The 236747-nt window shown below is 53.0% G+C and overlaps 3 protein-coding genes and 1 long non-coding RNA gene across 16 annotated transcripts; 3 read left to right on the top strand and 1 right to left on the bottom strand.

The window, feature by feature from the left end:
* The first annotated feature begins 8242 nt into the window (after positions 1–8242).
* Positions 8243–202770, top strand: TCF20 (transcription factor 20). Of its 7 annotated transcripts, XM_042247819.1 has the most exons (6): positions 8243–8446; positions 151181–156892; positions 187924–188017; positions 195240–195289; positions 196283–196410; positions 201485–202770. In XM_042247819.1, the coding sequence occupies exons 1-5, from the start codon at positions 8399–8401 to the stop codon at positions 196364–196366; spliced, it is 5988 nt and encodes a 1995-aa protein (XP_042103753.1). In that variant the 5' UTR covers positions 8243–8398; the 3' UTR covers positions 196367–196410; positions 201485–202770. The 7 variants fall into 7 exon arrangements, 6 of the variants coding, with proteins under 6 accessions (XP_042103753.1, XP_004007075.4, XP_060269588.1 ...); XR_006059494.2 differs by lacking the exons at positions 196283–196410; positions 201485–202770 and adding an exon at positions 187093–187258 and having other exon boundaries at positions 195240–195254; XM_004007026.4 differs by lacking the exon at positions 196283–196410.
* On the bottom strand, positions 96661–106819 carry LOC132659505 (uncharacterized). The gene is made up of 2 exons (XR_009600043.1): positions 99202–106819; positions 96661–97573 (listed from the first exon to the last, which is right to left on the bottom strand). It is a non-coding gene; the product is annotated as an uncharacterized LOC132659505 (long non-coding RNA).
* Positions 202771–205533: 2763 nt separating the features above from the next.
* Positions 205534–214107, top strand: LOC114114086 (cytochrome P450 2D14-like). Of its 6 annotated transcripts, none has more exons than XM_042247827.1 (11): positions 205534–205589; positions 205774–205934; positions 209697–210054; positions 210757–210928; positions 211472–211624; positions 211725–211885; positions 212305–212481; positions 212642–212783; positions 213001–213188; positions 213613–213754; positions 213855–214107. In XM_042247827.1, the coding sequence occupies exons 3-11, from the start codon at positions 209887–209889 to the stop codon at positions 214031–214033; spliced, it is 1482 nt and encodes a 493-aa protein (XP_042103761.1). In that variant the 5' UTR covers positions 205534–205589; positions 205774–205934; positions 209697–209886; the 3' UTR covers positions 214034–214107. The 6 variants fall into 6 exon arrangements, with proteins under 6 accessions (XP_042103761.1, XP_042103765.1, XP_042103764.1 ...); XM_042247831.1 differs by having other exon boundaries at positions 205755–205934; positions 209763–210054; positions 213916–214107; XM_042247830.1 differs by lacking the exon at positions 205774–205934 and having other exon boundaries at positions 213916–214107.
* An 8423-nt stretch (positions 214108–222530) lies between these two features.
* Positions 222531–226878, top strand: LOC101112384 (cytochrome P450 2D14-like). Of its 2 annotated transcripts, XM_042247822.2 has the most exons (9): positions 222531–222800; positions 223528–223699; positions 224243–224395; positions 224496–224656; positions 225058–225234; positions 225394–225535; positions 225753–225940; positions 226381–226522; positions 226621–226878. In XM_042247822.2, exons 1-9 carry the CDS (start codon positions 222612–222614, stop codon positions 226797–226799), a joined length of 1503 nt encoding a protein of 500 aa, XP_042103756.1. In that variant the 5' UTR covers positions 222531–222611; the 3' UTR covers positions 226800–226878. The 2 variants fall into 2 exon arrangements, with proteins under 2 accessions (XP_042103756.1, XP_042103757.1); XM_042247823.2 differs by lacking the exon at positions 226621–226878 and having other exon boundaries at positions 226367–226520.
* The last annotated feature ends 9869 nt before the right edge of the window (positions 226879–236747 follow it).

Below are 236747 nucleotides of genomic sequence, written 5' to 3'. Positions count from 1 at the left end.
ACCTCATAGTGCCCTCCGCTGTCCACAGGCGGGGGGCTTGACCCCTCAGCTCTTACGACTCCTTCATTCTTCCAACATTTGTCCAGCTCTGACTATGTGCCAGGCCCCGTCCTGGGGCTGGAATAAGAGACAGACAGTTCTGTCCTCATAGAGTCCATCAGCCTCCTTTCTGACCAGCTCCCACTGGCCCAAAGTCACCCCAAGTCCTTTCCATGCTTCAATCACAGCTGCTGCTACCCCTAGTGCCAAACTCCCCACCTCTGATCGTGAGCTGGAGTTCCTGCTCAAATGCCACCTCTTCCAAGAAGCCTTCAGGAACACTCCCTCCCCTGCCAAGCAGTTTCTTCATCTCTCTGACTGCTCTGACCTCCTTGTATTGAATCGGTTCACACACATCCCCAGGAGGCTTGAGCTTCCTGAATATGGCAAATCCCTTGCTGGGCTCAATCCGTGGGTTGGGAAGATCCCCTGGAGAAGGGAAAGGCTACCCACTCCAGTATTCTGGCCTGGAGAATGCCACGGACAGTCCATGGGGTTGCAAAGAGTCGGACCCAACTAAGCGACTTTCACTTTACTTGTCTCTCTTTCTGTCTGACTCAAGAGCCTAAGAGCAATTTGTTTAAAGAATAAATGCAAATTTTTCCCTGCTGGTGATTTAGAGCTGGCTCTTCTTTAAAAAAAAATTGTTTATTTTTGTTGGCCGTGCTGGGTCTTCACTGCAGGCTTTTCTCTAGTTGCAAGGAGCAGGGGCAGCTCTCCAGCTGTGGCCCACGGGCTTCTCATTCTCCTGTTGGGGAGCGTGGCCTCTGGAACAGGTAGGCTGCTGTAGTCTGTGGCTTCTGACCTGTGGAGCACAGGCTTAGTTGCCTCGCAGCATGTAGGAACTTCCCAGACCAGGGACAGAAACTGCCTCCCACGTGGGCAGGTGGATTCTTATGCACTGAGCCACCAGGGAAGCCCTAGGGCTGGTTCTTGCTGGAAAAGGGAGAATGATTTTCTTCCCTCCAATTTCCAGCACCTGCAATTAGTACGTGACCCATGTTACATACGTGAAAACTGGAAAAGACAGGTAGCTGCCTCCACACCCAGGAAGGGCAGGGCAATGGAAGTGCAGCTGTTGGAAAAGCACCCCACTTTTGTCTGATGGAAAGAGGCAATCTCCGAGCTGGGCTGCTGGAGGCGAAGCCTGGACACATCAGATGGGCCAGCAGCGGCCTCTCACCCCACCTCCCGACCGTGGAGGCTGTCAGAAGCTCTAATCAATCGATGATGCTGATGTGGGCCTGTGGAGCGCGCAGCAGGGGCCATGAGCCCTGGTAGGGTGGTTCTGATAATTCATCCCAGAAGGCTCTATCACCACCAGGGGATGCCTCGGCCGGCTCAGCGATGCCCTTCCTCCGTTGCCTCGAGTCTAGGCCAGACAGCTCTGACCACGCGGGGCCCGGGACCTTCTAAGCAGTGGGCAGGGACTGAGCCCGGTGGGGAGAGAAGGGTGGGAACACGTGTCTGGGTTTGCTCACAGCCACCCTCTTAGTGTCTGGGTGGGTAAGAAAGGCTCTGGGGGTTCAGGCCTTTCAAGACCCCCTACTCTGGCTTCCTGGGAACGAGTCAGGATCCAGCCTCAAATGCCCCTCACTTGCTCCAGCAGCCCCACAGTCTCCCACTTCCTATGGGCGGGGGTTGCTTTGTGTATGTGGGGTGGGGCAAGATTGCTTCTGGCTCCCTGGGTCTGTTAGGACAAGTCTGTGCAGTTGAGTCCCCAGGGGAAGGAGACTGTGGAGACAGGTGACCAGGTCCAGAAATAAAACTGGTAACCGCGGTGATACAAAGCAAGCCCCGAGCTCCCCCGCCTTAGCCTGTACCGTGGGTCGTTCCAGCCTCCCTGGATCAGGTGAGGACGCTTGCAGGGGCTGAGGAGTTGACCCCAGGTTGGTCTGGCCCCTCGGCCAGTGCTCATACCCGACGTCTCAGTGCTTCAGGATGCTGGTGCCTTCTCCCTGGGTTCGAGCCCAGAGTGGGAGATGAGAGAGCTTTACGATGCTCCAACCTAAAACTGCCCTGCAGGCACACACGTTCACACACTCCTCCCTGGGACCTGGTCCGGCTCCACCCTCACCCCTCTGCCCCAGCCTGCCCTGCCTTGTCCACTTTCCTGCTCATCTTCCCATCTTTCCGTAGTAGGGTCCTTCTGGGGTCTTTCTCTCTCTCTTCCTTAAAGTATTTATTTATTTATTTGGCTACATCAGGTCTTAGTTGCGGCATGCAGGGTCTTTGATCTTCGTTGCAGTATGCAGGATCTTTAGCTGCAGCATGTGGGATCTTGTTCCCTGATCAGGGATTGAACCTGGGCCCCCCTGCACTGGGGGCATGGAGTTTTAGCCACTGGACCCCCAGGGAAGTCCTCTGGGGTCTCTCTTAACCTCCAGGCCCTGGCACATGCAGTTCCCTCAACCCAACAGATGTTCCTGAAACACCTACTGAATTCTTGCCTGGAGCTAGGCACTGGGCTTCCCTGATCGCTCAGAAGGTAAAGAATCTGCCCGCAATGTGGGAGACCCAGGTTCAATCCCTGGGCTCGGAGGATCCCCTGGAGAAGGGAATGGCAACCTACTCCAGTATTCTTGCCTGGAGAATCCCATGGACAGAGAAGCCTGGCAGGCTGCAGTCCATGGAGTCACAAAGAGTTGGACACAACTGAGTGGCAAACACTTTCACTTTTCTTTCAGGCACTGTTCCCATTTTATAGATGAGGAAACTGAGCATCAGAGAGCTGTAGCAACTTGCCCAAAGCCAAACAGCTGGCACACGGTGGCGCTGAGTTCAAGCCCCCAGAAGTAGCTTCAGAGCCTGTGATCGCAACCTCTTTGCTGAGTTGCCTTGGATAGTAGGCTGAATAATGGCTCCCCCTAAAACGTCCACTTCCGAATCCCTGGAATCTATGAATATTAACATGGAAAAGACTTTGTGCTTGTGATTAAGGATTTTCAAATGGTGAGATTATCCTGGATTATTACACTCACAAGTGTCTTTATAAGAGAGATGCAGAAGGAGCTTACAGATAGAAGGCAGGAGGCAATGCGATGATGGAAGGAGAGACAGAGATTTAGCGATGTTACCTTCCTGGCTTCAAAGATGGATGTAGGTGCCATGAGCCAAGGAATGCAGCCCTAGAAGCTGGAAAGGGCAATAAAATAGATTCTCTTCAAAGCCTCTGAAAGGGGCATGGCCCTGCGGACGCCTTAGTTTCAGCCTACTGAAGCCGATTTTGGATTTCTGGATTCCAGAAGTATAAGAGGAGAAGTATGTACTGCTTTGAGCCACCAAGTCTGGGGCAATTGGTTATGGCAACCGTAGGAGTCGGATGCCCTTTTCCTCCTGGAAGAGCCGATTCAGCCTCCCAGGCCCCCAGTCGGGTGCTCACGCCAGCTCTGTGTTCCCTGTGATGACTCCGCATGGCTTTGATCCTGGAGGTTGCTGCAGCCACTGCCTCTCTGCTCACCCCAGCCTGAGCCTCTCCTCTCACTCCCAGCACTGACCTTGCCAGGGTGGCATCATCCTCCAGTTGCCCAAGGACAGGCCCCAGCTCTAGGGCATGGCAGAGGAGGAAACTCAGGCTCATAGAAGGTCAGTGCATGCCCGAGGTCACACAGCTGGCAAGGGGCAAAGCCAGATTTGAATTTGGGCCTGTCTGATAACAGAACTGGTGCTCCCAACAACTCCTCACCCGGTGGACACTCAGTAAATGTCCCTGAATGAGTGACAAGGCAGGCAGACAGCGGAACTCCAGGGAAAACACATTACGGGAAGAGCTATGAGATTCTGAGCAAAATAAGGAAGGCTTCCTGGAAGAGGTGCCCTTGAAGGATGAGGGTGCTCCAGGCAGAGAATATCACGAGCAAAGTCTGAAGACGGAAGGAGTGATGTAGCAGGAAGGGTGAAGCGCTGAGAGGAACCTGGAGAAACGACGCCAGGCCCAGGTCGTGAAGGGCCTTGGGTATCAGGCTGAAGCCTGAGGAGGCCACAGAGGTTGGGGAACAGGAGGGCAAAATCCCCCACATTGCTCTTTAGGTGACTTTGTTCGACTGAGTGACTTTGGGGAGGGTGGCCCGTTCCATTTGGAGGCTGCTGAGATGGGTAAAAGCTTTGGGGTTGGGATTGAGACCAAGGAGATACAGATTGGGACAGGGAACCAGACTCGAGAGCCCCTTTGTGGCGTGGGGGAGGGGGCCTACTGGTTGATTGATTGCATACCCTCATTCAGTGGACAGAGGCTCGTGTCAGTAAGCAGGGACAGCGCAACTGTGAGTCGCTCAGTTGTGTCTGACTCTGGGCGACCCCATGGACTGTAGCCCGCCAGGCTCCTCTGTCCATGGGATTCTCCAAGCAAGAATCCTGGAGTGGGTTGCTGTTTCCTTCTCCAGGGATCTTCCCGACCCAGGGGTTGAACCCAGGTCTCCTGCATCACAGGCAGAACAAGACTAGAGCAGAAATGCGGGGAGAAATCCGGGTGGCCACCAGGAGTAGGTGTTCCAAAGGCAGCCGACACAAGGGCTCAGGAGACAGGTTGAGGCTGAAGACAGATGAAGGGGAGAAACTGGGAAGGCGGGGGTGGCCCCAGGAGCAGGAGGAATGGAGCAATCCGAAAAGGTGTGCTCAGAGGGTGACCAGGACACCCACGATGAAGGACTCACGAGACACTGACTCCTCTCCTCCTCACCTGCTGCCCCTGGATGCCAACCCAGCACTCTTCTGGGTCCCTGTGGAATGGGACCTTTCCTGGTGGGCTCCACTTTGGGGAAACCTGATAGCAAATTCCAAGCCAATAAGAGCAAATAAATGAGGGGTGATTACTGGCAATAGGAGAGGGTACGCCACGGGGTGCCTCCAAACAGCAGCTCCTCCAGTACGTTTTAAGTGCTCTATAGGTCATTAACTACTTGACAGAGACAGCCTGACACTTAAAGCAAAGGACTCTGCACCTCTGTCAGGGAAAAATCAATCAGAAATGAAGACAGAGCCTCCCTGGCGTTAAGATGCACAGGGTGGGCAGACGGAGTTCGATTTACACATAATTTTAAGGTCCTCTCCATTGTGTGAAGTGAGGTCATGGGTATTTGAGGCCATTTATAAATCCCAAACTGGAGTTTGGAAATATTTAACCTCCCCTTGCCTTTTTGGGGGGTTGTTGTTAATGAAATATTTCAAAGATGGAAAAGTACTGAGACAGGCTTAATCTAAAGGCCACCACTTGATTCTGTCAAGTAAAACTATACAGCTATGACTGAAGCTTTTAAATGTTACTTGTTTTTTAAAATGTTTTGTTTGTGTGTTTGTTTCTCCTTGCTGCCTTTTCACATTCTATCTTCCAGCCCCCCTCAGGGAGACCTGAAGGCTGACCACCCACCCCTGTCTAAGATATCACTCCTTCCTCTGAAATCCAAGAGTAATTACTGCCTCTTTAATTAACTTGGTGATTAATCACCACCTGCTTGGGAAACAGCTTTTATTGTCCTTGTCCGTCTTGTATGTGGGATGCGGGTGGTTTGGGGTAGGGGGGGTGGGTGGGAACCAAGCAGGCAGGCAGGCTGGCTCTCCTCAGGGTCCCAGGCTGGGCAGGGTCTGCTGGAAGGAAAGGCTTACTATTCAGGGGATCAGTTCCCTCCTGGCTCTGTTTAGGCAGCTGCCAGGCATCAGGAACTGAGATGAGCCAGAGATAAGCCCCTAAAGAGCAGTGGGTAGCTAGGAAGGTAATCTACCCTGGGCCGCCTCAGGGTCCCTACTCTTGCTGTTCCCGTCTGACCAGAATGGTCCTTCCTCATTGGGCCTCGCAGGTTGAATTGTGTCCCCTCAAAAGATAGGTTTGAAACCCTAACCTCCAGTACCTGTGACTGTAACCTGATTTGGAAATAGGGTCTTTGCGGATGTGATCACGTTAAGTTGAGGTCATACTGGATTAGAGTGGGCCCTGAAGCCAATGACTGGTATCCTTACAAGAAAGCCATATGAAGACAGAGACTCAGAGAGAACTTGCTGTGCCACCAAGCTGGCTCCTCTGCAAACCTGAACCTGGCTGCTGAGGGTCTCAGCCTTTATCTGATCGATTAACCCTCCCTCACCCTGGTGGCCCAGCGGTAAAGAATCTGCCTGTCAATGCAGGAGACACAGGAGATGCGGGTTCAATCCCTGTGTTGGGAAGATCCTCTGGAGGAGGAAATGGCAACCCACTCCAGTATTCTTGCCTGAGAAATCCCATGGACAGGGGAGCCTGGAGGGCTACAGTCAGTGGAGTCACAAAGAGTCGGACACGACTGAGCACACACACATGGTAATTCTGACCCTAGCACACCCAGCTCCTACATCCTCCATTGTCAGGGGAAGCCCTCTCCCCACCCCATATCAGAGACCACCTCGCAATCAAAATGGCTCTCTTGGGAAACAGGGTGCTCCCAAGAATTGCCCTTCCCCCGGAACAGCATGCCTGCTCAAGTCAGTTTGCTTAATGAGAACCCCTGTGCCCCCCCCAGAAAATCCTCCTACATGGCCCCAAACCCTCAGAAGTGGGCAAAGTACCCACAAGGTACCCCTGGATTGAGCAGAGTGCTTTTTACTTCCCCTGTGATTAGATTCTCCTGTGGTCAGGGAGGGAGAGGGGACAGCAGGGAACCAGGATTTTAACATGAAGGCACAACTGCCTCATTCATACTGCCAAGCGCAGCAGCACAGTATAATCGGTTCACACAATCAGTTCATCTTCTAACCCATCTTCGGCTCTAACCTAACATTCTCTTTTGACAGATGGGAAACTGAGGCCTGGACACTGCACAGGGATTCCCTGCGTAGGGATCTGAAGTCCACTGATGTAAGCACATCCCAAGTGACAGCGTTTCTCAGCGCCTCAGTCTCTCCATTCTTGTTGTTTTAGTCCCTAAAGTGAAAGTGAAAGTGAAGTCGCTCAGTCGTGTCCGACTCTTTGCGACCCCATGGACTGTAGCCTACCAGGCTCCTCCTTCCATGGGATTTTCCAGGCAAGAGTACTGGAGTGGGTTGCCATTTCCTTCTCCAGGGGATCTTCCCAACCCAGGGACCAAACCTGGTTCTCCCTCATTCCAAGCAGACGCTTTAACCTCTGAGCCACCAGGGAAGTGGGGAGATGTCCCTAAGCTGTGTCCAACTCTTGCAACCCCATGGACTGTAGTCTGCCAGGTTCCTCTGTCCATAGGATTCTCCAAGCAAGAATACTGGAATGGGTTGCCATTTCCTTCTTCAGGGGGTCATCTTGAACCAGGGATCGAACCCTGATCTCCTGCCTTGCAGGCAGATTCTTTACCAACTGAGCTACAAGGGAAGCCCAAGCTGGGGGCTTAGCAGAGGATGGTTTCGATCCATCGACCTCTGGGTTATGGGCCCAGCATGCTTCCACTGCGCCACGCTGCTCTACCTCCCACTCTAGAAGAATATTAATACCCTCTTCTAAGGGATGTTCCTAGCCTTAAAAATAGCTCTAGAAACCTATACGTACATTTTCCATGAATCCAATCAACAAACACGTTTTGAGCACCTCCCAGTACCAGGTCCTGGGGATACAGTGGGAGCATCACAAACCCGGTGTCCTGACTTCAAGGTGCTACGGATTTGGTCAGTTCAGTCTCTCGGTCGAGTCCGACTCTTTGCGACCCCATGGACTGCAGCAAGCCAGGCCTCCCTGTCCATCGCCAACTCCCGGAGCTTGCTCAAACTCATGTCCATCGAGTCGGTGATGCCATCCAACCGCCTCATCCTCTGTCGTCCCCTTCTCCGGCCTTCAATCTTTCCCAGCATCAAGATCTTTTCCAGTGAATCAGTTCTTCGCATCAAGTGGCCTATTTGGTAGAAAAGGACAAAGAAGAGCATTACCTTCGAGGTAGTAAAGTGTTAACGACAGAGTGTGCAGAAGCAGTGAGGAAAAGGCTACAGATCTCAGGAGGGCCCAAAAGAGTAGTGGCGGCTACATTAAAAAAAAAAAAAGTCAAAGAATGGATCCTGTAACCCTCTACTCTTCTTTGCCTTAACCAATCAGGCGTCAGCATCGCCGAGCCGGCAGACCAATCAGAAGCCGGAACAGGAGCTCTAGTCGCCGACAGCGGCTTCCCCGGGGAGTGTGGCCAGAGCCCGGGTGCCCCGCCCCACCCCGCCCGCCCCCGCCCCCAGGGCGGCGGGCCCCGCCCAGACCCCGCCCAAGGCCCGCCCCGCCGCGGCCAGCGGCGCCAGCCCCGGAGTCCCTGGCCAGCGGCCGGCTGCTGGGGCCGAGTATTGTCTTAAACGCCGAAAAAAGAAGAAAGGCGGGAGGGTGGGGAACTGCCAAGTGACCGGGAGAGGATTTATAACATGTTCTTTCACCGTCGACAATATTGCACAATGTATGAAAGAGACGGTATCGCCTGGACAGGAGCGTGAGGGCGCGGGCAAGGTAAGCCGCCCCCGGCCGGCTGGTCTGGGCGTGGAGGGCACCAGGAGGAGATCCGGGCGCACCTCCTACGCTGAGCCGCTGTCTTTCGCGGGGGTCTGCGTGCCGGTCCGCGCTCTGGAGGGTCTAGTGCGCCTTGAGCAGTGTGGACGCGGCCCCAAGAGCTGCGGTGTCTCCGAGGCGGAGTGGATGCGGCCCCCTGAGCTGAGACGTATCCAGTGACGTGGGGGGACTCCTGAGGCGGTGTAGACGAGCGCAGGGGAGCCGGCTGAGGCGCCCCCGCCCCGAAATCCCGAGGTCGTCGAGACTGATCCCTAAGACTGGGGTTGACGGTCCTCCTAACTCGTGGCGAGTGAGACTGGAGACTCGGACTATGACTGAGCCAGCGACCCGGGGGCAGGTGAGGCCGTGTAGACACGCGCCGCAGAACCACGAGCAGGTGTAGACGCAGAAAGTTTGCCGGAGCGTGCGGCGCTGGTGGCGCGGAGGGAGGGTCCGCGCGGGCGGGGACCTCCCCCCACCTTCATCACCGCCGTGGGTTTCAGCTGCTTCCCCTGGCCGGAGGCGCCCGAACCCCGGACCCCAGCGTCAGGAGTGACTGAACCGAGCCGTAGAGGAAAACCAGAAATTGATTTCGAGCCTCTCAGGCACACTTGCTCTATCTCCGCTGGGGCTTGGGGCATCTGCATGTCACCTGGGAGGAATCTGAAGGGCAGAGGTCGGCCTGGTGTCCAGACACGCGCTGGTCATCAGCCAGGGGGACACAAACCTGTCTGGTCCAAGCCCCGAGCCCTGCTCCTTCTCTCCTTCCACTTCTGCCTCAGGGAGGAGAAAGAGTGCCGGGCTGCTGGTGCTGGGGTGCAGAGGAAACCTGGGGGTGGGGTGTAGGGAGGCCCTGGATCTGCCTCCCACTGCCTCTTGGGGGCTCCGGGTGGCCCCATAGGTTCAGGCAAGGGAATGAATGGAGGAAGGAAGGCAGTGGTGAGAGGAAGAGCATTGGGCAGGTGATGAGTGCTCACCTGCCTTGACCCCAGGGGAGTGCTGTCTGGTGCAGATCAAGTGGGGCAGGGTATCCATATGACACTCCTCTGGAGGAGAAGGAAGACACCCAACCTCAGTCTCTGCCACCAGGGAAGAGCAGAAGGAGGCCCAGAGGCTGGAGGAGATGCCGGTCAGTCCAGGGTTGTTCTTGGGTGTAGTTCTGTCTCATGTCCCGTTACTCTCTGTGCCTTCCCCACCCCCCTATTCTGACTCCTACACCCTCCTAGTCTGTGATTCCGCCTACCATAGGTCCTTTGCACATGTTGTTTACATTTTTTTTTTTGATCAACAAGTAGTCATCAAACATCTACTATGTCCCAAGCACAGGCAACTCAGTGGCAAACAGGACAGACCTCTGACCTCTTGGGGACTTCCAGACTAGTGCAGGGAAACAGATGGTGAACAAGAATCAGGAAAGGAATAGGGACAGGAGGCAATCTTGAGTGGCCATCAGGAAAGGCTCCTCTGCAGAGGTGACAGTGAGTCAGAAGGGTTAATGCCTCATCATCAGTCACCTCCTCCATGAAGCCTTCCTTGATCTCCCCTGACTCGACACTTCCCCTATGATGCTCTCTCATAGCCTGGGAACCCCTCCCTCCAGGGACATTTTTATGGTATTACTGGCTTAATTTTTGACTCCTCCCATCGGTTGTAAGTGCCAGGAGGGCAGGACCTGAGTCAGGGTGTTTGTAGGCAAATCGAATAAAGGATGAGTAGAATTTTCCCAGAAAAACGGGAACTGCTCAGCCAGATTAGGCACCCAGATGGCAGAAATTTTTCTTTCCCCTTCCCTGACCTGGGTCCTGGGCTTCACACCCCATTTGCTGTCCACAGAAACAAATGAAACCAGCAGGCTCAGTGAAGAAGAGGGCAGGGAGAGGCCTGGCACGGATGACCCACTGAAGTGCCAAGGCTGGCCCTCGGGAAGCGAAGGGACTCTGGGGTGGGGCGGTGGGGAGGCCTGGGGACAGGTGAGTGTCTTTTTTCTCTGAGCTCAGACCAGCCTATGCCTCATTTTTGTGTCCCAGCTCTGGGAGGCTTGGTTTCCTTCAAATCCCACTCTGGGAGAAGGTGGGGGTCAGCAGGGTCCCCCGGAAGGCCGGGGTACAGGGACATATTGCCTGCCCTCCTCCCCCACATCTTGGACAGACAGGACCCAGAGTCAGGCCTCCGGGCCACAGACAGCAATCCAGGTAATCTGCGGTTCATTTAAACTCCGGGCTGGAAAGGAGGAATCAGGCTTAGAGGGCCAACTCTTACTTTCATTTTTTAGTTTCTGTCCTCAGTGAATTTCTCCCTCCGGGGCTCCGTCAGACCTGCGCGCCTGGCAGCTTTCCGGTGGAGATTACCGCTCTCACAGGCGCCTGACAAAGCTTTTAGCACCCCCACCTCCACCCTCCCCACTTCAGGGGACTGAGCGGCCTCTGCGCACAGCTAGACAGTGTCTGCGTGCTTTACTGAGGCTCCGGCAGGGATGCAATGAAAACAGGCTCGCCACCCCCACCCCCAACCCTCCTGACTGGAGTCACTTTAAAAAATTAATTTGCAGTGATTTAATCCCTTCTGTTCTGTGGGGATCACCAGCATCTTAAAGATGTATTTAAATCAGATCACTGTTCCCCGTTAAACCTTCACTGCCTCCCCCGCCCAGCAGAAAGAGCACTGGATTTGGAGTCAGTGGTTCACTGCCAAGTTCTGCTAATGAGTGGGCTGTGTGACCTTGGGCAAATTACTTAACCTCTCTGCACCTCCATTGGCTCTGGAAACTGAGGTTAATGATAATCCTTCCCTCACAGGGTGTTGCGAGGATTAAATTAGATAATGTTCAGGGAAGAGCCACGCAGTGCCAGGCCTGTGTTTTCTATTCTCCCAATACTAGCTGGGCCTCTAATGAGCCTGGTGACCTTGAGCGGGCCACTCAGCCGCTCCTAGCCTTTGATTTCTGCATCTGAAAAGCTCAGGGGTTGCCCTAGGAGAGGATGCCACTGAGCCCCCCACCTCCAGCCCTGAGCCCCCACCCAACTCCTCCTGCCCTCTGCCAGACCCCCCACCCCCACCCCCAGCCCTCACCACCCCCTTCCTCGTTATCCAGGCTCTCAGTTCTAATTGGAGAGGGTCCCCCGCCCCAGCTGCCTCTCCTCCTGGCTCCCTGTGAAGTCGCAGAGCTGGGACCCCAGGGGCCTGCAGTTCTTGGCTCTTTTTCAGGAGCAATTAGCCACAAGCCTTGGAGGTGGCCTCAGTGGGCGTGTGGCCAGGCCATTGGAAGCTGGGACTCTGCTCCGTCTGTGGCCTGCAGGGCTCCCCCAGGCGCTGGGGTCCCCATTGCCAGTGGCGGGGAGGCAGAGTCCTCAGCAAAGCCATTTCCATTTCTGTACTTTATGACTCCTTGAAGCCCCGAGTCTGAGTGTAAATTAGTTCTACCCTGTGCTTTTGTTGGCAACTGTCTGTTCCTTGGAAGCGAGGGGCTTTGTCAGGAAGAACAAAGCTGTTTGGTGTTTTTCTGATTTGGGGGAAGCGAGCTCCTGGGGGAGGGCTCATCGCTTCTCAGTGTCAGGCGAGAGTCCTTGGATCTCAGACTCCTCGGTTTTGTTTGGGGTTTTTAACTCCTATGGCTTCAGAGTCACATATGTTTGTGTGTGTGTTGGCTGAGGGATTTTTTCCCCTCCTTTTTGGCTTGCAGAGTGTATTCCATGGAAGCTAATTCCAGGGACTGAACTTTTCAAATCACTGCTTCAACAGCTTTTAGAAATCTGGACCTAGTTACGCCTGTCATCCATGTGTAAAGATTTAGAAAAAAAATTCCAAACCCGAGGGTGGGCACTTGCTGGAGACCTGAGGTCAGAGCTGAAATGTTGAACGCCTCTTGGGACGGGAGGGGTCTGGAGGGGAACGCGGTCTGCTCGGTGCCAGACATCTGGATATTTTGAAAACATCTGGGTGGCTGGATTTTTCAGGTTTCTGCCTGACATTTAATATCACAAACACTGAAGCTGCCTCCAGTCCCCATGTCCCCCGCGCACCCACTACCGCATCCCAAACACACACCCAGCCCCTTCCCTCCCCTTCCTGACGGTAAGAAACATCCATTCTTTCCAATTCCCCAGCGTTTCCCCCCTACCGGAAATCTGATGGGCTTATGACATCATGGCTGGCTGCTGAGCGATGAAGTGGATGCCACAAAGAAATCCGACATATCAGATGGATTCTGTAATCAGTTTCCCTTCGGCTGTAGTAACAGGCGCGAAGTCAGGAGGATCTGAGCTTTGTTTAAAAAACAAAAAATACAACTAAGACTTACCCTGTATTCAATACATTTTTTTTTTTTCAAAAGTGAACAGACCTTTTGGACATCATCCTATTTGAATAGAAATGCTGGTTTTTATGAAATGAAAGTGGCTAATAAACCAGACCTGAAACTGCCTGGGAACACATGTTCCATCTCTGTTGAGTTTTTGTGTGTCCTTATTCACTAATAAAGGAGGAACTGGAGACGTTTTCTCTCTCTTCGTTATTCAAATGGGATAGCGTTTTTATTTTTTTGGAAGCCAAAAAATTCACTGGGTAAATTGCTGGTTTATGTTTTCCAGGAATCCATTTTTATGGAGTGACCTTGGACCTGACCCGGTCTGCAAACATTGTCTTTCCCTCTGCTGGTTTTTCTGGCTGTGAAACTGTTAAGTGGATGCAGTTAGCCTGCTTTTCAGACTCCTCTGTGCAGGGAAGGGCTGGGACCTGGTGGGCCAGGTCAGTTCGAGGGATGAAAAAGCCACTGTGAAAGGATAGAGCAGGGGAAGAGACAGTAAAGGGGGCTGTGACGTGAGCCCCAGAGCAGCCTGGCAGGGGGAGCCCACCGTCCTCCCCGTCCTCCTGAAGGGGAGTGAGGGACCTCAGAAAGAGCTCCTGACTGAGGCAGCTCGCCCAAATGCAGGCTCGGGCTAGAGGAAGCTCAGGCTTCCAGGTGCTGTGCCTGCCAGGCCCCCAGTGTGGGCACGTGGGTCTCATGGACCCGGGTGGGAGTCTCAGCTCCTCCGTGGACAAGCTGTGGGGCCCTTGACCTTGCTGCCCTGTGAGTGGGCATAAGGACCCCACCTTGCCTGCTGGAAGGAGCGTGGTGCTGGACGCTGCCCACGATGCCCGTCCGCTTCTCAGAGCTGGGAGAGGCTGGGGGAGATTCTGGAGTCGAGTCCACTCTGCTGGCCACGACCCGTGTGATGACCTTGACCTGTGTAATGTTCTCTGTGCCTTGGTTTCCTCATCTGTCAAACCAGCATAATAGCAAGACAGACCTCATGCCTGGGGCAGCTGAAAGAACCAATGTAGCACGTGCTCACCAAGCCTTCGCTCTCACAGGAGATGTGCCCTGAGCCCAGCAGGCAGGGTGCTGGCTCGGACTGTGGGGCCTGGGATGGGGAGGGGTGCGTCAGGCTGAGCAGAGGTAGAGGACAGTCAAGGACTGAATACAGCCCCGCTCCCCTCTCAGCACAGAACTCTCCATGGCTCCCCGCTGCCCAAAGGGAACAAAGCTCCTCCCTCATCCGGGTCCGGGCCCCTCACACTTGGGCCTCCTGCGCTGTTCCCTTCCCTCTCAGCTGAAGCATGCTGTCTTCTCTGGACTCAGTACTAAAGGGTAGGTCACGTTTTCCAGCCCCTTCCATCACTTTATTCTGCGTTCTTTGTCTGGATGAATTAATTTGATCCTCACACCAATCCATGCAAGGTTATCATTCCAGTTTTAGAGGCAAAGACGGAAGCTTCAGGGGTTAAGTTAAGCCCCAGGGATTGGGCTCCCGCACCATCCACTGAACCCCCACCCCGCTGGCTCCACTGAGCCTTCCTCCTCCTGTTTCCCACCTCATCCCGAAAGCCAGAGCACCTGCCTTCTCAGGATGCCTGTCCCACCTCCACCTGCCAAGACTCTCAAGGTGTACCACCTTGGCCAAGAGATCCCAGCTCACCCTCCAGCCTTGTCGTCAGATGAACGCTGGGGGGCCCCGTGTGCCCTGGGGTCCTTGTCCTCCTCTCCTGCAGGCCAGGAGCTGGGCTGTGGCCAGCCTCAGGTCCCTCTTGAGGCCCTCACTGTGTGCAAGACGTGGGGACTTCTACAGCAGCTCCCCACACCCAGCCTGACTTCTCTCCCCAACTCTAGGCCTGTCCTGCAGACGCCTTTTCCCGCCACATCTCCATGTGGATGGCCAGGGTTCAGCTTCACTCAGCAGGTCACAACCCGAGCTCCTGAAATTCATGCCCACCGCCTTCCTGTCTCAGGCAACGGCACCCTCATTTTCTACCCACTTCCCCAGGCCACAGACCTTGGGATTGTCTTTCACGCTGCTCTTTTTCATAATCTTGAGCTCTGTCCGCCCCACCCCCACTCTCATTCACCATCAGCAAATATCACTGGTTGTATTTTCGAAATATCCCAGCAGTTCGACCCCTTCTCCACCTGCACTGCCCACCCACATGAGGGCAGCAGCCTCCTCGCGGCTCCCCTGCCTCCCCATCCGTCCCTGGAATCCATTCCCCACGAAGCAGCCACTGATGCTATTAGAACTTAGACCCTGCCCTCCTCTGCCCAGAACCCAGCCATGGCTCCCAGCTCACTGAGGGTCAAAGCAGAGTCCTGCCTGGGGCCCCTGCTTGGTCCCTTGCTGACCTCAGCTCCTGCCACCCCCATCTCGCTCACTGTTGTCGTTAGTCGCTCAGTCATGTCTGACTCTTTGCAACAGTCCTAGAGCATCAGTTCTTCGGGACTCAGCCTTCTCATCGGTCCAGCTTTCACATCTGTGCGTGACTACTGATCTTGTTGTTCTTCCACGTGTGTTCCCACCTAAGGACCTCCGCACTTGCTGTTCCTTCTCCCCGGTATCTACTTTTGGTTCTTAACACCACGCCCTCGCTTCCTTCAGAGATCAGATCCAATGTCCCCTGCTCAGAGGGAATCTCCCTGACCACCCTCCCCCATCCTCCGCCCACTCTCTTGTCCCTTCTCCGCTCTGCTGCTCCTCTGTTTCCCTTGCCCTGATGTCACACGTGTGTGTATCTGTCACTAGGACGTGACCTGTACAGGGCAGAGCCCCCTTCCTCGTCTTCTCACTGCCCTTTCCCTGGCGTTTGTTAAACATCTGATGAATGAAAAGCCAGATGGATGGATTCCGTGCCGGGACAGCGAATATGGAACACCTGGCCTGTTCCGAGTGCCATGCTTGGTGTTGGTGTGATGCACGTGAACAAGGCCTCCTGGCCCACTCACAGGGCCCTAGTCTGCAGGCGGAGCACCAGGCAAGAAATCACAAGGCAGGTGGAAGGGGACGGCGTCCGGGAACAAGCTCAGAGGGGAACTTGGTCCAGCTGGTCGGAGGGAGCTTCCCGAAGGAGGGTTAATCTGGAACATGAAGAGGATCTGGGCAGGGAGGAGGGCCAGGTGGATACGTGGGCAGTGTGCTCCAAAGGCTAAAGATGGGCCTGCTGGGCAGGTGACCGCTGATTAAAAGTCAGTAGGCCCAGGTGGGTAAGAGAGAAGGGCAGGTTTTCCAGGTTGGGGTTACCAGGTGGGGAAAGGCTCCAAGGTGGCCGTGTGTGTGGGCAGTGTGGCTGGTGGGGGTGAACTGGGGAAGGTCTTAAGTGCTGCCTTGAGAGGTGTTAGGAGGAGTAGCGGGGCCTGGGCTGGAACCTTGGCTCTCTCCCTCCAACGGTATGATCCTGGAAGCATCACTTCCCCTTCCTTCAGCTCAGCTTTCCCATCAGTGGACTCCTGACTCTGTGCCTTTTCTGCCGCATGTCCAGCCTCACAGACGGTGACTTAAGCCTGGAAGGAGGGATCCGGAGTAGAGAGAATGCCTGGAAGAGCATGATGAGCAGGGGGAACAGAATGTGCAAAGACATGGAGTCCTGCTCCCAGGTGCATTTGTCCAGTTGCTCCCAGGCAGGGAAGACAATGAGGGGGCAGGCTGGCTCTCCCCAAGGAGGACAGCAGTGCCCAGTTCTGCAACTGAGGGACCACCCAGCTTTGGCCTCACCCTTGGCTCACAGTCCTGAGACAGGTCTAGGAAGCTGGAGAAGCCAAGGTTCGGAGCAGGGAGGTGACTGGCAGTCACATGACCACAGGGCTAGTGAATGGCAGACAGAGGACTTGAGTCCAGACCCACCTGGCCCTTCACCCTGCCATCCCTTTCCAAGACTGAGTCACATCCTGTGGGCGGGCCAGGTCTGGGGGATCCAGGCCACACAGGTGAGAGCCTACTCATGCCAGGCTCCAAGCCTGAGTCCCACACCCCCCATGGTGGGGCTGCCCTGCTCAAGGCCACTTCCTCTTTTGGGGAAGGTGCCTCAGGCCTTTGGAAACCCTCTGAGCCTCTCCCCTTGGCTGACACTTTTCTGAAGACTCTGGAAGCTCCCAGAATGTTCCAGGATTTTTGACTCCCTGGAGCCTCCCAACCACCCCTCTCACAGAGGTTGGTGTTGTTTAGTCACTAAGTCATGTCTAACTCTTGTGATCCTATGGACTGTAGCCCACCAGTCTCCTCTGTCCATGGGATTTCCCAGGAAAGAATCCTGAAATGGGTTGCTGTTTCCTTCCCCAGGGGATCTTCCCATTCCAGGGATCGAACCCATATCTCTTGCATCTTCTGCATTGGCAGGCGGATTCTTTACCACTGAGCCACCTGGGAAGTCCATCCCCATCTTACAGCTCAGGAAACTGAGGCTTGGAGAGGCAAGTTACCCAAGGGAGGCACACTGGTTAATTGGGGATGTCCAGCTGCGTTCACTCTCTGAATGCGGCTTTGGGGACAGGAGGGCCTGGCTCCCTATACAGCTGAGAGCTGGTGCTGGGGGAATTTCAGGGAGCTAATTACAGCCTACATGAAGAACTTTCTTCCAAATGTGCCCAAGATGGAATCTTTGCAAGAGTTTCAACAACCTCTGCAAGTGGAGGGAGAGGAGATTAAAGTCAAAAAGGGCTGTTAGATTGAGCAGTCCAAGTATGTTTGACCTTTCCAAGCCTCAGTTTCCTTATCTGTGAAATGGGAATATTAATACCTAGCTGTCAGAGGCATTCTTTGTCAAAGAGCCAACAGAAGGTGCCCACTAAGTGCCACTATCCCCCTCCGGGGGCTCCCAAGCTTCCCCTATAACAGCCAAGCTTGGAGGGTAAAGTGGGAAAGGGGCTCCTCCTACAGTCCTGACTCTGAGGAGCAGCCCTCTAGACCCTACCGCCTCCCAGACATGGGGAGCTGGTGGGTGGCTCAGGCTGGGGTCCCCAGACATCTGTCTGCTGGTTGCATCTGTCAGTAGGGCCATGGGTTACCTTGAGTAACGGGGAGGCCCCACGATGCCTTGTTTTGGCTCCAAAATGCCTTGTTTCGGCTCCACAATGCCTTGTTTCGGCTCCACAGCACAGCTTGTGGGAATCTTAGTTGCCCAACCAGGGATTGAACCTGGGTCCCCTGCAGTGAAAGCTCAGAGTCTTAGCCAATGGACCTCCAGGGATTCCCCCCAACAATGACTTTTTGAAAAGCACAGCTTTGTGGGCAGGTGCCGACCTCTTGCCACCACTGACTCGGGCCTCCAGGAGACAGAGCTCACGTTTCACCTGTGTAATAACCTCTGCATCCCACCCAGGCCAAGCCCCAAGCCTCCCTGCCCTCCAGAGCTTTCTGGCTCCCTGGTTAGGAAATGGCTCAATGCCAGGACCCAGACAGCGGGGTGACTCTCATGCCAATGGGCTCCATCTCAGTGCTCCAGCCAGTTGGCATGTATAGAGCACCTCCTCTGTGCTACAAACTGTCCTGACCTTGGCTCAAATAATTCTTGAGGTGGGCCGGCCTGAGATCTCATGTTGCTTGAGAGAAAACCAAGGTTTGGGGAGATGCAGGAGCTTGGCTCAGAAGCCTCAGAACCGGGTTCTGCCCCTGGGTGTGAGTGCTCTTTGCATCCTGTGTCCCCTAGGGGAAGGGGATGGCCGTGGAGGAAGCACTGGTCTCTCGGCCCCCGGGGAGGGATGGGCTCGGGCTGCGCAGGAGGACGGATCTGGGTCCTGACTCTGCCCCCATGTCTTTGCACATTGTGATCCCCCTGCTCACTATGTCCTTCCTGGCAGGCACCTCCCTCCCCTGGGTCTCTCTAGGCTTAATCTCAACCTACTTCTGTGTAGCAGGGCAGTGCACCCTCAGATCCAGTGGCTGCTTTTCAAATCCTGCCCTGCCCCCCACTGAACTTGGAAGGGAGACGCGTGGTGCAGGGAATGGCATGGGCAGAGGCCAGAGGTTGTGAGCCCTGCCTTTGCAAGCCACATCAGCCAGGAGGGCGGAGCCGGCAGAGGGGGCAGGCCTGGGCTGGGCTGCCTTCTCTCCACTCTGGGGCTGGGCCCAGGCTGGCCTCTGTGCCCGGCCTGCCCTTTTCCTCCTCCTCATGTTGAAGTCTTTGTGCCTTTAAGCCCCTGCTCACTGGCGTTCCTGTCCATCTCTTCCTGAGCCACACCCCCTCAACACCCTCCTTCCCCACCTCTACCCCCAACCCCCTCCCCGCAGCGTTTTCCCACAGCTCCAAGTGCCACCTTGATGTGAGCATCCAGGGAGTGACCCAGGGGGTCGTGCAGGTTTGTGTCCTACCCAAGCGTAGCGGTAAGGTCGTCAACTCATGTCCTGGCTCTGCCCCTCGCCCCTAGGTGCTTCTTGCTCCGTAGGATTACAGTAGCTGCCCCCAACTCACAGGGTTCTCTAGGGGATTTAATGAGGTTGTGCTAATAAAGCAGCAAACCACACCACCTCCGAAAGTTGGCCGGCTGGGACATTCACGTTCATGCACGTCATTATTAGTATTTGCGAGTCTCTTGAGGGAAGGGCGTTGTGTCTGGTGTCCTGCCCGTGGCAAGGCAGAAGGTGGGGGCTCTTGGAGACTCCTTCTAGAACAAATGGGCAGCCTGTGCTCCTGCGCAAATGTGAGCTCTAATAAAACTACCAGTAACCTAAATCGTTACCGTGTGTTGAATGCTTGCATCACCGTTTTAATCCCGACTCCCCGTCAACGTGGGAATTGTTAGACCCATTTGGCAGATAATATAATTGAGGCTTAGAGAGCGTAGGTCTGAAACCCAGAGGGTGGGCAGTTGAGTTGTCACTCACATCTGAATCTGCGTATGGGTTGGGTAAGACTGTCCTGATGTGTGTGTTTGTGCTCAGTTGCCTCTGGCTCTTTGAGACCCCGTGGACTGTGGCCTGCAGACCCCTCTGTCCTTGGAACTTTCTAGGCAAGAATACTGCAGTGGGTTGCCATTTTCTCCTCCGTCGCCCTGCTATGCCCTTTGCTGAATAATCCATATGCCCCCTTCTCTCCCTCCTGGATGCCCTTCCCCATCATAAGGTCACCTCTTCCTGGTCACTGGGGTGAGGGAATGAGGATTTGGGGACCCGAGATGATCCGTCTGCTCATGAGTCCTGTGCCCTATGACACACCCACGTGCGTGTGCACACACGCTTGGCCTCTGTCTCAACCCAGCGCCAGGGAAGCCTGGGACCTTGCTGGGGGCTCTGGGCAGCTCACATGACCTCTCTGAGCTCCAGCTTCCCCGTCTGTTCAGTGACCCCACAACTGCATCCACTCTGTCTACTCAGCCAGGCTGGATTCGTGGCTCAAGAAGGACAATGAACGTGCAGGATTAAAGAGGACAAGTGTGTGTGCGTGCCCACTTGCTCAGCTGTGTCCGATTCTTTGCGACCCCATAGACTGTAGCCCACCAGGCTCCTCTGTCCCTGGGATTCTCCAGGCAAGAACACTGGAGTGGGTTGGATTCCCTTCCCCAGGGGACCTTCCCGACCCAGAAATCAAATCCACGTCTCCTGTGTCTTCTGCATTGGCAAGTGGATTCTTTACCTGGGAAACCCCAAAGGGGAAGAGCAGGGACGTGTAAAGTGGTGGCCGGGGGTGGTGTTCAGAGGAGTCCCTGCTGCTGGGCTCCATCTGGGCTCACTAGGGAAGGTGCTTTATAAACCATAAATCACTCAGAATCAAGTGAGGGCTGGGCCAGCCCTGAATCATCTTCCCTGGAACTCAGATCTGGGAGCCACCCATAGAGGCACCCACCTTGCAGGAGCCTTGGAGAGAGTGTGGGCAGCCCTCAGGCAGGGGAGGGGCTTTGTGTGCTAAGTCGCTTCAGTTCTGTCCAACTCTGCAAAGCCATGGACCCCAGGTGCCTCTGTCCTTGGAGATTCTCCAGGCAAGAATACTGGAGTGGGTTGTTATACCCTCCCCCCGAGGATCTTCCCAACCCAGGGATCGAACCAGAGTGTCTTAAGTCTCCTGCTTTGGCAGATGACTTTTTTACCACCAGCGCTCCAAGGGGCTTTGGGACTCCTCAAAGTAGCTGCACGTGGGCTAGAGCTGCCAGTGGCCAGGGGACAAAGGCAGGGCTGAGGCTGGAAGGACCTGCATGGGTGTTGAGCCTCGGGCAGACCAGTGTGGGCAGGAGCAAGCCCGGACCCTGCAGAGGCTCACTCACTTGTTCTTTCATTCTACACATTAAAAAAATATGTTTTCGTTTGTTTGTTTTAATTGGCTGCAGTGGGTCTTAGTTGCAGCGCGCAGGATCCCCCATCTTTGGTGCGGCATGAGGGACCCCCTAGTTGCGGCATGTGAGATCCAGTTTCCAGACCAGGAACCGAACCCACGCCCCTCTGCACTGGCAGTGTGGGGTCCTTAGCCACTCAACCACCAGGGAAGTCCCCTGCTCACTGCTGAGTCCCTCATTTGTGCCCTGCAGACTCCCTGCTCAGTGCTGGGCATGAGGCAGTGGGCAAGACCCCTGCCCTCATGGAGATCACTTTCAAATGGAGCAATATAGACCAAAAACATAATAAAGAAGTAAAACAGGACTTCCCTGGTAGTCCAGGGGTTAAGACTCCACCTGTCAATACCAGGGACACTGGTTCAATTCCTAGTCCCGGAAGATCCCAGATGCCATGGGGCAGCTAAGCCCATGTGCCCTAACTAAGGAGCCCACGCTCTAGAGCCCAAGAGCCACAACTGCTGAAGCCTGCGTGTCCTGCGGCCTGTGCTCTGTGACAAAAGAAGCCACCGCAGCCAGAAGCCTGTGCACCGCAACTGCAGCGCAGCCCCCGCTTGCCTCAACTAGAGAAAGCCCACTTGCAGCAACAGTCGATAAATAAATAGACTAAAACATTTCTCAGGAACAGAAAAAAAAAAAGGAGTAAAATATATTATGGCCCAGAGTGATAAGCACTAAAATGAAAAATAAAACAGAAAAGGGAAACAAGGGGTGGATGTCTTTTTCATGTATAAATGAGGCGTCCAAGAAAGGTCTAATTGAGAAAGTGACATTTGAGCAAAGCTGGCAAGGAGGTGAGGAGGTGAGTCAGATGGCTCTCTAGGGGAGAGTGTTCCAGCCAGAGGGATCAGCCAGGGCAAAGAGCCGGAGCCGGGAGCGTGCCTGGCACGGCCGAGGAATAGCAAGGAGGCCCGCGTGGCTGGAGGGAGTGGGGCGGGCGGGGTGGGGGGAGCTGGTAGCAGATGAGCTCAGAGAGGAAATGGGGGCCAGATGGTGAGGCCTCCTGGACTCACCATTTAAAAGGATCCCTCTGGCTGCTGAGTGGAGATCAGACTGGGGGAGGGGCGAGGGCAGCACCAGGGAGACGGATAGGAGGCTGTTGAAAATAGTCTAACAGGATTCGCTGATGGATTGGATGTGGGAGAGCGAGAGAAGGAGAGAGCGCGCATGAGCGAGCAGAGGTGTCAAGGATGGCTTCGGAGAGTTCTGGTCAAATCTGGTCAAATGGCTGGGCCTAGAGGCTCGGAAGGGAGGCCAGAGATTCCGTGAAGGGTGGGCTGGCTGAGCCCCGAAGGATCAAATGCCCGTGGCCAAGAGGGGTCTCTAGCTTGGCAGCCCCTGGTGGATTAGAAAGCTGCGATTTTCTGTGCCCATGAGGGCTACAGGGATCCCAGCCCAGCCCTAGGAAGGGGCACCTTCTCTGTGCTCTGGACTGCGGGCTGGGCTTGAGCTCGTCAATGGCCAGTACGAACCCTCTCCACGTATCCTTCCTGGCCATCCACTTATCCATCCAGTTGTCCTCCCTGGCCACCCTCCCTCCTTTCTCTCACCCATCCAGCCCCACCTCAAGCACCCCAGCTACCCAGGCACGGTCCCACACACCGGGGCTGCGTCCCTGAACCCAGCCAACCGCTCTCTGCTCTGGTGGATTGAGCAGAGAGCGGTCCAGGCCTGAAGCAACTGCTCCACGGGGCAGAATAAGACCAGAGAACACTCTTACTTCCGTCCAACTTCAGGCCACTCAATATGTCTGTGACCACATGTCATCTAACCGGTGAACATTTCTAAGTCATTTCGTACTAAGTCGCCGTCACTAAAAAGCTTTGGTCAGGTCATGCCTCCTGGTTTGGGTTCCAGGAAAGATGAGCAGAATTGAGGCTTCCATGCTACCAAGACTCAGGGCTGGGGTCTTGGGGTGGGGTTGGGGGGCGTCCCAAGGAGATGGTCTTTATACCCAGGCACAGAGCGGGAGAGGGCACTTGGGGTGGAGGCATGGGGATGCAGACTGGGATGGGTGTGTGGAGGTTAGTGGAGACGACACAGCCAGGTGGGCCCACCACGGAGGGTCTCATAGGCCCTGGGGCAGCATCTGGCCTTTGTTCAGAGGGCAGTTGCGGGGGCATGGGGAGTTTCTGAGCTGGGGAATGACCCACTCTATGCTGGAGGCCCCATGGAGGACAAATGAGAAAAGGTGAATGGTTTGAGTCAGGGAGACCAGTGAGGAGGCTGTGACTTTGATCAGTAGGGACGCTGAGCTCTGACGCAGGAGAATGAGGGGTCAGGGGGATGGGGTAACTTTATAGATCTGATAAATGGCAGGGGGTGCTGCTTGCTGGGGTCCCACCATTTCTGACCACGTCACACCAGACAGCTTCCCACAGCACTGCCCTCTCCCTGGAAAAGTCCCTATCCTCACCTGACCCTCTGGACCTCTAGTACCTGGGGCCACCCAGGACCCCCACCCCCCCACACTGGCACCATCGCCAAGTCACTTTGAGGTTGGCTCCCAAATTCTTCCCCGGGGTATCCCTCCTCTACACCTACTGCCCCAGGCTGAGCCCTGCCTCTTCAGGCCTGGACTAAGGCCATGGCCTCCTCGTGACCTTATGCCTCCAGCCTTGTACTGCTGGGCTATTCACCTAGAGAAGAGTCAAAGGGATCTATCTTTCTAGAACCTGAGTCTAGGAAGGCCACCCTCCTCCTCCTCATGGTTCCGCTTTGGCCCGAGAAAACCCCACCCAGCACAGGCCCTCCTCAGCTGCCTGCTCCCCGCACTGTAGCCAATGCTTCCCAACCCCAGACTGAACTTCTTGTTCCTGCTTCACTCATTTGGCTAAGGTTTATTGTGTGCCTACTCCAGGCAGGCACCAGGCATGCATCGAAGGTTGGGAACTGTATGAGAGGAGATGGACTCAGTCATAGGGTCTGGGAACAGGTCAGGCCTCTAATATCTCAGTTGGTAAAGAATCCACCTGCAATGCAGGAGTCTTCGATTCCTGGGTTGGGAAGATCCGCTAGAGAAGAGATAGGCTTCCCACTCCGGTGGTCTTGGGCTTTTCTTGTGGCTCAGCTGGCAAAGAATCCACACACCATGGGGGAGACCTGGGTTCAATCCCTGAGTTGGGAAGATCCCCTGGAGAAGGGAAAGGCTACCCACTCCAGTATTCTGGCCTGGAGAATTCCATGGACTCCATGGGGTCACAGAGTCAGACACAATTGAGTGACTTTCACTTTCACTTTCAAGGCCTCTCTAGGGCTTCCCGGTGGCACTGGTGGTCAAGAACCTGTCTGCTAGTGCAGGGGAGCTAAGAGGTGGGGGTTCAATCCCTGGGTTGGGGAAGATTCCTTGGAGGAGAGCACGGAAACCCACTCAAATATTCTTGCCTGGAGAATCCCACTGACAGAGGAGCCTGGCAGGCTACGGTCCATAGTGTTGCAAAGAGTCGGACACGACTGAATTGACTTAGCAGGCACGCGTGCACAAGGCCTCTCTGAGGACCAGACATCTGAGCTGAGAGGATGAACAGGAAGAGGTAAGGGCAAGAGTGCTTCGGGAAGAAGGAATAGCTAGAGCAAAGGGCCTGAGCCGGACGCCAGTGGGCTTGGATGAAGCGGGGTCCTGTGCCCACATCAAGGCATTCACTACCTGGTACCCTACCCTTGTCCCAGGTTGGAAGCTTGGGAGGGGCTGGGGCCGAGCCTGGGCAGGTGATGGAGCCAGGTCCTGGGGGGGAGGCGTGTGGGGTAGACTGAGGTGTGGGACATTTTATAATTTAAAAAAATAGCTTTATTGTGATAATTATCATTAAAAAGCTTTATTGAGATATAACTCACAGACCATAAAATTGACCCTTTTGAAGCATACAGTTCAGTAGTTTTTAGCATATTTATAGAACTGGGCAACCACGACCACTATCTGATTCCAGAACAACTCCATCAACCCCCAAAGAAACTGTACCCATTAGCAGTCACTCTCCACCTCCCCTACTCCCAGCGCCCGGCAACCACTAGTCCACTTTCTGTCTCTGTGGATTTGCCAGTTTTGGACATTTCACACAAATGGAGGCAGACAGCATGTGACCTTTTGTGTCTGGTTCTTTTCACTTAACATAATTTTTTTTTAAAAGATCCATTCATATTGTAGCATGAATTAGTGTCATTCCTTTTTATGGCCAAATAATATTCCCTTGAATAGCTAGACTCCATTTCCACCTTCATTGGTTCATCAGTTGTTGAGCCTTTGAATTGTTTCCACTTAGAGACTATTATGAATAATGCTTCCCAGGCGGCTCAGTGGTAAAGAATCCTCCTGCCAGTGCAGGAGACATGGGTTCAATCCCTGGGACAGTAAAATCCCCTGGAGAAAGAAATGGCAACCCGCTCCAGTATTCTTGCCTGGGAAATCCCATGGACAGAGGAGCCTGGCGGGCTACGGTTCGTGGGGTCGCAGAGTCGGACGGGACTGAGCAACTGAACAGCGATAGCAACATGAATAGTGCCGCTACAGACATTCTGCGTAAATTGTCCTGTGGGTGTGTGTTCATTTCTTAGAGGTAGAACTGTTGGGTTACATAGTAATTTTTTTTCCTTTTTCTTTTTCCCTTCTTGGCTGCACATGGCACAGCGTGTGGAAGCTTATTTCCTGGACCGGGGCTGAAACCTGCACCCCCTGCAGTAGAAACAGAGTCTTAACCACTGGGCCACCAGGGAGGTTCCTATGTAGTAACTCTTTGTTTAGCTTTTCAACACGTGCGTGGCTAGGCTGTTTTCCACAGTGGCTACACCATCTTACATTCCTACCGGCAGCGTATGAGGGCCCCAATTTCTCTACATCCTCAGCAACACTCCTTATTGCCTGTCTTTTGATTACAGCCATCTCAGTGGGTGAGAAATGGTATCTCATTGTGGTTTTGACTAATGACCGATCGCCATTTACACATCTTCTTTAGAGAATGTCTGTTTATAGCCTTCGCTGGTTTTAAAATTGGGTTATTTGTCCTTTTACTGTTTGCTTGTCTGGCTGCACCACGTGGTTGCAGGATCTTAGTTCCCTGACCAGGGACTGAACTTGGGCCCCGGCAGTGAAAAATCCTGAGTCCTAACCATTGGACCACCCTGGAACCCCTCTCCTTTTGTTGTCGAGTTGTTAAGAGTTCTTTATACTTCTTGATACAAATCCCGCACTGGGAAAAGGAGTTGAGAGAGCAGGCCAGGCAGACAATCCCTGGGCTCCCCTGAGCTCCACACTCCCAGTCCCGGGGGCTGTCTCCCAGGTCTCGGGGGCGGGGCAGGCCCTGGCGTCACCTTCCACCTCCAGCTCCCTCACATCCACTGCCTTGACCCACTTGAGACACCATAGGGTGAACACTGCACAGGTGCTGTGATACCTCCGCCCAGCGGGGGCCCAGGCCCAGCAGGTGGCTTTCACATCGAGGAAAAGAAAAAAAATGCTGGTCCTTTCAGAGGCGACTGCAGAGAAGCCACCACCTGCCCCGAGCGACAGTCTCAGCCACGACAGCTCAGCTGTCTCTGCAGCCCTGAGGCCAAGCCCGTGGCTGGCCTGGGCACCCGCCCGCTGGGCAGGCGGTGGTGGAGGGAAGACACAGGCCTGTCTGCGGGAGGGACGCCTGCCAGGACAGCCGCAGCCCCCTCGGGCCAGGCCCTCCCTCGCCCTGCTTATTTAAACTTTCCTGAACTTTCCACAGTTTGTAAGCTGAGCTCCTCCAAGTTGGAGAATCAAGGAAAATGGTAAAAACACACACACAAACCCAGCCACGGCGGCTGGCTGCTTCTGCTCAGACACCAGGGAGCTCTCTTCTCGTGGCTGCCCGGGGCCGGGTGGGTGCTGCGCTCAAAGCACAGGAGCAGTGCTGGCTGGGCCTGTCATGTGGGGGTCTCACCTCCCTCCCACAACCCTCCAGGCTTGGGTGTTTGCCCGCCAGCAGCCCCCAACCTCATGCTACTGTTTGACGGGATACAGAGAGGGACAGGGGCCTACCAATTCAAGGAGAGGGTCCCTGGCACAGCTGAGGCACCTGAATGCAGGCTCTGGAAGCTGGGGAGGGGCCACAGGTGGGGAGTTCTGAGCCGTCCTTCAGGAGGGTTCAGTTCAGTTCAGTTCAGTTCAGTTGCTCAGTTGTGTCCGACTCTTTGAAACCCCATTGACTGCAGCACCCCAGGCCTTCCTGTCCATCACCAACTCCCGGAGTTTACTCAAACTCATGTCCATCGAGTCGGTGATGCCATCCAACCATCTCATCCTCTGTCATCCACTTGTCCTCCTGCCTTCAATCTTTTCCAGCATCAGGAGGGTTACGATTGCAAAAAAGCAGTGAAGGCATTCAGGCAGCGCACAGTGGAACTGACTGGTCAGGGCTCTTGTTTGAGGGGGTCGAGGGAAGCAGGTGGAAAGCCAAGAGCCAGCGGAGGTGGACCATCCCTGGGCCCCTTGTGCCTGGCCAGGAGCCTGCCTCCTCCCGAGGCCGTTCTAAATGCTAAGGAACCCTTCCTGCCCCTTGCTAACCTTTGCCCCGCCCCTCAGTCTGGTTCCCAGACCTCTCCCCTCCAGCCCTTCTGGCTGCTCTCCCAGACAAGCCGTTTTTTTTTTTTTTTTCCTCCCTTCTTTGCAGGGTTGGTCCTCGGGCTTCCTCCCCGCCCGGTCCTGCAGCGCCCCAGCTGGGTCCGCCACCCACCACCTGCCACCCGCCCACGTGGAACCCCCTCTGCCCCTGCTGGCGTCCGCCTTGGCAGGCTCTGTGCCCTGAGGCCCCTTTGCTACGCGGCAGCCGGTGGGCTCAGCTCGGGAGCCAGAGCGAGAGATTTATTGTGGTTTTTAGGGGGCGTTTAGGAGCCGATGTGATAATGTCTGTGAACGCACTTTGTAAACTGTAACGGGGGAGTGCGGTGCACACGTGAGGGGACTGTGGCTGGGGAGGGGGCGGCAGCCCAGCCCCCAGAGGACATTCTGGGACTCAGCGGGGGAAACCCCTCCAGTCCCCCGGGGGCGGGGGTGGAGAAGCCCCGCGGGGCTCTAGGGCGGGAGTCCCAGGCTACATCTGCTGGAACCGGGCCTTCATGAGCCTGCAGGCCTTTCTGTGTCAGCAGGCAGCTCTGAAATGAGCCGTGAGCCAGAAAATTGCCTGGGTCCTTCCCTCACCTCAGAGGCTCAGTTGCACTGCAGTGACAGGGACAGGCTTCCTGGGGAGAACTCTGGCTTCCTGACCCCCCCAGGGTGTGTGTGTGTGTAGGGAACTGAGCTAACAAGGGACAGCAGCCAAGCTGGGCTGTCTTCTGGGAAGTGAGCTCCTCCATCCCACCCTTCTGGCTAAGTGTTGTCATCTGATCATTCTATTCCAGTGGCCGATGTTTGCTGAGCACCTACTATGTGCTCGCCTCTGACCCAGAGCACATACAACAAGGATCAAGACAGACCAAAATTCCCACCCTCACACAGTTTATGTGCAGGCAGGGCAAAGACAGACCATCCACAGCTGAATCAAGACGATTTAAAATACTGAGCATTACTACAGAGACAGTGAGATGCGCGAACCAGGAAGTACTGAAGTCAGGGGGTGAGAGAAGGCCCCTGCAAGCCTCCCTCACCCCTCTCTCCAGGTGGGCCTCTCTCTGGGACCCCCAGGACAATCCTGGACCTTTAGGGGCTCAGTCCACCCTCCACCAGTCACTGGTCCCTGTGACCAAGGCTTCCCTGGTGGCTCAAGACAGTAAAGGATCTGCCTGCAAAGCAGGAGACCCCTGGTTTGATGCCTGGGTCAGGAAGATTCCCCGGAGAAGGGAATGGCTACCCACTCCAGTATTTTCCCCTGGAGAATTCCACAGACAGAGGAGCCTGGTGGGCTACAGTCCACAGGGTCACAAAAAGGCAGACACGAAGGAGCAACTGACACTTTCACTTTCACCAAAGCCTGTAGGCTAGGCAGTCTTGAGGCTCCCTGGATCCCTGAGCTTGGGACTGGCTGTCTTCATTAATCTTGAGAGTAGTGAGCTGAGTGTTCCCGGTGCCAGGCACTGGTCTAAACATCAAACCAAGTTATCTAATTTAATCGCCAGCACAACCAGATAGTGTGGGAACTGTCATTCATGTCCCTATTTTATAGACAAGGAAACTGAGGCCCGGGAAGCCTGTGTAACTTGCCTAAGGTCACACAGCTGGCACAGCGCAGCTAGGATGTGAACCCTCCGGCCTCATGCTTTTAACCATTCTGTCTTCCCAGTCCAGGTCACAAGTCTCAAACCTTATGATTGCCAAGCTGTGCTGAGTGGCTCTACATGCATTGTCCCATGTCAGTCGCATTACAGTCTCTTAAGTCAGTTGGCTGTCTTATGATCTGCTCCTACACTTTGTGCAGAGAAAGAGACTGAGGCCCTGAGTGGGTGAAGCACAGTGGGGAGGTTGGCAAGTCAGGATGCAAACTCAGACCAGCTCGCCCAAGGCCTTAAACCTCCTGGTTCTCCCTCTTCCTTACCTGCCGTCTTGTTTCTGCGCCCCAAAGCCCACAGAAGCTGGGCTGTCCCCCCATGTTGCAGATAGGCATACTGAGACCCAGGAAGGTGTTTCTGACTTGTTCACAGCTGCTGGCTGTTGAGCCAGGCCTGCTTCCTGGCCTCTGCACTGAAAGGCCATCATGGGCAGGGGGTGGTTGAGGAGCTGGGAACAGAGACCAGGAACATTTGCCCAGCTGTGCAAGGCTCTGGAAGGGAGGACTGTCCAGAACCAGCTCTGGGATCCCGGTGCCTGATTCTTCTCCATTACAGACCAGTCCCACCTCCTAGATTGTGCTTTAGATGCAGCCTTGGTGGGGGGCGGGGGGCTCACTTCACCATAGACAGGGGGACTCTGGAGGCCACAAAGGCTCCTGGCTCAGTGCCCTACAGCCAGTGACCTTAGCAAGGTCACCTTCTCTGAACGTGTTTCTTCTCTATAAAATGGGATCTTAGTATCTGGCTGGATCTGTGACAGCTTTTTAGAAAAATCTGTGGTGTATCCGGTGGCTGGAACAGGGTAACTCTTGCCTGGTACCCCCTGTCTTCTGCTCAAGAAGCAGTAGGATGAAGGGGTACCTGAGACACTTACCCAGGGGAGTCATCACAGCGGTTCCAGCCCAGGAAGGCTCTCTGGGCTCCTCTGTTCCACCTCCACCCCCACCCCAGGCACTGGCCAGCAGTTGCCCTCAGATCTGTGGCCCTGAAGCCTGCCATGACCTCACAAGGGCCTGGGAGACACACTTGGGTCCTCCCTGAGCTCCTGGGCACTCCCAAAGTGGACTGAACCTTCAGGGAGGATCTGATGCCAGCCTGAGGGCAGCGGCAGCAGCAGAGGCCCCAAAGCCTTGGCAGTGGGATTAAGGTGGAGAAAAATGAAGCGTGGAAATCATTCGTTTCCTTGGTTGGCAAGAGCGGCTCGGAGTGAACATTTGGGGCTTTTAAAATGAACATCAGCTGCAGGGACCCGTGCCCTGTGCCCGCCATGGCCCATGCGGCCTCGGAATCCCGAGCCCGGCTGTTTGTCTTTGCCTGCCGCTCAGCCAACACTTACTGAGTGCCTACTGTGGGCCAGGCCCATAGCCAGGACGGGAGGGAGGATCCAGCCAGAGCGCAGCAGCCCTGTGGTGAGAGCGCAGCCGCAGAGGCCCCAGTGCCAGCCAGCAAGGAATCAGGCCGGGCAGGGCAGGCGCCACCACCTCCCAGGGGCTGCGGGGGCAGGGGCCCCTGGGTGGCCACTGGGCGGGTGTGTGTGTGTGTGTGTGTGTGTGTGTGCGCGCGCGCGCGCGCGCACAGGTCCAGGTGGCTTCCCAAAAGAGGAGTCTGCAGGGATGGGGGTGGGTTTCCTTTTGGAGAGGGACTGCAGAGGCATGGGGGTGAGGGTGTGTGAAAGGCGAGGGGCCACAGTGAGAAGGCACAGGCCTCCAGGGCCAGGCAGGTGGGCCTGGGAGAGATGGCGGGGGGCGGGGGGGGGGGGCGCGTGGGAGCTGCGGGCAGGTACTCCGGCCAGCTTGCCGCCAAGCGGCCATCCTAGGGGAGAGGCTTCCGACTGAGCCTCTTCTTTCTCCAAACTAAGCAGGACATGTAGATTTTTCTGTGAAAATGACCGATTTTTTAAAAAATGATGGGAATTTATTTGAATTAAAAATAAAAAAAATATACGATGAGGTCAAAGTAAGCATGGCTTTAGCTGGCTTGGGCCCACGGGCCAAGAGTTTCTGATCTCCAGCGGTGATGGTGATGGTGATGCGGCGGTGGGGGCGTGGAGGTGGAGCAGGCCGCTTAGAAGTTGGGGGGGCTGCGGAGGGGGGGTGGAGGCTGGGCGGGGTGGGCCGCTTGGAGGGTGGGGGATCAGTGAAAGGGGAGGTCGGGTGAAGTGGACCGGTGGAGTGTAACCCCCACTCGCGGCGCCGGCGCTTGGGGGGAACCGGGCGCGGGTGGGCGGGGGCTGGAGGCAGCCCCCCCGCACCCCACCCCACCCCAGCCCGGCGCGCCGCGGCCGCCCGCCGCCTCCATCCGGGCCTCTCCCCACCTCCCGCCTGCCCGCCCCCGCCTGCGCCCCTCCCCCGCCGGCGCGCACGGCTCCCGCCGCCCCTCCTCCGCCCGCCCGCCCGCCCTCCGCCCGCTCTCCCCGGCTCCCTCCCGGTCTCTCTTAAGTGCCATCGAGGGGCGCCGGGAATTGCAGCCAGTAAATCGCGTCCCACCACTCAGCAGCGGGGCCACCGCAGCGGCGCCGCCCGCGCCCGCCGGGAACCCGCGCCGCCCGGGCGCCTCTCCAGGGCCCGCGAGGCCCGCCCCCACCCGGCGCGGCGCTGCGCAGGGCCTGCCCCCGGGCCGGCCGGGGCGCGCGGGGCCCGCGCTGGAGGCGAGGACGCGGCGGCCGCGGGGCGCACGGCCCGGAGCGCGCGGCCCGCGCCCCCGCGCGCCCTGCCCGCGCTCGCGCCCCGCGCTCCGGAGCCCGGCCCCGCTGCCCGGGCTCTCCTGCGGGACCGATGCCGGCCCTCCGGCCGCCAGGGTAAGGGGGCAGCGCGGGCGCGGCGGGGTGAGGCAGGAGGGTGGGTGGGCGCCCGCCCCGGGGCGGGGGACCCCGATGCGGGCCCAGCGCCAGCGTCTGGCACGTGGGGGCGTCTCAAGTTCCCTCTGGAGGCCGGGCAGGTGGCGAGAACGCGGGGGTGTGGTGCTCCAAGGCTGGCACTTACTGCGTGCCTACTGTGCGCCGGGCGTGACCGGCTCATCTGAAGTGGGATTTTTTTTGTCCCCATTGTACAGATGAGAAAGCAGAGGCTGGGAGAGGGCAAATAGCTGGCTCAGGGTCCCCAGCCAGCCAGGATTTGACCCCTAGGCTGCTTGACGCCAAAGCTGGAGCTCTCCCCACTAGGGCACGCACAACCACGGAGACGGTATGAATATTTCATTGTAGAAAAGAAGGGGAAAAAAAAAAATCAGCTATTGTCCCGCCACCATAATGCAGCTACTGTAGGCCCTCAGGTTCTTTCTTTCAGCCATGCTCTTTTTTCCACCCTTTTCTCGAAGAATGTATGCTCTGGGGCCATGTAGACCCTGGTTCCATCTTTACTCCAGCACCTAAAAGTGGAGGAGCTTTGAGTAAGTCCCTTAGCTCTCTGGGCCTGGGTCTCCAGCCTGAAAAAATGGGGACACTTCCAAGATTACTGAGGGGTTTGGATGAGACCTAGACGGTAGCCCTGACGGGGTGGGGATAGGCCAGGGCCTGAGAGAAGGGGGAATCCTTCTGCAGGGACTCATGGAGACCTATTGAGTGCAGAGCCAGCCCTGGCTCCTGCTCCGGCTCCGGGGAAGGTGAGGGCAGCCTGGCCTGTCTGTGCTTCTTGCAGGAGGGCTCTGTCCAGCGTTGTGGGACTGACTGCCTGGCTTCGCATTCTGCCTTTGCCAGGCCCCTGCTTCCTCCTAGAATGTTTGGAAAGGCAGAGGGTACCCTGGCTTCACCTTTGCCACGGAAATGAATTGCATCTGGGAGGAGGGGCCCAGCCCTGCTCTGAATTTGGCCCCCTGGGGAGAACATTTGGGTCCTGGCTTCTGCCAAGCCCAGGCTTGGGTTTGGGAGCCTTCTGGGACCTCCCAAATTCAAGTTTAGCATCAGGCCCAGTTCCTTATGACACTCCAAACCAAAAACATCACCTCCATCAGCACCCAAACTGGAGACCTCCAGGCCTGTGTGCCCTCCCGGACACCTACCTGTCCGTCCATTTCATCCACCACAGGGTTCCTTTGGTTCTGCCCCACAAGCATCTCTCCCTGCTTTTATCCTCCGTCCCGGACATTCCCGCCTGTCTTCCCCAGCCTCAACCATTGTTCTGGGACACCGTAGCCAAAACTGTCTTTCTAAAAGCAGCTCTGAGCTTCTGAACTCTTCAGCCATCCACAGACCTAAACTAGGCCAAACTCCTGAGCCATCTCTCGAGGCTGGGCTCCTCTGTGGTCAGCCCTGCCTCCCTCTGCAGCCTCCCGTCTGTGAACCGGATGTGCCTTGGTCTCAGAGCCCTTGAGAGCTGGGTCTGCCCTGAGACTGTTTGGTCTCATTCCTCCAAAGCCCCTTCCCTGTTTCTTCTGGCCTGCTGAACTTTCCACTCATCCTCAGGGCCCACCTGTGTCCTCTCCTCCCCCTGGTCCTTCCAGGACCCCCACCTCTCTCTAGTGGATGCCATCCGTACTTCTTCCCCTGGGCAACCCTCCCTCCATATGGCCCTCAGCAGGTGCCAAGGCGCTTCCCACCAGACTGGGAGCTCTGGCCAGCTCGGTGATCTTTGAGGAATGAACAGCGGGGAGTGCATCAGAAGGAGATAAACCAGAGCCTCCTTGGAGGGGTCTCGTAACCCCGCGGCGGTCCATCGGGAGTGGGGAATCACACTCCTCCTGCCTCCTTGGGGTCTCCTTGTGGGAGCCGGGTGCCCCAGATGGAGACACTGAGGACCACATTTGCACCCAGATACCTGCAGGCCTTGACCTTCAGCCTTCACATTCAGGAGCATCCAGAGTCCCACCTGGATCGGTTGGGGCAAGGGTTGTGGGCACTCAGGTGCAGGAGCCTCCCTATCCTGTCCCGGCCCGCTTCCACCCCATCAGGCCCACCCCCACCCTCCTCCCAGGGAACCGGGAGAGTTATGTCAGGCCGTCTGGCCGAGTGCCAGGGCTCCCCATGGAACTATAAATTGACCTGTCGCGAGAGGGAAGAGATTAATGTCGACCATCTTCATTAGCGCGTCCCCCGGGGTGACGGCGTCTGCCCTGAGCTGGCTGATTGGAGAGGGTGTGAGTGAGTGAGGGGCCTGGTGATGGTGGTGGGGGGCCTGCACTCCACACCCCCTGCCCCCCAAGAAAGGCAAGGTGCAGGGGCCAGCGCCTGCCAGAGAGCCTTGGCCTCCTCCTACTGTTCGAAGGGCCGTCCTTCTGGCCTCTGCTCCCGGCAGTAGGAGCGTGCTTTGATGGAGGACCTGTGTGCTAATTGGGAGCAGAGATGCGCGCCCTGCAGCTCTGCGGGGCTCCTAGGCTGACACCGCCAGCTCAGCGGCATCTGTGGGGCCTTCATTAGAGCCCTTTCCTCTGACCAGAAAGCAGCCTGCTGGGGGCGGGGCGGAGAGGGGGGGCTTCCCGCCTAACCCTCTCCCTCTCCCCGCCCCCCCCTTCTCCTTCTTCATGACGATGATGATGATGATGATGATGATGGGGAAGGAGGCAGCTTTGGGGTGTGGATTGGAGGGTGAGGATGGGAGGATCAGAGGGATCCTTTGCATCTTTGTGACCACGTGGCCTAGGGTTAGGCCCTCCACTGCTCTGCACCCGAGTGTTCTCAATGCTGGGATGGGCAAGGTCATGCCCCCCTGGGGTGGGTGGGGCCAGCCAAGTGTGCGTGAGTGGATTTGTCTTTAGAGATGAGGACCGGTCAGAGCCCGGGGCTGAGGTGTAGACTGAAGTGCAGGCTTCTGGGTCTGAATCCTTGTGCTCCCACCTCCGGTGAGGCCCTGGGCTCTCTGAGCCTCAGTTTCCTTGCCAGGCAATGGTGAGGGCCGGGGGTTGGTCTCGTGAGGGCGGCATCCCTTTATAGAAACAGCCTCTGCGCTGGGTGGAGGCTGCTAAGGGAAGGGACTGCAGCAGCAGGTCAATGGGCGTGACCTTATTCCATCGTTCATTCATTCATTCAGGACATGCCTCCTGCACGGTGGTCTTGTACTCACAGAGGGCTTCAGAAGTGGCTTCATTCTCTGGAGGGCCTCCCTGGGAAAATAAACCCAGGAGAGGATGAGCTGCTAGAACCCCTAGAAGGGAGTCTCCCCAAACCTGGGGATATCTGGATGGCCCCAGGTTGACACCTGTAAGGTGGAGATGGTGCAGTCTCTCCTTGCAGACCTCATCTGCACGAGGACTCTGATGTGGGCATCTAGCTAGTCGCCAAGTTCTTGGCCTCCTGGGTCCCCTAGCTGGACCGGAGCAGAAGCAGGGACCGAGACCGTCTCCTCACACCCACTCCTGTCGCCCAGGCTTTCCTGTGCATCCAGGGGAGGGGGGTGGAGGGTGGGCCCAACTCACTGCCTGGTATCACTGGTCTCCAGTCTGTGCCTGGGGGTGGGTTCCATGGGCACCTGCCTGTCTGAATGCCTGCTTGAGGCTGGGGGTAGGCAGTAGATGGGGCAGTAGATAGGGCTGCTCCTGTGGGGTCGTTGCATGGTGCTAGCTGTACCTCTTGCTAGCTGAGGGTCACTCTGTGAGGCATGGGGCTCCACCTCTCCAAGCCTCAGTTTCCTCATTGGTGCCACGGGAATGAGTCTGTGCTGCGTGCCGGGCACACACCTGACGCAGAGTGGAGCACAGCGGGTAGGGCTGCGTGGTCACTTCTGCCTCAGGCGGCTGCCCCAGCTCCTCAGAGAGGCCTGGCTAAGCGGAGTGTGGGCTTCTCTGCCTCTCACTGTCAGCCCCCCACTGGGTATGACGGGACGTTTGAACAAAAAGCACATGGTTCTGGAGTCAAAAAGCCCAGCCTTGAGTCTTTGCTCTGTGGCTACGCAGCTGTGTGTCCTCGGGCTCATCACTGAACCTCTCTGTGCCTTTGTTTTCTCGTCTGGAGCGGAAATGAGATGTTGTAAACTGAAAACCACAGCTTGCTTTGCTCAGTGAGCACCCACCTAGGGTGGAGGATGGAGCGCTGGCCCAGGAGTCCCAGCCCAGGGTGCTGCTCCGGCCCCCTTGATCTCGCACGGTGACTTGGGGTGAGACTCTTTGGACTCATCTGTAAAGGGGGTCATGGCACCTGCCTGCCTTCCAGAGCTCTTCTGAGGTTGAAAAGATGTGTGTGGCTGGGGAAAGGGGCTGCTCCGGGAAGGGCTCAAGGGGCAGGGTACTTTTCTTGGAGTAATCCTGCTGTCCCCAGGGGTGGATGGCCTCCTGGGGCCCTCGTTTCCTGTCTGGAAAAATGGGAGTAGACACCCTGCTCATCCTGGCCGTTAGAGGTCTGCGATGCTGTCTGATCAGAATCTTAGCCATTCTGTTTTGTAATGCATCCGCATGCACTCTAGCCCCGTGTAACCTGAGATGTGTTGGAACAGACCGTCCTCCGACTTGAGCGTGTTGAGATCGCCCCGTGAGAGTCACGTGTGGAAGGCTGGTGATGAAGGGTGCCTATTGTTGCCGCCTCGCCATGCCCAGCCCGTCCCGCCTGGCAGACTCAGTCGCGGGAGCTGGCAACATGGCTGTCTGCCTCCGCCTTCCCAGGCAGGCAGGAATCACTAACGCGTTAGCAGTTTCATTAAGCCTCTCGCCAGCCTCCCCGCCTCCCTCCCGGGCCTCCTCGGTAATTATTTTCCCAGCCCTTCCACTCGCAGCCCTTTCGCGAGCTCTTCGGGATTGGCCAAGTGGCCCCCACAGGATGGGCTGCTGGGATTGGGCTCTGAGGGGCTTCCCCCACACGCACACTGTGGGTACCCCCTTTTCTGCCTTGCCATTGAAGCTTTGTGTCCCCCTGAGGCCTCCGTGAAAATGCAGATCTGCTCAGCCTGCCGGGGTGATGGTTAACCCGTTCTTACACGCCCGGCACACGTAGACTCCTCCATGCAGCTGACCTCCATTCAGTCCGGCACAGAGTTTCTCAGGCCGCCTTCAGGGGCTGCCATCGAGTAGACTCCAGGGAGCCGGCTCTGAGGGAGATGGGATTCCTGGTCCTGAGAGGCTGTGGACGTCCAGGGCCCTGGCTGGTAGAAGCCACAGCGTGACACGGGGATGCATGGAGGCTGAGGGGAGGTGTGTCCAGAGCGGGACTGGGGCCCCAGAGGTCCTGGGACCCACAGCCTTCCTCTGCCTAAGCCCAAATACCCCAGCCCACCCCTGGTCACAACGACTGGTTGAGAAATGGACCTGTGGCCCATCAGAGCCTATCAGAGGCTTTCCTGGAACTTTGACTTCCAGCCTGTGGGGAAGGCTGGCATGGCTGTGGTTGCCGAGCCCAGAGGGTGTACATATGAGACTGCTGGCTGTCCTCTTCCGGGACCATGTCTAGGCTGGGGAATCGCCAGTGAGGTCATCACGTGGAGGGAGAGAGAGTGGAGGTGGATGTATTCCTGCATTTGGGTCTCTGGATCCTGCTATGCCTGAAGCTATACCTGCAGTTTTCAGGTATATAAAGAGACAGGTCCCCTTTTTCACTCAAGCTCTCGAGCTGATTTTTTTCCTCTTACAACCAAAAGAGTCCTAATGGATGGGAAAAACCAGGCAGGATTTTACAAAAGAGGTGACATTTTGAGTTGGGTCTTGAAGGATGAATAGGAGTTTGTGCAACAGAGACGAGCACTCAAACAGAGGGAACAGCAGGGGTCAAAGACATGGAGATGTGAAAATGCAGGATGTGGGAGACACCAAGTACTGTCTGTAGCACCAGGATTTGTAAGCACAAATGACAGGAAGGGAGCTGAGGGATGGAAATGATGCCAGGCTGTGAATGCCAGGTTGAGGAGGGTTATAGACTGAAGGTGCTGAGGATTGTGGGAGGGGTGGGCAGGAACAGGAGACACGGGTTCAGGCAGGTCAGAGAAGGTGCTGTGGAGAGAATAAGTGAGACTGCCGGCAGAGAAGGGGCAGCGAGGGTCTCCTGGCACAGTGTGAGTCTAGGAACCAGGGTGAGAGGAGGCGCCCCAGAGCCACGGCTGGGCAAGTAGGCAGAGGCCAGATCAGAGGGGCCTGGCACACGAGGCTGCAGCACCCACAGGGTCCCAGGAGCCCCTGAGGTGGTTAGGTCCAGCTGTACCGTGGAGACTGGCAGTTCGTGGACTCATTCATTGAGCAGATCCGTATGCAGTGCCTACTATATGCCAGGCTCAGAGGATACGGGAGGTGACCATTCAGTCACAGCCACAGAGCCAGGCAGCTCCCAGGCTGATGGGAGACAGGCAGTGAGCCAGGAGACAAGTACGTGAGAGTGTGGAAGAGTCAAGTGATGGTGAGTGGAGTGTGGGTACCACTGGCCAGGGTGCTCTGGGGGAGGGAGGCCTCTCTCAGAAGAGGTGTTTGAGCTGAGACCTGAAGAGGAGGAGGGCCAGCCGTGGGGAGATCAGGTGGAAGAGCGTCCCGGACGGAGGCAGGTGCAAAGGCCCTGTGGCAGATCTGATTGTGGCCTTTCAAGGGGCAGAAAGGAAGGGGTTTGGGCTTTATTGTCCCTGGGATGGGATATCTTTAGAGGGTCTCAGGAGCGGGGCTGGAGGCAGAGACGGAGGAAGAAGGGGGATGGCAGTGGGGCTGGAGCTGAGAGAGTCCCTGTGGTTTGGGGAGGTGGGAGAGAGGAGGCCAGGCGAGGGCAGCAGGCTCTGGGCTGAATGCCTGGGGCGAGGGCTGGAGGTTTGCGGAGACGGATGCCTGGAGCCGGCCCAGGCTGGAGACCATCTAGGTGAAGGGGTCTGGGGCAGCTAAAGCTGCAGTTGTCCAAGGGGAGAGGAGGTGGGAGCCAGGGCCTGGCCTGGGCCTGGAGAGGGGGAGGACATGGCCGGTAGTTTTTCCCACCTGACCATCCCAGCTGTGGCAGGGTGTGCCAGCTGGTGCTGGAATGAGATGCGAGAGCTCTGTGCTTCCCTGAACACAGCCAGTCCTCACTGCTGCCACCAGCTGCCCACCCGCCCCGTAGGTCCTGGCCAGAGCATGTAAGTGACATAGACTGCTGTCCATGGCCACGCCACCCTCTGCAGGGAGAAGCTCACCCAAGCTGCTCTGTCCTTTGGAGCCAACCCGTTTGCTCTGCTGGCGGAGACTGAGGTCCTGGGGCCGAGGTCACAGGCTGCAGCCTGCATGGGTGGTGGGCTGGCTCCCTGACCTATAGGCGGGCACCCGGGGCTGTGCTGCTGCCAGTGGGCTGGGGTGCCAGCCTGGTCCAGGCAGGGCTGGGAGGTGATCCGGGTGCTGGGAGACTCTTGCCCCAGAGCTGGAGCCCTGCCGAGAGCCCCCGCTCACCCTCCGGCATCCTGCTGGCCGCCCCGTCTCGCACTCTGTCCTCTTACGCTCACAGCTGCGCTTAGAGATCCTCAGAGCCCAGGGCTTTCTTGCCATCCGGCTCTTGACTCTGCCGGGCCTTCTGCCTGGAACACTTCCCTGTCCCCCTGCCCCCACTCACGTGCCCCTGCTGTGTTCTCACAGCCCCTGGGCTTTTCCCTCCACAACATTTGTTCAGTGAATTTATTCACGTAATAAGGATATTGAGGCCCTGCTGTGCACAAGATACTGTGCTGGGGGTGGAGGGTGAGGTGTGGGGAATGATGCACTTGTGAATAGAACTGACCAGGTCCCACCCCTCCCAGTATGGCAGGAAACACTGTCACCTACTGAAAGTCGCTCAGTCATGTCTGACTCTTTGCGACCCCATGGACATGGGATTCTCCAGGCCAGAACACTGGAGTGGGAGCCTTTCGCTTCTCCAGGCGATCTTCCCAACCCAGGGATTGAACCCAGGTCTCCCGCATTGCAGGTGGATTCTTTACCAGCTGAGCCACAAGGGAAGCCCAAGAATACTGGAGTGGGTAGCCTATCCCTTCTCCAGTGGATCTTCCCAACCCAGGAATCGAACCGGGGTCTCCTGCACTGCAGGCGGATTCTTTACCAGCTGAGCTATGAAGGAAGCCTGTCGCCTAGTGAACAAGCTAAAATTTGGTGCTGGATGGTGTGCAGAGCTGTGTAGGAGAGCTGAGGGATGCGGGCGAGAGGGTGTTGGGGTTGGGGGGATGGAGGTGAGGGGGCGCTAATGGAGACAGAGTGCTCAGGGAGGCTTTCATCCAAGACCTGAGGGCAGAGAGGCGGCCAGCCTTGGGAGGTGCAGGTGGAGAGCGCTCCAGGTGGGACTGCCCGTGTGTCTGCTTTCCTGTGTGTCTCCCTTACTGCACAGGGGAGCCAGCCCATCGCTGGGGGGTCTTCACTGGGGCTAAGCTGGGGGTCCCTGGGGCAGGGATGGTCCACAGTGGCCCCCTGGAGCCCAGATTCCAGGAACGCAGGCAGAGGCCGAAGCCACGTTTGGATACAGGCCTGGGCCTGTGAATGGGATAGGCACAGAGTCCTGTGAGATAATGCCCGTGAAGGACTGACACCCACTCGACAAACAGACAGGAATGAGGCACCTGCAAGGCTGTGGCTGGACCCTGCTCTCCTTAGAGGCTGCAAGACCAGCCTCAGGCAGTCACTGAATGTGAGCCTCTGTGTGTTCATCTGTAAAATGGGCGTGACAGTGCCTCCCTCCTGAGGCTGCTTAAATCAGGTAATAGTGCAGCGCCTGTCACAGGACAGGTACCCGGTGCGTTGCCCTTACTACTGTGGATACTCTTGGCACTTGCTGAGTAACAGACAGAGCTCTTGGGTAACAGAACAGTAGGTGCTCTGTTGGTGTTTGTTGACTGACTGACTGACCGAGCAGAAGTCAGGCATGACCGGGCCATGAGTGAGCAGCGCCCCCAGGTAGTGGGGAAGACTGGGCACAAACCACACTGGTTTCCCCCTCTGGGAGTTCAGGCGGTGCCTGGTGGGCTGAGCCCTGGGAGCCTTGTCATCTGGGATGGTCCTGGAATACCACACCTCTTTCAAGCTTCAGTTTCCATCTCTGAGAAATGGAGCTGAAGGTGATCCTGAGCCGCACGACCAATCCCCAGTTGTTGACAGACTTATGAGAAAATGAGACCTAAAGGGCCCTGAGGATCGCTGAGCCCTCAGGAAAGTTGGCAGTGGTGCCGTCTGATTTCCCAAGGCTGCCTAAGGTCCTTGGAGGGTCAAGGGGCTTTTCAGGCTCCATACAGGGAAGCAGGCCTCTCCCTACCTCTGGACACCCCTCCAGTGTCAAGGGTGACTTACGTTGAATCGGTTCTGTTTAGGGTCTCTCAGAGCCTGTTCCCGCAGGAGTGTGTCCTAAGCTCCAGCTCTCCACCCCCCAGCCAGGGCTCCCACAGCCCCTGTGCCCATTGCCCTGACCTCAGTGGGCCCTGGAGGAGCCACCATGCTGGGCTGGCCCTCCTGCTGGAGGGGAGGCCCCGGGCTGGGCCTGGCTCATAGTAGGTGCTCAGAAAGGGCCTAGTGTGTGCCTGTGAGGGTGGGGCCCTGGAGGCCTGGGCTTGGCCTCGGTCCTGCTGCTGACCCCTGTGTGTGGCCTTGGGCACTAAGTCGCTGGCTGAGCACCTTCTGTGGGCAGAGCTGGGAGAGATGCCTGAGGACCATGCAGGCCACCTCCTCAGTTGTCCTCAGGCTTGCGGCCAGAAGCAGAGGGGCTCACAGGAGCCTGGGTAGGAGGACTTTTACCCCCTTTTTCTCTGTAGCCCTGAGCCAGAGGGAGACACTGGGCCCTTGGGGAAACTGAGGCCCTCAGAGGGCAGAGGTGTGGGGAAAGCCAGACGTGTTTCTGCCTGGGCGTGCGCTGCATTCTCGGTGTGCCGGCTGCCAGCCAGGCTTGTGAACGGTGGGGATATGCACTGTCCCCCGAAACCCTGTGTGCAGCCAGGCAGGTCCTGTCACTACCCCTGTTTCGTCCATGCAGAAACAGACTAAGAGAGACAGAGCGGCAGAGCCAGGATTTGTTCTTTACTTTGTTTTTGGAGATGTGGGTTCATACAGGAGAGCGTATAGATCCTAGGTGTACAGAGGGATAGACTTGCACGCACACACGTGTAGCCTTGAACCCCCACCCAGGTTCAGACCTGGGACCTTCCAAGCACCCCCTGGGAAGCTCTCTCACACCCCCGTCAGTCATCGCCCACCGGCTACTGACGCCGCCCACCTGGCGTAAATGGTGGAGGCTGGCTTTGTCCCTCTCTGCTCATCACGTACACAGATCACAGCATGTCCTTGCTGTGTCTGCCTCTCAAGCTCAGTGTGGCATCTGGGCGAGTCATCCGGCCGTTGATCTAGCAGAAGGTTAGCAGAACTGGGATTTGAACCCTCCCACTGACTCTGCCCACGGCACCCAGAGATTCACCCCTGCTCACCGCCCTCCAGTGGCTCCCATCACCCTTGAAAGAAAGACCCAAATCCTCCCCCACATCTTCCTCGTGGCGGCTCCCGATCCCATCCCTGCCCTCCTAGCCTCATAGATGGATGGGCCTTTCATCCTCAAAAGCCCCTCTGCTGCTTCCTATCTCAGGGACTTTGCACGTGCTGTTCCTTCCTCCTGTCCGCCCTCAGCTTCCTTCCAGCGTCCCACCAGGAGCATCACCTCCTCCAGCTTGCCTGCCTGGGTTCCCCCCGACCAGGCTGGCTCCTCCTGCTGGACGTCATGAGGCCAGTTCTTGCTCTTTCTTCGCTGTCCGTGTCACTTGTAATTAACTGTCAGTTAAGCATCTGCTTCCCCCAGCTAGACTGTCAGCTCCAGGAGGCAGGGATGGTGTTTGTGGTTCACGGCTGCGTCCCTGGTGCTGTTCATTGACTCACTCTCCCAGCCTTCTCGTCATCTGTTCGTTCAGCAAATACGGAGTGCCTGCCGTACTGCAGCCTCTTGGCGAGGGTTTGTTGAATGGGTGAATAGATGAATGAAGGTCCATCTGCCTCTGAAGCCCGTCCTCTTTGCACTGCACTCCATCGTGTCTGTTCCTGCCTCTCTGGGCCTCAGTTTCCTCAGTTGTCAGAGGAAGGCCCCAGGCCTGCACCTTCCAGCCAAGCTCTGATTCTGAGACTGGGGGACAGGGGGCTGGTTTTGGTTGGCAATGCTGAGGGCAGCGCAGCTGAGCAGGGCGGTGACTGCAGGCTACGGGGCAGGTCCTGTCCCAGACAGCTGCCTGCTCCAGTGCTGGCCCCAGTGCCTGGCAGGATGCTTTCCACACCTGCGTCACCAGAGCCCCTGATGTCCCTGCTGGGGTGTAAGGCTCAAGGCCCACGTCCACTGAGGGCCTTGCCAAGGCCACGTGGCCCCCTCTCCCCCCAAACTCTGAACTCCAGCTTGGCCTGCTGGGCCTGGCGGGGAAGGAAAGCGTGAGGGTGCCCAGGTGGAAGGCAGTAGGTGATGTGGGCCGGCGTGTGAGCCTGGTTGCACAGCTGCGTGGCCTTCCCTTCATGAGCGCAGTTTCCCTGGCTGTAAAAACCTGGGCGTGACGGTGACCGTCGTCCCACCCTGCTGGGGCCTCTGAGGGTCTCGAGATCTTGGGAAGCACGGGGCAGGTTTCTGTGAGGCCAGCCTGCCCCAGGGCCCGGCTGGACCAGCCTCCGCTGGGAGCCAGGCGGGAAACGCGCAGCGTGCGAGGTGGCTCAGCGGCTTAGTGGCTTGTCAGCCAGGCGGGCGGGTGTCCTGGGGCCGGGTTTGATTAGTTCAGGTTGACAGTCGCGCTCCGCGGCGCTGCCAGGAGGGGAGCCCGTGATTACCCTAATGAAGCTTGAACGCAGTTTGTCATCCAAACAGCTGGTTCGGAGCCGCGCTGCTGCCAGCTGCCCAACTCAGCCGTGCAGACGCGCCCCGCGCCACCCGAGCCACGAGTGGCCCTGCCATCGGGATGACCTGGAGAAGAGGCAGTGGCCCCGGATGGGCTGTGGAGCAGTCCCTGGGGAGTGGGATGGGCCACCCAGGGGTGGGGGACTGTCGGAGCCTCAGTCAGTCAGTGGCATCCCCCTGATTCTTGTCCTCAGTTGCCCCATCTGTAAAGTGGGTGCTCCTGGCAGCTTGAAGTTTCAAGAGTTCCAGCTGATGAGTCACCTCCAGGAATTTTTCTCAGACCCCTCAATACTGAGTCAGAGACCTCGTCAGGCACCCACAGCCCTCAAGACAGGCCCCATCACCCCGATGGCCCTGTGTTGTCACTGAAGGTCTGGGTGATTGTCACTGGATTTCACTCATTCATCCAGCGAACACTGACGGGAACACACAGAGGTGGGCAAGCCAGCCACCATGCCATCTTCATGGCGTTTGATCGCAGTGGGAAGGACTCACGGGACCTGGACCCCATCTGGGGAGCCAGGGAGGGCTTCCCAGGAGAGGTCGCAACTGGGCCCAGAAAACCCAGAGGAGAGAGCAACACAGGGAAGAGTGTTCCCGGTAGGATGAACAGCCTGTGCAAAGCCCCTGAGGTAGAAGGGAGAGAGTGTGGAGGAATGCGAGCACCCTCTGAAACTGGCTAAAGGTGTCAGTGCTTCCTGGGGAAAGGCCTCAGTCCGTGCCCTCTGCTGGGCAAGTTCACCCCTCATTGAACTGTTCTGACCACCTTGGAAGAAAGGATCACAGTCCTGTGTTACAGGTGGGAACACTGAGGCCCACAGCATGGGGGTGTGGTACCCTGCAGGCCTCTGCAGCCTCAGGTCTACTTGGGGATCCCCCAAGAGGGCCTGGACTGGGATCTGTCAGCTCAGCGTGGGTTAGAGTCCACATGAGCACTGGATGAGGAGGGGGCTGCACTGGGGCCTGGGACCCTGTCCAGGGCTTGAAGCCTTGCACAGCAGAGCAGGGCAGGCAGCCTGGGGCCTCCACTGAATGGTGAGTGGGTCTCCTGACGCTCTGGGCCAGGACCTGTAATTGAGCCTTGTGGCTCCTGAGCCTACCCTTTCTCCTACATCTAGCAACCTATCTCTTCACTATGGCTTTTGATTGAATCTGTTTAAAATGTTGAATTGTAAACTCAAAAAATTTTTTTCTTTAAGAATTTGGGCATAACAATTTTTCCTAACTATAAAGGAAAATTGCTAAGTCCCATATTAAACATTTATAGTGTGTATGGAAGCCCACTCATAGAGAAACAGCACCCCTGGAACTATTTTCCAAGTAGCTTGAGGCTACCCTTGCTTGGATTGTGGAATGGGGGAGCAGGCAGGTGAGTGTAGGCAGGGGGGATGCTGGCCTCCCGCATGGCCCGCGCCTGGCTGCTTCCCAGCTCTCTCTGCCCTCAGCAGCAGCCAGGCCCCTTCTCTGCCCTCCTGCATCCCTGTGGTGTACTCCTGGGTGGCTTTCCGGCTTGTGTCTGCGACGACCATCCTGGACCCACTTTCCGTCCTGACCCTGTCTCCCCGCAACCCCCAACGTCCCTGGCTCCCTGCTTCCGCCGCATCCAGCCCACATCCTGGCCCAGCGCCTTCCCCCACCCTTCTTACTCTGCCTTCAGTGGCCACAGCCTTTTCCTCCTGGAGAGGGGCGCCTGGGGCCCTGGGATCTGCATGGCCCTGGTCCGAGCAGGTGTGACCCAGACTCCACAGGCGCCCAGCCCCACCGCCGGGCAGACGTGAGCAGCCTGAGAGCTGGGATGAAGGGCTGGTTTCTGGCCTCACTGCAGGGAAGGAGGAATTCCCACCGCTTTGCTCCCTCCTTATCGCTGCTGCGCGGCGGCGTGACGGCTGCTGTCGCTGCCGCCTGCCTGGGGCGGCAGTGGCTCTGGAGGAGAATGGATTTATCAGATTCATCGCCTCTTGCCCCCCGGGAGACTCTGCCGGGCCTCTGCCCTGGCTCAGAGAGAGATGGAGGGAGGTGAGGGTACCCAAGGCGGGATGTGGCATGAGCCCAGGGTTGGCAGAGGTTGGTGGGATGCAGGTGTGGATAGACTGGGCCCCAGCCTGGCCCGGGCTCCCGGGCATCTCAGGTCTCACGAACGGTAGGCAGGGAGGTGAGCGCTGGCGAAGACCACGGGGAAACTCGTGGATCCTCATCCCCGAGCCTGCACTCGTGTTCCTTTCCCACACGGTGTGCCCTTCAGGCACTTCCTCCAGGCTCGGGAACAGGCCGCAGCGAATGAGTTTGGCAAGAATGAATGGTGATGCCCCCGAAGGCGTGTGTGTCGGACCCTTGCCTTGAGCTGGGCCCACGTTAAACATTTCACATATGTCGTCCTCTTGACCCCGACCCACAGCCCGGTAAGCTAGTATGGTCCCTCTTCTCATTTCACACATGTGGACAGGCCCAGAGCTTAAATGATTTGCCCAGGGACACAAAGCCAGGGACTGCCCAGGTTTGATCCTGGGCGGTCTGAAGCTAAGGATTGGGCTTGTGACCAGAAGCCTGCGGGTAAGAAAGGGGGCTGGACAGGCGACCAAGGTGGGTTGTGGGAGGATGCTGTGCTTGAGAAAGGGCCTGTACCCTGGGGGTTGAGTGCTTCTGGGGTCTCGGGGCCGAGTTGCCTCCCCCTCAACACCCTTGCTGAGCAATGGGCCTCGGGGCCATCAGGTGCATGGATCCTGAAGGTTCCCACCCTGTCCTGCCTTGGGGAAGCCTCCGAGACACCCCTCAGGGAGGCCAAGGCTCCAGGACACCTGCCTTCCCAGGATTCCTTGGTCATTTGCTAAGAATCAGGTCCTGGAGAACTGAGCTCTGCACTGGGCTGGAGGGAACAGGTGGGCAGAGCAGGCGGAGGTGTGGTCTTCCTGCCAAGGGAACAGCTGGTAGCCTCTCCAGGCTGATCCCAGGAGGGTGGGGGAGAGGAGCGTTAGTTCAGCTAAGAGAGGGTAGAGTCTGACCCAGCAACAGTAATGGCAAACTGGATGCTCACAGACATAAACATAACACAACTGTAGAAACAAGAGTTTCAAAGACAGGGAGATCAGGGAGGCTTCCTGAAGGAGGGGGCCCAGAGTTATCATGGAAGAGATAGCAATTTAATGAGTAGGAGCAGGGACCAGTGTATCATGCTGAGGGAAATCCTGTGCAAAGGCCCCGTGGTAGGGAGTGCCATACAGCGGAGGAAGTGAAAGGCTGCGTGTGTAGCTGGAGCAAGAAAATCTGGGAGAAGAGGGGATTTCCCAGGTGGTCCAGTGCCTAAGACTCTGCATCCCTGATGCAGGGGGCCAAGTTCCATCCCTGGTCAGGGAACAAGATCCCACATGCCACCACCAGAAGTTTGCAAGCTACAACTAAAGATCCCACATGCCTCAATGAAGATGGAAGATCTCTTATGCTGCAACTAAGATCTGGTGCAACTAAATCAATAATTAACAGCAACAACAACAAGTTGGGAACCTTAAAATACAAGATCTGGGGGCAGGGATGTGGCACCTTACGAGGCAGGACCCCCAGGGGGTTAGTTTAGGCTGGGAAGTGATCAAGTCAGATGTCACACCTGTGCTTTTATTAGAGTCTGAATCCAGAGAGTCCTTATAGCCTTGTCTAGAAGCTCAGGGTTCTCAGCCCAGCTTCACGACTTCTCTACATGTTCTCTTGGGTTAGGAAGATACCTCTGTTTCCCCATCTATAAAATGGGCTCACTGCCCCCATCAAAGCCTGGGTGTGAGGACTCAGTGTGGGAATGTGTGTGAGGTACCACCCCTCCGTGCCCCGGTCCTGAGGGTCCCACCCAGGAAATGAATGAGCCCTCCTCACTCCCTCATTTCCCAGGACTCCCACTCACCCTATGAAGGTTGCTGTGCCCCTACCTTTGGCTTTCATCTTCCTGACACATAGGGGAAGAGTGAGTTCATGGCCAAGGTCAGAGGCTCCCTCCCTCGAGCAGAGTCTTCTAAGGGCCGTGGCAGGTGCCCACCACTCCCCACTTCTGGTCCTTCAGCACAGGATGTCTCTGTGCCTGAAGACAGCGTCAGGAGAGGCTGCATCCGGCAGTGTTCTCACTCGCCGTGCCCCCGGGCCCACTGCTGCAGTGCCGGCCTTGGAGGCAGATGCAGGGTGAACCCCAGGTTGGCTCTGCTACCGTTCTGTGCCCCCACCCCTTGCCTCTAAGTTGAGACAGTGCCTCTTGCCTCATGCAGCTGGCAAAGAGCAGTCAATTAATACGTTCATTTCTGTCCTCTTCCTGATCTGAGGCCATGGGGATTCGTTCCAGCCTGTGGAGAAAGACATGGCCTTTCCTCCCCAGAAAAGACACTTGGTAAGTGTTCGTTGAAGGACAGACTGAATGGCTGGGTGACCACTGGTGGACAGAGCAGGGCCAGCTGTGCCCAGAGCTACAGTTCTGGGGGCACCTGGCCGTGTGATGTTGGGTGGGTCACGTGCCTTCTCTGGGCTCCTGTGTAGAAGGTGAGCGAGGCCAGTGAGGTCTGGGAAGGCCACCTGAGAGAGTGAATGTGGCTGCTCTCTGCCAACTTACAGGCTTAGTCCGTGGTGCTTTTACAGATGGGGAAACTGAGGCCCAGAGGGGTGAAGGGTGGACCTGGGGCAGCCCAGCTGGGGTTGCTGCCAGCTGCCTGACGCCCTGAATCCAGTGCTCCTTCACCAGACTGTGCTGGGGTGCAGTGACATCCCTTCTCCTGGCACTGGCCAGCAGGGCACCAGTGCCCACCCGACTGAGAGCAGTGTGTCCGATGCACGTGTTAAGATGTGTCCGAGGCAAGGCTACAGAATCCGCAGTGGCAGAGCTGTCATGATTCACATCTGCCGGATGTGCTGCCTTGGGCCCCGGGGAGGGGGAGGGACATGCCACAGTTTGGCATCACCAGAAAGACTTAGGGGCATCTGTGTGGGAGGCTTGCCAGGCGCACTCTCAGGACAGCGCTTGCTGGGGGCACGGGGTGCAGCTGGGCTGCGAGGCAGTCACAGCAGAGGCCTCTGGACCCCGTGCGTGCTCCAGAGCTGGGGTGGTCCTGCAGAGCTGCGGTGACAGATCCCTGGTTGCAGTGCCCCCGGGGAGAGGGCATGCCTTGGGGGTGGGGGGACACAGCTGTGAAGCCCCAGCAATGAAGTAGCCTTGGCAACTGGGGACCCTCCCGTTGGCCCTGGAGGGAGGCTGGGTGATGCACCATGACTGCTATCCTGTGGCATCACCGGCCGGGCACCAAGTGGGTTAATCTCACGGCTGGCGGTTGCAGCAGCCCCTGGCCCTTCGGTGCATCTGACTGCCACCACCCGCCCCCCCAGCACCGCTGCGAGGGAGATTGCCACTTTCAACCTGAGAGACTGAGGCTCGCAAGCCCCACCCGCCACCTCCCAGGCAGTAAGGGGCAACCTTGGGACTCTGGGGACTTCCCTGGTGGTCCAGTGGCTAAGACTCCACGGTCCCAAAGCAAGGGGACCTGGGTTCGATCCCCTGGTCAGGGAACTAGATCCCACATGCCACAACGAAGATCGAAGACCCTGTGTGCCGAAACTGAGACCCCACACAGCCAAATAAATTAGTTTTAGAAAAGAGGACTGGGACTCTGAATGTGGCACCCTGCACCCAGTGGCCTCTACTTCCCACCACAAGCTGTCAGGCCTCGGCCTGGGTCCTGCTGTTCCTCCTGCCGGGATCGCCCTCTTCTCTGTTCAGGGTCATCTCGGTTCTGCCGCAGCTTCTCCTCAAAGCCCTGGCAGGTGAGCGTTCTCTCTCCTAGTTTCGAGGCCCTCTTCTCCAGTGCAAGCCCCTTGCTGAGGTCACCTGTGCCCAGCTTTGCCTCCCATCTGGAGTGTGAGCTCCTTGAGGGCAGGATCGTGGTGTCCTGCCCCCCACCAAGACTCCTGGCAGGGTTTCCCAGCCTGTGGCACTGCTCGGACAGCAGCAGAATTGAATGAAACCTTCAGCCCTCCCCCCCCTACTTTGGCACCCCCTGCACACCCATCCCAGCCAGCGCGACTTGCTGCCACGAGTGTTTAGGATTGGTGCCAGGCCCTGTCTCCTGGTGATGCCCAGGGTCAGCAGGAAATAGTGGTGTTGCTGGGGCCATCAGATGGGCTGGTCCCAGGGCCTCTGCTTGGTGAAGTGAGAGAATAGAGTCTGACAAGGGGCCAGGAGGCAGGAGGGGACACGTTGGGGGCCTTTTTCCTGGAGGTTTTCCCTCGTGAGGCCAGCCCGGGAGTGACTGCTGCCCTCCTGGGCCCCTGGGGTGGGGAACACCCCTTTGCCCGGTCCTGTACCTACAGCAGCCGACAGAGCCCAGAGATGGGGGCAGTGACACCTGTTGGCTTCATGTCCGTGCCCAGCGGGGAGGAGGAGGACAACGCTCGTCAGGGAGGCTCGGCCGCGGGGCCTGGCGGCAGGGGGCCGTGCCTGGAGCAGGGGCTGCCAGTGTAGGTCTGACTCGTGCTCACTGCCCATTTGTTCATTTCTTCGCTCAGCAGTTGTTTCTGAGTCCAGCCCTTGCAGAGCCTGGGACACAGAGGACCAGGCTGGGATTCTGTTCTCACCTCATCCACGAACATGCTGGGGACCTTGAACCTGCCTTTGGGCCTCTCTAGGCCTTGGTGTCCTCACCTGGAAAATGGGGATAATAGTACTCTCCCAGTGGCCGGGAGATCACCCAGCCAATGGCCGTGAAAGGACATTAGCAAACCACGCGATTCAGAACAAATGGTGGTGATTTTCTCAGTTGTAGACTATTTTCTGTTACCACTACACTTTGTCTCGCGACTTCCATTTCTCTCAGCTCCTTATCAGGCCTGGTGAAATTAATTAGTGTTTACTTGTTACCGTTGCTAATTTGTCCTCCTCCCTCCCACGTCCTCCTCATTTTCCTTGGTCCCTGCCCCTTCCCGTAATAATAATAACAATAATACTGAGAGCACCTCCTGCCGCGTCTGCTCAGAAGCACCTCGATGCATTTCATCCTCACATCAGCCTCCTGACGTTGCTAGAGTTGCCATCCCCATTTTACAGATGAGGAAACTGAAGCTCAGGGCTGGATTTGAACCCAGGCCCTGGCTCCAGGTTTCTGTGCTCTGAACCACGGAGCCCGCTGTGTTTGTGCCTCTGTGAAGAAAACGGCTGCACCGGCTGGCTGGAGCAGGAGGCCTGGTCTGCTCTCACCCACCAGCGCACCTTGCTCCGTGCTCACCTCGCCTGCCTCTCCTCTCCCTCCATCATGTCAGGCTTATTCCTGCCTCCAGGCTCCCCTGCAGGAAGGCTCTGACTCCAGATTTGTGCAGGTTTCAGCTCAGCCGTCACCTCCTCCAAGAGGTCACCCCTGACTGACTGAGCTCCTCAGAACCCAGCTGCTCTAGTCCGAGGGGCCCCCACGTGCTGGCCCCTCCTCTCCTGCCAACCCAGCTGCTCTAGTCCGAGGGGCCCCCACGTGCTGGCCCCTCCTTTCCTGCCCCCAGCCTCCCATGAAGCTCCTGGACTGGGGTCCTGGAGCTCAGATGTCCTTGGTTGGCTCATTCAGTGGAGAGTTCAGCCTCTGAACTAGAGGCCAGAGAAAATTGAGCTGGATGAGCGATCCGAATCGAGACTCAGAACGCATTCACTCCGCCTCCCATTCATTCATTCACTCCCCCATTCATTTATTCACTCAACAGTGGCGTATTAGGAACCTTTCTGCTGCTCACGTGCTCTGTGCTGAACCAACACTTCTCCAGGGAAGGAATGAATGTCTGTCCTTACCTCTGCCCAGCATTTCCAGGCCCAGAACAGGCCCTGTCTTGCGGGGGAAGTCCCTCCCTGCCTCCTACCCAGGGAGACCCTGGACGCTCCCTGGACGTTTGATGTCATGATCAAGCAAAGGGCTTGCTGTCGCTCTGACACCTCCTCTCCCTCCCTCTGTGGGTGATGGCTGCTGCGCACCACCACCACCCCCACTGCCCCGGCCAGCCAGGTCTGCAGCCAGTCTCGAGAGGACACGTGTTGTGTACTGGGACTCACTTCCCCCAGGGTCGTCTTGTGTATCTGAGTGTTCACAGCTGCCCCTCAGTGCCCAGAATGCAGCCCGACAGACACGAAGCCCTCAATCACTATTTTTTTTAACTGGAGTATAGTTGATGAGGTGGCCCAGTGGTAAAGAATCCGCCTGCAGTGCAAGAGGTGCGGGTCCAATCCCTTGTTGGGAAGGTCCCCTGGTGTAGGAATGGGCAACCCGCTCCAGGAGTCTTGCCTGGAGAATCCAGTGGACAGAGGAGACTGGCGGGCTACAGTCCAGGGGGCCGCAGAGTCAGGCACGACAGCACGCACACCAGACAGTTGATTGACAGGGTTGTGCCCATCTGTGCTAACAGCAAAGTGACTCAGTTACACACATACATGCTTTCTTTTTCTTAATATCCTTTTCCATTTTGGTTTATCGCAGGATATTGAATATAGTTCCCCATGCTATGTAGTAGGGTGTTGTTGATCCATCCCACAGAAAACAGTTTGCATCTGCTAATCACAGGCTCCCAGGCCTTCCCTTCCACAGTGTCTCCCGCTTGGCAACTGCAGCTCTGTTCTCTGTCTCTCTGCCTCTATTTCTGTTTTCTAGAGAGGTTCATTTATGCATATTTCAGATTCCATATAAATGATATCACATGGTGTGTGCCTTTCTCTTTCTTTCTTAGTATGATCTTTACTTCCGTCCATGCTGCTGCGTGCGGATAGCATTATTTCTCCCTTCTTATGGCTGAGTAATGTTCCATGGTGCATGCTTCTCCTCTGCCCATTCATCCATCACTGGACACCGAGGTTGTCTCCATGTCTTGGCTGTTGTGAACAGTGCTGCTGGGAAAGACTGAGGGCAGGGGGAGGAGGGGGCGACAGAGGATGAGATGGCTGGATGGCATCACCGACTCCATGGACGTGAGTTTGGGCGAGCTCTGGAGATGGTGAGGGACAGGGAGGCCTGGCGTGCTGCAGTCCATGGGGTCGCAGAGCGTTGGACACGAGTGAGCCGCCGAGCAGCAGCAACGGTAGTGCTGTCGTGAACGGGGGTGCAGGTATCTTTCTGGACTACAGCTTGCCCGGGCCCCTGCCCAGGAGCGGGACTGCCGGGTCGTGAGGTAGTTCTGTTTCGTTTTCTGAGGAACGTCCGCAGTTTTCCGTAGTGGCCGCCCTCAGTAGCCTTTACTGAGTGGATGACTGAGTTCTTTACTCCATTTCCCTCACTTTAGGTGCCATTCTCTGGGTTTTGTAATTCCTCGGATTCTTTTTTTAAATTAAAAAAAATTTTTTGGCTGCGCCGAGTCTTTGTTGCGATGTGCGGGCTCTCTAGTTGCAGCGCACCCTCAGATCCTGTTTGAATTGGAAGGCGAAACGATAATGATAGCAATAATAATTGCTTGTATTTATCGAGCACTTGCTACGTGCTGGGCATTGTGAATGTCTTACGTGTGTGAATTCATCCACATGTCCTATGAGGCAAGTGTGAGTGCCCTCGTTTGCACGAGGAAGCACGCACTCTGAGCCGGCCCTGGGCCCGAGGTCACCAGGCCCTGAAGTGGGGGTGGGGAGGTGGGGGTGTAAACGCAGCAGGACCCCAAAGCCTGTTGCTTTGAACCAGTCGTTATAGACAGGGATCTGTTTTGCTGAAGAGGGGACGAGAGGCCAGGGGAGCTGCCCTGCGGGGCCTGCCTCTGCAAACGGAGGGCACGAGGGTGTCAGGGTGTCAGACTGCACGTGGGACCTGAGTCCTTAGGGTGCTCTGGCCTTCGAAGCTGGGGTGCATCAGAGCTGGGGGAGACGGGGAGCCCAGCTCAGAGGGCCATGTGGTCTTCCTCTCAGCCCCTGTTGATACCTCCTGGGTATCCCCCAGGGGGCTGTGTCCAATGAGCCACGTGGCCTGAGCTGCATGTCCCTGGCACCCGGTGCCCTCTTGTGCCCTGAAGGATCATCTGTCCGAAGCCTCCGTCCGTCACCTTCAGGTCAGGGCGCGGCAGTCCCCGGTCTGCCTCTGAACCAGAAGGCCTTAAATCCATTCTGGGCCCTCGCTCCTGAATTGCTTGTGCGGTTTTTACAGTTGCTTGGGGAACTGTAAGTCTGCGTTGCCTGACTCCTGTGTATTTAAATTCTCAGCCATCATGTTATATTAACTCATTTTTTGCAGTTTCCTGGGAGGCTGTGTGTACATTCCTGGGGTGGTGGGGGAGTGGGAACGGCCGTGTACGTGAACAAACACAGCTGTGAGCATGGCTGGTCCTCGGGCCTGACCGGTGGTGCCTCGTGAGCCCCCATGAGAGGGTGCTCTGCCAGCCAGGTGCTCACAGTCTGGAGTCTGCCCCGCCAAAAGAGGCAGATCGCGCCGTGAGTTTGGGGAACTCAGGATCCCCGTTAGAAGGGGCTCTGGAGCCCGGGTGAGGCCTGTGGGTCACGTGTCCCTCCTGCTTTACGCCCAAGCGTGTCCCTCCTCTCCTTCATCCCCCGACACATGCCGAGCACCTGTTGCACACCCAGCCTGGAGACACAGCAGACACACAGCCGGCAGTCCTGTCTTCCCGAGGCGGTCTGCCGGGTGATGGATATTGGCCTGACAGGTGGTGCTGGGGATGAGACGCCCTTGAGGGCGAAGGAAAGCCCGATGGGCGGTGGGAGTGGGGCCTGAGGGCGGGGGCGGTCACTTGGGGGCTGGGGAGAGAGGAAGAGACGCGAAGGGGGTTGGGAACCAGCACAGTGGCTCTGAGGTGGCCACGTAGAAGTAGCTGACCGTGCCAACCAAGGCCTGCTCTGCACGCGGCAACTCATCCAGCCGCCCAACAAGGCCAGGAGGGCCATTGTGCCCATTTTGCAGACGGTGCCCAAGGTCAACAGCTCCTGAGTGGCAAGGCTGGCATCAACTGAAGGCTTTCTGGCTCCATCATCTGTGTTCTCACTGCTCTATGCCGCAGCATTCTGGGGTGCATCAGAGCTGAGGGAGATGAAAAGGACATTTCAAAGGGGTGGGACAGTACATGCAAAGGCCCGGGGGCCAGCACATGGTTAGTGAGAGAGAGGGGCGGCCAGAGGGCCAGCGTGGCTGGAGCCGAGTGACTGAGGGTGAGGATGGAAGAGGGGAGGGTGAAGTTGAGGGGCTTGATCTGGACGAACTGGGAACTCTCTGTGCTCCCTTGTCTTATTCTTGAATCAAGGCAGCAGTGAGGAAGGGCAGAGGGGGCGTAGGGCAGGATCTCAGGCTCCCTGTGGGGCAAGAGGAGCAGGAGGGAAATTCCTGGGACGGCTGGGGTCGGGAGGAGAGGCAGGCTTCCCCGGAAAGGCTCGGCGTGGGGAGCCCCGTTGCTCAGCCGCACTGCAGCCCTGTTCTGGGCATCAGAAAACCGGGACTTCTCGGCCAACTCCCTTGTCTGCCTCTGCCAGGTGTGAGGAAGGGCTCAGAGCCCAGCCCTGATGCTCTATTCAGGTGTCTATCCCTGCCTCGGTTTCTTCATCCAGAAAATGGGAATCCTGATACTCAGGAGAACTAGATGCAACGGTTTTAATGTTCGGACGCTGGCGGAAAACTAGAACTCTGCTTATTGACCCCCTGCTGTCTCATTTCATTCTCTGGGCTCAAATTATGTCCCCGTTTTGTGTGTATGTGAGCCTGTCTCTTTTATGTTACATTCACTAATTTATCTTTTGGATTCCACGTATAAGTGATGCCGTACAGCATCTGTCTTTCTCTAACTTACTTCACGAAGCACAGTACCCTCCAAGTCCATCCGTGTTGTTGCAGATGGCGAATTTTCATTCTTTCTTATGGCTGAGTAATATTCCATTGTATATTATAACATGTATATACACAGACACACGTACGTACAGCACATCTTTTTTATCCACTCATCTGTAGACAGTCACGTAGGTTGCATCCTTATCTTGGCTGTTGGGAATAATGCTGCTGTAAACATTGGGGTGCATGGGAGTTTCCTCGTTTTATAGGGAAGGGATTGAAGGTCAGAAAGGGAAGTGACTTGCTCAGAGCTCCTCTGGGCCCTAACACGGCCAGACCCAGAGTGCAAAGGAGAGAGAGAGAGACCTGGCACTGGGCCCCCTGTCCTCCTCTACACACACACAGCGAGGCCCCCGTTATCCTTCCATGACTGCCCAGGCAGGAGTGGGCTGGAGTAACTTGAGCTTGGAGCACTGGTAGGTAGACCCAGCTCTCAGGTCTTCCTGTCTGTGGGGCACAAGGTCAGGGCTCGAGGACCATCCATGATGGTCTTCGTGTCTGCTGTGCTTGCTGCCTGGAATGCCCTCCCCCCTAGACAAGGCCTCACCCTTTAAGTCTCAGCTTAGGGCAGCACCTCCTCCAGGAAGCCTTCCCTGACTTAGTCCCCAAAGATCACACGCCAACTGGCTGTCCCCATAGCCGTGTGCTTGTGTCACTCAATATGGACCTTGTTGGTGCTGTGATCCATCCTCCACCCAGTCTGGGGGCTCCCTGCTTGTGGGACTGTGTCCCAGCTTTCCCGTGCCCCCAGTGTTCCTCACAGGGCATGGCATGGAGCTGATGTCAGTGAATGCCTGCAGAACAGAGCTGGCTGGACCTCAGGCCAGGGGAATGGCAGGGGCCTGTACCTTGCTGGTCAAGTGCCACCCCTGGCTGATTTCATGGCCCCAGCTAGCCACACAATAGCTCCAGGTTATCCTGTACATTCAGGCCTGGAGGTGGCCGATGCCCCTTTCTCGGGAAGCTCCTGAACAGCAGGCCCTGGCAACACCGAGACAGCAGTGCCCCCCAAAGCCTTGGGTTCTCATAGTGAGGCTGGTCGCCTGCAGGCCTGTGGCTCAGCCGGGAGTCATGCCTCAGCCGAGGCCTGTGATGAAGGCTGGGCCTGACAGTGCCGGGGGCCACTGGGCAGAGGCTCCATCTGCCAGGCCAAGCCCACTCTGCGGAATCATCCCCAAATGCCAGCCTCTGCTTTTCCTCTTAATGAGGCAAGCTCTTCTCTCTTCCCTGCCATCCCCCTTCTTCCCGAATGGATTTACCATTCCATGGTGCCACATTGCCCCTCCTCCTTCCCTTTTCTCCCCTCACAGGCCAAGGGAGGTGGAGGGTGTTATTGTATATTTTAGCCGATCATTCCCCGTACGCCCCAGTCTCTTTGGGGTGGGGCCGGGGGGTGGGGGAGTAAGTAAATTATATATTGAACTCCTAACTGGAGCTGAGGCCTTGTGGTTTCCATGGCAACCAGGCTGGAAATAGCTCAGCGTGACATCAGCACGGTACAGGTATAGCCGGATCCAGCCGTTCCCCAAACAAGCTGGCAAGGGGAGCAAGGGATGTGCAGCTAATTAGCATATGCAAATCAGGCCTGGTAAGCAGGGTGGGGCCTGGGATGCCCCAGCAGGGCCTGTAGCCATGGCCCCGGCCTCTGGCAGGTAAGCGGGCTGGGGCTGGTGGGGGCGGTGTGGGGAAGGTCAGGGCCCAAACCTCCCCTGGCACATGCCCTGTGCTGGGACTGGTAGGGGCTTCCAGTGTGGGGCCCAGGCTGCCTGGGCCTGCCTGCCCCGTGGGGCTCTGGGAATGAGGCCAACTGGGCTTCCAGGGGATGGGCGGGCACTGCTATGCCCGGGCCCTAGTGGGATCTGACTCCTCTTGGCTTCTGGGTGTCTTTGGAGCCAGACACTTAATTGGGCCCCGCTGGCTTGCTGCCGTTTTTCTCTTCAGGTCTGGGAGGAGGGGTCACCCTGTGCCCACTCAGTTCCTCCTGCACCTCCAGGTGGGAAAGGCCCATAGAAACCCCCTCACTGGGTGCTCCACGGGTGCGTCCAGCACCCCGTTTCCAGCCTGGGCCCGACAGGGAGGAGAAAGCAGAGCCTTTCATTCCAACAGCGTGGCTTCGCACATTCCCCATGGGTCTCTTGGCCTCTCCAACCCTCAGTTTCCACCTCCATGAAATGGGGACATTGTTTCCCTGCCCACCCACCTCGCAGAGTGATGAAGGGCCAATGAGGTGGCCAGGAGTCAGGGAGGGGAAGGGTCTGGGTGAGCTTGATGCGCTGGACACATTTGGAAGAAGAGGAAAATTTCTGTCCTCTCAGTTTCTATCAAGGCTCTGTCACCCAGCACTGCCCCCTAACACACACAGACACAGACACACACGTGCATGCGCGCACACACACACACACATTCTGGTGAGACTTGAGAAGTTGCAGTAGATTTCTGGGCGAGGTGAAATACTGCCACCTTCATTGTGGCGATTTCCACACAAGGGCTCTGGGCTGAACTGCTGGCATTAGAGCTGGGCGTGCTCTGTGGCTAAATGAGAAAATGTGCTCACTCAGCAAATGCCGAAGGTGTGCAGAGGGAGGGCGGGGGCGGTTAGGCAGAGGTGGGTGAGTCAGGCCGGGCCAGGCGTGAGAGCACTCAGCTCAGTGGGCTGAGGGGGCGGGCAGACAGTGTCACCAGGGCTCCCTGGGACTGGGGGGTCTGGGAAGACTGTCAAGGGCGTGGGGGTCTTTGATACCTTGAGGCTGGGTCAGAGTCCCCTTGGCAGTGGAGGCGGTGGGCGAGGGGGGTGGGCAACACTGCAGGGAGGGAAGCAGGTGGGCACAGAGGCTCAGAGGTGGGGGAGCGCACCCAGCATTTGAGGGAAGGAAGACGCTCGGCTGCAACGAGTAAAGCGATGGAGAAGACACCGGAAAGTTCATGTTGCCAGCCCCAGAGGGGTTGGAAGACCAGGAGTTTGGGTGTGGTCCCAGAGGCAGTTAGAGCCACGAGGTCACTTGAGCAGGGGCCTGATATGATCAGATCCTGGTTTTGGAAAGAAAAGATGAGCCCAAGAGGGCTGGGTGTGAGGTGGAAATAGTCATGGTTGGTCCCAGTCCCTTTGGGAGCCCCTGTACCAAGAGTTGCTTTTTCCATGGGCAAAGGACCAAGACAGGTGTTTGGGCCTCAGTTTCCTCATCTGACCAATGGGAGCAGTTAGTACCAGGCTGTGGAGCCTGTGTTAGCACAGTAGATGTGAGCGTTTGTTCTCTGGGGCCCCAGGAGCAGTGGGAGGGAAAAGCCACTGTCCCGGGTATTTTGGGAGGAGGGGACAGCAGAGATGGGCTGGGGTGCTGATGTCTCGCCAGGACCCAGGTTTTCATGGGTTGTGTTCTGGCCTTGGTGCCGCGGCTTTGTGTATTTGGAGGGAGGCAGTTCTGCCTGGCCCCTCTGGGGGCTCCCGGCTGCCAGTGAGGATTCCCAGCCAAGGGGGTCCCTGCACTCATCACCTCTCCCTCTCCTCAAACCTCATTTCCTCTCTACTCATAGTTTCGGAACCCCCTACTTGTCATGGGCACCTTTGGTGGCCAGATGTGGCCTTGCCCTTCAGGGGCTTGGTCCTGGACCCCAAGGTGTACAGATGCAAAGTGACCCCACCCAGGGGATCAGTCCTGGGGTGCGGTCAGCACCCAGGGCCAGAAGAGGCCAGCACCTAGCCCTGGGGTCAAGAGAGGCTTCCTGGAGAAGGGAACATCTATCTGGGTGACTTGAGGAAAGAGCTGACCGGACAGGAGGAGACAGCTTTCCAGGCAGGGGGCAACAGCCGTGGCAGAGGCACCGAGGTGGGAGCAGGGGTGGTTTGGCTGGACCGGGGCGCAGATGGGGAGCCCCTGACGCCCTCACTCTGACAGGCTCCTCTGATTGCGCTGGCAGTGACAGGTTCATCACTGGGTCCGTCTGTGTTTATGGAGGGGCCACAGTGTCCCCCGGCTGGGGCGGGTGAAATGAAGCCCCCACGAGTCCAGAGGTCTCAGGTGAGGTGAGACCACCACACACTCATGTACTTCTGGACGTCACAGGGTCAACATTTGGGAGCCTCCGCCGGGTGTCCGCTCATCACCACTCTGACCGCAGAAGCCTGCGTGTCACTTGGCAGCCTGTGTCCTGTTTCTGCTCAGGGACCTTTGTGGCACGCAGAGGGGACTTGGTCACTCCCATCCCAGACCCTGCCCGGCAGGGCCCCCTGCTACTCGGATAAAGGATGAAGTCTGAGCCCTTTCCTTTACGTGATCTCTCGTCTTCGTATTTTTGCTGGCGTGGGTTCCCTCTGCCTGGACACCCTTCCCTTCTCTGTCTGCCTGCTTCTGCTATGTGTTGGGGGGCTGAGGAGGGTGGGCCCGGGGCCCAGGTGGGACCCTGATAGGGGGTCTCCTCGTGCCGTTTCCCGCCGAGCAGTCTCTCCTTCCATCCCTGGGTGGGTGCATGGCTGGGCAGACTCTGGGTAGCCAGACTCGCACGCCCTCTGCAATCCTTGTCCATTTGGCACATCTCTTCTCTAGACGCTGCGGTGGTGTGGTGTGAGCTGTCTAGAATTGTCATTTATTTGCTCGTTAATTTCGCATACATTCACTGGGTATTTGCGCTGTGCCTGGATGTACAGAAATGAATAAGGGGTATGAACAGGAGCTCCCACTCTTAGCTGGGGGCAGGCAGGGCTTGGTGGGTGCGGGCCTCCTGGATGTGGACCCTGCTGACTCCTCTTCCCTCCGGAGAGTTGCAGGCTAGCCGGGCCTGGGGAACAGCTGGGCCAGGTGCAGGCGCCTGGCGGCCCGCCCACCCGCCCGGAGAGGCATCGCTGCCTGGGATTTGAGCTCCTCCGAGGGCTTGCGTCGCGCCGTGGGGAAATCACTTTCTGACAGCGGTCATCAATTTTACTGAGAGCCCCTTGGCGCTCCAGCAGCCTGTCCCCGGCAGCAGCAGCTGGTCCGTGTCAAGCCCCTCCGTGTCCTGATGACAGAAACGATTCGCATTAGGCGTCTGCCCCAGAGCACACATTCAGGAGAGAGTGTTCTGGCCAGTTTCGCATGCGCACCGCGTCGCCGCCAAGTCTCTCTTTAGGTCCTTGGGTTCGTGGAGGTGTCTCCCCCTCACCCCGTATTGGGGTGACCCTGTGGGGCCCTGGGGCTTCCCAGGTGGCTCAGGGGTAAAGAATCCACCTGCAGTGCAGGAGAGGCGGGTTCAATTCCTGGATCAGGAAGACGCCCCTGCCTCCCCCACCCAGAGGAGGAAACGGCAATCCACTCCAATATCCTAGCCTGGGAAATCTCATGGACAGAGGAGCCTGGCGGGCTACAATCCATGGGGTTGCAAAGAGTCAGACATGACTTAGCAATTAAACAACCACCACCACCAGGTGCTGCGGGACCCTTGTCAGGGTCGGATCCAGCAGGAGCCCAGGACCCTGCGGCCCTGTATCCACCTTGAGGCAGACTCTGTTCTAGTTGCAAAGGGTTCAGCTTTGAACACAACAGACGGACCCTGCCCTGGCCTGGGAGGGTGATGTTTTAGCTAAAAGGTAAAAAAAAAAGAAAAATCACAAAGGAGACTTCCATGCTTCAGTCTCGAGGAAGAGCATTTTGGGAAGAGGGAACAGAACATGGGAAGGCCCTGAAGCTTCCTGTGTTCACAGGACAGCATCCTGTCTACACCGCTGTGAACCTCAGGAGTTGTCCAGAGTTAGAGCCAGGGTCCTCTCAGAGCCCTGGGGGGTGCCTGGAGGAAGCAGGAAGAATTCTGGCTGATGATCAAGGAAACCCCTGGAGGAGGTGGTAGTGGTGGGCATAAGTCATGAAGAGCAGCAGGATTTTGCCTGGTGGAGTTAGATATGAGGAGGGGCCTTCCAGGAGGCAGGAGCAGTCTGAATGTGGCCTAGATGGCGGGCAGGAGAGAGCCTGCTGGGCGGGGTTCTGTGTGTGCAGCTGTGGGCTCCTCTCCGACTTGGGGAGAGGGTGCCCTATTGGATTGGGGGTTGCAGGCCACCTCCAGCAAGTCTTTGGTAAGCTTCCCTGGTTGACTGCATACAATCGGGCACAGGGGGTCTGCAGCATGGGGGCTGAAGTCCAGCCATGCACCCGGGCATCCACCCACATCCCAGATGCCACCTCCACTCATCACAGGCCTACCAAGTGCCAGGCACCACAAATGCGCTGGACACCACCCGCAGGTGGGCGTTATCACCCGCACTGCCAGGTGGGCAAGCCTAGGCCCAGAGAAGAGGTGGGGAGGCCTGTGTACTGGTGGTGGTGTGAGCCAGGCAGGGGAGCCTGAGCTGGGAAGCTTGCAAGAACTTGGTTTTCCTGAACATTTCTGGACAGGGAATGATGGCCTATCCCTGACACCCACCCCTGAGCTGTGGACGTGTGCTCGGAGGCTTGGGCATGGGCTTGTGGGGCACAGGCATGGGGAGGGTGGCAGCCAGGAGCTGGGCACCCCCTGCCTTCACCTGTGGCTCATATGTGGGGAGGGGGAGGAGACCCTCCACGGGCTTCCGGGGGTCCGCAGCTTCCTGGCTTTTCATGGCCGGGGTGACCACTCGTGTTTCAGATGAGGAGCCCAAGGCTCAGAACAGGAACAGGAGGAACGGGGCATCACAGCCATCGTGGTTGAACCAGGGCAGCCACAGGCTGTCTCTCCCCATAGAGTGACCAGTTCAGTTCAGTTCAGTTCAGTCGCTCAGTCGTGTCCGACTCTTTGCGACCCCATGAATCGAAGCACGCCAGGCCTCCCTGTCCATCACCAACTCCTGGAGTTCATTCAGACTCATGTCCATCGAGTCCGTGATGCCATCCAGCCATCTCATCCTCTGTCGTCCCCTTCTCCTCCTGCCCCCAATCCCTCCCAGCATCAGGGTCTTTTCCAGTGAGTCAGCTCTTTGCATGAGGCGGCCAAAGGCAGCGGACGATAATGAGGATGGTGGTGGCCCTGAAGGTGGACTGACCTCTTGGGATTTGACCTTGACACTTGTTTTGCCAGGGCAGGGACCTTCCAGAATTGAAGGCTTCCTTGGTGGCTCAGATGGTAAAGAATCTACCTACAGTGTGGGAGACCCAGGTTCAATCTCTGTGTCAGGAAGATCCCCTGGAGAAGGGAATGGCAACCCACTCCACTATTCTTGCCTGGAGAATCCCATTGACAGAAGAGCCTGGCGGGCTACAGTCCATGGGGTGGCAAAGAGTCAGACACAACTGAGTGGCTGACATCACACACCCTTGTCCCCTGTGCCCACCTTCACAGCTCCCTTCAAGGATGTCCCTACGGCCTGGGGCCCCCACTTGGCCTGATTTTGTCAGACCCCCTTAATAAGGTCAGATCCAACCAAGGGATCCAGCGCTTCTGCTGTGTCCATTTGAATCCCATCCCCAGCAGAGTTTGGCCAGACCAGGCAGGGCCATGGCTGCGTGTGCTATCCCGGGGCCAGGCAGGCAGCCTACTGATCAGCTAGAAACAGCTGGTGGTAGAGTCCCTGATGCTTTAATCCCCAGTCATTTGCTCATTCATTCATTCATGATGGGCACCTCCTAGGCATCTGAGATTCTCCATTTTCTCTATGATCACTGTGCCGGGTGTACTGCCAGCCATATAGTACATACCCGGTGAATACTGCCCATCTCTACAAGATGATTTCACAGTCCTGGGAAGATCTATTCCCAGCCTTCAGTGTCTTCCTCCCTTGTCTGTGCCAACTGGCAGAAATTTTGCCGTTAATGATTCATTCCTTTGGCATAACTGTTGCCCTGACCCTGGTGGGCTACAGCTCATAGGGTCGCACAGGGTCGGACGTGACTGAAGCGTCTGAGCATGCGCAGCACGCGCATGCTCAGCAGCACGTTGCCCTATCCAAGTTCCTCTTCTAAAATGCAAACCTTCAGAGTCTCAGTACTCTCTTCAAGGAGGAGACCCTTCTGAGTCCCAGTTTCTGGATGACCCATGTTCCCAGGAAGCTGATAGTTGAACCTACTGGACTGTGGCCGAGGGACTTAAAAGAGAAACAGGGGAAACAGAGTCAGGAGGACAGGTGGTGGGTTCTGTGCACCTGCAAGGGGCCTGAGATTATATTTGTTGTTGTTTAGTCTCCAAGTCACGTCCGACTCCTTCTGACCCCCACGGACTGCAGCACTCTAGGCTCCCCTGTCCTTCACTATCTCCCAGAGTTTGCTGAAATTCATATTCATTGAGTCGGTGATGCCATCCAACCATCTCATCCTCTGTCACCCCCTTCTCCTCCTGCCCTCAGTCTTTCCCAGCATCAGGGTCTTTTCCAGTGAGTCAGCTCTTCACATCAGGTGGCCAAAGTATTGGAGCTTCAGCTTCAGCATCAGTCCCTCCAATGAACATCCAGGGTTGATTTCCTTTAGGATTGACTGGTTTGATCTCCTTGCTGTCCAAGGGACTCTCAAGAGTCTTCAACACCATGGTTCAAAAACATCAGTTCTTTGGTGCTCAGCCTTCTTTATGCTCCAACTCTCACATCTGTACATCACTACTGGAAAGACCATAGCTTTGACTATACGGGCCTTTGTCAGCAAAATGATGTCTCTGCTTTTTAATACACTGTCTAGTATTACACATTCTTACTCTTACCTGACCCCGCAGCCCTGGACTGAAGGTGTTTTTGTTTCAGGGAGCAAGTGAAGCTTGAGAAGCCCAGTCCAGCTGAGAAAGTCCCCCGAAGTTTCCTCAGCTGGATTTGGGTCTGGGTGGCCCCCACCCACGCCCTTTCCTGCACCTGCCCTGCCCAGGACTTGGTCGTGTGACCCTGGGGGCCACCAAGCTCAGCTTCTCTGGGCTCCCGGCTGCAGCAGGAGGGCCTGATCCTGTTAGCCTTTTGAAAGGCAGTCTCTCCGGAATCTGGTTTGAGCCTTGCAACTACCCTCTGAAGCAGAAGTGTTCCTATGTCTCTGATGAGGGAACAGGCAGAGAGAGCCCAGGGGCCTCCCGTGTAGCCCTCCAGCGAGGGGCTGTGAGAGCCAGAGCACGCATTCTCACAGAACAGCACCCAGAGCCTCCCCCCAACCCTGCACTGGGGGGGTTTGAGGGTCTCAGGGATGGTCTTGGTGCCAGGAGATGAGGCATTCAGACGGCCCCCTTCTGCTTCCCTGAGCACAGGTCCAGTTACTGGCCTGTGGGCCTCCAGCTTGATGCCGGCTATGGGTTCTGGGGACCCCCCACCCCACCCCTCCCGCCACTTCCCTTGCTCACGTGTCTGCCTTCACAAGGGGAATGGTCTGAGGACACTGCTCTGGCCAGCCGTGGGTCAGCCAGGCAGCTCCTAATTGTCCACCCTCCAGGCTGTATTTTCCCCAGTATTGATGAGCCTCTGTCACCCAGGACGCAGCCAGAAGCTGAGCTAAACTCAAGACGGATCGGGTCCCCACCTCATCAATCTGCCGGCGGCCACTCTGCTGGGGAGGAGAGGGCGGGCATGTGGGCTGGGCCGTGGGGGGGTTCCGGGCTCGCCGTGTGGTCTTCTTCAACCACAAATCTACCTTTGGCGGGGCTGATTCATTGCTCCCTGTGAGGGAATTTGCAGGGTGACCAGGACTTGGCAGTCTTCCATATTCTCAGGCTCCCAGCCTGGCTGCTCATGGCCTGAGGGATAAAATCCAAATTGGTCACCTCAGCCCCCAGGCCCTGCCCCTGCGGACCCCATCGCCACCTGGTGCCCCCGTGTCACTTTCCAGCCACGCAGGTCACGCCCCTTCCCGCCCCAGGGCCTTTTCCACGCTACTCACTGCCTGGAGCGCTTCTCTTCACGCCCTGTCCCCTCCTGTCTCTGCTTTCGCCCCGCTGTTAACGTCTGGCTGAAACCCCACCTCCTCGGAGCTCCCACCCACGCCAGGCTGGATTCTTCTTGTCAGTGGTCTCTCAGCACCACTCAGCTCTCCAGCTGAACTCTCCCGACAGCTGGAATCAATGAATTATTTATGAGAATCTCTGTTACTGTCTTGTCTTCCCCCACTGGAATGTCAGCTCTGTGGCCCCAGGACCGCATTCGTCTTGTTTTCCCAATGTATCCCTAGTGCCTGGTACATAGTAGGCCCTCAGCAAATGTTTGATGAATGAACGTCAGACGACTGCCATTACTCCCATTAAGAAATTAATTTCCCATCGCCACACTCCTCATTGTGGCCTTTGAGGCCTTATGGGATCCAACTGAAACAGTTCTCCTTGCCTGGAGTTCTTCCTTGTCTGTGCTCTTCTTGGCGAACTCCTATGCATCCTTCAAAACGCCCATAGGTACTACTATTTCTATAAAGCCTTCCCGGCTCCTCCAGGCAGAGTTGGTTGCAGCAGCCCTTTGATGCAGCAGCAGCAGCTGGGCATCAGATCCTGTGCTGGGCACTGGGGAGACAGGACTGGGAGGGATGGAGTTAGGATCAGTGAGGAGTCAGCCCTGTGGACCGCAGCCTCAGAGCATCTTGATGGGGATGATGGTGACACAAGTCAGGCACTATTCCAAGGAATTTCCATGTTTTTCTCATTTCATCTTTACCGACCACACTGTGAGGTTCCAGTGTTACATTTTACAGACGAGGATAACAAGGCTCAAAGTAAAAGTGAAAGTGAAGTCGGTTAGTCGTGTCCGACTCTTTGCAACCCCATGGACTGTAGCCTACCAGGCTCCTCCATCCATGGGATTCTCCAGGCAAGAGTACTGGAGTGGGTTGCCATTGCCTTCTCCAACAAGGCTCAGAGAGGTGACAAAACTTGCCACCAATTCATGAAAAGTTAAACTAGAACCCAAACCGGCATTCTTTGTCTCTTGCTGCTCTGCTTGCACTAAGGGGAGCGTGAAGGGCTCTGAGAATGTAGAGGAGCCCCCTCCAGTGTCTGTGGGCCAAGGGTGGGGTCACACAGGCATTCTACAGAGGGAAAAAACGTCTAAGGTGAGTGTGGAAGGAAGAACACACTTTTTTCCAGTCAAATAAGGCCCTGCTTCTGCTGGGAGTGGGGAGGGGTGGGTTAGGGGTGTGCAGGAAGTGGGGGGGGGGGAAATTCCTGAACAGGGGTGGCTCGGGAGCCTGGGGGCTGCTGGGGGCAGGGAGAAAGCGGATGATAAGGAAGGAGGCTGGGGAAGGGGGGGCTGGGGAAGGGGGCTGCGGGTGGGGAGGCCCAGGATGTGGATGCTTGCAGGGGGCTGGGCGATGGGTCGCAGCTCCTGGCGTGTGGTCTGCTGCTGTGGTCCTGCGTGTGGCCACTGTGGCCTCTGGGTTCTGGCAGCTTCCAGGCTCCACAGGCCTTTGTTGCAGCTCATCCAGTCTCCACCCTGTTCCGTCTAGGCGGACAGGGCAGGTAGCAGCCTAGGGGTTGTTTGCCATCTATGCTTCCTGGGGGAGGACAGGAGGAGCCCTATGAGTGTCACACGGCATTTGCTGGGTCCCTCTTTATCTGGCTTCTGGTTTACATCATGGGTGTGAGCCGCCTGCTCCCCCAAACCCAGCCCTGAGCCATCTTTCTGAGGCCTGTGGTCCAAGCTTCTGACATGGGCTCCCAAGCCAGTGGTGTGGGCCAGCTGGCCCCTCCAGTCTGCCCTGTCAGTCCCCTACACCAGGCAGCAGGCACCAGTGTCCACACTGGGTTCACAGTGGGCAGTCTCAGCCCATTTCATCCTCATCTCTGCCCAGCAAGGCAGCTGTTCCTGTCCCGTCTTCACTGAGATGGAAACTGAAGCTCCGAGAGATTAAGGAACAGTGTGATCACCCAGCCAGTGAGCTGAAGCCAGGGTTTGGACCTAAGCCTGCTTGGCTCTACTGTCCTGCTTCTTCCCCAGTGGCCCTACCCAGGGGAGTCCCCCTGGGGCCCTGCGTCATCTCTGCTCACCCAAATCCGACCATCCTTCGAGGCCTTGCTGGGAGGAACCAAACCCAGTTCTGGCCTGTGGCTCTGTGTCCCTCCCTCCATTTATTCCCAGGTACTGTGTGCCCGCCCTCTGCCTCAGGCACCCTTCTGGGCACTGAGGATCCTACAGAGAGGTCGAACCCCAGGCTCTGTGGTTAGATTTCATAGCTTTGCCCTTACCAGCTTTGATACCTCTGGATAAATCACCTCCCTGAGCCTCAGTTTCTTCATCTGTGAAATGGGGGTGACATTAGTGTCTACCCTGTGGGTTGTTGGTAGGATTGAGTTTTTGTGTGTGAAGTGCTGAGGACAAGAGCTAGCACATAGTAGACCCTCTGTCCATGTTACTGTCTCCAGTCCAGTTTCAGGGGCCCCCTCCTCCAGGAAGTGTTCCCCAGGCCCCAGCTATGGCTCGCTGGCTTCATGTCCCAGTGATGAGATCTGAGGGTCAGGTGGGTTCCCTGCCTGACTGTAGGCACCTCGGGGGCTGGGGCTGTCCGCTCCATAGCCCCCTCACCCCACCCCAGCTACCAGACCAGGGCTTTGCACATAATAGACACTTAATACATGTTTATGGAATTGAATTAACGATAAAACGAGATAATGGCCTGGAAGGAGCCTGAGTTGTTAGGAGGGAATACACAGCGTAAAAACCAGGCATATTTTTTTAAGCAGATTAATCTGGTCTTAACTCATTCTAATAGCCTGCGCCCCTATTGGCCAAGGCCATTATAATAATATACGGCCAGGGCCGTGCAGCTGGGAGATAGCGGTGCTTCAAAGTTTGCCTTCGGAAGGATATCACGGCAGGCTGCCTCTAGGCTTTCAGAGCTGGAGCCCAGGGAGGCTGAGGGACTTGCCTGGGGAGGGGAGCGTGAGAGGAGATTGAGGCTCAGAGAGGTTATGGGCCTGACTCTGAGATGCACAGCCAAAGAGGATGAGCTGGCACCGGAGGCCTGGTATTCCTCTGGGGTGGTTATATTCTGTTGTGTTCGATGCTAGGTGCTGGGACTGGAGCTTCCAGATTCTCATCCCAGGGGAGCCCTTCACTCCTGTGAACCACCTTCTTTGCAGGAAGCCGAGTTTAGTCCTTCTGAATGCATAAACCCTAGAGGAGGAGAGATGAAGCTGGTATCAGTCATTCACACCTTAGTCTGAATTGATATCCTGAATAAGGCTGATATCTAAGGGAGGTCTGTGGGCTAGGTGGGGCAGTGAGACTCAGAGCAGCAGCTCTGAAGTCACCCTTCTGCGCTGTCTACTGCCCTAGCCCTGAATGCTTCCAGGTGGCTCAGTGGGTAAAGAATCCACCTGCAGTCCAGGAGATGCAGAAAACTCAGGTTCGCCCCCTGGTTGGGAAGATCCCCTGGAGGAGGGTGTGGCAACTCACTCCAGTATTCTTGCCTGAAAAAATTCCATGGACAGAGCAACCAGGTGGGCTATAGTCCATAGGGTCGCAGAGAGTCAGACATGGCTGAGCACTCGCCCGCTGGCCCTTAATGCAGAAAGCAGGCCAGGATCGGGGAGCTAGGCTTGAGTATGAAAGGAGAAGCTCAGAGTGGCGACCGAGCAGGGAGAGACGACAACTGTGGTTTCACAGTTCCGTGCCCCTGGCCAGGTGCAAGTCGTGGCTGCCGCAGTGGGTGCCCTGTCCAGCTGTCCTCCCGTGGCTCCTCCCAGGAGCTGCCCTCTGCTGTCAGCAGCGACCCACTGTTGTCACCAAGTGGCTTGGGTTGGCACCCAGCCCTGACTCTCTCTTATCCTCGGCCTCGGTCAGGTGTTGCTCCCTGAGCCTCCATTTCCCCATCTGTGAAATGGCTACAGTGGCTGCATCCCAGGGTATTGTGGACTCACTGGGTGGAGACACCCAGCTCAGCTCCACAGCACAGCACAGGTGAAGCCCGAGACCACCCACTGGTCTACAAGAACCCAGCAAGGTGGGGGTTGGGGTGGTGATGTGTTAAAAAGTGTTAGTTGCTCAGTCCTGTCCAACTCTTTGCAACCCATGGACTGTAGCCCGCCAGGCTCCTCTGTCCATGGGATTTTATTTTATTTTATTGTTATTTTTCGTCACTACCTCCCCGGGTCGGGAGTGGGTAATTTGTGCGGGTCTCCACGTCCACCTCCCTGCTTCACTGGCGGTGGAAACAGCAAGCACAGGGAGAACCAAGCCATTTTCCAGACCGAGTGGGGCTTGGCAAGCCGATCTGAACACAGAAAAAACCTCTGGCAAGAATACAGGAGTGGGTTGCCATTTCCTCCTGCAGGATCTTCCCGACCCAAGGACTGAACCTGCGTCTCCCCTGTCTCCTGATTTGCAGGCGGATTCTTTAGTTGCTGAGCCATCAGGGAAGGCACCGGGTGATGATGGGGTCCTCTTAATTCATGGGTCACATGGAGGCCCACAGACTGCCTGTTGATAAAAGGGGCTAGGAAGTTTGTATCAACTGGAGCTTCCCTAGTCCAAAGCTTCCCGGGGTGGGGGGGTGTATAATCCCCGGAGGTCCCCTAGCAGTCCTCCAGCCCTGCCACATTGCTCCCCACCTGCCTCCTTGCAGGCAGAGCAGGTCCTCAGCTGCTGGCCCAGCCTGGCAGGGCGGCTGCTGCTTCAATCAGCCATCCCGCCACTTTCCTTGGAAGGAGAAATTGCAGGTGGCAACTCGTAATTTCCCAGGCTTCTCCCTTTCATTAATTTCTCCCTGCAAAATGGAGGCTTTCTGCTGAGCCGGGGAACCGGCGGCCGTGTGTGCGCCATGTCTCCTGGCCCACCGCAAGCTCTGCTCGAGGTGGGGGGTGGCTGTGAGGGTCGCAGCAGCCACTCTTGCTCACGGAGTCTGCCGTGCCCCCTTGCAGAGGCCAGAGGTTTGCTCTGTGTTTGGATCGACTTGCCGAGCCCCGCTCGGTCTGGAAAATGGCTTGGTTCGCCCTGTGCTTGCTGTTTCCACCGCCAGTGAAGCAGGGAGTTGGACATGGAGACCCACCAGGGCCGGCTTCCTGGTGGACCATGAGGGGCCAGGGGTCCCCCGGGGGCACCCCTGTCTCTGTGGTTGATTGCTGATGGGGTGAACGTGGGGTGGCCCGTGCCTTGCACATCCCTCTCGAGAGGCTCTTTTGAGCTCCTCTGAGGTGCAGGGAGGGACATGGGCAGGTAAAGGAAGGGCGGACACCACACGGTCCTCAGAGACACCCCCACCCCCAGCCATGGGGACGTGATGACACGCCATTGATGACACCTGGCCAAGGGTCATTGTCAGACCAAAGGGATGGAGGGCAGAGAATGGGGAGGCCAGGATCTGGAAGGATGGATGGGGTCGGGGGGACAGATCCCCCAGTTCTGGAACAGCCTGTGCCAAGGGAACAGGACTTCATCCACCCATTCATCCCATAGAGGACGGTTAAACAGCTGCTGGGGAAATGATGGCAGGGACTGAAGGGCAGATCGGGTGTCCCTCCCAGGCAAGGAGTCGGGTCTCCCTTGGGAGCTGAGAGGGGCCTGGTTTGATGTGCAGTATGAGAGGTTGATGGGGTGGCCAGTGTGGAGTGTGTCTGGGAGGGGGACATAGGAAGAGCAGGAAGAGTGCTGTGGGATGAGGGGGTGGGATGCCCCCAAACTAGACGAGAGGAGGGAGATACAGGAGCAGGGGTGCAGTCCTCATCAAGAGGAAGGAGTCAGCCACTCCCTAGTATGAGTTAGGGAACTGGCCCAACTCATTAACTAAATCTCACCCACAGCCTTCGGGCCCAGGAGGCAGCACTGGAACAGACAGGCTGACATTGACTGCAGTTGTGTTTCATGACCCAGAAGGTGTGCCCTAACAGTCCCACCCTCCCACGGGGTGACCGGGGAGAGAGTTTATTGTGTGCCCAGAGCGCCCCGGGAGCTGCGCATCTTCCATAGGTCTGTGAACCTCTCTGAACTTACTTCCTTGGTTTGGAAAAGGAACCAGCCACGGAGACAAAGCCTAGGGCATGGGGCCGCTGGTAGAAGCTAGGATCGGGTGAGCTGGTGACTCCAGGGACTCAGCCTGGAAGAGGGTGCGGTGCCCGCCCCCACCGTAAAGGACGTGGCTGTCAGCTCCCCTGTCGTGGGAACCCGATGCTCGGTTTGTATCCCTCCAAGATCACCAAGTGAGGGTGTGGTGGCCAAGGGAAATCGTGTGCCTAGATAAGGAGGAGAGGACGCTGGGCAGTCCGGAGCTGCAGCTTGCCCTCCTGGTCACCTGATGAGCCTAGGCCAGTCACCCAAGTCCCGTGCCTCAGTTTCCCCAGCTATGAAAGGAGGTGCTGCCTCACAGCGTGGCTCTGAGATCAAAGTGTTCGTCCGAGTGCCCACCTGGCACAGGCCTGGCCTGAGGCCGGCCCGGGCCGTGCTGTGCTGGTTACAGTAGATACAGATTGACCCGTAGCTGTCACTTGTCCCCAGGGCTTTGCAGTGGGACCGGGAAAGATCTCAGAGGGCATCATGGCCATAAAGGTAACAGGCTTTGTCAGCCAAGGATGGTGCGATGGAGGGGCTGGGTGGAGCAGTGTGGGGTGGTGCTGGCCAAGGAGACCCCCGGGACCCAGGGTGAGATGTGACGCTCTCCCCTCCCCAAGTCCAGGGCGATCTCTCCCTGCCGAGCTCCTGAGCCAGCCACCCCAGCGCCCACCTGGAAGCCAGGTTCCACCTGCGTCTGCCCGGCCTCCCCACTTCCTGAGTCACCCCTGCTTTGGGCTCTACCTGTCTCTCCCCAACAGTCTTGTGTTCCGGGTTACGGAATTTCTGGGCAGGAATCTAGCGCAGCTTTGATCTTTTCTGAGGGAAGGAGGAGTGGGGCAGCTGAGGCCGGCAGGAGCTGACTGTATATTTTCTCCCATAATGGGGTATTAAGTAGACAACCCAGATGGGGATCTTGGGCAGGAGGGGGTGGGTGCAGCCTGCTTTGTATCAGCCTGAAATATGGCCCCATCTCTGCCAAACCTCAAAGGACGCTACGTTGGCGCTGGCTGGGAACCCAGCTTTGATGTTCCAGTGGCAGGGGGACGGGGCAGACTTTCCCTGGCACAGAAAGGGCTGGGGCCTTGGTCCCAGCAGGCTGGAATGTGGCTCCTAAGAGTGCCCCCCTTCACCTTCTCCCTTCCTTCCCGCCCCCTCCTTTGTCTTCTTCCTCTCCTCCCTCACCCCCTTTGCTTCTCTTTTCTCCCCCGCCCCTCTCCTTTCCCCAATGTGCTCCCCTTCCGTTCCTCTTCCTCCTCCTCCCTTTGGCCTGAGCCAGTTCAGAGCTGTGCCATCCAGACTCCCATCCACTGGTCACCCCCCTACCCCACCATCCCTGAGGGTCCCCTCTGTGAACATCTGGAAAGGGCACAGACTAGCCAGGGTTTGAAACCCCCCACTTCCTTCCTCGCCAGGAGGCTGGGAGTGGGGAGAAGGCAGTTCGTGGTGTGGACCGGGGCCAGGCAGCCTGGGATCGAAACCCAGTGTCCCTCCCGCCTATCAGGCAAGTTACCTAAATTCTCTGCACATCCAGGTCCTCGCCCGGAAAACGGGGCCACTGTCACAGCTGCCTGAGGGGTTGTGGTAAAAGTGACGTGAGTACAAATGCGGAGTGCTTGGGTCTCTGCCCAGTAAGTCACCATTTCTCCATGACCGAGGGGAGGGGCTGGACCTCTCTGGCCTCTGTTTCCTCCTCTGTACAATGGGATGAATTGTACACTGCCCACCCACCACCTCCTAGGATGGGGTGTTAGCCATAGCTGCTCCTCTGATGCTGCCTCCGGGGTTAGGGGTCAGGGGTCAGTGCCCTGCGAGGTCAAGTTCCCCAGTAGCTTCTCCCCAAGGGGCTCAGGTTGAGGGACTAGCTGGAGCTCATCTAGCTGTCTGGGGGACAGAGAGAGAACGTGTGATGGGACCTGGCACATGGTGGTTTCCATGGACAATGCACTGCAGTGTTTCAGAACCTCCTACAGCGCGCAGGGCTGGAGGCTGGGGCTCAGCCGCATGGGGCCCCAACTCGGGCCAGTGGTGGGGGGCAACCAGTGAAGAAGTCACTCCAGAGTTGCCCGGCAGGAGGGGGTTCTGTGCCCTGCACGATGACGATGCTGGGGACGTGTCCCCAGAGAGCCTGTCTGGGGCAGGGCCACCAACAGTGCCAGCTTCTTTTCTCCCTTTTTCCTCTCCTTCTTCCTGCCCCCACCTCCAACACGAGACATCCAAGAATCCCATTAACGAAGGACTAGGGAACAGAGGGCCGGTGCTGGGCTCTGCCTCTCACTGGCTGGTGACCTTGGTAAAGTATCTTCTCCTTGCCTTGGTTTCTTCATCTGTAAAAGGCGGGGGGCAGTCGTTGGTGGCTGGCAGGTTGGGGTGGGAGCTCCTTGAGGATAGAGATCGGTCTCCTGGGTACGTGGTGGATGAATGGAAGTATGAGTAAGGAAGGCAAGCCGCCTGGGTGGTTTCCCCTCCACCTTCTCTGCCCCCACTTCCGCTGACCGTGGACAGTCCAGGATTGAGGAGAAAGCCGCCCCATTTCTGGACACTCTCCCCAGAGATCCTAGGCTTTGTCCCAGAGCAGCCCCTCTGCTGGGACCCATCTGCCCAGTCCATGTCCCTTTCGGAGACTCTGACTGTTTTCTCTGCCAGCCTCAGTCCAGTCCTAACTCTGCAGTTTTCTCGTTTGGAGAGCAAGGCTCATAAGACCTCATGGTGTTATTGATGGCATCAGGCTCCTGCTCATTGAGGAAAAAATGTTAGTCACTCAGTCGTGTCTGACTCTTCATGACCCCATGGACTATAGCTCGCCAGGCTCCTCTGTCCATGGGATTCTCCAGGCAAGAATACTGGAGTGGGTTGCCGTGCCCTCCTCCAGGGAATCTTCCTGACTGAGGGATCGAACCCTGGTCTCCTGCGTTGCAAGTGGATTCAGGGAAGCCTGCTCAGTGAGGGATGCCCTCCACCTCCCCCAAGCCTGGCCCCTTCCCCACTGTCCCCTTGGCTGCTCCTCTGATGCTGGCTCTGGGGTCAGGGGTCAGGGGTCAGTGCCCTGCGGGGTCGAGTTCCCCAGTAGCTCCTCTCCAGGGCGCTCAGGTTGAGGGCCTTGCCGGAGCTCATCTAGCTGTCTGGGGAGCGTGGGGGGAGAAGGGGGCTGTCTGTCTGAGTCTTGCTCACACCGGCCTGTGTGGCTGTCCAGCCAAAGGGCTCCCTGCCCTGGAGGTTCCTTCTTGGCTGGAAATGAAGTCTTCCGCAGGAGCAGCTGCCCATCCGCCCGGGTTCCGCAGATAGAATAGGAGTCCTCCCTCCCACCTGGGGATGGCCTTCCCAGAGCCAAGGCACGGGCACGCAGCCCCATCAGCATCAGTCGTCTTGTTCCCACCCTTGCTTCCCCCATCGCCCTTGGGACAAAGTCGGGAAGCTCCGTGCCCTTCGGCCAGGCTCCTGCCCACACCTGGGTCTGCTGAGCCACTTTTCTTACTTAGGAAAGCCTCACTTTGCCTCCTCTCTGTGCCCGGGCCCCTGCTGTTTCCTTGGCCTTCCCCCAGCAGGGGGGACTCCCAAGGGATCTGGCCCGCCCAGTCCCGGCCCCTCTCACCCCGTGGTGTTCACATCAGCCTCCCCCATCACCCGAGGGCTGGCACCTGTCTGCCTGCCCCGGGGCCTTGGCCCAGCGTCAGTGCGCAGTGAATCCTTGTGCAGGGAACACAGGGAGGGACAGACGGCTGCAGAGTGGCGTCCTGAGACCCCAGAGCGAAGGTCTCAGCTGCCCCTCTGTTGCTCAGACACCTCAGCGGCTCCCAGTGTCCCCAGGAGACACACACACACACACCTGGTTACACACACACACACACACCAACCTACCCACAACGCACACCTTCTGCCTGGAATTCTCTGTCCCCTGCCCTGGGCCTGCCTTTGGGGATCACCCCCACCCCCACCCGCTGACCCTGCTCACCTCTCTGCTGGGTTAGCTGCTGCCTCCTCCTTGGAGGCTCAGCCTTTCTGTCCCAACCGGAGTCCCCGGTCGGGCCCTATTTGTGGGGGGAGTAGACCGCACAGCGAACAGCTGAGTGAATTCATAAGAATGCAGCTGAGCCTGGGACCTTCAGGAAGTTGAAGGACTTCTCCGGATGGGTCAGGACAGAATGTGAGAGGTGGGCATGGGGAGCAGGCCCCACGGCGGTGGGGAGGCCTCGGTGAGACAAGGTGGGCGCCCTGGCCCCGAGCTGAATGCGGCGGGGTTATGACCCGATCCCCTGCCCGTCGGCCACAGTCGTGCCGGCCCCTTGGGGAGCCCTCTGGGACCCTCAGGCGGGCCTGGCTGCCTGCCCTTGAGCAGGCATCTGCCCTCTCGTGTCCTTACTGTGATAAATGGGGTTTGGAGGCCAGCATCCCAGAGTCCTGGACCAGGTGAGCAGAGGCCCTCTTTGGCCCGTGTGCTCTTCTCTCTCCCTCCCCGCCACCTCCAGTATTAAAAAGAGGAAGCATTCCCGTAAAAAGCCCAGGTTTCCTGCGCCTCTGGCTCACTGGGCTGGCCTGGCCACAAGCCTCCCACCAGCCAGGGCCCCCGGCATCACTGGGTGGTCCTGACTCTTGGCCACCTGCCCGGCGGCTGACCACAGGCCCCCATCCGCCCTGCCACTCTCCTCGGAGAGACAGGTTTCAAAACCTGCCTCCAGACAAAGCTCTCTGCCTGCCCCCCCCCCCCCGCGCCCCCCCAATATTCCAGGCAGCCTGCCTCGTTTTAAAATTCCTTCAGCAGCCCCGGGCCCAGCGGCTTCTCCCAGCGAAGGAACGAGGCCGCGCACGTGACTGAGCTCTGCGGCGGGGAAGGCTTTGATGTTGCGGGATTTCAGACGCCCCTCCCCCTCCCCTCCCCGCCCCTCCCCCTCCTTCCCCTGCATTCTCCCCTCCCCCTCCCCTCCCCTCCCCCTACTTCCCCTCCATTCTCTCCTCCCCTCCCGCTTCCCCCTCCCTTCCCCCTTCCCCCTCCCCCTTTCTCTCTTCTCCCCTCCTCCCCCCTCCCTTACTTCCTCCTCCCCTCTCTCTCCTCCCCTTCCTCCCTTCTCCTCCCTCCTCCCCCTTGCCCTCCACTTCCTCTCCTCTGCTGTTCTCTCTTTCCCACCCCGCCTCCTCCAGGTGCCTGCTAATTGCTTTCATTCCTGGCATTACATGCCTGGCCAGGTCACCCCCACGGGAGGTTAGTTTTGGGGAGGGGGCTGCCTGTGGGGAGAGGTGTTAGAGGGGTTAGCACCTTGCTGGCTGAGGACAGGGAGAAGCAGCCCTGACAAGCCGGGGTTGTGGCCACTGTGGAGGAGTGACCCCCCAACCACCGCCCGCCTCTGCCCTCTGCCTTCTGCCCCAGTCCTACCTGCACCTGAGTGAGTGACCTGCCACTGCCAGCATCCTTTATTCATGAGGTCTCGAGGCCAAAGCTGCCCAGTTGGGGGGGTGGGGGGCTGCAACCTTTTTTGTCCTGGGGGGAAACTGGGGCCTGGGACTTTGGAAGCCCACTGGCAGGATGGGGGGAGGGGAGGGAATGGACTGGGAGAGGGGTTTGGTGGTGGGGGAGTAAGACAAGGACGGTAGGGGTGGGCAGTGCAGAGAGCAGAGGGGGTGCAGGTGGGAGGCTGTGACCACCCAGAGGGGGCTGAAGGGAGGGAAGGGGAGAGTTTAGGAAGGACTCTGCATCACCTCCTGCCTAGTAGATGTCCCTGGGACCCCCCACCACCCCTTCCTGTCTCTCCCAAGCCTTCTAAAGGCTGAGTCCCCAGGGCCCATATTCAGATTTGCCTGGTGGCCTTGTAGAACCTCCATTTTCCTCCCCTTCCAGAGGGGGCAGGGAGTGGGGTAGAAACCTCGGTGTCTGCGATTCCACCCCCTGCGCCCGGGTTCTTCGCCACCCCATGCCCTGGTCCACAGCCACTGAGGCTGAGAACACTCCAGCCAAGGCCTCCTCTGGGCTGGCTGACACAGGAACGGGGTCCAGGTGCTGGGCTGGCCGGTCCCAGGCTGGTCTGAGAAGGGCAATGTGTGCTGGTGGCCAGGGACGCCCCCCGCTGGCCCCCAGGCTTTGGCCTGGCCCTGCTCTACTTTCTGTGGTTAAATCTGTCCCCCTGGCAGGCGTGTCCATGACGGGCAACTGTCGAGCTGAAGGAATTAGGGCAAAGACTGTAATTGTGCCAGCGGGCCAGTAGGCCTACTGCGTGCCTGGTGCGTCCTAGGGCGGCAAGGGGGTCAGCCGTCCTGCCCCACCAGTGCATGGGGGAGGAGCCCAGGCTCTGAGAGGTGCCCAGACTCACACAGTCGCACAGCTGAGCTGGAGCCCAGACCTCCTCTGCCTCCCCGACCCCCTCCCGGATCAGGGTGCCTTCCGCTGCCTGGGTGTCTGGCAGGAGGGCACAGGTTGGGCTCCTGTGATGCCATGGGGACTCCCACCGATTCTCAGCAGCTCTCCAACTGCAGAGCCACCGGGAGTGCTCCTGGCACTGCGTGGCTTCCCTTGAGGCCTCAGTCAGTGGCGCTGGGGCTGACTCCTGCCTTGGGGTGCCCACTGGACGTCCCCAGCCGCTGTCAGCTGGGTCCTTACCTACCCTGTCTCCAGAAGACCCCTTTCCATCCAGAGGGTCCTCCCTCACAGTGCTCCCTGCCCATCCAGAGGGTCCTCCCTCACAGTGCTCCCTGCCCATCCGGAGGGTCGTCCCTCACAGTGCTCCCTGCCCATCCGGAGGGTCGTCCCTCATAATGCTCCTTGCCCATCTGGAGGGTCCTCCCTCACAGTGCTCCCTGCCCATCCAGAGGGCCCTCAGTCCTTCCTCTGCTCCCCTCAGCCTCTCAAAGGAGTTGCTCTGGGAGCAAAGCCGTGGCTGTCCACCGCAGGGCTTGGCCCTCCCTGGGTTAGGGCATCTAGTAATAGGTGTGCCAGGTTTGCAGCCTGGTCAGCTATGTGGCCTTGGGTAGGGCAGTGTCCCTCTCTGGGCAAGTGGGAAATGGGGACGATGGCAATATGGTCTCTCCATTGGGATTGTTTTGAATTGATCGAGAAGAGAAATGTTAATTAAAAAAAAAAAAAAAAAAAAACAAGCCCCAGCACTTTGTACAGATGTGAGCAGCTGGGCTGAGTAGTAGCCTGTGCGCCTCAGTGGGCAGCGCTGAGCCTGGCACACGCTCACCACTGACTGCTCGGCGCCCTTCCTGTGAGACCCTGACCAGGAATGGAGGGCCCTGCCTGATAGTCCCTAGCTGCTGGGAGGGCGGAGAATCTGGGCAGAGGGGAGTGTCTGCGCACATCTGTTTCAGCCCGGTGGCTCTTTGCTCTCTGGCCAGGTTTTCCCGAGCCTACCTTCTGGAGTGCGGAGAGGCAGGTTCAGAGAGGAGCTTCTGGGGCCAGTCCTCAAAGTTGTGGCTTGCTGGGCTTTCATGGTTGGCCCCGGGAACTGCCCCTTCCCAGCATCGACTCCTTCTAGCTCAGCCGTGCCCGTGGGGGGTGCCCAGGAGGCTGTTGGGGGCGGGGATGGAGGCAGGCTGGCAGAGACTCTGATGAGACGGGCTCCTTATCCCGGGGCTCACTCCTTGTTCAGCTGCTCCATGAATGTGACAGCCCCCCAGCCATATTTAGGGAACATGTCCTCGGCCAAGCCCAATTCTCTCTTCAGCCCCCAGTCAGCTCTACAGTGCGGTCTTTCCTGAGGATACCCATTTTGCAGATGGGTGGCCTCCTTGCCAAAGGCCACCCAGCTGGACTGTCCAGTGTGGACACCTAGCTCTGCCTGAGCCAGTGCGGTGGAGAGGTTGAGGCATAGGTTCTAAAGGCTGCATTCAGATTCTGAGTACTCCCAAGCTTGCTGTGCGGTTCCGGGTGAGTTGCTACACCTCTCTGAGCTCAGCTGCCACGTCTGTAGAGAGGGGATAATAATAGCATCTCCCTTTGGGAGGAATCAGTGCAGTCACACATAAAACACCTGGCACGGAGTAAGTGCTTGCTAAATGTCAGCTGTGGTGGTTGCTGTTTTTATTATTATTTGACTTGAAAATTCCCTCCGTTCCACGTGCTCCTTACACGGTAGTGGAAAGCTAAGCTGAGTACATGGGAATGAGTCCTCCTGGGTCCCCACCGGCAACATTACGTCCCTGAGCCCAGCATGGAGCGGGTGCCCTCAGGCCCCCCTTGTAGCTGTGGTGATGAGAAGCTTGGCCCTGTCCTGTAGCCTGGCCGGGGGCCCCGTTCAGAGGCAGGGGGTCTCAGCCCTGCCGAGCCTGCCTCCTGGCTGACAGCTCAGGCACCGTGAGCTGGCTGCCTGCCAAGCTGCCTCCTCTCCCGGCTGGCTGGCATCCCGGGCCCGATGCCAGGGGGCCGGCTGGTGGGCAGCAGCTCGAATGCTACAGGGCTGTGATCCCAGCCAGGAGGCTTGAGGCAGGGCTGGGCGTTGGGGCCTCCAGCCGCCCGCTCGCAGCCCTCGGGAGCCAGGCACAGCTGCGCTGGCTCTCGGCACCGCCCCCCAAGTTGGTGCCTCTGAAGAGCTGGGGAGAGCAAATTCTCAGAAGCAGCAGCGAAAAGAGCAGAGGCGGGCAGTGGGTCCACGGCATAGCGGCAAGCCTCCCGCAGCCTCCACGTCCTCATCTGGGAAAAGGAGCCAGTTGGACCTCCGTGGCCTGTCTCCCAGGGGCAGACATCGAAGTGGTGCCCCTGATACGCACGTGTCCAGGGCCTGTGCCGAGGCCAAAGGGTGCAGCGTCCAGTTAGGAGAGACCTGGCTGCGGGAGGATGGGCTGAAGGTGACATTAATTCTAAGCAACACCACACACTCACTGGGCACTAAGTCGTCTACAAATAAGGGGCTCATTTTATAGAGGAGGAAACTGAGGTTCAGAGAAGTTCATATGCCTCATAAGCTGCTAAGGCAGAATTCGAACCCAGCATGACGGCTTCAGCGTCTCCACCTCACTGATGCCCAAGCACCCTGTACCGAGTGGGGAGCTGGTCACCACCTTGGGACCTGGGAAGACTGCCCAGGGGAGGGGTTGGGTGTGGGGTGGGGACCTTTGGAGGCTGCACGGCATTTCTGCCAGCAGCTTCTGGGGGGGCCTGTGAGCAAGAAGGCTGAGGTACGGAGTCCCGAGGAAGGCTTACCCAAGGAGGGATCCTTTGGGCTGTGACCTTTGGGGTAAAGATATCAGGGTAGACTGTGCCAGGGGAGGGAACTGTGAGGTGGAAACAGGCTCAGGCAAGAGGGAAGGAAAGCCCCTGGCTCCGGAGAGAGGAGTGGGTGGTTGGGTGCCTTCAGGGCGGGGCAGGGAGGGGCTTGGGGGTGTTCTGGAGCAGAGGCAGCCATGCAGGTCCCGTCAGGTGTTACTGTCTTTCAGAGAGGAAGTGCTCAGGCCAGGGATGGGGGGGCGTGGCTCACATACCACCCCTTCTCCTGGGGTGCCTTCCCCTCCCTTCATCATCTCCCTGGGTGGCCGTGGGGGTTCATCATGGGAGTGTCTGAGCCCCGCCCCCTTTGCCCCATGACATCATGTTCTGCCCCAACCTTTAGGTTCTGCTTGGGTGCCCTCGGGCAGAGCCTGTAGCCAGCCAGCTCCTGGCTCTGCTATCTGGGTCCCCAGCCCAGCCCATCTTATTGCATAGACGCCACGGCATATCATTCGACCTTCCCTGAGGGTTATTCCTGTGCCCTCCAACCGCATCCCTGGGTTGAGTTTCCTTCTGCCGGCAGCGAGGCACTCTGCCTGTTGCCAAGTATAGCTGGACAATCCTGGCTTGGCTGTGTGACCACAGCACACCGCTGCCTGCCCCCCTCTCCATCCCCCCCCCCCAGCCTCCTTGTCCTCATCTGTACAGTGGGGACATGAGCAGCTACCTTGCGGTCAGCTGTGAGGCTTAGAGCAGTATCTCTGTCAAGTCCCTGCTAGGTAACTAGCCTTGTCTCCATCAGTGGCCGCTGTTGCGAATATGACTCCTAAAAATCCTTGTGACCGCCCAGCCCAGCACCCTGGACAGCAGCTGGCCTGGCCCTGCCCGCTTCCCCGAGCTGGAAGGGGAGTTGCTTCCTGCCTCCGCCCCTCCGACCTCCATCAACCTCCTCCCCCTGGCCTCCCTCCCGCTCCCGGAGTCTTTAGTCTTCGGCACAGTCTGGTAATTAAAAACCTTCAAGGGGGACTTTATTGAGTTAGCATTAGTTATTTTGTCAGGCTGGGAGAGCGAGAGAATTATCTGTCCTCCGGGAGAGGGGGGCCGGGGCGGGGGCCGTGGGCTGAGATTGGCAGGTGCCTGCCTGCGCCTTGAGCTCCCTTAATGTACCGCACTGCAGGCTCGGAGGGCAGGGTGCTGGCAGGGGGTGGTTCCCCACCGGGAGGCTCATCCTGCGGGGTTGTTCCCCACTTCCCAGCCCCTTCCTGGCTTCCATCCTAGGGCTGAAAAGCTCCTGGCTTTCAAAGCAAGCCCCCACCCACCCACCACGCCAGAGTCCAGGAGGGCTGCAGGCTTGGGGAGGCTGGCAGTGGGGGTCTTCTTCCTGAGCTAGGGTTCAGGGTTTGGGGCCAACTAAGCCTCTTAGCTGGAGTTTAGTGGGCTGGTTTTTGGTGCCCCTGGCCTCTCTGCCACCTCTTTGCCTGAAAGCGTCCACTTAAAAGGGTCAGGCATGGAACACCTGGGAACTTGGCGCTCCTTGACCTTGGGTGAGCCCCTCACCTGCCTGCCCCGAGTTTCCCACCCGTACAATTAGAAGAGTAGTTTCTCCGTTTCTGGGCTGTTATGAGCCATGAAGGAGGCCAGTGTGAATTCCCCTGTCCAGGAGAGGCCCTGCTTTTATTTGCCTGGGTCTCTTTAAATGCCCAGCCCTGGGGGAGGAGCCAGCATTTTACCTCTGCTGTTTGTTACTTTGAGATAATGATCACTCGATCACTCATCAGAGTCTTCACAATAACCTTGCGAGATAGGTGTGGCCAATCCATGTTCCAGATGGACAGACTAAGGCTTGGAGCCGAGAGGTGGTTTGCTCAGTCTCAGGAGTGGGGAGGCTGAGCCCAGACCCCGGTCTTCCCCTGGTTGGAAGAGCCAGGGCCAGCGCTTGATACTGTTGGCTCTCTGGGTTGGGGCTCAGGAATGGTACTTGTCAGCCTCCTCCAGGAGCCTGGGCCTGACCAAGAGGGCTCCTGTGGGGGACTGACTGGGCTCCCGGCTCATCCAGGCTTCGTGCCCTGTCCTCTGCCTTGCTCCAGGGCTGGGTCTAGGGACAGACAGCCCAGAGCCTGACTCAGCGAATGCCTGACACCCAGGCCCTGCCCCTCGTGGTGGGCAGTGCCAAAGGGGAGATGGTGTGTGGGACCGGAGCCCGAGGGCACACCAAGTGCGTGTCTGTGCCTCCTGGTCACATTAGCCATTCAGCTGGACTTTCCTTTCACAGGGACTAGCCGCAGTCATAAGGTACCTGGAGGCGGAAGATAGGAGTACAGGCAATGGGAAGGGCTGGCCTGGAATGGGGTTGGGAGGGAGGTCAGGTCGGATAACTGAAACTGGACCCAGTCTCCCTTGAAGTTATGAGGCCCCGTGTCTTATGTGTGTGGAGCTTTGCAGCTCACACAGGTTTCCTTGCCCTCTAGGTTGCTGTGAAATGCCCCCTTCTCCAGGAAGCCTTCAGGGATTTTCCCAGGGTAACTTGCTATCTACTTTCCTGGGGTCCTGTGGCACACCTCGGTTATAGTTAACAGGCTGGGATGTTACTTGGGGGCAGGGCTGGGCCTTGGCTTCCCCCCACCAAGTCTCTCAGAGTATCTGTTGGGTCTCAGCTAAGTCTCTGTCCTGCCTTGCGTTTCTCAAGAGTGAGTCCGAGGCACAGGACTGGTGCTTGGCGACGGTGAGGGCAGGAACAGAGTGAGAAGCTGTCCTTTTGCTCCATCCTGGCCTCTGTGAGCCTGTTCTGATTGGGAACAGTGGGCCTGAGGGATGGGACACTGAACACCCAGGCCCAAGCGTAAGAGCCGTGCAATGCTCCCTCCTGCTGCCAGCGGGACCTGGGTGAGCTCCCTCCTCGGATGCCACCCTGTGATCAATGGCATAGAGCCCGGCACGTGTGAGGCCCGTGCGTGTTTATGTCCACCTGCGCTTTGTCTCCCAGCGGCGTGTCCGCATTGAGAAACCAGTGAGAGGCCCCTTGGTTCTCTTTCGTGCATGAGGCCGATACGAGAGGCAGCGTGAGAGGCACTGGGCACCCGACGGGGGATGGGGGGCAACTGGTGTCCCTTGGGCTGGACAGGAGCTGGCGGCTGTGGGAGAGGCCAGGGGCTTGGACTCCATCCCTCACCTCTGTGGGTTTTGTTTTGGCTGCCCTTCACCATCTGTCGGATCCTAGCTCCCCGACCAGGGACTGAACCCAGGCCCTTAGCAGTGAAGGCGCAGAGTCCCAACCTCTGGAATTCACCAGGGAACTCCCACCTCTGTGGTTTAAACCTTGATTCTCTTGTTAATCTCTTAGTGCCAGAAAGGAATTGGGTTGAGCCCCAACCCTCATACCACCCACTTTTGCTCACTCTGTTAGGCTGGACCCATCTTTGGGGGTGTTCTTAGAGGCCCGCCTCCCAGTCAGATCCCTGGACCAGGAGTCAGGAGACCTGGGGTCAAGAGGCCCCTTCCTCAGCCCTCTGTAGCTCAGGGCCCTGCCCTTACGTGGCCAGGGGCTGGCTCAGCTCACCTGGACCCACACTGGGGCCCAGGACCCTGCCCTGCCCAGCACACCGTCCGACCGGCAGCCACGTCCTTCCTGCTCTCATCTGATCCGGTGCGCTGAGGCTGCCTTCACTGAACCACTCACAGAAATCACTCTCAGCCTTATCGGTCTGCTCTGGTCCAGAAACACCAGTGTAGGGATCCCTCCCCCACCCCCACTTTCTCCTCTAGGATTGCCTCCTCCTCCTCCTCTCCCGGGAAGGCCTCCCTAACCCCCAAGCCCATAGGGGAAGGCCCCATTCCCGCTCAGGCTGGAACATGGTCACTGGTTTACTTTTCTCTCCTCCCACCCGATGGTGAGCTCCTTGAACAATACAACCTTATGCATTTCTGGATCCTTGGGCCTGGTACACAGTAGGTGCTCAGTAAATGCTTTTGCTTGTTGGTCAGGTTGTGGGAGCAGGAAGAACCTTAAAAGTCATTTCTGAGAAGAGAAGCCCTGGGGTGTGGGGTGAGGCTGTGCTCTGGAGAGGAGAGGGCACTGGCTTTGGATTCTGTCGGCCTGGGGACCGCTCTGGCTGGGCCATTCACTTCACCTGGCCACGCATCAGGCTCCTCATCGGTGAACTGCGTGCGAAACTGCTTCCCCTGGTGGTACTGAGTTTGAACCAGGATAAGATCAGAGGCATGACATGACCGACTCAACAGGCATGAGTTTGAGCAATCTCCGGGAGATGGTGAAGGACAGGGAAGCCTGGCGTGTTGCAGTCCATGGGGTGGCAAAGAGTCGGACACAGCTTAGCGACTGAACAGCAAAGGTCAGAAGGGTGTTTTGCAAAGCCCCTGAGTATGTGGCTTTTCCCAGCGCTGTTCTGGGGGTCCCAGGGTCGGGGTGGGCAGGAGGTGCTCCCAGGGCCTGTGCTCAGGAGGACTGTTTTTCTTGGATTGCTGGGCACTCCCTGAGGACAGGCCAGTGTCTTGTCCATATGCCCATATGCTTCAATCAGAGCCAGTGGGCTTGCTTTCCTTAGAGACCCTCCAGAAGCTAGACGCTGTCCCCACCAGCCTTTCCCGGGCTCCTCTGCTAATGATCACACTGTGGAGAGCGGGTCCCCTGCATGTGCTAGGCAAGGGTCCATGTTGCCTGCAGCAGAGGCCTGTCCCCTCCAGGCCGGACAGGCGTACAGTGGAGCCTAACTTCTTTCACCCAAGTCCCCTCCGCCGCCCACGTTTTTATATTTTGAGCAGATGAAAGATTTTACTCCTTTTTGTGTGTGTGCTTTTTTTTTTGGCTGGGATTAGCTAGTCCCTGGCTGCCCATTTCCTCAAAGCTCTGCTGTGTTGAGAGGACATCAGAGGACTTGTACTGTGTGACTTCTCAGGAGCCCTGAGACTCCTGCAGATCCAGGGACAGGGGCCTCTGGGACAAAACTGGAAGGAGAGAGAGGGTAAGCGGGGCGTGAGCCACCTCCAGCCCTGCACTGGCTCCGGTTAAACTGTCAGCCAGGCCTTGGGGCCACTGCTTCCCACCCAGGGTCCCCAGACCCCAGGAAGGGCTTCCCACCTGGGCTCTGCCTCCTGCTGGTCTCTGGTCCCCCTGCCCGGCCCCCTGATCCCTGAACACCAGCTGGCGGTGCAGGGGGCGCATGCGTGTGGCGGGAGTGAGCCAGCGGTGGAGAATTAATATTCCTGGAACATCGCCCCGGCCGCCTGCACACGCCGAGGAGAATATTACGGCGATTAGCGGTGGGAATTCGGCCTGCACGCAATATCTGGATGGAGAATTCGGTGTGATTAATCTGGCGCTAAGTAGCAGCCTCCGGGGTCCGTGGGGCTCTGGCATGTTTGGAATGGGAAAAAAAGCTTGAGAGCGCAGAGATTCTTCGGGGGGCTCTTTGGGGGTCTGCCAGGGTGGCAGCTGTGCCCGGGGCAGGCTGCAGGCCCCTGATGGCCCCCGGGCGGGCCAATCACCCCTCATTTGTGACCATCAGCAGACTGCCAGCAGATGAAAGTGTGCTCAGTTCGCAATCTCAGCCCACCCCAGATCTTTTCTCTTTCTTTTGCCTCCTACATTAAGCGTCAGGGACCCGTGTTCGAGTTGTGGCTTCAGTGCACTCAATGCTACTTCTCTGAGCCTCACTTTCTTCATCTGCAAAATGGGATGTGTGATTCCTGTCCTGCCATCTCAGGGAAGGATAATGATGAGTATTCCTGCTTTATGGAAGAGGAAACTGAGTCTGTGAGATTGGCACAGCCAAGAGATGGAAATTATGCGGATATTGGGGATTACTAGTAATGCATGCATGCATGTGTTTCCCAGGTTGCATTAGTGGTAAAGAACCCGCCTGTCAATGCAGGAGACATAAGAGACATGGGTTTGATCCTTTGGTTGGGAAGATCCCCTGCGGAAGGAAATGGCAACCCACTCCAGTATTCTTACCTGGAGAATCCCATGGATAGATGAGCTTGATGGGCTACAGTCCATAGGGTCACAAAGAGTCAGACATGGCAGCAGCTCAGTTAAGTCAGCAACTTAATTCTATTAATAACCTGAGTTCAATAGCCACTCAGTTCCTCTCACTTGGTCAAATGGCACAGGAGTTTCAGAACCTCTCAGCATGCTGAGGGAAGGCAGTGGCAGGGAGAGAGTACTTCTCTTATAGATTTGAATCTGTAGTCTCATCTGTAGAATGGGCATAAAACACCTCACTTCCCTGAATTGGATCTCTGTTTTAAGATCTCTTGTTCTGGGACTGTTTACAAGCTGACTCAGGGTCCTAGTGGAAGTGGGATGAAGATGTTGGAGGTGATGTGGGTTGGGGAAAAATCTGCCTGGCCCTTCTTCCTGTCCTTGGCCCCAGTCTTGCAGCCTCATCAGATGAAAGCACCAAACGCCAGGGCTGGCAGGGAGCTTTCTGCTCTTGTGTCTCAGTGTCTTCACTTTAAGGAAAAAGAAACTGGAGGATCAGAGAAGCCACAAGGCCTGCCCAAGGCTGCACTCAAGTGGCAATGTTGAGGGGGGAACCACAGTCTTTGGAGAGCCAGGTCTGTGTTGACTTTGGGAAAGTCTTCCTTTTTCTGAGTCTGTTGCCTCCTCTGGGTAGTGGGAGAGTCATGCCAGCCTTTTGGGGCAGAACAGTGTTGTGGGCCTGGAACCACGCAGGCGTTCTGGTATAAGTAGGAGAAGGTCTGGGTCTTCTGGGAGCCCCAAAAGAGTACTCAGCTATGGACAGACTGTCCAGGGCCTGTGACTGACCTGCTTCGTCCCTGCCAAGGGTTCTGGACTTGTTGAAAGCTCTTGTGGTGGCAAAACATGACCGTTGCACTTTTTGGCTCTGTTGCCTTAAGCCGTGCGTACTATTTCTAAATCTGATTTGAGGAAGTTTTTTTCTTTCGCCAGTGAGGCCTTGGTCCTCCATGCAACTCATCATTCTATCCAGAAATGTATACTGGATCAATCATCTTCACTTGCCCTTTCCTAAGCAAGTGACAGAATGGCTTTTGAAGGGGGGTTGGTTTGTGGTTTCCCAGCAGTACAGCAGTCTGTGGTCTTGAGCGGCTACGTTTGAGACCAGGCTTTACAGGTAGACGGTTTTTAGCGAGCTGAAATGGCTGGGCGCAGTAGAAGGCGGCAGGGGTCACAGAGGGGCGGGCAGGGCTCTGTGGGGTTGGCTTTCATTCACTGCTGATTCCTGAGTGCCTGGAACAGTAGGCGCTGAAATAAATGCTGCTTGAATGAATGCATGTATGCTTGACTGGATGGAAGGGTGCACGCATGCGTGATGGGATGGACGCATGCTGAGAAGAGTTGAGTGTACTGGTTAAGCACCCAGACTCTGGGGCTTTGTAGCCTGGGGTTGAATCCTGGCTCTGCTCTTTATTAGCAGTGTGACTTCAGGCAACTCAGTTGAGTTCCCTGGGCCTCAGTTCGCTCATCTGAAAAATGGGAGTAATGGTAGTCCCTCACTCAAGGGTAGTTGTGAGGCTCAAATGACTTCATCTTCCCAAGAAGCTAAGACACAGGTGCATACAGTAACCACTATATAAGTACCGTGAACTTTTCATTGCTGTAGTCAGTAAAAGAATTCTGACCTAGCCACTAGGAGACTAAGCGTAGGTCTCAGCTCTGCTGCTGACCTGCTGTGTGACCTTGATCAAGTCCTCTCCTCTCTCTGGGCCTCAGTTTCTACATCTGAAGAATGATTGGGGCAGATGATTCCAGCACGTCCCCCTGTCCCCAGCTCAGTTATTCTGCTGTTTGTGGTGTTGGCCTGTATCCATGACAACATTCCCAGCACAGAGGCTCCGTGCACATGGAGCCCTCCAGCTCAGCCACTGTGCTACCAAACCCCAAGTTCCCTAACAGAGGCACTGGAAACATCTCCCCTACCCTCTGAGATGCTGCTTTGAAATCCTTTGCTTTTGCGGGGGTGGGTGCCCCAACTCTTCTGTCCATACATTCACTCCCACCTCTCTGCTTTCCCTGCACCTTCCTGACCTAGATCACACACCTCCTCCAGGAAGCCTTTCCTGGTTCCTCCACCAGTTGCCCTCCCTGCTAAGCCTCTTCTCTGCAGCTGTTGCTCCTGACTTGTGATCCCACCTCACTCATATTTGTGAAAAGTTACTGAGTAACTGTCCATGTGTTTCTCTAGTTTGAGGAAACGGAAGGGAACCTGTATTTATTCTGCATTTACTAAGCGCCCACTCTGTGCTCAGCTCATTCATCCTCCTTGTCTGCAGTTACCCACTCAGAAACTTGGCCAAGGAGTGTTAGTTACATTCCTTCAAGAGTGGGAAGGTGAGGCTCACTGAGGTTGTGTTGTTGTTGTTGTTTAGTCGCTAAGTCGTGTCTGACTCTTTGCAACCCCATGGACTGCAGCACGCTAGGCTCCTCTGTCCTTCACTATCTCCCAGAGTTTGCTTAAATTCATGTCCATTGAGTCAGTGATGCTATCTAACCTTCTCATCCTGTCGCCCCCTTTTCCTTCTGCCCTCAATCTTTCCCAGCAACAGGGTCTTTTCCAATGAGGTGGTTCTTCGTTCTCAGGTGGCCAAAGTATTAGAACTTTAGAATCAGTCCTTCCAATGAATATTCAGGGTTGATTTCCTTTAGGATTGACTGGTTTGATCTCCTTTCAGTCCAAGGGATTCTCAAGAGTCTTCTCCAGCACCGCAACTCAAAAGCATCAATTCTTTGGTGCTCAGCCTTGTTTATGGTCCAACTCTCACATCTGTCCATGACTACTGGAAAAACCATAGCTTTGACTAGATGGACTATTGTCAGCAAAGTTATGTCTTTGCTTTTTAATACACTCTCTAGGTTTGTCATAGCTTTCCTTCCAAGGAGCAAACATCCTTTTAGTTTCATGGCTGCAGTCACCGTCTGCAGTGATTTTGGAGCCCAGGATAATGGTCTCTGTCACTACTTCTGCTTTTTCCCATTATTATTACTGGGAGGTTGTGTTGGAGCCTGGTAATAACGATGGTAGCCGACATGGATCTGGCTTCTGCTATGAGTTTGCACTGGGCTAATAAGCATTTTGCATCCCTTCTCTCATGTCATCTCAACAACCTTATAGGGTAGGATCTAGTCTTATACCCATTTTAAGGTGGAACATATGAGACTCCGAGAAGTTAAGTAACTTGCCCATGATCACACAGGAAGGAAGTGGTAGAACCAAGATTTAAAACCAGGCACTGCCGAACTGAATTCAAATGAAAAGCCATTGTGTCAACCAACCTTGCCTGGTATCCTCAGTGCATATTTCTTGAGTGCCCACTGTGTGCAGGCACCACACCAGGGGTCAGAGAACCAACCAGTGCCATCTCCTTGGCTGGTGTAGCAGCCTGGCTGGCGAGGCAGGCAGCTGAACTGGGAGGAATGGTTTTGCTGGGTCTGTTGAGGGTCTGCACTGCACTGAGACCCTCCCATCAGCACTGCTGTCCTTGGCCCCCCTTCACAAAGGAGGAAACAGACTGAGAGGAGTCAAGTGCTTGTCTAGGGTCACGCAGTGAGGGAGCTGGGGAGCCGGGATTTGAACCCTGGCCCTCTGCCTTGGAGCCCCACCCCTTTCCATCACTTCCTGCTGCTTCCCAGGACAGAGTAAGAGCTACAACGGGGGATAAACATGGAAAGTCGCATCTCACTTGGACTTGGGATTCAGGAAATGCTTCTAGCAGAAGTGATGTCTCAGTGGAGACCCTCCTGTGGCCAGGGAATGGGGGAGGGTGGGGTGAGGTGTTCCAAGCAGCGGAACCACAGGTGCCAAGGCCTGGAGGTGAGAGGGAACGTGGTTTGTTTAGGGGACTGAATGGAGTTGTTTCTCCTGGGTCTGCTCACTGAGGTTTGCACTTGTGTGCACATTTTCTATGAATAGGGCCAATTCACTGCGTGCCTGGTGTAGATTCTGCACCGTGTCAGGCCCTGGTGGGGGAAAGAGTGAAAGTCGCTCAGTCGCGTCCGACTCTTTGCCATCTCATGGACTGTACAGTCCATGGAATTCTCCAGGCCAGAATACTGGAGTGGGTAGCCTTGCCCTTCTCCAGGGGATCTTCCCAACCCAGGGACCAAACCCAGGTCTCCCGCATTGCAGGTGGATTCTTTACCAGCCGAGCCACCAGGTGGAGAAAGGACCAGTGCAAAGCATGGCTGGAGTCCCGAGAACAGAGGTGGAGCCATTCGCTCTGGGCTTCAGGGAAAGCCTGGGAGAAAGGGAATGACTTTCCAGACAGTGAGAGCAGCCCGGCCTCCTGGCCTCTACCCCTGACATCTGGGACACGGGAGGGATGAAGTGAGATAACCGGAGCCTGGCGCTTCGTAGGTCCTCAGCCAATGCCAGGCTCCGGAGCTTGGACAAAGCTGTGAGCTGAGTCAGGGCAGCCAGTGGTCAGCTGCCCAGACGCCCCATGGTGCCAGGAGGATGATGCTGCCTTTGGGGGGCCGCGGGGCTGGGATCTTGAGCTGAAGGGAGCACAGCAGAGCAGATTGTGCGGCCACTCATCTGAGGGCAGACGCTCGAGCACACAGTTTTCTTTAAGGAAGTGGGCATCTGGAAGGTCTGCACAGCCGTGGAGGCAGCGGCTCGGGCAGAGGGCATTGCAGGGCCAAGAATCTGGCCATGGTCTGGCGCCTAGGCACTAAATGCTTGGGTCTTTGTTTTGTCCCGCTGTGCCTTGGGCCTCAGTTTCCCCGTCTTGACATGGGGCTTTCGTGTCTCTTAGGCACGGCCACGGAGTAAGAGGGGGTGTGAACACCTGCTGCAGGGACCGCACGTGGTAGTGGGTGCTCAGCCCACTGAACTGGTGCTGCACACCGAGGGCAGGCCGCCTGCTGCTGCTGCTGCCCCTGGAGATGCGATCTGGGGCACTCTGCCTGCCCCTGGGAAGCCCATTGTTCCTGGGTGGGGTGGAGGGGACAGGCAGCGTAGGCTGAGTGATCAAACCCAATGCCTCGCTCCAGCAGCTGGGGAAAGGCTTCCAGAGGCCCCAGGGCTGCCTGGCTGGCCCCCCTCAAGCTCTGGGCCCCTGTACTGAACCGGCCCTTTCTCACCCTCTGTGCCCCCGACCTCAAATCCCAGCTCATTTTCCTGCTGCGCTGCCTTGGGGAGGCCCTCCCCTCCTGTAGCCACACCAGGCCTTTGCCATCACCGCCTAAGAGGCTGAGTGCGAGTTCCTGTGCATGCGCATAGTAGGTGCTCATGACCTTTACCTGCTCATGACACGCTGGCCTTTACCTGCTGGGCACCAAGAACAGTGGGGTGAGCTGTGCTTCTCGCCTTGGAGGGCGTTCGCCCCTTTTAAGCCATTCCCTCAAGGGCCAATTATAAATAGACACATAATCTCCCCTATCTATAGAGATAAAACATAATTCTTCAGAGATGAGCTGCCCGCCCCTCCCCAGCGCACCCCCCCCCCCAACGCTGGCACGCGCTCTCCGCATTTGAGGGCGATGGAGAGGGATCGGTGCTCCCCTCCCTCCTCCATCCATCCCTCCTCCCCGCTGCTCCTCCATCTCCACCCTGCAGAGGTGAGATCGGGCAGGGGCCCGTGATGTCAGAGGCTCAGCTGATGTCACCGCCCCGGCCCTGTGACTTCACTTGCCGGCTCGGGCAGGAGGCGCCGCGAGGAGGCTGAGAGACGAGAGAAACTGCCCCCTTTCCTTCTCCTGCTCCTTGTTTCCCTTCCCTCCACCACCCCCCCTCCCCGCCCCCTTCCTCCCCAGCCTCGCGCCGGAGTTGTTTTCCTCCCAGCCTGTCGCCGGCCGGGGGCTGTTGGAGGGGTCTGGAGCAAGTGGCCGGAAGGATGCTGCTGCAAAGGTAAAGGCGGCGTGTGTGCTGTGCCTCTCCCTCCGGTCACGAAAGTTTGCTCTGGCGTGTGAGGCGTGCCCGCTGGGCGCTCCGCCGCGCCCGCGCTGCCTGGCCCAGGCTCCCGGGGGGGGCAGGCGGGGGCGGGGCGGGCCAGGGCAGGGCGGGCAGGGGCCTCCCGGGCGGCCTTCACTGCCTTGTCCCCCATCAAAGGCCGCAGCTGCTCGAGTGGCGGCTGCAGCTTTGAAACTGCCATAAAGAGCGATAGCGGGAGGGGAGCGCGGGGGATGTTCAGAGCAGGGCCCGGAGGGTGGCCGGGAGAGGAGGGGCGAGAGAGGCGGGCGGGGGGCGCTGCTCTGGGAGCCCGGGGCGGCAGAGGCAGGGCAGGGGCGTGAAGGCCAGAGCTCCGGGGCAGAGTCCCAGGGGCCGAGTCACTCTCACTGCCCACCCCCTCCGGTCCCCTCCAGTCGGGCCAGCATCCTAGGGCCGGGACCCCAGCCTTGAGGGGGCAGAGGTGGCAGGGGGTGGGGGCTGGCTGCTCCCCCCCAATCCCCCCCCCCCACCGTTATTTCCAAGGCTTATTCTTCCCCTCCAGCAGGCCATTTGTCAGCGGTGATTCGGGACAAAGGAGGGGGCAGTGGGTGGTCCGCTCCAAGTTGGGCGAGGGGCACTGAGTGCCGGGCCGGAGAGAAACGCCGACAATTAAGAGGCCGATCGAGGGCTCTGCTCATTCAGGCTGTCGAGGGAGCCGTCATTTTGTGTTAGCGTGTGCGTGTGTGTGTCTGAGGTGGGAGGAGGAAGAGAGGGGGAATGACAGGAGAAGGATTATGACATTGTGTTGTCTCTGTTTGTGGTAAATGCAAATTTGGCTCCAACAGCTTCCCTGGGAGAAGCGGCAGTGAGTAACCCAGGCCAAGGCCTTGGCCCAAACCCGCCGAGGGAGCCCTGTGTGGGGCGGTTTGGGGCTTTTTTTTTTTTTTTTCCTCCTTTTTTTTTCCTGTCTGGCGTGTGCTTCTTCCATTTATTTTTACAGTGAAGTGCTGGAGACAGACAGGCCAGCATGGCGGGGAGGAGCTGATTCCCCCTCCTCCCTGGCCCACCAGCCCCCTCCTCACTCCGCGGGAGGCCCCCGGCGGGGGTTTTCCTGACCCCCAGCCATCGCCCTTCTTGGCTGTCTCCCCAGCCCAGGGTCACCATCCTGTCATGCGCTTGACTGGGGCGGCCTGAGGTCTCAGAAGGCTATGTCCACCCAAGCTGCTTCCCCCCAGGGTAACCAGAGACAGACAGCCCGGGGCTGGGGCTCAGGTGGGGTTTCTAGAGGCCAGAGATGGGCCTGCCCCTGCTGCAGGAGGCAGGCCATGGGTTCTGTGGCTAGGCAGGTAATGGCAGAGCGTCCCGGAACCCCCAGTCTCCTCTGGCAGAGCCATGAGGCCAGAGTGCGTGAGCCTGACCCCGGCTGAGGGCAGCCATAGCCCTTTAGCTGTGGTTGCCAACAGGGCTCAGGCAGAGGCAGAAGCAAGCACACAGCAGGTCAGAGGACACAGAGAGGGCTGGGCCATAGAGCGAAGGCCCCAGTAGGGATGGGAGGACCCCAGCTGAGCAGTCGAGGTGGGAGCCCGCATCACATGGAGGGTCGAGGGCAAGGCTGTGACCCTCTGGGTCTGGCCCGTCGCACACTAGGCCTCAGGCTGTGGCCCTCATTCTGGGTCTTCCATCCTCAGGAGCTGCTTCCTCACCGCCTCTCTCACCTGGTCAAATCCTTCTGGACTCAGTTAGCCTCCTCCAGGAAGTCTTCCCGGCCTTCAGTGTGAATGACCGGGGGCCTGCTCATCCTCGCCTACACACACACACACACACACACACACACACACACACACACACACACATACACATACACACACACAGTGCTGTGAGAAGCACTGTCACTCTCAGGTCCTGGGCGACAGGAATTTTAAGACATCCTCAATGTTCCCAGCACCTGCCCACAGCTGAGCACAGAGGTTTGTGCCCGGAAACCAGGGGCAGGGGGTGGTGTGGGTAAAGATCCAGACTCGCCTATACCCCAGGAAGGCGGGCCACCAAGGTGGAACACTTGCCCTGCCTCGCACCCCGGAAGTGGTCATGGGCTCACTTCCTTTGGACACACCCGCCAGAAGGGGATTTTTTCCCCATGGAGCCTGACCTGTGGAGACAAGCCACACCTACGCCTGTGTGCCCCAAGCTGGAGAGACTGCTGTGGCTAATGTCCCCTTTGAAAATTGGTGGTGGGCTTGCTTATCTCCCCCAGAGTTGTCTTCAGGTCCTAGGCCCACAGGCAACCTGCGTGGGGGAGCCAGGAGCTGTGTGTGAGGGGCAGCTGCCCACCTGGGCTACCCTTGTGGGGCTCTGGTGCCCCATGGAGCCTCCTTTGCCAGATGGAAAAGGAAGGAATGGTTGATAGACTCTGCTCAAGGCTGAGGTGCTGGGTCCATTCCAGGCCTGGGCTCCAGAGCCTTCTGCCAGAGGTGCTGGGAGCACCAGGTGAGGTTCCAACTGGCCAGTCAGCTCATTTCACCCAGTCCAGGCTCACAGAGCCTTCCCCCTTGGAGCTGTGTGCCCACCCCACCAGCTTACATAGAGGGGAGACGCACAGCAAGCCCCTCTCCTTCGTATGCCCGCAATTTGATGGACCCCAGGAGCTTTGCAGGCAGACCTGTTACGGTTCTCCCTGGCCATTCTCTAGCTATATGATCTTAGGCGAGTTATTTAATCTCTCAGAGATGCAGAGACTTACTAGTAGTAAGCTCTTCCTGCAGGCTTGTTATGGGGTTAAGGAGACTACGGGTGCCATGTCTGTACACAGCAGGTGCTCAGTGAATGGCAGCCATCGCTGTGAGGGAGCTGGCTGGGCCAGCAACCTAGAGGCACAACAAAAAGTTCCCCTTGTGAATTCTGACAAGTCACTCAAGAGGGGCTTCAGAGAGGAGGTGTCATTTGAAGGTCTTGGAGAATGAATAGGAGTTTGCCAGGCTAAGGCAGAGGAAGGTGTATCACCGGAAGGAAGAACAACAGCAGAGCTGTAGGTGTGAAAGGCCAGTCACCTCGAGTGGCTGAAGCCCAGGAAGGGGAAGGGGGAGGGACATCGGGAGCCATTTCTGGAGGAGGGAGAGACTGACTTGATGAGAGTGGGCAGGCTGCCCACAAAGCTGGCTCATTCTAGCTCCTCCCAAATCAGCCTCGAAGGGTGGCCTTGTATTGTTGGGATTCGCGGACTGCCTGGGAGTTTAAGGACCAGCCTGGGTCTCCTTCTAATTTGTAGTCTCAGGACATCTCTGGTGCCCAGAGCCAGCCCAGTCCCCTCTCTGAGCCAGGGCCAACATTGTTGGGGAATCAGGGTAGCCGCCTGGTCCCCAGCTTGAGCGAGGGCTCCTGAAGCAGCTTCTCTAGCCTGGGCCCCTGACGTGACTGGAAGTTCCTGCAAGAGGCTAGGGCCACCACTCTCTCCAGTTCACAAAAGAAGCCAGGCTGCCTGCTTCAACCCTGTCTCTGCCATTTACCAGCTGGGCTGCCTCAGGCAAATCACCTGCCCTCTCTGAGCCTCGATTTCCTGGCCACAGGCTAGGGTGAAGATTAGGGGAGATAACTCTCACAGAGGAGGCAGCCCAGAGCCTGGCTCCCCAAGAGCCACCCAAGAACTGTTAGCTCAAAGAAAAGTCAGCCCAAGAGAGTGTAGCATCTCGTGTCTGTGGGCCAATCACTCAATCCTTCTGAACCTTGGTTTTCCTAGCTGTAAAGTGGGGAAGATAATCACGCCTGGTAATAATAGCTAATATTTATGAGCATTTGGGCTTCCCAGGTGGTGCTAGTGGTAAGGAACCCACCTGCCAATGCAGGAGATGTAAGAGATGCGGGTTCGATCCCTGGGTGGGGAAGATCGCCTGGAGGAGGGCATGGCAACCCACTCCAGTATTCTTGCCTGGAGAATTCCATGGACAGAAGAGCCTGGTGGGCTACAGTCCATGGGATTGCAGAGAGTCGGACACAACTGAAGCGACTTAGCGCGCGTGCACACACACACACACACACACACACACACACGAGCTCTTACTGTGAGTCAGGCAGGCTCTGTTCTTCTTGCATAACTATGTAGTATCTTATTGAATACAGTAACTGACTAACATGTGAGGGTGGGGGTGGGGCGGGCAGGGGATCCCAGAAGCCAGAAGCACACAGGGAAGAGCCCCAGAGACTTGCTGTTTTCCGGGCAAGGCTAAGCTGGCACCCTTGGTACTGTGAGCCAGACCAGAGGGTTTGGAAGGCTGGGGTGTGAGGCACGAGCAACACAAGGGCCCACCCACCACTGTGAATGGGCCATCTGGGACTGGACACCCCTTTATACAGGGCAGAGCCTCGGACACACCTGGGACCCCAAGTCAGTTGTGGCCCCACCCTAGGTCTTGGTCTTCCTGTCTGTCTGATGGGGGCTTGGGCTCGCTCACCTCTCAGCTGCTGTAAGGGCCGCCCATTTCTCTGGTCTCCGGTTTTCTTGGCTGGCTTCCATGAAGGTTGTGACTTGAGGGGGTGTCCTCTGTCCATTGATTTTTCGAGAAAGGATGCTTTCCTCCCTTCCGCTCTGCAGTCAGCCCACAGTTGAACAACGTGGGCATCCAGCCTTCCCACTGCTCCTCCTGCCCCACCAGCATCCCTCACCTGGCCTGGAGGAGGGGGCTGATTAGGTCCAGGGAGATAGGGGTGCCCAGGAGGGCACGGGGCTGCCCCCACACCACTTGATGTACACCACTCGTTTGGGGACGGTCCTGCGAGTGGGTGGGTACAGGACTTGGAAGCCACATCCAGCCACACCCAGCAGGGTGATGCTGAGCTGCTTGGAAGACCCAAATGGTTCATCTGCCCTCCCTCCTCTCGAACTTCGGGGTCGGACAGACTGCTCACTCCTCGTCCCACTGTGCTGTGCGGGTGACCAATGCTGCCTGAACGTGAGCCTGCCTGCTCAAAGGACGAGTTATTCCACCTCAAAGGGCACCTGAAATCAGAATAAGAGAACCAGCACTTAGGTGCGAGGTCACAGAGTAAGCACTTGCGTGGATGCAGCCCTCTGTGGTGGGCGATGTTAATGTCCCCATTCCTCAGATGGAAAAGCTGAAGCTCCAGAGCTTAGGGAGCTTCTCAAGGCAGCATCGCTCTCTGCCCTCCCTTTCTTTGGCATACCCCATGCGTGCGTGCTGAGTCTCTACAGTCATGTCTGACTCTGTGACCCTATGGACTGTAGCCTGCCAGGCTCCTCTGTCCATAAGATTCTCCAGGCAAGAACACTGGAGTGGGTTGCCATGCCCTCCTCCAGGGGATCTTCCTGACCCAGGGATCAAGCCCAACTCTCACGTCTCCTGCATTGGCAGGCAGGTTCTTTACCACTTGAATGACCTGGGAAGCCTGTTGTACACCCCAGCTAACTACCATAAAGGAGATGGGACAGATTCTAATGCTGGGAGCTCACAGGTAGCAGGACAGGTAAAGGGAGCCCAGAGACCATGGGGCAGAGGTGGGAGGAGGAGGCTGGGGAGACGCAAAGCCTGCAATGAGGTAGTTACTATGCCAGCATGCCACTGGAACAGGAATGTTGTGGTTTAGTCGCTCAGTCATGTCCAACTCTTCTGCGACCCCATGGACTCTAACCCAACAGGCTCCTATGTCCTTGGGATTTCCCAGGCAAAAATACTGGAGTGGGTTGCTATTTCCTTCTCCAGGGGGTCTTTCAGACCCAGGGATCCAACCTGTATCTCCTTCATTGGAAGGCAGATTCTTTACCACTGAGCCACCAGAAAGAAAGTGAAGTAGGTCAGTCGTGTCTGACTCTTTGCAACCCCATGGACTGTAGCCTACCAGGCTCCTCTGTCCATGGGATTCTCCAGGTGAGGGTACTAGAGTGGGTTGCCATTTCCTTCTCCAGAGGATCTTCCCGACCCAGGGATCGAACCCGGGTCTCCTGAGTTGCAGGCAGACGCTTTACCCTCTGAGCCACCAGCGAAGTCCTCAAGTCACCAGAGGAACCCCAAATAATGATCATCAAATACAAAAGAAAAAGTGAGAAACAGAAAAGAAAGGGAAAAAAAAGTAATGGCCATCAGGTGTGTGAGGGAGGGGTGCCCCACGTGGTCCCAGTCCTGGAGGACGCATAGTTGTCATTTCCTCTGCCAGGGACGTCTCTGCCCATTTTACTTAGCCAGAGCATGGGGTTTCTTAAAGGGCTCAAATCCCAGCTCTGCCAGTCGCTGGCTGTGGGACTGCAGGCTAATTAGTTATTGCTCTGAGCCTCACTTTCCGCATCTGTAAGTGGGGATAATTGGGCTTCCCTGGTGGGCTCAGTGGTAAAGAATCCTTCTGCTAATGCTGGAGACATGAGTTCGATCCCTGAGTCAGGAAGATCCTCTGGAGAAGGAAATGGCAACCCACGCCGGTATTCTTGCCTGGAGAATCCCACAGACAGAAGAGCCTGGTGGGCTATGGTTCATGGTTTGTTCACAAAGAGTTGGACACAACTGAGCGACTAAATAGCAACAGAAGTGAAAGAAAGTGTTAGTCACTCAGTCTTGTCGACTCTGAGCCATCAGGGGAGCCCTCAGCAACAAAAGTGGAGGTAACTGTGGTACTCACCTCTTCGGGCTTGTTGTAAGGAAGACCTGGCGCACAGGAGAGCTGTAGGAATGTTCTCTATTGTTAGCCCTCCAATCCACCTGGCTTGCCCTGGGGAACTCTCAGAGTCTCCCAAGCACCTGCTTTGTGCCAGCACCCAGCCCAGGGAGCTGAGGCTCCATCACTCAGGCCCCTCCCACGCCCTGGGCTAAGCCTCCAGGGCCTGGGGCTGGAGCGTGCAACAGATCTGACGTGCAGGGGGAACAGCCTGCGAGAACTGGTGTGTTGGCTCCCACTGCTGGCGTGACAGACATCCTGATGAGATATGTCACTTTAAAACATTTTTCAAAAGAAGTTTCCAGAACGCTGTCTTAACCTCACGGGGAACATACGTAGCCTGAATGGTTGTCAGGTTTCAGTCTTGGCTTTGAGATGACTTTTCGGAGACCCTCCCCTGCCTGGGCCTCAGTTTTCCCATCTGTAATACAGGCCAGGAACCGAATGCACCCACGAGGGTTGACCCTATGTGAGGCTGCGTGTGTGAAATGTGCTCTGTAAGCTCGAAAGCACCTTACAGCCATTGGGCTCTTTCGGTTCTGCTTCTGGTCGCTCGGGACACGGTCACGGGCAGACGCCTGCGTGGTGTCATTGCTGGGTGCTGGCCCTGGACGTGGGCTTCAGTGAGATGCCGACTACTTGCAAGGGCTCCTTGAGGAGTGACCTCACTGAAACCCTTGAATATTGTGATTTCCAGAGAATGTGGAAGGCCCCTTCCAGGGGAAAAGCTGGTAAGTGTCGTGTCTGTTAGCTCATCCCACAAATGGATTTGGAGCAGCTCCACACACGGGGGATGATGCTGGAGAACTGGAGGTCAGCTCTACCCTTGAGAGCTCAGTCTGGGAGGAAGGGATTGAAAGCTCCACCCCTAAATGACCAGACGGCCAAGAGTCAGGGGTGGCTGGATGCAAAGCATGGGCTTTTCAGAAGACACTCAGCCATGGAGCAATTGGCGGGATCGTTTATAAATGAACACTGACTCTTTTCTCTGCTTGGAAACCTTCCGCAGTTCCACGTTTTGCCTTTGGGATAAAGTCCCCAAGCCTTTCGCGGTTTGCACTGTTTTGCTCCAGCTGCACCTCCAGCTTACTCATTTCATTTGAATTGCACTGGCCTCCTTTTCCTTCCTGGAAATCTGCTCGCTCCCTCCTGCCTGAGGGCTTTTGCCCGTGCTGTGCCCACTGCCTGGAGCTCTCTCCTCCAACCTCATTGCTTGGCAACTTCCTATCCGTCCTGCAGGAATCAGCTCAAATGTCCTGGATCCCCCAAGACCCGGCTCCTATTACATACCGTCGGTGCACCTGCCCGCTTTCTTATCAATGTGTATTGTGCGTGCGTGCGTGCTTGCGTGCGTGCTTAGCCGTTCAGTCATGTCCGATTCTTTGCGACCCCATGGACTGCAGCCCAACAGGCTCCTCTGTCCATGGGATTCTCTAGGCAAGAGTACTGGAGTGGGTTACCATTTCCTCCTCCAGGGGATCTTCCTGATCTAGGGATCAAACCTGCATCTTCTGTCTCCTTTGTGGCTATTACCAAATGATTCGTTATGTGATGGTTTTTGCTCTAATGGTCCCAGGGGACTATACGCTCCATGACAATAGAGACCCTTGGGCTCAAGACTTCATGTATGGTGAGGGCTCAAATACTGTTTGTTGAATGAATTTATGATGAGTATTACGGTAAGGCTTTGTGGAGGTGGTAGTATTTGCGTGAGACTTGAAAAAGACTTGAAAGAGGGTTATGAGTTCAGTCTGTAGGGAAGAGGGAAGGGCTTCCTGCTTTGGATAGGCCGACAGGCACACGGTGGAAACACGACTCATTTGGTTTGGCAAAGAAGCAGGATGGGACACGTGAGAGAAGGCTGGAGAGGTGGCAGGGGCCATACAAGGGCTTTGAGCATTTACTTGAATTCTGAAATTTCCTTGGGACCCACCGACAACCTTTGAGCCCGAGGTGGGGACAGGGGGAGTAGGGTCAAAGCTGGCTTCTGGAAACTGTAATGAGTTTGCGGCAGGGAGGGGTGGGCCGGGAAGAGAGGCTGCCATCCAGAAGACCAGCTGGGAGTTGGAGAATCCACTGACTTGGCTGCTTTCTATTTCCCCGGCATCACACATGTGCCTTGGGGTTATCCTGTGAGCTCTTGGGGAGACGCAGACAGTGATGTGGAACCTCACAGGGCAGGACTGCTTCCAGAAAGCTCTCACCTCGAGGCAGCCACGCCTGAGTCCCTGGAGGGAGGGAGGTGGAGTGGAGCGGACGCTGACGTCCACGCTTCCCACACTTGTGTCCTCGTGCTTTCCCTGTGGCCCAGGAGTTGTGACATTCTGTGGTCGAAGAGCAACAGCAGCATCTCCATCAAAGCCCAGCACACCAGGGCCACCTCCGCGCCCCCCCACGGCGGGGTGTGGCCGACATGGTCCGAAGAACCGGGATTCTCAAGAATGACCCGGAGCTGCAACTTGGCAGCTGTGTGCCTCTGTGGGGGGGGGCATTTTTGTTAGCAATTCTGGGCTTCAGTGTCTTCAGCTGTGAAGCGGGGGCTACTTGGGTGTCGTGAAGGGTCAAGGGTGAGGACACATACATGGAGCCCCAAGTGTGGGCAACACTGGAGGCACGGGAAGTCGTGGCTGTTATCATGGCTGCGGATTTTCTCCACGGTTTGAAATCTTCGCAGGAAGCTGGGGTTTCAGGCTTAAAGTGAAGAGCGTGTCAACAGAACAGGACGGAACAAAGTCTTTTCCCAGCATGCCTCAGCATGCAGCACTGACTTCCCGTGGAGCCCAACAGGGACGGGGCTAAAAGTCTTGAGCTTTCAAGCAGAAATAATCCCGATGGAAAGGAACCTCCCTATTGTTCGCCTGTGATAAAGCCATGCAGGGGCTCCGCAGCCCGACTTGCCTGGGTTCAGATTTCGTCTCTGCCTCGTGACTCAGTTTCCTTATCTTCGGAATGAGGTAATAATAGTATCCACCTCATGGAGCTTTGGTGAGGATTAAGCAAGTTAACGCAGGTGAAGCGCTTAGAACACGCCTTTGTCACTACTATTGTTAGATCATTTCGTCTTCAGTGTAACACTTTGCCAGGCTGCAAGTGACTCAGAGGGAGCTCCGGGGCCAGAAGGCTGAGTTCAGACTAGCTCTGCGGCTTGCTAGCTGTGTGACCTCGGGCAAGTTTCTTAACCTCTCTGTGTGTCCCATTTCCTGCTCTGCACTGTGAAGATGGCAATCCCTGCCTCATAAGGTTGGGGGTGGGAGGAGTGACTGAGGTTGGCTGTAAGGGATCGGAGGCAGGAAGACCACTTGGCCCTTCTTCCCACCTGTTCCGATTTGAAGAAATGAGACTCAGGGCCATCAGATAATTTGCTGAAAGACACATGTCAGTAACACCAGGCTAGGCCCCCAGCTCAGCGCCCTGTGCTGGGCCACCACGCCAGGAACTTCCCAGGGAGACTCGAGCCACGGGTGGCAGGAGTGGGGAGCGGGCTGAAGGGTGATCTGAACCGTGATAGGGGCCTCCCGTTGCTTAGCTGCGTCTCCTCCCGGTGTTCTGAGTACGCTGATGCCCAGCTCCTGCCGCTTGGTGGGCAGGCCTTGGTCTTCCAGGTGTGGGTCTGAGGGTCCAACGCCTGCAAACTGCCCAGGCTCCAGGGATTTACAGTGTTACTTTGGGGAGAGGCTGGTGCCCACCTGCTGTGTCCCCTCCCATCTTTCCCTGTCTTCTTGCACACTTTCGGGCCCACGAACTGTCTGTGTCCGTCCATCTTTCCTGTGTTTACCAAGTGCTGGGAAACCTGGTGGTTAAGAGTGCAACCTCTAAAGACCCGGGTTCCAGTCCCAGCTTGGCCTCTTCTGAGCGGTGTGACTTCGGACAAGCTGTCCAGCTCTCTGTGTCTCAGTGGTTCCACCTGTAAAGTGGGAATGGGAACAGTACCAACCTCATCGTGTCACTGCAAACCCACAGTGCCTGTTCCCAGTGAGCCTGGATTCTTCTGGGCTGGAGATCATTTCTAATGGGATCATTGTTATGGTGATGGTGCCTAGCCCTGCCTTGGAATGCTAGAGACCCGAGGGAAGCAGAGGGGTCTGCCTGCTGGTGCTCAGGGTCCTGTGGGAGAGAATAGATGTGAGCACAGACAGCCCAGTGCCACCAGCGAGGGCCAAGGAGGGGGCAGCCACCACTCAGGCCCTGGGGGAATGAGGGGGAGGGCAGGACTGAGGGGCAGATCTCCGGGTCAGAGGTCACTGGGAGACCGCATGAAACCAAGTGTCCCAGATACAAGGCCCTGTAGAATCCCACCCCTGCCCACATCTGCACCCCCATCTCTGGTTCCCATGCCCTGCGCTGCACACAGTTCTCCTGGGAACTGTGGTGGCTGTCTGCCCGCAGCTCCATCTTGGGATCCCCCGACAATCTATCTGGAGCCGTCCCTCCACCCCCTGCGCCTCCCTGCCTGCCCTGCCCTTGCCTGGGAAAGACCTGTTCTGAGGTCCAGCGTTCCCTCCATCAGGGCCCGCAGCCTCAAACACAGAGCAGGTGCTCTGTGTGGAAGGAAGGCGTGCCCACAGAGGTTCTGGCCACCCCTGCTGTTTACGCTCTGCGTGGGGAAAGTGCCTGGCTGGGGACAGGCTCTGCAGGATGCCGGTGAAGGGGGGCGGGTTCCCCCACTTCCGGTAAGCGGAGGCTTTTTTTGGTAAGTCGTCTTCTGGAGCCCTTCGAGCAGGAGTTCCAGGAGCCTCCGCTTTCGTCTCCAGTTAGCGGGAGGCCCCTCCCAAGAGGAAGGAGAGCTGGGGCCCACTGAAGGATAAAGGTGCGGGCGGGCGGTAAGTGTGCTCGAGAGCGAGCCAGGGAGCCAGAGGAAGGACATCCGCCTCCCGCTGAAGGCGCCGCACCCGGCTCACTTCGCACAAGTCACTGATATGCCGGGCAGGGCCAGTCTCCTCCATCAATCCGTGCTGACAGATGGTAGCGGAATCACTGACCTAGAGGCAGAAGGCTCCATTTGTAATCCCAGAGTGGCTCAGGCGCCTGGAGGAGGGCAGAGGAGTTTGTAATAAAGGGAGTGACACGGGGTTTCCAAAAGCCATCTCGGAGCTGGAGGAGGAGGGAAAGGATTAATTTTGCTTCTGGAATTGAAACCACTGATTCAATTCAATAAGTATTTTTCGAGGGGACTGGGTTAGACGAGAGAGAAAAAGGAAAAAAAAAAACCCCAACCAATCTACTGTTCTTCAAGTGTGGTAGGAAAAACAGGATTCTCACAGATGAGACAGTGAGAGAACAATGGAAGACACTAACGGAATCAAAGCCGCCCCCAGCTGATTGTGCTCCAGCCACTATGGGGTCTTGACCAGTGACTGACTGGCTCTCTGGACCTGTCTGCTTGTCTGTCCACATCATAGAACTGTTGCTATTGCTAATGTGTGCCTGGTACTGTACTGAATTCTTTACGCATCTCTTTAGATTCCCATAACACCTTATGGGTGAGGTCACATTATCCCCATTTTACCAAGGTTCAGAGAGGTGAAGTGACTAGTCCAAGGCCACACAGCCCAAGCCTGTCTGTTGGTCATAATGCCCACACATGTTCTCTTTCCAGATGATACTGGAAGGAAACGTGATAGGCTGCTAAGGGGAAGATGTCCAGGCTGGCCTGGCCTGAGGACTGGGGAAGTCTCCAGGTCGGAGGTTAGCTAGCCACTGTTCCAGCAGGGTCCAAAGTGTGTGTGGGGGGGGTGTGGGCAGGGAGCTGTAGGGTCAGCCTCAGGACAGGAGGCAGGAACAAACAAAAGCCTGGACTTCAGTTACCTGTCTGCATTCCTTCCCTTCTGAATGAGGCTTTGCATGGCTTGTTGCCATCCCTTTCATGTTCTGGTCCCCCAGTCTGAGACCCAAAGGGGCTGAGGAAGAAGGGACAGGGAGGGGAGAAGGATGAGGGCAGGAGACTTAGGAAATGGGCTTCCCTTTTCCTCACGAATTCTCTCAAGAAATTGAGGGAGCTCCCAACACCAAATGGGAGTTCTCACACATCTTTCTGTGTTTGTCCAGAAAGCATGGGTCTGTGTTAAGAGTTCCCTCTTTCCCTCTGTAGCTCTGACTCAAACAAAAGCCAGCACTGGTCTTTTAAGTCTTGGTGCCAAAGAATTTGAAAATGAAACTCATAGAACAATGGGAACAGCCAGAGGGCAGGGCTTGGCAGCCTGTTAAGCTCTACCCCGGAAGAGACCGGCACCCCACCTGGCATGCAGGAGGTGCTGGGGGACCAAGTGTCCAAGAATAGCTCTGACCCACATTGGAGCCAGCCCCCACTTTGTATGATTGGACAGAAGCCAGGAGAAATCACGGCCTTCCCCAGCCACATCCTCCTGGGGTGCCAGCAGCAACTCAGGCCCTGCTTTGGATCCTTTTGCTGGCAGCAGGTGTTGCCACAGCCAGAATCCTCTTCTGGTGGCCCAGGGCAAGACAAAGCTAATGCCTGTGTCTAGGTGGGGTGAGTGGTGAAAGAGCAGAGCCAGGCCCTGGGGAGCTGTGGACCTCAAATACACTGAAACTGCACCCCAGGCCACACCTGCTTCCTATCAGCCTCCACCTGCTGCCCACTTCTTACAATTCCAGTTTACTTTCAAGTCAGGTTGCTCCAGGAAAGGAAGCCACATATACTCTCTTAACATCTAGGGCAGATGGGGGCCTAATTTAGAATTAGCAGTTTTAGTTAACGTTAGGGACATCTAGTCCACATGCTCCTCCTTCCCACTGTACCAACCAGGAACAGGCCTAGAGTGGGGAGAGAATCTGACCAGGTTTCTGGGTGAGTGGGAGAGGGGATCACAAACACTCCAAACACAATCGACCCTCACTGGTGATCACAGTGGGTCTCGCAGCAGAAACATCTCCTGTTGTTTTACAACTGAAATTTTCTTTAAAAAAAAAAAAAAAAAGTCAATCATTCCTTTGCTCCATAAAACGTACATGAGATTTGCAAAAAAAGGCTGGGAACGGCCCGAAGCCTTGGCGCCACAAATCCTCCACCTCATCTCCAAATTAATTCTGGACCCTGGGTCCAGCCAGTCAGGCGTGGCAGCTTTTTTTTTTTTTTTTTTTAAGGCTGCCTCAGGCAAAGGCAACTGGCATTTGGTGAGCATCTATTTTACAGGCGAGGTTGGTGGGCCTCCTCATCCTTGCTTTTATTGCGGAGGAAACTGAGTCCCAAGAGGGCCCAAGTCATTCATCCAAGGACACGCGGCGCCAAGGGGTGGAGGGCGGTTAGGGAAGTAGGCCTGCGGGCCCGGAGGGCGCTAGGGCAGGCAGGGGCCGGACCCACTAAGGCAAGGTACAGGGAGAGAGAGCAGCGGGTGGGGCTCCCCACGCAGGGCCAGAGGCGCGATCCTGGTTTTGGCGGCTCCGAGGGAACTCCTGAAATCGCAAGGAGAGATTCCGGGCCACCAACTCCCCAGAAAGTTGGATCGCGGCCACTCCCAGGACGGCTGGGATCTGCGGGCCAAGATGGCACTGGGTGAGCGGCGAGACACGCGCGCCGCACCCCGCAGCTGCCGAGGGGGACCTGCCGCCGCCTCCGCGCGACCCCGGCCGCTGGGCGGGCTGGGGGTGGGGCGCGGGGAGGTCTCCGGCCCGGCGCGCGCAGGCCTCGGCGCGGCCGCACGCGGGTGGGCACGCGCGCGCCCGCCGGCCCCGCCCCCGCCGCCCCGCCCCCGCCGCGCGCCCCGCCCCCGCCGCGCGCCCCGCTCCCGCCCGCCCGCGCGCGCCGCGGCTCGGAGCCCCGCGATTGGCCATCCGGCGTCACCTGACGCTCTGTTATTTCCTGTGTGTTGGGAGAATGGAGAGAAAAAACCCCGAGCCGAGCGGCTTTCGGCCCCTGCGAGGCGGCCGCGGCCTCCGCCGGGGGAGCCCGCCCTGAGGCGCGCCCGACCGGGGAGCGAGCGAGCGAGCGCGAGCGCGCGGGCCGGAGCGAGCGTCGAGGGGCCGCGGCCCCCCGGCCCGCCCCGCCGCCGGCCCCAGGCGCCCGAGCTGGAGGCGGCGGAGGCTTCCCCCACCCCCACCCCGCGCAGCGCCGTCCGCCGCCGCTGCTCCTTCCCCTCCCGCCCCCGGCTGAGGCCGAGGGACCGGGCGGGGGGCTCCCGCAGGTAACCGCCGCCCGCGCCTGAGGGGGAGGGGCCGGGGTCAGGGGCTGAGGGGCTTGTCGGGGGGCCAGGCCGGGTGTCCTGGCCTCCGGGGCTGGGGGCAGACAGAGGTCCTCGCCCGGCCCGACCTGAGAGTGCGCCGAGCCCCCCGGACTCCGAGGCCAGGACTCGGGCTGCTGAGGGGCCGGCCCGACCCGACCCGGGAGTGCAGAGAGGAGCGGCCTGCCTTGGCCTCGGGGCGCTGAGGGGAAAGGGCCCGGCCTGGCATCATCAGGGCTCTGAGGCGGGGTTGGGGGTCTCGGTCTGACCGGGCTTGGGCACCGGTCCTGGCCTGAGGGTGCCGGGAGAACGGTACCTGCTCGTTGCGGCCTCGGGTGCACCGGCGGCGGGTGTGAGCAGGCGGCGCCCAGGGGGTCGGCGGGGTCAGTGCCGCCCGCCCCGGGTTGGGGGGTGCCCCCTGGCAGCCCCGGGTATATCCTGCAGCTCTCTCCGCTTTGCTGGGGGCGAGGCGGGCGAGCAGGCGGAGGGCCGGGCTTGGGGAGGGGCCGGCCGGGCTCCCGCGGGCGGGAGCGGAGCTGGGGAGCCGTCGCGCGCCCCCGCCGCGGGGAAGGCAGAGGGCCCGCTCCTTGCCATGTGAACACCTGAAGCCATGTGGACGCGGCTGCTTCTCGCCTGTTGGGGGCGGAGGGCAGGTACTAGCTGGCCCGGCTCAAGGTACCGGGCCCCCCCCGGGGGCGGAGAGCCGAGCGCGGGACACCCTTCCTGCGTGGGGTTTTTCTTCCCCGCCGCGGTGAGCAGGGCTGTGAGTGTTGGATCCGGTGGTCCCCAGTGTGCGAGCGGACGGCTCGTTTATTTTTTTGGCGGGGGGTGGTGACTGACGCTCTCGGCTTCTGATCTTTTGGGGGACGGTGGGGAGTGGTGGTGGAAGGAGAGCGGCCGGTCCGGCCCAGCCCGCTCTGGCATAGGATGGAGGTGGGATGTCTCCCGTGCGCCTGGATGGGAGTGGAATTTAGTGAGTTGAGGGGCGCGGGGCGGGGGTGTGGGGAGGCGGCGCAGAGGAGCGGCCGCCTTCCTGGGCCTGTGGGTGGGGTTATTGTCTGTCTGTATTTGTGGTTGTGGACACCAGCACTGTCTGCGTCCCTTTAGTTTGCCCTTAGGGGACAGATCAAAATTAGGATACCACCCCACCTCGCGAAGATTAGATGTCTCTGATAACTTCTGTAAAGTGGATGGAATTTTCGAGCTGTTATCTAACAGGCAGATCTTTGAATGATAATCGGACCCTTCTGTTAACAGCCTCTGTGCGGAGTTAGAGGGAGGATCCTCAGTTAATATCCTCAGTGAAGATCTTAAAGGGAGTGGCAGCTGGCTGAAGTGGGGAACTTCCCTGAATGAAGTTCGACCTGGAAGACCCAGGAATCTACTTCCAGCTTTGCCACCGAGTAGACTATAACCCTGGCCAAGTTACCTACCTCCCCAACAAAGGCTCCCTTCTAGGTCAAACGTTACAGGGCTTTTAGGTAGTCCCTCCTGTCTTGTGGTTTTGGTTTAGTGGTAGGGGACTTCCTGGCAGACGCAGATTGTTCCTTACCTGGCTTTTAAAAGCCTGTCTCACCTTTTGGTTTTCAGCCTCTACTCCCACAGAGTGACCGACTTGGTCAGGGTGCAGTTTTTCCTTAAATTCCTGTTGATGCTGTTCTGTGCTTCTCCGAAAGTATATTCTAGCCTGGGCTGAATGTGCCTTGTATTTTTTCCTGTCTTTGCAAGAAGGAGTTATCAGGGAAAAGGTTTTTCAGTCATCATCTGACTACTTGGAGTTGTGGATAATGTGTGTTTGATTCTGTGTGTGTTGGTTAGCTTCAAGGAGATCCAAGATCTTTCTATGCAGAGTATTACGAAGGGATCTTATTTAAAGTTCCTTCCAGGGATATTTGGCTAACTTTCTAAATTTCCAGCTTCAGTATTCTCAGAGAAGGAATAAAGTGGAATTCTGTAACATCTCCTGGGAAGTGGCATGCTAGTGGAATTAACTATCACCTCAGGGTGCACTAATTATTTGCATCCCCAATTTATTCCTTAATGGTAGCTGGATGCTTCCTCTCAGATGCTGAAGAACCCCAATTAATTTCACTGATTTTATGGTGTGTGAGGGCCTTAGGCCATGCCTTTGACTGGCTAGGCCTTCTGGACCAACCTCAGAGGTTGGTCTTGTTTGTCTTAAATTTCCAGTATTGGGATTCTTGAAGAACATGTGCCTAATGTGTGACATGTCTTTCTCAGACCACTTTTTAGTTCTTCCTGTGCACACGTTTCAGAAAGGGTCACCGCTTTGGGAGGTATGCTCATAATGCTCCCCTTGGAGACGGATTGGTAGACTTTTCCTTGTGTGTTGCCATCAGGCCTGTCACATAGGTAGATGCTTCTATATGGCTGTGCAGATTGATTATTTGGAGTTTTCCAAAATAAACAATTTATGTTGGTATTTGAATTATGACCTTGCTTTCTGCGAGCTTTTAAAAACCTTGCAGTTACTTAAATTGTAAACAGTTATCCTTCTCAGGTAAATTTACATTTTAGTTGTAACTTATGAGGGAAAAGTTATAAAACTTACAGAGGAAACGTTTATTTGTGTGTACCTTTGTGAGAGAAGGTTGCCAAGGCGGTAAGATGTCAGGAGATAAGGATTTTAGATTTTGTAACCTTTTTTTTTTTTTTAACCTTCATAAAGTGTAGTGGAATGTAGATCAAGAAATTAGAGTTAGACTGCTTCTAAGTTCAGCCTTCTCTTTCTAAGGAGAGAAAGGATGGTAGAGCATTTATTTTGAAAAACAAAACCAGAAATACCCCAGTATGTTCTGTCCAAGGCGTTTTAACTTATCTAACAAAATCCACCCAGCAGACCTGAGAGATATATCACCTCTTCTTTTCCTGAGAGGTCAAGGAGCTGATGAGGGTCAGGGTTTGGTTGTGACTGTCCCCCTGGCTCCAAAGCCTTTGTTAGGTCTGTTACAGCTCACTGCAGCTCAAGAAACAAAGCAGCTAGTGGATTGGCTTTGGAACCGAAATGTACTGCTGTGTTTCCCTTCTTCATCTTTTCCTTTTTTTTTTTAGTTTAAAAGTTGTAATGAATTTGAAACCTGGACTCAGCAAGGCTGTGCCTTGTGATTTAGTGATCCCCGCGAGTTTTCTAAAATCTCACTTTCTTCATACCTGGCCAGTTTTGCCAGTGCACCTGAGATTTAATCAAAAAAGTTTCTCTTTCATACCCAATTCTGCCATTCTGTCTTGAGCTGAAAACTTCTGTCAGCTCAAAGAGTGACACAGTATGTAAGAGCCTGTCTCCCTTCCTGTCTGTGTTACTGGTTTACAGTGTACAGGAATCATTATCTGGTACATGCTCTCATTTTAGCCAGATGGGATTCAAAATGTACACTTATAAAAGACAGCCCTTCTCGAGTATGCCTTCAGCTCTCTTCCTCACGGGGGCTTGTGTTCAAGACACCTTGGTGATTGTTAGATATATCTGGGGCTTTTGACTGTGTGCCTTCATTTCCATTTTGTGGCGGTAAAAGTAACAAAATAAAGGAAAACAGCATAATGCTATTTATATTGGAACAGAACTGTACACATAAAAGTCATACATTTGAAATATAATGAAATCAAGCCTTTCATAGAGCATAATTTGGTCACATTGCATTTAGATTGAATAGGTTTTTTTTTTTTTTTATTAGGTTTGAAGGGCATCTTAATACCTATGGTACATGTAGTGTGAGCGGAAAGATTCTCTGGCGACAAACACGATCAGTACTTTCTGCATTAGAGTTGTGTTTACTTTGTAGGTAATGTGCATGGCCCAGCAGGAAGATGAACTGTAAAGTGACTTATTGGTGTATCTGTGGCTTGTTATCTGATGCTTCATTGTGGGAAAGTTAAGAACAAGAAAACATTAGCTACAGGGGAAAATACCCTTACTGCAGCCTGCATATGTAAGCTGTTGTGGGAAAGGGTGGAAGTTATTGCAACAGTTGAATATCAGCCTGATTGGAAGATTGTTTTCTGTGTGTTTAAACAACACAGCCCTGTACAGGGATTAAGGTTCTCTATGTTCTGATTTTCATTGGCAAGCATTTGTAAGCACTGTTCTAAAACATGGAAGGTGCAGTGGTGGGCAAGATAGAGAAGGAGCCTGCTCTGGAGACGGACTGTTGACAGTAAGTGAGTGCGTCTAGCGGTGAATATAGTGATGAAGAGGATAAAAAGACAATGTGATAGTGACTCCAGGGAAGCTGCTCGTGGTAGTCATAAAGAAGTCCCCTCTTCTGGAGAATCGTCTGCCAGTAGGGCAGTCAGACTGGATCTGTGGGATGGGTGAAAGTGGCGTTAAACAAAGTAAATGATTTGCTTTAGTCCTGAACATCTTGAGAAGTTAATCCAAAGAATAGAAGTGGCTTGGCTGAAGTCTTCCCTCTGTTTGTATCTCTGCTTTGTGAATGGGGACCTGGCTCCAAAGAACTTGAGAGGGATTATTAGTGGTACTTTATAAAGGGCAAGAAAGGGAAATGTGTGTGCTTTATTGAAATTGTTCTGATAAAACCCAGAAATGTGGAGGGAATCCCCCTGGTGGTCCAGCGGCTAGGGCTTTGCTCTTCCACTGCAGGGGATGTGGGTTCAAACGAAGATCCTGCAAAAGCCGTGCACGGTGCCCCCAGCCCCGCAAAAGAGAAAAGCAAAACTGCCCAGATGTGTTGTTATATTGATGAGTGCTGGGTATTATTAGAAACATCGTTTAATTATGTTTGTGTTTCTCTGTTGAGAAGTTGGATTGCGGCGGTAACAGTCATTGTACTTGGTTAAAAGTTCAACTGAAGCTGCAAAAATTAGTGATATCTGTATGCAGGACACTCTGCTAGATATTGCTTCAAAGAGAAGATCCCAAGTGACCTTGGTTGGATGGGGGGTGGAGGAAGCAGGGGTCTCGGGGAGTGGGGACTGGCGGGAGAGGAGACAGCGCAGCCAGAGAGGCTTTGTTGTCCATGGCCTGGAGGCTCCGCCCTCTGCACTTTTGCCATCCAGCCAGTGGCATCCAGATACCTTCACCCACCCTTTCTGTGCTCTCTGGCAGTTATCTAGAGAGCTGAAAGAAATCGTCTCGTCTAGCACTTTACAACCTCTTTACAAATCAGGGAAGGGGCCAAGGAGGTGGTGACCTGCCCATAGTTAATGTAGCTTTGTACTGACAGTCAAGGCTAGGACCCTGTTCTTTGCCAGCAAGGCTGGTGTTCCTTCCACTGTAGCCCATGCTCTGACCAGAGGGTTGGTCGTTAACATTCGCTCCTGAGTAGAAAAAGAAAGGCCGCCTTGGGTTGCTAATGTACTCCTTTAGAGGAAACCTATGTAGTTCCAGTCTTAAGAAGTCAGGGAGAAGACACACATCAACCTGGAAAGCAGAGTATGGACAAGGAATTGTGCTGCTCTTTTTTTGCACATAAGATATATATAGTGTTGGTTTCTTTAGGCCCAAGACATAATCTTACCCTGATTTTATCTTGGTCTAGAATGGATGGCCTGGAGAAGTTCTGCCACATGTAGCATTAGTTGTGAAGTTCACGCTAGGCCCTTTAGAGGTAGGGAGAAATTTCTGATACATGGCTAAAAATGAGTTCTAGAATTCAAAATAGGTAAGGCCCTGGCAATCCTAAGGTTTTCATCTCTCGACCTCAGTTTCAGGGAATATTTCACTTTGAAATTGGAAGCACCCCAAGCTAAAGCGTTCCTTTAGGAGCCTGGAGATCATCCACGGTGCCTGATCAGAGTAGGGGTTCTTGAGCAGGACTGCATTCCTGGGCGCTTGCCTGCCTTCATGCTCAGGTGGGTCAGTGGCCTGGGGGCAGGTTTTGTGTCCCTTTTGTAGTAATGTGCCAAGGGTGTTCTTGCTGTAGCAAGTCTATGTGAGGGGCAGTTTATGGAGACACAAGAGTGTGAAGGAGAGCATGTGGCCTCAGTCTGGCTCCATCACTATTAGCATGAGTGAGCTTGGGCACTTTGCTTGAGCCACAGTTTCCTTGTCTGTAAAATGGAGATACATCTTGCTCAGGGCCGATGGGAAAAGGAACTAAAATAGGAAAAGTATATAGTGGAGTGCGCCACCTATAGGCAAATGGTAGTTGCCCACTGAAGCATTCCACACTGTGCTGTGTGCCAAGACGCTGACTGCAGCAGAACTTGTTGTTCAGTCGCTCAGACATGTCCGACTGTGAGCCCATGGACTGCCGCACTCCAGGCTTCCCTGTCCTTCATCATCTCCCGGAGCTCGCTCAAACTCATGTCCATTGAGTCGGTGATGCCATCCAACCATCTCATCTTCTGTCGTCCCCTTCTCCTTCCTCAGTTTTTCTCAGCATCAGGGTCTTTTCTAGTGAGTTGGCTCTTTGCATCAGGTGGCCAAAGTATTGGAGCTTCAGCATCAGTCCTTCCAATGAATATTCAGAATTGATTTCCTTTAGAGCAGAGCTGATTCCAGACCACCTGACCTGCCTCCTGAGAAACCTGTGTGCAGGTCAAGAAGCAACAGTTAGAACTGGACATGAAACAACAGACTGGTTCCAAATCTGGAAAGGAGTACGTCAAGGCTGTATATTGTCACCCTGCTTATTTAACTTATATGCAGAGTACATCATGAGAAACGCTGGGCTGGATGAAGTCCAAGCTGGAATCAAGATTGCCGGGAGAAATATCAATAACCTCAGGTATGCAGATGACACCACCCTTATGGCAGAAAGTGAAGAAGAGCTAAAGAGCCTCTTGATGAAAGTGAAAGAGGAGAGTGAAAAAGTTGGCTTAAAACTCAACATTCAGAAAACGAAGATCATGGCATCCGGTCCCATCACTTCATGGCAAATAGATGGGGAAACAGTGGAAACAGTGACAGACTTTATTTTGGGGGCTCCAGAATCACTGCAGATGGTGACTGCAGCCATGAAATTAAAAGACTCTTGTTCCTTGGAAGAAAAGATATAACCAACCTAGACAGCATATTAAAAAGCAGAGACATTACTTTGAACTATAATAAAGAAAGCTGAGTACCGAAGAATTGATGCTTTTGAACTGTGGTGTTGGAGAAGACTCTTGAGAGTCCCTTGGAATGCAAGGAGATCTAACCAGTCCATGCTGAAGGAAATCAACCCTAAGTATTCATTGGAAGGACTGATGCTGAAGCTGAAATTCCAATACATTGGCCACCTGATTCGAAGAACTGACTCATTGCAAAAGGCCCTGATGCTGGGAAAGATTGAAGGCAGGTGGAGAAGGGGATGACAGAGAATGAGATGGTTGGATGGCATCACCAACTCAATGGACGTGAGTTTGAGTAGGCTCCAGGAGTTGGTGATGGACAGGGAAGCCTGGTGTGCTGCGGTCCATGGGGTTGCAAAGAGTCGGACACCACTGAGTGACTGAACTGACTGACTGATTCCTGCCAGTCCTATTGATTTTACATCCGCAAAGGTCTGCTCAGTGCTCGTGCTCAGTTGTGTCAGACTCTTTGCAACCCCATGGACTGTAGCCCACCTCTGTCCATGGACTTTCCCCTGCAAGAATACTGGAGTGAGTGGGTAGCCATTTCCTACCCCAGGGGATCTTCCCGACCCAGAGATCAAACCCGAGTCTCCTGCTTTGGCAGCTAGATTCTTTACCACTGAGCCACCTGGGAAGCCATCTGCTCAGTAGAGAAGAGCAGTTAAAACAGGGCTATTGGAAGTGCTCTAATGGGGAAATACATGGAGCTGAACCAAGACATATTATTCTGACTCAAACGGTCATACGAGGCTTCTCAAAGGAGGGCCATTGGCTTTTTTGTCCTGGCACTTGTCGTTCTCTCAACAGTCTCTTGCCACCTCTGTGGTTCATTCCTCCGCTTTTGCTTATCTATTGGCTTCTCTGGATCCTCTTAGTTCATTGTACTCGCTCTCCAGATGCTCTCAGATATCACTAGGCTTTGATGATTGCCCATAAGTTGATGACCGTCATGTTAATATCTTCATCCAGACTCCTGGCTCCTCCAGCTCCTCCTGCTTGATGCTGCAATTTGGATAGCTCATCAGTATGTTGAGCTTTGTAAGTCCAAAACTAACACATACTCCTTAAACTCTCCTCCGTTTGTTCCCTTCTGCATAAGTGGTTTTAACATCTAACCACTTTCTCAGATCCCAGTCCTCCTTTTCTCTCGCCACCCTCCACATCTAATCTATCACGTTACCGTCAGTGCAGTTGCCGTAATATCATTTGAATCTGTCCACTCTCCTGCCACAGTCTCTGAGCCACCATCGCCTCTTACCTGGAACATTGTGATTGCCTCTTAACACGGCCCCCTGACTTCTGCCCGTCTGACTCGATTCCGCTTTGCCCAGAGCAGTCAGAGTCACCTGTCTTTCCTCCACTTTAAATCATTCAGTGGTTTCTCATAGCACTAAGTAGAAAATCCAGACTTCTCATTTCTCACAAGGCTCTGAATGCCGCGGCCCTTGCCCACCTCCCCAGTTGCTTGTCCGCTGCTTTTGCTTGCCATCTTTCAGCAACGTTGACTTTCTCTATGTCCCAGAAGGCCCCAAACTCTTTCTCTGCTCAGGAACTTCTTTATATGCTATGTCCTCTGCTCAGAACACTGGCCAACCCAGCCTTTTCTCATCCTTCAGAATATTTGTGGATTGGAAACACAAAGCAGTAAAGGGGATAGGGTAAGGAGGGAAGGTGTCCTTAAAGTGCAGCTGTTGCTGTTCAGTCACTAAGTCGTGTCTGACTCTTTGCGACCCCATGGACTGCAGCATGCCAGGCTTCCCCGTCCCCCACTATTTCCCAGAGTTTGCTCAGATTCATGTCTGTTTAGTCGGTGATGCCATCCAACCATCTCATCCTCTACCGCCCTCTTCCCTTTTTGCCTTCAATCTATCCTAGCATCAGGGTCTTTTTCAGTGAGTTGGCTCTTCTGTCACGTGGCCAAAGTATCAGAGCTTCATTGGAGCTTCACAGAGTCTTAAAAAAAGAGAGAAATGTTTGAAGAGCTAAAAGAATGTGAGTTTGGTTGTGTTGCAGGTGTAGTTATTCAAGCAAAACACCTAGGAGTCAGGCAGCCAGAACTCCCTGTACTGCTGATGAGACTTTAAAATGATGCCACCCCACTGGAAAACTGTTTTGAAAGTTTCTTAAAAGGTTAAATATGTCTGCCCTGTGACCCAGCAGTTCCATTTGTAGGTATTTACCCAAGAGAAATGAAAACCTATGGCCACAAATAAGCCTTGTACGAGAATATTCATAGGAGTTTTGTTCATGATAGCTGAAAATTGAAAACAGTCCAGTTGTCCATCATTGGAAGAATGGATAAACAGAATGGTATATTCATACAGTGGAAGACCACTCAGCAACAAAAAGAAATTACTGACGTGTAACAAGGAAGAATTTCATACAGACACAAAAAAGCACATGATGGATGATCCCATTTATAAGAGATTCTAAAATAGGCAAAAGTCTGTGATACCGAAAATCACATCAGTGGTACCCAAGTGGCTACCTCTTGGGTAGAAGGGGGTTCACTGGGAAGGGGACATGAGAGAACTTTCTGGAGTGATGGAAATGTTCTGCACCTTGATAAGCATTCATCAAATCTTACTGAGTGATATACTGTATATAATTTTGCTGTTCAGTTCAGTCGCTTAGTCATGTCCGACTCCCTGTGACCCCGTGAATCGCAGCACGCCAGGCCTCCCTGTCCATCATCAACTCCCAGAGTTCCCTCAGACTCAACGTCCATCGAGTCGGTGATGCCATCCAGCCATCTCATCCTCTGTCGTCCCCTTCTCCTCCTGCCCCCAATCCCTCCCAGCATCAGAGTCTTTTCCAATGAGTCAGCTCTTCGCATGAGGTCGCCAAAGTATCAGAGTTTCAGTTTTAGCATCATTCCTTCCAAAGAAATCCCAGGGCTGATCTCCTTCAGAATGAACTGGTTGGATCTCCTTGCAGTCCAAGGGCCTCTCAAGAGTCTTCTCCAACACCACAGTTCAAAAGCATCAATTCTTCGGCGCTCAGCCTTCTTCACAGTCCAACTCACATCCATACATGACCACAGGAAAAACCATAGCCTTAACTAGATGGACCTTAGTCGGCAAAGTCATGTCTCTGCTTTTGAATATGCTATTTAGGTCGGTCATAACTTTTCTTCCAAGGAGTGTCTTTTAATTTCATGGCTGCAGTCACCATCTGCAGTGATTTTGGAGCCCCAAAAATAAAGTCTGACACTGTTTCTACTGTTTCCCATCTATTTCCCATGAAGTGATGGGACCGGATGCCATGATCTTTGTTTTCTGAATGTTGAGCTTTAAGCCAACTTTTTCACCCTCCTCTTACACTTTCATCAAGAGTAGGTTATACCTAAAAACAACCTAAGAGTTGTCCTAGATTTCGTTTTCCCTTTCACTCTCAATATTTAATCTCCCAGAAAATTCTGTTCATTTTATGTCCAAAACACATTCTGAATTTGTCCCCACCCTCCCCCAACACCATCTCCTCTTATCCAGGTTACTGTACTACTAGTTTCCTGACTGGATTTTCAGCCTCCAATATTTTTGGCCCTCCCAATTAATTTTTTCTGCTTTTCAGCTAAAATGATCTTTAAAAAATTCACATTGGGTTTTGTCAGTTGTCTTCCTGCAGCCCTTCAGTAGCTTCCCATTGCTTTCATGGTGACCTACAAGGGTCTCTGACCCCTGCCTCCCTCTCAGCCCATCCGACCTGGCCTCCTCCTTGCTCCCTTCAGTTCCAGCCTCTTTGACCTTCTCTCTGTTTCTTGAGCACCTCAGGCTTATTTCTGCCTTCGGAGCTGTTCACTCAGCCTTCCCCCTGCCTGGGGCATCCTGCTTCCCAAATCTGTATGAGGCTTGTTTCAGTTTGCCATTCAGGTTCGGGTTATCTTTTCTTTTTTGACCACACCAAGTCACTTACAAGATCTTAGGTCCCCAACCAGGGATCGAAGCTATACCCCTTGCATTGGGAGTCTTAACCAGCAGACCACCAGGGAAGTCCCCAGGTTCCATTTAAGTATTTCTTTCTCTGCACGTTTTCTCTAGCCCTTACGGTCTGAAGTAGTGCTCCATCACATCAGCCTGCTTTATTTTATTTATAACTCCTACCACCACCTGAAATTACCTCATCCTGTTATTTGTTTGCCCATCCCTCCTCCAGGATTGAGCTTGGCTTGTTCACCATTGTACACTCAGTGTCAGCAGCAGTGTTTGGCCCATAGAGGTGGTGGTGGTGGTTTAGTCGCTCAGTCGTGTCCAGCTCTTGCGTCCTCATGGACTGTAGCCTGCCAGGCTCCTCTGTCCATGGGATTCTCCAGGCATGAATACTGGAGTGGGTTGCCATTTCCTTCTCCAGGGGATCTTCCTAACCCAGGAATTGAACCTGGGTCTCTTGCATTGCAGGCAGGTTCTTTACTGCTGAGCCACAAGGGAAGATTTTGACACATTGTAGTTTTTAGCCGCTAAGACATGTCTGACTCCTCTGTGACCCCACGGACTGTAGCGCACCAGGGTCCTCTGTCCATGGGATTTCCCAGGCAAGAATACTGGAGTGGGTTGGTGTGGCCCATAGCAGGCCCTGCTGCTGGGAAAGATTGAGAGCAAGAGGGACAGAGTCGGACATGACTTCATGACTAGATAAACAACAAGGCCCTATGTATTGACTAAGTGGAGGTAATGATGCAGTGATGTGGGATGAGAACAGGCCGACAGGGAAGTGGATTTGTGAAGGAGAAGGAGGAACCACGGAGAGTCCAGACTTCTAGCTCGGAAGCCAGGTTGTGGCGGTGCCAGTCACTGAGATAGAAAACAGTGGGGAATGAGCAGATAGGGGGGTGGTGGAAAGTGATCAGTTTAATTTTGAACTTAAATTTGGAACGCTTGTAAGAACGGCATCAGGTGTTTGAGGCACAAAACGGATATTAGGGGAAGGGACTGGGCTGTAGGGTAAGACGTGGAGGTGAGCATGTCTGTTCCAGCCTGGGAGTAGATGAGGTTGCTCTCAGAGTGAACAGGGGATGTCTGTATGTAGGAAAGTGTTCCTTCCTCTTTCCTGCCTGAGTGATGGGCATCTGCCGCCAGTAACAGGGACTTCACAGAACTCAGCCCCTCGCGGGTCTTGTAGTTGACACTCCCGCCCGCCCCGCCCCCCCCAACCTTGTGCCCCAGTTATATTGTTGCTGCTAATAATGACAAGTGCTCAAAGGCTCAGGACAGAACTCTGAGGAATGTGAACATTTAAGGCAGCAGGGCAGCATTTAAAGAAGAGCAGAGAGGATGCAACCAGCAGGTGAGAAGGAAAACCCAGACAGCCTGGCATGAAGAAAGAGCCTCAGAAGCGGTAGCTGAGCTTACTGAAACATGTCATTTGAAAGGAGAGGGGACGACTAGAGCCAAATGGTTGTGCGTTGATGAGAAAGTGGGGTGAAGAAGTGGAGACAGTAAGTTTGGAGTCAAGCCTTTGTAAAACCTGGCCTCCGAGGAAAGTAAAAAGTAACTATAGAAGAACCTGGGGTTAAGCGAAGAGGTTTTTTTAGACATAAGGAAAACTTAAGCACGTGTAAATGGATGTGGGAAGGAGCCAGCACAGGGCTGAGTTGAAGATCCAGATCACTGGGTTGAGGACCTTCCAGGAGATCTCAGGGCTCCGTGTGATCCAGGCGGTTGGCTTTGAATTGTAGGCATATCCTCTTCTGGGGGAAAGCAAGTTGTGTGGGTGGGATACATGTGGGCCTGGGGGCAGCGGGCAAGAGTGCTCTCCGGTGAGCTCTGTGACGGTCTCTGCTGGCGGGCAAGAGCGAGGTGGAGAGCGGGAAGCCTGAACAAGGGAAGCTTTGAAGAGACTGCTGTGGCAGGCAGGTAGAGCTGGCTGAGGAAACAAGGTCTGCAGGGGTAAAGTAGAAAGTAGTTAAGATGAGCTTGCTGCCTCTTGGGATTTTAGAAAAACTGGTCAGACCTTGACAGTTAGTTGTTTGTTTAGTTTTGTATTCCAGTGATTTAGACTCAGCCTCTCTCGCCTGTGTCCCCATATGCTTCTGCTGTTCCCGTTTATTAGACCGGTGGCTTGTAAATTACCCCAGAGCTCTCTGGACTTAACCACTGCTTACACGCACTCCCTGTGTTAGGTGGGTGGCAGGGTTCTCAGTGTTGTGTCAGCACAGGTCAGGTGGGGGATACGCTTATCCCCTCGGACCTGGATGCCCCAGGTGGCCTGGCTGTAGTGGAAGAAGTGTACCATCTTCCGAGCTCCGCAGCTCGAGCAGCTCTCATCATCTCTCTCTTCTTATCTTGGGTACCTGTAAGATTTTTGCTGGAAAAACTGCAAAATATTTTCAACTACTACTGCACGAGGCTCTAAGGCCCTTGTGGTCAGGGCTGTGTTTTGGTTCCATATTATGGCGCCGCTGCCTGTCAGCGCATGGGGAGTGAGCGCCTCGAGCCTCTCCCTGGAGTCCTCTCCTTGTCCTCCGAGTCTGTCCATGTGTCACAGGGACGCATGGCGGGTGTCATAGTTGATGGGGAGTGTGCCTATTTCACCACGAGATTGTATTCTTAGATGGCCACCTTACTTTGTTAGTCTTTATTTCTTTATGTCCCCTTCACATAGTAGGTATTAAAGTAATGTTAAATTTGAGTTTGTTGTTTAAAAAAAAACTTGCACAGCGTCTCTAAGAGTAACAAAAATAGTTGAAGAATGGGGAAAAACTCAGAGATAATATCAGTCAAAGAAACGAATTAATATTTAGCCTGATAAAGTATTCTCGGCAGTGAGCTGATGAGGGTCTTAGGGTATGTTAAAGGGTGACAGCCTGCTGTTCCTCTGCTCTGACGAGGAAGACAGCAGGTGAGGTCAGAGCGAGTGCTAGTGGCTGGGGTGGACACACCACAGAACTCCCTGCCCTGTGATGCCTTTGAAGGGAAGAGTTCGGGTTTGGATTTAGAAAAAAATGGAGTGGGGTCCAGAAGTGCCATTTTGGGGCCTGCTTGTTAGAACATCGTCTGTGTGAGGGCAGGGACTTTCTGTCCCCCATCACATTCCCGGCATCTAGAATGGTGCTTGGCAAGTAGGTAGTGCTCAGCAAATAGTTTTTGTGTGAATTAATAAAAGAAGTAGAGTTTTCCTGCCAGCTTTCAAAGGAATGTGCCATAGGAGCTTCAGTTTCTTTTTCCCCTTTGGCTCGCTGTTCATGATCCCTTTCTGAATTAATGAGTTCCATGCGTTTACTACTTGCTTGAACTTATCTTGCTCAGCTTTCAAAGGATGCCAGCCCAGTCTACTGTTATCTGGATTAAAAAAAAAAAATCAGCAGCTTGTCTTCAAAATCAAAATATTAGGTTTTAAGATTTCATCAGAAATCTTTTTATATAGAAAAGATTTCTTTTGTTGATGCTTTTTGCTTATGTTTAAGATGCAAACCTTGAAAATATTTAAGAGAATTGAGATTGACTTCTAATTATAGTAGTTGATTATATGTTTATTGAATCTTTTCTCAACAGACCAAACATTATCTGTACTTCCCCCCCTTTTTTTTTTTTTTTGCCATATTCTTAATATTTGATACCAGTCCTTCTGTATCTGCGCAAGAATCTTCTTCAGTGAGTAATTCATCAGGAAATCTCTTCTCGGAAGCCTTTGATAATACAGCTCAAGGGGTGTCTCCGCTAATGTAAAGTCACAACATTGACTGTGTAGAAGTCATGTATCTGATTTCATTAGCAAATTAATAGATGATACCAGTTCTGAGAGGAGAAACTAATGTTTTCTCTCCGCTTTAGTTCATTCTAAATTGAATCATTTGGGAACAGGAAAATGGGCAAGTCTGTCTTTCCATCTAGAGATGAGCAAAGACTTGGTTCTGTAAGCCTGTGCATCGTTTCTCTTGTTGACTTGATTCAGCTTATTAACATTTTATTGAGATACACTTTATAGTATTTTAAGAATAAGATTAGAATATGCTAAACTAAAAATTTGGGGGAAAAAAAGTGACCTACTACTCTTAAAAGTATTTTTGTTCTAGAGTTAAAATAGTCATATGAAAATAGTTACTTTTGTTGAAATAGTTGTACGTGGAAATAATTATATATGTTAAAGAAAAATGTCAGGAATGTTAGCATAGTGTTTTAGTTGAAACAACTTTTAGAACTGGTTTTTTTTCTTGAAATGTATCCTTTTATTATAAAATTAGTGTATGCTCTTGGTATAAAATTCAAACAGTACATGGGTGTATAATCCTACTCTCTGGATATAGCTATTGTTTATAGCTTATGCATATCCAGTACTTAAAAAAAATACGCTTTTTTTTTAGAGCAGTTCTAGATTCACAGCAAAATTGAGAGGAAGATACAAATATTTCCTGTATACCCTCTGCTCCCACATGTGTAGCCTACCCCGTTTATTAACATCTCCCACCGCAGTGGGTCATTTATTACAATTGATGAACGTACCTTGACACATTTTCACCAAAGTCCATAGTTTCATTATAGTTTCCTCTTAGTGTTATATTGTCTATTCTGTGGCTTGGGAGAAATTTATGACCTGTAGCTGTCATTACAGGATCCTACAGAGCAGTTTCACTGCCCTGAAACTCCTCTGTGCTCCACCTGTTCATCCCTCCCTCCCTGTCATCCCTGGCAGCCGTGGTCTTTTTACTGTCTGTAATTTTGACTTTCACAATGTGATACAGTTGGCTTCACGGCAGTACATAGTCTTTTCAGATTGGCCCTCTCACTTAGTGATATGTATTTACATTTCTTCTTTGTCTCTTCATGGCTTGATGGCTCCTGTCTTTTTAGCACTCAGTAACAAAACTGTCTTTTTATTTGCAAATGAAGGTGGTTCTTAGTATTGTTCTACAAAATATTCTGAGGTTTTGTTTGCAGGTGGTTCATCTCCTGAAGACTTCTTAAGTATTTACTTTTTGAAACTTTCTGGAACCTTTTTTCCCCTCATATGGTTGGCTGAACAGAGAACCAGCTGTATTTGATTTGGGCACAGGGAAGTCTTGTCCTTATCCAAAGGTTGTTTTGGTGGTTAGGAGCCTTTTGGGAAAGAAATCAGGATGGAGGTAAAGAACGAAGTGCAGGAGGTCTCCGACATTCCGCACAACAGGAAGCCAGACATGACCAGGTGAGACGCAGCAGCAGCAGCAGTTGTTTTTCGGAGCTCTGGGATGAGTCCTGGCACTTATCCTCAGGGTGTTCAGGAGTGTAGTGAGGAAGCAAACAGGTAGATCAGTGATTATACATTGTAAAAAAATGGGCCACAGAGAAGGGAAGGTGCTAGAAAATGGTTGTTGGCTCTAGAAACGTGATAACAGTAAGAACCAGCAGTCTTAGCAAGATTGTGGTCCTGACGGCTGGACAGAAAGGCTGGCATCACGCAGCAGAGGGCAGTCTTGGGGTCAGGACGTCCATTGTCCTGTCCCGTTAAATGAGCATCACAGAGGGCATCTCAAAGCTATTTTAGAACATTGATGGTGAAATGTTAGCTCTTAGTGTTCCAACTCAGATCTTAAGGGAGAAGTAAGTATTCACAGAAACAATGGTGAATTTAGTGTTTGAAACCCAGAGAGCAGCTTGTTCTTCAGTACCTCGTGTGTTTGCAGGATGGGAGATTGAAAGTCATGGCAGTGAGCAGGACTGAGCGAGAGGAGGGGACGCCGAGTAGTGAGGGGACTTCACTCTTCGGTGTCTAGGTTCTTTAAGGTACCTCCTTTAGCTTTTGTTTTGTTCCCTTTTTTTTAAATTGATATGAAACACAATATAAAGTGAATCTTTTTTAATGTAATATTATTAACTGAGGCTTCCCAAGTGACTCAGTGGTATAAGAATCCACTTGCCAATGCAGGAGAGGCAGGTTTGATCCCTGGGCTGGGAAGATCCCCCGGAGAAGGAAATGACAACCCACTGCAGTATTCTTGCACAGGAAATCCCGTGGACAGAGGAGCCTGATGGGCTAGAATCTGTGGGGTCGCAAAGAGTCAGACACGACTAAGTCACTAAACAGCAACGTTATTGTTAGCTATATTAATCGTGCCATACCTCAGATCTCTAGAATTTATTCATCTTACAACTGAAAGTTTGTGCCCTTCGACCAAAATCAACTCTTCTTAAGTGAACACTTCGACAATTCAGTGGTGTTTAGTACATTCACAACATTATGCACCCACAATTTCTGTCTAGTTCCAAAACATTTTCGTCACTTCCAGAAGAAACCCCCATACTCCTTGAGCAGACAGTTCCATTTTCTGCCTTCCTCTAACCCCTCAACCCCTGGCAACTACCAATCTGCTTTCTGTCAATAGATTTGCCTATTTAGATTATTTCATGTAAATGGAATTATACAGTGTGTGGTTTTTTATGCCCGACTTTCATTCCACATGTTTCTAGGTTCATCTGCCTCGTAGCACGTGCGTTCCTTTTCAGGTGAATGACATTCCATTTTATGTATGTATCACAATTTGTTTATCCATTTACCTATTAAAGGACTTTTGCCTACAACTTTTGGTAGCTTACTAAGTTGCTGTAAACATGTGTAAGAATTCGTGTTTACATGAATTTCAACTCATTTAGATAAATATCTAGAAACATGGCTGCTGGATTGTATAAGACTGGTTTAACTTTATAAGAAACTGTGAAACTGTTTTCCAAAAGGGCTGCGTGTGGGACTTCCCTAGTAATCCAGTGGTTAGGACTCCGCATTTCCTCAGGGGGCACAGGTTCGATCCCTGGTTGTGGAACTAAGATCCCACATGCCGCAGAGTGCAGCCCCCAAATTAAAGGCTGCATATTAGCTTCTCTTTTTTAAATTTTAGTTAAGAAACTCTATGACAAAATTGCCGTTCAGCCATCTTAATTTACTTTCTGTCCTTGTGAACTTGCCTATTCTAAATGTTTCATGAATGGAATCGTACAGTATGTATCTCAGTATTTGGCATGTTTCACACAGTTTAATGTTCTTAAGTTTTGTCCCTGTTGTGGTCCCTGTCAGAACGTCACGCCTCCTTGTGGCTGAGTAATGCTTCATTGTATGCAAGTGCCACATTTTGTTTATCCGTTCGTCTGATGGACACGGGGGTTGCCTCTGCCTTTTAACTATTTTGAATAGTGCTGCAGTGAACACTGGCATACACGTATCTGTTTGTGTGTCTGTTCTTAGTTCTTCTGGGTGTATACAGGAGTGGAATTGCTGGGTTGTATAGTAATTCTGTGTATAATTTTTTGAGGAACTGCTTGTTTTCCAGAGTGGCTATACCTTTCCCACCAGCAATATATGAGGATTCCAGTTTCTCTCTATCCTGCTCAACACTGGTAATTTTCCTTTTCTTGATTATAGCCATCCAAGTGAGTATGAGGTGGTGTATCATTTCTGATAGACAGAGTGCCTCATGAACTATGGACGGTTCTGTGACATTGTACAGGAGACAGGGATCGAGACCATCCCCATGGAAAAGAAATGCAAAAAAGCAAAATTGCAGTTTGGGGAGGCCTTACAAATAGCTGTGAAAAGAAGAGAAGTGAAAAGCAAAGGAGAAAAGGAAAGATACACCCATTTGAATGCAGAGTTCCAAAGAATAGCAAGAAGAGATAAGAAAGCCTTCCTCAGCGATCAATGCAAAGAAGTAGAGGAAAACAACAGAATAGGAAAGACTAGAGATCTCTTCAAGAAAATTAGAGATACCAAGGGAACATTTCATGCAAAGATGGGCTCGATAAAGGACAGAAATGGTATGGACCTAACAGAAGCAGAAGATATTGAGAAGAGGTGGCAAGAATACACAGAAGAACTGTACAAAAAAGATCTTCACGACCCAGATAATCACGATGGTGTGATCACTCACCTAGAGCCAGACATTCTGGACTGTGAAGTCAAGTGGGCCTTAGGAAGCATCACTACAAACAAAGCTAGTGGAGGTGATGGAATTCCAGTTGAGCTATTTCAGATCTTGAAAGATGATGCTGTGAAAGTGCTGCACTCAGTATGCCAGCAAATTTGGAAAACTCAGCAGTGGCCACAGGATTGGAAAGGGTCAGTTTTCATTCCAATCCCAAAGAAAGGCAATGCCAAAGAATGCTCAAACTACCGCACAGTTGCACTCATCTCACACACTAGTAAAGTAATGCTCAAAATTCTCCAAGCCAGGCTTCAGCAATACGTGAGCCGTGACCTTCCAGATGTTCAAGCTGGTTTTCAAAAAGGCAGAGGAACCAGAGATCAAATTGCCAACATCTGCTGGATCATGGAAAAAGCAAGAGAGTTCCAGAAAAACATCTATTTCTGCTTTATTGACTATACCAAATCCTTTGACTGTGTGGATCACAATAAACTGTGGAAAATTCTGAGAGAGATGGGAATACCAGATCACCTGACCTGCCTCTTGAGAAACCTATATGCAGGTCAGGAAGCAACAGTTAGAACTGGACATGGAACAATGGACTGGTTCCAAATCGGAAAAGGAGTACATCAAGGCTGTATATTGTCACCCAGCTATTTAACTTACATGCAGTGTATATCATGAGAAACGCTGGGCTGGAAGAAGCACAAGCTGGAATCAAGATTGCCGGGAGAAATATCAGTAACCTCAGATATGCAGATGACACCACCCTTATGGCAGAAAGTGGAGAGGAACTAAAAAGCCTCTTGATGAAAGTGAAAGAGGAGAGTGAAAAAGTTGGCTTAAAGCTCAACATTCAGAAAACAAGTATCAAGGCATCTGGTCTCATCACTTCATGGGAAATAGATGGGGAAACAGTGTCAGACTTTATTTTGGGGGCCTCCAAAATCACTGCAGATGGTGATTGCAGCCATGAAATTAAAAGACCCTTACTCCTTGGAAGGAAAGTTATGACCAACCTAGATAACATATTTAAAAGCAGAGACATTACTTTGCCAAGAAAGGTCCGTCTAGTCAAGGCTATGGTTTTTCCTGTGGTCATGTGTGGATGTGAGAGTTGGACTGTGAAGAAAGCTGAGCGCCGAAGAATTGATGCTTTTGAACTGTGGTGTTGGAGAAGACTCTTGAGAGTCCCTTGGACTGCAAGGAGATCCAACCAGTCCATCCTAAAGGAGATCAGTCCTTGGTGTCCATTGGAAGAACTGATGCTAAAACTGACACTCCAATACTTTGGCCACCTCATGCGAAGAGTTGACTCATTGGAAAAGACTCTGATGCTGGGAGGGATTGGGGGCAGGAGGGGAGGAGAAGGGGACAACAGAGGATGAGATGGCTGGATGGCATCACTGACTCGATGGACATTAGTTTGAGTGAACTCTGGGAGTTGGTGATGGACAGGGAGGCCTGGTGTGCTGTGATTCATGGGGTCGCAAAGAGTCAGACACGACTGAACGAGTGAATTGAATAATGTTGTGGCTCTTTTCATGTCCTGTAGTATACCATTTTCGTATGTTTGGAGAAATGTCTATTCAAGTCCTTTGCTGATTTTTTTATTGAGTTGTTGTCTTTATCTTGTTGAGTTGTAAGAGTTCTTTATATGTTTACTCTGATCAGATATTAGATATGTGATTTACATTGTCTGAGAACTTGGGATCCTTTTTTTCCATTATCCTCTGAACAAATTTGGACATGTTGCCTTAGTTCCCCTTACCAGCGTTTGAATCCGGGCCCTGGCAATGAAAGCGCTGAGTCCTCACCACTGAGCCACCAGGGGATTCCTGAGACACTTTGGTTTAGATATGAATAAGCCTGTATGCAGATCCGAACAGTACTTGCATCCCAGAAATAGAAATTTTGAAGGATTTTGAAGTTTGTTAGGTGTCTGTATACTTATTTTAGTCATTGTATCCTTTCCTGATCTCTTGGAAGGCTATGCGGTTCACAAGACTCATGAGATCTAGAGAGACCACGCTTTGAGAGGCAGACCTAGCATACATAAGATATTCATTCTAAGCCGCTTTATTCCCAAGACAGACATTTACAGTTATGTATTGAATCATGTCTCCGTGTTTTAGTCTGAAGGTCATATTCCAAACACAGAAACACAGGAGTGCTCCCGAGTGGTGGACAGCCTGTCCTGAAACTTCAGTAGCACTAGGCTTCAGGAAGGGTTTATTTCATCAACACATTGGTCACTGTATCACCTGCTTCTTTGCATGGCAGGATTTCTGCATTAACCTTTCGGCCAGTTCCTCTTCCACTTGATTTCCTGTGTGGGGATGAACGTGCCACGGAAGCTTGCGGGAACGGCAACAGTGCAGGCTGTTTCCCTCTCGCTGGATGAGGGAGTTCCCTGCGCACTTAGAGCTTTCTAGAAGGCAGAGACCTTCGGCTTTTCACAAGTCTGATTTACCTATAACTTGAGAATTCTGTGTATTGTTTTCGCTTGTTTCTCCTCTTGACTCAGCTAGCTCCTGGTGGAACACTCCTTCCTTTGCCTGATCCTCCAGAGCCAGCTTCTCCACGTTGTCTCAAGTAATAGAGGAGAAGATGGTCATTATAATTATGATGTCACCACTAATAGAGCTAAGTTTAGTCCAGTTCAGTCGCTCAGTCGTGTCCAACTCTCTGCGACCCCATGAACCGCAGCACACCAGGCCTCCCTGTCCATCACCAACTCCCAGAGTTCACTCAGATTCATGTCCATTGAGTCAGTGATGCCATCCAGCCATCTTATCCTCTGTCGTCCCCTTCTCCTGCCTTCAATCTTTCCCAGCATCAGGGTCTTCTCAGTAAGAATTGTCTGTTTAGATTTAACATTAAAAAAAATTGCTTAGATTGAGGAGGAGATATGAAGAAATGAGGCTTCTTTGATTTCTCATGCCGAGGACTTGAGTTTAGCTTGTGAGGATTCTTCGTTAGTGTTGAACAGAAGCGGCGTCTAGGCCTGGGCCTTGGCTCATGTTGGCACGTCCTTACTTTTACTCCTGCAAGCACCTTTTAGTTTATTGCTTTTCAGCTTAACCCATTTTCTTTTTAAATACTTCTTTCTAGCATTTTTTTCTGCCTTTTCCTTTTCTTCCCACCCCACCCCCTTTATTTTCAGTAATGCAGATGTAAAGAGAGAGTTAGATTATTGTGATTCTGAGGGCTTGACTTGAGCTCTTCACAGGCTAGGAGCCTTATGTCTTTCTCTCGTGCATGTCTGGCCCCTTATAGGACTGCAGCGGATGCTCAGTTAGCTGTGGCACTAACCTCACAGCACAGGCCATGTTATTTTTAGAAGACCTTCCAGGATAATAAAGATTGTTGATTTTGTATTCAGCAGGCTTCTTGAGTCTGTGGCCTGACTCCTCTCATCTGTCCTGGAGGATTCCCAGCGATGATCTTCACACACTGCTCTGGCCCCGTTCTCTTCTCATTCTGCAGCTCCGCTTATATGGATATGCTAGACCTTCTCAGGGTTTCCTTTTGAGCACTCTTCCTTTCTCCTGTATTTTTTGCTGTCTCCGTTTTTCATTCTGGGTGGTTTCTTTTGACCTGTATTCGTATCTAACCAGTTCTTTCTGTCTAATCTGTGTTTAACTGAAATTAAGCACTCAATGGATAAGTTTGAAAAAATACAACAAAAACTGAGACGTTTGGGACCTTTCAAATTTGCTTTGTTGCTTTTTATGGATTCCCGTTCCCTGCTAAATTCTTCAAGCTTGGCTTTTATTTCCTAAAACAGAGTAAAGTAGTTGTTTTAGTGATCTCCTTTTCTCCTTTCTGTTACCTGTGTCTTTGTTTTTGATGGTTTTTACTCATGGTTTTTTCTCTATTCATGTGTTTGTGCGCTGGATGTAGTATTTGAAACATTATTTATAGAAATAATTAGAGGCCTTGGATGTCTTTTTCCAGGGAAGATTGTGTTTACTTTTTCCAGGTGCCTGAGGGCACTGGCAAACCAGGATTATTTTAATCCAGGTTGAGAGTTTGAGATTTTATCCAGCTGAGTGGATGCTGAGTCCATGAGAAGACTGGTTTACTTCTAGTTCGCTCTTAGCCCCAGGATGCAGCCCTTTAGGGCCTCAGTCCCCTGGTTTGGGGCCAGGCCGAGGTTACTGAGCGTCTCCCCTGCAGGGCCTGGAAGGGCAGACGTGCCCCCTGGGCCTCTTGGCCACATCTGCAGATCAGCAGTTGTCCTCGAGTCTCCATCACATCTTTGGGTTTTCATTCCATCTAGGATATTAACTAGGTAACGCCTCACTATCCTGTTAGCTTCCTGTTACTTTTTAAAGATGTCTGTATATTTCATCCAGTTTTTTTTTCCCCAAATTGTTTAACCCATCATTTTTGAACGCAGAAAAGGAAACCCTATTTTCATGGGTTCATGTTATTCTGATGTTCACTTTGACTCCAGTGACCGCAAGGTGAGAGACACTACGCTGTAGTCCCGGTTACATGCTCAGTGTGACAGCAAGTACAGGGAAGAACAGCTGAGCAGGAAAACCAGGCATTGTTGCTTGGAGGATTCTCCAGCAGTCAGCATCTGGAGATGGTCTCCAAAGCCAATCACCCGATTTTTGAATCCCAGCTCTGCCACTTATTAGCAGTGTGACTGTAAGCAAGGTCTGTGCCTCTGTTTTCTTGTCTAAAACATGAAGACATGAATGTGCTTACCTGTGGTTGCTCTGATTAAATTTGTTAATAACTCAAGCTTTTAGAATATTGCCTAACTCATAGTAATCACCAGATAAAGTTTAGTTACTGTTATAACCATCTAGAAAATTTGGAAATTGCTGACTTTTCAGAAAATGTTTTTGTTGTTTTGACTTTTATTTTTAAAACTTGGAATTGCAAGTGGTGATGCCTGTTTATTAGCCACCTGTTCTCTTTGGGCTTATTTCAGAAGAACTGAGATTGGTATTTGCTAACTCCATGCCAGTGGTCAGGGAAGAAAGAGACACTCCACTGCTGTCAGAGACCGACTGCCTCCAAGTGGGTCCCCCCCTTGGTGGGGAGGGCAGGGATTTGTCTTGTGGCTGGTGGCTCCTGCCTGTAGAGGAGGAACGCGCTCCATTGGCGTTTTGATTGTGAATTAGGAGCACTGATTAACCTTGATGTGATTTTTATGAATGGACTATAGACCCGAGGGTATGGGAGCTTTCTTAATTAGAGAAGTAAAGTGAAGCGAAGTGAAAGTTGCTCAGAGGGGTCTGACTCTCTGCAACCCCATGAACTCCATGGAATTCTCCAGGCCAGGGTAGTGGAGTGGGTAGCCTCTCCCGTCTCCAGGGGATCTTTCCAACCCAGGGATTGCACCCAGGTCTCCCGCATTGCAGGAGAGAATGACACAGAAATTAACACTCAAATTAGTTATTTTGTTTTTCAGGGTTTGTTTGGTTGTGTTTTGTTTGATTGATAAGTAACTTCTCCCATTGTTTTTCCTCATTATTTGTCTTTTGCCTATTTTGTTGTTCTTTCAGACTTTTATCTGGGAAGAGATGATGGTAATACTGATAAAGATCACTTGAATTTATATGGTGCTTAGCAGCTTACAGATTTATTATTGAGCATTCTTGTGAGGCAGCAAGGTAGGTAACTCCGTTTCTGCAAATGAGGAAAGTGGGACTTTGAAGTTGCCCAAGTCACAGAACAAGTGGCAAAACTAGCATTTAAATATAGGTTTCCTGATTCTGAATGTAGTATTTTTTTCCTATGCATCACCCAGGAGAATCCATTGAAAACAGGTTTAATAGGGAAAGCAATTGTACCTTGCAAAAATAAAGTTGTATTTTTGCTCATCTTGCTTGCTAAAATAAAATTCTATTTCCAGAAGGTTTTTTAAACATGTTTTTTTTGGTTTCTTCAAGACAGCTGGCTTGCCTCTGGTTAGGGGAGAGCGATGCTTGGTGCTGCCCTCGCCTGTGGGGGCGCGGGGACGCTGTGCTCGTGGGTGGGGGAGTCAAGGGGGTTTCATGGCTGTTGCTTTGCGCGCCTCTTGGGAAAGAGCGCACGGTTGCCAGGAGCGGCTGCTTCTGTCTGTCCTGACTGTGCATTTGGCATCTCCCCCTTTGCCTTTTTGAAATGAAGTGAGAACATAAAGTACAGTGCACTCGCTGAGGTGTCTCATGCTGCTGAAATGACCTGCTGTTTGTTTCTTTAAAGTTCTCCAACCCCAAATTAATTTGCTGATTCTTGAGGCTCTTCCTGGAGGCTTAGAGGTGACTCTCTTTAGTTTGGAGTTGTAGTTTAGAAGTTTGCTGGCATGTTTAGAACAATCTTTTAACTATTTATAGGTGTGGGACTTTTGTGGGGTTTTTTGTTTTGTTTTTCGTTTCTCTGTTTTTAAGTGGAAAACTCAGTAATCTTTAGGACACTTAGCTTATAGATGCATTTAACAAGAACTAACACGTTGTTCCTCAGTGTTTTCAAGCTGTGAGTCTGAGGCAGTGGTCCAAGCCGTCGACACTCGGCTCACCCCTGACACCTGTGCTCTTTCACAGGAAGCAGCCATCCAGGCAGTGTTCCTCCCATGCCTGCCTCCCAGCCATACGCAGAGGATCCCATAAACTGTGAAAAGGCCCGTTGGCTTTTATTGGGGGTGGATGCCCCCTTAGAGCTCAGCGCTGCCCCTGCTCTGTGTGGCAGGCTGACCTGTGGCCTTGGGGCCTCCAGTAGAATCAAGTCGTAATGCTCGGTTGCCTGCATCTCTCGTCGCTTTGCCCAGGAAGGCCAAGGACACGTTAGAGTCTGTTCATTCCACCCTGGGCTTCCTTCTAGGATTGCGGGGCAGTGCTTTTGTTTTACTGTGTGTTGTTTGTTTGGCCTTACTTCAGCTCATAAATTGAGATGCGGTCAGATGGTGTTAAAAGAGCTTTCTGCATTTTTAGGCATGTCTGATTCACGGGGTCACGTCTCTCCAAGTTTATGTGTATGCAAAGTATCTTAATATTTTTACACTTTGTGCTGAACTTAAAAAGTATCTTTCAAAGGTCAGAGCGTTTGGGAAAAGGTAACCAATTTTAAAGAGATGTTTAAAAAGAAAACCTTTTGATTTACACTGTTTACATTTTTAAAAGTAGTTTTTATTTGTCAGAAGTGGCGATCTAAAATGCTCAGCTCCTTTAATGAGTGCAGGAAGCTGAGGCTGAAAGTGGGGGAGGGGGTGAGGGAGGGCTCACAGAAACTCCCTTCTTAAGATTAACTTCCCTCACAGATGAGAACTTTTGGTCTCTGTTTTCTTTGCTTTTGTCAGAAAGAGATTACATTGTCAACTTAATTCACCCAGGATTTGAATGCTCGCATGTTTCCTCTATTGGGGAAGTAGAAGGTTTAACTGCTCTCAGGTAATGCTGGTGAGGGCTTCCCAGGTGGCTCAGTGGTAAAGAATTCACCTGCCAATGCAGGGGGCACAAGAGGTGCTGGGTCAGTCCCTGGGTGGGGAGGAACCCCTGGAGTAGGAATTGGCAACCTGCTCCTCTGTTCTTGCCTGGGAAACCCCGTGGACAGAGGAGCCTGGCAGGCTACAGCCCATGGGGTCACAAAGAGTCGGACATCACTGAGCAATGTTGGTAAACACCTCTAGGGAGAGGAGAAGTCAGGGGAAAGGCAGGATTTGCCCTGGACCTTGAAGGCCAGTGGCGTGTCAGCACAGCTCACTTACTCAGGCAGAAGAGCCAGCTGGAACAAAGAAGGGCTGCATGGTGCATGAGGGCTGCTGGGTGACGCGCAGAACAGGACTAAGGACAGGAGAGGTTACGGGCACTTTCTTAATTAGACCTGGGTTCAAATCCCAGCACTACTTCTTCATAGACGAGCTGTGTAACCTTGTGTGAGTCACTTCCAACTTTCTGTGCCTCAGTCTCTCCCTCTGCAGAATGGCTAACACCTGCATCACAGACTTGTTAAAACTAAATGAGACTGTAATACGCTGTCTAGTACATAGGGTAAACACTCAATAAGTTAACAGCTGCAGTCATTAAATTTCTTTGCTTTTTAACTTTTGTATTAAAGTTAACATGTTCATTAAATCAGTTCCTAGAAGGTCCCTTGCAGTCTCACTCCAAAGACAGCTGTTGTCAACAGTTTCAGGAATGTCTTCTTTCTAATTTCAGCTCTGTACATCTTTTTTCTAGAAGACAGGACTTAGCTGACTATGTGTTGTGCTAATAATTAGGAGCCAGGGAAGGTTTTAGAGTCAGGGGTGACATGATCAGCTCTCAGTTCAGTCACTCAGTTGTGTCTGACTCTTTGTGACCCCATGGACTGCAGCACGTCAGGCCTCCCTGTCCCTCACTTGCAACTCCTGGAGCTTACTCAAGCTCATGTCCATCGAGTCAGCACTCCAGACATCTCATCCTCGGTCGTCCCCCTCTCCTCCCGCCTTCAGTCTTTCCCAGCATCAGGGTCTTTTCCAGTGAGTCAGCTCTTCACATCAGGTGGCCAGAGTGTATGATCAGCTCTGTTTCAGTAATAATGCTGAATAATAACATGAGTCGGCTTGTAGTGGGGAAGAAGTCTTTGCTTGGCTGTTCGAGTGCCAGGTAGATGTTGAAAAGGTTTGTTACCTGCTTCCAACTGTTATGTGGTCCTCGTTGGGGAAATGAGGTGCTCCCTGAGGCAAGGAAGTGCGGACCAAGCAGGGACCAGGCACCGATGTGGCATGTGGACTGGAAGTGCTTGTGTGAGCCAAGGCTTTAAGAGTGACTCTGACTTGGGAAGTGTTTGGGAGGGGCAGAGCACGAGGCAGGAGGCAGGAGAGCAGGGTCGACAGTCAGTCTGGGTGGAGTGGCGGGCCTCAGCGGGCCAGCAGGCTGCCTGGCACCTCGTGAGGCTGCTCACGCTCTGCCCCCAGCTCTGGCCTCACTCTACTGCAGTGCTCTCCTTTCCCAGAGTGTAAGCTTTTTAAAAAGGCAGCAGAGTTTCAGTCATCCCTGCGCTTCCAGGCCTGGTAAAGGGCCCAGTACATAGTAAATGCTTTAAAAAAACAACAGCTGAACAGCCGAGTATTTGCTATTTATGGAAATTATGACTGGATACCCTGTTGTCCCCACAAATCAAGGTCTAAAAACCCTAGTGTCATCTCTCCCCGCTTCATTCTGCCCTCAGCTGCGAGGCCTCCGACAGGTCCCCCTCCCAACCTCTCCATCCCATAATCTGCGTGTACCCGTGTGGGCTCCCGTGAGCACGCCCCCCTCCCGCAGCTCCGGGGACCCGCATGGCCTTTCTTCCTCTTGCTGTGTCTTCCCTTCACTGTCCCTTGTTGACTCCTTTTCCTCTTTCCCAGCCTCCAGATGTTGGTGGGGTTTAGGGACCAAGCGTACTCTCGGTCCCCAGACTAGCGGCTTTACACTGTTGTTTGACCAAACTACATGCCAGCCTGGTATGCTCACTGCTTTCACTTCTGCACCTCAACTCAAGCCTGGAACAAAAGCTTCCCAGTGAAGTTCTCATGCTTCGTCTTACTCTGAGCCATCGTCTCTGTTATTTTCCATTCCGTTCTATTTCATTTGTTTTTTTTAATGCTGTTCATGACCCACTAAATTGATTTCACAACCGCCAGTTTGAAAAACTGCTCTGGGTGATCTCATCCACTCTTCTGGCTTCAAGTCCTATCTCTGTGCTGATGACTTTCCCATATGTATGTCCATCCCCACCTTCCTCTGAGGTCCAGACACGCCAGCTATCTCCCTGACATCTGCACCTGGACGTCACCAGGAATCTCAGAGTTAACGTGTCCAGAAAAAGCACCCTTGGTTCCGTCAGCCCCTCCCCTCCCTGCCTCGTCCCGTTCCACAGACAATGCCGTGGTCCCAGCCGCTCAGTACGAGACAGTGCCCGAGTACAAGCTCCGTGGGCCTGGTGCTGCAGTCTGACGGGCCTTGGGCAGTCACTGAACCTCCCTCTGCCCGACTGTCTTCATTTCAGTACAGCAGGGTTTTCAGCTGTCCCTTTTCCTGGGACTGCTGTGGAGCCTGCATAGATTTTTACCTGTAGGGGACACGGAGCGGTGACTGTCACGTGGCTGCTGCAGTTTGTCACCGTCGTCAAGTCCCTCACACCCACTTCTGCTCCATTAGCGATTCCCATTGGCTCTGACTCCAAAATACGTCCTTTCCTTGACCACATATCACCACCTCCATCAACACCGCATTCGTCTCTGCAGCCAACACCCCTTACCCAGGCGACCGAAATAGCTTCTTCACTAACTCCCTGCTTCTGCCCTCGCCCCTCCCAAAGTCTGTTTTCTGCAAAACAGCCAGAGCCGAGTTGGCCATTTGAGAATTGAAACCAGAGGGTGTTGCTCTCTAGCTCAAACCCTCCAAAGCCTCCTCATAAAATCTGATGTTCTTACGTGGCTTAAAAGGCCCTTCATCTGTACTCAAACTGTCACGTGTGTGTGACTGACTGGTGAGCGTGTTAACACGCGGATTCTTGTTCAGTCGTTCCCCAAGACCCAAGACTCTGCATCTCCAATAAGAACCCAGACGGCTGTGCCGCGGGTATGTGGAGCCTCGAGAGCAGGGCCTGTGTGCTCAGGGTCCCGTTCTCTGGCTGCACCCCTCTCTCTCCCCCTGGCACTTGGCCTCTGCCGTGTCAGCCGCTTTGCGGATCCTCTCGGGAAGGCCATCCCCGCCTTGCCTCTGTGCCCACCTCTCCACAGATCCCCGCACAGCCCATCCCTGCCCCTCCTTCCAGTCGGTTGTCACCTTCTCAAGGGGGGGTTGTCATCCTGTGTAAACCATCTTGTTCAAGTCCCACGCTTTCCCTCTATGCTTCTCTGTCCCCTTAGCCTCCCTTAGTTTTCCCTAAGCATTGCTTAGTTCCTGGCCAACCCAATGTCTATCTGTAATTGTTCTGTCTTTATTTGCTGTTTTCGTGGTAGGTCGGGACTTTTGAGACTTGTTTGTTGCAGCTGTATCTCCAGAACCTAGAATCAGTGCCTGGAATGTGATATTTGCTCAGAATGTGTATTGAAGGATGACTGCATGTGTGTAAATGTTCCCTGTGTTAGACACGGGCCCCTGGAGGGAGGGGCCTTCCTTACTCCTGCTTTTCAGGTGGTTAGCCTGCATCCTCACTCCGGGCCTCTCTCAGCCTGCCCCACCCTCAGAGCAGCAGTCCTCAGTGATTGTTAGCTGGTGTTTGCTAGGCCGTTCTGCTGGGGGCTTTCGATTTCCTTGTGCATTTTACAGCCGTACTTTTATGTAAGGAACACATGTTTGTGTGCTAAATCGCTTCAGTCGTGTTCAACTCTTTGCAGCCCCGTGGACCATAGCCCACCAGACTCCTCTGTCCATGGGATTCTTCAGAAAAGAATACTGGAGTGGGTTACCATTTCCTTCTCAGCATAACACATGACTATAGTCTTACTAAAAATAAAAAAACAATTAAAAAGTCATTCCTCTCCTAGTTAAGGTTGCGATGTATCCTTTCCAGCCATTTTCCCCACTTACTATTTTGAAATGTATCAGTAATAAGAGAAAAGAGGGGCGGGACTTGCTTCGCTTCCAGTATCAAGAAGTCTTCTTAGTGGAAGAACTGTTTCACCTCACCACAGGCAAACTCCAAGGGCATTTCTGTTGAAACCAGGGCTTAAGAAGTGAGCAGTTTTGCTCAAGAGCTCACTAGCGTTAAGCTGCAAAACCCAGTTCAGAATCTGACTGTGTCTGAGTTCAAGGTCCAGGCATGCCCCTCCCACCACTTCATGCTCCCAGGAGCTGTGGGGAGAGAGGCGAGTGCTTGACTCACTGGAAGGCGGCTTCGAAGAAAGGATGTTTGAGCAGGTCGTCACAGAAGCATCTGAGTTAATCGGATGGTGAAAGTGGGCAGAGAACTAGCATTCCGGACAGGTAACAGCTTGGACAAAGACCTGGAGGTCAGCGCGCCTTTGGGGAACGGAGAGAAGTTCACTGTCCACTGGAGTGAAAGTGAAAGCCGCTCAGTTGTGTCCGACTCTTTGCAACCCCATGAACTCGTCCACGGAATTCTCCAGGCCAGAATACTGGAGTGGGTAGCCTTTCCCTTCTCCAGGGGATCTTCCCAACTCAGGGACTGAACCCAGGTCTCCTGCATTGCAGGTGGATTCTTTACCAGCTGAGCCACAAGGGAAGCCCACTGGAGTAGGAGGTGCAAAATGAGGTCACGAGATGTGGAGCTAGAAATTCTGTCCATGTCAGAAGCTGAAGGATCTGAAATTCCATGCCGTGAACCGGTGATGTTTCCTCAGACTGGTTAAGTGGGAAACCAGAATTCTGTTTGTTTACAAAATACGTCAAACACACAAAAAAGCACAAAGACTAATGACACTTGTATACCCATCACCCAGACTTAGCAATGTCACACCGGATCCTTCTGAGGGTCTCCCTCCTTCCACTCAGACCCAAATTCCCAAACAGCAGGCCTCTTCCGTGTATTTGTTGTTGTTCAGTTGCCGAGTCATGTCTGACTCTTTTCACTGTTTTTGTGTGTAGTGTTTCTAAATTTTATCCATGTCCATACATACAGAGCTACAGAACTGGTTTGGAAGTTTTCCGTTGCTAATTCATCTAATTCAGTAAAAGGAGTAAGAGTTTGATCCCACCAAATGACGAGAACCCCCTCAGTCTGGTTTGACATATCTGCAGTCAGCTGAAAGTGTATCCTGGCTTTCTGGTTGAGGGGTTGATGGTGAGGAGACGTGAAGGATGAGGCTGCAGAGCTTGGGAGATCAGTTTTACTGAACAAATGAGCAAAATAAGTAAATTGAGTCAGCAAGTATATAAGTATATATTGAGGCTGATGGGAGCCAGGTGCCTTAACTGTTTGAAGAGGAAATTGCAGACATAGAAAGAAAAGGTTGGAAAGATCCCAGAGGGGGTTGGGTTGAAATTGGAGGTCTCAAGATGAACCCATGGTTTGTAAACGTATATACAACTGTGGGTATGGAAATAGTTATAGGTGTGGGTGTTCATACATAGTATTTAGCTACAGGCAGTGACATCCCAGCAGCAGTGAACAATCCTAGCATCCAGATCTTTGTTTCTATATATTATCCTTCTCTAAAATGAATCGTGTCCTTGGAGATATGGCTTGTTCCTGCGGGTGGCAGTATGAGCCTGAACCACCTTGTGCCGGGAAGCAAAGGCATGCTCAAGGGAGGGAACATGTCCAGAAGGTATAGGGGCCACTTTGAAGAGGCGTCCACTGGCCAGAGCTGATAGTTTGAGAATCAAATAGGTGAGTGGATATGTGGGTTAGGAGGGGAAGTTCTGCCAGATAATGATGGACAGAGGATCACCGTTTGGCATCCATCATAGATGGCTCAGTGGTAAAGACTCCTCCTGTCTAGGCAGAAGAGGCAGGTGCGATCCCTGGGTTGGGAAGATCCCCTGGCAAAGGAAATGGCAACCCACTCCAGGATTCTTGCCTAGGGAATTCCATGGACAGTGGAGCCTGGCAGGGTTACATCTTGGGGTCACAGAGTCAAACACGATCGAGCAACTAAACAACAACGATCATCATAGTGGTGCTTGGTTGACATGGAGTCATCAATAAGTGGGTGTTTGACAAAGAACAAGCTATTGGCACAAGATACTTGACTGATTAACAAGGTAAAGTGGTAAGTTTGCGCTGGGGAAGCCTGGCAGGGATGAGCCTGACTGGGTGAAAGTGATTGGCATCGCCAGTGGAGGGTGCACTTGCCGTCTCTCCCTGACGTAGTGCCCTGAGCAGAGCACAGCGCCACATCTCTGGTATCATTGCCAAGAAAGTGGGGACGTGGCTGGACGTGCCTCCTGCAGAATGAGAGGACCACACTCTGTCAAGGACACTGGAGTCAGGAGAACACTGGGGGCCAGTTCACATTGGCGAGATGCTGGCGAGGCGTGGCAGCTTGTGCTCCTGGATGGGGTCTGGGCCAGAGGGGAAAAGGAAGCATTGTTGGGGCAGTTCGCAAAAGTGGAACAGGCTCTGCGCTGGGCTAGTGGCGCAGGCAACGTTGCTGTTCAGTTGCTCAGTCGTGTCTGACTCTTTGTGACCCCATGGACTGTAGCCCACCGGGTTCCTCTGTCCATGGGATTTTCCAGGCGAGAATACTGGAGTGGGTTGCTGTTTCCTTCTCCAGGGGATCTTCTCAGGTGGCTCAGTAGTAAAGGAATATTAATTTCCTGGTGTGGAGGGTTTTATGCTGGTTATGTAGATGAATGTTCCTGTTTTTGGAAATGTACACTGGGCTGGTTGGGGGTGATTGGACGTCAGTCTTCAGCCTACTCTCAAAGAGGTCAGGAAGAAGCTAAAGGGTATCTATACAGGTTATATATCGTCTTGCTCAGTATCTGTAGGGGAATGGTTCCAAGGCCCCCTCAGACACCAAACTCTGTGGGTACTTGGGTTCCTTATATAAAATGGCATAGTTGCTGCTGCTGCTAAGTCACTTCAGTCGTGACTGAAGTGTGACCCGACTCTGTGTGACCCCATAGACAGCAGCCCACCAGGCTCCCCCGTCCCTGGGATTCTCCAGGCAAGAACACCAGAGTGGGTTGCCATTTCCTTCTCCAAATGGCATAGTAGTTGCATATAAATCTCTAGGTTACTTACGATATCTAACATAATGTAAATGCTACGTAAATAGTTATAAACCTAATGTGAGTACTATAGAAATAATTGCTAGCCATGTGGCAGATTCAAGTTGTGCTTTTTATAACTTTCTGTAATTTCTCCCCTAATACATCTGATCTGCGTTTGGTTGAATCCACAGATACAGACCCCATAGATAACAGAGGGCTGACTGTATAGGTAATAAGTATGTACAAGTAATGGAGCAAATGATATAAAATATCATTAAATTAAAAATGAAGTGATATTATCAGTTGGGGAATCTTGTTGAAGGGGCTGTGTAAGCCCTGTACTATTCTTGAACTTTTCTGTACAATTTGAAATTATTTCAAAATAAGTTGTAGTCTGAGACCCAACTGAGAATCTGACTGGCGTGTTACTAACTAGTTTTATAAGCTAGTCTATAGGGACGTGACCTCTGTATGATACTGTGTCTTTGCCTGTGGATACATTTGTGTGTTTCTCTGGTGGGTTGGTTGGTTTTTGAGCTCTTCTTTGGGGCCCTTCAGTAGTTTATCTATACATGTAGCTTTTGCCCTCTTCTACTTTGAATTAGTCCTCTGGTATTTTTTGTTCTTGCTGTTATAAAATGGAGCTGTTTCTGCCTACAGGTGGTGACAGGATTGCTTTCTGTGACCCTTTTTGTCTGTGAAGGTTGAGAAATTATGTACTCATACAGCTTTTAAGTGAGGGGAAAAATTAATAACATCTCAAAACCCCTCAGGCTTAACTTAGGAAAAACCCACAGGGGGTCTGTGCTCCACGGGCCCCAGAGACACCAGTGGTCCTGCCCTTTTTCCAGCAGCTTTGGCCATCCTGCCCACAGAGGGGGTCATCTAGGCCGATACCGCAGTTAAGGGCCCGGCAGCTATCTGGTGGATGGCGTTGGGACCCCTTTGGCCTGCCCGGGAGCAGGTTTATGGCATCTCCATGCCATTACGGCAGCATGCAGTGATAGGATGCTGCGGTCTCTTTGCTATTTGAGATTATGTCTAAAAATAGGCCTGCCCACTCCGGGGTGGAATTCAGTTGTTTTTATGCCTAATTCTGAGAAGCAGCTCAGAGACAGCGTTTTGCGTGCACACTCACTTGGGCACCACGGCGCCTGGGCACTGGTAATGCCAGGTTTTCTGAAGCGAGGATTTCTGCAAGTGCCTCTCTCTCCCACCTGCCCCTGGACAAGATGTTTTTGAGATAGTGTGAGAGGTGTATTTTTAAAATAAGATTAATGAAATTTTAAAGTGGTTATTTTCTACACAAGAATTAATGTCAATAGAAACAAAAAGGATGAAAATGCATCCACAATCCCGCCACCTTGAATAATGGAAGGGTTTTCATTTTTCCATGCTGATTGGCCCTGGACCTAATGATTTCTAGATAGGTGCAACCATAGCACAGGTTATTTTCCTTCATCTTAGTATATAAAATAAGCATTTCCTATGGTGCTAGAAACTTCACAGTTGTTTTCAATGAGTATGTACCATTTCATTGAGTGAAAATGCCACAATATGTTTAACCATTTTCAGATGATAGAAAATTAGATTCTTGCCTGTCTTCACTGCTTGTAGATATCACCAGAGTGAATATGTTGGTACCTTGGTTTTTGCTTGGTTGTTCTGAGATTTCTTTAGGATAAAAATCTAGTGAATAAAATTACTGGGTCAAAAGATATGAATATTTTTATTACCAAATGGCTTTTCCAAAGGGTTGTAATAATTCATGCTGCTTTTGTTATTGTTTGTACCAGCTTTGCCCCAGCCTCACCAGGTATCGTATCATTTCTTCTGTTGAAACTTTAAAGCTGTAGTTTTGTGTCCCCACTTTTTGCCGGCATGTATTTGATCACAGGTGAAGGTGGATGTTTTTTGTAGCTTGCATGGCGAATATAATTCAAGTTTTCACCCTTGGAGAAGACTTTTTAGATCTGTGACATTCTAGTGGGTGTCTTTTCCTCTAGACTGTTGACTTGCAAATGTTGATTGAGTTGGTTCCTTAAGCTGTTTCCTAGGCTCCCAAACCAGGGGACAAGCCAGCACCATCAGCACATTATCTTATTCTTAAGGCCTAATTGTACTGAGACACCTGTAAGCCACTGAGAAAGATCTAAGCTCTGTTCATCGGCAAATAGAACATAGAATCTGAAATACCAAGTCAAATCTTCAAGCAAATCTTTTTGCCTGATCTACTTAAGAAGATCCCATGTTTGCACATACATAGAGCAAATAACATAGAACTATCCAGGTATAGACAGTAAACTCAATTCTAGGAAATGTCACGATTGCTTTATAAAATGCCTCCCAGTCTGTGCCAGTCTTGCTGCTGTTTCACGGAAGGCTTCTGCCAGAAGCACAGACTGGGTTGGGGTGGGGATTCCATATCCCACCTGGACGTTTACTATGAATGTTTTGCTTGTTTTAACTTCTCTGAGCCTCACTCTACAAAAAGGAGCACTAATACTTGTTTAGAGCATGGGGAGGATTAAATACATTAATATTCATCTAAAGCTCCTGGTGCAGTGTGTGACTTGTGTTAGACATGAAGAAGATAGGCAGCAGCTATAATTACTGTCTGTTAGGATTCTTGGTTTTGGCCATGCTGTATGGCGTGAGGAACCTTAAGTTCCTTGACCAGGGAGCAGACCCATGCCTCCTGCGGTGGGCGTGCGGAGTTTTAACCACTGGGCCGCTGGGGAAGTCCCAAAGCATTCGAAGCTTATAAGACCTGGAGCAAGTGCTCCCTGCTCAGTTTATGGTACAGTGAGAGAAGGGAAAGTGGGTTTTAGAATCAAAAGAATTCGAGCTATAGGTTATCAGCTTCAGTTTACCCCAGAAGAGTGACTTTTGGCAAATAACATAATTTATCTTTTTTTTTAATCCATAAGTTGAAATACTTGTAAAACTACCAGCACCTCACACACAGAATAAATGGTGGTTGTTATCATCAGTAGCACATCCCTCAGATAGTGGTTAAAGGCAGATCCTTCCCAAATGGTTAAAGGGCTTCCCTGGTGGCTCAAATGGTAAAGAATCTGCCTGTGATGTGGGACCCCTGGGTTTGACCCCTGGGTTGGGAAGATCCTTGGAGGAGGCATGACGGCCCACTCCAGGCAACATTCTTGCCTGGAGAATGGCCACGGACAGAGGAGCCTGGTGGGCTACGGTCCATAGGGTCACACAGGGTTGGACGTGACTGAGCGACTCAGCACAAAGGCAGATGCGCTTCACTGTTTATTAACAGAGAAAAGCCAGCAGATGACCTGCTTTAAGGAAGGCTTGTGGAAAAGGCCACATTTCCAGCACTCGTTCCGGGAACCATGTGACCTGACTTGGTAGGAAGAACTGTGGACCTAGGGATGTTTCAGAGATGCCCTCAAGGTGAGGGCAGGGCGATAGCACAGAGGGATCTGAGCAGGTCTGTTTGAAAGGGCAGAGAGGAGCAGAAACTGGGATGGGAAGATGCCAGAGGGCCACAGGCATGTGGCGAGGCAGTGCTATCCAAACAGCTGGTGAAGAAAAGCTGTTCCAAGAGATTGGTCCTGGGGAAGAGAGATGTTATTCTAGTCCAAGGAAGATGAAAGTGGCAGTGACCAGGCTGGAGAGGTAAGGGGCAAACACAGGTGGCGAAGAAGTTGCAGGATTAGAGAACACCTTAAATACAGAGAGTTCAAGCAAAACATGAGTGGGGTCATTCCAAGGCATCTTCCTTAGAGTGTCTAAGAGATGTTCGTGGTTCTCCTTGGGAATAGGAAGTAGGGTCAGTTGAGGAAAGAACATTTTTGTCTTTGAGAATGAGTTGGTGATTGCCTAAAAATGTATCTTGTCATCTTTGTAGAGATTAATCCAGCCACAAGTGACACTGTCTAGAGTCTTTACGTGCAAAAGTGACTGTTCTGTTTCACCAGCATCACCACCAAAAGAGGGCTGGAGGCCTTGTCTGCTGTCCCTGTGTGATCATTAAAAGCATTACCATGTTCATGGCAATTAATAAGTCCTGTAGACCTGACCCAACCTGTCCCTCGTGGTCAGTGTTCCGACCAGTTTAGAATCCTGGACATTTCTTTCTTCCTTGCAGCTTGGCTCTGCATTGTGTCTGATGTTTCTAGGTGTTTTGTTGTGGGAGGACTTTTAGACCTTGTGGTATATTGCATGAAATAGAAGTCTCTCACTCCCCAAATAAAAAATACGTTACTCTGAAATCCTAGGATTGAGAGAGGAACGATACTAGTTGGAGTCCTGGTAGGAAACAGATGGCACACAGAAACTGAGTAATTTCAGGAGCGTTTGTTTCCTTCAGGCATCCGAAGCTTCTGTTCCAGATATGAAGAGCTGTGATAGAGGAACTAGGATCTGCCTGGCTGTTGGGAGAACCGTGATTGGGATGGTCAGGGAAGCCTCTCCTGGCCATTCAGACTGGAGCCCCCCAGTGAGTGGTTCTCAGGAGCTCATGGGGAAGCTGCCGTGAATCCGTGTCTGCTGCAGCCACCTCTGGGAGTGTAAAACCTCTCGTTCTCTTCTGCCTTTCAAATCTTTCTTGTGCTTCTCTTTGTAAACTCTAGTCTGGATTATGCTGGAAAAGGGTTTTGGAAACTTAGCTTCCAGGTTCTGATCTGCAGAGAGCTTAGAAAGAGGGTGTTCACAGTGCTGCTGAATTGTCCACAGTGCAGATTGGGGCTGTTTACCAAGGGTGAGCAGGGCCTGGGGACACCAGTGGAGCAAACAGCGTCTCCTGGGCTGGCAGCAGTAGGGTTCCTATCCCTGCGCCTGGAAGGCGGGAGGAGGAAGCCGTTCTGGAGGCTGGAGAAGAGGGATCGCAGCCACCGTAGGGGGGGCACCAGGACAGTAAATTCCTCCTTCTTACTCTCTTCCTGCCTCTTCCCAGACAACTGGACCAGAAGCCAGAGGGGCGGTGGAGCCTCCTGAGTCCGTATGGTGACCCTCCCAGAACAGAGAGTAGGATGGAGGTGGGTGAGGAGTAAGATGGAGAGAAAGCAGAATAATCCTCCAGACAAGCGCCATCCATATGTGTTGTTAACATCTTGGGGGTTAAAACATTTTTTTCAAGGCAAGGAAGGATATGCGCAGAAAATCAAGGGTTAACCCGAAATAAAAGAGGAAGCAGGTACTTGAAAAGGTCTCTCAAGCAAACTGTCTGAAGAGAGTTTGGAAAACTGTGGAGAAGAGAATGGACTGGGGAGTGGGACAGTGTTGGGCACAGGAAGGAAGACAGGGAAGATTAGTGTTGGTTTTCTACCAGACAGCAAGGTTGCTGGCACAAGCGCAGGGTGGGGGGAGTGGGCACAGGCGGGAAGCATTGCTTGTCCTGAGGTCTCACGTGGACTCTGTATCATGGCCCCTGAAACAAAAAAGGCTTGATTCTGGACCTCACCAGTGCACCGCCATAGCCCTCCTGAAACCATTCAGGAGGTTAGGAAAATAGGAGAAAACCAGGAAAGGGGAGAACTGGGGAGGGAGGTAGCGTTAGTAAGCTTTTCAGTGTGGCTTGCTTCCTTTTAGAGTATCACATTTTCTTTACCACATGCATACTCATTCAAACGAGGAGATTCAGATGTTTATCACTGTTAATCACGATACTGTAAAACTGATTACACTGACGGCTTTGCTTCTTTTAAATGGTGGGACAGTATTGGATCAATGTGTTAGCAGCTTGCCTGTCTGCCCACTGCCTGCTAAGTCACTTCAGTTGTGTCCAACTCTTTGCAATGCCATGGACTGTAGCCCGCCAGGCTCCTCTGTGCATGGGATTCTCCAGGCAAGAGTACTGGAGTGGGTTGCTGTTTCCTTCTCCAGGAGATCTTCCCGACCCAGGGGTTGAACCCGTATCTCTTGCGTCTCTGCATTGGCAGGCGGGTTCTTTACCACTAGCAATTAGTAGCTTATTTATATGCTAATGCTGAAACTAAAATATTCTGGGTTTACATTTTCAATTGCTAGTACACTTGGGAGTGATTTTTTTTTTCCCCCTCATCTAGTCCAAAACCACAATTATAATAGTAGGGAGGATGACATCGTTATACAGGACAGGAGACCTCCAAGTAAGGCCAAGAGCAGACCTCTGAAGGAACCACACCCACATCTGTCTCCGTCTCTGGAGATGGGATTTTCGTTTTCTTTTTTCTTTTACTTTATTTTACTTTACAATACTGTATTGGTTTTGCCATACATCAACATGAATCCGCCACGGGTGTACACGTGTTCCCAATCCTGAACCCCCCTCCCACCTCCCTCCCCATATCATCTCTCTGGGTCATCCCAGTGCACCAGCCCCAAGCATCCTGTATCCTGCATCGAACCTAGACTGGCGATTCGTTTCTTAGATGATATTATACATGTTTCAATGCCATTCTCCCAAATCATCCCACCCCTCTCCCTCTCCCACAGAGTCCAAAAGACGGTTCTATACACCAGTGTCTCTTTTGCTGTCTCGCATACAGGGTTATTGTTACCATCTTTCTAAATTCCATATATATGCGTTAGTACACTGTTTTGGTGTTTTTCTTTCTGACTGACTTCACTCTGTATAATTGGCTCCAGTTTTATCCACCTCATTAGAACTGATTCAAATGTATTCTTTTTAATGGCTGAGTAACACTCCATTGTGTATATGTACCACGGCTTTCTTATCCATTCATCTGCTGATGGACATCTAGGTTGCTTCCATGTCCTGGCTGTTATAAACAGTGCAGCCATGAACATTGGGGTACACGTGTCTCTTTCGATTCTGGTTTCTTCGGTGTGTATGCCCAGCAGTGGGATTGCTGGGTCATAAGGCAGCTCTATTTCCAGTTTTTTAAGGAATGGAGATGGGATTTTCCAAGGAGCCTGGCAGCCAGAGGTGGGGAGTGCTGATGCTGAGGGTTCTTTGCTTCCTGCTGCTGCTGCTGCTGCTGCTGCTAAGTCACTTCAGTCGTGTCCGACTCTGTGCGACCCCATAGACGGCAGCCCACCAGGCTCCCCACTCCCTGGGATTCTCCTTTGCTTCCTAGCAGTGCTTATTTAGCAAAAATTTGGAGCAAGTGGCAACATTGTTTATATATTCAGTTTTCAGAAGCCTGATTTTATTTGCAGAATGATTAATTAAACTACATGTAAGGTATTTATTTATGGAGAGATTATCTTTCAGGAAGCTTTCCATTAAACTGCCAGATTTAGTCTTTTTGTTCTGTTTAAGCCGTGCATACTCAGACAGTCGTGTCTCTTTTGTGACCCCATGGACTGTAGCCGGCCAGCTCCTCTGTCCACAGCCTTTCAGCTGCCTTTTATTATGTAGAGAAGGCCTTTGGCTCTGAGAGCCAGGGCAGAAGAACACCACAAACAGGAAAGATAACCTGTGTGGACAGAAGCGGTGCTGGTTATCTGAAGTCCTACCCAGGTGGCTTATTCAGGGGTTCCTTATGAGAGGGAAACAGAGAAGGTGGAGGCACCCACTTTCCAGGCTGACGTGTCGCTGGACCAGTGCACTTGTCACTGACCACGTCTTCCGTCCTCTGGTTTGCAGTGCTGAGAACATGGCCTGAGGGGCAGACTGCCCGGCCAGCCTTATGAACTCTGGGCTTCGGTTTCCTCTCCCAGAAGATGAGGATACCGGTTTTGTGAGGATTCGATGAGTTGGTGCTTGTAAAGTGCTGGTCCAGTGTCAGGCACTGCAGCAAACTCTCCAGTAGGAGTTACCTGGTGCCCAGCAGATCCGCCGCAACACAGAGAACAGCAGTCTGAGGAGGCTGAGAAGCAGTTTCCTTTAGATGCTGAGGTTATTTGTACTTGAAAGTTTCAGGGTGACTTCGCGTCATGTGATCATATCATCAAACTTAATATCCAAGTAGTAGACTCTTGTCTAGCTGTTTAGACTTAAGATATTTCAGGAAGAAGTGGCTCAAGCGTTTCAGACTTTGGTGTTACCTGACCGTCTTCAGCTCTGATCCCTGTTTGCTTTTTGCAGTCTCCTCACATGTGGACTAGAGTTGGGCTTTTTCCCCCTGGAACTGGGAGAATTTTACAGGCAGAGTCTTAAGAGTCATCTGGCTTTCAGATCCGTCATATTCTGCCTTCCCTTCCTGCCCTCCTCTCAGCCAGTGACACTCTGCCGCCACTGTATGGAAGCTGGAGCCCGGCTCTCGAAGGCTGACAGCACGCCTGCCATGTGCTCCATACTGTTCCATGACAGGGGGACTGCAGCAAGGCGCCGCGTCTCTGCCCTTGGGAGTTTGCGTTCTGTTGGGGTGGGGGCTGTGTGTCTGTGCTTGTTGGGAATGAACGCTGCAGAGTAAAAGTTGCCGCTGCAGAGTAAAAGTTGCCGGGGAATCAGGAAGGCCCAGGTGAGCGTGTGGAGGAAGCTGTTCTTTAATAGGCTGGCCAGGGGAAGGCCGAACCGGTTAGGGAACGTTTGTCCAGGGGCTGGGGAGGAAGTAGAGGGGCCAGCCGGTGCCTGGAGGAAGAGCTAGTAAGTTTCCGTGTGGAAAGGCTGGTGGCCTGTCCCAGAAGCAGGGAGGCGCCAGCAGAAGTAGAGCAGAGAACGGCAGAGGAGGAGCCCAGAGAGGCTGAGGCGAGGGCGGCCCCCTGGGCCAGCTTCGCTTGGGATGCGATGGGGAGCTACTGCAGGGCTTGGACTCGAGGAATCAACTTAATCTTTAACAAGGACCGCGGCCTTTCCTGCTGGCAACTTCTTTTTCAGCTCCCCTGAGAGGGAATTTAAAAGGTAGGAAAACTTTGTAGGAAAACTTTGTCTTAACCTACCCATGTGTGTTTTGTAATTTCTGTTTTGAATAATTGATTTTAAAATCCTTTGGAGCAGTTTGGCCTTGTCTTCTTCATCTCTGACTCTGAGAAGGAGACAGGCCCAGGTGAAAGGCAAAATAAAATCAGCTCTTGATTAATTGTGTAAGAGGAATATTACATTACATGAGAATTACATTGACGAAGGGAATGCAGTGTTGACTGAGGCAGATGACTTTGGGAAGAGTCTGGGTCCTAAGCTCGGTGGAGTCTAATTTGCCTCTGTTATCTTTTGCTGCCCTCCTGTGTGACTTGTTTCCCCTCCTTCATAGGAATGGCCATAGTAACTTTGTGAACACTATTGGCGAGTCAGAAACCACATGGGGGTCAGAGATGCAAAAACTTCTTGCACACCTCCGGAAAAATCTGGAAGAATCATCACTGCTACTTTGGCTGATTTTGCATGGGAATTGAGGATGGGGGCACAGGGTGGGGGGGGCGGGCGGCTCTTGGGACATATTTAAGTGTCAAGAAGAGGTTAACCCCCTAAGATTTTATGTCTGGCTGAAGCAGTAAGGCACCCATGTGGTGATAAGAGTTGAGTGTCCTGGGGTCACCCAGCATCACAGGTTGTTGGTAGATATAGTAAACCTGCAAGATCATGCAGGATATACGAAGTATATATGAAGCTGACTTCTGTTTTAAGTCGGGGAGGGAATAGGCCAGGGGAGTGACTGCCTCGTCATTATGTGAGGCTCTCACGTGATGTTCCGTGATCAGTCTAATACTATATGGAACAAACTAAATGAATGTGTTTTTTTCTCATCTCTCCCCCACCATAAATGGAAGACTTATTTTAAACTAGCTGGATACTTTGTTGACAGTGGTGATATAGCCCCCTATGGTAGCCCAGCTGGACGGGGGCGGGGCTCCTTTGTTTGGGGCGAGGTCCTTACTGCAGTGAAGTGTGCTGTAGTTTGTATTTACCCAGAGTGCTTTCTTTTCCTGCTGCCATAGACTTTGGCCTCACACTTATGGCCATTTCTCTGTGTATTTGCGTCTTTAGAAACAGATAGGATAAGAAATAGGAAAGTGAAAGTTGCTCAGTCGTGTCCAACTCTTTGCAACTCCATGAACTATATGGTCCATGGAATTCTCCAGGCCACAATACTGGAGTGGGTAGCCTTTCCCTTCTCCAGGGAATCTTCCCAACCCAGGGATCGAACCCAGGTCTCCCCACATTGCAGGCGGATTCTTTACCAGCTGAGCCACCAGGGAAGCCCAAGAATACTGGAGTGGGTAGCCTTTCCCTTCTCCAAGGGATCTTCCCAACCCAGGGATCAAACCCAGGTCTCCCGCATTGCAGGCAGATTCTTTATCAGCTGAGCCACCAGGAAAGCCCAAATAAGAAATAAAGAAGATATAATTAACTTCACCTGGGCATTTGAATTTCCATGTCCCCTCCATCTCTAAACTTGGCTTTGTTTGTCCTCGGGAGATGCGTGTCTAATGCTTCTCTTTTCTCCTTCTGGTTCCAGGAGGGCTGCTGGCCTGCTGCTGCGCTGCTGAGCAGTATGCAGTCCTTCCGGGAGCAAAGCAGTTACCACGGGAACCAGCAGAGCTACCCCCAGGAGGTGCACGGCTCATCCCGGATAGAGGAGTTCAGCCCTCGTCAGGCCCAGATGTTCCAGAATTTTGGGGGTGCTGGTGGTGGCAGCGGCGGCAGCAGCAGCGGTGGTGGACGACGAGCAACGGCGGCGGCGGCCGCGATGGCCAGCGAGACCTCTGGCCATCAGGGCTACCAGGGCTTCAGGAAGGAGGCTGGAGACTTCTACTACATGGCAGGCAACAAGGACCCCGTGTCTGCAGGAACCCCGCAGCCTCCTCCACGAAGGCCTTCCGGGCCGGTGCAGAGCTACGGACCCCCCCAGGGGAGCAGCTTTGGCAATCAGTATGGCAGTGAGGGTCACGTGGGCCAGTTTCAAGCACAGCACTCTGCCCTTGGCGGTGTGTCTCATTACTCACAGGATTACACAGGGCCGTTCTCTCCGGGGAGCGCTCAGTACCAGCAGCAGCCTTCCAGCCAGCAGCAGCAGCAGCAGCAGCAGCAGCAAGTGCAGCAGCTGCGACAGCAGCTCTACCAGTCCCATCAGCCCCTGCCGCAGGCCGCCAGCCAGCCGGCGTCCGGTGCCTCCCACCTGCAGCCCATGCAGCGGCCCTCAGCTCTGCCGGCCTCGGCTGCCGGCTACCAGCTGAGAGTGGGGCAGTTCGGCCAGCACTACCAGTCTTCTGCCACTGCCGCTGCCTCCTCCTTCCCATCGCCGCAGCGTTTCAGCCAGTCCGGGCAGAGCTACGATGGCAGTTACAGTGTGAACGCTGGATCACAGTATGAAGGGCATAACGTGGGCTCCAACGCACAGGCTTACGGAACACAATCCAATTATAGCTATCAGCCTCAGTCTATGAAGAATTTCGAACAGGCCAAGATTCCACCAGGGACCCAGCAGGGTCAGCAGCAGCAGCAGCAACAGCAGCAGCAGCAGCAGCAGCAGCAGCAGCAGCACCCCCCTCAGCACGTGATGCAGTATTCCAACGCCGCCACGAAGCTACCCCTGCAAAGTCAGGTCGGGCAGTACAGCCAGCCCGAGGTTCCCGTGAGGTCCCCCATGCAGTTTCACCAGAACTTCAGCCCCATCTCTAACCCTTCCCCAGCTGCCTCTGTGGTTCAGTCTCCAAGCTGTAGCTCTACCCCATCTCCTCTCACGCAGAGCGGGGAGAACCTCCAGTGTGGGCAAGGCAATGTGCCAATGGGCTCCAGAAACAGAATCCTGCAGTTAATGCCTCAGCTCAGCCCAACCCCGTCAATGATGCCCAGTCCCAACTCTCACGCTGCGGGCTTCAAAGGGTTCGGGCTGGAAGGGGTGCCTGAAAAGCGGCTGACCGATCCCGGCTTGAGTAGTTTGAGTGCCCTGAGTACTCAGGTGGCCAACCTTCCTAATACGGTTCAGCACATGCTACTTTCCGACGCCCTGACCCCTCAGAAGAAGACCTCCAAGAGGCCTTCCTCGTCATCCAAGAAAACAGATAGCTGCCCAAACTCGGAAGGCTCCTCACAGGCCGAGGAACAGCTGAAGTCCCCAATGGCAGAGTCGCTGGATGGAGGCTGCTCCAGCAGTTCTGAGGATCAAGGCGAGAGGGTGAGGCAGCTGAGCGGCCAGAGCACAAGCTCGGACACCACCTACAAGGGCGGGGCCTCGGAAAAGGCAGGCTCCTCACCAGCACAGGGCACTCAGAACGAAGCCCCCCGACTCAGCACCAGTCCCGGAGCCCGAGAAGAGACCGCCTCGCCGGGTGCCAAGGACACACCGCTGTCATCTGAGGGCAACCCGAAAGCCAACGAGAAGGCAGTCGGGGTGATTGTCTCCCGGGAAGCCATGACAGGCCGGGTGGAAAAGCCTGGGGGGCAGGACAAGGGCTCCCAGGAGGAGGATCCTGCAGCCACACAGAGGCCGCCCAGCACCGGGGGGGCAAAGGAAGCCAGCCACGCATCACTTCCACAGCCAGAGCCGCTGGGAGGAGGCAGTAAAGGAAACAAGAGCGGAGACAGTAACTCCAACCACAACGGGGAAGGGAATGGCCAGACCGGGCACCCCGCAGGGGGCTCTGGTTTCACAGGCAGGACTGAGCCCAGCAAATCTCCTGGAAGCCTGCGCTATAGTTACAAAGACAGTTTTGGGTCAGCCGTACCGAGAAACATGAGTGGCTTTGCTCAGTATCCTACAGGACAAGATAAAGGGGACTTCACCAGCCACGGGGAGCGAAAGGGTAGAAATGAGAAGTTCCCCAGCCTCCTGCAGGAGGTACTTCAGGGTTACCACCACCACCCCGACAGGAGGTACTCCCGGAGTTCTCAGGAGCACCAGGCTATGGCTGGCAGCCTCGAAGGAGCCACAAGGCCTAACGTCTTAGTGAGTCAGACCAATGAGTTGGCTAGCAGGGGCCTTCTGAACAAAAGCATTGGGTCCCTGTTAGAAAACCCCCACTGGGGTCCATGGGAAAGGAAGTCAAGTGGCACAGCTCCTGAGATGAAACAGATCAATTTGGCTGACTATCCAATTCCCAGAAAGTTTGAAATAGAGCCTCCGTCATCAGCCCATGAGCCCGGGGGTTCCCTCTCTGAGAGAAGATCAGTCATCTGTGACATTTCTCCACTAAGACAGATTGTCAGAGACCCAGGGGCTCACTCGCTAGGACACATGGGCGCCGACACCAGACTCGGGAGGAATGAGCGTCTCAATCTCAGTTTAAGTCAGTCAGTCATTCTTCCAGGTGGGCTGGTGTCCATGGAAACAAAGCTGAAATCCCAGAGTGGGCAGATAAAAGAGGAGGACTTTGAACAGTCCAAGTCCCAAGCTAGTTTCAACAACAAGAAATCAGGAGACCACTGCCACCCTGCTAGCATCAAGCACGAGTCCTACCGAGGCAACGCCAGCCCCGGAGCGGCGACCCACGACTCCATCTCAGACTACGGCCCGCAGGACAGCAGACCCACACCAATGCGGCGAGTCCCTGGCAGAGTTGGCGGTCGGGAGGGCATGAGGGGTCGGTCCCCTTCTCAGTATCATGACTTTTCAGAAAAGTTGAAGATGTCCCCTGGGAGGAGCAGAGGCCCAGGGGGCGACCCTCATCACATGAACCCACACATGACCTTCTCCGAGAGGGCCAACAGGAGTTCTTTGCACGCCCCCTTTTCTCCCAATTCAGAAAGCCTGGCCTCTGCTTATCACACAAACACACGTGCTCATGCTTATGGGGACCCCAGTGCAGGTTTGAATTCCCAGCTCCATTACAAGAGACAGATGTACCAACAGCAGCAAGAGGAATATAAGGACTGGGGCGGCAGTTCTGCTCAGGGAGTGATCGCTGCGGCTCAGCACAGGCAGGAGGGGCCCCGCAAGAGTCCACGGCAGCAGCAGTTTCTTGACCGAGTCCGGAGCCCCCTGAAGAATGACAAAGATGGCATGATGTACGGCCCACCGGTGGGGACGCACCATGACCCCAGCGGCCAGGACGGCGGGCGCTGCCTCATGTCCAGTGATGGTCTTTCTAACAAAGGCATTGAACTGAAGCACAGCTCCCAGAAGTTACAGCAAGAGTCTTGCTGGGATCTCTCTCGGCAGACTTCTCCAGCCAAAAGCAGCGGCCCCCCAGGAATGTCCAGTCAGAAAAGGTACGGACCACCCCACGAGACCGACGGACATGGGCTCACAGAGTCTACGCAGTCATCCAAACCGAGTAACGTTATGCTGAGACTTCCAGGTCAAGAGGATCATTCTTCTCAAAACCCCTTAATCATGAGGAGGCGTGTCCGTTCTTTTATCTCTCCCATTCCCAGTAAGAGACAGTCACAGGACGTGAAGAACAGCAACTCTGAAGATAAAGGGCGCCTCCTTCACCCGTCAAAAGAAGGCACTGACAAAGCGTACAATTCCTATGCCCATCTTTCTCACAGTCAGGAGATCAAGTCCATCCCTAAGAGGGAGTCCTCCAAGGACCTTCCGAGTCCAGATAGTAGGAACTGCCCTGCGGTTACCCTTACAAGTCCTGCTAAGACCAAAATCCTGCCCCCGAGGAAAGGCCGGGGGTTGAAACTGGAAGCTATCGTCCAGAAGATCACATCCCCAAACATTAGGAGGAGTGCGTCCTCGAACAGCGCAGAGGCCGGGGTAGACACGGTTACTCTTGACGACATTCTGTCTTTGAAAAGCGGCCCTCCAGAAGGTGGGAGCGGTGCTGTTCCGGACGCTGAGCTGGAGAAGAGAAAAGGTGAGGTGATAGCTGAGCTGGCCTGTCCCGTAAGCCAGGAGCTGAGCGGAGAAAAGCCTCTGGCCCGGTCTTCGGAGGAGTGGCGCGGTGGTGGGGACGACAAGGTGAAGACGGAGACGCACCCTGACGCTGTCGCTGCTGGGAAGGAGCCCCCTGGTGCCATGGCATCCGCAACCTCACAGAAGCCTGGGAGTAACCAGGGGAGACCAGACGGGCCCCTGGGCGGGACAGCACCTTTAATCTTTCCTGACTCGAAGAGCGCACCTCCAGTGGGCACGCTGGCTCCCGAGGCAAACCCCAAGGCTGAAGAGAAAGAGAGCGATGCCGTGACGATTTCCCCCAAACAGGAGGGCTTCCCCCCGAAGGGTTACTTCCCCTCAGGAAAGAAGAAAGGGAGACCCATTGGTAGCGTGAATAAGCAGAAGAAACAGCAGCAGCCCCCGCCGCCACCCCCGCAGCCCCCTCAGATACCAGAGGGCTCTGCTGATGGAGAGCCAAAGCCGAAAAAGCAGAGGCAGCGGAGGGAGCGCAGGAAGCCCGGGGCGCAGCCCAGGAAGCGGAGGGCCAAGCAGGCCGCGCCCATCGTAGAGCCCCAGGAGCCGGAGATCAAGCTGAAGTACGCCACCCAGCCCCTGGACAAAACCGACGCCAAGAACAAGTCTTTTTTCCCTTATATCCACGTAGTAAATAAGTGTGAACTTGGAGCCGTGTGTACAATCATCAACGCCGAGGAGGAGGAGCAGACCAAATTGGTGAGGGGGAGGAAGGGCCAGCGGTCCCTGACGCCTCCGCCCAGCAGCACCGAGAGCAAGGTTCTCCCAGCCTCGTCCTTCGTGCTGCAGGGCCCCGTGGTGACAGAGTCTTCTGTGATGGGGCACCTGGTTTGCTGTCTGTGCGGCAAGTGGGCCAGTTACCGGAACATGGGCGACCTCTTTGGACCCTTTTACCCCCAAGATTATGCAGCCACTCTCCCCAAGAATCCACCTCCCAAGAGGGCCGCGGAAACGCAGAGCAAGGTGAAGGTCCGGCACAAAAGCGCTTCGAACGGCTCCAAGACGGACACTGAGGAGGAGGAAGAGCAGCAGCAGCAGAAGGAGCAGAGGAGCCTGGCTGCGCACCCCAGGTTTAAGCGGCGACACCGCTCGGAAGACTGTGCCGGAGGCCCCCGGTCCCTGTCCAGGGGGCTCCCTTGTAAAAAAGCCACCACTGAGGGCAGCAGCGAAAAGACTGTTTTGGACTCAAAGCCCTCCGTGCCCACCACTTCAGAAGGTGGCCCCGAGTTGGAGTTACAAATCCCTGAACTACCTCTCGACAGCAATGAATTTTGGGTCCACGAGGGTTGTATTCTCTGGGCCAATGGAATCTACCTGGTCTGTGGCCGGCTCTATGGCCTGCAGGAAGCGCTGGAAATAGCCAGAGAGATGGTGAGTAGGAGAAATCCCCCTGCCGTGGCTCTCGGTTACTTCCTTTGGGTTCTTTTTCTTCCACCTTCATTTGTTTCAGCCGTACTTTTTATTCTTGCAAATCACACGGTAGTTCCTCCACAGTAAAGCCCCAGGATTGATGGTCAGCACAGGGGACACAGCTGGTGCTTTGTGATGGCTCTGAATGGAGTGTCACCTTTAAAAACTGTGAGTCCCTGTGTTGCATGCCTGTAACTTACTAATACAGTGCATCAGTAATGATAAAGCCCCCAGGCCCAAATGCGGGACAGAAAATGAAGTAATTGAGGCGTTTGTTTAGCTTTTATTTTTATCAGTAATTTGTGTTCACAGGTTATACAGGTCATATGAGTCTCCTCCTGCTCATTAAAACAAACATCAGTGTTTCACCCTTCTCAAACCTGTCCTCTGCCAGTTTCCTCTGTTTCTGAGCAAAATAAGCTTTTACTGCTGTTTGAGTTATCTATGGATCTTTTTTTTCATTCTTCAACATCTGTCTCTGTAATATTGATGAAATTAATACTGTGGTTGTAACTTCTTTCTTTAAAAATTTTTTCACTTTCCTAGAACTACTAATTCATGTTTTTATTTGCTTTTTATTTTCTTGGGCCACACATTTCTGATGCAAACTTTGCAAGGGGTTTTTTGTTCTTCAGGTCTGTTTTGTGTCTGTTTTTCTGGGGCATTCTTCATCGTCATCGTTGTCTACTTCTTTGCTCTGTTGAACGCTGTTTTCTTACCCATGTCTTCGCCTTACTTGATCTGGGCCACATTTAATGGTGTGTGTCATCCTTTAGCATTTTCATGAGAGAAAGGATGCCTGGGAGGCAGTATGTTGAGATCGTGTGAATCGGGATGTCTTTTTTCCATCTTCTTGTTTAACAGAAGGTTGCTTGGGTATAGAATCTAGTTGTCTCTCACTGTCTTGGTTCCTGACCTGTTCTCTAGTTCCTAGAGAAGCAGGCGTTACAGTTGACTGGAACTGCTCTCATTTTCAGGCCTTAATTTTGCATTGAGTCTTTCTCCTTTGAAAGTCTGAGGACCTTCTCATTTCCCTAGAGTTCTGAAATCTCAAACGATAGGCCTTTGTTGGCCTTTTCATGTACTGGGTGGCTGCTATGAGATCATGCCATCTGTAACTCATAGCTGTTAGATCAGGAAGATTGTCAGGTGTTATTTCTTTGATAATTTCCTGTTTTCTCTATTCTCTCCTTGCTGGAATTCTTGTTAATTAGGAATTGTACCTCCTGGCTTAACCTTCTGGCTTTGTCTTTTCTTTCCTGTTCTGTGTTCTAACTCCTTTTGTTCTGATTTCTCCGTGCTTTCTTCAACTTAATCTGATCAACCTTTTATTTATTTATCTTCATTTCTGATATTTTCAATAACTTTTTTCTTCTCTGACTGTTTCTCTGAGGGGACAGTTACCTGGTTAAGTTGGGGTAAGTAAGGGACCTGCTGCTGCTGCTAAGTCGCTTCAGTCGTGTCCGACTCTGTGCGACCCCATAGACAGCAGCCCACCAGGCTCCCCCGTCCCTGGGATTCTCCAGGCAAGAACACTGGAGTGGGTTGCCATTTCCTTCTCCAGTGCATGAAAATGAAAAGTGAAAGGGAAGTCACTCAGTTGTGTCCGACTCTTAGTGACCCCATGAACTGCAGCCTACCAGGCTCCTCCGTCCATGGGATTTTGCAGGCAAGAGTACTGGAGTGGGGTGCCAGGGACCTAGCTCCTCATAAAAACTTGGAGCGAATGCTCTGGTTTCCAGCCCTGTCTTACACCCCCACTTGCTGAGCGTTGCAGTTCCCGGCTCCCGGCCACGAGGTGACTGGCTTTCAGCGGCTCCTCTCCTGCGTGCGTTTTCTGCTTGCTTTCTGTCAGCTGAAGCACTTGTTCTGTCTGTTCTGTTTCTGGTTTTTAGAATTGGGACATCTCCTGTGCATTGTTTGTTTCCCTGCCCTTTCTTCATGTCCTCCTTAATTTGTCTATTCCATTGATAAGTTTATCCTTTTTTTTTTTTTAATGAAAAGGAAACAGATGTGTACATGTTTGTTAGTCTGTGATGTATAGTCAGATGAGAGATTTTTGTGTTGGTTTATGTTTAAAACGTACTTGACATAGGTACTGGTGACTTGCAGCCATACTTAGTCAGTGTCCTATCAGCCAAGACCATGGTATTCTTGGGCACTTTATACTGTCCTCTCCCTCCCACTATGCCTTCCCCACAACGCTCTGTTTTATCACTGCATTATCCCCAGAATTCATAACAGTGTCTGAGAAAAAGGGAGTACTTGGAAACTATAGTCAAGGATGTAATTAGTGTGAAATTTACATATATTTTAGATGAGAACATTCTGATTCTGCCTCACAAGGATCTCGCCTTCCCCTCTTAGACCTTTTCCCTATCCCCTTACTTCCTCACAGGATTTTTTCCTCTCCACCATCAGTGTCACTCCCAAACCCCAAGTTTGAAGTAGCTTTGGTTCTTAGACACGCAGCTTTTTTTTTTTTCCTGATCACACTGCCTGGCTTACAGGATCTCAGTTCCCTGACCAGGGGTTGAACCTTTCACGGCAGTGAAAGCCCAGAATGCTAGCCACTAGGACGCCAGGAAACTCCCCCACAGCGGCATTTGTGACAGTCCTAAAGGGACATAAAACTTAAGACCCTTACGTATTGGGTTGCCAGAAAGTTCTTATGGGTTTTCTTGTAACAAATTTTTTGGCCAAGTCAGTACAAAATTCTTTAGTTGGTTCTGAGAGCTCAGTGATCTATTAATCATCCTCTTGCCCAGTTGATGGCCAGCTTTCCTCTGAAGCTTACAGTATTTGGTGGGCTGGTTTGTTGTTAGTTTTTGGTGTGTGTCCCTGTCCAGTTGATGGCCTGAATCCTAAATCAGCAGGCTAAATCCTTCTCAGCAGGTCACTAGATCCTCTGTCTCAGTTCAAGCCTAGTTCATAGAAGGTAGAGAGTACCCTATAGTGATGTGCCCACCCTAAATCACAGCCCCCTCCATCTTCAGGAGTCAGGAATTCCTAGTCAGGACTCCTGTCTTCCGAAAATACCAGTTTAGTCTTCTACTTGTCAGCTTTGATATCCCAGAATAAAATCCGGAACATTATAATTGAAACAAATATGCTGAATGTAAGAAAGCAGTCTCTTTCTTTAACCCATCCCTCATATGGTTTAAATAACATGAAGCACGTTAGGTAGAGAACATTGAAAGTAGTTTTTGCTTTTTAAAATATTCATTGCAGCCTTAGTTGTCTCAGTTGGAATGTTTCACTTAAAGGTAAAAGGCACGAAAACAGGGTTTTTTTTGACCCTACACTTCTCTTTACAGTAGAGACCCGAACTTAGACCTTGCGGTTCCACGGTGGCGCCATCAGGACCGCAGGTTCCACTGTCTCCTTTAGTGACAGGTTTCATAACAGTTGACCTACTTTTGTTTTTTAAAATTGAGATGTAATTGACATATTGAATGTTATATTACTTTCATGGCCAATCTCTTCAATAAATCTCTTACTGCCGCTTTATCGTCTTGTATTGTTCTCACTCTACCAGTGCCCTTTAAGAATATGACATTTCTCTTCCCTTGATCCCATTCTATCTTTTACATCCCTCTTTTAGAACAGAATGCCAGCTTGGTATATTGAGTTTAGTTTTTCAGTACACTGCACATCTGTTTTATTCTCACAAGCCTCCCAGTGAGATAGGAAGAGAGAAGACACCAGTCCATCACCCTCAGAATACAGGATGGCTTGGATTTAGTGACACATGCCTGGGAAGCATTGCCCCCAGTGATGTGTTGGTTTTTTAAATGTTTTAAAAAGTTATGCTTCTTGGCTCTTGGAACTGATGCTCCGCTGTGACTGCGAGATCCTTTTCAGTTTTATTTGTCTAGCTTTTATTCTCCGTAATGTACTTGAGAACAAATTAAAATGACACTAACTACACTAACTTGACTTCTCTTATTTAATTTGATACATGCTGTTTCAGTTTGTCAAGGTCACTTTGAGTCTAGTTTTATCTGAGGTTTTAGCAGATGCCTTCAGTTTTGGTCTGCTCGTAAGTGTGTTCTCAGTCCTATCATGTTGAGATAAGGCCACATATTTGATTAAAGATCCATTTTGGCCTGGGTATTTATCAGGTGTTTTGACAAGTGTGATATTTTCACAAAATAACACAAAGTCTTCAAAACACACTAGTTCCTCTCCCTGTAAGCCTAAGTTACACTAACCTGAGAACAGCTGAAAGCTAGAACATTCCTGTACAAACGGCTTTCACTCTCTGCATTTCTGAGTGTCTATAAGTAAATAAGGGGCCCTCTTACATCTAACAGGTTAACATCCCCCCTTAATTTACTTTAAACTATGACAAAAAACGTAATTTGAAAAGTGTAAAAGTACTAATGCGTTGATTATCTTGAACATGGAATTGCATGTTAAAATGTCAAAAGCGAGTTAGTTAGTTTCTCCGGTTATCTGTAAAGTAAAGACATTCTCCCATATTCTCCCTGAACCCCATCTGTGTGCTCCGTAAGCCAGCAGCCTCACAAGCACACGGCCACCAGCCCAGGTCCTTCTGAGCCTTCCTTTGGCTCCTGGCCTCTGCCCTTGGCTCCAGTCTCCCGCTTCCCCTAGTGACCGTGCCTGCCCGTTGCCCATGCTCTGCCCCTCCGCTCTCCTCTCCATCTCCCTCATTCCTGCATTATTCTCTGTCCTCCTCCTCCGTCTTCCTCACACCGCCCCCCTCACCACCCCCAGTCACCACAGCTGGCACAGCCTGTCCACAGTAACATTAAGGCACCAAGGTTTGTTCATCTCTCTGTCGCCGTGTTACCATGCAGCAGAAGGTTGTGTAATTATCTTATTTCCTATTTTTCTTAACATTTTATCCGTGTGATAGGTATCTCTTTTTCTATTCCTACATGATGGCCTTGAGACCAAACCTCCAGAGAAAGGGTTAATTTTCTTTCAGAATTTGGCTTTTCTGAATTCTAGGGAATCTCCTATGAAACTTGGAAGTTTTTAATCTTATTGATGATATTACCTTACACATTGGAAGAGTTTTCCTATGGTCTATTTCTTTATTTCTTTTAGGGGTGGAGGGATGATGAGAGAAGCTTTACCCCTGATTTATAAATAAAACTTATAAGGCTCAGACTATTCTTTGAAAATGCTGCTGCTGCTGCTAAGTCACTTCAGTCGTGTCCGACTCTGTGCGACCCCATAGGTGGCAGCCCACCAGGCTCCTCCGTCCCTGGGATTCTCCAGGCAAGAATACTGGAGTGGGTTGCCATTTCCTTCTCCCATGCATGAAAGTGAAAAGTGAAAGGGAAGTCCCTCAGTCGTGTCCGACCCTCAGCGACCCCATGGACTGCAGCCCACCAGGCTCCTCTGTCCATGGGATTTTCCAGGCAAGAGTACTGGAGTGCTAAAGGACCATAAATAAGAATATTGACAGGTCACTGTATATTAGGCTGAATAATTCATCCCTGAGAGGTTAAACTAGGTATTGTTAAAGAGCTCACGGAGTCAAAGAGCACATAAAAGTTAAGTATTCATTTCAGTTCGGCACGTATCCGGGTCCTTGTTAGAAAGCCAAGAGTCTGACGTTAGGGTGAGGTGAGGACCTTGGTCCCTCTCAGGTGAGGGGGTCTCGGCCCGGTCCCAGGGCTGGGGTGCGAACAGCAGCCCGCGCAGGGGCTCCTGGCCTCCATCAGGGAGGCCTGCGTGCTTCCTGCAGAAAGCGCTGTGTCGCCCAACACACTCCTGCGCGAGGGAGGTGCGGCTTCCGCGCCCCCCAGCCCTGCCCTCCCCACGCCAAGGCCAGGACCCTGAAGGTCACAGGTGCAGGCCAGTTTCTTCCCATCTTCCCATTTATTGGAAAGAAGTCTGAGAAGGGAAAATCCAGTCAGCTTAATGGTTGCCCTCAAAGACCCTCCTCCCCTTCCTGCCTTCACCGTGTGGCTCAGCTACCGCGCGTGTGTGTGGAGGGGGCTAGGTCAGCCCTGGAATCACGTTGCTTCTGGGGAATTTCCTAGCTGGTCACTTGCTCAAGCCACTGACCTCTGTATTTCACTTTCCTCATCTGTGAAATATGGAAGCAGACGTCACCTGCCATAAATCAGTTTGTCCTGAGCATGAAACAAGGTGCTCTTTGGAAAGTGCCTGGAGAAGGGCTCGGCATGTGCCGTGGCCTGGCGTCTGCCCTCGAGCAGCATTCTCACGTGTTGTTTTGGCAAAGTTATATTCCCGTTGTGAACTCAGTAAGTGCTGGTTTGCATCGTTTCATCCTAGCACAATTGGTGGTTCGTCCCAGCAGTGTCCAGAACATATCCTCCTGGATAACAAAGTGGCCTTGCACATAAAACAAACAGTTTCTCCTCATTTTTATTATTCTTGTGGGAGGCTCTAGTTTGAGAGGAGCAGGGATTCTGGTATGTAAGGTGCAGTATTAATTACTGTCTCATGAAATAGCTTTAGCCTACATGAACACCCTCAGGAGTTAGACTCCTCAAAGGAGAGGAGCAGAAGGAAGAGAATAAAATCTGCCTGCACACTAAGTAAAAGCATTAATATTCTTGAGAGTTGGTAAATTTTGATAGTGATTACCTAAGGCAACAGTAAAGAGTCTACCTAGTAATAAAGTTCTTTGAATAAGCGTTTTTGATGGGTCAGCCCTATAAACGGAGCTGCAAAATAATTCATGGAATGATTTAGGACAGCCACACTCCGTCTCCCACCACAAATAGTTAATATGTGTCGTATATATGGATGGTGGAGGCCTCAGTCGTAGCCTTTAATTTGTGGGCAATGCAAATCCATTGACAGTTTCTAAGCGTGTATCATATGCTCAGGTGTGTGTTGCATGAAAGAGACTCAGGAAGGACGTGGGGAGAGACGAGCACGCTGACAGATGAGAGGCTGTGGCTTCATTTACACAGGAGATGGCAAGGGCTGAAGAAGGGGTGGTGAGGAGTCAGAGGAGGGGCAGGTGCTAACAGCATTCCAGAGTTTAAAGTGCATAGCATCTAGAAACTGACTAGACCTGGCAGGTGAAAGAAAGTGAGGTCAGTGGGCATGTGAGTGTGAGGAGGACAGCAACCACAGAGAGAGAGAGATTGAGAAAGAGGAGGGTGATGTTCCGCTTTGTGGCTGATGCGTAGCAGACCGGAGATGCTGGTACGAAAGCAGTTCACATGAGTCAGCACTCTAGGCCTCCTTAATAAAGACTTGTTGATTTGTGTTTAGCTTTTTGAGTTAATATGAAAACTAGAAAACTTTTCAATCTAAGTTGCAAGAAAGTGGAGGGAAAATAGAAAATCATGAGATCTGTGTTATTTTTTAAAAATCTCATGTAGCGAACGCTGAAAAGGTGTCAAAGAAAGAAATTAAGCTTATCATTGTAATCATTGCCTAAAATATGATTGTGGAGGGCTGGGGTGGGGCAGAAGGGGAAATTTGCTGGTTTTGGTGTTTGAATAGTTTTTTCCAAGATACTGACACTATAAACAACACAGTGGAATACCGAATTGCATATAGTCACGGTGAGGAAGGGCTGGCTGATAGGTGGGTCTGAAAAAGGCTCTGTGGTGCACGGAGGCACCCATATTCTCAGAGTTCCAGAATGTAGCTTAAGCCTTCTGTGTATTGAATTGAGGCTAGGCAGAGTGCATGCGCTTTACCAGTTGGTCCGTTGGGCTCTGAGGCTGTGTCCATGGACGGACACTTGCTTTTTGAGGGCCTGAGGCTGCTGTGCTCACAGGAAACATGGAAGAGGGCGGCCGGAGAGAGAACCGGGCAGACTGGCCTCGGGGCCTGGAGGAGGCACCCCGCAGGGTCCCTTACTCCCACCTTGTGCAAATATGAAATACCATTTACAAAGGTGTCACTTATCTACATAAAAGTAAATAATAACAATGTTAATGTCTGTTGTTTTAATGCTGTAATTTCTGCAAGTGTTCTTAGGCTCTTGGACATTGAGGTTTCCAGCTAGTTTGCTATCCGTATTGTTCGGTCGCTCAGTCTCTCTTTGTGACCCTATGGGCTGTAGCATGCCAGGCTCCTCTGTTATGCAAACAGATGAGTATACATTTCTATTCATGGAGTTTTATTTAGGGGAAATTTTTAAGATGTCCACTACTGAATCAAAAAGTGACCATTTTATGGTTTTTGATAGGCATTATCTTGTGGTTTAACTGAAGAGGATCATTCCAAACTGTGATCATCCATGTGAGTGTATGTTTTACTACAGTCTCATGACATTGGATATTTTTAAAATTTGTTTTATTCTTTTTAATTTTATTTCTTGTATTGGTGGTATGGCTGTTTCCTGCTTTAAAGCTTTATGCCTGATGATCGTTAATTTAGAACTTGAAAGTTTCTCCTCAGGGTGTTGCCGTTTTTCTGTGCATCTTTTTCCCAGTCTGAATAACTTACCTGGAAATGTAAGTTACCTGTTACCTGGAAATGTCAGATGTGTGAAGGCCCTTTCTTCAGGAGCGCCACCTGAGTGAGGCATCAGGGGAGCTCTTAGATGGTTTTCTCATCTATAAATAGGAAGATGGCAGAGGACTGTTGGGTTGAAATTAAGATCAGGTAGCTTCCTTGGTGGGTTCCAGACTATTCCTAGAGGCTTTTGAGTTGTGGTTTTTAGACAAAACAAGTTCTGTGGGCTGATGTCAGTCCTAGAAGGTGTCCTCCCATGTCATTTTAGTAAAGATGTGTTCCTGTCATTAAGCTTACTGGGTAGAGGTCAAACTGAAGAGAAAATGCAGCCCTTTGGGACCCTGTCCCAGGAAGCCAGGTGTAGCCTGTGTATGCTTACAGCTGACACTAGATTTGAGTATATCCACAGCACACTGCGGTCAAGTCACGTGCCTCGTGAGAACAGGACTAAAGAGCTGCCACGTAAGCAGACACCTGAGCTGGGGGCAGCAAAGTCACAGACGTCGAGTCTGAAGTGACGCCGGTGCATTCTGGGGGAGTGCCTGCAGTGATGTCAGCCTCTCTTTTTTGTGGAGTCTAGTTGATTTACGACATTGTGTTCCAGGTGTACAGCCAAGTCAGTCCGTTATGCCTTTATATATATGTGTGTGTGTGTGTGTATATAGCCACTCTTTTTAGAGTCTTTTCCCATACAGGTCATTACAGAACATTGGATAGAATTCCCTCTGCTACACAGTAGGTCCTCATTAGTTATCTGTTTTATGCATAGCAGTGTGTGTATGTCAAACCCAATCTCTGGTTTATCTCCCCGGCTTATCCCCTAGTAACCAAAAGTTTGCTTTCCTACATCTGTGATTCTGTTTCTGTTTTGTAGAGTTTACTTGCACCCTTTTTTAGATTCTACTTATAAGCGATAGCAGACGACACTTGTCTTTCTCTGACTCACTTCAGGCAGTGTGACAGGCTCTAGGCCCACCTGTGTTGGTGTGAATGGCATTACTTTGTTCTTTTGGTGGCTGAGTAATATTCCACTCTGTGTGTGTGTGTGTGTGTCCACTGTGTGTGCGTGTGTGTGTGTGTCCACTGTGTGTGCGTGTGTGTGTGTGTGACGTCTTCTTCATCCATCCTCTGTTGATAGACACTTTGGTTGTCTCCATGTCTTGGCCATGTAAACAGTGATGCTGTCCACACTGGGGTGCGTGTATCTCTTCGAATTGTGGTTCTCTCTGAATACATGCCCAGGAATGGGATTGCTGAATCATATGGTCACTCTGTTTTTAGTTTTTTAAGGAGCCTCCATACTGTTCTCCAAAGTGGCAGCCCCAGTTTACATTCCCTCAGGCAGTGTAGGAGGGTTACCTTTTCTCCTGTGACATCAACTTCAAAGGCATTTAATTTCTTATCTGTTTCACTAAGCAGCTAGTGGAAGAGTTTTAGGAAAATGTATGTTCATTTAACAACTGTAAGGCATATTCACTGTGACTGGCTCCATGGAGATGCCAGGTGGTTCCAGACTTGGAAAGTAGTCTAAGAAGTTTAAATCTTGGTTCAGACGGGTGTCAGATGTAGGTCCTTGGTTTACTTAAGTGTGACTTTGTTTTTTTCATTCAAAAATTGCTGTACACTAATTAAGGTAAGGAATAGGATAATTGCCAGATGGTTCTCTCTGCTTGTTTCTTGATAGAGTTCTCTGGAAGAAATCAAAATATATTAATGCCTTGAAAAGGCAGCCCCTGAGGAACAATACGCAAAGCCACCGTGTGGTTGTAGGTGACATCCTTGTGAATGCTGCTGCTGCCGCCTCCTGGCAGGCAAGGCCCTGCAGTGCCTCAGACCTTTCCTCAGGAAAGCCCCTCCCCTCCAGGGTGCTGCCTCTCCAGCGGGGGAGTTCCACCTACCCCACCCCCGCTTTGGAAAAGAGAGAGTTCCTTTTAAGGTGAATATGCCAACAAGATCTCATTGCTCAGTTCTGGAAGACACTCCATTCACAACCTTCCCAATTAACTCTCAGAAGCCCAGGAAATGATCCAGATACTCACACACAGAGAGAGATACACATACACACAGGCAGCGAATACCAGTTGTTGCCTTTAGCTCCTTACTTTGACTTGGGAATTGTGAAGCCCCATTTTCTGTTGTCTTTTTGTAATCTCACTCATGGAAGAAAACCCAATATATGGTGGAACCACACTCCATCACATCCCTGTTCATCACATCACTTCACAGGCTGCCCCAAGAACAGGGACCAGTGGAGAAGGGAAGAGGCCCTCGGATTTAGCCCACTGATGCCTCTGAAAACAGGAAGAGGCTGTTGGGGAGCATTTTGTAGATCTCATTTTTCCCTTCATCCAAATATTGATAAGGATTGAGTTCTTGGGAAATTGTAACAGAACACAAGTCACTTTAGCCTATCCCAGCCTAATTATTTTTCTAGTCTTTTTCCCCCATCATTTCATTTTTTAAAATTTATTATTTAATTGAAGGATAATTGCTTTACAGAATTTTGTTGTTTTCTGTCAAACCTCAACATGAATCAGCCATAGGTATACATTATCCCCTCCCTTTTGAACCTCCCTCCCATCTCCCTCCCCATCCCACCCCACTCGGTTGATACAGAGCCGCTGTTTGAGTTTCCTGAGCCATACAGCAAGTTCCCGTTGCCAGCCTAATTTCTAAACCTGTGAAGTGGAGGTAGAAACTGAGCTACCTTGTCAGATTGTTGTAGGGATAAAATATGTCCCCAGTCACTTGGCATTAAAAAATGGCAAAATGGTGGTGGCAAAGGTAGTTGTTTAATTTAACTAATTGTGACCTTGGTCGTATAATTTCCAAGTTCCCATTTCCTCCATCTGCTGAAGTGAGCAGTGGCTTCTTGCTGAGTATCTTCCTGCTCTTGAAGAAGAAAAGTATCCCCATCCATGAAGGCGGAGTGAGCCAATAGCTGTTGGACTTCCTTGGGTGGAAGAAACACTGGGCTGCTGCATGTTCAATCTTTCTGGGTGGTGGCGATGCCAAGGCAGGTGGCAGACTGGAATCAACCCTGTAGATTCAGTGTTTAGCTGGTTGACTAAAGCTCGATCGTAAGCTGGTCAGTTAACCCGGTCGCAAAGTTTCCATGCTAGGTTTGGGCCAAGTTTTCGCTTCCGGTGCGAGGTTTCTGGGAAGAATAGGCCCTGTCTCAGTAAGTGGCTCTGTGCAGCTCACTCGGAGTGTTGGTGGGATCTGCCTCTTGGATGTGGAGACCAGTGACCCTGTGGATGGTTACACTGGCTTAATGTGCTTAAATACGCCAAGACGTCCCCATTTTAAAAAATTCCTTTCTGCTGGCACTGTGTCCCTGTGTATAAGCGCTTCTGCCCTCTGTGCCTGTTCAAGCTGCCCTCCGCCTGGAGAACCTGCTGCTTCCAGGAATAGGGTGGCCTTGCCTGGCAAGATCTGCACTTGCAGGAAGAACTCCGTTGTTCCGTTGGGGAGTCGGGGATGGATGAGGTAGGGGCAGATCTGGTCAAGAAGATATGAACAAATGCAAGTAGGGAGAGAGGCAGGGAAATAAGCGGAAAGATCTCCGAGAGTTTGGAAGGTCTTCGGAGATAGAAGTTCCAGGATAAGCTGGGCAGGTTTGAGACGTTGTTAAAGGAAGCCATCTTTCCTGCCGCTGAAATGATAAAACAGGTAAACACGAGCCCCTCTCTAGATGCATAGACCCAACTCCTGGGTTGGAGGAGCCTTGGAAAGGAGCGGGAGTCACTTTCCTACCAGGTAATTTCTTTTAAAAGATGCCTTTTTAGATTCAGAAGGCAGTCATTTCTCCTTGCGAGCCAATCCACTCTTTGAGCAAGGAGTGAAAAATAAACTAGTATGTAGTCTTCTTTTAAACTGTGTATAAGCATTTATCTGTGCACTTAGAGAAAAGTCTTTCTTCTCACTGGGCTGCCAAGTGCTCCTCCTCCTGCTGGGCTGGCCTTTCTCAGGTTCTCAGCTGCTGTTCAGAGCAAACATGCTAATTACTGCCTCAAACCTCCTTTCTAACTTCTTAAAGGGCACACATCCCTTTTCTTCCTACCATGTGGAGACTCCCCTTAGACAAACTATATAACGTTCTCAACAGAGTTACAGCTTTCTTCTCCAGATATCAAAGAAAGCCTCTGATTAGAATTATTTTAATGGAGTATATGTACCTGTGGGTAGACAAAATGCAAACTATGTTTCAGGAAAAAACCAAAGTCTGGTTAAACCAAAGAAACTTCACTAGTGAGGCCAGTATCGGCTTTCTCAAGTGGAGTTATGAAGAGTACACGTTAACGTAACAATATACAGTTCAAGATCAGGAGAAAAATGGTCGAACCCAGCCTTTTATATACTTTAATATTCTAGAAGGTGGTGGGGATGAAGGCTGGTTTTAACTTAAGTCGTGGTGAGTGGATGTATTTTCTTGGGAAACCTGCTTTGTATTGCTTTGACTTTGCCTCTGTAAATGTGTTATTGTTGAACCTGGCGACTATAAACACAAGAGGATTAGAGTTAGACAGGAAATTATAGAACATTTAAAACCCACAGTGAACGGCCAGTGTCTGTGCCCACCACAGCCGCATTTGAAGTTCATACCACATGCGGTAATTAAAACTTTCAACTTTGTGGGCACCTTGGTAGAAATAATTACTAGGACCTGTACTAATACTAGTACATGTTTAGAGAACATTATCGATGGAGAGAAAAAAAAAAAGTGGTTAACAAAAAGAATGTGCCTGGCCGGTTTTTAAAAAATGCTATTGTAATAAAAAGATACACGTTCCAAACCAGTGCTTGAGCGTGGCAGCAGTGCTGGGCAGGCACTGGCGGCGCGCTGTTCCGGGCTTCCTGCTCCTGGGTGTCTGCGCTGCCGCTGCCCAGCCTTCCGGGCCGGCCCACAGGCCTCTCCCGCTCGGGGCTGTCCTGGGAACGCTGCTGGGCCTTCTTTTCCCCTTCTGTTTTTATACAGTGTCTTAGGAATCCCCTCCACTTCATTTAAACAGATACTCTTCTTTTTTTCCTTCATTGTCAAGCATGTTCTGGGTTGACTGGGGAGACTTTTGGTTTGTTTTTCCTGTTAATTTTCTTGAAAGACTCTCCATCCTCCTCCTTTTTTCCCCATCTGGGTATTGTTCCCAGTTTACTGTTGGGTGGGGGGGTGGGTGGGAATTTGAGGCTTAAGCTAATGAACTGGCCCGAGGCTGGTCTTGCGGAGGAGAGGGGTAGCCGGCCTGGCCCTGGAGGCCCTGGTCTCCTCTCCTGTGGAGTTCTTCGCTGCCTGCCAGTCCACCAGCACGCAGCTTCCCTGCACAGCTCGCCCCAGGAAGGAGCTCGGAGCCTCCTCTCCTCGCCCGCTGTCTCTCCATTTTTCTCTTTTTGTGTCTTCTCTCTCTTTAGGCTGCCTGTATTTGAGGCAGGAATGGAGAGAAAGAGCCCGCTGAACGTAAGGCAGGCAAATCCAGGAGATGTCAGCAACGAACCAGAACATGTCTTTAACTGGGTTTTTTTTCCTTCTTTCCACTTTAGGATAAATAAGAAAATCATCAGGAAAAAAGCGTACTAGCAGGGATTTATTTTTAAAAGCAAGGTTTAAGTTATATCTAGGAGCCACTTTGATTAAAAAAAAAGCCTAGTCTCTACCTTGTACCTTACAAGACTGTCCCTAATAATAAAATCGTCACTGGGGCAATAGAGAATAATCAGTTTAATTCAAAATAATGTAGACCCGTGTGTTCCAGAAAGGTTTCTAGTTTTACCTTCAGTTACCCAGAAAATGTCATTTGGAATTAAACCCTTTCCTCATCATTCCAAAGTCCAAAGCATTCTCTTCTTAAATGGACTTTTTCAAAGGCCCCTTGTGTTCTCTCCTCCTCAGAATCCAGCTGCACAGATGCTGGAAGGGCTCCCCTTCCACCATGCCTACCCAGTGAGGGTCCCCCCACTTCTCCACACACACCTGGGACCCACGAGACACATCTCAGACCCCTGTCTCAGAGCTCCATGGCTGTCGCTTATCACCAAATCCTATTGATCTTATCCCAAAATCTCTAAATGCAGCCTTTTGAATGCATTTATGCCCCCACCCCCCATACCCAGACTCTCCCATGACACCCCTAACTCAACAGTGGGCCATCTTTGTTCCTACCTTCCTGCTCATCAGCTCTCCATCCCTTCAGAACCTGCTCCACTGTGTCAGCCCTCCACACGCGCAAGTGCTTGCTCCTACAAGGCAGCTTGTTCCTTCTGCCCTGACATCTGAGTGTTTCCTGACCTGCCTCACTAAGTCAGGGACCCCAGCTCTAAGCCCTAAAGCACTGTTTATATCTTGACACCTCACGATTTTGGAGTCTTACTTGCAAGCCCTTCTGTAAGTCCCCCAAGGGCAGGCTTTTGATCTTCAGTTCAGCCCTCTTGCCTGGCACGTAGGCAGGTAAAATTTGTTGCATGAATAGAAAGGAAAAATAATTATATTTCTGAAGTTCATACCATTTAAGAAGAATATCAAAGCAAAGGCCATTGATAATCAAAGGCACCTTGAGAGTCTCTTTTCTTTCAACCTTTAGAGCAGTTGAAATGTTAGAGGGAAAGATAAGGAGTAGAGAAAACTTGAGCCAATAAAGACCAAACTAATTGGGTTCTACTAATTTCCTTCTAACCCATGTTTCCAGTTTCTCGGCTTTGCAGTTTTACCCTGTAGACGCAGAATTGACATGTTAATAAGGCAAATTAAAAGTCCCAAGAGCAGCTCATTAGGAAGTCAGAATCCTTTCTTCATTTTTAGTAGAGTAACTCGTATTTAGTAGAGTAACTTATATTTCATGATTCTGTAAAGAAGTACCAGCCTGGGTTTGTATTGTCAGCCAGTGGTTACTAACCTTTGCATCTGATGGAAGTACAACAGATGTGCCTTACTTCTAACACACTTAACACGTGAGAATCCGGACTTGTAAAACAGCAGCCACAAGAAAAGATATGTATGTGATAGAATCTTCTAGAGAAAAGACATCCTTCCCCAGCTGCGTCCTAATGTTTCCATTATTTGCTTGCTGAATGAAAAAATGAACAAATCCGTCATAGAAAAGCGTGTGCACTGTAATATTTTCATGTGCTCAAGGTTGAGGGCAAATTCTGGCCTCTTCTGTTTGGCAGATGAAGTGCAAAAAAATAAGAAAGGACAGAAAAACAGTCCTTAAATCTCACACCTTGTACCGTGATTCGTAACTGCGGTGTAACTGCGGTGTAAACCCATCTGCAAGTGCAAAGACAATAGGAAGGGAACTCGGGACAGGGGCCAGGGCGGTGCTGGGAGACGCTGCCTCAGCAGCAGCACCTTGATTTTGACCTTGGTCACGTTGTCTGTGTTGTGCTCCACTTCTGAGGCCAGTCACCCCACCCCCAACCCCCACTCAACCACATTTTTTATAGGTTTATAATGTGGTTTGAAAAGCTTTCTCAGAGAAACTAATATTTTTCAGAAACTATTATTTTCAGCAGCAGAACCATTCATTTTGACTTGAATTTTTATGGGAGGTGAATGGGAATCTAAATGAATAGTTTTAGTCCAGATTTTTCTATCTGAAGAATCAGTCGGATTAGAGAGAGTTTGTGCGTGTGCGTTTTCTCTCCTGGTTTCCAGGGGAAGCAGAGGACTCTGTCCTGGGGGTCGGGGGAGATGAACCGCCAGGCCCAGGTGCGTCGTGAAGAGGAGCAGGATTGCCTGCTGGGCCTCAGCCCATCGTAGTGAGGGATCCAGAAGCAGTGGCGGAAATGAGATTATTCTAACGTGAGTGAGGGAGTTGCATAACAAGGGCGGGGACAGTCTGGGAGAACGGTGGCTCGGAGGGCAGCCGGTGACGCTGGTACAGGTGGCAGGCCAGCTTGAGGGGCCTTTGCCCCACTCTGGTTGTGCTCAGCTTACGGCACTTTTGGCCTCCTGCTAGTGTTTAATTTGTACTTGACTGCCTTATTCCTTGCTTATTTACACCTTCCCTTCCAATGCAGAAGTGCTTCACAAAACATTAAAATTCCCACAAATCTGTATTATTCAAGGATAGAAGTAGAAAGAGAATTGAAATGAAAATAATAGCTAATAGTGAGAGTCCCTGGTGGTGGTAAAGAATCGGCTGCCAGTGCAGGAGACCTGGGTTCGATTCCTGGGTTGGGAAGATCCCCTGGAGCAGGGCATGGCAACCCACTCCAGCATTCTTGCCTGGAAAATCCCATGGACAGAGGATCCTGGTGGGTAACAGTCCGTGGGATCAAACAGAGTCGGACACGACTCAGCAACTAACCCTCCACCAGTAGCTAACAGTAGCTAAGAGACGCAGTGTTGAGAGATTTGGCCAACAGCTGTTCATACACACCCCCAGAGGTGAAATACTATGGAAACAGACACACAGCGAACCAAGCTACAGAAAGACGGACAACAGACACTCAGGACCACCCAGGGTCTGCTGTTTCAGGCGGTACCCTAAAGGAAAAAATTAGTTCCAAAAAGCAGTTTTTAAACTTAATTTGTCTTAATTTAACAGGATCTACTTGGTATGTGTTATGTCTGTTCTTTACATAACTACCAAAAACGAGACACATTATAGACGACATGTTTTTATAAGCCTAGCAATTACATAAACTCTAGTTTATGAAACACTCTCACCGTTACTTTGAACAACTTTATGAAAAGGAAGACAAGTAGACCCTTGAAGGGCACAGGGGCTAACCTCAGTATAGCTGATGGCCAGCTCTCCACACCCTTGGCTTCTTCACTTCTGCAGATTCAACCAGCCGTGGGCTGAAACCATCCACATATCATCACCAGCAGTTCAAACCTGACTTGTCCAAGGGTCAGCGGTGTTGTTATCCCCATTCTGCAGATGATAAAATTGAGGTGGTAACTTTTTTTGGCTTTTTATACCTCAGGTTCTCTTCCCATTGGCCCCTGTGCTGCTTCACATGTGGGTAGTATTTTCATTAGACCATCTGTGTTTATTCTAAAAAGCCAGACGGACCTGAAGCTCTTGTCTTAAGGCACAGTTAGCTGTTAGCCAGTGCATGCTGCTGACATAAATGATGGCATTTAAACTAGTATCGTCATAATTTTTTCAAGATGTAATGGTTTTGCTGGAACAGCTACGAGACATAGATGCTACTTTGTTATAGTACGAAGATGCTCTTCGTAGCATAGAGTAAGTGCACCTGGAAAGGCCCAGTGTCTCTCGCCTCGGAGGCGGGCAGAAGCCCTGATGGCGCTCTGGGCTGTGGGGTGAGCTCCAGATACTGGCACCCTCCACCCACGTCGTTGAGAATGGTGAGTGGCCGCAAAACTCCCAGCTGGTCTCATGGGCTTTCGGGAAACATAAAGAGATGATCTAACTCCGAAGAAGCAGGAACCCAAAACAGAGTGCAGCTCTTGCAGGTGGACCGCGTCACTGCCACGTGGCTGGAGGTGACCGCTGGGGGCAGAGGCTTCTGTCCTAGATACGGAAGGCGGAATTAAGAGGAAAGGAAGCTCTCACTGGTGGCCAGAAATTAACATGTACCATGTTCCACATGTTCCCAGCTCTGCCAGCAGCAGCTTTTTAGTGGATGTTGAAGAGTAGCCTCGTTAGTCTTCTCCATGCTCAAGAGTGTCAGGCATCGTCTTATTCCATCCGGCCACATTCACAGTTCCTGCACTGTGCCAGGCCCTGGGGATACAAGAATGAGTCTCGCAGTTTCTGGGAGGTGGGCAGATATGCTCCTGTAAGCAGGAACAGAATCATGTGCGGTGCTGGGCAAAAGCCACCTTGGGCACAGCAGTGGCAACCTCTGTGATCGTTGAAGCTCCAATAGAGCTGATTGTCGCCAGCACTAATAAGACCCTGACCCAAATGCTTCGGTGCACAGAGGCTGCTCAGAGATACTCATTAAAACAAAGCAATTATTCAGGTCACTGCTGCATCTCATAGGAAAGACGTCTCTGTGAGTGAAGAGGCATGTAAAATTCTCCCTCTGAGATTCTGCCCCTGCAGTTTGCCACCTCTAGTCAATGAGCCCTGCCTCTGGGCAGTGACAAGGGCTGGTGAAAGGGTTAGGGAGGGTGTTTGGCTACTTTCTCTTGTTTAAACATGTCCTAAAGCTAAGGATATATTTTATAGTTTATTTCCCAAGATTCACAGTATCAGAAAATGCAGAGTTGCTTTAAAAATAACCTTTATTCCACCCCCTAAATAAATGAAAGATTCACTGTTGAAATAATTGGACCATTGCTTGTTTGAAAAAGTACTTTGATTTATTAATAGCAACCATGACTGAAAAGTCCCACTGTGTGTCTGCCCTGTGTGGGGAGCAGTACTGTGTGGACTTAAGTCTCCTAGGAATGAGTGCTATTAAACTTGCAACAACAGTGGCATGAAAAACAAGGACATTTAGCTGTACACTGACGTTAGTGCATTATTTGCACTATGGGAGAATGGTATCCTAACTTCTTCAGGTAAAAAGTGAAGAATAAAAATCCAGTTGGAAGCAGTATTGGCTTGGGTATTGATTTTAGGATAGAAAGGGTGATCAGACACAGAAGCTGTTAGGGAAATTTTTTATATTTTATCTTCAGCACCTGGCATGTAGGAAGTACTTTTCAAATGCTAGGTAGTTGAGTAAATGAAGGGGACTAGAAGGCAGCACTGTGTGGTATAAAGAATGGTTGAACTTGGAGTTCAGAAGAAGAGAATCTTTAGTTCTAAGTGCTGGTACTTCTAGTTACGTGATCCTCAGCAGGTCATCTTGCTTGTAGTCTGTTTCTTGAACCAGGAAAAAAAAAGTCATTGAAGACAGACCGAGGGCCCCTTATAGTTCCACTGTCACTGATCTGATGCCAGAATTTGCCTAAGAAAAAGTGAGTGAGATTTTGTTACATCGAGGAATGTAAGGAAGATAAACAGTCGCTTCTCGCACTGTGAGTTTCTCAGGAAATCCCCACTCCCGGGTTTTCCGTCACAGCTCTAGTGCCTTACCACAACCTCCGTGGCTGAAAACACACTCGCTTTCTTGCAGTTCTGTAGGTGACAAGTTCCACACAGTCTCCCTAGGTTCAAGTTAAGGTGTTGGCAGGGCTGTGCTCCTTTCTGGAGGCTCCAGAGAAGAGTTTTTCTCGTCTTTTCCAGTTTCTGAAGGCCTCCCGCATCTTGGCTCATGGCCCCTTCCCCCACCATTAAAACCAGCAGTGCTACATCTCTCTGGTCCTGCTCTCGTCATCGCCATCTCCCTGGCGCCTGTGATGCTGATTCTTCTGGGAGAGGTTCTTTCCTTTTATGGACCCACATGATTAGATTGGGGCCACCTGGATAATCCAGCAAACACTCCCCATCTGAGGTCCTTGACTGAACCACATCTGCAGGGTCCAAGGCCATAAGGCAGAGCTTCTCAGGATGAGGTCGGACATCTGTGGGCGTCCGGTCTACCTCTTATGGCCCACTGTCTGCATTAGTCTGCAAGGGGCAGAAGCATAATGGAAAAAGCACTCACTGGCACCCAGGAAACCTGAAATTCTACCTCAGCCAGTCATAGGATCTTTGTTTTCCCTCATCTAAAAAGTTTGGGAGTTGAAATTGGACCAGTGATTCTCAAACTGTATTGGAGCATCAGAATTGCCTGGAGGCTTGACCTGAGGCTTGAGAACTTGTATTTTTGTTGTTTTGTGGTGAAATAAGACAACATAAAATTTACCATCCTAGCCATTTTCGTTTCAGCTTTAGCATCATTCCCTCCAAAGAATACCCAGGACTGATCTCCTTCAGAATGGACTGGTTGGATCTCCTTGCAGTCCAAGGGACTCTCAAGAGTCTTCTCCAACACCACAGTTCAAAAGCATCAGTTCTTTGGCACTCAGCTTTCTTCACAGTCCAACTCTCACATCCATACATGACTACTGGAAAAACCATAGCCTTGACTAGATGGCCCTTTGTTGACAAAGCAATGTCTCTGCTTTTCAATGTGCCATCTAGGTTGGTCATAAGTTTTCTTCCAAGGAGTAAGCGTCTTTTAATTTCATGGCTGCAGTCACCATCTGCAGTGATTTTGGAGCCCCAAAAATAAAGTCTGACACTGTTTCCACTGTTTACCCATGAAGTGATGGGACCAGATGCCATGATCTTCGTTTTCTGAATGTTGAGCTTTAAGCCAACTTTTTCACTCTCCTCTTTCACTTTCATCAAGAGGCTTTTAGTTCCTCTTCACTTTCTGCCATGAGGGTGGTGTCATCTGCATATCTGAGGTTATTGATATTTCTCCTGGCAATCTTGATTCCAGCTTGTGTTTCTTCCAGCCCAGCATTTCTCATGATGTACTCTACATAGAAGTTAAATAAGCAGGGTGACAATAAACAGCCTTGACATACTCCTTTTCCTATTTGGAACCAGTCTGTTGTTCCATGTCCAGTTCTAACTGCTGCTTCCTGACCTGCATACAGGTTTCTCAAGAGGCAGGTCAAGTGGTCTGGTATTCCCATCTCTCTCAGAATCTTCCACAGTTTGTTGTGATCCACATAGTCAAAGGCTTTGGCATAGTCAGTAAAGCAGAAATAGATGTTTTCTGGAACTCTCTTGCTTTTTCCATGATCCAGTGGATGTTGGCAATTTGATCTCTGGTTCCTCTGCCTTTTTGAAAACCAGCTTGAACATCTGGAAGGTCACGGTTCACGTATTGCTGAACCTGGCTTGGAGAATTTTGAGCATTACTTTGCTAGCGTATGAGATGAGTGCAATTGTGCGGTAGTTTGAGCATTCTTTGGCATTGCGTTTCTTTGGGATTGGAATGAAAACTGACCCTTTCCAGTCCTGTGGCCACTGCTGAGTTTTCCAAATTTACTTGCATATTGAGTACAGCACTTTCACAGCATCATCTTTCAGGATTTGAAATAGCTCAACTGGAATTCCATCACCTCCACTAGCTTTGTTCATAGTGATGCTTTCTAAGACCCGCTTGACTTCACATTCCAGGATGTCTGGCTCTAGGTGAGTGATCACACCGTCATGATTATCTTGGTCTTAAGACTTTGGTGCTGGGAGGGATTGAGGGCAGGAGGAGAAGCGGACATCAGAGGATGAGATGGCTGGATGGCATCACTGACTCGATGGACGTGAGTCTGAGTGAACTCCGGAGTTGGTGATGGACAGGGAGGCCTGGCGTGCTGCGATTCATGGGGTCGCAAAGAGTTGGACACGACTGAGCGACTGAACTAAACTGAACTGAACCATTTTTGTTATTTTTTATTAAAGTACAGTTGATTTTCAATATCATGTTAGTTTCAGGTGTCCAGCACAATGATTCAGTTATATATTGTGTGTGTGTATATATACATTATATATATGTATTCTTAAATATTTTTCCCCTTACATATTGTTACAAAATATTAAGTATCATTTCCTGTGCTATACATTTATATCCCCACCAGATGATTCCTTTTTCTCCACATCCTCTCTAGCACTTATTATTTGCAGTGTGTTTTTTTTGTGTGTTTTTTTTTTAATGATGGCTATTCTGGCCAGAGTGAGTTAGTACCTCATTGCAGTTTTGATTTGCATTTCTCTAGTAATTAGCGATGTTGAGCATCCTTTCATGTGCCTATTGGCTGTCTGTATGTCTTCTTTAGAGAAATGTCTATTTAGATCTTCTGTCCATTTTTTGATTAGGTGGTTTATTTTTTTGATATTGAACTGCATGAGCTGTCTGTATATTTTGGAAATTAATCCCTTGTCAGTTGCATCCTTTTCAGATATTTTCTTCCGTAGGTTCTCTTCTCATTTTGTTTATGGTCTCCTTTGCTGTGCAAAAGCTTTTAAGTTTAATTTGATCCCATTTGTTTGTTTCCGTTACTCTTGGAGGCAAATCCAAAGATATTGCTGCAATCTATGTCAAAGAGTGTTGTGCTCGTGTTTTGCTCTAGAAGTTATATCTATAGTATCCAGTCCTACATTTAGGTCTTGAGTCTATTCTGAGTTTTTTCTGTAGACAGTGTTAGATGCTGTTTTGCTTTCGTTCTTTCTTGTTTCTCGGCTGTGCCCCGCTGCAGGTGACTCTAATCCTTGCGCCTGCAGACTCTGCGGTGCAGGTGCCGCGGCTGTGATGCGTGGGCTTAGTTGCCCTGAGGCATGCGGGATCTGCCCTGACCAGGGACAAACCCATGCCCCCTGCACTGGAAGCATGGAGTCCTAACCACTGTACCTCCAGGGAGTTCCTGATTGTATTCTTTTTGATGTGATGATAGTGGGATTGTTTTCTTAATTTCTCTTTCTGACCTGTTGTTGTCAGTGTGTATTTGTAGCAGTGCAGCAGCTTTCTGTATATTGATTTTGTTTTGTATCCTGGACTTTACTGAGTTCACTGCTGAGCTCTAGTAATTTTCTGTTTAGTATCTTTAGAATTTTCCAGGTTTACTGTGTCATCTGCAAACAGTGACAGTTTTGCTTCTTTTCCAACGTGAATTCCTTTTCTTTTTCTTCTCTGATTGCTGTGGCTAGGACTTCCAAAACTATGTTGAATAAAAGTGGAGAGATTGGGGGTCCGTGTCTTGTCCGTGATCTTCGAGGAAGTGTTTTCAGCTGTTCGCCACGAGTCTGGTGGTAGCTGCAGGTTTGACCGTTTTTTGTTGTTGTTTTCTGCTGTGCCGCACATCGTGCAGGGTCTCTTGGTTCCCCAGCCAGGTACTGAGCCCATGCCCCTTGCTCTGGGAGTACAGACTCTTCACCACTGGATGGCCGAGGAAGTCCTGGCCTAACTGTTTTTAAGTGCATAGTTCAGTGATGTTAAATACCTTCACTGGTCACCACCATACTTTCCCATAGCTCTTTTCAGCTTATAGAACTGAATCTCTGTATCAGTTGGACAAGACTCCACAGTTTATCCTCCTTCTAGACCATGGCAACCACCAGTATGCTACTATTATTCTAAATACCTCATAGAAGTTGAGTCATGTGTCCCTTGATTCTTGCTGACTGACTCACTTCACTTGTCCTCAAGGTGCAGCGTGTGTCAGAATTTCCTTCCTTTTTATGACCAAATAATATTCCATTGTATGTGTATACTGTACGTCACTATCCATTCATTCATCAATGGACGCTTGAGTTACTTCCACATTTTAGGTATTGTGAATAATGCTGCTATGAACAAGGGTATACAGATACTTTTTAGACTTTGCTTTCATTTTGGTGAGATGTATACTCCAAGTGGATTTGCTGGATCATGTGGGAATTCCATTTTCATTTTCTGAGGATCTGCTGTATAGTTTCCCGGTGTTTGTGCTATTTCACATGCCCACTGGTGGTGCCCACGTGTTCCAGTTTATCCACAGCCTTACCAACACCATTGTTTCCTGTTTGATCCTAGTTATGAGTGTGACGTGGTATCTCGTTTTGGTTTTGATTTGCACTTTGTTACTGATGAGTGATGTTGAGCATTTTTTCCTGTTTTTTGGCCATTTGTCTACTTCATTTGGAAAAGTTTCTACTCAAGTCCATGGCCCATTGTTGAAATAGGTTGAGGTTTTTTGTTTTGCTTGGGGGTTTTGTTGTTATTACTTGGTGGAGTTTTAGGAGTTCTCTACAGATTCTGGATATTAATCCCTTATCAGATACATGATTTTTAAATATTTTCTCCCAACTTGTAGGTTGCCTTTTAACTCTGTTGACAGTGTATTTTGATGTACAACATTTTAAAATTTTCATAAAGTTTAATTTGTCTACTTTTTGTTATGTGGGGCTTTGGGTTCATAATAAAAAAAAAAGATCATTGCCAGTCCAGTGTTATGAAACATTGGCGTCATGTTTTCCCCAAAGAGCTTTATTGTTTTAGGTCTCACATCTAGGTCCTTCATCCATTTTGAGCTGATTTTTGTGTCTGCTGTTAGGAAAAGGCCCAACCACTTTTCCTTGCACCGTTTGTTGCAAAGACTGTCCTTTCCCCATTGGATGATCTTGGCACCCTTGTCAAAAGTTGTTTGATCATATATGGAAGGGTTTATTTCTGGGCTGTCTATTCTATCCTGTTGGTCGATATCTGTTTTATTGCTGTTGATTACTGTAGCTTTGAAGTTAGAAGGATGAGTCCTCCAGTTTTGTTCTTTTTCTTTCAAGATTGTCTTGACTATTCAGTTTTCCTTAAGATTCCATGTGGGAATTCCCTGGCAGTCCAGTGGTTAGGACTCCATGCTTTCAGTGCTGAGGGCCTAGGTCCGATCCCTAGTCAGAGAACTAAGATCCTGCAAGCTATGAGGCGCAGCAACAACAAAAAAGATTCTACGTGAATTTTAGGATAGCTTTTTTGGCTTTTGCAAAAAACTCTGTTGGAATTTTGATTGTGTTGACTCTGTGGGTCACTCTATAGATATTTTAATAATTCTAAATTTTCTAATCCATTCTAATCCATGAGCACAGAATGTGTTTCCATTCGTGTCTTCTTTAATTCCTTTTGGCACTGTTTTGTAGTTTTCATTGCACAAGTCTTTCACTTCCATAGTTAATACTTAAGTACTTTATTCTTTTTGATGCTATCAAGAATCAAACTGTTTTTGTAATTTCCTTTTCAGATAGTTTGTGTATAGAAAGGCAACTGATTTTTCTGTGTTAACTTAGTATCCTGCTACTTTGCTGAATTCATTTATTAGTTCTAGGGGTTTGTGTGTGTTGTGTGTGAACTCTAGAGTTTTCTATAAACAAGGTTCATATCTTCAAGCAGATAACTACCTTTTTCTTTCCAGTTTGAACCCCTTTTATTTCTTTCTCTTTCCTAATTGTTCTGGCTAGAACTTATTATGTTGATTACAAGTGGTGAAAGCCAGTGTTCTTGTTTTGCTCCTCATCTTGGAAGAAACACTGCTGGTCATTCACCATTGAGTATGATGTTCCTTGTAGGTTTTTCATATTATTTCTTTTGTTTCCTTTTATTCCTAGTTTGTTGAATGTTTTTTATCATAAAAGGGTGTTAAATTTTGTCAGATGCTTTTTCTGCATCTCTTGAGTTCATGCAGTCATTTCCTGCATGTCATTGCTGCTGCTGCTGCTAAGTCGCTTCAGTCGTGTCCGACTCTGTGCGACCCCACAGGTGGCATGTAGCGTGTTACACTGATCCGTTTCTGTATGTGAACCATCCTTGCAGTCCAGGACTGAACCCCACTTGGTCAGGATATATAATCTTTCCATGTGCTGTTGAATTCTGTTTGCTAGTGTTTTGTTGAGGATTTTTGCATCAGTGTTTATAAAGGAAATTCGTCTGTAGGGTTTGTGTGTCTCTGTGTGTGTGTTTGTCTTTTTCTGGCTTTGGTATCTGCTAGTGCTGGCCTCAGAATGATTCTGAAGATATCCCCTTCTCTTCAGTTTTTGGGAGGTTTCACAAGAACAGGTATTCAGTTTAGTTCAGTCGCTCAGTCATGTCCGACTCTTTGTGACCCCGTAAGTTGCAGCACGCCAGGCCTCCCTGTCCATCACCAACTCCTGGAGTTCACCCAAACCCACGTCCATAGAGTTGGTGATGCCATCCAGCCATCTCATCCTCGGTCGTCCCCTTCTCCTCCTGCCCCCAATCCCTCCCATCATCAGAGTCTTTTCCAATGAGTCAACTCTTCTCGTGAGGTGGCCAAAGTACTGGAGTTTCAGCTTTAGCATCATTCCCTCCAAAGAACACCCAGGGTTGATCTCCTTTAGAATGGACTGGTTGGACCTCCTTGCAGTCCAAGGGCCTCTCAAGAGTCTTCTCCAACACCACAGTTCAAAAGCATCAATTCTTCGGCACTCAGCTTTCTTCACAGTCCAACTGTCACATCCATACTTGACTACTGGAAAAACCATAGCCTTGACTAGATGGACCTTTGTTGGCAAAGTAATGTCTCTGCTTTTCAATATGCTATCTAGGTTGGTCATAACTTTCCTTCCAAGGAGTAAGTGTCTTTTAATTTCATGGCTGCAGTCACCATTTGCAGTGATTTTGGAGCCCCAGAAAAATAAAGGACAGGTATTAGTTCTTTCTTAAACACTGGGTGAAATTTACCAATGAAGCCATCATCAGATCCAGGGCGTTTCTTTTTTGGGAGTTTTTGTGATTTAACCTTGGTAGATTTTGTGTTTCTGGAAATTTGTCCATTTCATGCAGATTGTCCAGCTTACTGGTGTACAGTTGCTCACAGTACTCTCTTTAATCCTTTTTATTTCTGTAGAATCAATAGTGACATCCTCAGTTTGGTTTTTCTCTGTTCGTAGTCTGTTCTCTGTTTCATTTATCTTTGTTTCAATCCTTATTATCTCCTTCCTTCCTCTAGCTTTGGGTTTAGTTTGTTCTTTTTGTAGTTCCTTAACTTACAAAACTGTGGTGTTGGAGAAGACTCTTAAGAATCCCTTGGACTGCAAGGAGATCCAACCAATCCATTCTGAAGATCAGCCCTGGGATTTCTTTGGAAGAAATGATGCTAAAGCTGAAACTCCAGTACTTTGGCCACCTCATGTGAAGAGTTGACTCATTGGAAAAGACTCTGATGCTGGGAGGGATTGGGGGCAGGAGGAGAAGGGGACGACCGAGGATGAGATGGCTGGATGGCATCACTGACTTGATGGACGCAAGTCTGAGTGAACTCCTGGAGTTGGTGATGGACAGGGAGGCCTGGTGTGCTGTGATTCATGGGGTCACAAAGAGTCGGACATGACTGAGCGACTGAACTGAACTTATAAAAAAAAAAAGTTAGGTTGCCTGCACTTGGCTGGGAGTGGGAGATGGGCAGAATCAACTGCCATTTTCCATCCACGTCTACCTGGGAATTTGCAGGCCTTCAGCAGACTCCAGGGCTCCGGAGCAGTTATATCAGGTAGATTCTACCAGTGCAGTTACTGTCTGAACGTGGAGACAGGTTCCCAGTGCTCCCTATGCTACAATCTGCCCAGAATCCCCAAATCTGCGTTTTTAACACGTTTCCAGGTGATGCCAACGCTGCTGGTCCAGGGACCACACTTTGAGAAGCCCTGAACTAAACGCTATTAAGTCCTTTCTCTAAGGCCCGAATAGGCCCTGCAGGGTCTTTCTTCTCTGGAAGTAATAGTAAATTAATTGCATGTTTGTGTGTTTTTTTGTTTGTTTTTTAATTAGAAGAAGCATCATTTTACTGATGTCATTTCCTGGTGAGGGAATTTGCTTTTTTTTTTTTTTTAAATGAGAAAAATGGGGCCTGTGGGCTGGTTCTGGGCAAGAAATTTTGTGAAGCCCTGCCAGGGACACAGGGGCGTGTGTTGAGGTGGAAGGAAATGGACAGTGTTCAGACCCAAGGGGATGACAAGGCTGCTCCGCTGGTGGCTCATTGTCGGCCTGTGTCTGGCACATGGGTGTCTTGGGTCAGGTTTGCTGAGCACTTTTGACCCAGCCACTGTTAAAAGCCTGGATTAACACATTCAACCCTCCCACCATCTCTGTGAGGTAGCTCATACCAGCAGGTCCACACCTGCAGGCTGAAGAGACGAAGGTTAGAACTTTGACCGAGAACAGCACAAAGATGGGCAGCAGTGGAGTCACTTAACCAAGGAGTGACTTGGATTCCAGAGTCCACACCTGCAGCCAAATACAGCAGGGCCTCGAGTACTGGGTCCCTTCCTGCTTGTCAGGATATTTGGACTGCAGGTTACAGAGTTAAACTAAAGAGAGAGAGAGAGTGTGTGTGTGTGAGAGAGAGAGAGAGAGTGAGAGAGAGAGAGTGTGTGTGTGAGAGAGAGAGAGTGTGTGAGAGTGAGGGAGAGTGTGTGTGAGAGAGTGTGAGTGTGAGAGAGAAAGTGTGTGTGTGAGTGTGTGAGAGTGTGTGTGTGAAGGAGTGTGTGAGTGTGTGTGTGTGTGAGAGAGTGTGTGAGTATGAGTGTATGTGTGAGAGAGTGTGTGTGTGAGAGAGTGTGTGTGACTGTGTGTATGAGTGTGAGTGTGTGTGAGAGTGTGTGTGGAGTGTGTGAGTGTATGAGTGTGAGAGTGTGTGTGTGTGAGTGTGTGTGTGAGAGTGTGTGTGTGTGAGTGTGTGTGAAGGAGTGTGTGTGAGTGTGTGAGAGTGTGTGTGGAGTGTGTGAGAGTGTGTGTGTGAGTGTGTGAGTGTGTGTGAGTGAGAGTGTGTGTGAGTGTGAGTGTGAGAGAGTGTGTGTGTGAAGGAGTGTGTGTGTGTGTGAGAGTGTGAGTGTGTGAGAGAGTGTGACTGTGTGTATGAGTGTGTGTGTGAGGGAGTGTGTGTGGAGTGTGTGTGTGTGAGTGTGAGAGTGTATGAGAGTGAGAGTGTGTGAGTGTGTGTGTGTGAGTGTGTGTGTGTGTGAGAAAGTGTGTGTGTGAGTGAGTGTGTGTGAGAGTGAGAGTGTGTGTGTGTGTGAGAGAGAGTGTGAGTGTGTGAGTGTGTGTGAGTGAGAGTGTGTGTGAGAGAGTGTGTGAGAGTGTGAGTGTGAGAGTGTGTGTGTGAGTGTGTGAGAGTGTGAGAGAGAAAGTGTGTATGTGAGAGAGTGTGTGTGAGAGTGTGTGTGTGAAGGAGTGTGTGTGTGAGTGTGTGTGTGTGAGAGAGTGTGAGTATGTGAGTGTGTGTGAGAGAGTGTGTGTGTGAGAGAGAGAGAGAGAGTGTGTGTGTTAATCAACAGGTCTAGACACAAAGTGGTCCTGGTGCTCAATTGTGTCCCAGAAATCCAGACTCTGTCCGCCGTCACGCTGCAGTGCTCAGCACGTCGGGCGCTGTCTCCTTGTGGTGACGAGATGGTTGTGACGGATCTCACCATCCCCTCCTCACAGAGGCCGAGTGAGAAGGCGACTGACTGTCCTGCTTCCTGTCCCTTGGTAGAGGCCTAAACTTTCTCAGAAGTTCTGTTCTTTTCAGACTTCACTACCAGAGTGTTTGACACACCCATTCCTCAGTGGCCACCAGGGCAAGGAGGGCCCGGAGTGTGAGCCCCCTGGGTGGCTGACCGTTCAGGGCTCCTTTAGGAGAAGGGGTATGGCAGAAAGGGCTGCGGGTGGCCGTGGAGGAGTTAGCCACATTCCTTCTCTCCGGCTGATGATTGAGACCTTGGTTCTGAAGGGACCCTGTGGCACTGACAAGGGCTGCCTGCGACGCTGCCAACCGCCCTTGGTTTACCCTGGGCCAGGAAGTCTTATTTCTTGGCAAGGGTGTGAGGGCACGTGGTTATCCATGCCCAGAAGGATGTCGCTCTGCCAGGGCTCTTTCAGCACGCTGTGTCTGCCCCGGTGGCCTCTGGAGGAGGCCAGGTGTGGTCAGCCAGGACCGGCTCTGACCGGGCGCGGGTTTCTCCCCTTCTCAGGCTCCAGGCACCTCGTCTGAGAGCGGGGCTATCACAGGCTGGCTATGACCAGACGGGGCACGTCCAGCGATGCCCGCAGCGATGCCCGCCGCGGTGCAGGGCGACTTGGGGCCGCGCTGTGGCTGCATCCGTGTAGTTCTCCGTCAGCGTCAGCATCAGGGGCGCTCGATTCAGCTCACTGTCACCCTCCTGCTGCCGCTGTGGGTTAGGGGTGTCCACACCATGGCTCTGTCCAGGCGGGCTTCACGAGCCCCGCTCTGTGAGGCGTTCTGACTGCTGCAGGCCTGTGAGCCACATGGACCTTGATGGGCTGCTGCCCCAGGCAACAGAGCAAAGATGGAAGGGCGCCCTTTGGTTTTCTTTGTCCCTGGAGGGGTGCGGTGTGTGTTGGGTGGGGGGCATTTTCCACAAGTGTAACTGCTTATGGAGCACTTTTATTTTTCCTAGATTTAAGAACAAGTGTCCACCTCGTTCAGGTAGCCTCATCTATGTGGCCTCACCTACCGGAAGAGTCTGCACCTTTGCTCAGTGGGGCCAATGGGGCTCATTACACAAATGTGATTCTTGTTGACACAGGACGAGCACGCACGGGCAGCCGCATCACACGCTAGAGGTGTGCCCCACTTTATGAAAACCTGAGCATAGGAGGAGGAACGTCTCAATTACAGGATCACGTCTCAGCCAGAAATTCATGGCAGGTTTCCTAGTGCCTTTAAAATAGGATTTGGGTGTAAAAATACCGTGTGCACACAGGAGCCCGCATTTTCTGAAAAGAGAAATATACTTGTATTGGGCATTTGGGATAAGCAGAATAAAAATAAATTCTTCTTACAAAAATAGGAACTGGAAACCAAATTCCACTTTTAATTCTAAAAGACTTATATATATAACTCTACTATCTCACCCTCTCCTCCTACCCCAGACTTCCACAGCAGAAATAGACAGGCAGAATCTGTAAGCAGCTCACCGAAGCGGTGAGGATAGAGGGGAGGCGCTCACGGGCGGGCGGGCAGCGGGAGCGCCAGAGGCAGGGCTGGGGCCTGTGTGTTGTTCTGTTTGCTTTATTTGTGGACGTTGGGAGGCCTGGCCTGAAACGCTGCTGCTGGATGGCGTCCACGGTGTGGTCAGTGAGTGGCGGTTAGAAATTGACAGCCCGTCCTGCCGCCAGACTCCAGTAACCGCAGAGACACGCTGAGGTCTGACCGGCGGGGTCTGGGGCAGGCCTGGAGGAGAGGGTGTCTGGGATGCTGACACGCCTGACTTCTTCCTCCCTTGCAGAAATGTTCCCACTGCCAGGAGGCAGGTGCCACCTTGGGCTGCTACAACAAAGGCTGCTCCTTCCGATACCATTACCCGTGTGCCATTGACGCAGGTAAGATGGGACCACGGGCCCTTGTTCAGAACATCTGAAGGGTAGGACATGCACTGTGATTCTCTGTCTTCTTTATTGCTTGTTTTGTCTCATCTAACCCTGTTCTATTTGTAAATTCTGAAGGAATGCAGAGAAGGTACTAAAAATGAATTAAATGGGGTGATTTTTTAAATAAGTTTTATAATTCGTAGAAGATTCAACTACTTAAGTGTACAATTCAGTGATTTTTACCATCACATTCACATCGTGGTGCAGGCGCAAATCGCAGTTAACTTTAGAGCACTTTCATCACCTCTGAAACTCCTGCCCATTGGCGGTCTCTCGCCCTCTGCCCACTGGCAGCCATGAGCCGCTTTCTGTCTCCGCGGGTCTGTCTGCTCTGGACGTTTCATGTACAGAGTCATGTGTGTTGGAATCACACAACATGCGGTCTTCATGACGGGCTTCTGTGTGACTTCGCTTCTTGATTCTCACAGTTATCCACAGCACAGCATGTGTTGGTACTTCATTTTATTTTCAAACAGTATTTTATTGTAAGGATGCACCATATTTTATTTATCGTTCCATTGATGCACATTTAGGTTTTCCACTTTTTTATGATTATGAATAGTGGTGCTGTGAACATTCATAGACAAGTCTTTGTGTGTACCTAGTGTTTTCATTTCTCTTGGGCATAAACCTAGGGGTGGAATTCTTGGGTCACATGGTAACTCTGTTTAACCATTTGAGGAATGATCAGACCATTCTTTAAAGTGGCTGAGTCATTTTACATCCCTCCAGCAGTGTGTGAGGGTTCCGGTTTCTCCATCACCAGCACCTGTTTTTATCTGTCTTCTTCACCGTGGCCATCCCCATGGGCATGAAGTGGTATCTCATTTTGTGATTTGGCTTTGCACATCCCTGGTGGCTAATGACGCTAAGCAAATCCAGTTTATTTTTCTTTTCCTGCTTATGCTGTTTGTTGCTTTTCTTACATTTGAGAACTATTGTATAATCCAGAATCACAAAGATTTATATCTATGTTTTAGTCTTAGCCCTTAACTCGAGTCTTCGATCCGTTTTGGCTATTTTTTGTATATGGTGTCCAGTTGATTCCTTTCTTTCCATGTGGATCCCAGTTGTCCCAGCACCATTTGTGGAAAAGGCTACTCTTTGCTCATTCACTGACCTTGTCACCTTTGTGGAAAACCAGTTGCCTGTAGATGTCTAGGCTTATTTCTGAACTCTGCAGCACCACACTGTCTTGACTGTGGTAGCTTTGTAGTGGACTTTGAAAGTAAAAAGTGTCAGTCCTCCAGCTTTGTTCCTTTTTTCCAAGATTGTTTTGGTTCTTCTGGATCTTTTGCTGTTCTACGATGAATTTTAGGATCAGCTGGTCCATTCCTGTGGGTGAGAGGGGAAACAGCCATTGAAACTTGGATGGTGATTACACTGATGCTGAAAATCAATTAGGGAGTGCTGCCATCTTGGTAACAATGTACCCTCCAATCCATGATCATGAGGCATCTGTCTTTCCATTTACTTCAGCCTTTGACTTCTTTCAATACTGTTTTGTAATTTTCAGGGTAGACGTTTCGCACTTCCTTTGTTAAATTTATTCCTAAGCATTTTTATTATTTTTAGTACAATTATAAATAAAATTGTTTTTTAAGTCAGTTTTCAGGTTGTTCACTGTGAGTGTATAGAAGTATAATTGATTGAGGTATATGTATTGATCATGGATCTTGGAACTCTGCTCAACTCATTGATTAGTCCTAATAGTGGTTTAGTGGATTTCTATAGACGAGATTCCTCACCTGCAAAGAGGTCACTTTACTTCTTTTCCAGTCAGATAGATGCCTTAGTTCTCTGGCTGGATCTTCCACATAACGTTGGATAGAAGTGACAAGAACTGGTACGCTTGCCTTGTTTCTGACCCCTTATGATGATAGCTGTGGGATTTTCATAGGCGGTCTTGATATAGTTGAGGAGGTTCCCTTCTGTTACTAGTTTGATGTGTGTTTTTATCATGAACTGGTGTTGGGTTTTGTCAGACATTTCCCCAATTCTCTGGAGGTAATCAGAGTGGTGTTTCGCAGTGTGACAGCTGTTGAAAGAGGGATCCCTTCTGTCTGAAAAATGCCATCCGGTGAGCAGTGCAGGAGACTCGAGTCTGACTCAGAGCTTCAGTGCCTGGGAGAATCCTCTTTCTTTCTCCTGACTCATAGCTCTTTGCTGACTGTCTTCACCAGTTACTTTTTGAGTGTTAGATGGGTCTGACACCTTCACCTAGCAGGTCGCTCATAATGCTGGCAGTCAGGATGGAGGAAGAGAAGAGGGGCAGACAGATGAGAGTGCTGACGGAGCCTGGGGGCTGAGCAGGTGACAGCCGTGCAGAGCACAGAGCACGTGGAGTCGAATCTGGCAAGCAAGGAGTCCAAGTGCCTCTGGACTACCCTTCACCCCGCTCACCTACACTTGCTGAAGCGCGCCCCCCTGCCTCTCACTGTCCCTCCTTTCCCCCTCCCTTTTCTCTTTCCAGGTTTCTGTAGGGGCTGTAGCTGAAAAGAATAAGAAAGGGAATTCTGGGAATTCCCTGGCAGTCCAGGAGTTCTGGGTTTTCACTGCCGGGCGCCCAGGTTCAGTCCCTGGTTGGGAGCTAAGACCCCACGAGCCACACGGCACAGCCAAAAAACAAGAAAGATAGAGAAAGATAATGCTCTAACTTTATGCTGAAGTTAGATTCTGGTAAAAGTGTGTTTGCACATGCTGAAGGGCAGCTGGTGGCCAGGGCCCCATGTGGCCCACCAGGGCCCCGTGTGGCCGGAGGGGAAAGTGGGCATGAGAAGAGAGCCTTGAAATGTCAGCTCAGGGAGTTTGGGTTCCGGTCTGTCCCTTCCGTCCTCTGTCCTCCTCTGCGTGTTTCCAGGTTGAATCTGAGCTGTAATTCACCTGGACCCTGGTCTGGGCTGTTCTGTAGAACAGCCACTAAATCCTTCTCTCTCGGGGCCAACCACTGACTTTTCTCATTTTCATGATGCAGTCAGGGTTCTGTCAGAATGTTTTGTTTCTTTTTCTAATTTAAGCTTCATGGTCTTTAAATGAAGATTTTTAAGTCTCGGGTGTTTGGCAGTGGTTTGTAAGTTTTATGGAGGAGATACAGCAAGAATTACCTCTCCCATTAGTGGCCAGTGAGTGGCAGTCTCCTGCACAGGGCTCTGCCCAGGAGCACCAGGTGGGCCGCAGGCAGGCCGCCTTGCCCCTGCAGGAGGCTCCCAGCACCTGCCTCCAGGCAGCGCCTCCAGGGATTGAGCAGTGCTACGCGATAAACTTGCTGCAGTAGGGGAATGTTCTGGACCTGCTGTCCAATGCAGCAGCCACAGGCCATGTGTGAGTGCTTGGAAGATAGCTAGTGGAAGGGAGAGACTGAGGTTTTATTTTCTTACTTCCCTTGGTGGCTGGCAGCACAGGCCCAGCCACCTTGGTCAAGAGGGGCGGTGGGGGTTCTTTGGGGAGGGCCCTGGGCTCTCCTCCCTCTGATGGAGGAGGCAGGACTGACTTCGCCAGCTGAGAGTTAGGAAGTCAATGACTTCCTCGTCACTGTCTTTGAGCCTGTCTGGTGTGGCCTGCCAGGTAAGTTGGTAACACCTCTGTTTGGCAGAAGTTGGTGGCCGAGTGTCCAGGCAGAGAGGGGCTGTCCGGGTCGGGGCCCTGGCCCTCTGGTTTTGCTGCCCCAGCCGCTGCACACTCTGCTCCTCCACGCGGGGCTGGCCCCAGAGCAGCAGTTTCGCCGGGTGACTGTGTCTGGGGCATGTGTTGGTCTGTCTGATGACCTGAGTCACAGTAACTCAGAGCCCGTGTCACTCTGCGGACTAATGCCTGGATTTATTCACAGTCTTCCCAGGAATTCTGTAAGTGGGGACTCTTTTTGTCTGGAAAAGCCTTCATTGATTTCTTTTCTTTCTAATTATAATAAAAATAAGTCCTCTAGTCAAGTCCCCCATCTCTGTGCAGACTAAAGAACAGTTTAGCATTTTCATCTCTGCCTTCTCGCCAGCTGCCCAAACCTTAGAGAGCCGTAGGTAGTGAAGGGAAAACTTTTACCTCGGGGCGCGTCTCCATGGAAACCTGAGGCTCTGTGGCTCTGGCTAACTGCGGTCACACACTTGTGACGTCGTGGTTCGCTCTGTTGTGCTGCTCGTTACGTCACAGACATGAGACTTATCTCCCAGAGGAAGAGGCAGTAATAAGAGCATGAGCACCAGTTAAAACAGAAAAAGATGGAACGTATTTAACGCAGCGAGCCACGACACAGAGGCCAGAGACAGAAGGCCTGCGACGGCTCGGCAGTGATCCCACTGTGCCTCAGGAATCTTGCCTAGAGGGGCTTCGTGAGGAAGCACAGCTGGGAATTTCACCTGCGGCCCCACTTCCTGCAGCATCTTAAAGCTGCTCTCTCTGCCAGCTTTGATCTTGGCAGCAGGTTTAGAGCCCCTGATGGGCTCTGTGAAACGACCCCGGTGGTCTGGCCACTCCCTGGAGAGGAGCTGTCTGCATCACAGAAGCCAGTTCAAGGCCTTCCTCTGTCCTCTTCCCCCTTCCTCTGGCCCCAGGAGACTGCTACTCGGTGAGGCAGGGTGAGGCTGGCGGACCCCCCAGTTCCAGCCTGGTTTTGCCAGTCGGAGCACGCAGTGTAGCCCTGAGAGGCCATAGCTGAGCTGGAGGCTGCTGGGGCTCGGCAGACCCCAAGGACCCAAAACACCCTTCCACTTGCTTCCTCCTTGGGCTCACCACCCTAGCTGGAGCGTGTGTGGGTGCGCGTGGGTATCTGAGGCTCCACATAGTTTGTGGCGAGGAGCTCAGCAGAGTCCTCCGCCCCATACCTAGAGAGGACTCAAAGCGGAGCGCTGGCCTGGGGCGTTGGCATCCATGTCTGGAAGCCGCCCTGCCGACTCGGCAGCCTGGTGAGTCTCTGCTGGCCTGTGTGGTGATCTGACTTCACTGTGGGAAAGTGCTGACCAGGCCCTCTGCACTGGGTAGGCCAGGGGCTCATGGAAGCCAGTGAGCCACTGGCGCCTGCTGCGAGCCGCTCGCCCCTCCTCACTCTGCCCTGGCGGAGGCTGGAGGGAGGCAGTCTAGAAGAGGCTCCCCGGCCCCTGCAGGTGTCTGCGCTCTTCAGCTGTGCTTCTCATCCTGCCAGGAAGGGGAAGTGCATGTCCTGCGGGCCTGTGACCTCACCAGATTGAAGAGCGCCTTTGCCCGCATGGGAGGCCTTGTGAGAAGGTTTCATAGATTGGTTCAGGACACTCCGTTTCCAGAAGTACCAGGCACTAGTTCCAAGTTGCCTTTAGCATGCACTTCTATTGTTTTATTTCTTTTCTGCTTTTTAACTTTGAGGGAACATGTTTCCTAACTAGAAGCACATTTCACTAATGGTTCATTGCTGCTGGTCCCTGTTTCATGGCTGTGTGAGGGCCCTCTCAGACCTCTGCCTTCCTGATGGTATCTTTCCCAACTCACACCCCCCCTCTTCATTGCTGTAAACCCCTGGGGTGGGAGGGTGGCCTCACCCCGCATGGCCTGCGCCATCTCTGCTGGCATGCTGTGGCCGCTGCCCAGGTGAGGCAATGGCGCCGCCTTCAGCTCCAGCTGTCCATCCCTGCTGTCCGGGAGCTCTCTGGCCAACTGGAGCAGCAAGAGCCTAGGTCACACCATATACCTGTGGGTTGTAAATTAGGACATTTCATTTACTGCTGTGCTGTTTGCTTGGGGGTATGGAGTGAGGCACAGATGAGCAGGACTTGCTGTTTCCCAAGCCCTCAGGCTTGCCTAGGGCTGAGAGGACTAAACCTGCCCAGTCCTAGGGTTCTGGGACTCCAGAGGGGAGGTGGCTCAGCCAAATTGTGAGAGGGTCTCTGTTGGTCTATATAAAATGTAGAGGGCCTCAGAAATTTCCATTTGTGTATCCCCTTGCTTATTATTACTTCACTTGAAATCTGTGGCTACACAGGCCACTCATCTGGACCTTGCTTTAAAGCTGAGTTAAATTGTGAATTTAACAAGGCTAAGTACCATGCCGCCCCCTGCTGTGGTGCCCGGGAGCTCTCTGAGAACGTGTGGCCAGTACCTCTGGCTCGGGGGCTGAGGATTCACAGCCCCTCATGGGGTTTCACTTTCCCCTGAAGCCCTTAGCGTGGCTTGCAGAGCTTCTCCAGCATCTCCATGGTTGGGGGGAGAGGGCGGCAGCAGGGCTGGGCCTGGCCTCCTTTCTGCCTCTGACCTGTGACTCGACAGGAGAAAAGAGGCCTACAGATTCAGTGTTTTCACAAGGAAGCCTTGGCGTGGGCCTGTGGAGTGGGCTTAACCTAGGATAAGAAATTCTAAAAAGAACATTTACTGGAGATTGTTAAAACAACAGGATATGATCATGGGAATACAGAAAAAATAAAATTAGTGTCACCTAAACTTTGCTGACTAAGGTCCGACTAGTCAAGGCTGTGGTTTTTCCAGTAGTCATGTATGGATGTGAGAGTTGGACTGTGACGAAAGCTGAGCGCCAAAGAATTGATGCTTTTGGACTGTGGTCTTGGAGAAGACTCTTGAGAGTCCCTTGGACTGCAAGGAGATCCAACCAGTCCATTCTGAAGGAGATCAGCCCTGGGATTTCTTTGGAAGGAATGATGCTAAAGCTGAAACTGCAGTACTTTGGCCACCTCATGTGAAGAGTTGACTCCTTGGAAAAGACTGATGCTGGGAGGGATTGGGGGCAGGAGGAGAAGGGGACAACAGAGGATGAGATGGCTGGATGGCATCACTGAGTCGATGGACGTGAGTCTGAGTGAACTCCGGGAGATGGTGATGGAGAGGGAGGCCTGGCGTGCTGCGATTCATGGGGTCGCAAAGAGTTGGACACGACTAAGCGACTGAACAGAACTGAATTTTGGTAGATTTCCTTTGTCCTTTATGCATGTAAGCAGCGTGACGAATGGGATTGTGCTTGCGCGTGCGTGCATCTGAGCAGTCTGCATCGTGCTTCCCCATGCTGTTACCTGTTCTGAAACCTTGCCTAACCGGCTGATAGTCCACCATGTTGAGGTGCCATAGGTTATTTGGGGGTGTCTCTCATGCTCTCCTATTAGAATCACAGTGCGAGGTCCTCTGTCTCCGTGTGTGACCCCCATCCCGCGCCCCGCAGGCTGTGCCCCGCGCCAGGCTCCTCCTGACTGTCCCCTCTGTTTTGCAGATTGTTTGCTCCACGAGGAGAACTTCTCGGTGAGGTGCCCCAAGCACAAGGTGAGTCGGCCTGCAGAGCCAGGGCTGCCCGCAGGACGAGGGGCCGGGGGCTCCTCCTGAAAGACCTGGAGACCTGATAGTCCGTCTCAGGCCAGGGCTTGGTGGGCGGAGGGGCAAACGGGAGGGAGCCCTGTGATGTGGGGTCGGCGGAGCTGGGGAGAAGGTGTTTGTCTGTTAAGAGAAATGCACGAAACTCCTGGTTTCCGCCTTAGTTTAGTGGAACCCCAGACCACAGACTGGTGTGGGGTGAGGTTGGCTATAGGCCTGGACCCAGAGCAGAGGCGTCTTCCCCAACTAGAGAGAGCTGACGCCCAGCTCTCAGGGAAATGCCGTCCCCGTCAGGTTCTGCTCCCGCAGGCGCAGCCCATGGTGTCTGCATTTGGTTCACGAGTTGGTCTCTTGGTCGCCTCTCAAATTTAGGAAGGGAAGGAAGATGCGGGCGGAGTGTGTGAATGGCCTGTTTCCAAGACACCACTCACGGGTGTGGGGAGGGGAGGGTGTGGAGAAGGGGCCCCCCCCACCAAGGGCCAGGCGGGTGGAGGCCTCCACCTGGCGCTCCTGCGGCGGCGCTCCTCCGGCTGAGGCCACACTGACCCCTGGTGGCCACTCGTGCGCAGTCTCCAGTCTCCACTCAGTGGGGCCAGAAGGCACTAGAAAGAGGTCATCTTGATGGTCTGCCCTCAGATTGCTTCTGAAGGATGCTTACTGATGCTTTTCTTTAAAAATTATTTCCCGAGATGGATCCTTGGATCTTAAAATTTTCTCTTTATTTTTTACTTCATTTGTATTTTATTTTTTTAAACTTCCATTTTTGAAGCGTCACATTTTGCCTCAGCAAACCCTGTCTTGAGTATCTCCTGTATGTCGTTCAGTACTGACTCTGCTTTTTCTTTCCTTTTCCATGTGCGTTCCTCGCCTCACCTCCGCCCGCCCTGACCCGCACGCTCGTTCTCTGTCCCTCCTGTCTCATCTCCTTGGCTTTGCCGGCGTCAGCCTCCCCTCCCATGCCCTGTCCCCCCCTTGCAGAACAAGACAGCGAAAGGCAGCCTCAGCACAGAGCAGTCGGAGCGGGGGTGAGGGGGGCAGTGTGCTCGTGGGAATGGAAAGTACAGCAAGCACAGGTGAGTCGGGGCCGCCGCCCCTGCGGGCTGCGAGGGGGTGCCGTGGCCTCTGCCTGCTGCTCGCCCAGGCCAGGTGGCACCCGGGTATCTAACTGCATGAGGCCAGCACCCGGCGGACAAAGCACTTCTCTGTTGCTTCGCCCCCCAGAATACGTGTAGAAAGATAATGTGGGGCTTTAAAATGGTTCCGTCGTCCAATAGGGACTGGGGGGCTGTTCCTGAAGGCAGGCCTTGGGTGGGGCTCCTGGGGGCAGCTGGCTTCTGGGACAGAGCCTCTAAGGTGGGGGGTGCTTTCGCCTGCAGCCCTCGCTCTTTCCCCGTCTCAGAAAGGCTTCTCACCAGAGATCTTTTCTTTTTAGTTTGCTTGATGTCTCTAAAGCTTGGGCTTCCCTGGTGGCTCAGCCAGAAGGAATCTGCCTGCAGTGTACGAAATGCAGGTTCCATCCCTGAATCGGGAAGAGCCCCTGGAGAAGGAAATGGCAGCCCACTCCAGTATTCTTGCCTGGGAAATCCGGTGGAAAGAGGAGCCTGGTGGGCTACATACAGTCCATGGGGTCACAAAGAGTCACAACTTAGCGACTACACCACCACCACAGCTCTAAACCTTTGAGTGAGTTCTTTGAAAAACAAAAAATTCCCCAAGTTTTGCTATGTGAAATCTTCCCCCGCCTCCCGGTGCTATGAAAGATTCCTTTCATAGAAGTACAAAGGGAAGGAAAATCCCCTCAAAGATTTAGTAGACTTTGGCTCCACATTTAATTTTTCTTTTAAAAATCTCAGTTGAGTTGTGCTTTCCATGAGTGTGTCTGTGGGTTCGTGGTCGTGGCTGGTAGGGTGTGCCTGTGAGAGCAGGATTATATGACTTGGGTCTCTCGAAGCAGTGGGCCCGTAGTGCCCACCTCCACCCCGCCTTCCACGTCCTCCGCCTCCTTACTGCGTCACCGAGGGAAAAGCAAAAGAGATTATGAGAAGCAGCAGCAAAATGTAACTAACCTGGGGCACTTGCTTCTACAGGATGGGGTGGGCGGCCAGTTGTCTCAGAAATGTTCATTAAGGGATTATTTCTCTTCAGGGAAGGGCATCTGTGTTTACTCCAGGCGTCTGCGACCCACACACCGGTGTGCAAGGCCTGGCTCTCTGGGGCAGCACTGTGTGCCTGAGTCTCTGGAATGTTCCCTCCCCCTTTTTACGAATCTTCCCTAGGGCTCAGCGGGTAAAGAATCCACCTTCAGTGCAGCGCAGGAGACAGGAGACATGGGTTCAATCCCTGGGTCAGGAAGACCCCCTGGAGGAGGGCATGGCTACCCACTCAAAAGTCTTACTTGGAGCCATGGGGAGTGTTCCCGGAAGTGTCTGGGAAGAGCCGGTTGGAGGAGAACCATGGGTTACTTGGGGCCTTTTGTTCTTGTCTTGGAATCCCAGCCTGTGTTTGAGAAAAATAGGAAGTCTGGGCCCAGTTTCCTCTTGGAAATTTTACCTTTGTTCATCCTCGCCTTCCTCTCTGCCCATTCTTGGGCTCTGCCAGCTCCAGAGCCCTCGGCTCTCATAGGACGGCGAGCCTCATGTTTGTTCCTCACAGAGTTGGTGCCACTGTCACGCTTATACAAAAGGAGCGAGGCGCTGAGTGATTAAGTGGCCTGTCCCACAGTGTGGGGTTGTTTCGAGTCCGTTGAGGTCAGACCTTTCCCTCTTGGAGGGAAGGGAGGGACAGAGCGCTGGCTCGCCCCTGGAAGTGCTTGTCAAGGCAGGGCCCTTCCCCTGGGTTCAGCAGCCCTCTGCAGGTGGTGGGAAGCCCCAGCATGAGGGACAGACGCAGCCCCTCCCCTCAGGGAGCATCCACCATGGGGTCTGTGCTGGGGGCGTAGATCCACCGTCACAGGGTGGGGAAGGGGCAGTGATTATTCCTGTGGTGTGGAGAGTGCTGTGTGGCAGCGTCAGCCCGCTTAGTGTCTCTGTGCTTCAGCGTCTCCTGTGAAAAGAGGACCATCAGTGGCCAGCCTTGTGAGGATGCAGTTAAGAAATGTCTCCACTGTGCCTGGCGAAGCCCTGTCTAGCAGAAAACCCCAGGGCTGAGGGCACGGAGATGTGAGTTCTCATCTCTCACTGCCACGTGAGGTACCTGGCCAGGCCAGCTGTGCCCAGGAGGAAAGGTCAGTGGGCGGCCCCCTCCCGGGTCTGCGGGTGCAGGAGCCTTGGCCGGCCAGTGCCACCCTCTCCCCAGCTCGGGGCAGCCAGTGGACGAGGCTCCTCGCCCGTCCCCCGTTCTCCTCGGCAATAGACACGGGAAGCCCCATTCCCACCTGGCCCACCCAGTGGGCAGGAAGCTGTGACCTCCATCCAGCTCTGCCTTGTCCTGGGTGCCAGGTTAGTGCCCATGGTCACGTCCCGGGTCCCCCTTCCCACCCACCCCACAGCCCCCCACGGCCCCCCACACTGCCGCTCTGCACCAACTCCTGTCTCCCCTCGACTTGAGGTTCCTGCCACCTGTAGGGCCAAGTGCAGCTCCTCAGCTCACCTCCGAGGGCCCTGGGGTCGCTGCCTCCCTCAGGGCTCCTGTGCCCATGATCGGCTCCCCTCTGGGCCTCAGCTTCAGGGCACGTCCTCAGAGCAGCCTTCCCAGTCCCCTTGTCCCCACTCTGCCGCCTCCCTGGTGTCACCACGGGTTTGAGTTGCTGGTATGTTCATGAACCATCTATGTCTCCACTAGACTGTCCTCCCACGAGGACAGGGGCGGCTGTCTCGGCCTCTTCATGCACTGACCCAGGATTTGGGGGGAACGGGGCGCGCAGGGTGGTTCCTGTCCTCACGGGGTGGCCCAGGGAGGAGGGCACTGACCTGATGGCATCGGGCGGGCACAGGCTTCTCATGTGCTCCCCAGCAGGCTCGGGTCTCAGCTTACGAAGGCGAGGGCAGCCTCAGCCAGGTGGGGGAGCCCACCCAGGTCCAGGTGGCCAGGGTGAAGCTGAAGGGCAGCAGGAAGAGGCTGATGGGAATGCTTTGGCCTGGGATGAAGGCCCAATTGTTCGCCGACAGCCGAACACGCCGGTACCTTTCTACAGAGAAGAGAGCGGCCTCAGCACAGAGGGCTGCCCTCTTGCTCATGGGCCACAGCTTTGCCCCAGTGCTGCCTTCTCAGCCACCTCCGGCACCTTTGGACAGACCTGAGCAATGGAGGCTCCGAGGCAGAGTCCCAGGGGCCCAGTCAGAAGAGCTTTGCTGGCCGTGAGCCCCAGTCCCAAGTCTAACCAGCCCAGGGCTTTGGGTTGCACAGGTCCCCTCCCTCAGGGCTTTGTCTCCAAAATAATGGGGTGAGGGGGCAGGCCTCGCAGTGTTCCAGTGAAGAAGTGTCTGTAGGGCTCCTGGCATAGTGCCTGGCCCCTACTAGATGTTTCAAGAGTTTTCTTCCCATTATTCCTACTAAAGGAATAGTTTTTAGGAAAAACGGAGAAGTTAGGGCCCCATTATATTCAGGGTACCAGGTGTTTGGGCCAGTCAAGTATCAGACCCTGGGGAGGTCCCTGCGAGAAAGGCCAGAAGGCCAGGCGCTGGCAGGGGGTGTGGATGGACCACCAGGCTCCCCAGTGGCACCAAGGGAAGGAGCCCAGGCCAGCAGCCTGTGGAGTCCTCCAACCAGGCAGACCCTGGTGCTGAGACCACCTGCATTCTGGGGGGTGCAGGCCAGAGACTGTGCCAAGTGCTGGGGAGAGGGCAGACCCCGCCCCTGGCCCTCGCTCCACGAGCCAAGCTTTGCGGGATGTGCAGCTCTTGTCCTCTGTTCCCGCCGGTGGCCCACATCCCCGGCAAGATTTGACCCCTTTGGTCCTTGTTTGAGGCGTCCTGGCAGCCCTGCCCTGGCATCGCCTTGATAGAGGGCCTTTGATTCCTGGGGCGACACCAGAGAAGGCCACTTCTTCTCCCCCTTTCCTGGCAGCCTCAGCCTCAGGAAACCAGAGTGGAGAGAGTCTGTGCTGGGCAAGGGGGCGCTGGGGAAGCCACTCTGTGGCCGTGGCAGGGCGGCTCAGCTCCCGGCCCCGGCAAGCCGGAGGCCCAGGGTCTGCTTCTGCCTGAGGGCGGCGACGCTGTCCTGCTGCCTGCAAGTTTCTCACTGTCTATTCCTGTTCTCTGCCAAGCAGCTAGGAATCTCTTTCTGGCAAGGGTGGCGGGAATGTCTGTTCTTAGCTTGTATACACAGGCTAGCCTTAACTAGTTTGTGTATTAGTAAGTTTTACAGAAGCAGAAAAAGGGACTGGTGATGCCTGGGTTTTCCTGAGGTTTATTGATTGGTGGAGGGCACCGGAAAGGGTTTGAGGAAGAAGCCAGGTGAGCCTCCCCACACACACACACACACACAGGGGTGTCACCACACGTGGCTTTTGGCTTAATTTTTCTGGACTGAGTTCCTTGGAAACTGCTGTGTCTCTGAGATCTAAGGACCCATGAGGTATCCTGAGGAGGCCCTCAGTGCAAGCCCGCATACCCTTGGTGGTCCCCAGGAGCGTCTTCCTAAGCCTGGAGCCCGGGCTGGAAGGAGAGACAGACGCCAGTGGCAGGGCCTAGGGAGCCCCAGAGGGTGACCTGAGAGCCGCCCTCCCCTTGGAGCTCCCAGGAGTGTTCTCTGTTAGGTGTGGGAGCCGCCCACGGCTGGAGGTGACCTGGGCGTGGTCCTGAGCTGGTTCTTCCACATCAGCTGGGTGCTCAGCCACCTCTGTGAGGACAGGTCCCTGGCCCCACGTGCTGAGTCCCACTGCAGGCCCCGGGGGCAGCGTCCTGAGCAAGGGCCACCCCAAGAGCTGCCCCACTGCGGGCAGCCCCACCGCGGGGGTCAGGGAGCTCCCTCCCCGCACTGGGGAGGGGCACTCCGAGTCCATACCCGGTGCAGCCGGCCAGGCCACTGCTGCCTTTACCCTGTTTCAGGCCCAGAGCCGCACAGCCGGCTCTACCGTGGGCCCTGGGTGTCTCATGCCAGCTGCCAGACCCTGCAGGTCCCCCGACCCCAGCGCCACCACAGAGCTGGGGCTGTGGGCTACAGCACCGTGCAGAGGTTCCCAGCACCCAGTGTCTGTTTGTCTTGCAGGTGAGACTGTGGAGATGAGAAGGCGGTGGATACTCGTGATGGAATGGAAACGGTCCTCCTGTGCAGCCACACCCCACCCCGCCCCACCCCGCGTGCCTGCCCGCGCCAGCACTTCCTTCCTAAATTCTTACATCACTCTCAAACCGGTGACACCACAGGAAAGAGAGGCCCAAGAAGTTGGAATGGCTGTTTCCATGGACACAATCTCCATAGTGACAGTGTGGGGGGAGGGGGGAGGGGTGGGATGATGGGAAAGGGTGGGGGGAATTAAAAGGGAGGGATAAAAATATATATATATAAATCTATTTTTAGTCTGGAAAGACTTTGTTTAAATGAAAGGTGCGCTATCCCTTTTGATTCTATTTTAAAATTATCTAGTTAAAGAACTCCAAATTTGTTCCAATGACGTGAAATTTAAATGTGAAATTGAACCGAACAAACTCTGATCTCACAAGGACAGGGGTGGCTTAGATCCTTGGCCCAGCTCACACAATTCAGAGACTCTAGACCTGGGGTCAGAAAAACAGATGAACCACACCAAACCATGTCTTTGTCAGTAATTTGTCTCAAAAGTGGGAAGGTCGAGGGGGAGGGAAGTGGGGAATGGTCCGTGTTTTCAAGAATGGGAGAATGATGTTTAAACACAAAAATAAATCTTTTTCATTTCCAGAAACACTATTTATTTATTATTTTTTAAATTTTTATTTTTTTTCGGGGGAGGGGACATTGGCGGATGCCCAGGGCGGAGGCCCCAGGGTCACAACTGTGTCCTGGGTCCTTGGCCGGTGAGAGCCCCGAGGGTCCCACAAAGCGGCTCGGCCGGCAGGATCGAGGGATGGCCGCCCCTGGGCACATTCCAGGCAGCTGTTGTGCCCTGACCCACAGGGCGGACGGGACGAGCCTAGGCCGTGGGAGTGAACACAGGGAAGGATGGTGTCAGGTGTGGTCACGCGGGGTAAGCTGACCAGGAGCACCCGCTCCACCCTTTCTTCTCTTGCTTTCACTTTTATAAAGGAAAAGGGAGCCTGTCAGTTGAGCAGCCCCACGCTACATGATTCTCTATGTTGTGTTGTTTTGTTTTGTTTTGTAAATTGTATAATTTTTAAATATCTGAGTTTTAAAAAAAGAAAAAAAGTACAAAAAAAAATCTTGTTAAGGCCTTAAGAAGGGGTTAGTGCATCTTTCAGGGGTCACTCTGCCGTGGGGATAAAATAGCTGTTTCACAAACAGTTTTATTTAAAAAACAAAAAAAAATCAAAAAAATAATAAACTTCATTTTAACCTTGTTTCCTTTTTTGTTTGAAGCAAACGCGTCTCCTTCTCCTCCCATTCCAGCCCTCGGGCTGGCTCTGGTTCTGCTGCAGAGGTGGCTGCCCTCAGACTGGCCCAGCCACCTAGGCCTCCTGCAGGCCCAGGGCCCTTGCAGCAGACCCTGGAATGATCCCAACCAAGGACAGTTCTAGCCGCTCAGCCTGGCGTGTGGAACTCAGCTGTGTGTGAGGATGGCCAGATTACTTGAGAGGAGGACAAAATTCCAATCAACGTGAATTTTAAAGCTTATTAAAAAATAATGCAGTGTTAATGGACTTTGTTTTAGAGAACAGAAACACTGGAAGGGATGTTGTGAAGTAGAAATAAGCAATTATAAATGAGTTCTGGTGTGCTTATCAGTTTGAGGCTCCAGAAATGGCAGATTAATTTTGTTATAATGCAGTGTGGTCCATTTCTCATTTTGCTCTACCAGGATGGAGGTGTGGGTGGGTGTGCTGTGTGAGCCACGGAACCTGCATAGGAATGATGTTTTTTTTATTTCCTTGGCATCCTGTTTGGTCTTGGCATTAACACAGTTCAGATGAGATTGAGAGATTGCAGGTATTAGGCTTAAACCACAAACCTTGAACGTATCGTCAGGAAAATACTTTGCTGACAGCAAATGGTTGTTTCTTCATTTTGCCTTTTTTAAATTCTTTTGACTGGGCTGATGATACTTTGAGTAAAACACTGGTGATGGTTCCTCAAACTGGCTCCTGAAGTGACCATTCACTGGGGAGTGGCCCTGTTCCACGCCTCACTCCCAACTCTAGCTTTCCGGCTTCTGCAAGAAGCTTCAGCTGTTCGTGGGCATTTCAGCTCCCGCCACACTTTTGAGTTCTCCATATTTTTTGGACAGACTTTATTTCTAGAGCAGTTTTAGGTTCATTGCAGTGTTGAGCAGAAGGCATGGAGATTTCCCACGCATCCTCTACCCCCACACACATGCACAGCCTCCCCCAGTATCAACATTCCCCACCAGAGAAGTGCCTTTTCTTTGGTGAACTTGCATCAACACATCATTGTCATCCACAGCCCATAGTTTATGTTGGGGTTCACTCTTGGTGGTGTGCACTCTGAGTTTGGACAAACATACAGTGACATGGGTTTGCTGTTGTTTAATCATTAAGTCTTGTCCAACTCAGTGACAACATGGACTGTAGCCCACCAGGCTCCTCTGTCCATGGGATTTCCCAGGCACGAATACTGGAGTGGCTGCCATTTCCTTCTCCAGGATATCTTTCGACCCCGGGGTTCAAACCCACATCTGCATTGGCAGGCAGCTTGTTTGCCTCTGAGCCACGAGGGAAGCCCATGATGACATGTCAACACCAATAGTATCATACAGAGCAGCTTCACTGCTGTGAAAATTCTCTGTGCTCCCTCTCTTTATCCCTCCCTCCTTTTACCCCTGGCAACCACGGATCTTTTACTGTGTCCATAGTTTTTGTCTTTTCCAGAATGTCATATAGTTGGAGTTACACAGTATGTAGCCTTTTACATTGGTTTCTTATTTGGTAATCGGCATTTAAGGTTCCTCCATGTCTTTTCATGGCATGATAGCTCACTACTTCTTGTTCGGTTGCTCAGGGTCCGACTCTTTGTGATGCCATGGACTGTAGCACCCCAGGCGTCCCTGTCCTTCACAGTCTCCTGGAGTTTGCTTAGACTCATGTCCATTGAGTCAGTGATGCCATCATCTCATCCTCTCTCATCCCCTTCTGCTCTCATTCTTTCCCGGCATCAGAGTCTTTTCCAGTGAGTCGGCTCTTCACATCAACTGGCCAAAGTATTGGAGCTTCAACTTCAGCATCAGTCCTTCCAGGGTTGATTTCCTTTAGGACTGACTGGTCCCTTGCTGTCCAAGAGACACTGTTCTCCAGCAGCACAGTTTAAAAGCATCAGTTTTTCGGCACTCAGCCCTCCTTATGGTCCAACTCTCACACCCAAACACGACTACTTGGAAAACCATAGCTTTGATTATATGGACCTTTGTTGGCAAAGTGATGTCTCTGCTTGAATACACTGTCTAGGTTTGTCATAGCTTTTCTTCCAAGAAGCAAGCATCTTTTACTTTTGTGGCTGCAGTCACATCTGCAGTGATTTTGGAGCCCCAAAAAATAAAGTGTCGCTGTGTCCATTTTTTTTCCCCATCTATTTACCATGAAGTGATGGGACCAAATGTCATGAGCTTAGTGTTCTGGATGTTGAGTTTTAAGCTTTTTCACTCTCTTTCACCTTTAAGAGGCTCAGTTTCTCTTCTCTTGAATATTCTGTTGCCCGGATGCTCCCCAGTTTATCCATTCACCTACTGGAAGACAGTTGTTCCACTCTTTAACAATTATGAATAAAATTGCTATAAACACAAGTGTGCAAGGTTTTTCCTTTTTGTTTTTAATAAGCAACTGCCAAACTGTCTTCCAAAGTGGCTGCCCCAGTCTGCATCCCACCCACCCGCAGGGAATGAGAGTTCACCCTTGTCGGAGTTGGGTGGTGTCAGCGTTCTGGATTTTGACCATTCTGTGATAGGTGTGCAGTGTTGGTGTATTTTTTAAGAGTTAAGTTTTTAAACCGCGGTTCAAAACACAAGGTTCAGGTGACCGCCTTAATCTATACGTAGCCTGAGGCAAGTTCACACTGCAGGCAAGCTCCAGAACTTTGCTGTCTTGCCCAGCCCAGTTCCCAGAAAACCACGCGAGGAATCGGCCTGCACCCCGCGGCTCCCGGCCCCGCCCCTCGTTGTCCTTGAAGGCGCGGTCACAGCCTGGATCCCAGCGGGCGGTACCGGAGTCAGGTGAGACCGCTGGGCCGGAGGGGCCCCCCATACCGGCCAGAGCCGGCTCCCACTCCTCCCGCCCCCAGGCAGCAGCGGGAACTGAGGGGGTGTCTGCCGCGGGGGCGGGGCAAGGAGCGAGCGAAACGCCACCAACTTTCCCCGCGCCCTCGCTGGGCACTGCAGCTGCCCACCTGCTTTCCAGGGAGCTTGCGCCGTGTCGCCCTGGGGGTCCAGGGCCGTGTCTCCGTGCCTGGGCGCTGCTCCCCGCCATCTTGCTGACGTCTCCCCGGACTCAGGATTCAGGCCCGGTCTCGGGGGTCCGGAGGCGCCTTCCCTGCCAGGGCCAACACCTGCGACCCTGAGGTGTGCGGGGGTGGGGTGGGGGGGGAAGGGGGAAGGGGAGAGAAGGGGGCGGGGTGCCCATCCCTCCAACACCAGCCGCTTCACCAGAGCAGAAGCCAGCAAGGGCCGCCTGAGCGTGTTTCTAAAATGGTAAGGCTGCAGGAACTTAAATGCTGGCCCTCGGGCCTCATAGAAGTGTATTTCCGCTGTAGAGCAGTGGTCCAGAGCCTGAGTTTTGAGATCGACCCTAATGGTGCTCTGTGACTTTGACCCACTGCTGTGACCTCTGAGATTCCGTGCCTTGGGAACCATAAAGCCTTAAATGGGGTGGGGAGCATGGGGTGTGAACAGCAGCGCCTGGCGTGTGAGTGCAGGGTAATCCAAGGCTACGATTGCACAAGGATTGAAACAGGGCGTTGACCTCATGATTGAGGTGTTCTCCAAGGCCACCCTGTCCTGGACTAGAGCCCTCATCCCCGGTGTTTGGAGGGCACTGCCTGAATAAGAGTGTATCTGTCACTGCCTTTCATACGTCCATTAGAGTGACTGTTTGCAGAGGGCATGACACAAAACAAAGGGTAGATGGGGGCAGTTTAACGGGGCCACTGTGACAAAGCTGTGACGACCATCCTGCCAGCCCCACCAGTACCACCGGACTCTCTGGCCGTCCAGGGTGGAAGAGTGCTGCCAACTGGGACAGAAACGTTCAACTGAGGCCGATGGAGACCACCGGCTTGCTCTGAGAAGTCCCCAGGGCTCCCCCCGGGTCTTCCCCTCTTGGTCTTTTCAGTGGCCTCAAAGCTGGTCTTCCTGCCTCCTGGAGGCCCAAGAACCCGAGTTTCCCACGATCCAGTCCTCTGCCAGACTAAAAGCCCCACCTGGAGCTGCCACCGTCCTGCTGGTTTGCAGTGGTGCCTTAACCCTGCAGTCAGGTTACCTCGGTTTGCAGTCCCAAGCCACCCAAAGTCCTCCAGGGGGTTTTCCCAGAAAGTCTACTCCAGCTTGGGGAAACCCCACAGCCCTCAAAGCCATCCCTGCAACTGCTGGCCTGGGGTGTCACCTCCCGGCTCCCTTCTCCTCTTGGTCGAGAGCACTTTGAAGCAGGGGCCCACTCTTGCCATCCCTCCCCCAGCCCAGCAACCGGCACAGGGTGTGTCCCGATAGAATCCAAGCCTTGGCCAAGGCAAGACACAGGAAAGGCTGGATAAGTTGAGCAAGACCAGTTGGGCCCCAGCCAGCCCCACCCGCTGGCCCCGGGCCTGGCAGGAGAGTGGGGATGTGGGAATTTGGAAGGGGAGGAGCCGCTTGCACAAGCCAAGCAGGGATTGCAAATGTTGACGACCCCCACCTGGAGACCACAAGCACTCTATCCCATCAAAGGCAACCTGGGAAGAACCGGTCCTCTCACTGTTGGGGGGTGGGGTGCGAGGGAGGGAACAGGGTAAGAGGGGGTACAGGAGGGCAGAGTGCCTCCTCCAGGCTCTCAGCCTCCAGGACCCTGAACTACTCCAGCTGTGTTCAGAAAGAAAGGTTGCCTCACATACTCCGGGGATGGCTGGGGCGCAGGGGGCTTGACCAGGCCTGCCCTGGAAATGCCCCCTGCCCCACCCTCTGAGTTCCCATGCCTTTACATTTGAATGGGTTTGGACCTCTGAGTTCCCATCAGCTTCACTGGTTCAAAAACTCAACCTCAAATCTTACCCCTTGAGTTGGAGGGTTCTGAGGCTAGCAGAACCCTGGCATAAAGTGACCAACCCCTTGCCTGGAGGAGGCAAGAGGCTGCCCAAGAGGGAGTGCCTGGTGGCCGTCATTCCAGTCTGGAGGTGACACACACTCATGCAGGGCGGTACCAAGGTTTGCATTTGCACCTTTGCTGGAGGACTGGAATAAGCCACAGTCAGGATCAGAGGGTAAGGGGCTGCAGCCAGAGTGGACTGGACCCATAGAGAGTGGGGAGGCCCAGGAATCCATTCCTTGAGGTCCTTGGCAGGCCTGTGAGAGGGTCAAGAAACTACATCCCCATCTGGTTTCCATCCCCTTGTCTTCTGAAGTTTTAACACCTGATGTTCAAAGACAAAAGCAAAGAGGAACTGAAGAGCCTCTTGATGAAAGTGAAAGAGGAGGGTGAAAATGCTGGCTTAAAACTCAACATGCAAAAAGCTAAGATCATGGCATCCAGTCCCGTTACTTCATGGCAAATAGATGGGGAAACAATGGAAACATTGAGAGACTTTATTTTCTTGGGTTCTAAAATCACTGCAGATGATGATTTTGCAGCCATGAAATTAAAGATGCTTGCTCCTTGCAAGAAAAGCTATGACCAAACTAGACAGCATATTAAAAAGCAGAGACGTTCCTTTGCTGACAAAGGTCCATGGTCAAAGCTATGGTTTTTCCAGTGGTCATGTATGGATGGGAGAGTTGGACTGTGAAGAAGGCTGACAGCCAAAGAATCGATGCTTTTGAACTGTGCTGTTGGAGAAGACTCTTGAGAGTCCCTTGGACTGCCAGGAGATCCAGCCAGTCCATTCTGAAGGAGATCAACCCTGACTGTTCATTGGAAGGACTGATGCTGAAGCTGAAGCTCCAAAACTTTGGCCACCTGATGGGAAGAACTGACTCACTTGAAAAGACCCTGATGCTGGGAAAGACTGAAGGCAAAGGGAGAAGGGGACGACAGAGGATGAGATGGTTGGATGGCATCACTGACTCGATGGACATGAGTTTAGGCAAACTCCGGGAGTTGGTGATGGACAGGGAAGCCTGGTGCGCAGCAGTCCGTGGGGTCGCAAGAGTCAGGCACGACTGAGAGACTGAACTGAAGGACAAATTGATGAGGAGGAAGCAGTCCCACTTCTCTGGGACAGTCGCAGCCTATGCTAAGCCGCCCTGGTAACCTGAGCTGACTGGCAGCCCAGTCAACAAGGTAAAGTGCCCACCTTCCATTTTCCCAAGTCAGGAAATGACACCTACGTGAGGAGATTCAGGAATCACCCTGAGGCCACAGGAGCTGGAAAGTCCAAGGGCCAGTTTGTAACAAACTTAGGAAAGGGCCTCTGGGCCACCAAACTGGCTGGTCACGGTGACTAAGGAACTCTGAAAACAACCCTGCTGCATCCCTACCCGCAGACTCAACTTCCCTCAGCCACAACAGGTGGAAACTGAGGCAGCAGCCAGCCAGGTGAAGGCGCCGGCACCCCCGAGAGCAGCCTCCAGGTGCAGGGAGGTCGGCTGAGTCCAGGCAGCCGCTGAGAACTAGAGCCCTTGCTGCTGGGTCTCTGTGAGTGGAAAGTAACACAGGCACTCGTGGATGTGGTCGTGTGGGTGTGTAGATATGCATGTGAGCATGGGCTAGTCAGGATGTGAATGTGTGTAAATGTGGTTCATGAGTGTGTGATTCTGTGTGTGTGTTGTGTGTACCAGTGGGAAGTGAGGGGACACCAAGAACTTTATCGGTGGTCCCTCCGGCCATTAGTCCTCCCGCCAGCAAGAGGCAAGGACCAGAACATACTTGGGAGGTGAAGGCCACTAGGAGGAGGGCAGGGACATGTTCTGGGAATGGGGCTGTGGCGGCATTAGAGGCTGACAGGCGGCAGGTGGTGGCAGAACCCATTCCCAAGACCCTGGATTCTTCCTCGACTCTGCCGAGCTGGGGAGTCAGGCCAGGGGAGGGCGACTTCTTGTGCTTTCCAGCCACCTCCGGAAGCACGTGGAGAGCACGCGTGAGGGACAGTGGGCGCCGTGCGCCTGACTCTCCTTGACCCCTCTCCTACCCTCTGGCAGCACAGTCTCCCCTACAGCACACCTCAGGGCAGAGGGCAAAGGCTGGTCCTCCACTCCGTTTTTAAGGAGGCCCCGGACTGGTGGAGCCCCGGAGGTGGAGTGAGAGTGCCGCGTTGGGCTGGTCCTGGCTGCCAGTGTGGTGAGGAACGCAGCGCCCACGGAGGCAGCCACGGGGCTGCTGTCTGGGGACATGCTGGGGCCTCTGGCCGTGGCCGTGCTCATCTTCTTGCTCTTGCTGGACCTGATGCACCGGCGCTCCCGCTGGGCCCCACGCTACCCACCAGGCCCCACGCCGCTGCCGGTGCTGGGCAACCTGCTGCAGGTGGACTTCGAGGACCCGTGTCCCAGCTTCAACCAGGTGAGGATGGAGGGGTGGGGAGTGCGCAGCGGTGGTGGTAGGGCCCCACCTAGCAGCGGACAGTGGGCGCTGGGTGAAGCCACAGGCGGGAAGAGGACTGGGCCAAGAAGAGGAGGCGGATTCGAGAGGCCCCCGAGAACTGTTTGGATTTTCCAAACAGAGGTCAGAGAGGACAAAGGCCAGGGGGTGGGGGGTTTTACAGGATGGCAAAAGGCTGCGGATTCAGCCAACCAGCTCTTCAATTATGTGAACCTGATCCCTGAGGGTCACGTTGGGAGGAAAGGTCTTGAGAATGGGGGAGATGTCTGGTCATGAGCCCTCTTTAAATCAGGCGAGTTAAGGTTGAGAGGTACAGTGATCTGGTTCAAATCTTTTGTGTCCATGAGACCTTGGGCCTCCCTGCTCCTCTTTATGAACCTGGGTTTCTTCACCTGTAAAATAGGATGCTAACTTGGCCTGCTGGCCATTTTGTGACACTTGCACAGTCCTAGCTGGGTCTGTGAGTAGGATGGTCTCATCCAGCTTGAGAGCCCCAAAACTAGTGGATGTAACCCCCCGGGGCTCACAAGACTAGATTAAGTCCTTGCGGTTGCTCGCTGCTGGAGAGGGGCCCAGAGGTGCCCAGAGGCTAACGCCAGGAGGCTGGGCCCACAGCCTGGCGGGGCCTGGGCTTGCCAAACACCCTCGACCTTTGGCCTGCAGCTGCGGCGCCGCTTCGGGAACGTGTTCAGCCTGCAGCAGGGCTGGACGCTGGTAGTCGTGCTCAACGGGCTGGCCGCTGTGCTCGGAGCGCTGGTGTACCGCAACCAGGACACTTCCGACCGTCCACCTCCGGCCGTCTACGAGCACGTGGGTTACGGGCCGCGCGCCGAAGGCAAGTGGAGAGGGCAGGCCACGTCCCTGCAGGTGGAGGCAGGGTCGCGGACATCCGTGCAGGAAAGAGCCAACGAATTTGAGCGGTCGCTGGTGATGAAAGGAGACTCTGCCAAGCATTGGGGAAGGAGAAATTGGATGAGGCTGAGGGCGGGGGATTTATTAAGAGAGGGCGGCCCAGGGTCACTGCCAACGCGAAGGAGACGTCGGTGTGGGCAGGAAAGAGGACAATGTCGGGGTTGGTAGTGCAGGGGCAGGCCAGGACCTTCCCCAGGTGGAACCAGGCCTCCTTGGGCAAAATAGAAAGTGGAGCCAAGACGGGCGCCAAGCAGGGGTGACTCGGGGAGCAATGCGGCCGGCAGAGAATGGGACCTGTCCCCGATGGAACGGGTTGTCAAAGTGAGCGGGATTTGGAAGGGGAGGGCCAGGCCAGTGTGGGCTGGCAACCCCGAGAACTTCCCCCACGGGGGCGGGGTTGTGAGCAGATCTCTGGGAGGGGCGGGGCCAGGCCAGAGCCACGCCCACATGCCCGCCCCGCCCCCAGGAGTGATCCTGGCGCGATATGGGAAGGCCTGGCGAGAGCAGCGGCGTTTCTCCCTGTCCACCCTGCGCAACTTCGGCCTGGGGAAGAAGTCACTGGAGCAGTGGGTGACTGAGGAGGCCTCGTGCCTCTGTGCCGCCTTCGCAGACCAGGCCGGTGAGTGCTGGGGCTGAGGGACACGGAGGTCTGGGAGGTTTGGAGAGGTCTGGGAAAGAAGAGATGGAGGCGTGCCCTACCTTGCACTGTCCCCTTCCAGGACGCCCCTTTAGCCCCAAGGACCTCCTGAATAAAGCAGTGAGCAACGTGATCGCCTCCCTGACCTTCGGGTTCCGCTTCGAATACAACGATCCTCGCATCATCAAGTTGTTGGACATGATGGAGGACATGTTGAAAGAGGAGTCTGGCTTAGTGCGCCAGGTGCGGGAAAGGAGCTCTGTAGAGGCGGCCTCGGTCCTCCAACAAGTCCCTCCCCCCGGAGGAGGACTTGTGTAGAGGGCCAGTGCAAGAAAGGGCTTTCCGGAATAGGCACCTGCAAGGAAAAGGTCTGGAAGTGGGAGATGGCAGACAGCCCAGGTGGGTGAGGCCTGGCGGGCTCAGCGTGCTTAGGGGTTGCAGTAGGCTTTCACTGGAAGGGACCGGTACCCACGATATGTACATTTTAGGTGTATCTTTTGGGCTCAGGGCCATGAGAGAGGGGCAGGGTCTGAACTTAGGGAGGAACAAGGTCGATGGTGGAGACACTGGAGGAAGCTAGGACTTGACTGGTGAGCGCCTGAGCACCAGGAGGTCCGAGAGCACCAGGAGGTCCGAGGGCCCCACGGCTGTGACCCGCACAGGTGGTGGAAGCTGTGCCCGTGATCCTGCGCATCCCAGGGCTGGCCGCCAAGGTCTTCCCGGGGCTGAAGGCCTTCATGGCCCTGATTGATGAGTTGATCACCGAGCAGAAGATGACCCGGGACCCAACCCAGCCACCCCGACACCTGACCGACGCCTTCCTGGATGAGGTGAAGGAGGTAAGGTGATCGGAACAGGGATGTGTGTGGAGGGCCCAGGAGGCAAACTCGGGGCTCTGTGTCACCCAGGGATCAGACACCTGGGCTGACCGGAGCAGGGTGGGAGGCCACGTGGGGACTTCACCTCTGACCCTGAGCTTACCTTCCCGGTGTGACCCAGGCCAAGGGGAACCCCGAGAGCAGCTTCAATGATGAGAACCTGCGCCTGGTGGTGACTGACCTGTTCTCTGCTGGGATGGTCACCACCTCGACCACGCTGGCCTGGGCCCTCCTCCTCATGATCCTGCACCCAGACGTGCAGCGTGAGTCCAGCCTGGGGTGGGTGCTGGGAAGACGAGGACAGCCTGAGGCCTCTGAGCTCGGTTGATTTGGCCACCAGCACCAGGTCTGTGCAGGGCCTGAGCCCCAGCTCCAATGTCACAGCCACTCCTCCAAGTGGACGCAGTGCTACCCGGGTGTCAGGAGGAGGCAGGAGGCCAGCCCTTGGTTCTGACCACCACGAGGACACTTGTTTTCCAGGACGGGTCCAGCAGGAAATCGATGAGGTGATAGGGAAGGTGAGGCGACCAGAGATGGGGGATCAGGCCCTCATGCCCTTCACCGTGGCCGTGGTCCATGAGGTGCAACGCTTTTCGGACATCATCCCCCTGGGATTGCCCCACATGACATCCCGTGACATCGAGCTGCAGGGCTTCTACGTGCCAAAGGTAGGCCTGCGGCTCTCCCAACCCCGCCTCCCCACCACCTGCCACCTGGTAGCTGCAGTGAGTGTTGCCAGGTCGGCCAGGACTGGAATCCAAGCCACCCCATCCTCATGGCCAAGGTACTTAATGTCCCAGCCTGGGTGGGCGTGGACGAGAGCAGAGCAGGGCTGGCTATGTCCACTCAGAGCCCCCGGTCGGGAGGCAAGACAAACTAGAACATGTCTCAGCGTTGGAACCCGGGCTCTGAGGGGAAGTAAGGGCACCTGCCACGGGCAGAGGGACGGTGCTGAGAAGCGTCTTGGGCTGAGGGTTACTTGAAGAGTTCGGGTGTGTGCCACGCAATGTGTGTGCCATGTGTGTTTGGTGGCAGGGGTCTGGGCACCCCCTCACCAATCGAGACCCACCCATACCAGACATTTGCCACCAGGGGACGACACTCATCACCAACCTGTCGTCAGTGCTGAAGGATGAGACCGTCTGGGAGAAGCCCTTCCACTTCCACCCGGAGCACTTCCTGGATGCCCAGGGCCGCTTCATCAAGCAGGAGGCCTTCATACCCTTCTCCGCAGGTACCTGGGGGTGGGGTGGGGTGCCCGGTTTGCTTCCCCATCCTGAGGGGGTCTTAGACGGGGAGACCCAGGGTCACAGAGCCCCCGTGCCCACCCACAGGCCGCCGCGCATGCCTCGGGGAGCCCCTGGCCCGCATGGAGCTCTTCCTCTTCTTCACCAGCCTCCTGCAGCACTTCAGCTTCTCGGTGCCTGCCGGGCAGCCCCGCCCCAGTGACCACGGTGTCTTTGCCTTCCTGGTGACCCCAGCCCCCTACCAGCTCTGTGCGGTGCCCCGCTAGAGGCAGGCACCCTGCCCCAACCCGCTCCACAGCCATAGCCCTGATGCTCAATAAACCACTGTCTGGTGGCTCCATCCTGACTTGAATCCCACCTGGGGCCCCTGACCAGTCCCTTGCAGTCATGTGGCCTCAGCAGTCTCCCCAAAACCAGCCCCACCCCCCGGCCTGATTCATCCTTACCTGGCATTTGACCCCGTTTAACACATGAGTGTACTGAGGCTCAGAGTGTCCTGGGGTGTACTGTGAGATGGGTGTACTGAGGCTTACACCCAGACACTCTGGGAGACCCAACCTTGGTTACTGGGCGTAGTGACGAAGCCTATAATCAGGTCCTGGCTTCTGCTGGAGGGGCTCACATAGGCTGAGGAGAGATTTCAGGCCCCCATGGGATAAGGGGGCCCATCAGCTCAGACACCCACATTTCAGGCCTAGCCACAGCCACCTGGCTCCACAGGTCGCAGGTCAGCCAGCACCTCAAGTCAGCTGGCCCAGAAGGTGGCGGTATAGGGCCTGGGAAGTGATATGCCGGGTGAGCCCCCAGAGCTCAGTGCTCTTAAGGCCGGAGTTCTTCCCAGGAGAGAGCGACCTCCCTGGGCCTCTTTATAGGATGGGCCCCCTTTTCCTGCCCCTTAAGGACACTCATCCCCCAGCCCCTGCCCAGTAGGAGTTGCCACTCAAGGCCGCGCTAGAGCTCGGCTCCAACCCGGGGCTCCATCCTCTGAGGGGCCAGGTGAGGCCGGGCTCTCAGGAGCCTAGGCGGGGGCCGGAAATGAGCCCGTGTGGACCGCGACCGTGCCCTGGGGCAGGGTCAACCTTGGATCCTGGGACAGTGGGATGGCAGAGCTAAAGGAAGCCCTCAGAGCTCAGAGGAGGACACCCTGGCTCTCGTCCTTGCTGTGCTACGACACCATGTGACCTTGGGCTTCTGTTTCCCCTTCAGCCAGAAGGAGGTTTGCCTCTGATGGCTGCCGGGCCCTGTGTTCCTCGGCCGACTCTGAGGCTGTGACCTTCTCAGCCTGGAGCCCCGGCCAAGGGCAGGGACCCCCATTCTCCAGCTCCAGCCCCCAGTCTGGTCTGGACTGAGCTCACACAGACACCAGCCAAGGGCTCTAATGACTGTCTGCTCACCAGAGTCTTGGGCAGACTCCTTGGCACATTGAGGTTAAGAGCTGGGAGACACCAGTCAGGCAGGCCAGAAGCACCAGCCCCTGATCACGCCAACTGTGCCTTCATGACAGTCAGCTCTCGACATTCAGGGAGCCTTGTCTGTCCCTTGGCACAGACTCAGAACACCAGCCAGGGCCCCCTTGAGTCTCCAGCAGAGCCACGTCGAGGGCTTAGTGGCAGGAGGTGGTGTTCCTGCAGCTTGTTGGCACAGGGGCCGTGGACGAAGCCACACTGAGTTTGCAGAAACTTGAGGACCCTGAAAGGAGGAAACCGGGCCTGCAGAAGCAACAACTGTGGATTTATTGGACACAGGGTCACTCGTGGCTCCGAGTCTTGGGGATGTCAGAGGCGGGGAACCATCCCAGCCAGAGCTTCCTCAGGAGCTGGGGGACCCAGCCCCCGGGCCTTTCCTCCATTATGTCCTCCCTGGAAGCCTCTAAAAAGCACAATCAGACACGCCCTGTGGGTACCTTGCTGGAAGGAACCTTGCCCAGGGCTAGGGTACCCTCTGTTACCAGGAGAACACATCAGCATTGCTTAAAGGGCAATACCTTCCACCAGCCCAAGGGAGTGGCCTCAAGTCCTGCCAAACCAAGAAGGAAGAAGGACACAGGGGGCTCAGTCAGGAAAGACTGGGCATCAGACTACCTGGGCTTCACCCCTGCCCCTTCCCTGGGCCAGGAGGGTCAGGGAGGAGCTCAGCTATCTGTGACCTCTGCAGGGTCCCTGGGGTGAGGGAGCAGGGCAGTCCTGCTCACAGGGTAGGGTCTGCTGTCTGACCTAAAACGTACATGGCCGTCTCCTTTTGGGCCTTCTTATTCTCCTAGGAAGGTAGAAGGGGCAGAGGGTGGGATGAGGCAGGTTCTATATTGTGTGGCGGGGGAAACAGGTCTCACTTCCCAAACAGTCGGGTAAGGCCAGGGTTCAGATCCACTTGTTGTTTCTCAGACCATGTCTGCACCTCTCAGCTCCACACAGAGCTTTTGCTCCACTGGATTGGAAGTTTGACTCAGTGGTCTTGGGGTGCCCTGGCCTCCCCCAACCGTTGCCACGGTGGCATGAGCCTGGCCTCTCCTTCCACCCTGCAGAGCCCAGAGGCTTCCCAGGAGGACCACACGGGGCCAGTGTTCCAATTGAGGACCAGGGTTCCTTACCTGCCATCCTAGGGTCCCTGCCACCTCCTCTTTCTTCTCAGTCACCCCCTTCGCACCATGAATGAGGCTGGCTGGTTCCTCCCCTCGGGGCCCCCACCTGCTGCTCCTCCCTAGACAAGACAGCAGTCTCTTCCTTGGGGGCAGCATCTTTTGGTTCTCTCAATGCCTTGGGGGTCATGGCCTGCAAGGAGGGGCAAGAGGGCGCTATATGGGCAGAAAGGCCCTCTGTTGCCCTACGCCTCCCCTCCTGCTGTGCACATTTGGAGTGCGCAACCCCGCCTACTGTGCACACTTGGAGGGCGCACCCCCGCCTGCTGTGCACACTTGGAGTGTGTAGCTCTTTGTTTTTCCAGGGAAACCCCTCCCTTAGCTCGAGGTGTGGTCGGGTTGTTAGTGTCCTAAAGGAGACCCCTTCTATCCCTGGGGCCCTGACCATGCGCTGGACGAGTTCCTGTCTCAGGGAGCACTGACAGGTGACAGCCCCCAGCCCCCGGCCCTTCCTGGCCAGGCCTCACTTCCCTCAGAGTCATGCTTCTTCCCACTCCTGACTCCGCGTCTCTACAGAGGGAAACGGGCCATCACATACAGCTGAGAGTGCCTGGGGTCCTTCGCTGCCTGCCCATCCTCTATGTGTGTGCCCACCAAGGAGGCCCAGGACAGCCACCCCACTCCAGGAGAGAAGGAGTCCCCAGCCCTGACCCACCTGAGTGGTCACGGGGTAGCACTTATCCATCGGCCCCCACACTGGCCTTAAGGTCTCCCCGATGGGCTGTATGACAAGGAGAAAGAGAGAAGGCTGAGGTGACGTGTCAAGGGCTCAGTCACACATTGGTCCATGTCAGCGCATGCTGCAGACACCGAAGACTGCGAGGGGTTTCAGGAAGCTTCACACTAACAAATGATTGATGTCTTTAAACATAAAACGCTGCATTCACGGAACAAGGACGGGTGCTAAAATAACAATGTTTCAACAATAACCTCTCACTCCTTCTTAAATTTCATTTTGGCTGAATCGGGACTGTTGTGGTGCATGGACTCTTCATTTCGGCGCTTGGGCTTTTTTTTTTTCTCTCCAGCTCAGTGCACAGGCTCTTCTCTAATTCCTGGTCATGGCCTTCGTTGCCCCATGGCATGTGCGATCTTAGTTCCCCGCTAGGGATCGCACTGGCATCCCCTGAGTCGGAAGGTGGATTCTTAACCACTGGACCACCAGCAAGTCCCTCCAACTTCTAATTCTTCAAAAACAGAAATATGATCCTGGGACTTAAAAATCCAATCACAATGTAGAGGATAAAATTGAAAAAGAGTTTCTCCCAGAATAGGGAGATCAGGCGCTGCAACGGCTAAATCATAGATCTTTCTGAAAGAAGGAACAGAATCAACAAACTGAGGTGGCTGGGAAAATCCCAAATAAATCCCATTCATGTATTACTGAGAATTTTCCCAAAGATGCAGGACCTGAGATTGCAGAGAGAAGGAATCGCCAAGTCTCCAGGAAAATGGATGAAGGAGACCCACCCCAGATGATGTCATCAGTAAATATTGAAATACCTAGGATGAAAAGAAGAACCTAAAAACTACCAGATATGAAAAAAGAAGTCTATTAAGTTTCATCAGACTTTTCAACACCAACCTTTGAAGCAAGAAGAAAATGAGAATCTTCAAAATCTGGGAGAAAATTATTTCTAGTCTAAAATTCTGTACATAGTCACACTGACTTAAATATGCAGTAAGACCTTTTCAGACAGGTAATATCTAGGACTACCCCTCAGGAGTATCTCAGGATTACCCCTCAGCACACCTGCAGGTTGTGCTGACCGCAAAATAAAAGATAACATGGGCTCCACATGTGAACAGAGTGATGTACTCACCAGAGTGACGGTGAAGGGAGGTCCCAGGACAGCTGAGCCTCCGTCCTCAAGGACGTCTGTCCAGGAGGGAAAAGGGTGGAGGGCTCCAAGAAATACGTCCCCAGCGAAATAATCATATTGATAAACCACCTAACTTGTCTTCAGTGTATAGCAAGGAGACTGTTTTTAATAGACAGTTTAGATGTATTAATTATAGGTTCAGAGAAAACTAAAGTTTAAAAAACAGGAGAAACGCAAAATTGTACAGAAAGATTGATGATAGTATACTCCCTAACTCAGGAATACGGTTTGCATAGTTTTAACATGTAAACCCTCAGTATTGAGCTAAACAAAATGACGCCCCAAGCCTACTAGAATAACTTTCAAAAAGGAAATGCTGGAAATGTTAGGAAACAAACAGATCCTCTTGTTCTTTGCTGGAGAGAATGCAAAGTGGATACCAGCACTTTGGAAAGTTTCACAGTTTGCTAGGAAACTAAGTACACATTAGCACAGGATCCCAGCACCCCCTGCGCGGTGCTTACCTGAGTGAAAGGAAAACCTATGTTCACACAAAACTTGTACATGAACATTACAGTGGTTTTATCTGAAACTGCCAAAAACTGGAAACAAGCCAAATGCCTCTCGTCCAGTCGGCGGCCACACCGCGGGGCATGCATACTCCGGACAGCTACTGGGCAATGAGAAGTAACAAACTACCACGGACCACGCGCAGGCGTCCTGTGCTCAGTGAGAGGCTCAGAGCCACACCTGGGGGCGGCCCTGTGGCCCAGCGGCTAGGACTCCGTGCCTGCACTGCAGGGGCTCGCGTTTGAGCCCTGGTCGGGGAACCCAGATCCCCAGGCCTGCTGCGTGGCCAGATAAATAAATACTAGGTACTGGGATGTTTCCAGTTATGTGCCCATCTTGCAAAGGCAAAACTATGGAGCCAGAAAACCATTCACTGGGTGCCAGGGGCTGGGAGAGGGGGAAGGGTATTAGTGAGTATGGGGGATTTTTCTGAACTGATTGGAGCTGTTCTGGATCTTGGCTACAGTGGCAATTTCATAGTTGTATACATCTGTCAAAACTCACAGAACGGTACACTAAAAAGAATGGATTTCATTCGGTTTAAATAGTTCCCTAATTTTAAAAAATGAATTAAAATGAACCCAATTTGTGGGAGAGGAATTTAAAAGCCAAAATGATATAAAAGTTCGCAAAAAAAAAAGCTAAAATGATACTTAAAAATTTTTAACAACTAAAGATGTCTTTACTCAAAACATTTAGAATGCCGAAACCTAGGAGATGATCATGAGGGAGACTGGAGAGAGGTGAGACGCCTGTTGGAGGTGGCACTAGGTGTCCGGTTGTTATGAGAGTTAAATCCTCACCTTTTGTTGTAATAATTCATTAGATAATGTTTAGATCTGAACAATCAAGTCAAAGCAAGATAAGCTTTTTATTTAGAACTTTGGAGGCAAAATCAAGGGCTTCAGCTAGACAGTTGGAAGCTAGAAAGATTTCTACCCTGGGCTGCAGGAATTGTGGGTGAAGAGGACTGGGACAAACAGCAGACTTTTTCCAGGTCTTAAACCTTTGACTCATCAAACTATTGTCTTTGATGACAATAGTTTTTTTACATGAAAGTTTGGTTAATTAAAAAAAAAAAAAACCACTAATGAAGCAACATAGGACTCTGTCTCTGAAAGTGAAATTTGCTCAGTTGTGTCCAACTCTTTGCAAAACTATACAGCCCATGGAATTCTCCAGGCCAGAATACTGGAGTGGGTAGCCTCTCTTCCTGGAGAAGTCCCTTCTCCAGGGGATCTTCCCAGCCCAGGGATCCAACAGAGTCTCCCGTATTGCGGGTGGATTCCTTACCAGCTGAGCCACAAGGGAAGCCCAAGAATCCTGGAGTGGGTAGCCTATCCCTTCTCCAGTGGATCTTCCTGACCCAGGAATCGAACCAGGGTCTTCTGCACTGCAGGTGAATTCTCTATCCACTGAGCTATTAGGGGAGCCCTAAGGCACCTGCCCACCTGGGCCTTCTTAGGGGCTCTCCAACCTCTGACAGTCACTCCCTAACTCCATAGCCCACACGTCTCTGTGCTGCTGGGTCACAGAGAAGCTTGTCCCCATGAAACTCTTCTCTTCCCAGTAGCACCAGAGGGAGAGCAGGGGGCCTCCAGAGACCAGGCATGTGACTCTAACGTGTCACCTTGGGCAGCCTGGGTCCAGTCACTGTCCCTCTGGGAGCCTAAGTTTCCTCCTCTACAAAGTGGGAGCTGCTGGTGGAGGCGGGGAGAATGGATACACGTGCATGTATGGCTGAGTCCCTTCACTGGCCACCTGAAACTCTCACAACGTGGTAATTGGCTATACCCCAGGACAAAATAGAGTTTCCCTTCACCGTTCACCTGAAACGGTCACATGTTTCCTGGCTATACTCCAACACACACACACAAATGCTGCTGGGAGCTGCGAGGTTTCACCAGATTGCCAACCCCTAATCTGGCTAGTGGCCCTCAGTGGACATCCAGTTTCCATGGGTGTTTTCCTGACAGAGGGCTGGGAGTGGGGGCTTCAGTCACAGGTCCCTGGACCTGCAGTGTCCAAGAGGATATGTGACCCCAGGCAGGTGTCCTGCTCACCACCACCCCCTTCACGTACAAATGTGGAACCATATTCCAAGGCTGCTCACACAGTAGGGGTCATCTGTTCCTGTCGGTTCGTCTAGGTTCCTGCCACGGACCCTGAGATGAGCTTGCGGCCACAGATCCCTGAGGTGACCATACAGCCAGCCCGAGGCAGGGGCGGGAATGGGGGTGGTAGAGCGGGGCTTTGTTTGACACGTTCCTGAGAACACAGGGAATTTCTCCAGAGTCCTCACACACACACACAGTTGGTCAATCATTACCAATCAAGCCGCATGACCGCTCTTGTGCTACGTGAGACAGTCCCCGTAGCCCCTGACAGAGGTCCCCACCTGTGATGACTCCACAGCAATCTCACGGGCAAGGGCTGTTTCCACAAAGACCCCTGAAAAGAGTAGTACAACACGCCGGCAGATAGATGAAGAAAGACTAGTTAAAACATTTAAAAGAGTAACATAACTATTTTTAAATGTCGATATTTACAATATGGCAGAAATGGTATATTTTTAAAGTATTTTGATGTGTGATGAAAGACATTAGACATTAACTTACAAATGTGTGAGGGGACAGTTATTCAAAAGATATAAGGAAATATTTGAAGATCACTTTTGTAGGATATGACTTGGTTACATGTGTTTTGAGGGGGGAGGTTTGGGAGTTTTTTGGGAGGATGCCTGGATTTTAGTGGCTCAGACAGTAAAGCGTCTGCTTACAATGCGGGAGACCTGGGTTCTATCCTGGGTCAGGAAGATCTTCGGGAGAAGTAAATGGCAACCCACTCCAGTACTCTTCCCTGGAATCCCATGGAAGGAGAAGCCTGGCAGGCTACAGACCATGGTGTCTCAAAGTGTCGGACATGACCGAGCGAGTTCACTTTCACTAATGGATTTTGGAAAACAACCCTGCTGCCTCCCTACCCCCAGACTCAACTTCCCTCAGCCACAACAGGTGGAAACTGAGGCAGCAGCCAGCCAGGTGAAGGCGCTGGCACCCCTGAGAGCAGCCTCCAGGTGCAGGGAGGTCGGCTGAGTCCATGCAGCCGCTGAGAACTAGAGCCCTTGCTGCTGGGTCTCTGTGAGTGGAAGGTGGTAACACAGGCACTCGTGGATGTGGTCGTGTGGGTGTGTAGATATGCATGTGAGCATGGGCTAGTCAGGATGTGAATGTGTGTAAATGTGGTTCATGAGTGTGTGATTCTGTGTGTGTGTTGTATGTACCAGTGGGAAGTGAGGGGACACCAAGAACTTTATCGGTGGTCCCTCCGGTCATCAGGTCCCCCCGCCAGCACGGGGCAAGGACCAGAACATACTTGGGAGGTGAAGGCCACTAGGAGGAGGACAGGGACATGTTCTGGGAACGGGGCTGTGGCCGCATTCGAGGCTGACAGGCGGCAGGTGGTGGCAGACCCATTCCCAACACCCTGGATTTTTCCTCGACTCTGCCGAGCTGGGGAGTCAGGCCGGGGGCGGCGGACTTCTTGTGCTCTCCAGCCACCTCCGGAAGCACGTGGAGAGCACGCGTGAGGGACAGTGGGCGCCCGTGCGCCTGACTCTCCTTGACCCCTCTCCTACCCTCTGGCAGCACAGTCTCCCCTACAGCACACCTCAGGGCAGAGGGCAAAGGCTGGTCCTCCGCTCCCTTTATAAGGAGGCCCCGGACTGGTGGAGCCACAGAGGTGGAGTGAGAGTGCCACGCTGGGCTGGTCCTGGGTGCCGGTGTGGTGAGGAACGCAGCGCCCACGGAGGCAGCCATGGGGCTGCTGTCTGGGGACACGCTGGGGCCCCTGGCCGTGGCCGTGCTCATCTTCTTGCTCTTGCTGGACCTGATGCACCGGCGCTCCCGCTGGGCCCCACGCTACCCACCAGGCCCCACGCCACTGCCGGTGCTGGGCAACCTGCTGCAGATGGACTTTGAGGACCCACGTCTCAGCTTCCACCAGGTGAGGATGGAGGGGTGGGGAGTGCGCAGCGGCGGTCCTAGGGCCCCACCTAGCAGCGGACAGTGGGCGCTGGGTGAAGCCACAGGCCGGAAGAGGACTGGGCCAAGAAGAGGAGGCGGATTCGAGAGGCCTCCTGAGGGAGGGCATTTGTTCAGGGCCCGAGAACTGTTTGGATTTTCCAAACAGAGGTCAGAGAGGACAAAGGCCAGGGGGTGGGGGGTTTACAGGATGGCGACAGGCTGCGGATTCAGCCAGCCAGCTCTTCAATTATGTGAACCTGATCCCTGAGGGTCACGTTGGGAGGAAAGGTCTTGAGAATGGGGGAGATGTCTGGTCATGAGCTCTATTTAAATCAGGTGAGTTGAGGTCGAGAGAGGCACAGTGATCTGGTTCAAATCTTTTGCCTCCATGAGACCTTGGGCCTCCCTGCTCCCTTCTGTGAACCTGGGTTTCTTCACCTGTAAAATAGGATGCTAACTTGGCCTGCTGGCCATTTTGTGACGCTTGCACAGTCCTAGCTGGGTCTGTGAGTAGAATGGTCTCATCCAGCTTGAGAGCCCCAAAACTAGTGGATGTAACCCCCGGGGCTCACAAGACTAGATAAAGTCCTTGCAGTTGCTCGCTGCTGGAGAGGGGCCCAGAGGTACCAGAGGCTAACGCCAGGAGGCTGGGCCCACAGCCTGGCGGGGCCCGGGCTTGCCAAACACTCTCGACCTTTGGCCTGCAGCTGCGGCGCCGCTTCGGGAACGTGTTCAGCCTGCAGCAGGGCTGGACGCCGGTAGTCGTGCTCAATGGGCTGGCCGCTGTGCGCGAAGCGCTGGTGGACTGCAACCACGACACTTCGGACCGTCCACCTCCGGCCGTCTACGAGCACGTGGGTTACGGGCCGCGCGCCGAAGGCAAGTGGAGAGGGCAGGCCGCGTCCCTGCAGGTGGAGGCAGAGTCGCGGAAATTCGGTGCAGGAAAGAGCCAACGAATTTGAGGGGTGGCAAGTGACGAAAGGAGACTCTGCCAAGCATTGGGGAAGGAGAAATTGGATGAGGCTGAGGGCGGGGGATTTACTAAGAGAGGGCGGCCCAGGGTCAGTGCCAACGCGAAGGAGACGTCGGTGTGGGCAGGAAAGAGGACAGTGTCGGGGTTGGTAGTGCAGGGGCAGGCCAGGACCTTCTCCAGGTGGAACCAGGTCTCCGTGGTCAAAATAAAAAGTGGAGCCAAGACGGGCGCCAAGCAGGGGTGACTCGGGGAGCAGTGCGGCAAACCGAGAATGGGACCTGTCCCCGATGGAAAGGGGTGTCAGAGTGGGCGGGATTTGGAAGGGGAGGGCCAGGCCAGTGTGGGCTGGCAACCCCGAGAACTTCCCCCACGGGGGCGGGGTTGTGAGCAGATCTCTGGGAGGGGCGGAGCCAGGCCGAGCCACGCCCACGTGCCCGCCACGTCCCCAGGAGTGATCCTGGCGCGATATGGGAAGGCCTGGCGAGAGCAGCGGCGTTTCTCCCTGTCCACCCTGCGCAACTTCGGCCTGGGGAAGAAGTCACTGGAGCAGTGGGTGACTGAGGAGGCCTCGTGCCTCTGTGCCGCCTTCGCAGACCAGGCCGGTGAGTGCTGGGGCTGAGGGACACGGAGGTCTGGGAGGTTTGGAGAGGTCTGGGAAAGAAGAGATGGAGGCGTGCCCTACCTTGCACTGTCCCCTTCCAGGACGCCCCTTTAGCCCCAAGGACCTCCTGCATAAAGCAGTGAGCAACGTGATTGCCTCCTTGACCTTCGGATGTCGATTCGAGTACAACGATCCTCGCATCGTCAAGTTGTTGGACAAGTTGGAGGACCTGTTGAAAGAAGAGTCTGGCTTAGTGCGCCAGGTGCGGGAAAGGAGCTCTGTAGAGGCGGCCTCGGTCCTCCAGCAAGTCCCTCCCCCCGGAGGAGGACTTGTGTAGAGGGCCAGTGCAAGAAAGGGCTTTCCGGGCTAGGCACCTGCAAGGAAAAGGTCTGGAAGTGGGAGATGGCAGACAGCCCAGGTGGGAGAGGCCTGGCGGGGTCAGTGCGCTTAGGGGTGGCAGTACGCTTTCACTGGAAGGGACCGCTACCCACGATATGTACATTTTAGGTTTATCTTTTGGGCTCAGGGCCAGGAGAGAGGGGCAGGGTCTGAACTTAGGGAGGAACAAGGTCAATGGTGGAGACACTGGAGGAAGCTAGGACTTGACTGGTGAGCGCCTGAGCACCAGGAGGTCCGAGGGCCCCACGGCTGTGACCCGCACAGGTGGTGGAAGCTGTGCCCATGCTCCTGCGCATCCCAGGACTGGCCGCCAAGGTCTTCCCGGGGCTGAAGGCCTTCATGGCCCTGATTGATGAGTTGATCACCGAGCAGAAGATGACCCGGGACCCAACCCAGCCACCCCGACACCTGACCGACGCCTTCCTGGATGAGATGAAGGAGGTAAGGTGATCAGAAGACAGATGTGTGTTGAGGGCCAGGAGGCAAACTCGTGGCTCTGTGTCACCCAGGGATCAGACACCTGGGCTGACCGGAGCAGGGTGGGAGGCCATGTGGGGACTTCACCTCTGACCCTGAGCTTACCTTCCTGGTGTGACCCAGGCCAAGGGGAACCCCGAGAGCAGCTTCAATGATGAGAACCTGCGCATGGTGGTGGTCGACCTGTTCTCCGCTGGGATGGTCACCACCTCGACCACACTGGCCTGGGCCCTCCTCCTCATGATCCTGCACCCAGACGTGCAGCGTGAGTCCAGCCTGGGGTGGGTGCTGGGAGGACGAGGGCAGCCCGAGGCTTCTGAGCTCGGCTGGTTTTGCCACCAACACCAGCTCTGTGCAGGGCCTGAGCCCCAGCGCCGATGTCACAGCGATTCCTCCGAGTGGACGCAGTGCTACCCGGGTGTCAGGAGGAGGCGGGAGCCCAGCCCTTGGGTCTGACCACCAGGAGGACACTTGTTTTCCAGGACGGGTCCAGCAGGAAATCGATGAGGTGATAGGGAAGGTGAGGCGACCAGAGATGGGGGATCAGGCCTTCATGCCCTTCACCGTGGCCGTGGTCCATGAGGTGCAACGCTTTGCGGACATCATCCCCCTGGGACTGCCCCACATGACATCCCGCGACATCGAGGTGCAGGGCTTCCACATCCCAAAGGTAGGCCTGCGGCTCTCCCAACCCCGCCTCCTCACCACCTGCCACCTGGTAGCTGCAGTGAATGTTGCCAGGTGTGGCCAGGACTGGAATCCAAGCCACCCCATCCTCATGGCCAAGGTACTTAATGTCCCAGCCTGGGTGGGCGTGGACAGGAGGAAAGAGCAGGCCTGGCTCTGTCCACTCAGAGACCCTGGTCAGGCAGAGAAGACAAACTAGAACGTGTCAGAGCATTGCAGGAGGCCAGGCCCTGAGGGGAGGTAAGGGCACCCTGCCACGGCAGAGGGACGGTGCTGAGAAGCGTCTTGGGCTGAGGGTTACTTGAAGCGTTCGGGTGTGTGCCAGGCAGCGTGTGTGCCCATGTGTGTTTGGTGGCAGGGCTCTGGACACCCCTCCCCCTGCCACCAATCAAAACCTCACCCCTCCCAGATATTTGCCACCAGGGGACGACACTCATCACCAACCTGTCGTCAGTGCTGAAGGATGAGACCGTCTGGGAGAAGCCCTTCCGCTTCCACCCGGAGCACTTCCTGGATGCCCAGGGCCGCTTCGTCAAGCAGGAGGCCTTCAAACCCTTCTCTGCAGGTATCTTGGGGCTGGTGGGGTGCCCGGTTTGCTTCCCCATTCTGAGGGGTCCTGGAGGTGGAGAGCCAGGCTTATAGAGCCCCCGTGCCCACCCACAGGCCGCCGCACATGCCTCGGGGAGCCCCTGGCCCGCATGGAGCTCTTCCTCTTCTTCACCAGCCTCCTGCAGCACTTCAGCTTCTCGGTGCCTGCCGGGCAGCCCCGCCCCAGCGACCACGGTGTCTTTACCGCCCTGGTGACCCCAGCCCCCTACCAGCTCTGTGCGGTGCCCCGCTAGAGGCAGGCACCTGCCCCGACCCGCTCCTCAGCCGTAGCCCTGATGCTCAATAAACCGGTGTCTGGTGGCTCCATCCTGACTTGAGTACCACCTGGTCCCTTGACCAGCCCCTGGCACTCATGTGGCCTCAGCAGTCTCCCCAAAAGCAGCCCCACCTCCCGGCCTGATTCATCCTTACTTGGCATTTGACACCGTTTAACAGATGGGTGTATTGAGGCTCAGAGTGTACTGGGGCCCACTGTGAGATGGGTGTACTGAGGCTTATTCCCAGTCACCCTGGAGAGCTAAAATTGGTTACAGGGCATAGTGACAAAGCTTATATAAATAGGTCCTGGCTTCTGCTCACATTGGCTGGGGAGAGATTTCAGGCCCCCATGGTATAAGGGGGCACATCAGCTCAGACACCCACATTTCAGGCCTAGCCACAGCCACCTTGCTCCACAGGCCGCAGGTCAGCACCTCAAGCCTGCGGCCCCAGAAGGTGGCAGGATGGGGGCCTGGGAAGCGATATGCTGGGTGAGGCCCCAGCGCTCAGTGTTCTTGAGGCCAGAGCTCTTCCCAGGAGGGAGCCACCTCCCTGGGCCTCTTTATAGGATGGGCCCCCTTTCCCTGCCCCTTAAGGACACTCATCCCCCAGCCCCTGCCCAGTAGGAGCTGCCACTCAAGGCTGCGCTAGAGCTCGGCTCCAACCCGGGGCTCCATCCTCTGAGGGGCCAGGTGAGGCCGGGCTCTCAGGAGCCTAGGCAGGGGCCGTAAACGAGCCCGTGTGGACCGTGGCCGTGCCCTGGGGCAGGGTCAACCTCGGATCCTGGGACAGTGGGATGGCAGAGCAGAAGGAAGCCCTCAGAGCTCAGAGGAGGACACCCTGGCTCTCGTCCTTGCTGTGCTACGACACCATGTGACCTTGGGCTTCTGTTTCCCCTTCAGCCAGTAGGAGGTTTGCCTCTGATGGCTGCCGGGCCCTGTGTTCCTCGGCCGACTCTGAGGCTGTGACCTTCTCAGCCTGGAGCCCCGGCCAAGGGCAGGGACCCCCATTCTCCAGGTCCTGCCCCCAGTCTGGTCTGGACTGAGCTCACACACACACCAGCCAAGGGCTCTAATGACTGTCTGCTCACCAGAGTCTTGGGCAGACTCCTTGGCACATTGAGGTTAAGAGCTGGGAGACACCAGTCAGGCAGGCCAGAAGCACCAGCCCCTGATCACGCCAGCTGTGCCTTCATGACAGTCAGCTTTTGACCTTCAGGGAAACTTGTCTGTCCCTTGGCACTGACTCAGAACACCAGCCAGGGCCCCCTTGAGTCTCCAGAATACCCACTGTCATGGGCTTAGTGGCAGTGTTGTAGCCATGGGTTCCGGGAAACAAACTCACTCAGAAGGACAGTGCAGATAGCGGAGTGCAGTTTATTACACCTGCGGGCCAAGGCAGAGTCCCCTCTTAGCCGAGGACTCGACTAGTTTTTGTGAAAACCTTATATACCCTAAGTGTACTCGCTCAAACCCACCTCCCCAAATTCCTTGAAACTAGTCTGGACAAGGTAAAAGAGAGATATGATCAAAGTTAGCCCATGATTCATGTGTCACAAGACTAGATAAACAGTGGATATTTATCAATAGGACTGTGGTAATAATCCGATAAACATAATGGAATTTATGACTTTGTTCTATTACAGAGATAATTAGCATATTCTTTTAGGCAATGGAGAGTTAAGTACAAGTCCTGAGGCTCTTTTATCCAGGGCGATCTGGCTTCCCATTTGTATGCCATTTCTATAGTCCTGGCACACAGTTCAGAGTCCTATGGTGGAGGGGAACCATGCGTGTAGCCTAATGTTCGCAGCCTGGCCTGAGGCAGAGTCCAGCTCTGTCTGTTTCCTCCTTCATTCCCCCTCTTGATGCTCTTAACTCATATTATGAGCATCATTCATAGGAATATATTGCACCCTGGCTCTCCGACCGCCAATTTGGGAGAATGAAATCAACCTTTGGGTTACAAAGTTCATAATACATTGTAAAATTCAGGGTCCACAAAGCAGAACTATCAAGGCAACTATAACAGTGGCTAATATAGTTTTCCACCAATCGCCCTTCACCCAAGATAGGACTGAAGTCCAGAAAGGAAGGTTTTCATTTGACATTGCTTGTACCTGGTTTTTCATGTCATCTAAAGCAGGCGAAAATTGCCAGATAAGTCAGGACTGTATACACAACATTCAACCTTAATTATGGCACAGGTCCCTCCTTGAGCAGCTGTGAGTATGTCCAAAGCCATTCCATTATGAATTACCGCTTTTCTCATTTTGGATTTGCTTTCATTTAAGGCTTGGATGGCTATTGTTCTATCTAGGAGGGCCTGTTTTGTGAAATTAGTCAAGGCCTCTACTTTAATCATAATATCTGTTGTCCCGATAGAGGGTACGAATAAGGGACCATTGAAACACAGATCTTGTCCACTTAGCATGTAAATCAGGTAGATTTACCGGGGCTTGTTGTAGGTTAGTCTTTTGTTACACTGGCATTTGTGTCAAATGTAACCCCATGACCCGAGTCTATTGACTGACTGTAGGTCTTACACCAAGAGAGCAAGGAGAGGTTATGATTGACAAGAGAGAGGAAAGTCTCTTTTTGTCATCCCAGAAAAGAGCAGAGTGGTTTAAAATCTCCTTGGCAGAGCGGTGACACCCACCAAGGAAGACCCTCCATCACTGTCAGAGGCATAGCCCCACATACCAGCAGCTGGAAGTGTTGTGGCAGTCTGCGTAGGAATGTGCCCATGAGATGAAAACTTTGTCCTGAGTTGAAAGGGAAGTTAAATTCAAAATCACGTTGATGAGGCCAAGCAGCAGGAGCTGATTGTGTGGCTTCATCCTGAAGGGGCTCGTCCAGGATCTTCTTTCCCTTCTTCTTAAGGATGGTCTTAGTCTCTCGAGGGTCAGCGGGGTCCCTTTGTGCAGTCCACTCAGCGTTTTTTGGGTCTGCGCGGTATGTCCTCTTCACCCTCGTATGATGGATCCAAGGGGCAGTACCTGCCACTTTAACTGCAGTAGGGGTAGTTAGAATAACATGAGGGCCCTTTCACCAAGGGGCTAGCAGATCATGTGTCCAATATTTGACCCGTACTTGGTCACCAAGCGTAAACTCATGAATCTGTTCCCCAAGGGGGAACAGCACCCTTTCTTGTACAAACTTAGTTACCCGATTTATTACCTTACCCAGTTCCATCTGCTGTGAAATCCTGATATCCCCCCTTACCTGAGGCAAATTTGTTGATACCTGTATTATTATGGGAGGGGGCCTTCCATTCACAATTTCGTATGGAGAATAGCCTTGGGACTGTGGGGTCATCCTGAGTCTGAGCAGAGCCGTCGGAAGCCAGTCCACCCAGGAGCAGTCAGTCTCTATGATCCACTTGGAGAGTCTCTCTAATGTCCGGTTGGTTCACTCCACCGTCTCTGGGCCTATATTCAGTGTGCGGTTTCCATTTGATGTGTAAAGTTTTGTTTACTTGTTGTACTAAATCAGCTACTTTAAGCCGGACCATTGTCTGAACCAATGCTGGTAGGAAGTCCAAATCTGGGAACTATTTCCCTAAGCAGGCAGTGGGCTACTTCTGATGCTCCTTCAGTCCAGGTAGGAAAAGCTTCTACGCATCCTGAGAACGTACACACCTTGACCAGCAGGTAACAGTAGTGTCGGTGAGGTTTCATTTCAGTGAAGTCCACTCCCAGGTGTTCAAAGGGCAGCGTGCCTTTCAGCTGAATACCCGGAGGTTTTTGTCTGAATAGCCGAGAGGCAGCATTAACCTGTGAGCAGGCAGCCTGGCCTAGGTGGGTCGCTCGGTGTGTTTGGCTACCAGAGTGTGTGCCAGCTCCTTTGGCACCAATAATTTGCCACTTGGCAATTCCCACCACCCCTTTTCAGTCTTGACGGCCCCTTCCGCTTTGGCTAACCTGACAGCTGTGGTCCTTGTTTATCAGGCTGGTGCCATCAGTATATAGGACCCACTAGGGTCTGGACCCTTGTGTCCTTCCTTAAAACAAACCCCAGAGACCTTACGTCCTCCCTGTGTATCTGTGCCTCCTTCTTCAACACCCGGGATCCTGCTTCCATCAGCAGCTGGAGCAGTGCTTTTGTCCCTTCCCAGCACTTTTCCTTGGTCTCAGCGGCCAGCAGCAGGCCATCCCCATATTGTAGGAGCCAACATCCATACTCTTCCGGATGGAATGAGTCCAGGCCAGAAGCCAAGGCTTCCCTGAAGATGGCTGGGGAGTTCTTAAACCCCTGTGGGGGAGTCCAGGTGAGCTGTGGTTTGGTGCCCCCAGTGGATCTTCCCATTCAAAGGCAATGATGGGCTGTGACGCTGGGGTGAGACATACGCAGAAGAAGCCATGCTTGAGATCCAGGCGGGTATAAACTTGAGTCCTCAGCGGGAGGAGGCTCAGTAAGGTACAGGGGTTTGGAACAGTGGGGTGTAAAGTCACAGTAGTCTGGTTGACTAGCCTGAGATCCTGTACAGGCCTATAGTCCTGTCCTCCTTCCTTTCTGACTGGCAGGATTGGCGTATTCCAAGCTGATTGGCACTCTACTAGAATGCCCGCTTGTTTCAGTCTATCGATGTGGGGCAGTATGCCGGCCCAGGCCTCTATCGGTAGCGGGTACTGGTGCTTTCTAACCAGGATGGTGCGTGGTTTGTGTTCTTTATCACTGGGGCTTGATGTTTAGCCAGACTAGGGGGCAGGGGGGCTTGTCTTTCGCCCAGACCTCGGGGAATAATTGAGTTAGCTCTATCTCTTGCTCTTCCAGCCCACCCAGTTCTTCCTTCGGAGGCTTTTGCAACACCACTCATCTTGGGGGGCTCTTGAGAAAGACAGCAAATAAGTCGAAGTGTCCATCCAGAAGGTGGGCCTCTCCTCAGGGGAGAAAGTCACTTGTGCTCCTAGTTTGGAGAGCAATTCTCTTCCCAACAGGGGTACTGGGCACTCAGGAATGTAGAGGAATTCAGGAATCACTTGGTGCCCCCCCATCTGACATTTTCTGGGCTGGCAAAACGATTTAATCCTCTCTTCTCCCGATACCCCAGTTACAGCGGTAGTCTTTTTGGACAGTGGTGCCACAGGTTTTACTACTGACAGTTCTGCTCCTGTATCCTCCATGAAGTCAATGTTTTGGTCCCCCGCTTTTAAGGTTACCATGGGCTCTCGGGGACCTGGTATCTCTGAGCCCCGGCAGCCCAATTTAATTTCCAAGTCAGCAAGCCCCACAACTGGGGGAGCTTCCTCTTCCTTCCCTACCTTAGGGCATTCATTCTTCCAGTGGCCAAAAGCTCGGCACTGGGCACACTGGTTTTGGGCCTGGGGTCTCTGTTGGGACCAGTTGAAGGATTGTCCTGTCCCTGGGGCAAAGGAGGTTTTCTGGAGGGCCCGAGATAGACTTTCCCAGAGCAGCAGCTAGCATTGCAAATCTCTCCTCTGTGCTCTTTCGTTCCCTCCGGGGCTCTGGCAGAGCACAGTCTCTGCTTAATTCCAACATCTCCCTCCCCTTCTTGTCAGAACTCACCGGGAGAGAAGGGTATAGCTTGGGCGGTTCGGCTGAAGCTGGATCCTGGAAGTGTTGGCCAGAGGCTTCTGTCACCAAGATCGGAGCCTGCCGAGGTGGCAGCTCTGTGACCTCGGGGAGAGCTGGTGGAGGAGCAGCGGCTGCTGCAGGACTTTGCCGGGGTCCAGCCCCCGCAGGATCCAGGGGAACCCAAAGGAGAAATGGCATTGGCAAATGAATGAATGAATGAGAGAGGAATAGAGGAGAGAAAGAGGCTGATATTCCTTGGTTTACATAGAAAGCCAATAAAACCCCGAGACAAGGAGTTTGCCCTGTTCACGGAGGCCACATGTGCCCTCCTGGTCTCCTGAGGGAATGAAGAACGTCTTCCCATTCAGGTCTTAGAAACCCGAGCAGATAAGTGAACGCAGGGAGCATCTATGCTCCAAGGGATCAGCCTGAAAAAGAGAGTAAGAGACAGAAAGAAAGAAAAAAAAAAAAGAGAGAGAGAGAGACACGGGGTGACCAAGCTTCTTCGAGCGAGGCCCATTACTTTATTTTCAAAAGAGACTTTTATACCCAAACTTGTACATAGAGGGAAATGAAAGATGCAAGTCATACAGAGTCAGCCAAACCATCCCAGCAGTTTTGCCCTTATTGAAACCAGGATTTTTTTCTGCAAATCTTTCCCACAAATGATGTTGTGTACATTATCTTCTGACCTTGGAGGCCTGTGAACATTTTATGATCCTCTTTTGATAAAGGCTGCTCAACCAGAAAACTTATTTTCCCTCAAAGTGTTTTTTCTTTATATTTCTAATCTATGTCAGCCTCAGAAAATGCCAAACAGAGTTACATTTCTCACAGAGCAAAGGTGCAGTAAGAACCAATTAGCTCAAAGTTCTGATGTGGTTAAATTCAAGGCTGCACTTGTTGCTGGGAGCCACCACAGGAGATCCCACCCATGACAGGGTCATGTGGAAGAGAACTGTTAAGCAAGGCTTCAGGACTCGAGGGGCACCCTAGGCTTTCTCGAGCATCTACCCCCAAACAAGAATCTGTCTGTTTTACTATTTCATGACTTTCACCAACTCCTCTGACATTAACAGGGGGCTATCCCTGACCACCTTTCTCTGGAGAAAATCAACTTAGGGCTATAGCTAATAAGTCTCCTGGACATGAGAGGAATATTTCTAATCAAACCCCCTCTGTTAGCATTCTAGCTTGCATGGCAGGTATATCCAGACTCTTGCAGATACGCATATGATTATTTACAGCCTCCCAACTGTGAGAGGCACGGAAAGCCTAAAACATACAGCCTTTCAAAGAGTTAAAAGTTATTAGAGTAGTGCTGGTGTAGGATTTCATTATAGGGCCAATGCTTGTTGCTAAGTTTTCATATCTCTTATCCACTGTGCACCTGGGAATGCATTAGTTAACATAGTGAGAATGTAAGAAAAACAAGTGTAGCCTTGAATTTACCCACATCAGAACTTTGAGCTAATTGGTTCTTTCTTGTAACTCACTGCACCTTTGCTCTGTAAAAAATGTAACTCTGTTTAGCATTTTCTGAGGCTGACATAGATTAGAAATATAAAGAAAAAACACTTTGAGGGAAAATAAGTTTTCTGGTTGAGCAGCCTTTATCAAAAGAGGGTCATGAAATGTTCACAGGCCTCCAAAGCCAAAAGATACTGTACACAACATCATTGGTGGGAAAGGTTTGCAGAAAAAATCCTGGTTTCGATACGGGCAAGACTGCTGGGATGTTTTGGCTGACTCTGTATGACTTTGCATCTTTCATTTCCCTCTATGTATAAGGCAAGTATAAAAGTACCTTTTAAAAGTAAAGCTATTGGTCCTCGTTCACCGAAGCAGCGAAGCAGCTTGGTCTCCCCGTGTCAATCATTCTCTCTCTCCCTCTCACTCTTTTTCAGGCTGATCCCTTGGAGCATAGAGGCTCCCTGCGTTCACTTATCTGCCCGGGTTTCTAAGACCTGAACGGGAAGTGGTTCTGCATCTTCACTCCCTTGGGAGACCGGGAGGGCACCTGTGGCCTCCGTGAACAGGACAAACTCCTTGTCTCAGAGTTCCATTTGTTCTCTATGAAAACCAAGGAATATCAGCCTCTTTCTCTCCTCTATTTTCTTATCTTCAACATTCTTTCCTTATTTCTCTCTAAATCAATCGCCAACGCTGTTTCTCCTTTGGGTTTCCCCGGATCCTACGGGCGCTGGAGCCCGGCGACTTGTTTTTCTTACATTCCAATTATGTTAACTAATGCACTCCCAGGTGCACCGTGGATAAGAGATATGGGAACTTAGCAACAAGCATTGGCCCTATAATGAAATCCTACGTCAGCATCTAATAACATTCAACTCTTTGAAAGGCGCTATGTTTTAGGCTTCCCATGCCTCTCACAGGTGGGAGGCTGTGAACAATCACATGCGTGGCTGCGACAGTCTGGATAAACCTGGCAAGCAAGCTAGAATGCTAACAGAGGGGGTTTGATTAGAAATATTCCTCTCATGTCCAGGAGACTTATCAGCTATAGCCCTAAGTTGATTTTCTCCAGAGAAAGATGGTTGGGGATAGCCCCTGTTAATGTCAGGAGAGTCGGTGAAAGGCACAAAATAGTAAGACAGACCGATTTGGGTTTGAGGTAGATGCTCGAGCTGGTCTAGGGCGCCCCTCGAGTCCTGAAGCCTTGCTTAACAGTTCTCTTCCACATGACCTTGTCATGGGTGGGATGGTCCCTGCTGGCTCCCGGCAGGACTTCACCTGGCCCTAGATTGGGCATTAAGGCGGCCTCCGGTCCTGGTGGAGCACTGGGAGGCAGGCGCGTCACTATCCAGCATGTGGGAGGGGTCAGTTCGTCCCCGTCCAAATCCTGTAGACTTTCCTTTTCTATCATCAGTCAATCTTTGTGCCATTGACATTTTTCCCTTTCCCTCCTGGATACAGAACCTTGTCCAAGCAGGAGGGTCTTGAGCTAAACCTAGCCATGAGTCACTATATGGATATTGATCCGGGTGTCCTGGCCCTCCTGTGACTACTGTATAGACTGCTTCCTCTATTTTTAAGTTCATGGTGTTCTCTGGTGGCCGTCCTACTCCCATAGGGGGCCATTCCACCTCACAGAGTATGTGAAGGCGGTTAGGCGTCATCTTCACCCCATAGTGTCCTCCAAATCCCTTCTCTAAATTTTTAATCATGCACTCCAGTACAGTTGCCTTAGATTCGCTTCCCCCCATCTTGCTTACCTTCTGGGGCTTCTTCTACTTTTCCTTTTCGTTCTGTCTATGAAGTTCTCAGTACCATATGTACTTCTGGTATTTCCACTCAATGACACTTAAATTGCCATTCTGCCTCCTTCCTAACTGGGGTGAGAAGAGACTCACCTGCCAGGTCCCAGAGGGAGAAGGGGATCGGTGTGTCTTCACCTGCTGGTCAGCATAGATGAACCAGAACACCACGTGGTCCAAGACTGTTTTTCCCTTAAAGTTCATTCTACCTTGGTGGGATTGACCAGGTGCAGATGAAAACACAGATGGGTTAAATATCCCATGTCCCAGGCCATCTCCAGAAAAGCCAATTCATACTCACTTATGTATACCCCTATCTAGCCTAACAATTCCGAGGGGGTCAAGAATTTCACAGCAGATGGGACATCTCCTGGGGAAGGGCAGAATACAGGCATACAAGGACCAGTTTCCTATCCTAAAAATCTCCTGGCAATCGCTGGTAATAATTTTCCCTAAGACGGCGTGGACACACCTCCTAAATGACCTTTACAAATTCACTTTCTAAGCCCTAGCAGGCTCATTGACCTGTGTACCAAGCAATCGCTGCCTTCCTATTCCAGTCTCCTGTGGGTCCGTGCCCCTTCTAGTCCCTCCCAGGGGGATGCTCAGGCCCCCTCTTCACCCTGCCGGGTGGGTTCCTCCTCACTGAGTGCTCAGTTCCCCTGCTGCTGTCCACTGCCGGCTAACGTGATAGGTCCAGACATTGAGAAGCAGAATCCTTCCAGAAGGGTGAGGCACCTTCCCCCTTCTAGAAGATTCGAGCTGCAAGGCCTCGGAGTTGTCCCAAATGGGACTTGTCTCCTCAAGGTGAGGAGATTCCTGGCCCATGCTCCAAACATTGTAGCCACGTGTTCCGGGAAACAAACTCACTCAGAAGGACAATGCAGATAGCGGAGTGCAGTTTATTACACCGGCGGGCCAAGGCAGAGTCTCCTCTTAGCCGAGGACTCGACCAGTTTTTGTGAAAACCTTATATACCCTAAGTGTACTTGCTCAAACCCACCTCCCCAGATTCCTTGGAACTAGTCTGGACAAGGTAAAAGAGAGATATGATCAAAGTTAGCCCATGATTCATGTGCCACAAGACTAGATAAACAGTGGACATTTATCA

This window comes from Ovis aries, chromosome 3 (assembly GCF_016772045.2).
Source record: "Ovis aries strain OAR_USU_Benz2616 breed Rambouillet chromosome 3, ARS-UI_Ramb_v3.0, whole genome shotgun sequence".
NCBI lineage: Eukaryota > Metazoa > Chordata > Mammalia > Artiodactyla > Bovidae > Ovis > Ovis aries.
The sequence above is the reverse complement of the archived record's forward strand: the minus strand, read 5'-3'. Positions and strand labels throughout refer to the sequence as shown.

Excerpts from the sequence above, each read along its gene's own strand:
- TCF20 (XM_042247819.1), top strand. The coding sequence starts at position 8,399 with ATGAAAGAGACGGTATCGCCTGGACAGGAGCGTGAGGGCGCGGGCAAG. Across the intron at positions 8,447-151,180 it reads AGCGTGAGGGCGCGGGCAAG|GAGGGCTGCTGGCCTGCTGC; the intron begins GTAAGCCGCCCC and ends TTCTGGTTCCAG. Across the intron at positions 195,290-196,282 it reads TGAGGTGCCCCAAGCACAAG|CCTCCCCTCCCATGCCCTGT; the intron begins GTGAGTCGGCCT and ends TGCCGGCGTCAG.
- LOC101112384 (XM_042247822.2), top strand. The coding sequence starts at position 222,612 with ATGGGGCTGCTGTCTGGGGACACGCTGGGGCCCCTGGCCGTGGCCGTG. Across the intron at positions 224,657-225,057 it reads AGTCTGGCTTAGTGCGCCAG|GTGGTGGAAGCTGTGCCCAT; the intron begins GTGCGGGAAAGG and ends TGACCCGCACAG. Across the intron at positions 226,523-226,620 it reads CTTCAAACCCTTCTCTGCAG|GCCGCCGCACATGCCTCGGG; the intron begins GTATCTTGGGGC and ends GCCCACCCACAG.
- LOC114114086 (XM_060413610.1), top strand. The coding sequence starts at position 209,887 with ATGCTGGGGCCTCTGGCCGTGGCCGTGCTCATCTTCTTGCTCTTGCTG. Across the intron at positions 210,055-210,756 it reads CGTGTCCCAGCTTCAACCAG|CTGCGGCGCCGCTTCGGGAA; the intron begins GTGAGGATGGAG and ends TTTGGCCTGCAG. Across the intron at positions 213,755-213,854 it reads CTTCATACCCTTCTCCGCAG|GCCGCCGCGCATGCCTCGGG; the intron begins GTACCTGGGGGT and ends GCCCACCCACAG.